Here is a 288,358-nt window from a genome sequence, read left to right as displayed (position 1 = left end):
GTAAAACGACATGCACTAAACTAAGGACACGGGATATACTACAATAGATCAACTTACTGGTCGCAGTGGTGTTATGTCCCGAACAGAGGGAAAAAAATAGGGTGACCATTTCCATGTTAGGGTGACTATTTCCATGTTAGGGTGGTCCAAAAAATCGATTTTTATCTATTTATTTTTTTTTCCAAAAATGGCATATTTTTTTTAAATCATAAAACCGATTTGAATGATCTAAATATCAAATGAAAGGCTATTAAAAATACTTTGAAAATTGAAAATTTTGTATAGAAGAACTTTGATTGTATTTGATTTTTATGGTTTTCATGGTTTGTAGACAATGGGCACTACACGTTTTTATATTTTTTTTTTTTAATTTAGGCTTTTATACACAGCATATCAAAAAATCAGCGATTTATTTTTCTTCATTTTTGAGTTACGATTTTTTTTAAATTATCATGTTTAGACATTTTGCTCTTCACTCGAATACCCTGCGTCTCCATTGGTACATAGCTGACAAAGTCACATAATCCATATCAATTTTCTGCTTCTGCTTTTATAGGCTTGTTTATTCAAAGTGAATACTTCAACAAGTAAATAGCTACCTAGACAGAGCACATGCTAAAATTATACGGAAAACTTGGTAGGTAAGGTGTTGGTTCGTAGGTATAGTGCATGGTGGTGTATTTAAGGATGAACTTAGAAGTGAATTTAATCAGTAAGGAAACAAAAGCTCTGTTAATCGAAAGATATTCTGTACAGCCAATATTTTATGAACGATGAATTTTAAGTGTTCTTGTTGTTGTTTGTGGGTTTCAAATGCTTTAAAGAGGAATCTTACCCAAGCTCTTCAAGTTTATGCGGCGAAGAAAAAAGTGAAATTAGATGGCACTTAGTTCATATGCAGAAATTGCTACCTCAAACTGTATAAACCCATACCAGAAGAGCGGATATGTTGTGTAGAAAAGCCTAAATTTTCAAAAAAAAAATATTAAAACTTGTTACGCTCATTGTCTACAAACCATGAAAACCATAAAAACAAATACAATCAAAGTTCTTCTATGCAAAACTCCAATAGTAAAAAAAAAATATAATTTTTTTCTGAGAAGTATTTTTATTAACCTTTTATTTGATATTTTGATCATTCAAATCGGTTGAATGGTTCAAAAGTTATGATTTAAAAAAAATGCCATTTTTGGAAAAAAAAAGATAAAAATTGATTTTTTTGACCACCCTTACATGGAATTGATCACCTTAACGAGAAAATAAAAAAAATATGGGTATAATATTTTTCGATAAGAAACAAATCTACCAATTGTGTGTGTGTGTGTACAATCTAACCCCCACTTATTATATGTTATTATGGAAGAAAAGGCAAAAGACCTTGGTGGCATTGGTTGGTTTTGAATTTGAAAAAGTACACTACTTATAACTACTAAAGGGTGATACGGTCAAAATTTGGTCAATATCAACTTGACGTATTTCTTTCAATTTTGCATTTAAAAAACCTGAACACCCCTCATTTTGAAGGTGTGTGCGTGTAGAATGTTGCTCCTATTTTGATTTTGGAATTCACTCTTCAGTTGTCAAAATGCCGTCCAAGCAAGAAGAGCAGCGTATCAAAATTTTGCTCGCGCATCGCGAAAATCCGAGCTACTCGCACGCAAAGTTGGCAAAATCGCTAAAAGTTGCCAAATCAACCGTTACAAATGTAATTAAAGTGTTTGGGGAACGTTTGTCGACAGCCAGGAAGTCTGGATCGGGGGGAAATCGAAAACCGGAAGCCGCTGAGACGACAAAGAGAGTTGCCGGTAGTTTCAAGCGAAACCCTAACCTCTCTCTCCGAGATGCCGCAAATAAGCTGGGTGTATCGTCTACAACCGTGCATCGAGCCAAAAAACGAGCCGGACTATCGACTTACAAGAAGGTAGTGACTCCAAATCGCGATGATAAACAAAATACGACGCCCAAAGCGCGATCCCGGAGGCTGTACACGACGATGCTGACGAAGTTTGACTGCGTGGTAATGGACGACGAAACCTACGTCAAAGCCGACTACAAGCAGCTTCCGGGACAGGAGTTTTATACGGCAAAAGGAAGGGGAAATGTAGCAGATGTTTATTTAAAACCACAATTAATCTGTATCTACTATATACACCTAATTTAAATTGCTTATCAAATCATGTTCTGATGTATTGCATTTCTGCATAAACCAAGTCTTAATGTCATCAATTTTTAAATTTAATTTTGGAACATTTGCCTCTTCGTGTAAATTTGTTATTCTAGTGTCGAAAGGACGATCAAGAACCATCCTCAGCACTCTATTTTGTGCGACCCGAATTTTGTTCCTGTGAGTCTGTGCACATGATTCCCACACCGGAGCTGCGTAGAGGATCGCAGGTGCTATGATTTGTTTGTAGACAGCCAGTTTGTTCACCCTTGAGAGGCGGGATCTGCGACAAATCAGCGGATACAGCCACCTAACCAAGGCAGAACACTTGACTACAGTTTTCTCTACATGCAAACGGAAGAGGAGCTTTTCATTGAACAACATCCCGATGGAAAAACATGATTGTTTGAGTTTTGGAGGCATTGATTTTGATTTTGCACGTGGTGGCATAATCAGCAAAGGCGTTAAGGCATCGTTGAAGTTTGTTCGTTATTTCGCTAGGCATCCTTCCTTTGACGGCTATTGCGGTATCATCTGCGAACAGGAAAAACATGCAACCGTCACCGAGGGGAGGAATGTCGGAAGTGTAAATGCAGTAAAGCAAGGGGCCCAGCAGACTGCCTTGCGGGACTCCTGCTGGGATGGTAAACGTGCCTGAAAGACAATCATTCAACGATACCCTGAACGACCTTTGCTGAAGGTAGTTACGGATGATTTTAACAAGATGCAAAGGAAAGTTGAAGTTACAAAGCTTGTATACAAGCCCATTGTGCCAGAAATTGTCAAACGCTTTCTCAACGTCTAACAGTACCATGGCTGTAGACTTGGATACAGCTTTGTTACTTCGGATGTTATTCATCACCCGTACTAGCTGATGATTTCTGGAGTGCCCCTTCCTGAACCCGAACTGTTCCGGTAGGAGAATGTTGTGTTCCTCGACAAACTTGAGCAAACGATTGAGAACAATTTGCTCAGCGCTGAAAGGAGGCTGATTGGTCTGTAGCTTGAAGCTAGCGTTGGGTCCTTCACGGGTTTGCGGATAGGAATGATTTTCGCTGTCTTCCAGATACTTGGAAAGTTCATCTGTGGAAGACAGCAGCCAGCAGAGGTGAACCTTCATGCTGAGATTTTTTAATACTAGGTTGAATATTCCGTCAAACCCGGGGGCCTTCATGTTTTTGGTGCATTTCAGCGCTGAGAAAATCTGTTCCACTGTGATTCTTTCCTTCGGAGGGATGGCACAAGGGGAGGAATCAAAGTTGAGTACGCATTGCTCAGCCTGAACTTCGATGTTGAAGCCAAGTAAGTGCAATTTGGCAATATGCTCACCAATCGCATTTGCTTTCTCCTGAGGGGTGATTATGAGCCGATCGTCATCATTTTCATATTTGAGTGGAGGAATGGGTATGGGGTGCGTCTTTAGGACCTCGGCAACCTTCCAAAATGATCTGGAGCGATCGTCCAGATTCTGGATGAGCCGCCCGAAGCTTTTGTTCTGGAGTGAGACCATTCTGGAAGCAATCTCCTTGTTCAAATCGGCCATTTCACGTTTCCTTACTAGATCTCCAGTCCTCTGAAACTGGCGTCTACGAACATTTCTCAGTCGAATCAAGAGTTGGGTGTGGGAATCAATGGCAATAAACGTACCCCTCACAAGAACTCGTCGGACGCACGCCTCGTCAGCCACGGTTATGGCTTGGTGGAGTCCCTCTAACGCTCGGTGGATGTCCTCCACGGAGTCAAGCGGCGGGTTGTCGATGATGTGCCTGTCTACCACGCGTCCAAACTGGGCCCAGTTTACGCGATGGTAGTCCTTGCGCAGGCTTGGAGGAGGGGCCTCGTTGTAGCCCAATTCAGCCATCACCGGTTGCTGGTCGGAACTGAGGTCGTTCAAGGCAACCGGCTTGGACAAGCCGGTATTTGTAAGAAACAGGTCTAGTGTCGATGGGTTGCCCGCCGGTGAGATGAATGTTGGCTCGTCCGAGAACCAAACAGACTACAACCCATGCTGCGAATGGTCGAACAGCAGACGACCGTTCTGGTTTTGCTGGTACCGCCAGGCGTCATGGCGAACATTCAGATCTCCTCCAACAACGAAGCGGGTGGACAGGTCTTTCTTGAATTTAGCCGCTAGTCCGCTGCTGCGGCATACTATCGAGGGCAGTAGACGGCGAAGAACTGGACGTATCCAGTCGCCGACTCCACCTCCACACCAAGGGCATCGATGATAGAGGTGTGGATATGAGACAGATTGCAGTATTTTATTCCTTTTCTGACGATGATCGCAACAGGGGGAGCTGGTACAATCAAGCCGAATGATGTTGTGGTTCGGCAACCAGCCACTGTCGTCGGACTTGAGGTGGGTCTCGGTGAGGAGGCCCACGTCGATGGTATGCTTGCGGAGGAAGTCCGCAAGCTCGATGGTTTTTGCTCTTATGGAGCAAGCGTTCCATGTGACTATGCATAGCGGTTTAGACGCCATAATACATAGCCAGTTTCACGATAGTTTCGAAACGTTCGTTCTTGTTGGTGCACTTGTGGAGAGCGCTTGTAACATGGACACACTTGTCCACCCAGTACATACCTTCTAGCGTTGGCGGTGTTCTCCCAGGATCCAGGGGGAGTGAAATTTGTTCACCGGGTGTTGGTTGGGGGGGGGGGGGGGTATCGGGTTGCACTCGCGGTTGCTGGTTGGTTCGAAGAGGCGGAAAATCGCACGGCCCGAAAGTCGGGGACTTTTCTTGGAGGTCGATGCATCCTTTCGGATACGCTTGAACTCCTCGCATTTGGGGCACTGTCTGTCAGAGCCCTGATGAGCACCGCCACAGTTGACACACTTGATAACCTCAAGACTGTCCTCTGGGCAGTCAGAGGAGGCATGGTCCTTGGTGCAGAAGCTGCAGCGCGGGTTGATGTTACAGTTTCGGGTGCCGTGCCCGAAGTTGAAGCAGCGCTGATACTGCGTTACATCGCGGCGTCCACCCCGGTAGGACTCCCACGGTGATGACGTTGAACAGGGAGCGGATTGCTTGCAACGCGTTAAGTGTCACCGTCCCCTTCTTGAAGTGTACCAGGAAAAGGCAATCCTAGAACTTCCTCTGGCTTTCGTTACTTCTCTTGATCCAATGGGGGCCAGCTTGTACCGATCTTTAATTTCAGCTTCGATCACCTTCGTTTCAAAATTCGGAAGGCCTCGGATGACTACCTTAAATGGCTTGACGCCCGGGATATCGTGTGTGAAAAATTCCACTTTGGAATTCTTCAGCCAAGCCAAAGCTTTGTTGTAGTCCGCTTTGGTGTGGAGGATGATTTTTGTGCCAATCCCGCACAGCTTGTACTCGGCAGTGACGCCAAGGGATGCCATCTCTCGAGCCAGCTTGTCGAGTGGTACTGTCTTCACCACCAGAGGTGGGAGTTTCACTTTTGTTTGGAGTTTCACGGACCCGCCGAAATCACCGACGTCACTACCGTTGATTGCTGTGGCGTTATCCTGGGGACCACTATTCATTGGGGTATGGACACTTCCACGGTCGAATGTGTCTCTCTTCGTCTTTTTGCCGCCTTGGGCAGCGTTAGACTGGGTTGCAGGGTTCGAACCCTGGTTCGAGCCTGTCTTCTTCTTCCGCTTCGACATCACACGCGATGCACCGAAACGACCGAAAACGTGAACAAACGCGTAGCACTACTAATATCACTGGCACTGAGCGAGCGAATCAAACAACTGGCTCTACTGCACAACGATTTGATGCAGAATGCTGATTGATCATTCCCTTTTGGATCACCGATTTATAAATCAGTGCCAACATTTCAAAGGGCGTAATTGCTTTTGTAAACAATGGCTTTAGCTATCGATTTCTCGCAAATAAAAGTCCATCCCTCCAAAAATGCTAGCTGGTAAAGGAAACATTCATCTACCTGCTTGTTTAATGACATGAGTAAGTTTTAATTCACGAGAAATTGACAGCAAAGGCCATTGTTTACAAGTACAATTACACCCCTTTGAAATGTTGGCACTGAAATGATCGTAAGTAATTATCAGGTAAAACAAAATTTCAACACTCCCACCCTTTGCTTTTGAGTCGAAAACATAATAAGAGTGTTCTTAAACGGAAGCTTACCGCCCCGAAAATAAAAAAATATTTGGGAAAAAATATCACAAATCCAAGAAAATCAGTTTCTTTCTCGCTTAGATTCTTGACAAAAATAACATGTAAACACATTTTTTCTATCTCATCATGAAAAAAATACACTCTCAGAATAACCACTACTTTATGCTATGATGACTTACAATTTTTTTTTTGAACATGAATTTTCTTTAGAAAATAAGAAAAAAATCAATTTTTTAGATATTTAAAAAAATTAAAAAAACCTAAACGTAATTATTTTTTTCGGAGCGGTGAACTTCCCCATAGGAATATAAAAATTCAAATTCCATTCCATTCCAGCAATTCCATGTTCCATAGAGTTGTCAATTGAGTCCTTGGGAATGATCGCGAATATTTTCACAATTCACTGCTGACCATATAAAATTTGACCATTTTCCGTGAATTTAATATATTTTGCTTCGTTGAATTCAAAAATGTACTCAGATTTTTCGTAACTCGTATTGATTTTGATAAAATGGTTTTAAATCTAAGAAAATACGTATTTTCTTAGATTTTTTATTCGAGTGATCTGCCAAGCTGGATTTCTACTAAAAACTCAGCTCATTTCAGCTGAATGAATTTTGTAGAATAGACCTTGATGAATCGATGCGATAAGACTAAATTCATAACTTTGAAAGCTGAGCTGACATTTTGAAAGGATATCGAGTACCATCTCATTTTAAAAGAATCGAGGCTCCGTGGATTTAAAAAATAAATTTAATATGATTTAAGTTAAATTTTGGTTGAATTTTGGAGCTTTTGAAACATCCCCTAAACTCTTTTTTCCCCACAGATTTGCCTCGATGATGAGAAGCTATATCGAACAGTCAGCATAGAAAACCTTTGTCTCAAACAGATATCGTTTATTCAAATTGCTCACACAGTCTAGGTTCCCATGAATGCTCATCCGCTTGATATCGTATAAAATGACACACGATTCACATCATCGTAAAGCGTTCCAAGCATGAATGCCGTACAATCCGTCGCAAAAACTTCTCCAACCATTCCTTTTTTATGTGACAACGCGTTCCCGCACAATTGACTTCGTTGGACATGACTAGAATTTTTCGACTTAAAACCTGTGGCTATGGCATGGACACCAAGCATCAGTGAGCGGGCCTGGTGGTGTCGATTCTTAGGATGCCTGAACAACTGACTAGTGCCTTAGCTGTGATGGTTACGTGTATCAGTCAATCAGGCAGATGAACCCGAGAAAAAACAATCCAAGCTATGCTGCAGTGCGACTCATATTGCATGCCTGGGTACATCGTCCCGTTGGAATTGCGTGCCGTGGACGTGACACAAAACAAAAAACTTTTCATCTGATGTAACGCATCGGAATTGAAGCGGGAACAAAAAATCAATACTAGGGTCATGCTGTCATACTGTCATACTGTGCCATCATATTGGACGTACAGTAGCGGGCATAAGTAAATCACATAGAGATTTTACTTGTATCATCAGAAAAGCTCGAAGAGCTCTGTAACTTAAATTTTATTTTGACTGCTGGTTGATCATATATGCAAAATTTATCGGCATAGTTAATAGGCTTGATTGACTTGGTTTGACTGATGCTTGAACTATGTTATTGAAACGCCTCTTTTATGAGTACCCCTTATTAAAACTGCTATTAATTGAAGAACAATGAACCTACTTATCTCGGAAATGCTGTTCATTTGTAGTCAAAACATAAATATTTAAGGCGCAAGTGAAACAGTTTACAGTGACTAACTTCATCGATTTTTTTTAAATATCTAAAACTAATCAACTAATTTAGATAGGATGTTTTACAAGTTCGATACATATTCAAAAATTTCCGGTCACCAAATAAAAGTGTTAAAATTGTATGTGAAATTTATAGAGGTCATCAATGGAGAACCACTGACGATACCAGGGCTGCAGACAAAGGAGAATGTCAAGGTACTGGGCGTTATTTTCACCAACTCAGTGCGACTGATGGTTAAACTAAACTGGGACGCTTTAGTATCGAGGATCTCGCAACTCATTTGGTTGCATAACATGCGCTCCCTTTCCCTGCAGCAGAAAGTGCTACTGCTGAACATCTTCATTACAGCGAAGGTGTGGTACCTCTTGTCTGTTATTCCACCGCAATGTGCTCACACGGCGAAGCTGACATCAACGATGGGGACTTTCCTTTTTCGTGGGCTACCCGCACGAGTCCCAATGCAGCAGTTGGCGCGCAGCAGAGAGCAGGGTGGATTGAAACTGCAACTGCCGGCGATCAACTGCAAAGCACTTCTAGTCAATCGTCACCTGCAGGAGATCGTTTCCCTACCCTATTATCAGTCCCTTCTCGCCCAAAATATTCCTCCCCCCGCCGATCTTCCTTGCCTAAAACTTCTCTCACAGCAAATTCCCTTATTTCCACACCACATTCAACAAAACCCCTCCAGCGATCAAATCCATCGTTTCTACTGTGATGTGATGTGAATAGAACCCACCATCAGTGCAAGGATTACCTATGACTGCAGATACTTCACTGGTTGTAAAGTTCTGCCTGATGGTTTGTTGCAGCAGGGTGAATCAACTTCATTGAAGACCTTTGGAAGACAAACGACAAGATGTACATAGTTGAAGATGCTAATTTCAAATAACAGACTGTAGTGGTAATTTTTATACGATAGATGGAGTAGATGAAAGCATAGAGTTGATAGTTCCGTTAGAGTACGGCAGTGTGAAGATTGTATATAGATATTAGACAAGCGAGCTAGGACAACTTTTAAGGAAGGTACAAATCGGTTTTTTCATCTCTCTTTACCAAACTCCCCCTTTGGAGAGGGATGGTGAGGGGTGTCCCCCCCCCCCGCCACCACTGGCAAAAAGAGATGAAGCCCGAACCCGCTCATGTACCAACTGTGTGTTTGAAACAGTTCTACCGATTTTTTACCGCACTTCAGTTGTTATTTGAAGGAAGGCATCCAGTCGTAGGTTTGGAAATTGCAACTATTGTTTACCCCTACCACGATATGTGCTCCTGTCATCGTCGACATATCGTGGTAGGGGTAAACAAAAGTTGCAATTTCCAAACCTACGACTGGATGCCTTCCTTCAAATAACAACTGAAGTGCGGTAAAAAATCGGTAGAACTGTTTCAAACATACAGTTGGTACATGAGCGGGTCGGTCTTCATCTCTTTTTGCCAGTGGTGGCGGGGGGGGGGGGGACACCCCTCACCATCCCTCTCCAAAGGGGGAGTTTGGTAAAGAGAGATGAAAAAACCGATTTGTACCTTCCTTAAAAGTTGTCCTAGCTCGCTTGTCTAATATCTATATACAATCTTCACACTGCCGTACTCTAACGGAACTATCAAGTGTATGCTTTCATCTACTCCATTTATCGTATAAAAATTACCACTACAGTCTGTTATTTGATATTAGCATCTTCAACTATGTAAATCGTTGACTTCACGTAGAAGTAATACTAAAAACATATAGTCAAAGGACAAGATGTACGTCTATCAACACGTGACAAGGGACTGGCAAATCCACGAACCCTTGTCCAGTCTACAAATCCTTTGAAACCCTTAGGCTGCCCCCCCCCCCCCAAACCCAGCATATAATAATGTTTAATTGATGAAATGTATTCAAAAAAAGGGTTATTTAGAGTTCAGTTAATTTACCTGTACCAGTGTAATTACCTTTGATGACGATGAATTGTTGCTTTACTTATTTTACAGTTTTCTGGAGCTTCCCATTCTCAAACGCTTCTTAATCATTTTTACCTAGTCCTACTCCTTTTCCTTGTTGTTGTTACACATTTTCTTTCTTCTACAACAATTCTTTTCACTCCCCATCACTTTCTCCATCGGAAATTTCACTTCCACTTTCTTTATATATTTCCTCTGCTTTTTTCTTCAGTTTTTCCCTATCACTGGCTAGTAACTTCCAATCTCTTTCATTCATCCCTTCATATCTTGAAAAGTCTTGCTGCAGTAAATCTTTCCACGTAAAACTAGGTCTGCCCTCTATTTTCCATTCAAATTTAAATTTATATGCCAGTTTAAGAGGGTGTAATTGCTTTCTCCTGATGATATGACCATAATAAAAAATTCTGCCCACCCTGATTCTTCTATTAATTGTTTTTCCTGCTAACTCTTTCCTAACATTCAACTTTCTAAAACAGCAAAAGGGTTTATCTTCCATTTAATTCCACTTAACTAATTTTGGTATCCATGACAGATACGTATTTCGACTACAATGTGCAGTCTTCATCAGTGTCATTCCCACTAAAGAACTTATCAAAATCTAACCCCCTTAAGTACTGCACATTGTAGTCGAAATAAGTATCTGTCATGGATACCAAAATTAACTAAGTGGAATTAAATGGAAGATAAACCCTTTTGCTGTTTTATTTAGCATTCCGCTAACAACCCAATTTCATTACTTCATTATGATGGCTACCAAGCCTTTGGGGATTTTCCTTATTAGAGATTTGTATAGATTTTTCTCCTTTAGCTTACTTAAATCTTTGGTTTTTATTAGTTAGGTAGGTTCCGATTCAACACATTGTAGTTTCATTTTTATACCTATGATCTTGACTTTTTTACCTAGGGGATGAGTACTTAAGGGGGTTAGATTTTGATAAGTTCTTTAGTGGGAATGACACTGATGAAGACTGCACATTGTAGTCGAAATACGTATCTGTCATGGATACCAAAATTAATTAAGTGCAATTAAATGGAAGATAAACCCTTTTGCTGTTTTATTTAGCATTCAGCTAACAACCCAATTTCATTACTTCATTCAACTTTCTATTTTCCTTTCTACAATTATTCCAAATATCCTTCACAATGAGTTTTTCGTATTTCGCTAATTGCAATCTGCTTCTCTTAGTGAGTGTGGATACTTTTGTTCCATATTGAATTGCCGGAGAAATGACTGTGTTGTAAATTAGTCTCCCGATTTCCCATGACGGATTTAAGGTTTTACAAAATTGAACAATCGATTTGGCTGACTTCATTGCGTTGACACATCTCTGTCTAATTGTTGCTGGACGATTTAGTGTGTTTGTAAGATTCACTCCGAGATATTTCATTGACTCGCATGTATCATAATCCTTTCCATTCAATTTTATCGTCTTCGGTGCACTTCTCGTGGCATTCGGTACCATGTTTAATATCTGACTTTTTTTGGTGTTGATTTCTAAACCCACCTCTGCCAAGCATTCCTCCAAAGCCGTTATAATCTTTTCCAGATCTTGTTGATCGTCGACTATTATAAGAAGGTCGTCAGCAAATGCCAGTATTATGGGTAATATGAGAGATCCAATCTCAATCAATCTCATATGTGGCACTTTCATAGCTACTTTCTTCAATACACTTTGAATCACTAAATTAAAAAGGAATGCTGACAAAGGGCATCCTTGCTTTACACTCTTTCCTCGTTTGATTTCATCTGTGAACTGATTCTGCCATTTAACCTTAGTTCTATCCTCTTTAACACACAGTATAACTCTGTCAATAATATGCGTTGGCACTACCAGCTCCAATAGAATTTCCTTCAACTAATCCAGTTTAACATTGTCGAATACTTTCTTAATGTCCAGTGACGCCACAAACAACGTTTTTCCTGCATTCCAAAATTCTTCCATCAACCTTTTTGTCAATCAATTTGATCATCTGTCGAACGTCCTTCCGTAAATGCAGCTTGATGCAGATCTGGATCACCAGTAAAATTCCTAAGCCTATTCCTTAACCATTTAGCATATGGTTTATAGACAACATTACATAAACTTATTCTGCGAAAATCATCAACTGTTTTGGGGTTCCTTATTTTAGGTATTGGCACCTGTTTTGATGTGGTCATATCCTTAGGCATTTTGTTTTCCAACCATATTCTTCTCCAAACTTGCACCAAATTTCCAAACGTCTCTTCATCAGCATATTTAAGAAATTCCATTCTAACTCCGTCAGCACCTGGTGACTTTCCAGTGCAAGAAAAATGTACAATTCTCCACATTTCATCTTCCGTCGGTGGTTCCGTAATCGGGCACATGTCCTGCTTATCCACGAACGAAATCTCCGGTCCCAAACTTTGCTTCAACACCTCGTTCCATAACTTGGTTGGTAGGGGAATTTACGTATTCTCGGCAACCTAAGCAGTGACCTTCTTTCTATAGCCTTTTTATCTATGAAACGCACACATATGCAGTATTGGTTTATTTACAAACATTTGCTGCCAGCTGCTCTAACAATTTCAGTCGAAAAAATTGTCAAAAACTGTTTTGAAACGCTTTTACAAAGCTCCAATCTTCTCTAGTGAGAGCGAGTATTGTCGGCAACCAGTTTTTCTTCGGCAACCGTTCCATTTGAACTGCATGTAAATCTGCTGTTCTATTATCGGCAACTCGAAATCAGCTACAATTTGTAGTGCGTGTGTTTCATTTCAAGAAAACCTTGCTGGATTGCTTTTTCTCAGTGGTAAAAATATAGTCAAATTGAAGCTGAAAGCATAAAGAATCGTTTGCATGCATTCAGCCAAGTGTTTTCGTAAGAAAATCCAGTGAAAATAGTGTTTCAATTTGGGTTGCCGAAAATAGTCTGTCATGCCGAAGCCGTCATTTCCCCTTGGATTCTCTTGAAAGCTTTCTTCTTTAAATAACTTTTCAAGAAAGTATATGATTTACTGATCCTCACCGCAACATCAAAATCGTTCAGATTTTGATAGAAATTTTTGATAGCCTTTTCCGCTGCTCGAAACTCTTCTTTTCTATTATTCACTCTCCATTTGTACGGTTTCATGTATGGCCTCTTATTATACAAAGACAACGCTTTATTTAATCTATTCAACGCGTTTTTTCTTTTAGGAGTTAAATCAAATCCATCGTAAAATCCATCGTTTCTACTTGGAACAAACTGAGCTACCCAGAGTGGAACGAAACCATCCAGGCATCAATTGGAAAAAGATCTGGATGAACATATCATCGAGAAGGCTATCGTCGAGCCAGCGTACTGATCTCTACCTGCTAGTGAACGAGAAGACGGAGCACCGTAGACTGATGAACGTCATCGGCCGTGCAAACGACCCAAACTGTCAGCACTGCGCGGTAGGAATCGAGACTTTGCAACATAAGTTTTGCGAATGCCCTCGAGTTGCTGCAGCTTGGGCACACATCCAGCAAAAATTGACGACGACGCTCGGCGGCTGGCAGAGGCTGAGCTTCGACGATCTTGTACGGCCAATCTTGGGTAACATGACAACAGCGAGAAGAAATCATATTTTAAAAACGTTCATTAAGTACATCAACTTTGTCAATGTGAATATTAATAATAGAATCAATGTAAGCGAGCTAGATTTCAATTTAACTTTAGAAGATTGATGTATTTTTTTAAATATCTTGAATATGTTATTTATTGCAAAACCTAAATAAACAATATTTTACAAAAAAAAAAATATTAGTATGGAAGTGCACGTAGATCATTTCTTATACAGTAACTTTTTCCATAATTTGTTTCTCTTATACATGACGCGGGCAGAATTTGTTATTATTTTCCAGTGAATTTAATTTACATTCACTGAAAAATAATGGTGGGTTCTGTTCCCTCTGGTTCATCATGTATAAGAGGAACAGATTTGAGTTTTTCCGAAAAGTTGTAGCTAATATCTTAACCTTTAAAAGCTTCATACATTGTTTTACGGAATTCTTGTGATAAAAAAATAGAGGCAAATGAATGTTAATGAATGCACAAAATTAATGTATGAAACGAATTTGCCATGCCTGGCGCAGAGTGGTTGTGGATCGTCACCACGTAGAATGGAAGAATGGTGTGATGCAGAACAACAGCACAAAGCAGAGAATAAAAAAATCCACTCGACCCCGCATAAGATGAACACTGAAATCGAATTCCCCGTGTGGACTCCGGGTAGAATAAGAATAGATCCACGGACAGCCCTTCCCTGTCGTACGAGGCGACTATCTGGACAAGCGGGCGGGAATACTTGATGAAAGTACCCGCACAAGATGCGACAAGACGCGGCAAAACGGCACAAGCAACAAGCAATACGGACAAATAAAGAGGAATGGTTCAACACAAATAAATCATTCCTCAGACAAACCAAACCAACAACACAACAACACATGTCAAAACCATTATACGGGGCCCACCTCCCCTATGACGGTTCAGACAAAAAGATAAAACCACTTACCCCAACATACAATCAAACAATAACCAGAACATTCAGAACATGTTGAATACCAAACATACTAGCTGAAGCTGGAATCTTACCCCTAAACACAAGACTAAAGCTAAACACAACAAACAAGGCCATCAAGAAACTAAAACAAGCCACAAACAACAAAACCCTAAGATCACCACTAATGGGCAGAGCGAACAAATTTGCTGTAGAACTAGGAGGTGAGGAAATACCCGAAATAGCCAAAAGAAAATACACTAAAGACAGACAATGGTACAAACGAAAACCGAAAATAGATTGGACAATCAATAACACCATTAAAGCAGGAACACAAAACAACATAGTTGCGAAAGTACTCCTAGAAACAATACAAAAATACCCCAACCACAACAAAATATACACTGATGGATCAGTTAGAGGCAACGAAGTAGGCTTCGGCATTGCCGACTATGATACCAACAAAAGCATAAAGCTAAATAAAATGTGCACTATATACTCAGCGAAAGCAAAAGCCCTGGTATACACGACAAGACACTCCACATCAGAAGACAAAGATACCATAATACTCACGAACTCAGCGGGATGCTTAGCAGCCCTTGACAAAGGAAACCCAAAACATGCATGGATAGAAGAAATCGATAAACACGCAATAAAAAACAGAATAACGTTCTGCTGGATCCCAGGCCAACTGGGATCGCAGGAAACGAACTAACAGACAAACTAGCAGAATTAGACAGAACAAATCAATCAAACCTTATAAAAGTACCTGCACAAGATGCGATAAAATGACACAAGCAACAAGCAATACGGACAAATGAAGAGGAATAGTTAAACACAAATAAATCATTTCTCAGACAAACCAAACCAACAACACAACAACACATGTCGAAACTATTATATGGGGCCCACCTCCACTATGACGGTTCAGACAAAACAGATAAAACCACTCACCCCAATACACAATCAAACAATAAGAACAATAACCAGAGTATTCAGAACATGTTTAATATCAAACATACCAGCTGAAGCTGGAATCCTACCCCTAAACACAAGACTAAAACTAAAACAAAACACAATAAACAAGACCATCAAGAAACTAGAACGAACCAAATAACAAAACCCTAAGATCACCACTAATGGGCAGAGCGAACAACTTTGCTGTAGAACTAGGAGGAGAGGAAATACCCGAAACAACCAAAAGAATATACACGAAAGACAGACAATGGTACAAACAAAAACCAAAAATAGACTGGACAATAAAAAACACCATAAAAGCAGGAACACAAAACATAGTTGCGAAAGTATTCCTGGAAACAATACAAAATACCCCAACCACAACAAAATATACACTGATGGATCAGTTAGAGGCAACGAAGTAGGCTACGGCATTGCCGACTATGATACCAACAAAAGCACAAAGCTAAATAAAATGCGCACTATATACCCAGCGGAAGCAAAAGCCCAACTAATCCGCTTTTCGACCTGGAAACAGAGCACGGCGTAGACCAATAATGGAAAACTATGTGAGTAGGACATAAACGCGATAACGACACAATACACACAGAAATCCCTAACTAATAGAGTAGGGCATAAACGGGACAACGACACAATACACACAGAAATTCCTATCTAATAGAACATTCCAAGTAGAAGTGGAAAACACGCGATCAAATACCAAAACCCAAGAAAAGGGCATACCCAAAGGAACAACAACATAAGTAACGCTATTCTTTATAGCCACGAACTCAGTCTTTGAACAAGTCAAAAACAACAAAAATATCAAGATACTAGTATACGTAGATGACATTGCCATAATTGTAATAGGCATAGTTAAAAAGAAACCAAAAACTAAACTACAAAACACAGCAAACAAAACCGTATAATGGGCAAATGACATTGGATTCATAATAGCCCTACACAAATTGAAGATAATCCACATACGCAAATACACCCGGCTAACAGCAGACCATAGCATAAGAGCATGCAGTGCGTATGATGCTGAAAGAGAAAAATACCAAACCTCAGATATACCAATATACAATCACTCACATGAGAACGAGAACAACCTAATAAACTTCCTAAGAGAAACAGAAACCCTCCACAGAATGTAAAACACAAATAAGAACAACAGATTCAAAAAGCGGTAGCAAATCAACACACACAGGGACACAATAAAACGAAATCTCTTTGGCCTTACTTATACCACAAACACTCACGCGCACCAAATAGAAGCACAAACTGAAACCACAAAGACAGGGACGTGGCCATCAAAGTGACTAACTAGGCCACGACCAGCAGGACCAGCAGGACCTTCCATGGCCATCCCGTGTGTGGGCCTTTCCAGCTTTACCAGCTGCCGCGTTAATTACCAATTACCAGTGCCCTCACGGAGACACCCTTGACGAAATAACTCGCGGAGTTAAAAGTCAAGTAAATGTTAATACCTATACCTGAAATCGAATCTTTGTCAGAGAGTAAGTCACTTTTACTCTTGCGTATGGAGAAATTTATAAAAGAGTACACACTTAGAATAGAAATACCTAATTTTACACGTGACGGAATCCATCTTTGACACAAAGAATGAGACGTAAACAAACATGTCTTTTTTTTTTTCCTTTGGTTTGTTTTTTCCGGCCATCTTGTTTTCCGTGCTGAGCACCAATGCTACCGACGTGCCAGGAAGGCAGCTCCCACACCTAGACCCTACCTATCGACCCATCAACTCATGAACCGGGGACCAACGGCTTTACTTCCCATCCGAAGGAAGGCGTGATCAGAGATGGCGCCGACTGGGTTTGAACCCAGGCCTGCTGGAGTGAGAGGTAATCACGCTTACCACTACACCACCGGCGCCGTTAAACAAACATGTCGTGTAATATTAAGTGCTCCGAGACTAAAAAGTTCGTTACTTGACGAAAAGTACGTTTGATTGAGCTGAATTTTGCGTCTATTATGACTCAAATTTATGGAGTGCAGTTCTGAACGCTTTTGGATACGGTTGTGTTTTAAGTTTGTTCTCTGTTTTGTGCGTGCGTTCGTTTTCACAGTTTTCGGCTGCATTTGCCGGATTAGCGCTGGCACTCTGCCTCCCGAACAGTTAAACGTGTGCGATTGGTGATTTTCTTCCTTTATGGGAAGTTTTAGAATCGAGAAAGAAAACGTGATTCATCATGTTTGTTTGCAAGCATCAGAAGAGATGCCTGCGTGGTTTAATTTTTTTCTCCCGGACCAGAAATTAGTGGCATCGCGAGTGATAATGTGCGTGAAAGAGCTCGGTACGATCGGTGTTGATGTTGGCTCGCTTGCAACTATTTTTGCAAGAAAAAAAAAGTGTTTTCGTACGAAATTGATATCGAAAGTGTACCAAAAGTGCGTCTGAACGTGTTTCGCAGTTGGGTGTGGTGAAATTCGTGAATTCGCGGTTTTTTTTTTCAGTGAAAATTCCGTATCAAAAAACTGCTCACCGAGTTCCCGTCGACGACGACGGGTTTGCGAGAGGAAAATAAGCATCGGGAATGTGCTCCCGGATATATTGATTTGGTGAGTACGTTCCAGTTGAAGATTGCTTTTAGGGGCTGTTCATTAACTACGTAGACAGGATTTTGGGATTCTTGACCCCGCCCCCTCCCCCTGCGTAGACAATTGTCCATACAATTTGTTTTAAATTTGTATGGGCCGTGCATAATTGCCAACGCGACGCGACCAATTTAAGAGAATCTTATTATTTTTTATTAATGTAATGTCGCTTAAGAGTAGAATTGAATGAAGGCATAAGTGCTTTTTCGTAGCTTTTTTGTCTCCAGGTTTAAAAGATCACCGGTAGTAGAGGCTTATTCTTGTGTTTTTAGGCCATATTTTTTAAAATTGTTTTACCTTTGCAGAATTATTCATGGATACATGTTTTTATAACTCTTGTATGCTCAAATAACCTCGATTATTTAGCAAATTGATTCTTTACTTAAATTGTGCAATTAAAATATTCATATATAGCGTGAGTTTAGAGAAATTGAATGACTAAAAACGAGGTTGTTTGTATTTTGTTATATTTTATTAATTATAAATCGACGAGATGGATCCGGAATTTTTACGTCTGTGTTTTAAGGAGATACCTGCGATGGGTCGAAGAAAGTCCACGAAGAGGCCAGTTGCTGTTGGTGCAGCTCCACTTGGTTATTGGAGTGAGATCATTCCTTTTTATTTATTTATACAGTAACCCCTCCCTATCGTTAGGACGTCAATTCAGCTTATCGTTTACCAAAACGAACCCTGCTGCAAACCCTACCCTCTTATCCAACATCCCAGTGATTCCTCGTGGAAGTGCAGAGGATTTCTCGGCTTCCATCAAAGCGAGTGTCACGTCAACACATTCCTACGCATTCCTTTCTCGACCTGCGTTCGGGCGCGGCCGGCGCTGGTATTGTCTAGTTTGAGATCACCAGTTTTTACACATTGAGGATGATTGCTGGGACACCCCTCACCATCCCTCTCCAAAGGGGGAGTTTGGTAAAGAGAGATGAAAAAACCGATTTGTACCTTCCTTAAAAGTTGTCCTAGCTCGCTTGTCTAATATCTATATACAATCTTCACACTGCCGTACTCTAACAGAACTATCAACTCTATGCTTTCATCTACTCCATCTATCGTATAAAAATTACCACTACAGTCTGTTATTTGAAATTAGCATCTTCAACTAAGATATCGTTTGGTTTTTCAGTGGCCAATATTCTGCAAAAACAATTAATAATTAAAAAGGGTAGGTGGATATGGCTTTACGTTCCTATTATTGTGTGTTCTAATTATGGCCTATGTGAATTCCATAGGAATTACCCTCACGTAAATAATTATTATTTGGCATGGTCATATGATATCCCAATATATCCATGATAAAAAAGCTTGATAATTAATTAATAAAAACTATGATGAGTTGAAAATTTGCCTCAACTAAATTGACTAGCTATGGATACACGTGTATTTGTGAAATAATTACTTTAAAGCTGTCACCACTAAAAACGGCACAATTCAATAATGGATCCCAAAACTGAAGCAAATGCTGGTGAAATTGAAGTTCATTAACAAATGTTGCAAAGGCTCCTGGAACACGAAAAAATTATCCTGGCGTGGGCCGTTCCAATGAACAGAGATTGGATGACGATGAGATTCAGCATACATTGCGACAGGGTGAAACAGAACCCCCTTCCGAGAAGAAACCAGCCATTGGCTGCAAGTAGAACAAACCAACCCAATATAAAAATATCATCGGAACCCTGTGGTACGAAATTAAATTGGAGTAATTTAATTGGGTTGTTAGTGAAATGCCTCGAAATAGCAAAAAGGGTTATCTGCCCTTTAATTCCACTTAATTAATTTTTGTATCCATTCGAATTTCAACTACAATGTGCGGTAGACTGATGCAAAATTTTAAATTTTTCGCTCCACAGTGCTCAAACGGCTTCAAATCAGGTCCTGATTAGCCTCCCAAAATTTAAACTCATTTGGTAAGAAACTGACTTGGCACAAACTATTCGAAGTTTATATGAAAGTTACTATGGGAAAGCCAAACTTTTGTTCATTGTCTTCTACCCATTTTTCTTATTGCTTTTTCGAAAATTTCTATAACTATTCTTACGGGAAATTTTCTAAGCTACAACTTTGAGCAATATCGTTTTTCAGCCAAACGTCAAATTAAATTGATATTATTTGTTTAAGAGATTGATAATCTTATGGCATGATCAAGCAGCTGTTCCGTGGGCAACACTGTTTTTTGCAGTGTGACATAGTAGCCATCATATTTGTGCTCTATTCTTCGCACCAGAAACACCAATGTTGCCTGCTGAACAGTTGAATGAGCATAATCATAAGACATCAGTGACTTGAATCATTAATAACTTTTGTTCCTTACATTTGATTGAAAAGTAGTTTCCTACAAAGTTGTAGCTGGGGATATTTGATACAATCGCTGCTATCACTTTTAATAGCATAGTGATGTGGTGAATTGTTAGATATGTATGAACAAAAACATATGTTTTCCCATAGTAATTCCCATATAAGCTCAAAGTTTGGGAGGCTAAGCAGGACCCAATTTGGAACCGTTTAAGCACTGTGGAGTGAAAATTTCAAATTTTGCATCAGTCTAATGAGCAGTTTTCATCACTGTCAAGCCCATTGTAGTTGTATTTTGGATAATAATTAAAATTCTGTCAAAATGAGTATTTTTCAGAAAATTTGATAAGTTTAATTTTATTGTAAATCATCACCTTAGCCATTACTAAATGCAATATTGGTTATCAAATTGACATCAACTGTCACGAGCTGCTCAAGGAGAGTTGTGGATGTTGTTTGCTAATCTAATTGTATAAAAAACTAGCAATCATCATCATCATTTGTCAGAAAAATTCATGTTTTCAAGCTTCTTAAATTTATTTTTTGCAATAATTAAAAGAGTCCTAAATATTGTTTCCTCTGTAGAAATTTTATAAAAATGCGTACTAGCAAAAAGTTTACATATTTTTCCAAAAAAATCTTGTTGAACAGATTTTGTCAATTTTCAAATGTCCATAATATCAAATAATCCAAAAGATTTCATTTTTTGGGAACTTTTTATTTATGCAAAAATTTAGGGTTAACTCTTAACTCTCTCTTATTAAGGGATATATTTGAGCTTTTAACATTTTTTTTTAATTTTTACTCAAAACTGCTAAGCAAAAATGTCCAGGTATATTTTTCCCAGAAAGACATTTTTTTATGTATAAATTTGTCCCCGACGCCATTTTCCCTCCCCTTGGCTAGTTTTTAACCGGGACGTTGGTGGGCGGACCTAATCATATGCTTCATAGTGGAGCGTTGGAGACGGTTGGTTTAGGTTTGGCATCGTTGGCTCATGCCGTGACAGAATAGCGTCCAGAGCATGCGATGAGGATTACTGAGCTTCCCCTTTCTGATGAATCATTGCATGAGAGAACCAAAGTTCTAGCCTGAAGTGATAGTATCACACTTGTTACTCCTTTATTTGAGAGCCGCGTTGTAGTACGCTTACGTATAGGCACTGACGTTGGGTGCGATACTGGCGGGTTTTGCCGCAAATCACTCTTATTTTATTTATTTTTACGCAGATGCATTTATTTGGGTTTGCAAGGGAGTTGTACTATTGAGGTATTTCAGAAAGTGGCCCGCTTCTATTTGCGTGACAGGCTTTCATTGTTGTTTTCATTGAAGCATTACTCAGGGAACAATATTAAACATCACCATGGTATTGTAACTAATCTAATATATGCTTCATTTTGGTTTGGGATAAATGTTTGAACTATGGCTCGGGATTTCCACTGTGGCGTGCTTCTATTGTGACATATCCATACGTAATTTTGTGGGACGACATAGTGGAAACGTGTGAGTGTAGTTGGAGCATATACCTTATATAATTTAAAAATCAGCTAGGAAACTAATTTCAAAGTGAAGCATTTTAGTCACTTGAAGGTGTCACCTGAGTTAATCTAAGATATAATAAATATAAATCAAAGTCAAAATTACTTGAAACACGTTAAATTTTAGATTACATAGCAGTTTAGGTACTTAATAAAGCATGAGTTATGATTGATTAGATAAATTAGAGATTTCAATTATTTATTAAATTAGACTAATGAGATATCATAATCATCAAACGAACTTAAATAAGAAAATTTAGACAGCCTAATAACATTAAGAAGATTAACAAAAGAGTTAGGATGCGGGCGGTCCGCTTAGGAAGGCAACTAGCCTTTTCATATATTGCCTGTTTATTTTGAGGGTTGCTTTAAAATATCAATTTGGTATATATGTTAAAGGATAAATCAGTGGGAGATAGATTTTCGGTTTCTTCAATCCCTTCCTTTTCCCATGGCGTTCAAGTGGTCCGCAAAGACTATTCAGCCATTACCCTTCCTTTATCCTCGGCTTTGGATTGACTTGCGCTCCCATTGCCCCACCAAACGCTGCAAAATGAAAATGAAAATGAAACTTTGCCCCCGACGCCATTTTGATCAGAAGTTATATTTTCGCATTACAATTTATTGAAAATTACGATTACGCCATTTAAAACAAAATACTACATCAACAATAACATAATGTAACGGCGCCGGTGGTGTAGTGGTAAGCGTGATTACCTCTCACCCCAGCAGGCCTGGGTTCAATCCCAGTCGGCGCCGCCGGGATGTTCTGAGGCATAACATCTCTGATCACGCCTTCCTTCGGATGGGAAGTAAAGCCGTTGGTCCCCGGTTCATGAGTTGATGGGTCGATATGTAGGGTCCAGGTGAGGGAGCTGCCTTCCTGGCACGTCGGTAGCATTGGTGCTCAGCACGGAAAACAAGATCGACGGAAAAAACAAACCAAAGGAAAAAAAAATAACATAATGTTTATAAAAATATGAATGATTGCCCATAGCACACAATTAAACCTCGTAAATCTTGGAATTTGTGCTCTTGAAATTGTAAAGTGTGGTGAGAAAAAAGGACTCTACAACAAAACAATTGTTCAATTCAGCAGAATTACATTCAATTGTAGGCTTATTTTAAAGGTTTATCAATCAATCAGGGAAATTACCAAAATTCCGCCAAAGAACGTGAAACAACATAAAATGCTTATGCAGTTGGAAAGAGATTTAAATTTTGGACTAATTACTCATTTGATCCACCTAACTAACAATTTTAGCTGCAGATTAGCTTATACAGCCAAAAAATTGGCTTATACAGCTGATTTTTGACTGTATTACCTTGTCTTCATCTAAAATTGTGTGTTGAGTAGTGGCCCAATGGCGTTCAGCCTGATCAAATTCTCCATCATCATCAAATAAAAGCTTCCCCCTGATTTAAATTCTGGATACGCCCATGATGGCACATAGGTATATGTGAAATAATGTATATTGAAATCGAAAATGAGGCATGTAACGAAAATGGGGCAGTTTTCAAACGCATATTCGTCAAAACCTTTTATGGGACATATGTCATGTAATATGTCATTCAACGAAGAATTTATCCAGCCATGTTTTTGTGTGTAGTACAAATAGTAGAAATAGTTAAATAAATAGGAAATTTAACTAACAAAGTAGGAAAATTTCGTGAACTAATCTGAAGAGCGGATGGATGGGAAAAATATATATTCTCTCGCACGGAAATCACTTTACAGCTCATGCGTGAATGTGCTTCTCACAGCGCTTTCTGGCAAGACGTTCGATCGGATCGGAGCTCGGTGCGGTGAAAAAGCCAGAATGGAAAAAGAAGAAGAGTAGCGCAAAAGGACCTGCAAAATCGTTTTCACCATCAGTTGCTGCCAGATATTCGACCTGGCCGGAGCTAGCAGATAACGTCAGAGGGTATTAAAGAGCACCGGAAATCTTTATCGATGGATGCTTCTGACAAGTCCAAGAGCAATTCGGAGCAAGGGAAGCAAAGCCGTTGGTCTCGCCCCATGTGTGTTTGAATGGGTGTGATATCCTACGCAGGTGTGGATGCTGCCTTCCTGCACATTCGATTGCCGTCAATGGATGGCAATCGATGTCCGTCGGTGATAGACAATGCGGAACAGAGACCGACGTTAAATAAAGGAATGAAGTATTATTTTCTATGATTGAATCTTACCAAATAATATCAGTCATATACCTCATAAATTCAAAGGGAAGATTTGTAACAGGTTTTGTTTCATCATCATAATAACAAACTACGAGAGTAATTTTTATAAATTAATGGTTTTTGGAGCAAAAGTTGCCTTAAGCCCAAGTTGTACTATTCTACACAAAACGAAACCAATTTGCAACATTCAATGCCTAAGACTAAGTCTTTTTTTCCTGTAAGAAGGATGAATTTGATCAAAACATTTCAGTGGGAACAGAAGCTACTGAATTAGTAGCCTATATTCAGGGGAAAGTGGAAACACTTTTTCCCGTTAATTTTTATGCCCGTTTTCATTGACATAGTAGGTGAAATGACGGCTTCGACACTTCTTTTATCGTTGGAGGTAAATGAAGTCTTAAAATATGTTCCAATTATAATCTGGACACATGAAACAAGGTGTTTCTCGGGATCGATTTTACGCAAGAAAAATGTCATGTAGTCAAAATGAAGGTATTTTATTGTATTTTCAAAAAATTACACTGACGGCGATAGGTTGAACTCGTGGACTTTCTTCGAAATTCCCAACATCATCTGCCGCACATTGGACTGGTCAACCTCGGCGGTCATCTTTTTCCAATATCGAGCCATCTGTGCATCTGTGGATTGATATTCTTGTCAATGAAATCCACCTTATTGTCGCGGTACCACTGTAGCACCTCCTGGCTGTAATGGCAGCTTGCCAAATCTGGCCAGAACTTCACTGGACCTTTGTGAGCCTTAATGATAGGATAGGTTTCTGATGAAAAGCTTGGTTTTGAGTCCGCAGCTGCAAATTCATTACCAGTTTCCGAGTGAATTTATCGGCGAACACTAACTTAAATTTGCTGGGGACATCAACCTAACTGAAATCGGAAATTTTCAACTTTTTCGTAATATTTCGAATTGACCAAGTCGGGGTTTTGAAGTGGGATCAATTTTCTTTTCTCATCTTCAATCTAGTACAAATTCGAGACGAAAATTTCACCACTGAAACACGTGTACTTTAAAAACAAATCCGTGTCAAAACATTCCTAAGCCCACCACTAGAGGAACTGCTAGAGAATAAATAAAGTGTTTGGATTCTAAGTGGACCAGACTTTAGAGTGTTAATGTGCCTTTCCCCTATACGGAAGTTCCTTCCGTAGCTTTGTGAATATTCTCTAGCCTCGAACGAGATTACATGAACCTTGATAAACACTTTTTTCTAAACGATGTCAAAAATTGCATTTTGAAAAATTGCCCCTTGCATATGTTGTAATCTTCCGTTTCATGACGTGTATTTCAAAATTTATTTTAACACAGTTCGGGATCAAATCTATACTTTTGAGGATCAAATCTTCCCAAAAGTATGATCAAGACTGACCAAACTGAGTTTTCAAATTTAATTCGACATGAATAATAGGGAAAATGGTGAGGTGACACGAAGAGTTTTGGTCCGTGATTTCTCTTTTCATTTAAAACTTGTAATAAACTTCATAATATGGCAATTTTATGTGCATCAATAGAAAGTAGACATTATTTACAGTCGCGCACGGAACCCCTTTGGATACGGTTGTGTTTGTTCTCTGTTTTGTGCGTGCGTTCGCTTTCATAGTTTTCGGCTGCATTTGCGGGATTAGCGCTGGCACTCTGCCTCCCGGACGGTTATACGTGTGTGATTGGTGGTTTTCTCGCTTTCTGGGAAGTTTTAGAATCGAGAAAGAAAACGTGATTCATAATGTTTGCAATCATCAGAAGATTTGGCGCTTTCTGCGTTGTTTGATTTTTTTTTCTCCCGGACCAGATATTTGTGGCATCGCGAGTGATAATATTTCATTTCAGTTTATGTACGCGCTGCAAGGCGCGTGAAAGAGCTTGGCACGATCGATATTGATGTTGGTTCACTTGCAACTATTTTTGCAAATAAAAAAAAATAAGTTTTTTCGAAAGAAATTGATATTGAAAGTGTACCAAAAGTGCTTCTTAACGTGTTTCACAGTTGGGTGGTGAAATTTGCGGTTGTTTTCAGTGAAAATTCCGTATCACAAATTTTCTCACCGAGTTCCCTTTTTTTTGCCGTTCGACGACATCGGGAATGCGCTCCGGGATATATTGATTTGGTGAGTACGTTCCAGTTGAGGATTGTTCTTGTACATTTCTCGATTGCATTTTCGAGGGGACGTGTCTGCTCTTGTGGGCAGTGCGTTTGATGGTCGGTTTGGTAGTATCCTTTTAAATATAATGTCTCATGTCCAAATAACCTCTATTTTCGGTCTATTGATTCAATACTTTAGTATTATATTTTCAAAACATACAATGATGCATTATGTCATTTCATGGCACATAAAACAAAAAGTGTGTGTATAGGACCCAATAATCTAGGTTATTTGTATTTTGAAAAACATCTTTATTTTTTATTATATTTTTCATTTTACTACATATTTTATATTCATTATATATTACATGATTATATATAAATTCATAATGTAAATTACAATAAATACTGGGAGGGGAGAGAGCATCAGGGCATCATTGAAGTTGTAACTGGACAATGGAGTGGAGTGCCAACCGGAGTCTAGGAGGGAATGTGTACTGTCATTTTAGATAGTTACATTTCACTCCAACAGTTGCAATGAATTTGACGCGCTCTTCTTAAACAAACCATCCCGTGGAAAGCTTAACATGTATTGCGAATTTAGTTATTCATTTTGTTGGATCATATTGTTGGAAGGAGATTCTCTTATTCCCGCGGGTTTCGCGTAAGTGCCTCTGCTTACGGGCCCGTCCAACCCTTTTTTGGCCCTTCATACAGCAGTATGTTGAATTCAGAATGATGACGGAATTTGATCTTGCTGTTGAGTGGAGCCGCATGCAGGGCAAGACCCAAGCTAGGATGGTGGCTACTTACATACATACATACATCAATAGAAAGTAGACATTATTTACTATGTTTTTCAATCAATAGATATGAATATAGGCACAAATAAATGCTATATCGGTCATTCCAGCTCATGTGGGTACAGAATTTTTTAAAGTTGTGGTCGATGTCACTGATTTGAGCCAAACTTGGCCAAAACGCTTATTTTGGCATTCTGAACAAATGCATTTTTTTATTTTGCTCTGAAGTGGGTAGATCCCTCTCGGCTACAACCCTGGATTTTCGAAATTTAAAAAAAATTTCTTTCGGAAGAGATTACTCCACAACCAAATGAGCTATTCGTGATCATAGAACCTCAATTGAACGGTTTTTTAATGTAGATTTACATAGGTGTACCCACAGTTTGTTTTGGTAATAGTGACTACAGTAAACAGACTGATTACCGACAGGTATCAAAATTGTCTACAAGTTGGCAATTTAACCATGGGCGGGGTTTTTTATTTCTTAATGTTTAGGGTTCAAATTTTCACCACACTTTGGAAAACTCTTCTTCTTGATGTGTTTCCAAAGGCAAATGATATGGAAGGGCAGGATTCTCATTATATGAAATCATAACAAGCTCATTTATTTACTTCTGTCCATAATTTAATTGTGGTCCTAAAGTTAAAAATATGTTCCTACGGGAAACAGCCAAGACGTTGTGCTTTAGAAGTACGATGCAATTAAGATAGATTAGCAGGTTCATAAATTAAGTTTCAGTTGTGGATGACAGCCGCTACTTGAATAATACCCTTTAATTTATTGTTTTAGATACAAGCTCACGAGCAAAACTGCTTTTTTTATTATAGTTTTAAAGAAAAATAAATGTTGAATCTTTATTTATTCATTTTTTGAAAACACACTTTCCATTCATGAACGTGATTGTCACGTTCTTCTTCTACGCATTTGAAGCTACGCACAGGAAACAGTTGCAGACTTATATTTATGTTTAAGTATTGGTATAGATTTTTAGACTTGCACGCATACAAGTGGTCGAACCTGCACTTATAGAGATCTCCAAGCGTAATCTCACGAACAAGGTTGCAAATTCTCATTTCACCTAAAACAATGTTTTTTTTTTTAATTATGAAATAATTAGATGCGATGGTCATATTTTGAATTGGTAGGATACAAGAAGATGTTACAAAGAATGTGTTTGACATATTAAACCTGTTTATTTCACTTCATGAGAGTCACAATCAGTGACTTTTCACACACTCACTCACTCACTCACCGATCAGAAAATCGCGGATTGTGACTCATAGAAAGCAAAATTTTCTAAGTTACAAGTAAAACATGGTAAGATGGTATGATGATCTTTTGGTTTTATTATTCCGAAAAACATTATTTTAGCTGAAATGAGTATTTGCAACCTTGCTCACGAACACTTAAATCCAACATCCATAGATAAAAACTAAGAAGAAGAAGAACCAAAAAATGTATCGCGATATCACAACTACTTCAAAAGGTAGCGTGCGGTCTCACGCACACTTTTGTGCATCTGGAGAACTCTATACGTGTTCATTTAGAGAAATAAAAAACAAAACCAGTAGTAGATTGTGTTTGTGCTCATAAGGCAAAATGCGATTGGGACATAAGAAAAGGTATATTTTCAACGTTGGGAGCACTACAAAAATTTATTTTATCTCACTTGGCTGGTAGCAAACAGATATTTATGTAAAACCGAATCGCAAGTATGTAAGTCCTCTAACCAATCGAACAGATTATTTTGGCATCGAAAGCTCTCAATTAATAACTGTGGGAGTGCATTTAGAACACTAAGTTAAGAGCACGCAATAAGCTTATATGCGATAAGCAATAAGCTTCGAATGCGTAGAAGAAGAACATGACAGTTACGTTCATGAATGGAAAGTGTGTTTTCAAAAATTTAAAAATAAAGGTTCAACGTTTAATTTCCTTTATAACTATAATTAAAAAAGCATTTTTGCTCTTGAGATTGTATTTAAAAAAAAAATAACTTAATTACTCAAATAAGAGCATTATTCAAGTAGCAGCTGTCATTCACAACTGAAATTTTGTATACCTACCTAATCTATCTGATTTCATCGTTCTTCTAATAAACGTTTTGGCTGTACCCCATAGGAACGTATTTTTCACTTTTGTCTCCATAATTAAATTATGGACAGAAGTAAATAAATGTGGCAGTTATGTTTTCAAATAGTGAGAATCTAGCCTGAGATATGTGAAAAATAAAATTAAATACTATTGTGCCATTAGCGTGAAGGAATTCATGAAACAATAAAAATATATTAAATAGCACTGATTTTTCACCAGAAAAGCTCAAAACTGCCTCTCACTCATCTGGTCATATCTCAAAAACTATTTGTCCAAATCATTTACCCTTGGAAACACATCAAATACAAGTGCTTTCCAAAGTGTGGTGAAAATTTGAGCCCAAAATATTAAGAAATAAAAAAACAACCCTCCCATGGTGAAAAAAGGCCATTTTTTGACAGTTTGGATACCTGCCGGTAATCAGCCTGTTTACTGTAGTAACTATAACAAAAACAAAATGTAGGTACACCTATAAGAATTAACATTGAAAACGTTTAAATTGACATTCTAAGATCACGAATAGCTTATTTGGTTCTGGAGTAATCTCTTCTGAAAGTTGGAATTTTTAAAAATCTCAAAAATACAGGGTTGTAGCCCAGAAGGATTTAGGCACTTCAGAGCAAAATAAAAAAAGGCGTTGAAGTGGGGATATGCCATAATGCAATGCCTCTTCGTTTGATGTAAATCCTTTCTCAAATTTATCTATGCCATTCAGGGGGAGGTAGCTCATCGATTCTTCCGGTTCGCCTCCTAGCATCGTGCTATAAGGTACCAGGCGATAACCAGGGTAGTTGATCGATAGCTCGATGACGTCATTTCGTTGGCCTCTGCAATGGGAAATTCTCATAGCAGGCGTTGACGATGGGACGTTGTCGAGTTGTTGAATAGCAACTATCGTGGTAACTCACCCATTACCTGTCGATCTGCCAAATTTGGAAAGACGTCTGCATTGAATTGTCTCATATAATAATATTCCGCCCACTATATCACAAGAAATTGCGAGTAGCTGAGTGGAATGGAGATAAGTTAAGCATTGGGTACAGGACCAAGTCTCCCCTGGGTGGTGCCAGAAGATGAGCGCAATAGAATCATCAAGTTGCCATAAGGCACGGAATGAGACTATTGCATGGCTGGGTAGTCAAAGTCGTTAGTCATTTCAGGTGGATTAGAACAGGTTTAGGTTTAGGGTGGGCGTTAGCCAGATTTGGATTTTTCAGATATAATCCTTAATAGGACCTAGATTTTTTAATACACTAGTAACCTCAACTTCTGTCTCAATGTTTCATTGTGACTAATCTACACTCAATGGGTAAAATATCAAATTTGCGGTAAATTTGAAAAAAAGGTAACTTGGAGTGTAAAGCGCACTGCCCACTGGACGATTCTGGTTACGGGTTTATTTGATTGTACGTCATTTCCAAGTTATATATAGATACATTCATACCATTGGCATTTTGTATTTGAGATAAGACAGAGACAGGATGCGGAGGGCCAGCTTAGGGGGGGGTGTAACCCATGTTATGGCTTCTATTTATTAAATAGTTCAGATAGGCTGGAAATGATAGGTTCATGGTGAGAAAATGCACCATATGGTGCCCGTTCACTGATCAAAATTAGATTCAAATCGTCAGGCCCTGCCCTGGAAGTTTCATTTTGCATTTGCATATAATTGTAAGTTTAGGTTTGCTTACGTAATTGTAAGATAGATAGTTTGCCTCAATTGAAACATTGAGTTGTATAAACTTGACGAATCATACCTCTAAAATAGTAGTAGTTACAGTGCCGCATTATCTAACAACCACTGCCTGCAACTAATGTTGGAGGGGTCAGCAGGGCTGATTACGGATCAAAACTAACATAACTCTAACACTGAAATGATCCCGAAACTAACGCTCATTCATTGCACTTTGAGTCAAAAAGTAGTTTTATTTATTTTCCTACTAATCTATCTACACACTTAGTTTTTTCTAACGAGCTCGGCTGTGCGGATCTCTGCGGGGAGGGGGTTTCGCTGAGATCTCGGCGGAAGTGACATCTGATTGCTGAGTCTCGGATAATGCCTTTTCTAATAAATTGCCTACGTTTCTTTTCTTTGTTATCTACTTTATCCCCTTTTTTATTTTTTTGCTCTTTTTTCCTCTTCTCTTCTTTTGTTTTGTTTGTTTACATATAACTAATACTAATACCTCCTTGTTTTCTCTCTAATTTGTCTACTATGTCCCAGAGATGAGCTACCGTACATGGTACACGCTCATATACACTCCCAAAATAGTATGCCGCAAGTAAGTATATCACAGAGGCAACTAAAGATCCAGAAACAAAAACCGATAACGCTGAAGATAATGAGCTGTGGTGATTTATATGACTATATAGTATTTTTTATTTATACTAACCTAAACACAACGTGGGGCGACCCAAATCCAAACGATCACTAACCAAAATAATAGACTTATGTTTTTTCAGCAGGTGTTATTCCGTTTAATTCTGTTTCTCTCTTTTCAGCAAAACAACAACAAAAAAGCCTCTATAACTCTTCTCCATTCTTTTAATCTCCTTCTATCCCCTATAAATGTATCGGAAACTAGTGGGACTGTCTGTGCAAACAGAAACAGGCCTGCTAGTGGAAGAAGGTCGTTATGCTATACGGTCTAGCATAGGCCTACGGCCAGGTTTCAGTAGGTACACACTCGCTTAACGGCAGATTGGTTTACAGTGGTCGACCAGGGTGTGTGCTGATAAATTACAAAATTACAATTACATCATTATTTCATACATCAGCTTGAATTACGTTGATCGATATTACATTTTTTTTTGCTGTGCACTACACCAGCCAGCAAAGTTCAACAATCCATCGTTGCTTATGCCTTTGTTGTCGTTTGGAACCAGTTTTGCGAGGTAGGCGACGATTGTGCGTATTTCTCGCGTAACTTTTGAAAAGGGCCTATTTATAGCCTGAACAATACGCAAAGAGCAAATTGAAACATTGAACGTCGCGTGAAAGTGGAACTTAATGAAGGCCTAAGTATTTTTTCGTAGTTTTTAGTTTTTGGATTTGAAAGATCGTCGGTTACAGTGGCCTGCTTACTGAGCAGAAAAACGCGGTCCCAGGTCCTTACATATCCAAGAGATTTATGGTAAAATCGCTTGTGTATCGTGTATTTTGCGAAATTCGTTGTTGTCGTTGGTTCCGGGTTTGAATGAATACAAAAATTTGAGCAACGGTATTATGTGATATGAGGGGCTCGGTGGCCTTAGAGCAACCGTTTTTGCTTACTGAGCAGAAAATCATGAGTCTAATCTCAGGCCCATCCACATTCAAGATTCGTCAATCGTTTTATTTGTTAATATGACTACATGGTAATAACAGCAACTCGGTGATTAAAAAGGTGCTCGTCTGCCTAGTGGCAAACGTTTTTGCTTACTGAGCAGAAGACCGTGGGTTTAGTCCCAAGCTCCTTCGCGTTATATGATCGTTAGGACATCAATTCAGCTTATCGTTTACTAAAACGAACCCTGCTGCAAACCCAACCCTCTTATCCAACATCCCAGTGATTCCTCGTGGAAGTGCAGAGGTGTTCTCGGCTTCCATTAAAGCGAGTGTCATGTCAACACAATCCTTCCCATTCCTTTCTTGACCTGTGTTCGGGCGCGGCCGGCGCTGGTATTGCCTAATTTAAGATCACCAGTTTTTACACATTGAGGATGATTGCTAGTCCCAAGCATCGTCTATTGGTTCTCTGTGTAATTACAGCTGATCTGGCAATAACAGAGTAGTAACCGTGGGCGGTCAATAAAGCTCAAGCTCAAGCTTAAGTTCAAGCTCAAGCTCAAGCTCAAGCTCAAATTTATCTATGCCATTCATTATATTTGGAGTTGCTCCACATATTGGACAATTCTGCATCGACGAATTTCCAGTAATATACGTTAGGACTTTTCCGTCTATCATACTAAGGAATAAATCGAAATTAACAAGTATGAACTTGTCGTTCGAAAGTTCAGCTTACACTGGCATTGATTCACTTATGTCCTTTTCAACATCTTGTTTAGTAGCAAGAATTACTTCTTTATTCTCCTTGATAAAATCAAGTATGAATGGCCTGCAGAATCAAATACTTTGAGGCATAGGATTGAATCATAAAATATCCTTTCGATTGTTGTACATGAACAACTGATGGTGTTAAGGTTGACGAGAATATATCTGAACTATCCTGACATCGTTCTGGAGCTTTATTATATTGCGAACATTCAGTTGATCCGTCCATATCTCTGGAGTATAGAAGACCAGTTCTGTAGAATTTATATCGTTGCAATTCATATACTCGTTGAGTTCTTCTGTATTTTCCATCAGCGCCTGGAGTTTCACTCTTATTTTCGATGCGTTTTCTTCGATAAATCCACAAGGAGGGGCACACATTTTTTTCACCGATCACATCGTAAGGTGGAAATCTTGAAGGCGCTTCTCTACGCATTAGTTCATTTTGAAATCTACTCAATCCACCTTAGACTAAAAGCTTCTTTTGCTGACTTCTTCTTCTTATTCTTCTTATTCTTCTTCTTCTTCTTCTTCTTCGCATATCGAATATTAGCTTATTGCGTGCTCTCAACAAAGTGTTCGAAAGATGCGCTGCCACAGTTATTAATTAAGAGCTTTCGATGCCTGTGTACCATTTTTGCATTGGTATAATTGTGTGGCAAGTCCAATCATACTTCTATGCCCAGGGAAGTCGAGAAATTTTCCAACCTGAAAAATTCCTAGACCGGATCGGGAATCGAATCCAGCCACCTCCAGCATGGTCTTGCTTTGTAGTTGAGCCTTTACCAACTGAGCTAAGGGAGGCCCCCCCTGGTGACATCATTCCTCGATAATCAGTGTTTTAGAACTATTTTGGTTTTTCAAAATATGTCCAATAATTTTAACTACATTCAGATGAATTCTGATGAATGTGGGCGTCTTAGTGGAATACCTGTATAATGAGAGAGAGAAGGATTAGTATTTTCCATTTAATTCCACTACTTTATTTGCTTATTCTTGACAGATATGCGTATTTCGTCTACAATGTGCAGACTTCTTCAGTGTTTTGTACTAATACTCGACTGGTCTTAGTACAAGTATTAGTACAAGACACTGAAGAAGTCTGCACATTGTAGACGAAATACGCGTATCTGTCAAGGATAAGCAAATAAAGTAGTGGAATTAAATAGAAAATGCTAATCCTTCTCTCTCTCTCATTATACATACAGATCCTTTCGCTTATAAGAGGTTCGCCTTGCTAGTAACAATGCTTTTTCGACGGTATTGACTTTAGGATCAACTGCCTCATTATCGATTATGCGACGTTTTCCTCTTACACACTTAGAAATAACTAATTTTACACGTGGCGGAATCCATCTTTGACATAAAATATGAGACGTAAACAAACATGTCATGTAATATTAAGTACTCCGAGACTAAAAACTTCGTTTGATTGAGCAATATTTCGCGTCTGTTATGACTCGTATTTATGTCAAAATTGACGCTCGTATGTGTCACTCTCAGAGCACCGAAATTTACATGATTTTTTCTAAGCGTGTAGCTCAAACCCGAGAAAGTTTTGCAGGTCTTCCACGTTTTGTTCCTGAGGCCGAGGTTGATGTATTGCATTGTTCCATCAAGCCAATGTACAAAATGTGTCTCAAATTGTTGCTTAATGCGATTAAATTTAAGCCACTTTTGTTTGTATTTAGTGGCGAGTATATGAATCTTGTGATTCAGACGTTTCTGTTTCTCCACCGAAATTTTAAAGTTTTCACAGAGTTTGGGACCGCTCATTGCTCATTTTCATTATGCGTTAATTTCGCATCAAATAATTCAATAATGGCTGTATTATACATGCTTACACTTGGACTTGAAAGTAGATCATTGCTTTTGCATTGAGCAGTAGCAGCATTAATATTAGGCAGGGTTGCTTCCACTCACTTGCTATAAAAAAAAAGTTTTTTTTCGGAATTATTCAATCATTAGAAGTAATATCGATATGTTGTACTTGTAAGTTTCAAGAAAAGTTTGTAATGTATGTGTTTGACAAATACAACCTGTCAATTTCACTTTCAGAGCGTTGCAATCAGCAATTTTATGATTCGTGAGCGTTCACTCAGAGTGAGCGGTCACGAGTAGTAAAATCGCTGATTGTGGCGTTCTGAATGCAACATTGTTAGGTTGTATGTGCCAAACACATAGTTACTTCACAACCTCTTTTAGTATATTACAAGTTCTACCCAACAAACAATTGAGAGCTCTTATAAAACACCTGAGTTGATCAAACGTTGAATAATAGCTTCCAAAGTTGTACAAGAATGTAGTTGTATTACCTTTTTGGTTAAACGCTTCAAAAGCTGCTTGGAGCACTCTTAAATGATTGTTTACGTTCGGTTTACCTATATGCTTTATAAGACCTACGATAACTTTTATAGCACCTTAGTTAAACTGATTCACAAGAGCTATACAGAACGTGGAATAAACGCATCAAAACAAACCATTGGGAGTTCTTATACAACACCTGAGTTGATCAAACGTTGAATAATAGCTTCCAGAGTTGTACAAGAATGTAGTTGTATTGCCATTTGGTTAAAAGCTTCAAAAGCTGCTTGGAGCACTCTTAAATGATTGTTTACGTTCGACCAACCACCAACCACAATTTTGTTGCTAAAAATAGCACAAGTGATAGGCACGTTTATATGACCATAAGGCAATGATTATTCGACTGCAAGAGAAGTCACTCAAGATGAGCTTCATATACTTCTCTCATATGATTAATATATGTATTCAAGAATAGAGCAGATGGAAACAGAAGCGGCTGGCAATCCGTGATCATGAGTTCGAATCTTGCTTCGAGAAACCCTCGGTGGAGTAGAGGTAAATTATATATAGGTGTCATTAATAAATGCAAACATTAATTTAAGACATATATCATATAATCAACGATAACATTTCTAGATCAATTCTCTCAATTAATGATTAGAGAGATTTATTGAAAGAATATCAATCAAAGATTAAACAGATGCTTGTTACTACTTCCTCCATGATCACATAATGTGAATTATGGCATAATTACATATTTTCTCAATGTGCAACAAATAAATTAAATTAATAAAAACTGTACAAGCAATTATTTTGGCGTACCACGACAATTGTTAAACTAATTTTAATCTTTGAATATTGTGAGTACTTACACAACGGTTATTAAGGAGTCATTAAAAAGTGCTATAAACGCTTTTCACCGCTTGCTGTATAGTGATTATTTAGGAGTCATAAAAGAGTGTAACAAACGCCTCTCAGGTTCAATCTCTAATACATTTCGAAGCAGCTGTTGGAGGTGTCTACAAACGTTGTATTAGAGCTTTCGCCAAAACAATAAAGCTTGAGATTAAATATGCATCTATAAACGTTGTATAAAAGTTGCTTCTATCCGGTTATTAAGGAGTCATTGAAAAGTGCTATAAACGCTTTTCACCGCTTGCTGTATAGTGATTATTTAGAAGTCATAAAAGAGTGTAACAAACGCCTCTCAGGTTCAATCTCTAATACATTTCAAAGCAGCTGTCAAGAAGTGTCTACAAACGTTGTATAAGAGCTTGAGTTTAAATATGTATCTATAAACGTTGTATAAAAGTTGCTTCTACTCCTATACCGCGTATACATATAATGCTGTAGTTGAACAGGTTCTCCAAACCAGTGTAAACAAGAGTTTTACAGAGGTTGTAATGAACAAATTGTACAGTTATTATTCAGCATGCAGTTGAATAAAATCACAATGGCAGCGTTTCTTCAACAAGAAATTGATTTTGGGTAAACGTTTTACTGAATACGTTAGACAACACCTTTGTGTTGCAGTTGTATAGGTTCTCCAAACCAGTGTAAACAAGGGTTTTATAAAAGTTGTGGTGAACACATTGTGCAATTATTATTCAACATGCAGCTGAACAAAATCAAAACGAAAGCGTTTCTTCAACTGGAAATTGTTACTTGGGTAATTATCATTGTTACACCGAATGAATTCATTATTCTGAAAAAACATTTTTTATAGCAAGTGAGTGGAAGCCACCCTGATATGAGGTTAGGTATATATGATAGGTAAAATCCAGCTAAATCGCCTCTGCCCATACCGTTTATCTGAATTCTGAAAACGTCCAACATCGAGATAAATTTGAATTCCTGAACCAATCGTTTGTTTCACATGTTGTACATTCGTTCAAAATTAACAAAGTCGGTGATAATTCCTTCGTTTGTTCAGAACGATCATCTCACAATATGCCACTCCGTCAATTAAATAAGAATTGTTGCTCCATTACCTGAACATAATCAACAGAGCCACCCCAAACGACATACCGCAACATTTAGTATGACATCGGGTAAATTATCGATCATCACTTCATAGCTTATCCCCGACTTCGCCGCCAGCACCAGCCGGAAGTCTTTCAATCTTCCTAACAGGTTAAAACTGACTACCCTGCCAGCCCAGAATTTATGGTACCATCATTAAACATTCATGCAGCTGCTGTCTGACGTTAACTCCGAGGGGAAACCGCATCTTTAAAAACTCATCATAAATCTACCCTGTAAATTGCCAGTATGTGTAGACGACGGACTTGGCTCCCATTCATCATGCCTTTTTAAAGTAATTTCAAGAAACATTAGGGAGATTGATGGAGGAAGTGTTCAACATGCGTGCTGCAGCAGCGACAGTAACATTTTACAGAACGGAAGCATGGGTTTCACCTATAAACTACTGGCGCTGTGTCCTCTGCAGAGTTTGGGACCGCTCAGGACACATTAGATATTCGCCTTGTCTTCCGCTGCCCACAATGCATGTTGTCGTCCGCGCGCCTCTTGGGTCCGTTGTTGCAAAACGCCGGGAAGATGTATGGGATCCATTATTTTCGTAACAGACAGCCTGCCGTCGCTATCGAACCGTCTCGGTGGCACAACTATATGAAGGTGAGAAAGGGTTAAGGGTGGGGATCTGATGTTTTGTACCGTCATGCGACACCACCAGTGCCACCCAACACCGGAGGGTAAATTTGTGCTAAGCAGTGTAGTCAGATTGTCTGACGAAACAATGGTGCTGAACCATCTTCAGAATCTGGCAGCTCTGGACGTGTTCCAAAATAGCCTCATGGCCACCACAATCGGTATAGACGTTACCCACTTAGGTACTAGAACGGGGGAACACATATCGAATTCGGGTACGAGCATGTTAGTAAGTAGGAAGCAATGTTTGCTCAAGACGTGTTCGCATTCTGAATATGAAATAAATGGCTCGGTTTTACGTCATCTTATATGGGGTGCTGGTGCTGGTGTCGTAATGCAAAGTAAAGGACTTGTTTCATGCCTGTAAGTCCAACACAAACGAATGCTTCGGTTGGGTGTTCATGCAGACGATATTTATCACCCATGAGCTCCATGAGCTGTGGTGTGTGTGTGTGTGTGAGTGTCGCCAATCTAATGTAGATCACTCGGGACTACTTAATTCCCATGTTTGGATCCATTTACCATGAAATTGGATTGGGGTCGGTTTCAGAGGAGCAACAATCAACAAATGTTGTACTGAGTACCGTACACGATGTTTCTCGGTAAGAAATGTGATAATCATATTGGTGATGGCATGTTGGAAAAACGTCTTGTGGTAACATTGATGACACCGAGGACTAAATGGGACAGGAATTCGATTGAATACACAGGAATCCCACAGCTGCTCTCCAACCAATGGTGCTTAGTTGTTGTATGTAATTAATGTCATCCCCTGCACTACAAAAATAAGCCGGCTGTTCCTCGTTTATTTCTTTAATATTTTCTAACACAGTAGTGGATAAATTAACACTGATTGTTTAACTTCTTTAATTACTTAATCGATTTCATTTTTCAGTTACTGCGGAGACGTAATTGGTGATTGTCTCATTATTTATAAACGACTCAAATATTTGAAATTGATTTTGATTGTCACAATGCACAGTGGTCCAGAATGCAGATTTAGGTGGAATGATATGTTTTGAGCCTGAAATTGAAACTTTAGACAAAAAGTCTCTTCTACAAAGTTGTTTCTTATAGTTAGGCCCTCATTTTTATGACAATGAATTCTAGGGTGGTTCCTATTATCATTAAAATCAAAAATCTAACTTTTTTGTTTGAATAAATTAAGGTATACATTTTTCGGCAAAGTTATAGCTGAGCTAATTTCAAGCAACTTTATTGAAGATAACTTTTTTGTATCTCTTAAATTGGCCGATTAAGAGCTATTTTCTTGAATTGAGTTAGGCAAACAAAAAAAAAAGTTTTTTTACGGCATTTGAAAGGGCGTATGTAATTCTCAACTAGCCTAGGCTAGTTGTGTTGGCAGTTTATCCAAAATAAGAAACCATGTAGTTTTATTATAATTTATATCCTCCATAAAAAAATTTTAAATTGTTGATTTGCTATGCAAAAAGATACATATATCAATGTTTGAATTTATGTTACTGAATGTTATTTAATGATTTCTTGAAACTACTTTAGCAACATTGCTCAATGATTGCTGCTAGAATACAAAATGGGATGCCTAACACAAATTTCCAAATTGTGCGCCTGTACCAGCCTTGTTACAATCAATTGTTTCCCACTGGCAAACCGCGGATAAATTAAGCCGTTTTTCAGCAATGTTCGCGATCGACTAAAACTGATTAAATTGTCATGGTATATTTATGTGCTGATCTAGTGAGAACAGTATGTATACCTTCTGGAAGTGGTTGAAATATTTGGGGCTTAATTCAACGTGACATTTATTTTTAATTGCTTTGAATTATGCGATTTTTTCAAAAACAGTTTTCTCCCGAAAAAAAAAATAGACATGGCTTGAACAAAAGCTGATTCTTTAAAGATAATTTATCGGAACAAGCTTTGAAGTACTAGTTGATGAGCTGCTTCTTGTGTTTAAGCTGGAAAAAGCATCAAAGGTTGCTGGTGGCTACACACTTAAAAATAACTACTTTTACACGAGATGTTATCCATATTGGACGTAAATCATGGAACGTAAACAAACATTTCATAGTTGAAGATGCTAATTTAAAATAACAGACTGAAGTGGTAATTTTTATACGATAGAGTGAGGAGATGAAAGTATCGAATTGAAAAAAAAAACATTTCATGTAAAACTAAGTGTTCTCAAACCGAAACACAAGCAAATCGACAAAGATAACGTATGTTTGAATTGATTTTCTCGTTTCTTTCAACTTATTCTTATGTCAAAAGGCCGCTTACAAGTGTCGGTCTCAGGGAACCGAAATTTACATGACTTTTCGTAGTGTGTTTCACCATCACAATCCCAGTTTTTGATGATCATCATTGATGACACCTTCTGAGGCTGACTGCTAAGCTGTGGATTCACTTGTACGACAAACTATGAACATGAGCATTTGTATAATAAAGTATGAGCACATCCATGGTCAAACTTGTATAGTTTTAGGATGTGCTCATAATTTATTTTACAAATAATGCTCATGTTGAAAATTTGGCATACAAGTGTATAAATTAACTCCATGCTCACGGCAAAATGAACTGCTGATAATTTAAGGAATGAAGACTTTTTGGCGAAACGATAAAAATCCTCCACTCATCTACTCAAGAATTTTCTAGCTGTTTAGCAGAGTTGCGACCTATCACAATCACGATCGTAAAACAGCTGATGGTAGTAGCACTTGGTACATTCCTATCAATGTGCTTGTCGAAGCACTCCCCTTGACCATCCATCAATTTGACGAAAGAAGTAAAAAGCAACTGGTGAATGTCGTGGTGGTGATCCATCACCGATCTGATCATTCCCGACAATCACGGCAATCATCTGTGCTCGTTTTGAACCAGTTACTGCTTTGCTTGCTTATGTGAGTGTGTTGGTGAGTGAGCCCAACAGCTTCCGTTTAATGTTGCCAGCTTTGTTTGTAACTAACTCGTCGCGCCTGCCGAGATGAACTTGGAATGCGTAGGCATTGTTTTCATTTTCTTCTGTCGTTTTGCTTTTTATCATAATCGTAGTGCAGAAGTCTTCACTGTTTTCGTTGTGCTTTTCATCATCAGCAGCGAGTGTTACATTTTGGCGACTGGTGAATGATTTTTGCCATCGCAAGCAACAATTTGGCTTTATGAGGGTTCTGAAGACTATGATTTAGTCTTGAAGAACTTGAAGCGAACAATGATAAATCATGCAATGTTACTTGGGATGGCTCTACCTCCCACTGCTTGACGAAACGTTCTATGAGCTATAGTAGGTTGATGCGTTGACGAGTGTCGCGTGAGTGTCATGATGTTTTACATCACTGCTGCTGAATACCTACAGAATCTGCATTTTCAAAATACCTACAATGCATTTTCAAAATACCTAAATACAGGGAAGTCGACAAATGTTACATCCCAAAAAATTCCTAGACCAAACCAGGAATCGAACCCAGCCACCTCCAGCATGTTCTTGCTGTGTAGCTGCGCTTTTACCGACTGAGCTAAGGGAGGCCCCAAGCGGGTCAAACAGGGGGTGATTGATTGAAATTAAAGAGTGTCTAGTATAAGGTTAGGTTAGGTTCTCTTTAGTAGGGAGGCTTCCAGTTCCAGTCCAGTTGGTTCGCCTCCGCGACAATACATTGTTTCTAAAGGATATACGACTGCGAGACTAGAGATGTACGCAGTTGCGGACTGGGCTGGCAAACCATGATCTTCAAGTGAAACAGGAAATCGTTCTTGAGTGTCCCACCGAGTTTATGCTGGCAGGCATTTTCACGATTCTGCTGCAGCACCTATCATTGAAGACGCTACGCGATAAGATTGGCGTACTTTCGGATATTATCGACGAGAAGGGTCAATATGATGCGACAATATAAACACAGTAGGCGTAACAATTGACAAAACAAAGTGACTTTTAACAATTTTAAATGAGATCTCGCCAATGTATTCTTTTTCTGGTTCAAATGTTGAGTTTTGGTTTTTATGAGTTTTCAGTGGGTACTTTGATTATATACCCTGTCGTAGCCTGACCGAGGTTTCTAGCCTCGGTCATGTGTCGCAACAAAGACCTACCGACGCACAACAAGACGCACAACCGTGCGCTACAAGATTTGTTAAATGATTCATTCAAGATTCAATCATGTACAAATACGAAGCAGTGAAGCTTCGGTTTGTTCCCACATCGCATGTATGTATGCGTTTCATTGATTATCAAATCAACGCTACACCCTGACTCAACTATGCTCAAATCATTCGTGACATTATTGTACGACTACACGCTGACACAAATTTACTCAACTTGAGTGTGGTGCTATACGACTAAACTTTCTTTTTTTTTGTATTCAAATATTTAGTTACCATTATTTACCATGATTATTATTCTATACCAACTCTATCTACCACATACCCGTGATTTAATGTCCTTTGCTAAGTGTAAATCATTTAGAAGTCCTTCGATGTTTTTGTTTGTTTTGCTTGTAGAATTAACAATTTTATGTACTTTTTATATTCAGTTTGAATCGATTTCAATACGGAGCAGTCTACAACTTAGTTAGTAACAGAATAGGGTTTCGCTGAACAATTTCGTAACAAAAAAGGGCTATGTATGAATTTCATAGCAATACTCATGCGACAAACTATTGAATTTAAATTAATCTGCACCATAATGCTTCTTACAGATAAACATCCTCTTGAGCTTCCACTGATTAAGAAGACTGCTAAAGCATGATCTGAAACGAAGGCAAAGTATGTACTTATAGTTTCAAAGAGTTAGAAGAGTAAGTAAAATACAGTGAACTAATCACACTCCGGACTCAACTTTTATCTTTGGGCGACGGAGTACAGTTTAATAGTGAGCAGTTTGTATTGATTCGGAAATTCCAGCATACCGTTTCAACTGAATACCACCAAAAAGTTTACGTTAAATCTGAATCAGCCGGGAAAATCACTAGGAAGTAAATGAAGAATACGTTCGAGTTTCACCATAAGAATAAATTAAAATGAATGCTGTATTTCCCTTACATTAGGAAAATTAACCTCGTTTATTTATGTGAAAGGATCGAATGAAAACCCTCGTTATTTATGCGAGAGAATCTAATGAAGAGGATTCATTGTTCACGCAACATATGTTCTCCAATTCTTCGTCGGAATATAAATCTGCCTCAAAATGATCGACTGCCTGCCTGTGGCAGCTTGCGAAGATCTTCTAGATTGGCTTGTGGTAAAGGTATGGGAGACAGTGTTATCGGTCCCCGGAGGTCCTGAATTGGGTCACGAAGGATGAATACGACGGAATTGGCATGGCACAGTTCTCGGTGATGATGTGCGGTATTGGAAGCTCATTATCTACTTGAATTTGCATGTTTCGCTGTTAATATTTACAGCGGGTTTAGTGTAATGCATTTCAAGTTCCTTAAGCCCCTCGAAATCCGACAGCTCCATTTCGGTAACACTGAACGGCACTTTTCGGCGTATGTCTGCGATAAACACCGCCCAATCGTGACGCGTTTCTACTTTTTTCACCTTTCTGATACTTGCATGGGCACAGTTGACTTCTATGTGACTGTGTCCAATGCACATGAAATTGTGCGTTATTGTATGCTCTCGATTTTCATTGGCACATTCGTCAATGAAGAATGTGAACATCCCCCTTTGGATTCATCAGCTGTCGAACATCCGGTGGGCGATTCTTGACCTTTCGAATCATTCTCGTTCTTCTCATGAATGTATGCAATCATTGGGTCAACAGGATTTTGAATACCCTGTGCTAAATTCTCATTTAACGAAGCGGTCAATTTTCTTATCGGAACATCTGGTAATGGCTTTTTCCGGAATAGGATTCCGCATCCAACGTTGGATTCGACCGCTGACGAACATCCAGTTGGGGATTCTTTGGCATTCGGAGCGGTGTCAATGAAACCACGTTTCTGATATACCTGCGTGCAGTTCCGTGAACCATCGCCAAATCAATCGGCACGTTCTTCTCCACTCGTCGAGGCACTGTTAAATCGACAGGTTGGTCGATGATCAGCTCAATCATGTGGGACGGTTCCGGTAATGTATGTTCCGATTGTATGCTTGCCGTGGATGTTGAGAGATCCAACGGACCAGAGTTCGTTAAATCCAGTGGTTCGATTTCGAAACTTCTTTTCCGCCTTCTGTCGGGGGTAGCGGAATGATACATTACAATAATCTAGCATCTGTGTTTCATCTGCTTTCACAACAACATGGTGCTCAGGACTCAGAGCTGGATGTCATCAATTCTGACGCTCCTGTAAGAAGATGAATATTATTTCAAAATGAATATCATTGCTGTCTTTACCAAAACTGCGATTTGATTTCCTGTTCATTTTGTTGATCAAATCTATAATGGAAAGTCTAAACAATGGAGCATGTTTCATAGGAATACAATAATACTATGAAAACTGTAATCGAAAACTTTGGAATGTTTATTTTTAGTCCTTCCTCACTCGGGATGGCACTTTCACGACTTTCGAGATTGAATAAGACTTAGTCAAATCGTGTTGAGTGAATCCCTGATAATATTAAGGATTCACCAGGAGACAGAAAGGTGGAGGCCTTGAAGGATGAACTATAAACCAACGTCAGAATGATCACCAAAAAACTAGGTAGCGCATATAAAATGTAAGAAAAGACACTCACTTAACAGCAATTCAATGCCAGAGAGATCCATTTTTGGTGTGGGACGAATGGTTTTTTGTTTGCTGTGTCCGCTGTGTCACTTCGACGACTGTGTAGACTTCTTCGAACTCTTTTTGCAAAATTGAGAATCATTTCAAACAACTGAGGGCTTAAAAACCGATGGCTTTTGCTACTTTTGCTGATGCAAAGGGCGTATTTTTCAAATGGAACCAATTGTGTTGATGCATTTTCTTAATCTGACTTATTATCAAATTGTTTTAAACCGGAGCTATTTAATACGGTAAATAGTTCAACAAATTATCTTTACAATCATTTATGTTATTTTTGTTTTTAGGCCGTTTTCAAATGTTACGCCTGACATGATGTACAGAGGGGTACCGTTGTGCTATTACGATGCTATTGCGTATAGCTCGGGAGAACCACAAGAAAGCAATCCAAGAGCACTGTTATTTTCCCTGTTTTTTAACAATGTTAACAATCTATCCTCCCAGCAACTTCTATCCCTACCTCCCCGTGGAACTGTGAGCAACCTTAGGGAAGATCGGGTAACCAACCCCGGTGGGAACTTTGGTCATAGGCTGACAGGAAAGGGGGAGGGGTTGCTTCGGCAAGCCTGAGCGTCTGTTCTTCTTCCACAAATGCGGCTCACAACAGCGTCTGTTCCCCATGTTAGGGGCGGCTGATCTACGTCCGAGTGCCAGTGTAGGACACTAAGCACAACTGTGTACCCTGGTCTTCCGGAAAGTTAGGGGGTTTGTGTCAGGCCCTGCGAGCCAGCCGTAAAAAAGCATTGCAACGGAAAATCAGCAACAGAGGAATACGAACCGAGACCAACGGCAACGACCCCAGCGACGAAATAGGACTTGCGATTGGAAACTCGGCATGTGGAACTGTCGATCTCTCAATTTCATCGGGAGCACCCGAATACTCGCCAATCTACTGAAGGACCGCGGATTCGGCATCGTAGCGCTGCAGGAGGTGTGTTGGACAGGATCCATGGTGCGAACGTTTAGGGGTAATCATGCCATCTACCAGAGTTGCGGCAACACACGCGAGCTGGGCACAGCTTTCATCGTGATGGCCGATCGACGAAAGAATGTGAAGGTTGATTCTTAGGGCCGATTCTTCAACTTTAGCATAATCAACGTGCACAGCCCTCACTCCGGAAGCACTGATGATGACAAGGACGCATTTTATGCGCAGCTCGACCGCGTGTACGATCACTGCCCAAGCCACGACGTCAAGATCATCATAGGAGACCTAAACGCTCAGGTAGTTCAGCGCCCACCAGCTGACGAACGGGAACGGTCTACGACTCATCGATTTCGCCGCCTCCAAGAACATGGCCATACGTAGCACCTTCTTCCAACACAGCCTTCCCTATCGTTACACCTGGAGATCACCACAGCAGACGGACGGCACTTTTATCAACGTCAGGACCTATCGTGGCGCTAACATCGGCTCTGACAACTACCTGGTGATGGTCAAACTAATACTTTCCGTCATCAACAATATACGGTACCGACGCCCGCCACGGTACAACCTAGAGCGACTGAAGCAACCGGATGTCGCCTTAGCATACGCGCAGAATCTCGAGGCAGCGTTGCCAGAGGAGGGCGAGCTCGATATGCCCCCTCTAGAGGACTGCTGGAGTACAGTAAAAGCAGCCATCACCGACGCAGCCGAGAGCACCATCGGGTACGTGGAAAGAAGTCGACGGAATGAATGGTTCGACGAGGAGTGCAGAGCGATTTTGGAGGAGAAGAGCGCAGCGCGGGCGGTAATGCTGCAGCATGGAAGCCGACAGAACGTGGAACGGTGTAAACAGAAGCGGAAACAGCAGACCCGCATCTTTCGGGAGAAAAAACGCCGCCTGGAAGAAGCGGAGTGCGAGGAAATGGAACTGCTGTGCCGTTCCCAAGAAACACGGAAGTTCTACCAGAAGCTCAACGCATCCCGCAACGGCTTCGTGCCGCAAGCCGAAATGTGCAAGGATAAGGACGGGAGCCTCTTGACGGACGGACGTGAGGTGATTGAAAGGTGGAAGCAGCACTTCGATGCACACCTGAATGGCGAGGAGAACGTAGGCACGGGAGACCAGCGCAATGGAGGAAACGACTACGTCAGTGCAGCAGAGGACGGAACTGACCCAACTCCCACGCTGAGGGAATTTAAGGATGCCATTCAGCAGCTCAAAAACAACAAAGCAGCTGGTAAGGATGGTATCGCAGCCAAACTCATCAAGATAGGCCCAGAAAAGTTGGCCACCTGCCTGCACCGGATGATAGTAAGGATCTGGGAAACAGAACAGCTACCGGAGGGGTGGAAGGAGGGGGTAATCTTCCCCATTCACAAGATAGGCGACCATTTGGAATGTGAGAACTTTAGAGCGATCACCATTTTGAATGCCGCCTACAAAGTGCTATCGCAGATCATCTTCCGTCGTCTATCACCTAAAATGACCAAGTTCATGTGAAGTTATCCGACGGCCGATCGACAACGGACCAGATCTTCATCGTACGGCATATCCTCCAGAAATGCCGTGAATACCAGGTCCCAACGCATCATTTGTTCATCGACTTTAAGGCGGCATACGACAGTATCGACCGCACAGAGCTATGGAAAATCATGGACGAGAATGGCTTTCCTGGGAAGCTTATCAAACTGATCAAAGCAACGGTGGACGGTGTGCAAAACTGCGACGAATCTCGCCGGGGACTGCGACAAGGCGACGGACTCTCATGACTACTCTTCAACATCGCTTTAGAAGGTGTAATGCGACGAGCCGGGCTCAACAGCCGGGGTACGATTTTCACGAAATACATGGACATTATCGCAAGAACATTTGAAATGGTGGCAGAACTATTCACCCGCCTGAAACACGAAGCAGCAAAGGTCGGACTGGTGGTGAGTGCGTCAAAAACAAAGTACATGCTAGTAGGCGGAACCGAACATGACAGGATTCGTCTAGGAAGTAATGTCACGATAGACGGGGATACTTTCGAGGTAGTGGAGGAATTCTTCTACCTTGGATCCTAACTGAAGGCTGACAACAATGTGAGTCGTGAAATACGAAGGCGCATCATCAGTCGTGCCATTCACCCCCGCACCAAATGTACCATGTACAGAACGCTAATGGTCCTCTATGGACACGAGACATGGACTATGCTCGAGGAGGACCTGCAAGCACTCGGAGTTTTTGAGCGACGTGTGGTAAGGACGATCTTCGGTGGTGTGCAGGAGAACGGTGAGTGGCGGCGAAGAATGAACCACGAGCTCACTGCACTCTACGGCGAACCCAGCATCCAGAAGGTGGCCAAAGCCGGAAGGATGCGGTGGGCAGGGCATGTTGCAAGAATGCCGGACAACAACCCTGCAAAGTTGGTGTTCGCTACTGATCCGGTTGGCACAAGAAGGCGTGGAGCGCAGAGAGCACGATGGGCTGACCAGGTAGAGCGTGATCAAGCGAGCACTGGGCATGACCGAGGATGGAGAGCGGCAGCCGCAAACCGAGTATTGTGGCGTACTATTGTTGATTATGTCTTATCTTAAATGTGATGTTGTACAAATAAATGTATGTATGTAACAATCTATCCTACCAGATAGATGTAAAATTTTGTATGCAGATGACCTGAAAATGTACTTGATAGAACGATCAATAGAGGACTGCCAGCAGCTGCAGTGGTATCTTGACCTTTTTGAAGACTGGTGCGACAGGAATCATTTTGTGATTAGCAATTTCCTATCTGCTGGTCTTATACGATCTGTGGTGATTTTCGCTCTAAAGAGTTTCAAGCATCACAGATCTTGGGGTGGAGCATGAGCATTATTTCTTCTTCTTCTCATTTGAATGAAACATTACTCAAATGTTCGCTGGTTGCAATTTTCATTTTTATATGATTTTTTTACGTAGTAACTTATGAAAAGGGCGCATTAAAAAATGGATTAAATTTTTTTTTCCAAAAAATCATAAAATGAAAACTATTCATTTGATCAAAATGAGATTTGACAAGAAGTTGTAAGTATGTTATTAAATTGACTCTGAGAAAAAAAATATGCTAAAAGAAATAAAAACTATGTAAGGGGTTGTCCATAAACTACGTAGACAGTTTAAGGGGGGGGTGGGGGAGGGGCTTGAAAATTATCCACGGCCCATACACATTTTAAATTTTTTGTATGGACAATTGTCTACGCATGGGGAGGGGGGGGTCAAGAAACCCAAAAAACTGTCTACGTAGTTTATGAACAGGCCCTAATTTAATATTAAAAAAAACGTTTATTTCAAAACACCTCGCAGTGTCTCAAATTATCTAAATCCTAAAACGAACAAAGAAACAACAATAACTACAACAAATATTCTCTAAATCGTCATTAAAAGAATATAACAATGAGAACGTTTTTTTTTTTCCTGGAAGGAAATGTTTTTATGATGAACTAGATCGAACAATTTCCTGTTGATTGCTCTTCGCAAAAAATCACGTTTCTGAATTTCACGAGATAGGAACCAATAATTATGGTTAATTATGTGTAAACATTAACATTTAACATCAGAGAAAATAAAAAAAATGCATCACTCATTCCTCAGCGGCACTTTAATCCTGCATTGTTCAATACAATAGCCACAAATATGCAGTTCTTTTATTTGTGCACAACAAACCAATTTTGCACCAGTCAAAAAAAAAACAACAAAAATCAATCGAACCGAGTCACCGATTGGTTATTACCAACATTAATCAGTTTAATTAGATTTGCTTCACTGCAGTCGAGAAGCAAAGAACTATGAAATGTATAATTTCCAATCGACCCCTCACTTGATAATCAAAATTTTCCGCCCGCTTGCGTCGTCCCCAGGTTTGTCAATTACGCTGCCTACACATTATTTTATTTTTTGTTCTGCTGTGATTATTTTGCATCAACGAGGCAAAACCGGATGACAAATGTGATGAGTCATTAGATCCAATCTATGGGGAAATTGATAAATGATGGCTTCGATTTCCTCCGGGGGCTAGTGATGGATTGGGGTGATGGATTGGGTTGTTGTTTCGGATCATAGAATGCTTTTGTTTTCGTCACAACTTTTCACATTTTTATTAAAATCTCTTAAAATAACTATTCCCTATGAATCGGATTCGGATTTACCATTTATTTACAACTTGTTCTAATCAACATGATTCATACAAAAACACATTTATTTTTTGTTTCACCTCATCACGATGGAATTTAAACACAACCATTCCAGTCAGTGGTGGACACACCCCTCTCTCACGCACCGCCGACGACGAAACTCCTATCTAGGGAAAACGTAATAATTCATAACCGATACCAACGTCACCTATCAATCACTCGTGGATGATTTGCAGCAGACCAACAAAATAACACTAGCTCTTAGGTTACCGAGAAGTGGTGGGTGGGCGGATTCCTTTCGTGATACCGATCCATTATGAGGCAAATAAAGTAATAAATGGTTGGTGTACGCGCGGTGAATGGCGTGTGAAACCACATAAATCAAATTGCACGCAAATAATGGCGAACAGAAGCACATTATCATTCCATGAATCGCTCGGTTTGCAACCTGATGCCCTAGGAAACAACTGAAGTTTAATTAAAGGGAACTCAATGATCGGTTACTGATAAATGTACAATTTTTACCACGAAAATGGCATCTGATATAGTATATTTTTCAAACCAAATTGTCGGATGAATTAACCTTTCTTTTGATAATGCCGAAATAATAGCAGATATGTGTCCTTCAACAGCAATTGGTTACTGTCATTTAGCTGTCGTAGACATTGCAGTTGAAATCTGGCTTAACAAGCCTGGAGTGAACAAAAAACATATCCCTGCTCAAGTGAGTTGCTTTGCAGGCAAGGAGAAGCCTTAATGAGAGTTCATTTAGTAAAAGCCTTAAATAATTCGGAAACGACTTGAACTTCAAATTCATGGCCCAGAGACGAACCAGCCGAGACGAATCAATCAATAATTAAATTCACGGCAAACAGAGCGTGAATGCTTACTACATGTTCAAGCAGCATATTTATCTTGTTTCGTGGACATGCATCTACTGACTAGTGCTCCGTAGAGCTTCTCTGAAAATTAATATACGGTTAAGTGGATTTTTTTCCAAGTGTGGAGATCTCTACAAAAATACAGTTCCTGGTAGGTTTCAAGGTAAATTTTGAAGGGAGATCCACAACATTTTACCAAGTTCAAAAATTTTGCAGCAGGGATGAAAAGCTCCTCAGAGTTCCTGCAGATCAACTGGCATGGAAGTTGATATCATACGTACTTGTCCTTCTGATTCTACCATGATTTTTCATCTCTTTCCACCAGTCAGTAACTTAATACGGCTCGCGATGTTGCCTACTGGCAAACGTATTCGAATGAGATAGGGCTGATACCTCTCTTGTTTTTCTTTGATTTGTTTTCCGTCGATCTTGTTTTCCATACTGAGTACCAGAGATGCCAGATTTTTTTTCAGAAGTCTGCGAAAAATGTCTGTGAATTTCAGAACTGTCTGTAATTGGGCTGCATAAAATTTGCAGAAGTTTTGGGTGTGACGGGGGGTGGGAATGAGGGGGGGGGCGGAATTGAACATAATTGGAGTTAAGAATGCATCCATTTTCGCAGTACATATAAAGGGTGATACGGTCAAAATTTGGTCAAGGGAAAACGCGTGTAAATCGGTGAAATCGTTTATTTAAAAAATCAAATTAAATTTCTTTTTCAAGTTCAATTAGTATAAAATTCAGGAAAAATATTCAGTTAGGCTTCCGTTTTTCCAAATCCGAATTGCCGGGCCTTACGCTTGACCCCTGCCATCAGATTTTGTACAGCCACCTTGTCCACCTTCTTCGCCGCAGAAAGCCAGTTTGCCTTGAACTGCTGCTCGCCCTTAGCAGTTTTTTTGGTCTTCTTTAGGTTCCGCTTGACAATAGCCCAGTATTTCTCAATTGGGCGGAGCTCTGGCGTGTTGGGAGGGTTCTTGTCCTTGGGAACCACCTGCACGTTGTTGGCGGCGTACCACTCCATGGCCTTTTTACCGTAATGGCAAGATGCCAAATCCGGCCAAAACAGTACGGAACAACCGTGTTTCTTCAGGAAAGGCAGCAGACGTTTATTCAAACACTCTTTCACGTAAATTTCTTGGTTAACTATCCCGGAAGCTATGAAAATGCTGCTTTTCAAGCCACAGGTACAGATGGCTTGCCAAACCAGATATTTCTTTGCGAACTTTGACAGTTTCATGTGCTTGAAAACATCTGCTACCTTTCCCCTTCCTTTTGCCGTATAAAACTCCTGTCCCGGAAGCTGCTTGTAGTCGGCTTTGACGTAGGTTTCGTCGTCCATTACCACGCAGTCAAACTTCGTCAGCATCGTCGTGTACAGCCTCCGGGATCGCGCTTTGGCCGTCGTATTTTGTTTATCATCGCGATTTGGAGTCACTACCTTCTTGTAAGTCGATAGTCCGGCTCGTTTTTTGGCTCGATGCACGGTTGTAGACGATACACCCAGCTTATTTGCGGCATCTCGGAGAGAGAGGTTAGGGTTTCGCTTGAAACTACCGGCAACTCTCTTTGTCGTCTCAGCGGCTTCCGGAATTCCAAAATCAAAATAGGAGCAACATTCTACACACACACACCTTCAAAATGAGGGGTGTTCAGGTTTTTTAAATGCAAAATTGAAAGAAATACGTCAAGTTGATATTGACCAAATTTTGACCGTATCACCCTTTACGTTAAAAGCAATTCATAAAAAAGATAACTTACGATTACACGACAAATGAGGTCGACTCCATGTTGACTCATATTCAGTGTTGGAAAAATATCAAAAAATCAAATCTCACCAATGCCCAAAATCACGCTTGATTTTCGTAGATAAAAATCAAAAAACAAACATCTGCGGTTAATTTGCAGGCTGCGATATAGCAGCTCGAAATATTAAGCTAACAAAACTCACCAAACTGTGGTGAGACTGAGTTTAATGATTTTTGCTTTAAACCCGAATGCAACTGAAACTTCCATAGCGGGTGGCAGCAGTCCCTTCGTGTCTGCCATCGGTGAAGATTAAAAAGAGATAGCAAACTACGCTTTCTCTTTCTAAGAAAACAATGTGCAACACAATCATTTTTGAGTCGAGTCAACTCTCAGCTTGATTTTTGCATCTCTCAATATCAAAGGAGCTTGTAAAATCAATATCAAGCATGATATTTTGATCCACGCGTGATGTTGAGAGTGTATGAGATCGGAAAAATATTATTTGATTGATGATTTTGCCAACACTGCTCATATTCTTGAAAACCTAGTTAACTCATAGCCGGAGTAAAACTTTACGATTTAGATTTTACAGTAATTTGTTCACTAATATGAGCAACATCTCGATGTACATATGAAATTTTTTTTTTCATGTAGTTTCCATTGGGAAAGAGCATTGCAATTTTTTCATAACATTCATGTGATCACATGAGTTCTATATGATAAATCACTTAAATTTCATTTGAAATATGAGGTTCATGTGATTTTCTGGAGCAATTCCCAATTATGATATCACATGAAAGTTATGTGAATTTCCAAAGCTTATTTTCCATTGGATATGTGATTTATTCTTTGAGTGTATACTCATTCTAGTAGATTTTTTGTCGATTTTTGTCATTTTAGAAAAGATTTATCAGGCTCGGAAAGTCTTACTCAGTCTACAAGTAAACTAGGTTTTCTAGAGTTTGAATAATTTAACCTTAAATTTGAGTCGATCTTGTATGGCATGTAGTGTGGAAATCCGTTAGTTATTCAGTACTGGTCCTTTTGCACGCCAGCAGCGGGGGAACGAGCACATCTTAGGGAGAGATTCAACATTCCACCACCTGAATATGGAGAAATCGACAATCAAAAGAGCAATTTATAAGCTTATTAATACGATTCTAAACACGTCATGCTCAAAAAGCGTTGATGAGGCTGGATCAGGGTCAGTTCTGAGATTTAACATTGTCATTGACAGACTTCCCGAGAAAAGTAAAATATCAAATTGATAACAAGTTCTATTACCTGGTTATCACTGTTTGATAACTGAATATGTTATCATTATGGTTGAATTAACAGCCAACATAACAAAAATGAAAAATAAAAATTGCTCGTTGGATATCACAAAAATAACTTATTTTGTTATCATTGATAATATCTTGATAACAAATTCTGTATGCCATACAAATTTATTCCATAAATTTCAAATCATGTTATCATTTTGATATCAAAGCCTTACGCTGATAACTGAAATATGATTAGGGATTAAGCACTATTTTTTATTGTTTCAATGCGAATAATATTTAAAGTTTTGAACTAACCTTGCATCGTTAATAAATATATAGTGAATTTTTCATGATAACAACAGATAACAAAATTGATCAAGACTGATAACTAAATAAGTTATGCGATAACAACTGAAAACAAAATGATATCTGGAATAACAAGACTTGTTATCTACATGATATCGAGTTGTTATTCTACTTTGCTCGGGTTTCGCGCGATATTAACAAAATTACTGACAGGCTTGATTCTCAAAAAAACCTTCGGCAAAATATCATTCATTTTTTCGTCAATGACAAAGATTCACCTACTGACAAAAAGTGTAATTTTGTGCACTCCGATTCCTGTTTACTTTAACGGCTCCATATTATTGTGTTGCTCAGGTCATCTGATTTCAGCCCTAAAACTGCAGGAAAATAATAAACAACTTTACACGGCGATGCACCCGCTAGTGTGTGTACGTTTAACGCCTTTTATATCTATAACAGTGACAGCTCGTTCGTGTGGTAGATTTGAGAACGTTCGAAATTCTAATGCGTGTTGCTAAATGCATCCCAAGCAGCATCGCAAGTTTTATCGAGTCTTTTAAGCATTCTACAAGTCTAAATCATGGGCAACAGAACCCTCATAAAACCAGAAATGTTACTTGGGATCGCTCATGTAATTTGATTAAAGATGTAAAACAGCGTAACAAAATTTTAAAATTTTCACTTGATTACAAACGTCTGTAAATATCTGTGGAAAAACTAAAAAGTCTGTAAATGTCTGTAACGAAACAAATGTCTGTTAAAAAAAATAAAAGTCTGTAAATTCACAGACATGCCTGAAAATCTGGCATCTCTGCTGAGTACCAATGCTACCCACGTCAAGGAGGCAGCTTCCACCAACTCATGGATCAACAGGTATCAACAGCTTTACTTCCCTTCCCTTGATAAGAGATTTTATACACCATAAAATCCCGGCGGCGCCGACTTGGATTGAACCCAGGCCTTTTGGGATGAGAGGGTATCACGCTTACCACTACACCACCGGCTCCGCTACTGCTACTTCCCTGTTTTGTATTTTTCGCACTACACTCGACAAATAAAGAGCGTTTCTCTGATTTGCTTTGCACACTCTTTTCCAAATTTTGACATTATGGGCATGTTAAGTGAGGTAAGAGTTGTGTCAAATTGACTGCAATATTGCCTCATCTAAAAATTTACCATTTTTCCGTTCTATCGGTTAAAAGTAGAAATGCTCAGAGGGAGAGATGGGCGGAGAAAGCAAAATACGATTCGGCAGCAGGGATTTGTACCTAAATTATCTTGCAACCCTTGCTAGAAGCTAGCATTTCACATGACTTTGATTTTTGATTCGATTTACGTACAACATAATAATTGATTGCATCGCAATATTTTGCACATATCTTGGTGCCATTAATTAACCAACTAGGATCAATCAATCAATAGAGTAAGAATATTGTTTTTGATTCCAAAAATTATTTGAAATTGAGAAGCACACGAATCATAAAGGTGTTCAATTGCAATACTCCCAAATTTAATCTAGTAAGAAAAAAAAATCATCGGAAAAAATCTAATGGGAATGTTCAATTGGCTCAGATTTTGACAGTTCATTTGGCTCAAAAGCCAAACAAAAGCCAAATAATATCACTTTATTACACCTTATATTCATTGACCTCATGTTTCTCTAGCGATGGATTGACAGTGCTGCCATGGTGAACGGAGAGCGGCGTGGTAGAGCGTCGATCCTTGATTTCCTTTCAGTGGATTTTTTTTATGTATTTTGAATGACGTTTATTTGAAGTGGGTATGATATCATGGTTTGTAACTGATCTAAAGTGTGAGTCGATTATTTTTGCGACACTTTCAAACTTGCGTAATTTTTTTCATACTTAACCGAAATTAACCACATTTTGTCCAATATCTCTTTGGAGTGTATTGTGCACATCCGCTCAGTTGAGCAGTTGTCAGTAGTGATGTCCGATTTTCCCAACTAATCGATTACTCTTTTTTTTATTGATGGTAATCGACATCAATTAATATACATGAAATAATCGATTAATTTTAATACTCTGATAACAAAGAAAACCAACGTCTTTAAGAAGGTTAAAACACCTGCAGCAGTAGATTATTCATCCTTGGATTATGTGTAAATTATTGTTTTGAGATATAACAATTCAATAAAATACGCTTTTACACTTTAACGCTCATTAACATTTTTATTAGAAATATAGTGAGAGAAAAGACAACTTTCATCTTAACGACAAATTGATTTTGTCTTTTGACTGCAATCTCATTGTCTAAAAAAAAACTAACTCAAACCAAACATCTTCTCCGACAGAATGAGTTGTAATTAACCATTTTGTCAAGCTTCTGCATTCATGTTCCATCAGATGTCACTGTTGTTATTTGCAGTGATATGTATCGGAAACTGCACACAATCTGTTTGCGTTAATTGTTCACAGAGGACAGTGCAGTGTAAAACATGTCTGGTACCTCTATATATGCATTTAGATTAATATCCAAAGTCCCTCCTTTTTCACACATTCTGCACACAAAGAAATTTACGTCTACATCCCAAACAGTTCTGGTCTTTTGTTCGTACTAAACGCAAGGAAGATGGATTGCCAACGTCCATGTATTTCGGCGATCAATTTGCTAGCACAGCCTCTAGTAAATGTGAGATCTTTGCTGAACACTTCAAGAATGTCTTCTCAAATACGCCTGCTACGCCATCGCAGATAGAGGCTGCTGTTCGTGATACGCCGCTAAACAGCATCGACTTTGGAATTTTCCAGATCAGCGAGGAGCATGTCGAAAATGCATTACGTAAGCTCAAACATTCTGTGTCACCCGGTCCTGATGGGATTCCTTCATCTGTGTTGAAAAACTGCTCGAATTATCTGATGACACCGTTAGTAAAACTGTTCAATCTCTCGTTCCAACAGCAAAAATTTCCTGCTGGATGGAAAACTTCGTTTCTGCCTCTGATTCACAAAAAGGGTGACAAATGTAACGTCGTCAACTACCGTGGAATAACGTCCTTGAGCGCTTGCTCTAAGGTTTTTGAAATAATTGTAAGCAACGCTCTCTTTGAAGCCACCAAAAACTACATTTCATGTGCCCAGCATGGATTCTACCCGAAACGATCTGTTACTACTGACCTCACTCAGTTCACCTCACTCTGTATACGCTCTATGGACGCTGGTGCACAAGTGGACGCCATATAAACGGACTTCAAGGCTGCATTCGATCGTGTGAATCGTGATATCCTGTTGCAAAAACTCGAGAAGCTGGGGGTATCTTCCGCGCTTGTTAGCAGGTTTAGATCATATCTGTCTGAAAGATCCGTGCGAGTAAGGATTGGTTCGTCACATTCGGAGCCGTTTATGATTCCTTCTGGCGTACCGCAAGGGAGTAATCTTGGACCGATGCTTTTCTCATTATTCATAAATGACATTGCTTTTGTGTTGCCACGTGGACAGCGAATATTCTATGCCGACGATGTTAAGATCTTTCCCAAGTAACATTGCAAGTGTTATCACGGTTTTAAAGCATGCTACAAGTCTAAATCATAGTCTGCAGAACCCTCATAAAACCCCAATTGCTACTTGGGTTATGATCATCACGTGCACTGAGGATTGCCTGGAGTTGCAGAGGTTATTAGATTTGTTCGAGGACTGGAGCAAGCGAAACCTACTCGATTTATGCATAGCCAAATGCAACACAATATCATTCAGCAGGAAGCGGCAACCAATCAATTTCAACTGCAGCATGTATGGACAAACTCTCGAGCGCTTGTATCAGGCTAGGGATCTCGGTGTGATATTGGACCGCGAACTCACTTTCCGACCGCCTTATGAAGACGTGATTGCAAAAGCCAATAAACAGCTCGGCTTCATGTTTAAGCTTGCTGATGGATTTCGTGATCCTCTCTGCCTGAAGTCCCTTTCTGTGCACTGGTTCGATCTTTTTTGGAATCTGCCGTGCTGGTATGGTGCCCGTAACAGAAACTGGATTGACCGTATCGAGGCGGTGCAGAAAAAGTTTGTGAGCCTCGCTCTTCGGCACTTACCCTGGCGTGATTCGTCAAATCTTCCTCCATATGAACATCGTTGTATGCTGTTAGGCATCGATACTCTGGAGAAGCGAAGATACAATTTGCAAGCCATCTTCGTCGCTAAGGTAATGACCAATGAAATCGATGCCCCATATATTCTTGCTGAATTGCACGTATATGTGCTGAACGAAATGCAGTAAACGAACCTAACCAAACCTCGAACGCAGATGCAACGTCAAGTTGAACATTGACAAACATTGATCCCAAATAGACGGCAAAGTCTGCTGAGTCCTCCATGAACGCTCCTCGGCAAATCAATATCGGAACGTTGGTATCAGTGAGAGAATCATCTTCTAACTGAAAATAAAAATTAAAGGTAATTGTATAATACGAAATCCTATCCAGTAAAAAATAATCTAATAATGTTACATTTGCACACGTCCGACGAGCAGACGCGAGAAAAAATGGCTGACTAGTTTTAGACTCAGCTTAGAGAACCGAGTTTTCGGATAAAATTTCCGTCGCGAAGTTGAGCGCAAGTGGAACGTTTGACATTTAAGCGTTTGACGTTTAACACGTTTTAGCGAATATCCGGTTCAGTTTGTTTCGTAAAGTTTCGTCCAGAGGGCCAAGAACCGATCCAGATGAAAAACGTACAAGGTGCAGAACTTTTTTGAGACAACACGATAAAAAACCGTTGTTCTGGTCCGATTTGGCTTCATGTCACTATTTCAAAACCGTGCCGGAGTGGTATGCGGCTAATTGTGTGGATTTTGTGCCGAAATACGTGAACGCAATCTCCGTCCGATCGAAACCTATTAATCATTTTGTTCGACCATTTTCCACAGAGATGGCACTGTTCCGCTGGTAGGAAGTGATAAAAATCCCCATATAGAAATTGAGCGAAGTTGGAATAATTCGCTTTCGGTGCATATTCAGGTCAAAAAAAGTGAACGACAACCTAAAGACATTAATCAGGGACTTTGTCGTTCAGTTTTTTTTTCCCGGAAATTATTGTTAAACAAGCTACAATTAAATACAAATGATTTTTCCACATACAGTTTTACCTGATCTACTACCTAATTTGAGAGAGAAAATTTGCTTAAAACAAAAACATGCCATGTATTTTGTTGACACTCGATTTGTGATTTCCCTTTCACAGTTTACAAAATAGAATACCTGACACTACAAAACATGTCTGGTACCTCTATATATGCATTTGCTTTAACATTTGAAGTCCCACCTTTATTACATATTCTGCGCAAAACATACTTTATGCCCCGCCCCATACATAAAATTCGGCGGGAAATTCTGTGAGGAGTGAGCTATTTTGTGTGCAGAATGTGTTAACAAGGAGGGACTTCGAATAATAATCTAAATGCATATATAGAGGTACCAGACATGTTTTGCACTGCAGTGTCCTCTGTGAACAATTATAGGAAAACAGATTGTGAGTAGTTTCCAATAGATGTCACCGCAAACAACAGCTGTGACATCTGATGGAACATGAATGCAGAAGCTTGACAAAATGATCAATCGGACCATGATGAAGCGCACACTTCAGATGAGCAAAGGAGAGGCAAAAGACGAAAAGGAAATGATGAAGTGGGAACAAACTGTGAAAAACGTACCGGAAACGACTGCACAGTAGACTGATGCAATTTTTTTACATTTTCGCTCCACAGTGCTCAAACAGTTCCAAATCGGGTCCTTATTAGTCTCCCAACATTTGAACTCCTTTGATAAGAAACTGACTTGGCACAAACCATTTGAAGTTTATATGGAAATTAATATGGGAAATCCAAACTTTTTGTTCATTGTCTCCTTACTTTTTGGGCTACAAAATGGTGAGTTGACAACCTGGAAGGAGCGGAATACCTAGCCCTGGTCCTCACAAGTTCCTACTTCACGCCTCCTCGAGTCATATGATTACAAAAGACTACCAGCTGAAACATGGACACAGCTGGTTGGCGTAGCCTGGGCAATGTTGCCAGTCCGGCAATAGCAAAGTGAAGAGGTGCGACGCGAACACTGGCGCGGTAACCATAGTACGATGATAGAGGAAATGCTTCACCAAACCTGAGCGTCTGCTCACCATGGAGGTGCGGCTCAAAACGGCGTCTGTTCTCCATGTTAGGAGCGGCTGATCACCGTCCTAGTGCCAGCGTGGGACTCTAAACAGAGCTGTGCACGATGGTCCCCCCACAGACAAACAGACGTAACACTTCATTGTGTATCTTCGTTCACGCATTTAACGGTTGATTTGAATATTATCAGTTCCGCGAACTACTCGTCGTAGCGCTGGCATCGGATCACTTTGACGTTTCTATACATTCTATAGATCTTTTATGCAATATTGTTTGCGAGCTAGCGAGCAATCTTGTTTTCCGCGAGAAGCCAGAGAGATGTCGTTACTGAGGTCCTATGTTTTGAGATACTATGTTTTCAAGAAAAACTTTTTCAAAGTGTTACGTCTGTTTGTCTGTGGTCCCCCGGCGAAAAAGCCGCCCTTGAAAAAAAAACAAAGTTGCAAATACCGGAGAAAGAAATACTGATCGGAACAATCGGCACAGACCTACGCGACGAAATAAGGACTACGATTGGAAACTCGGAACATGGAACTGCAAATAGCTCGGCTTCCCGGGTTGCGATAGGTTAATCTATGGCGAACTTCAACCACGCAACTTCGAAGTCGTAGCACTGCATGAACTTTGCTGGACGGGACAAAAGGTATGGAAAAGCGGGCATCGAGCGGCTACTTTCTACCAGAGCTGTGGCACCACCAACGAGCTGGGTACCGGCTTTGTAGTGCTGAGTAAGATGCGCCAACGCGTGATTGGTTGGCAGCCGATCAACGCGAGGATGTGCAAGTTGAGGATTAAGGGCCGTTTCTTCAACTATAGCATCATCAACGTGTACTGCCCACACGAAGGGAGACTCGACGACGAGAAAGAAGCGTTCTATGCGCAGCTGGAGCAGGTGTACGACGGCTGTTCGCAACGGGACGTCAAAATTGTCATCGGCGACATGAACGCTCAGGTAGGACGGGAGGCAATGTATAGACCGGCAATCGGGCCAAACAGCCTGCATGCCGTATCGAACGACAACGGCCAACGATGCGTGAACTTTGCAGCCTCCCGGGGTATGGTAGTTCGAAGTACCTTTTTCCCCCGCAAGGATATCCACAAAGCCACCTGGAGATCACCTGACCAACACACAGAAAACCAAATCGATCACGTTCTAATCGACGGGAAATTCTTCTCCGACATTATCAACGTCCGCACGTACCGCAGTGCGAACATAGATTCGGACCACTACCTAGTTGCAGTATGCATGCGCTCAAAACTCTCGACGGTGCATAAAACACGTCGAAGTCGAACGCCACGACCCAACATTGAGCAACTACGGGACACCGGAGTTGCCCAGGACTACGCGCAGCAGCTGGAAGTTTCACTACCCACGGAAGAGCAGCTTGGCGCAGCTTCTCTTGAAGATGGCTGGAGGGACATCTGCTCAGCCATAGGTAGTACGGCTGCAGCGGCAATAGGTACTGCAATCCCGGACCGAAGAAATGACTGGTTTGACGGCGAATGCAAACTGTTAGTAGAGGAGAAGAATGCAGCACGGGCGAGAATGCTGCAACACCGCACGAGATTGAATGTGGAGCGATACAGACAGACAAAACTCGGTTTCCCGAAGGAAGAAGCGTCAGCAGGAAGACCGAGATCGCGAGGCGATGGAAAATCTTTACCGCGTAAACGACACACGGAAGTTCTACGAGAAGCTAAGGCGCAAAGGCTACGTGCCGCAAGTCGATATGTGCAAGGACTTGGACGGTAACCTTTTCACGAACGAGTGTGAGGTGATTGAGAGGTGGAAGCAGTACTATGACGAGCACCTCAACGGTGAAGCAGCAGAAAACGAAGGTGGCACGGCAACAGACCTTGGAGCACGCGCAGAAGACGACAGGCTACCGGCCCCTGATCTTCAAGAAGTTGAGGAGGAGATCGGTCGGCTGAAGAACAACAAAGCAACTGGTGTAGATCAACTACCAAGTGAGCTATTGAAATACGGTGGTGAAGCACTGGCTAGAGCGCTGCACTGGGTAATTGCTAAGATTTGGGAGGAGGAGATATTACCGGAGGAGTGGATGGAAGGTGTCGTATGCCCAATCTACAAAAAGGGCGACAAGTTGGATTGCTGCAACTACCGCGCGATCACACTGCTGAGCGCCGCCTACAAGGTACTCTCCCAAATTCTATGCCGCCGTCTGTCACCATTTGCAAGAGAGTTCGTGGGGCAATACCAGGCGGGATTCATGGGTGCCCGCGCTACCACGGACCAAATTTTCGCGATTCGGCAGGTTCTGCAGAAATGCCGCGAATACAACGTGCCCACACATCATTTGTTCATCGATTTCAAATCCGCATACGACACAATCGATCGAGATCAGCTATGGCAGATTATGCACGAGTACGGATTTCCGGATAAACTGACGCGATTGGTCAAGGCAACGATGGATCGAGTGATGTGCGTTGTTCGAGTATCGGGGACACTCTCGAGTCCCTTGGAATCTCGAAAGGGGTTACGGCAGGGTGATGGACTTTCGTGTCTGCTGTTCAACATCGCGTTAGAAGGTGTGATCAGAAGAGCTGGGATAGACACGAGTGGCACGTTATTCAGGAAGTCCATCCAGCTCCTTGGTTTCGTCGATGACATTGACATTATGGCACGGAACTTTGAGATGATGGCGGAAACGTACATCAGACTGAAGGCTGAAGCTAGACGGATTGGACTTGCCATCAACGCATCAAAGACAAAATACATGAAAGCAAGAGGTTCTAGGGAAGACAATGTTAGCCTCCCACCCCGAGTTCAGATTGACGGTGACGAAATCGAGGTGGTCGATGAGTTCGTGTATTTGGGCTCACTGGTGACCGCCGAAAATGATACCAGCAGAGAAATTCAAAGACGCATTATGGCAGGGAATCGTGCCTACTTTGGACTCCGGAGGACGGTCCGGTCGAATAAAATTCGCCGCCGCACGAAGTTGACTGTCTACAAGACGCTGATTAGACCGGTGGTCCTTTACGGCCACGAGACCTGGACTATGCTCGTGGAGGACCAACGCGCCCTTGGTGTTTTCGAACGGAAGGTGTTGCGTACCATCTACGGTGGAGTGCAGATGGATGACGGAACGTGGAGGAGGCGAATGAACCACGAATTGCACCAGCTGCTGGGAGACCCATCCATCGTCCACATTGCAAAAATTGGGCGACTACGGTGGGCTGGGCACGTCGTAAGAATGCCGCACGACGACCCAGTGAAAATGGTTCTAGAAAGCGACCCAACAGGAACAAGAAGAAGAGGCGAGCAGCGGGCAAGGTGGATCGACCAAGTAGAAGGTGACCTGCGGACCCTTCGCAGACTACGAGGCTGGCGAACTGTGGCCATGGATCGAGTAGAAAGGAGACGACTTCTTCGGACAGCAGAGGACAAAAAGGCCTTAGCCTGATTGGTAAGGTAAGTAAGCTCCTTACTTTTTTCCATACTGCACTGTTCAAAAATTCAAAAGCTATACTGATGGAAAATTTTCTCAGCTACAACTTAGCAGAATATAGTTGTTGAGCCAAACGTCAAATAAAATAGTTATTAATTGTTTAAGAGATTGATAATCTTATGGCATGATCAAGCAGCTGTTTTGTGAGTAAAACTGTATCTTGCAGTGTGACATAGTAGCCACGATTGTTGTGCTCTTTTCTAAGCGCCAGAAACACCAATGTTGCCTGCTGAACAGTTGATTGAGCATAATCATGAGACATTAGTGGTTTGAATTATTGATAACTTTAGATGCTTACATTATATTGAAAAGTGGTATTGGACAAAGTTGTAGCTGAGAAAATTTGCTACGAGCTCAGTTATCATTTTTTAACGCAGAGCGATATGGTAAATTGTTAGATGGATATGAACAAAGCATTTGGTTTTCCCATAGTAATTTCCATATAAACTTCAAATGGTTTGTGCAAAGTCAGTTTCTTATCGAATGAGTTCAAATTTTGGGAGGCTAATAAGGACCCGATTCGGAACTGTTTGAGCACTGTGGAGCGAAAATGTCAAAATTTGCATCAGTCTAATGTACAGGCTCTGATGGAGGGCGTCAATCGCAAATGTCGAGCATTTCACTCAAACTCATGCTAAAATTTAACCGTCGTATGTAAGCTGAAATAAATACATATAAGGTGTCCCAGAATGTCTAAGCACGACTTTGGAACACCCCTGCTTGTTTCAGTTGACCAAAATCTGGACCGGAAAATTCATGCCAGCTTTCTCTCGAAAAGTGCTTCGGTTCACGACGTGGCTAAAAAAGTTGGATCCTCAAAGAGTAACGTCCAGCGGGCCAATGCAAGAATGGATCTAAAAACGTATACTGCCGTTATACGCATAAGAGTCCCACGGTGCATAAGGATTGCATAGAACTTGGGACAGTTATGCGTATAACGGCAGTTTAAAAAGCAGAAGAAGCCAAAGCGGAGTGAAGAACAAGTCGCATCCGTCAAACCGAGGGCTCGGAAGTTATAAGGACTGGAACGCGCAAAAATTGGTCGACAAAAAACTGTTTCTTGCAGTCAAAATTCATATCATTTATTAATTTTTTTTTTTAGATTCCGTTTGACCAAAGCCCAATACCGTTCGATAGGGCGGAGTTCTGGGCTGTTGGGAGAGTTGTGGTCTTTGGGTACCACAACCACGTTGTTTGCATCGTACCACTCGATTACCTTTTTCTCATAGTGGAAGCTTGCCAAGTCCAGCCAGAACAGCACAGGTCTATTATGTTGCTTTAGGAATGGTAGCAGCCACTTTTCCAGGCACTCCTGGACGTAGATCTCTTAATTGATGGTTTTCGTAGTACTGATGCCGCTTTTTAGACCACACGTGCATATGGCCTTCCAGATGAGATATTTTTTCGGGAACTTCGATAGTTTGATGGTTTTGAAAATTTCAGCCACCTTCCCTTTTCCTGATGCGGTATAAAACTCCTGTCCCGGAAGCTGCTTGAAATCCCCCTTCACATAAGTTTCATCGTCCATGGCGACACAGTCGAACTTTGTGAGCAGATTCGTATACAGCTTTCGGGACCGCTGCTTTGCCGACGTGTTTTGTTTGTAATCTCGGTTCGCCACCTTCACCTTCTTAAACGTCGACAACCCGGCTCGTTTCTTGGCCCACAGACACTTGTAGACATTGAGCTTGCCAGTGACGTTCCGGATGGAGAGGTTAGGATTCTGCTTACATTTCACCGCCACCTTCTTCGTCGTCGCTGCCACGTCCGGATTACGATCCCTGCCTCCTCCAGGCTTCCTAGCGGTTGACAGAAGCTCCCCGAACACTTTTAAAACGTTTGTTACGGTCGATTTGGCCACATCCAGCAATTTTGCCAACTTGGCGTGTGAGAGCGTCGGATTATCTTGCTGCGCGAGCAAATTTTGACACGCTGCTCCTCTTGCTTGGACGTCATTTTGAAAACTGGAGAGCAAACAGTGAAAACTCATCATAGCAACCATTGTATATACACACAACTTCCAAAAGCAGCATTTCTGGGTTTTTTTATGCATTTTTAACAGAAATACGCCAATTTGCAGTTGACCAATTTTTGCGTGTTCCAGACTTTACGACCAATTGCTGTGCGGAAAATCTGTGTGCGTTATTATCGACGATGAATCATACGTTAAATTTGATGACAACGCTCTTCCTGGTGATCAGTACTACAGCGTTCGTGATGGCAGAAGTGTTGACGACGCGGGTAAGTCGATTTTTACCGAAAAATTCGGTAAAAAGGCTATGTTTTGGTAAGCCATTTGTAAGTGTGGTATGCTTTCCAAACCGTTTGTGACAACGGATACAATGGCAACCGATGGTTACGTGCGTGAGTGTTTAAACAAGCGTCTGTAACCCATGATCTGACCAAAGCATAATTGCGGAAACATGTAAAGGCAGCGGATTCCGTTACAAAGTTGGCGAAAGACTGGGAAAAAGTATCCAAAATTTGTTGGAAAGGCATCTGTGTGTGAGATCAAAAATCCGCTCCTTGGCTTACGACTGATCGGATCTCGGATTTTCTACGTTAAACTGTTAGAAAATAAAAATCGAATTTGATTTAAACAGAGTTACGTTATCGTTTTTTTTTTAAATCGTGCGTAGAAATTCTGGGAAACCCTTTGTACTGAACTACTGTTCCAATTTGGTTTCATTTCGATAACTATGGCCGATTTACCAATCAGTCTAAAGTGTCGCAATAATTATCGACTCATAGTTTCCATTGGTATATTTAACTCCAGATTTCTTGTAAATACAAAACCAGGACAGTTACAAACCATGATCTTTTAAGTTGACTTCAAGTGTCATCAGATCCATGGTTGTATGGCCCAAAAAATATGAGAAACCATTATCGGAAATGATTTTGTTAACCTTTCAGTACTCGCGCCGTTGTACAAAGCACACAAGTAAAAAAAATCCTACTCACTGTGAAACTAAACATGTTTGATGAATTTTACTTGAAGAATATCAGGTTTCAATATGTGCCCTCTAGGCGAAAATAACATACTGTTGTATTCACAGAAGTTGGCTCAAAATGTCTCTGTTCGACATTATAAAAAAGGCTCATGAAAAATGCAAACTGTTAAACTGTTTAAAATTAACACTTATTTTTTTTTTAATTGTAGAAATTTTGGTCATATATATGAACTTTTTGCGAATTAAAAATTGCACGATACATTTGCTCAGAAAACAGCAAAAGTTCCAACGATTTTCCAATGGATTAGAGCACTACCGTGATCAACGCCACTGTTAAGTGCAACTTAATCTCCACCACCGTCCCACCATACACACCAGTCGCCCCTTTTTCAGTTTCATTCAATGGATCCACATTATCTACCTAACTCGTTCATACCCACTGACTTAATTAATTTCAACTATACCTGGTGATTGTGATAATTAAATTATCGTTTCCATTGTTCGAGATACTTCCGACACAGCCATCCATGCGCACACATCCCTAGCAGCACACTTGACACTGAACAATAAAATTATTGTGGATACTTTTGTGCAACTTATTCCAGTCACAATCAAGTTGCAGCAACTAATTTCGATGCAAGTGTGCTGTTTGGGATACTCAAGCAAACATCGCACATTCAGTATCTTTAATTCCCACCGTCCCCCACTTGTTCCCTGGCAGCTGCACTCTAAACGTCACGTCGTCCCGTCGACTCTAGATTTAATCGATGTTACTCCAGGATCTCATTGAAGCATAACGGAAGGGGGGTCCCATTATATGTGCCGATGTGCCACTTGTATTGTTCCGGTTTTGTCGCACTCGAAATCGATTTTCCTTTCCGGTTGGATGCTGCTGGTGCTGCTCTCGGCTGACTGTAGCGACGATCACCTCCTTCATCGGCCACCCAGCAGCAGCGTGATGATTACAAAGACGAACACGTGCAGTGGGTCACCTATCCTCAGCTGGCCGCCGTGTTGCATCGGCTCCGGATGTTCACCTGTGGGCGGGGAAGGGAGACAAATTGAAAACAGAAAAGCAATCAGGATTAGCGATAGGAAAACAGTGATCCAATATCGAGGGGATTACACATTGGCTACCGGGTAAAGGCTGTGACAAGGGATAGATTGAGGGGAACTGTTGGTAAGCCCGGTACCCCATCACCTCAGCGAGAAGACCGTTTTTGTACAATTAAATAAGCACGGGTCATTATTCTTTTTATTACTCTGTGAAGGGATTAAGCATTGATAGTAACAAATAAATTAATGAAAGTTCCGCGTTATTATCGTTGGATATTGTGTAAACCATATCATTATTAATATTGACGCACCCCTTGGTTAAAGAAAAAAGGATGATGCATGTGCCAGAAAGAACACGTGAATACCTATTCGGATATGGGAATCGCTTTTGGAGTGTTTACATCTGTGCGGATTTGCTAGCGCTCATGCTGGCAGACGCTGATGCCCTGTTTACATTATGTTGGCTACTTTTTGCACAGTGGTAGTATACTAGCGCTAGCAAATCCGCTCAGTTGTAAACACCACATTTACCACATTTTGCGCGCCTCGTAAAGCAGTACAGATTTATCTGTAATCTTACAGATTTTTCTCAATAATTTGATACAGATACCTATATGTGTATAAAGATTACAGATTTTATGAAAATATACAGATTTGACATATTTTTGCAATGAGTGGAACATATTTTTCTAGTTTCATTGTATAACAGCAAAAAAGGTTATCTTCCATTTAATTCCACTTAATTAATTTTGGTATCCATGACAGATACGTGTTTCGACTACAATGTGCAGTCTTCATCAGGGTCATTATGGTTAAATAAACTGTTATAGAACTTATGTGATGCTTGGGCTGTTTCAGAGCTATCTCTCTTTCACTGCTCTCGCAAAACACGATACGCTCTATCACGGTGCAACCCTAATCGATCAAAGTGGACCATACTCTTCGGAAGCCTCATCGATCGGATTTCTTTTATTTTTATGAGCATGATAAATACCGAATGCCAGATCAGCGTGGATCTGTTTTCCGAACGAATCCAAAAGCTCGCGCTACTTCGTTAATGCGAGTGCGGACGAACTGCTTGCTTGGTACTTTTAAGCAAGAGGAGCTTCAAAGCGAAGGAACTATTTATTATTATGATTTTTTAAAATATATACTTTTCGTTATAATTAGACTACACATTATTCCTACAGTAGGCTCAAGCAACCACAAGCTGATCCGATATCCTTTTAAATTACCAAATGCTTAAATCAAACTGCAATCTGATTTGATTAGAAAAGTTTAAGAAAATGAAAGATCAAGCATTAAGGTAAAAGTGGATCGGATTGGAATGACTCACTTCATGGATTTTTTACAAAATAACGCAGCGCTCAATCGAAAAAATAAAAAGCAATTTTTACAAGATTGATTTATTGTTTAAATTTTCTGAAAACCATTTTCTAAGATTCATTTTAGGACCACAATCATAGTGGTCGCTAACTTTGCTCATCAATTACACAAGTATTTCGTATGGAAGGTCATATTTTACTCCCTTAGATCGTTTCAAAATATTGTTAGGAACATTTCCTCCGTCAGGGGTTGAAACAGTTGACGTTTTTTACTACTCTCGCTTCGTTGTCGTGTGCGACAGTCTGTTTTTATTCGTACACTCATACTCCACCGTCGTCTCTCTCACACAACACAACCGGTAAAATAACATTCGAGCAAAAAGAAAATTATCAAATAACTATCATAGGACATGAGTGATTTCGTTCTAATTCCTCAATTTGATGTAAATTAAACCATTTCTGATCAGAAATGTTATTTCTATGACATCATTGCTTGTTATTTTCAGAACTCACACAAGTACAACATCAGCAGCTCTTAAGGTGTATTCAGACTTGAGCGAGAGCGAGAGTAGCGGAGCGGACTTCGGGTATTCGAGTGCGTTCGGCTCTCTGAAGATGGCTTGATTGCTACCACGCCACAGCGGGCTTCAAAAAATACGTTCCCGACGATATTTTTCTAGCTCCGCTTGGCGGAAATTCTTGCTCTCTCACTATCTCTGCATAGCATCGGCCGAAGAGAACGAGAATTGACAACATAACAAAATAGGTAGGTACTGCATGACTGCCGGAGTTAGTCGATATCCCTTTTCTTTCATTGCACGCGCAGCTCAGCTGCGGTGCTATTTAGATGGAGGAGTGAGCAGCTTAGCTACTTCTGCATGCTACTATGAAGAGGCTAGCATCCGTGTCTATTATGTTGTAAGAACCAGTGTTACGAATGGGCAAAGGGGAGCACGGGCCACTCGCCGGCTCTTATCATTTCTGTACACTTCAAAAGACGATCTTAGAAATTTAGGAAATAAATACAAACATTAGCAAAGTCCTGCAAATTTCAAAGAACTTCGTGAACTTCAGAAACATTTAATAACATTCACAATACAACACTAAATTTCTTAACAAATTTCGGAAGTTCTGCTTATATCTTACAATTCGACAAGCTTCTCAAAGGTTTTGCATCTTTGAAAATTATTGAGTATTTATGATGTTTGCTGAATTAAAAAAAAAAGTTTCAAAACACATGTGAAATACACAAAATTAAAGTGAATTGTTTTGAACTCTTCTGAGGCTTACAAGAATGTTTTGAAGTCCACAGATGTAATTATTCCAAAGACCTTCAATTCATTCATAAGCACTCTTCTGGTGGATAAGTAATTATTCTGAAGATCTCATATTGTTCAATAGCTCAAATCATTCCTCTAAGATATTCTTGCAAGAAAGTCGGTAGATCAAGAATAATAATAATAATAATAATAATAATCTGTAGGGAGGCCACCCAACCGGCAATACCGGAGAACCGAAAAGTAACCGGTAAATAGCCGGAAAAATGAATACAATCTAAAAATATTTTGGTACATAGTTTGGTTGAGTTCTGTTAATGTGTTGACTTAATATTCTATTTCCTGTTCTGTATTTGATCAACTTATGGTCTTTGGAATAATTCCTGATCACCGGATTTTCTAACAAAATTGATTTGATTTTTTGAATATCACTAGTTTACAGAAAACTAGAACTATAAAAATGAAATTTCACTTTAAAAAAAAGTGTTAACTAAGTATTTTTTAATGAACCCACCGTTTTACTGAAACTGATTTAATTGCCTTTAAGTTCAACAATTTTCCTTATATTTTATAAAGTTTATAAACGCTCACGGAACTTTTCCTTAAATCACTTATTTTCCCTGGAAATCCTGGACATCCCAGAATTTTTCTATGCTTACCTTAACTTCTCTAAAATGTTCAAATGTTCCGATAAATTTTCTAGAATATATATTTATAATTCCCTGAAGCTTGTAAAGTTTTCGGATCAATCATAGAATTATCGGAATATCCCATAATTCTATGGAACTCCTTGCAAGTCGCTGCGAATTTCCTTAAGTTAATGTGATTTTTCTGATGTTATCTGATCGTTCTTGAAGTACTCGAAACTTCATTGAATCAATCTAAAAATAAATAAATAAATATCTTAGAAGTTCTCTGGAATATCTTTAGAATATCGGTGCTTGCTAATAGTTCTCGACTTTTTTTATTAATGGAACCTCGTTGATGTCCTCTAATCAACTTAATTTAATTTTCGAATTTTTGTAGATCTTGAAATTTCTATTAAATAACACCTTTGAAACACTCTCACATTTTCCGGATGTTCCTATAATTTTTATTGCGTTCCAGAAATTTTCTCTGAGCAATCCGAAGTTTCCGTAAATTACGGTTTCTGCAATTTCCTTAAAATTTTTAGAACTGCTCTTTATTCTCTGATCTGTCTTGATGTTCTCAGAGCTTCCATAAAACTCTCAACTCTAATGAAGATCTCGGTTCTGCTTTAAAATAAATGGAATTTTAGTAAGCACCCTTAAACATCCCTGGAATTCTCTGGATTTCTATGAAGTTCCTGAAATATTTTTGAAGTTTTCATAAATTTTGTGAACGTCTCTTTAATGAATCTTTCGGAACATCTTGAAGGTTCTCGATTTTATTTCAGCACATCATGGAACTATCGTGAATTTGTCTAAACTCACCCTTAAAGATTTTTAAAGTTTCGGGGACTTTCCCTTAAGATCTCTGTAATTCCCCAAAGATCTCTAAATCTAGCTTTTCTGATATCAATAGAACTTCATTAAAGTTTCTTCATTTTTGTTAATACGAAACGTCAAGGCATTAAAAATGTTGTGATCTTAGACTTACTAAAATGAAGTAAGTGTTCAACTTCAACATTTAATGGATTTAATATTAAAGCTGTTTCTTTAAAACTAATTGTCATGTCTTCAGAACGTTTGCGTTAAAACATATTTTTAACACATTTCATAAATAGCATTCGTATTATAAACCTGGAAATTATCCGCCAAAGTTATGGAAAAACCTGGAAAACTCAGGGAACTTTATTTAGCCAAATGAGTGAACACCCTGTAGAAAGAGAAGAACGATTAAACGTAAAACTCTATACAAGGTCGTCAACTTCAAATTGTTCAAAAAATAGGACAAAATGTAGACCTATTCAGAAGAATGATCAATCTTGAAATAAATTCTCGTTTAAAAAAGTTTAAATTAGTGACTCATCATAAGAAAAAGTTACTTTAGAGATCTGGCCTTAAAAAAAGAGACTTTTTAGTGATTGACTTGAAAAAAAAGACCAAGTCACTAAACAGTGATTCGTTACCAGCCGTGTATATGTATTTACACTGCTTAAAAACTTAGCAGAAATTAAATTTTTCTTAGAAAAATGGAAAAAATAAATAAATAAACAAACTATTAATTTATATTTGAAGATGCTAATTTCAAATAACAGACAAAAGTCGTAATTTTTATACGATTGTATAGGAGAAAGTAAAGAATTGATAGTTTCGTTTAGAGTACGGCAGTGTGAAAATTTGCATATAGATAGTAGGTAGCGAGCTAGGACAACTTTTTAGGGAGGTACAAATCGGTTTATCATCTCTCTTTACCAAACTCCCCCTTTGGAGAGGGATGGTGAGGGGTGTCTCCCCACTCCCCCCGCCACCACTGACAAAAAGAGATGAACGCCGTTCGCTCAAGTACCAACGGTGTGTTTGAAACAGTTCTACCGATTTTTTACCGCACTTCAGTTGTTATTTGAAGGAAGGCAAATCGCAGGTAAAAAAATATTAATAAGAACAATAACACTAATCTCAGTAGCAATTGATTTTCAGTTGATCGAAAGACAATAGTCTGACCTTTATTTAGGCGTTAAAATAATTGATATAGTCGCATTAAAACCGGAAATATTTGTATATTAGTAAACACACTTTTTTAAAGTCAATTTTCATTTTTTAGTTGTATCTCGAAAACTATTCTACTGAGATTTTTTCGACCACATTTTTTGATTCAGCGCATGATTTACATAAGAATCATTAGCCAAAGATTTAAGTTTTTTTGTAAACTTGTGTAATTAGAAATCTGTAGATTAATAACTTATCAATAGGAAGAATTTCAAAAATGCCCAGAGAACATTATGCTGGTATTTGATCAATTAAAGCTCTTTGCAATAAGTCCTTATCAACCGACTTTCTTGCAAGAATATCTTAAGTGCAAGGTTTGATCCACATAACAATTAGAGATCTGCAGAATAATAACTTCTCAACCAGAAGGATTAACAAAAATCCCTGAGAACAGGTAATTGATGAATTGAAGGTCTTTGGAATAATTCCTGATCATCCGATTTACATCAAAAAATATCTAAGAGGCATGCTTTGATTTATTGATCAACAAGAAATCTGCAGAAATTTTCAATAGCGACCAAAAACATCCATTAGAACCGCCCCAATGACGCTTTCATCTAAATAAAAATGATAAATAGCAGATTTTTAGTGATGATCCCAATCTTAGATCTATAGGCCAACATTAGACCCATTTCCCCTACCAGAAGAATTTCCAAAACACCCAGAGAATAGTATGCAGGTATTAGATCAATTGAAAGTCTTTGAAATAATTCCTGATCAACCGTCTTTCTTGCAAGAATATCTTAGAAGCATTATTTGATCTACATAACAATTAAAGATCTCCAGCATTATTACTAATTAACCAGAAGAAGTGCCAAAATACCCAGAAAACATTATGCTGGTATTTGATCTATAGCAGGTCTTTGGAATAATGCCTGATCAACCAACTATCTTGATAGAATATCTTTGATTCATGATGTTATCTATCGAATAATTAGAAATCTGCAGAATAATACCGAATCGACTAGAAGAATTGCCAAACTATCATGAGAACATTATGCAGGTATTTGATCACTTTAAGGTCTGTGGAAAAATTCCTGATCATCCTGTTATTTTATCAGAATATCTAAGACGCACGATTTGAGCTATTGAACTAACTTATCCACCAGAAGAGTGCTAATGAATGAATTGAAGGTCTTTGGAATAATTACATCTGTGGACTTCAAAACATTTTTGTAAGCCTCAGAAGAGTTTAAAACAATTCACTTTAATTTTGTGTATTTCACATGTGTTTTGAAACTTTTTTTTTTAATTCAGCAAACATCATAAATACTCAATAATTTTCAAAGATGCAAACCTTTGAGAAGCTTATCGAATTGTAAGATATAAGCAGAACTTCCGAAATTTGTTAAGAAATTTAGTGTTGTATTGTGAATGTTATTAAATGATTCTGAAGTTCACGAAGTTCTTTGAAATTTGCAGGACTTTGCTAATGTTTGTATTTATTTCCTAAATTTCTAAGATCGTCTTTTGAAGTGTTAAGAAATGATAAGAGCCGGTGAGTGGCCCGTGCTCCCCTTTGCCCATTCGTAACACTGGTTCTTACAACATAATAGACACGGATGCTAGCCTCTTCATAGTAGCATGCAGAAGTAGCTAAGCTGCTCACTCCTCCATCTAAATAGCACCGCAGCTGAGCTGCGCGTGCAATGAAAGAAAAGGGATATCGACTTACTCCGGCAGTCATGCAGTACCTACCTATTTTGTTATGTTGTCAATTCTCGTTCTCTTCGGCCGATGCTATGCAGAGATAGTGAGAGAGCAAGAATTTCCGCCAAGCGGAGCTAGAAAAATATCGTCGGGAACGTATTTTTTGAAGCCCGCTGTGGCGTGGTAGCAATCAAGCCATCTTCAGAGAGCCGAACGCACTCGAATACCCGAAGTCCGCTCCGCTACTCTCGCTCTCGCTCAAGTCTGAATACACCTTTATTATGAGAAAAAAAACTAAAATACATACATTCGTGACGGTCTTCGCCGACAGTGTCGTATGACAGAGCCTGTCAAATGACATTTGAGTTTGGTACTGTACTATGATAGCTCGTTTTGCTTGTGTCGGAGGCAAAGGCAGTCGATTATCACAGAAAATGTGTCGACTACGGTGACCGCTTACAAGACTGTCCTCCGTAGACAAAATACCTGTAAAATGCATTATTTCAATGCAAACCATTTTTTTTGTAACGCAGTTCCAAGTATTAGATTTTGATTTGCTAAGCAATCAACTGGCTTTTGCATGTATCTGTGCGTAAGAATGCTCCAGGTTGAAGAATAAGAAAAAATGCACCAGACAAAAGTGTTCGCCAAAAATTTATTTTAAATCGGATTTTCTTGAAACTTTCAGGTAATGAACTAATACATATGGATTATGTTTCGGCATAATTACTTTATTCAATTTCCTTTCCATCGCTGATAGCCCACACCTTTTCCTTAAGACCCCTAATTATATTTTGTGCAATGGTGGAGCCGACCTTTTTGGTCACTTTCATCCATTCTTTCTTCAACTCCAGCTCGTTCTTAAACACCTTGGCTGATTTTCGAGCTTTGGCCTTCATTATGGCCCAAAATCTTTTCACCGGACGAATCTCTGGTGAATTTTCGGGGGTTGGCGGTTTTTGGTACAAAAACAACGTTATTGTCTCTGTACCAATCCAACGTCGATCACGCGTAATGGCATGATGCCAGGTCCAGCCAAAATAAAGTCTCACCTCCGTGGGACCGCAGGAAGGGCAACAGACGCTTCTGGAGGCACTCGGTGCGGTAAATTTCGCTGTTTATGGTACCCATTGTGATGTACGGTTTACTCAGTTTACCGCATTGGCATATGGCCTGCCAGAGCAAGTATTTTTTGGCAAATTTGTCGACTTTCTTCTTCCTTATGTCTTTCGGGACATCAAACCGTGATTTGGCAACGTAGAACTTCATCCCCGGTATCTGCTTTGTGTCTGCCTTGATGTAGGTTTCGTCATCCATAACCACACACATCGGTTTCGTTAACCATTCTCGATACAGCTTCCTTGCGCGGGATTTGGCCGCCGTGTTTTGTTGATCACGCCGGTTCGGTGCCTTCCGGAGCTTGAATACACGAAGCCCAGCTCGTTTCATGGTTTGCTGAACGAACCAGGCGGAACATTTTGCCTTCAGAGCCGCGTCGCGAATCGAAAGGTTCGGATTACGCTTGAAATAATCCAACACCTTCCGGGTCTTCACAGGGTCAGCTGTCTTCGATTTTCTTCCACTTCCAGCCCACCGCTCTGTCGTCTGGGACACCTTAAACGATTTAACCACCCGAGACACAGTTGTATGGGTGATTCCCAGTTGTCTTCCGACGGCGCGCAGACTTCTCCGGCGATTTTCTTCTTGTTTCGATGACATCTCAATAACCACTGAACCGATTGTTATAACATTTTGCACATGTAAACAATTCACTCCAAACTAGTTATACCCAGATTTTCATCAATTTTTACACACGGATAAAAATGGTGCATTTTTTGGCAGAAACTCCCTAAGGTAGATTGCAAGAAACATCTGAAGAAAGTCAGAAGCCAGAGCGCTTACGGAATAGTCGATTGAAACAAGGAAATGATTCCAGAAGAAAGAGATACCTGGGGGATGTTCTATTGATCCAGAAAATTTTCCTGATATTCATAAAACATCCGTGAAGTTTTCGGAACATTCCTGAAATGCACTTAAAAATATTCTATAATTCCTCGAAATTCCTCAAAAGTTCTTGTAATTTTCCTGAAATTAGGGGATGTTTTTGGAGTTCTCTGGTCATCCTCAAAGCGCTCGGAACTTCCCTGATTGTAATAAGACTAACGAAATATCTCCAATCATCTTTGAAGGCCTCTGGACTTTTTTTTTTATTTATTGTAACATCAGCATTGAAGTTCTCTGATCATCCTAATTTTTTTTTTAATTTTTAAAAGTTATCAACACTGTCATTTAAAATGTAACTTCCCTTACGTTTCCTAAATTTGCATGTGCCCCTCAGGACATTGCTGAAGTTTTCGGAAATTGCCTGAGTTTCTTGGATCTCCTTTATAATTTCAGCAATTTCATTGAAATTAATTGATCTGTCCTGATGTTCTCTGAGCTTCACTAAAGTTTCCAAAATATTGATGATGTTTCCTTAAGTTCACTTGAGTTCGCTGGACTTTTCTTAAATTTCCGGGTTTTCGAATTTTATCAGAAGGTAATGAAACTGTGTTTAATTTATCGAAACTTACACAAAAGTCTGGACTTTTCTGAATTTTAAGAACTTCTTAAATGTTCCTGCAGCTAGAGTGGATTCGCAATAAAATCTGATAGCATCCTTGAAGTTCCGGGAAAGTTTAAAAAAAACTGGCGGTAGAAGATGAAAGAATCATCCGAGCGAAGGCTGAAGATGCTTCCAAGGTAAAGTGGAAGAAAATTCCAGGGAAAGTTTAAAAATGAATAAAAACTTCTGGAAGTTAAATAATGTTTAGAAAATATTTCTCGATTTCCTATGAACTACCGAAAAGAGCCTTCGACTAATTCTCGACTGATCGGTAGTCAATCAAAAGGAGGAAATGCAATCATTAGTCAAAAGAGTATCAAGCAAAAGGCGTATTTAGAGATGATTTTTTAGAATTTAGAAGGCTAAAAAAATATGAGGTATTCAAAAAGATACAAGTGTCTAACACAAATTTTCTCCAAAATTAAAGCGCGGGCAGGCAATAATAATTTTGATTATTTAAAAAAATAATCCGTATAAATCGGTATAAAATCTCAAAAATCGGTATTCTGTGGAACCTTATTTGTATATCGGTATCTAGTTTGGAAATACCGATAAATAGGTATATCTGGCAACATTGGGGGCGATTCTTGAATGAATTAGCAAGAAAAACCATCAGCACCGTCAGCAGGATCAAGCTCGCGCTTGACGATCTTCATTCGCAATAATTGATGTAAGATATCTTTTAGTATTTCAATTCGAAATATTTTGCGAAAATTATCGATAATTGAAAACGGATCATCTATGCGTCACAGACAAGCAAACATAGCAATCGCAAGTTGTTAATCGAACAAGCATTTAACGGTCAATTTAAAAGTATCTTAGTTGATAGTACTGCCACCTGAGGCACGCATAGTCAATTCTTTTGCAGTTGACGTTTACACACGATGTAAGATCTACCACCGATTCCTAGTCCTAACTAATTCAAACTAGGGGAACAGGATTTTTCAGTAATCCAAGGAACACATCTTAGTCCTTGTAACTTTTGACGTAGGACTACGTCTTTGATTTCTATATGGGGGTACACTTTGTGAAAACCGAAAATGGAACATGTAACAAACTAAGAAAGATTTTGAACGTTAATAACTCAGCTGCCCCTGGTCCAATTTCAATAACTTTATCACCAATCGATCAGTAATATGGCTACGCATTAAGTACAATGCTTCCAAATGTTGATTTTCAACAAGAAACTATTGAAAAACTGGTAAATGTCCAGCATTGTCCAAAAGTGTCGAATTAACTAACAAATCCACCAATTACCTACATGCATATGCTGCTTCCCCAGCACAGTCGTCAGAGAGTAGTAAGTAGACGAAACAAGTCGAAGTGGCATTCGCCTCCGATCCTCGGGCGCGTGCGAATAGGGAGCCATGTTCAGAACCAAACGCAAATTCTTCGAGATAACCACCATCCGTCGTCTGGCTCGCCGTGGCGGTGTCTGACGTATCTACGGTTTGATTTACGAGGTGTGCTGAAGGTGTTCCTGAAAAATGAGATCCGTGATGCTGTCACCTACACTAAACACGCCAAGCGAAAGCGGCCATGGATGTCATCTACGTTTTTGAAGTGACAGAGACGCACTCTGTTTGGTTTCGGAGGTAAATCATCACCAACATTGGAAACAAAACGGCTCTTTTCAGGGCCACCAATCTTATTACAGAAAAGAGTAGGAATAGAATTCATCTGCCTGTTTGTCCATATTCAGAACCACCAACCACACAAAATGCTCATGTTATTCGATGGAAGAAGCAACAATCTAGCATCTAATTCGACGAAGACGGCAGGAAACATTTCTGGATCAACAATAGAATAGGGCCCATCAGCATTTGTAAACAATCCGTTCCAAAGCCTCACAAATCGAAAGCCGCTCACAAAAACCAACACCAACATCTTGTAGGTAGAAGTTTCCCCTATCCGATGATGGTGTTGGTTTGTGTGGGTGGCCTTCGCTTTAAGAGTAAAGGGCTTTGGAACGGTTTGTTTACAAATGCTGATGGGCTCTTTTCTATTGTTGATCAACATTTGTGAAGCCGAATATTTACGAAAGAGAGTGTCGATGAAGAGAATCGATCAATGTAGATAGGACCTATTGAAAAGTGACGCGAGATTTGTTTTCCATACTGAGCTCTAATGCTACCGACGCCAGGGAGGCAGCTCCCAGAGATGTTATGCCTTAGAACATGCCGGTGGCGCCGACTGAGATTGGACCCAGGCCTGCTGGGGTGAGAGGTAATCACGCTAACCACAGACGCCGATATCTATCACGGCGAATGAGAACGACCCAAATTTGAGTTTAGTTATCTCAGAAATAAGAAATAAAGTGCAGGAACTCAGCGATGAGTAAGTTTGCCTTATTTTTTCCCAGGTTTTTCCATGATTTTCCAGGGAAAAATTCCTGAATTTGAGAAAAGTAAAGATTGGATTCACTCAGTCTATTGGTACTACTCCGAGACTGAATAAAATTTTCGTCAATTTCCTCATTTTCTGGCAGATTTTTTAGGTTCTCCACAGGAAATCATGAGACAAATTTACTCATCGCTGAGTTCCTACACTTTTGGCGATTATGAGTGAACTAAACTCAAATTTGGGTCGTTTTCATTCGCCGTGTATGCAAAAAGAAAATAGCCAGTGTCGCTACTTGATAGCAAACTACTCATAATGGGAGCAGTCTTTGTAGCTTTTATACCACTTGGTTGCACATTATTCTGCTTTAACTTAAAAAATATAAAGCAGCGCTGCTGTCTGGTATCAGCTCATTTTCGCTTCGGACGGTGTGGTCAGCAATAGCAGCAGTAGGTCGTGGCAAAGGAGGTGCCAATCGTCATCGCAAATTCTTCGAGATAACCACCATCCGTCGTCTGGCTCGCCGTGGCAGTGTCTGACGTATCTCCGGTCTGATCTACGAGGCGTGCTGAAGGTGTTCGTGGAAAATGAGGTCCGTGATGCTGTCACCTACTCTAAACACGCCAAGCGTAAGTGGCCATGGATGTCCTCTTCAATAAAACGGCCCTTTTCAGGGCCATCAAGCTTACATCAGTAAAGAGTTGGAATAGAATGTATCTGTGCTTGTTTGCCCATATTCAGAACCACAAGCCCCCAACGACCACACAAACTTGGAAGCAGGGGTGCAATTGATTTGGATTGATTCTCGTAATCAACTTTCTTTTTGAAAAAGATTACTACAAATTTGGATCGCCTACAATTCAAAAACGGAAAGAGTTGAGATAATAGATATTTCTGGCATAACATTTGATAACGGCACAAAAGCATTTGTAAACAAACCTTCTAAGGCCCTTTACACGCGAACCAAAGTACGCCCACGCAAACCAACAACATCATTTGCGTGTAAAGGGCCTTAGAATGTTTGTTTACAAATGCTTTTGTGTCGTTATCAAATGTTATGCCTGATTTGATCAATTAAAATAACTTAATGCTCTTCACATTTATTCCGTCCACTAGCGGTCCTACGTCAAGCTTCCTTTCGTGCCCCTAGGCACAGACCCTTCTACTTTTTATGCCTTGTTGATAGTGACAAAACTCAGTTTTGCCCACCGAGGATGATCTTGAAACACGGAAAAAATGAGTTAGTCTTCATCTATGTGATTCCTAATCTTCTATTCGTTGATCTCTAGTTTGATGTGGTTAAGACTAGGGTCCTGATGCATGGTCATTATCGGTGTTATTCCTTAATTTTGTTGCTAACGAATCCAATTTTGACTGACAAAGGGGCGCGCCTTTGGAGGGTGTTTCAACACTCCGAAGGGTATAAATAGCGGAACCTTTCAATTAGAGTTGGATCCTTGCGATAAATGCAAGAGTGGAAATTGTAACAAAATCGAATACTTCATCATTTCTCAATAGTGATGGAGTAATACGACATGCACTAAACTAAGAGCACGGGATATACTACAATAGATCAAATTACTGGTCGTAGTGGTGTTAGGTCCCGAACAGAAAAAAAAGCTAATTTAAGGATAGCATGTGAAAGTTTCAACCAATTTGATGGAGGTTTTCTGATATATCTGGATATTTTTTAAAGATAAATGGAACTATTTTAGAAATCACCCACCTTTGCCATTGCTGAATGAAATATTTTTCAAATCAAAAGGTTCCCCAATTTTCACATGTTGTTTCACAAGTATTTGAGGATATCCTGCGAAAATTTGATGAAGGTATTCTGTAATATCTTACTTGTTTTAAAGATACTTAGTAGATACTTAAATTGAACTCTGGCTTCAAATATTGTATAAATCATTCACCTTTGCCGTTGATCAATAATATATTTTTCAAACCAATTTGAACTTCAAATTTAACAAGTTGTGTCGCAATTATTTGAGTATATTTTGTAAAAATTTCAGCCTTTTTGATAAAGATATTCTGATACATTCAGATATTTTTAAAGATAATAAGATAAATTATACTATTTATGAAATCAACCACCTTTGCCTTTGCTAAATAAAATATTGTTTAAATCAAATTGATGCTGAGTGGCGCCGGTTGTGTAGTGGTAAGCGTGATCATCTCTCACCCCAGCAGGCCTGAGTTTAATCCCAGTTGACGCCACCGGTATGTTCTGAGGCATAACATCTCTAATCACGCCTTCATTCGGAAGGGAAGTAAAGCCGTTGGTCCTCGATTCATGAGTTGATGGGACGATATGTTGGGTCCAGGTGTGGGAACTGCCTCCCTGGCGTCGGTAGCATTGGTGCTCAGCACGGAAAAGAAATCATGGAAAAAAAATGATCCTCGATTTTCACAAGTTGTTTCACAAGTGTGAAAATTTCAGCCTTTTTGATGAAGGTATTCTGATGTATCTTGGTTTTGTTAAAGATAATTAGATAATTCCATGCACTTTGGCAGAACTTCCCTGAACTTCGGCAGAACTTCTCTTAACTTCGGTAGGACTTCGCTGAACTTCAGTAGGAGTTCTCTGAACATTGACAGGCCTTCCCTGAACTATGGAAGGACTTCCCTGAGGTTCGACAGGCATTCCCTGAACTTCGGCATGAGTTCCCTGAACTTCATCAGGACTTCCCTGATTTATAAGAATTGAAAGGAAAGGACTTCCCTGAACTTCAACAGCCCTTTCCTGAGCTTTGGCAGAACTTTCCTGAACATCGGCAGGACTTTGCTGAACTTCAGCAGGAGTTCCCTGATCTTTGGCAAGACTTCCCTGAATTTCGGTAGATCTTCTCTAAACTTTGGCAGAAGTTCTCTGAACTTTGGCAGAAGATTTCTTTTATAATGCTTTATCATTTTGTTCATTTCCTTCTAGTCTTTTTCCATTTTGAGCTGCGAAACAGTTCGATAGCCATTCTTATAGAAAATTTTCTCAGCTATAACTTTGCTGGAGATCGTTTCTATGTAAAACGAGACAGGAAAAAGTTATTAATTATTTAAGAGATTGGTAAACTTCTGACATGATCAAGCAGCTGCTCTGTAGGCAACACTGTATTTTGCAGTGTGACATAGTAGCCATGACTTTTGTGTCCTATTCAACGCCCCAGAAACACCAATGTTGCCTGCTGAGCAGTTGATTGAGCATGATCATAAGACATCAGCGCATTTAGCCATTGATAACTTTCGATCCTTGTATTTAATCAAAAAGTGGTCTTGAGCAAAGTTCTAGCTGGGAAAATTTCCTACAAGTACAGTTGAAAGTTTTTGAAGCAGACCGATAAGGTGAATTATTAGATATACATTATCAGATACACATCTTGGTTTTACCATAGTAATTCCCATACAAACTTTAAATGGTTTGTGCCATCTCAGTTCCTCACCAAATGGGTTCAAATTTTGAGAGGTTAGTCAGGATCCAATTTGGAATCGTTTAAGTATTTTGGAGCAAAAATTTCAAATTTTGCATCACTCGAATATCCATGATCCAGAACCTGAAAAAAATCAAACCACTGCATTTTAATTTTTTTTCAATTTATTTATTTATTTGATAAGGCTTAAACGAATTAACTATACAGAGCCGAGGATTCTCGGTCACTATACAATACATCTTAAAATTATAGTCAAAAGGTACAACACAACAAACACTTTATCTTCCGCTATCCAAAAAGCCTCCTCTATCAGAACTGGAGCCGCTTCCAGTGGTTTCATTGTATGGTAGTTACGCCATCGGGGGGCAGAGCGCTTCCATTGCAGCAATGGACGCAAAACGTGGTCAGCACTCACACACTTATCACGAAACGGTTGCTTTCCAAAGTCGACGATGCATCGGCCGAAAGAACTGCTGATGAAGAACAATGAGGAAGACCACACAATGGTTGCTGCCAAGAAAACAGACGATCGCGTGGCACACATCGAGAGTGGCCTGCTTTTGTCGACAGCCGAGTGAACACTGATTTTTAAAATTGATTTGATGAAGAATCCAAAAAATACAAATTAATTAAATTATATTGAGTAAACTGTCTATCAGCCTACTCTAGTCCTATATTGAAAAACTAGGCATTGAGAATATGGCAGTCGTAGTAACGAGGTGTACGCAAATATTTGAGAAATTATAATAAATTTATTTAAAAAAAAATTTAAGTTTAAATAAGTTGCATTGAAGCTTCCATATTATGTTATATCAGCGAAAAATATGACACCTCGAAAAATTGAACTGTAAATTCACCTCTGAACGATTTAATTTAAGCATGGGACTGATATGCGATTACTTTTCTTGATGGGACAAATTGATTTGATGTTGTTATCACATTTTTCATGATCAAAGTCCGTAATTTTATCACATAATATGAAAGAAGATGCCAATTGATAGTGGATAGCGTTGTTATCTCAATTGAGACGATAATCCATATGGGACTGATATGGGATTATAGGCAGAAAACTGCTTTAAAAACAAAACCAGTCATACAAAGATTATATAAACTGTTATAGAACATATGTGTTGCTTGGGATTAGTGAAACAAAATAACGAGGAAAGTAAAATGATCGCATTGTAAAGAATCAATGTAATTCCTTAGTAAGAGAGTTAGAGTATTCCAGGTTGTAGACACCTTGTCATGTTCGAACACAAATGTTTTATAAGCATTGTAGATGTTTTAGTTAAAATTGAGGAAAATAGTCCCAAAACAGAATAAAAAAGAAAAAGACAATTGACACCGTCTTCAACCAGAGGTTGTACAGACTGAAAACTTAACACTAAACAACGGGCAACACTCAACACACCCAGTAGACCAGTGGGGAAATTTCCGGGTAGCGAAAAGTTCCACCGGCTGGAGCGGGAATCGAACCCTCACTTCGTGGCACTCACAATACGCCTGAACGACGGGTGACGCCGCTAACCGCACGACCACGAAGCCCACTAATAATATTGAAATAATAACGTTGATAGTAGTTCTAATAACAGAATGTTTTATCTAGATTTGATATTGGTAAATATCAATCGCAAATCTGCTGTACAATTTACAAAATTAATCCATTTTCCAGAAAAATTAAGATGATGATGATGATGATGGTCCCACCTCTTATCCCTACATCGAGAACATCGAAGAGTAACGTCTAACGTGCCAAGGCTAGAAACAAGCTGAAATCGTTCAAGAAGTAGAAGAAGCCGAAACGGAGTCAGAAACAGGCCATATCCGTTAAACCGAGGACTCGGAAGGTAGGGGAAATGTCTCTAATGTTGGCCTATGGATCTAATATTGGGCCCATCGCTAAAAATCTGCTATTTATCAATTTTATCTAGATGAACGCGTTATTGGGAGGTTACAAATGGATATTTTTGGTTGCTATTGAAAATTTAGTCGATTGCTGAATTTATGTATGGGCCCAAATTAGGGACACTAAGGCCGACATTACCTGCATTTCCCCTATATGACAACCTGTTGTGTGGAAAATTGGCGTGTGTTATCATGGACGATGAAACATACGTCAAATTTGACTATTTGACTACGCTCCCGGGTGACCAGTACTACAAAATTTGGTACGAATGTCATGGTTTTGCAAGCAGCATCTGCGGCCCATCCGTCAAATAGATAGCTCAGTACTGTTTTGGTCCACAGCACTAATCGAAAGACATCCCTGCGCTTCGGTCAGAGAGCGTATAGGGCGTCGTTGTGCCAATTTGGGCGTGGCACATTTCGAGTATGAGAGAGTAATTGCAGTTAGATCAAAAGTGTCTGAGAAAAATGCAAGTACTTTCGCTGATTACCCTAAGTTGCGATAGTGAAGGTATGATCACATACAAGCAGACATAGCACTCCTAAAACGTTCACCAAAATCGTTTTTAACGGTCAATTTAAATGTTTCTTAGTTGGTAGTACTGCCACTTATGGTGCACATAATCAATTCCCTAGCGTTTGATGTTTACACACTACAACCATCTGTTGAGTGTATTGCCCATTACAATGATAAATTTTCAATGTGTTGTGTCTGCTTGTCTGTGAAATAGCATTGAGGTAACGTTAGGATAAAATCAAAACATTGAGAAATATTACGCATCACTTTCAGAAATACTTCACTTCGCAACCGATGAACCATTCTGACCGCCATATGTGTACCTAAGTAACCATATAGTCGCAATATAGCTTGTATATTCTTACTTTGCTTGAGTATGGTTAGTTGGGGAATCTGATGAAACTGTCACTTCTTGAAACTGATCCCTTTCGTCTTTCTTTCATTCTCCTTTCGCACACTGAGCGCTCGGTAGACCAGCGACTTTGGACGTGAGCCTCGTCCCAGATCACCATGGCAATTCAATAACAGATGGTGGACATCAAACCGACCAAAAAAGACGGAATCATATTAGAACCAACCAACCAAGGACGATCTAGAGAAGGAAATTGCCGGTAAAGCACGGAATGAAAAACGAAGCGTTAGAGAAAAACTCCAAGGGATTCCAAAAGAAGCAATTAACGACGGCGGAAGAGCAGAATATGGTGAGAGCTTTCCATTTACTGCCGATACTCGCATAATTGTCCCATCTTTGCTTGATTTCCTATTCATATGGGACAGTTATGCTTTTTTGGGCAGTTTGTTTAAAAAAAAAAAATATCAAAATTAAACTAAATACATGGCAGGGTTGAAAAGAATATTTTCGCACCTGGAAGTGTGTATGTATCACCAATACCCATTTGATAACGGTGATGCATACATGCGGGGCTTATTGTAAGTGAAAGAAACCTCGGAATGGGCGTGACTCTCCAGACATTCTGAAATGGGTTGCTGGATCTGCAATAGAGCTATCACTTTCTAACTCCCGGACTAAAGCTGTCTACAATGACCATAAATGCGACATTATAGAGAGCGTTCTTCCATAATAACACTGCCGGCCAGTGGGGGTTAGAGGGAATACACACACACACACCCACACACAGCACTAATCGAAAGGCATGGTAGCTTGGTACAAAGCAAATAATGTTTTTTTTTAGTTCTTTATTAAGGAGAATTTTAGCCTATGGCTAGTTCATCTCCGGAGAAAGGAGAGGGCTCAGAGTGAGTTACCTTTAGATACATGGTATATTAACATTTAGTAAATAACTTTGGTTGCTGGCTCTTCAACTTATATGAAAAAATAACAATATATAAAATAATGAAACAGAGGAACAACAGAAAACAAAATGATTTAAGACAAGCTACAAACGATTAATCCAAACAAAACAGAGCTCAGCTGACATGGGTCCAAAAGGGGAAATCCATCCAGCTGAGATGTGCCGACGGCCGAAAGAAATTCCTGCTATACCAAGTGGTAGATTTTGGCTTCTTTTAAGAAGGTTACTAGTACTGCCGAGGCCGAAGTATCATTCCCGAGCAGATCGCTGATGCTGGAAGTTAGGCAGAGTGACTTCCCGAAGATTTTTTGAACTCCGGGCAGTTGCACAGGATGTGTTCAACGGTGTAGGGTACCCCACAGATGATGCAGCTTCTGCGGAACGGCAGGCCACCATAGTTATAGTAGAGTTTAGTGTGCCCGGATCGAAGCCACGAAATCACGCGTTGATCCTTAAGGTTGTCCAGTTCTCTCCATGGTTCAGTTGACCCTTTGAATGTGCAATACGTGCCAAAATAGATGAATCCTCCGAATTATCTGGAGGCCCGATCAATCGAAACTTTTTGGGCCCTTTCCAAGGAATATCTATGGAAACGCTTCAATGCAGCGAATTCAATGGAACAATTTGAAAAAGACAGGAAAAGATCAAAAGTTCGCTCCTTGGCGTACGATTAAAGGAACTGCAGATTGTTTTCCTCCAATTGAAAGAGAATACTATAGAGAACATATATATGAAATAAGAATTTAAGTTCAATAACATAACGTTGTTTTATTCCAATAATAAACTGTGCTTATACTTTTTGGCACACCCTATATGCGGAAAATGTAGGAAAATTTTACTCATTCTATGCGTAACCATGGTGTTTGCACATTTGAGTAAATGGAACTTGAGATTCAAAGATGTAAATCAACACCAGATGCACCATCATCATCTTCATCACAAGCAATGTATCTTCGCTTTGATGGTGGCATCAGCATCGATGTGCAATCAAAGCTCAGATACATAAAATAAGATTAGAGTACACATTCCCTCGATACTGTTTGTCGGATAAAAGTCAGTAACGGTCCCCATCGTGCAGCACCCCACTCACTTACTTACCATTCAATACGTGCACATTGATGAAGTACGAATTGGCGTTGGATGGGGAGCACACGTACTTGCCCGAGTCCGGTCCCTTGGCACGCTGGATCAACAGGTACGAGGTGGTTGTTTCGCCCTTCTCCGTTATCACTGACACACCGCCGCGGGCTGAGTCGTAATTAATTTCCTGACGCAGCAATAGAAAAGAAAGGGATGCAAAAAAAGGTGGAAGATTAAATCGGACTCGCATTGCAAAAGTAAGAATTATAAAAAATAGATTATGGAACAAGCTTCAGAAACATAGTGGGAAGGATTACCGGTACACTTTTGTCCCTCTAGTCGACATCGTTATGGAACCATTGCATGGTAAGCAAATGATTACGGAACATTTAAGTGTTGCAGAATCATTCATTAAGATGATGTCGGCGGTTGAGTAGGGCAGTGTTTTTATTTTCAGAATCGATTCAAAGCTCTAATATGTGGCATTAAGGCCTTCATATGCAGAAGATAATAAATATGATGAAAGTTGATATTATTATTTGACCAAAACTATTGCTATTTATAAACGACATGGGTCATGATTGGCACAGATTGGCCGATATCTCTAGATCTAAATCAATCTGAGTGCCTCACAAATCCAAAGGATGGGAGAAATTTTCAATCAAGTTACTGGCTTGTATGCAAATAGGTGTTCGATTTCCATCAGACCTCTACACTGGAGTCTACTTTCAGCTCTGTACTACGCAGAGGACACCTCTACTTATAAACTTTATCAGCTGCAACGCAAGTGCAAGTGGGTAGCAAATTAATTGAATTCATGAATACCCATTCCTGTTACCTGGCTTGAATTTTATTTCCTGAGCTTGCATCAATAGGCAAACGATAGGTAACTGCTCTTTGATCTTATGATCAAACGCATTGACGTAAAAGTCAATTGTGAGCATCGATTCCCGTCCTTTTTTCAATCTTGAAAATCGAATCTAATTAAGGGATTTCCAACCTCCGGTATGACAACACCCACGCAAACACAGAAAAAATCATCAGCTTAAACTAGTTGAATTTATTGAGCTTAGAAATTATTATTTAATAGCAGAATAAACAAATATCAAACGTGACACAATTAACCGTCGACACAACTGTTGAAATGTGAATTATAAAAAATATTTAAAATCAATGAATGTGACAGATTGAAAATCTGGAAGTTAATAAAAATTGTAATGGCGATCGCTACAGTTCATTCCGTAGTGCTGTGGTTCTTAATTTGTAATTTTGTGTCAATTATGCTGTGTGCCACAGAAGAATTCACTCTTTTGACAGTTTAACTTTCACGTACATGCGACACGTACAAAAAATAAGAAACATGCCCACTGTGCAGTACATACTGCAATAGATGTTGGCTGATTTACAGATAGCTAGTTATTTATAGGAGACCTTTGAACGGTAAAAAGTAATTTTATTTTATAAATAATGTGGTATAATTTGTTTTATTTATATTTGTTTTACAGAATATAGAATTGAATTTTTCGAGTTACAGGCCATAACTACGGACCAGATTCCAAAGTTCTTCCAACCTTCCAACAAAAACAATTTGGAAATACTCTGTACTCTAAGTTAATTTACTCCAGACGAACACGCTATCTCAGCCGCTCCGTAACATAAACAGAAGGAAAACAGTGTTCTCGCGAGTCCACGAGAACATACTCCAAACATAGAGATTATTCCAGCAGTGAAACTTCCGGTGAAACCTTCCACTCCACCATCTGTCCCCAAAGAAATTCCACAACCAAAACAATTAAGCTGAAACTCCACCAGCATCAGCTGCCCCAGCACCAGCATTTCACCGCTTTTGCCGTGATCATCCTGCGTTCGAAAGATCTCCCTTAAGGCTCCGTCGGGTGAGAATGGAAGCATTCTTCACTACATGGAAGTCACGTAAGTGTTACGTGAAAAAAGCGATGGAAAAAATCCACATATGTTTTCACGTAGCATTAACGTGTAGAATTTTTTGAGTGCAGGGAGCCTTTCACCACCAATCACCACGCGGTGTTATAATTTGAATAAACACTGTTTGGTGAGACCGGATGGAATTCAACTTAGAAATCTGTGTTAGGGAAATCGCTTTTCGCAGGCAACCGGTGATAAAATTAATTATCATACCAACAGTTGCACATTCGCGGAATATTCAATAGTGACATTGTGAAAATTGATTGAATTCGTGCAATGCGTAGATGCGTAGAGATATTTCTGATCGATTGGTGATAAAATTATTGGAATTGGTCCAGGGGAAGCTGAGTTATTAACGTTCAAAATCTTTCAAAATTTTGTTACATATTCCATTTTCGGTTTTCACAAAGTGTACCCCCATATAGAAATCACAAACGTAGTCCTACGTCAAAACAAAAGGTGATGGGTCGCCAAAGTGTGGATGCAACCGCATTTGATCAAGATGCCCCGAAAATGCCTCGCAAGCAAGCTGGTGCCAGCAACCACACGGAAAGGTTGCTTCAGAGTAATCCGCTTTCGGCACTCCCCGAAGAAGCAGATGTAGATCCAGTTGAGAAACGGGAAAAAGTGTCCCCACTGTTCACCTCGACGAAGGAACTCGCGTTGCTCAGGAAAGAGCTGGCAAAAAATCAAATCCATCCACTGTTCAAGCTGTGCAGCACGGAGATCAAAATCTTGTGCTCGGCGCTGGTGAACTACAACGCTGTTGGCACTTTTCCTCAGCTGAACCGGTTTGAGTTCTACACTCACGACGTTCTTGGAAGAAAATTACTGAAAATGGTGATCCGTAGTCTGCCAAATCTCCCTGTTGCGAAGATTAAAGCGGAATTGGAACACCTTCATCTGCAACCAATCAACATTTTTCCTATTGCGAGACGTGATGAAACAAGTGCATTCCGGGACCAGTTGTACCTGGTGCACTTCGATAAGGACTCCACCAGTGTGGCTGCTCTGCGGCAGATTTACGCGCTGTTCAACATCGTGATTCAGTGGGAGCAGTATAGCCCTCGGCACCGTGACGTGACACAGTGCACTAATTGTCTGGCATTTGGGCACGGTACGAAGAATTGTCACATGAAGGCTCGTTGTGGCAAATGTGCTGGGGCTCACAATACTACCGCCTGCAAGAAAGAAGAAAAAGCTGAACCTAAGTGCGTGAACTGTGATTCCAACCATCTGGGCAGCGATAGGAGATGTCCCAAGCGAGCGGCCTTCATCCAGATCCAACAACAGGCTTCCACGAGGAGCCATCCGGCTCGTCGTATGGTCCCGAACCTAGCACCGCTTCCACTAAACCAGCGCCCCCCTGTTGCGAATCCAACATCAGATCAAGCGGGTCCCAGCCACCGTTCAGTTCAGCATCGTCTCACTGATGCTGCGACCCAGCCGAGCCATGTCTCTACTGCCCCAGGATTATCGTACGCCCGTGCTGTGTCAGGTGAGTCAGAAGAAAATTCTCCACTCACAAGCGATGAATTAGTGATCCTCGTGTCTGAGCTGATCATAATCTTGCGCACCACCAAGACACTTCCTGAACAGCTTCGTGCAGTTATGGCCCTCGTGCAAAAGTATGGACCGTGAAGCCATCAAAATAGCCAACTGGAACGCTTGCTCACTCAAGAGCAAAATCATTGAGTTCGATGAATTCCTCAATAAACATAGCATAGACATCGCCGTCATCACCGAAACACACCTGAAACCGGAGATAAATGTTCACCTCCCCGATTTTCGGCTCGTAAGACTAGACACCATCAGGGACGGGTCGGCAGCAGACCTTCGAAAATAGAAGAGAGACCAGAGTCGGCAGCAGACCTGCGGAGAGACATTATCAGACTAACTCGACGCCGTGAGAAGAACATCATCGCTGGCGACACGAACGCCAAACACCAGGCTTGGGGCAACAGTCGACGCAACCAAAAAGGTACAATCCTGAACGACAACCTGCAAGAGTCTCACTACACCATAAGAGCGCCGGACTCTCCCACCCGCTTGAGCCGGTCTGGCGTTCATGCCACCATTAAAATCTTCGTCAGCAACATGGTAGACAACATTTCGCAACCTGTGGCATTCCAGGAGCTGAGTTCGGACCACTATCCGGTGGTGACCGATGTGGGCTCATCCGTCAACCGATTTCAAGCTTCCCGACGCAACTACCATCGCGTCAGCTGGGATCAGTTCCAACACTGTGTCGACTACGGTGTTCTTCCTTCCTTCGGTGACCGGTGTCTGCATTCCATTGAGGAGGTGATATCCCGGGCCAGGGTACCCCACGTGCCAGTATTCGGACAGGTGAGCAATACTCTGAACTTTGACAAATCTACTAAAGACCTTATAAGACTCCGTAACACCATCCGAAGGCAGTACCAACGCTCTGGTCTACATGTCCTTAAGACCCACTGTAAACTTCTAACAAAAACCATCCAAGCTAGGATGGTGGACCTCAGAAATCAGGACTTAGCTAGCAGGATCCGCTCTCTCCCATATTGTGCTAAGCCCTTCTGGAAACTAACAAAAATCCTTAAAAATAAGCCAGGACCCATTTCACCACTGACCCCAATGGACCGTTCCGGTCACCTTGTGCTTCATCTGATAACTCCTGAAGAAAAGGCTGCCGCGATAGGTCAACACTTCGTCAGCTCCCATAATCTCGGACAAAACATCGTCAGCCCTCACGAAGCTGAGGTTGCTGAAAATGCATCCAAGCTTTATCAGATTCCCAATTTTTTTTCCGAGGAATCCGAGATTAAGGCTGACGAACTGTTGGCCTATATCAAATCATCTAAAAACATGAAGGCACCAGGTTTTGACAACATCCTGAATCTGAAACTCAAACACTTGAGTTCCAGATTCTACAACCATCTGGCACTGATTTTTAATCTGTTCCTCAGACTTGGCAACTTTCCCTCGTGTTGGTAGTCAGCTAAAGTCATACCCATCCGGAAACCTGGGAAGGATCCGTCCTCTTCTTCAAGTTATCGACCAATCATCCTTCTCTCAGGGTTATCAAAACTGTTCGAAAGAGCAGTGTACCACCGGCTCCTAACATCTGCCGATGAAAACAACTTGTTACTCGAGGAACAGTTTGGTTTTCGGAAAGGTCGTTCGACCGTCCACCAGCTGACTCGAGTAACAAACATTCTCAGACGGAACAAGTCTGTTTCGAAAACATCTGCCATGGCGTTGTTGGACGTTGAAAAAGTGTTCGACAATGTCTGGCATGATGGCCTGGTGTTCAAATTGCAGCACTACGGTCTTCCTATCTTCCTAGGGAAGATAATTAACAACTACCTATCGAACATGGCAGAATGGCATCTCATCGGATGCTTTCAACATCGGTGCTGGAGTTCCACAAGGAAGCATCCTTGGCCCCATTCTATTCAACCTGTTCACCTCCGATATGTCGGCTCTCTCTGATGGTGGATCGTTGTCTCTGTTCGCAGATGACCCATCCATCGTCTACAAGGGTAGGGTCATCGGAGCTCTGACTGCCAAACTTCAGAGAGGCCTGGACGTCCTGTCTGAAAATTTCAACAACTAAAAGATCCGTATCAACGCAGCAAAGACCCAGGTCACCATCTTTCCACACTCAAAATCTCCCAGACTGTTTCCATCGGAGAATAATAAGATCTGCTTGAACGGCACAGTGGTGAAATGGTCGTAAGAGGTCCAGTGGGGTCAGTGGGGGAATGAGCCTAGGCTTGTCTTTAAGAATTTTTGCAACTTTCCAGAAGGGCTTAGCACAATCTGGGAGAGAGCGGATCTTACTAGCAAAATCGTTATTTTTGAGATCCACCATCCTGGCCTGAATGATCTTTGTTAATCGATTACAATTGGTCCTCAAGTTAGGCAGGTCAGTACGCTGGTACTGCCTACGAATGGTGTTACGGAGTCTCATGAGATCTTTGGTAGGGCTGTCAAGGTTCAGAGTGTTACTCACCTGTCTGGATACTGGCACGTGTTGTTCCCTGGCCCGGGAAATCGCCTCCTCGATGGTTTGTAGACACCGGTCAACATCTTTCGACGTCGCTGGTTGAACATCGTAGTTGATGGTTGTGTCGACGCAGTGTTGATATTGCGCCCAGTTGACTCGATGGTAGTTGCGCCGGGAAGCTTCTAATCGGTTAACCGAAGATCCAACTTCGGCCACCACAGGGTAGTGGTCCGAGCTCAGCTCCTGGAATGCCACAGGTTGCGAGACGTTGTATCCCATGTTGCTTACGAAGATGTCGATGGTCGCATGGACCCCAGACCGACTCAACCGGGTGGGAGCGTCCGGGGCCAAGATGGTATAGTGGCCCTCTTGCAGGTCTTCATTGAGGATGATGCCGTTTCTATTGCTCCGACCGTTGCCCCAAGCTTGATGTTTTGCGTTCAGATCGCCAGCGATGATAAAGTTCCCGCTCCTCCGGGTGACTTTGATGATGTCTTTGCGGAGGGCCACTGACGAACCGTCCCTGATGTTGGTTTGCTTGGGGCAGTAGGCCGCGATGATGGTGATTGGGCCAAGTGATGTGCTCCGATGGCTTCAATTGTTTTCAGCTGTAAGTTTGGTAGCAGCCGGCAACTGATGTTCCGTCTTGCAGCGATGGCCACTCCTCCACCTCCAGAGCAGGTGCGATCAAGTCTGGCGAGCCGGAAGTCGGGAAGGAATACGTTCAGTTCGGGCTTCAGATGCGTCTCGGTGATGATAGCAATGTCGGCCTCCGTGGTGTTGAGGAAATCGAGTAGCTCTCTATGCTTGTTCGTCAGTGAGCAAGCGTTCCAATTTGCAATTTTTATAGCTTCACGGTCCATACTTGGTGACGAGTGACAAGGCAGCATGAAGCTGTTCAGATCAAGTCTTGCAGGTGCGCAGAATGACGATCACCTCTGCAACCACCGTTACTAGTTCCTCTGATGTTAACGGAGATTCGTCAACTGAGTCACCTGAGGCAACACGGGCATACGATAGTCCAGGCGCCGTGACAGAAGCTTGATTTGGCAGAGCTGCAGCAGCAGTGAGGCGATGCTGAGCTAAGGGGGCGGCTCGTTGACTGTTGTTGAGAGGTAGCGTTGGAAGATTTGGGACCGACGACGAGGATGGATTGCCGGGTATTGTTCGTCCGTGATGGCTGGTGGTGCACGTTTATTTTGATGCCGGCCTGGCTGGTTGCTAGTAGCCACCTTCTTCCTCATGGTGATGAATTCCGTTCGCTTGGGACAGTCCCGAGTACTTGCACGGTGAGTTCCGCCGCAATTCACGCACTTCGGGTCGGTGTCATCAGTTTGAGCACAGGTCGCCGTCGAGTGGGCCATAGCACACTTGTCGCAGCGTGGTTTCATATGATGGTTCTTCGTGCTATGGCCGAAGGAGAGGCAACTTGTGCATTGGGTCACATCACGGTGTTACGGCTTGTAGTATTCCCAGTTGATAATGACCTGAAATAGGTCACGTATGTTGCTCTTGAGCGCAGCAAGGGTGGTAAAGCCCTTCGTGAGGTGGACCAGAAACAGTTGGTCACGATAGTTGGTATTGGCCATAGGCCGTCGATTCATTGGGTGGACTGCCTCTGGTTTCAATCCGAGCCTCACCAGCTCATCTTTTACGGTAGCCGCTTCGTATGACGGCAGACCTCGTAAAACAACCTTCAAAGGTTTCATCAAAGGCAAATCGTGAGTGTAAAACTCCACTGTGCTGTTCTTCAGCAGGTCACCGACCGACTTGTACTGTTGAAGGCTGGAGCACATGATCTTTGTTCCAACGCTATAGATTTTGAATCGCGCGAACAATTTGCGTTTTTCCAGCTCATCCCTAAGCTGTGCGACGTCCTTCATCGGGGTAAACAGCGGGGGAATCCGCTCCTTTTTCACGATTTCAGCGCCATTTTCTACTCCGAGCACCGAGAATCGGTTGCTCTGTAGCAGCCGATTTGCTGCGTCATCCGAAGCAGCGCTGAGATCCGTTTGGGCCTTCTTTCTAGAGCCCTCCCATGCAGGAGCAGTAGTACGCTTGCGTACCATGCTTTGTTTATTGGCAAGCGCAATTAGACTTGCCAATGCGCCTGTCGATGACGGCACTTCCACGACGCGAACGTAGCAATAAAACGAACTAGAAAAAGCTCGAAAGCGAAGCGAACGAACGAACCAGAGATGCCAGATTTGTTTCTTTGCAATTCCGTAGACTTATTCAAATCTACGGATTTCTACGGATTTTTTTAGCCGAAGGCCCCATTTTTATTTATTTCTAAAGTGAAATTTTACGTTAAATGATAAATTGAAAGAACTTTTGAAAAAAAAAACTACTAGGGACAGCCCTTTGGGGTTGTACGCAATGGTGACGTTGGATTACGTGGTCGTATATAATAAATATTATTTTTTATTTATTTATTTATTTCGTCAAGCAAAGTAGACTACATACAATGGTTACAATGTTTTACTTACATACTATGCATTATTTCTATAATGTTTTAGTTGGGCTTTAATTTCTTCTTTTGACATAGTGATGCTAATGACTTCACAGTGTAGATTATACTGTCGCATCATTCGATTGAAGGGGCCATTTTTTGCGTAATTTGTTCTGTGTGATTTTTCTGAGAATAATTTTCGTGTTCTTAGATGCCGACAGGGTGTGTAGAAGTTTAATTGTGAAAGTATTTCTGATGATTCTATGCGATGTGAAATAATGTCATTGATGAAGAAAAGCATTGCAAATTCGCGGCGTTCTTTGAGTGTTTGTAAGTTGATGAGCATACAGCGTGCTTCATAAATATGATGGAAGAGGAAATGCGGTCCAATTCAATTTCCGAAGGGCATATAAAAGGAATTGTTTTTACGGATTCCATACCAGGTTACAATATTCCAGAATAGGTCTTACGTATGTAATATATAATAATTTGATAGTGTATGGGTTTTGAAAATTATAGCTGAACCTTTTAATGAAGCCCAACATACTATAAGCTTTCATTATAATTGTATTATAATGTTCTACAAAAGTGAGTTTGGAGTCTAGGATCACACCTAGGTCCCTTACAAATTTACATTTTTCTACTTTTTGGTTGCCTAAAAATATTTCAAAAAGAGGTATTTCTACTTTTCTGCTAAATACAATTGCGTTGCATTTTTTTACATTGAGTTGGAGTAGACTTTTACAACACTAAGTGTTGAATAAGTTGATTTCATTCTGGAATTCTTCTGTGTCGCTAGAATTACTTATTTCCATGAAGAGCTTCATGTCGTCTGCATATATAAGAATTTTTATTTTTTTAAGTATGTAGGAAATGTCATTTACGCACAAAATAAAAAGAATTGAGCCTAAATGAGAGCCCTGGGGCACCCCAGAGGTGACCGAAATAGGTTCTGAAAGTTTATTCTGAAAACGAACTATTTGTTTGCGTTGCGTTAAGTATGATTGGAGCCAATTCAGAAGCCTAGATTCCATTCCTATTTTTTGCAGTTTAAAGAGTAATAATGGTATGTCGATTCGGTCAAATGCTTTACTGAAGTCAGTATAAAGAGCTTCCACGTGCTTGTGATTGTCCATTGCGTTAAGAATGAAGGTTACAAATTCAAGAAGATTAGAGGTAGCTGAACCAGCTTTAAAAAAGCCGTGCTGTTTGTTTGTAATTTGATTTTTTACTTGCTCTAAAATTTTGTCGTTTACGATTGATTCAAAAAGTCTTGGGATGCAAGAGATAATGGCAATTCCACGATAATTACGGATGTCTGATTTCTTGCTTGATTTGAAAATAGGCACCAAATGAGACGATTTCCAAATTTCAGGGAATTTCCCATTTTTCAGAGACATATTGAAAAGGCGTTCTAAAGGAAGGGTAAGTTGTTCTGAAAGATTCTTCAAGAATACAGGTGCAATTCCGTCAGGTCCTGGTCCTTTAGATGCGTCCAAATTTTTAGTGCATTGAAGACTTCATGTTGACATATTTGATTGACAGATATGTTGTTAGAGACTTCGGGAATGAATGCAAAGAAGTCGCGGTCGCGGTCTTTTTCAGAAAATGTGGTGTATACTTCCTGTAACTGCAGCAGGACTTGTGTTTTGTGTCGAAATGGGAATTTGATCGGGGTTCTCTCTGTTTATACTCTTTAGTATGACCATGATTTCCCTGAAAAGAAGCTTTTGATATGAATTTTAGTTGGGACATGTTCAGAAATTTATCACTTTTGGAAAATCTTGGTGGCCCTGAAAAGGGCCGATGGTAGTACAGACATGAATACCATGATACTGTTGCACCTGACGTTTTTGACGTACTTTCACTGATTGCTTCCCGGGGATCCTTGTTCATCCATAGCAAGATGTGCGCGTGAGGACTTCCACGGTGCTGAAATTCAATCGTGTCAACCAGCTTGTTGAAGTACACACAGCCCGTGACTGGATTATCACTGGACTGGTGCAGTCAATTCCTGGATAGGATTTGTTAAGTCATTGTCATTGTGTCCTTCTGACAATCGATGTAGGAGATTCAACAAATGGGGCTACTTCATCTCATTTGCACTGAGTGTGAGGAACATTGTAGGCTTTCCCAATTGTCACATCATGGTGAACAAATTTCTCTTCCTTTGTTGACAATACTGTTCTGAATTCGGCATTGAGGAAGGATAGCTTTCGCTCAATGCACTGCTCCATGAATAAGGTGGTCCTTAAGGTTGATGCCTGTATTGTTTGCAGTCCCCGTGCACTTAAAAGTGCATTGCAAGCCTTCGGAAACTCTAAGGCGAAGAACTTTCATTGTCATATACAACAAATGTTGTGGTTTGGCCAAACGGCTGTCTTGACGACGAGTTTCACTGGATGCCATCATGAAATATGTCACCTGAACCCCTGGCTTGAATTTCCGTAGATGTCCGAAACATATGGCAGGAAAAGCTATCTCTTTGCCGTGCTCATCATATATTAATGACAGAGGAACCCTGTTTTACGCGGGAGCGATCTCCAGGCATCTCATTCCATAGGAGCGTTTCCTGTTGCCCAAGCAGCCATTCTGTCTCATTATCCACGGCAAAGGTTTCCAGCTCAATTTGAGGAGCCACTGCAGGGGTTTCAAAACCATCTGTGGCGATCTGATCAATTATGATCCCGTAGCGGCGGTACAGTGGTGTCGTAATCTAATAAGAAAGCCACGCTTTAACCGTAGTTTTCTTTATAAAGTCAGACAAGTACGACGACTTATGGATTGCGTGCTTTTTGATGACGACCTGATCATCATCGAGCTGATGGGGAAGAGAGCGTCGTCTCTCTTACACAACGCAAACGGTAGAACAACATTCGACCAAAAAGAAAATTATCAAATAACTATCATATGATATATGTGATTTCGTTCTAATTCCTCAATTGGTGTAAATTAAACCATTTCTGATCCGAAATGTTATAACTAGGACATCGTTGCTTGCAATTTTCAGAATTTGCACAAGCACAACATCAGTAGCTCTTAGTATATTAAAAACTAAAATACATACATTTGTGACGGCCTTCAGCGACAGTGTCGTATGACAGAGCCTGTCGTATGACATTTTAGTTTGGTACTGTAATTGTTTTGCAAATATCGGAATCAGTCGATTATCACAGAAAATGTGATGATTGAGATTCTGAAGGGAGACGTTCACCGAAGAAAAAATCCGTAGAAACTGTACCAAATTCCGTAGATTTTGCCTACGGATCCGTATTTCCGCAAAAATTTGCAAAATCCGTAGATCTACGGAGATTTCCGTAGATCTGGCATCTCTGGAACGAACGAACTATACTGCTAGACGGTCTAGCAACGAATCACTGATGACTTCAACAAGCTTAGGTACTTCATATTTATACCTGCTAACCTATAAAAATTCTATAATCAATGAGATTCCGTTTACATACGGACTATCACGCTTCGCGCTCACTCGATTCTACTCATTATTTATTCAACTCTATCTATTACACTTGGGACTTGGTAGAAGGCATGCGTTTCAAAAGCAATTTATATATATAATTGGAAACCATTATTTTGTGTATGTAAATTATACCCGAAAAATGTCCTAGCAGTTTCATTAGGAACTGTCATTCTATAAGTGACTTTCAACTCAACTCACTTGCTGTAGGCAATGCTTTACGATTTGATTCTAACCTTAATATGCCTTAAATTTTTAACGAAATCAGGTGGATTTTGTACGAAAATGTGAGAATTAAGAAGCGTGTAGGACAATGGATTCAAAGTTATATTATAATTGGTTCGGCCTTTTAAATTAGCTATAGCCTTACAGATGGCCTCAACCTGGCACTGAGTGACAACCTTAATTATAAAAAAATGAAGACAATGAATGCCATTATGCGATGAAATTTTAATTTAAATCTCTTTCAATTATGAATAAACCAAAAAAAAATCACCGTTAACGATTTTATCCACGGTGCTAAAAGGTATCGAGCGTCAGTAATGGTTTCACTCGCCCAAAAATAATAAAATAAGGGCTCATCCATAAACTGCGTAGGCCGGTTTGATCTACTACCCCTGCAAATACAGATAACCCCACATGAAAAAAAAAACCCCATAAACCCCCTACGTGCTTTATGAACAGCCCCTAAATGAACATATTTTCACAAAAGCCGTAAGAACCTGTATAACATGCATTGCATTTTTGATACCCCGGCAATCAACTGCACGAAGAAGAGCGCACCCATCGGAGGTAAAAGCAAATTGCCGTCCATCCCGAAAAATCCTTACCTGATTGTTGTGGGTCCAGATGATTGTGGACGGTGGCTCCGGGGAGTTTCGCACCACACACGTCAGATTCACCGTCGATCCGGTGTTGATGTAAATGTCCGGACCACCCACTACGATGGTGACGGGCTCTGTGGTTGCAAGAATGGAATGAGACAAACGTTTCGGCATGTAGAGTGCTGGTGAAATGAATGCAACGTTTCGTAATCGGAGTTGGGTGGATTACATACGGGTTGTCGGAACATGTGTTCCAGTCCAGAGGGGGATTTTCTTTTCATTGTCGTTGTTGATCTGCTACTTACCTACCACTATGAGGTGCATCGAGTGTCCAACGGGGGGTGTGGTCGATATCTGGCACTCGTACACTCCAGTGTCCCGCTTCTGAGGATATCTGATCTGGAAAGGGATGAACATTGGCGGTGATTGTGAATGCGAAATGTATGTTCATTATCGAATACTGTTGACACATTTAATTACGGAAATGCACAGTGGTCCAGGATGGGAAAATTGGCAGGATGCAGTACCAAAGCTTGTATTTACATATTTGAACGATTGGTGTCTTCGGTGAAGTTTTTGTGCTAAGAAACTACCTTCTTTTGGTGATCAGGGTGATCTTCAAATTAATTGACATTCAAAATCTAACTTTGTTATTTTTGAAAATAATGATATATTATCTTCAGGGAAGTTGTAGGGTAAACGCTCATATATATGCGGTACGTTAGAAGCTTTAGGTTCCTATAGCTGTGTATTGAGTCTCCATGGACAACTAAAGGAACCTAACGCTTCTAACGTACCGCAACTATACGAGCGTTTACCCTAGCTGATTAACTTTCAAGCTTCTTTGTTGAAGACACGTTTTATCAATCTTTTAACGAGCTCAGAATTGAATTAGGCTGCATGGGACGACGGAGTAGGACGGCCTCCGTTTAGATTATGGAAGCAATCAACTCTTGAGAAAAATAATAATGCAGAGTTCTTTGGTGCTGTGTAACCAAGGGCCTGACACGCCGCCTTCTTTTCGTAGCCAGCATAAAAAACGTGATCATCAATCAATCTAAGCGGGACCATAGCGTGGGCCCTCGCCTATGCTCGCTACGGCTACTTGTTAGGGGCCATTAAATATTTACGTAAGCATGATTTCCAATATTTCAGACCCCCCTCCTCCCCCCCTTGTAAGACATAGTAAGATTTTTCAATACCACCCCTCCCCCCCCCCCCCTGTAAGATCTTACCCACTTTGTTTTTTTTTTTTCTTAAATCGGTATTTCGAAAGAATCGGCTTTTTTGGTGATCAAAACAACACTTTTTTATTTCAACAACCATTTAAAAGGCAAAAAGAACTTCACAGATCAACAGGTTAAAACTAAACAGTATCAAGTTAAAGCCAATCAAAAACAAAATGATTATTACTCGTCATCGACAGTAAATTCATTCTTCGCCCACACGCGTGCTGGATGAATTTCAGCATCGCCTAATCCTTCAGGAAATTCGGTTGTCTCAGATGTCTCTCCCCCATCAATATCGTTAACATCAATCCACTCCACGTCTTGAGCTAAAGTTTTCTCGTCCTGAAGCAAGCACAATACTTCATTTCCTCGTCTGCCTTTAATTCGAGTTAATCGTTCCTTCGTATTTTTCGTTTTACGAACTTTGCCATGGAGTGCCTTTGAATGAATATCCATACTTTTCTTAGACGCAAAATACAACCCACATGTCACACAGATTCGTCCAGGTAGTTCAGCTGTGACGGATGGACAAAACATATCATAAGGCATCATGTCCGTTTGAGGAGGCATAGGGCGAGGAATATCTAGAGATATATTCTGAAATAGTGGTAAGAAAAGATCCGTCTTCTTAACTTCGTTCAAATCAGAAACTTTTAGGCCATCAGATGTTTGTCGTAACGGACATGGTGGAGGCAGGAATCATTTAAGGAGGATATTCAAGATATTACTACGCATCGGTTTGCAGCACGATGGGTCAATACACTTAACAATTTGTAGAGCATATTGTGATTCGCGGACATGTACACTGTACCATTGTGGATCAGGTTGTGATGTAGAAAATGTAGAAAAATGTGAAAGAGTTAGGGATTTAGGAATTATCTTAGACTCTAAACTAACTTTCATAGACCATTACAACACAATTATTCACAGGGCAAATAACATGCTAGGCTTTATCAAGCGCTTTTGCTATAACTTTCAGGACCCTTACACAATTAAAACACTATATATTGCCTATGTGAGGTCAATACTGGAATATTGCAGCATTGTATGGTCTCCATTTTCAATCACGCATGAAGAAAGATTAGAATCAGTACAAAAACAATTTCTATTATACGCTCTTCGTAAATTAGGTTGGACTTCATTTCCTCTTCCATCATATGAAGCACGCTGCATGCTTATAAACATACAAACATTAAAAGAGCGTCGTGAATATGCAATGGTTTCATTTGTAAATGATATCGTTTCGCAGCGAATTGACTCAACAGAACTTTTATCAAAATTAAATTTCCATGCACCCACTCGGCAACTCCGAAATCGAAATTTATTTGCCATAAAACATCATCGTACAAATTATGCAAAATATGGGCCATTAAACCGCATGATGGCCTCTTACAATCAATACTGCGAAACCATTGACTTTACAATGTCTCGGCATAAACTAAAACAATATTTTTACTCCATAAGGCATTATAACTCATAAAAAATAGGAAAGCTGACACTGCTTAATTTTTATTAAAGAAAAAATTATACTTTTAACCTTTTGTCCAAAGTTGACGAAATAAATAAATAAATTTAAGAAAACAAAACTGTATTCTCATATGTACTAGTCTACGTTGGTTGACGAAATAAATAAATAAATAACCATGGTACTATATACCGATGGAGTTAGTTTATGCTTAGGCGCTATAACCCAATCGTGATCTGGCATTTTAACTCGATATTCCAAGTGCATCATGAGCGGCGCTTGTTTATTCGCTGCAGTGAGACATATCGGAACTTTCGCTTTATCATCTTGACTCAAGAATAGTAGACGTGCAAAAAACTCCATCAACGTGCGTTTTGTGTTCATCGGTTTGAGCTTTACACAGTTTTACCTAGAATAAAAACAAGCATTTATCAAAACACTGTCGTTATTCGTATGGGTTTTCTTATAGAATATGGTATACACTCAATTTCGTTTTACGCGATTTTTATATATTTCATATTTGCTCTCATGTATTTTATGTGATTTTTAACCAGATTATATAAGATTAGGTTGTACCTAATTTGAGATCACACGATCAAAAAATGGGGGGGAATCGCGTAAAACAGAATCAAGTGTATTTTTTTTATGTATATATATATATTTTTTTGCTTACCGGAACAGTTTTCACATGCCTTTTTCCTTCGATTGTGGACGAGTTTCTTGGTAGGAGCCTCAAATATAACCCGCTTCTTGAAATTTTGAATCCTTCGTCCAAAATAGCACCATGCAGATCGTCTAATGTTCGATAGGTGCGTATCATTTCTGTTCTTCTTCTTCCGTCTGCTGCACTTTTCAGAAGTACCAAGTCAATGATTGTTTCTAAAAGAACATCCTCATCTTCGATTCGTGGACGGCCAGGACCATATTGCACATTGATGGAAGAAGACGCTTCCGGAGCAGCTTCTACAAGCTTTTTCATCGTTTCCCGTCTCTTTGCTCTGAATTTCTTCTGGTACTCCGCATTATCTCGCATTCGTTTTAAAGTTTGCTGTTTTTGCTTGATGTCCTTCTTCACCTTTTTGATTTTTGCATCCGATCCATCGCCTAGTCCGGCATCACGAGCTGTAATCAATGCGTTTTTTTGCGCAATAAGCACCGTCACCTCGGATGCAATCTTATCCTGCGATGGAGTGGGATTCTTCTGTGATGAGCTGCCTGTATCCGACAGTTGATTTTCTCTTGGAGTGTCTGTCATCGTATATTGACCAGAGGGAACCGAGGTTGGTTGTTCAACGGAAGTTTGACCATCTGATGACGTTGTAGCAGCCTGATTTAAAATAAACGTACAATATAAGGTAAATGAGATATGATAAAATGTATGCGTTGTTACTTACTGTACTGAAAAATAACGCATAACTGCTGCGTTTTCTCAGTTTCATTGCTTCAAATTTTTGAATTTTGATACTGACTGCATTTTGCAAGTCGTCAAACGATTTATTGGCTTCTTTGATTTCTCGCCAAACATCATTCGCTTTTTGTTGTGCAACAGCTGCTGAAAATTCCGAATGAGCTTCCTTAAAAGCCCGCTGCAGCTTGATGTGTAGGTCCCCTTGTTTAGACATACCGTTTGAAAAACGTTTTAAAAATTACGGAAATTACAAAACTATGTACTTAAATCGATCAATTTCTATCACACCAAAACAACTTGCAACTCTCGACGTAACCAACAAAACAATCGCCATATTGTTATGATATCAGTCAGTTGCGAGCAAGGTTTTAGAAAACCATATACCAGGTAGGACAAAAACGATTTATAATAGTAATAGTCCTTGACGTATTGGTATTCAGTATTGAAGTATTGTTTAGAGCATTGGTAAACTGGAAGAGTGGATGACATTATTAATAAACGATCCATTAACGGGAAGATTACCGCCGGGTCCGTAGAAATAGACCTTGATGCGCATTTTATTTTTTCTAAAATTCTTTCAAAAAGATATCAATAATTCAAAAACATCCGTTTTTTTCGTAAATTTTAAAGAAAATTTACGCATAAAACATTCTTTTATCTCATTATTTAAAAAAGTTGGATATAAAACAAATTAAAAAAATCTGATTTTTCGATATTTTATATCCATTTTTTTTAGATACAGAAAAAAATTTGTAATACGTCAGCTTCCTTTGAATTTTGCGGAGAAAAACTGATGATTTTACAGATTTTTGGTATCTTTTTCCATTATTTTTAGAAAAATATAAACGTGAATTTTTCGGCGGTGGCGGTAAACTTAATTCCGCTTAAGCTGATGGCGAAAGTGAGGATATTCAAATTTTACATAGGTATCTTCGATGCCTCTTCAAATATTGCTTCTTGCGGTGAGAAAATAAATATATTTTCTTTTTTTTTTGACGTAGACTAAGTCTTACGGGAAGGTACTGGGGGTAAATCAAAAATCTAAAATTGTGACCGTCACGAAAAGGTGTCATTTTTTGAACGCTATAAGCTTTGTCATTTATAGATGAAATTAAAATCCGAATACAAAAATCGATAGGAAATACCTTTCGTGAGCTGTTGCAATAAACTTTTTTTCAATTTTTCATAAAACTGTTTTAAAAATGGACAAATAAAAAGTGATAATTTTATCACTGTTTTCATGAAATAAACGTTCTCCCCATACCCAGTCCTCATAATCAAGTACAATTTGGTTGCACATTGTGCTGCTTGAATCAGAAAAGTTATTAAACAGCGCTGCAAATGTGCCTCAACTCATTTTCGCTTCGGACGGCGGGTAAGCAGGTAGCAGCAGCAGTAGCAGCAGTAAGAAGGCGGTTCCTGTCAAGTGCGCAGTTTCAAACGAAATCTCAACTTTTTGTTCAGTGCCTTCTAGTCTTTTCAATATTAAGCTGCGAAACAGTTCGATAGCTATTCTTATAAAAAAAATTCTCAGCTACAACTTTGCTGAAGATCGTTTCTATGTTAAACGAGACAGGAAAAAGTTATTAATTATTTAAGAGATTGCTAAACTTATGACATGATCAAGCAACTAGAGCGTAGGCAACACTGTATTTTGCAGTGTCGCATAGTAGCCATGATTTTTGTGTCCTATTCAACGCCCCGGAAACACCAATGTTGCCTGCTGAGCAGTTGATTGAGCATGATCATAAGACATCAGCGCATTGAACCATTGATAACTTTCGATCTTTGCATTTAGTCAAAAAGTGGTCTTTAATCAAAAAGTGGTGGTTAGTCAGGATCCGATTTCGAATATTTTAAGTATTGTGGAGCGAATATTTCAAATTTTGCATCACTCTAATGTGCAGTCTTCATCAGTGTCATTCCCACTAAAGAACTTATCAAAATCTGATTCCCTCAAGTACTCATCCCCTAGGTATAAAAGTCAAGATCACAGGTATAAAAATGAAACTACAATGTGTTGAATCGGAACCTACCTAACTAATAAAAACCAAAGATTTAAGTAAACTAAAGGAGAAAAATCTATTCAACTCTAATAAGGAAATACCCAAAGGCTTGGTAGCCATCATAATGAAGTAATGAAATTGGGTTGTTAGCGGAATGCTTAAATAAAACAGCAAAATAAGGGTTATCTTCCATTTAATTCCACTTAATTAATTTTGGTATACATGCCAGATACGTATTTCGACTACAATTTCACTACACAGCTTAACGTAGTCTACGTCATCCATGCGGTCGTGTCTTGTACAGAACCCCACCATTTTGGTATTATTCTTTGGTATTTTTCCTCTTATGTCATGCTGGTCAATACCAAATTTTGGTACCAGATCAGAATTAGGTATTCATTTGTTATTTTCTCCTGCTCGGGTAATGGTGATTACTGTCAGAAGTACGGACCAGCAAATTGAACATTGAACATTCTAGAAAATACTAGAATTGTTATTTGGGAAGCTGCACTAACAATCTTTTTCTTACGTAAGATTTTTATGAGCCCCCCCTCCCCCCATCATAAGAGATCGTAAGAAATTTGAAAACACCCCCTTCCCCCCTTAATGCTTACGTAATTATTGAATGGTCATCAGTAGAGATAGGGGTGCCACCTCTTTGTGTGTAGCGCATTCTAGCTTGATGACAAGTGAAATGGCGGCGGTCTACATTTGTTAATTTTTGTTGAAGACCTCTGTTGTTCTAGAGCTATTATATAATTTTTCATGTAAAAGTAACATTACTAAAGGGTGAATTCGTGGAATATGGCACACACATAAACAGCTGTAATTTTTTTTAACTATTATATAAAATGACTTGAAATTTTTAAAGATTATGGTTTTGATAATTCTAAATAAGAAGAAAATATGAAATAATTCAAATATGAACATTGACTTGACTTTAGATCATGAAAACAGAATGATGTCTTAAACATTTTGAATAGTGGCAGAAAACTGCATTTTGTTTATTTGTGCCACTCTTTTTTCAATTTATTTACTGATTATGAATCTTAAAGTCAGACAGAAAAACTGTTTTTGTTTGGGGTAGATGGACTGATTTTTAATTTTAAAAATGGTTTCGATTTTTCATTTTAACCTTGGTGCTCCAGTCTTATAGTAATTTATCAGCCTTAATTGCAATGATATATATTTAAGTGTTTTTACATTGTTCCTGCCTTGGCAATTCAGTATTTTAAACAGGTTTTTGTCAGTATAACAATTTAAAACTTAAAACTAAAAACTAAAACTAAGTTTAAATGGAATCCTCATCCTCATCCTCAATTGCAACGATTATTTGCCTGAAATTATTAATTATTCTGTTGAAAATTTGTTTTATAGTCTCAACATTCGAAATTCTATGTATCTCGGTAGAACTGTACCAGGAAAGCAACTTCAAATTCATCTTCAGAGCTTTTTTCTGAATCATTTGAAGTGCTTTTTTCCGGGTAGTGCAACAACAAGACCATATTGGCACAGCGTAAAGCATGGCCTGTCTAAAAACCTGTTTAAATATTATAAGTTTATTCGTCAGGCAAAGTTTGGATTTCCTGTTCATAAGAGGATACAAACATTTGATATATTTGTTACATTTGGCTTGAATGCCCTCAATGTGATCTTTAAAAGTTAATTTTTGGTCAAGTACTAATCCAAGATATTTCTCTAGGAAATTGGAACTCCGTTCATAGTGACTATGTGACTACTACTAGGTTTCAAAAAGGAAGCTCTAGGCTTTTTGTGGAAATATTATAAGTTGAGTTTTGGAAGCGTTGGGAGAAATCTTCCATTTTTGTAAATAAGAAGAGAAAATATCTAAACTTTTCTGCAGTCTGCTGCAAATAACACGAAGACTTCTTCCTTAAGCGGAAATGCCATGAGGAACATAGGCCCAAGAATAATACCCTTAGGAACTCCAGCTCTAATAAGTAATCGTTCAGATTTGGAATTTTGACAATTTACCTGTAGAGTTCTGTCAGTTAAATAATTTTGAACTAATTTCGTAATATAGAGTGAAAATTAAAATTTTTAAATTTAGCAATCAAACATTCACGCCAAACACTGTTGAATGCTTTTTCTATGTCTAGAAGAGCAACTTCAGTTGAGTGATCTTCAGATTTGTTGGAACGAATTAAATTGGTAGCTCTTAAGAGTTGATGAGTAGTTTTCATTTTTTCATTTTGCAGCGTTTGGTGGGGCAATGGGAGCGCAAGTCAATCCAAAGCCGAGGATAAAGGAAGGGTAATGACTGAATAGTCTATGCGGACCACTTGAACGCCATGGGAAGGGATTGAAGAGGTCGGTTATTGGGGGGTTTTGAGGAAATGACACATAGTACTAGATTTGTGTTGCAAAATGTAAAGAAACCGAAAATCCATCTCCCACTGATTCATCCTTTCACATATATACCAAATTGATATTTTAAAGCAACCATCAAAATAAACAGACAATATATGAAAAGGCTAGTTGCCTCCCTAAGCGGACCCCCCGCATCCTAACTCTTTTGTTAATCTACTTAATGTTATTAGGCTGTCTAAATTTTCTTATTTAAGTTCGTTTGATGATTATGATATCTCATTAGTCTAATTTAATAAATAATCGAAATCTCCAATTTACCTAATCAATCATAACTCATGCTTTATTAAGTACCTAAACTGCTATGTAATCTAAAATTTAACGTGTTTCAAGTAATTTTGACTTTGATCTATATTTATTATAGCTTAGATCGACCCAGGTGACACCTTCAAGTGACTAAAATGCTTCACTTTGAAATTAGTTTCCTAGCTGATTTTTAAATTATATAAGGTATATGCTCCAACTACACTCACACGTTTCCACTATGTCGTCCCACAAAATTACGTATGGATATGTCACAATAGAAGCACGCCACAGTGGAAATCCCGAGCCATAGTTCAAACACTTATCCCAAACCAAAATGAAGCATATATAAGATTAGTTACAATACCATGGTGGTGTTAAATATTGTTCCTTGAGTAATGCTTCAATGAAAACAACAATGAAAGCTTGTCACGCAAATAGAAGGAGCACCGTTGGGCACTTTCTGAAATATTTCAATAGTATAATTCCCTTGCAAACCCAAATAAATCTATCTGCGTAAAAATAAATAAAATAAGAGTGATTTGCGGCAAAACCCGCCAGTATCGCACCCAACGTCAGTGCCTATACGTAAGCGTACTACAACGCGGCTTTCCAATAAAGGAGTAACAAGTGTGATACTATCACTTCAGACTAGAACTTTGGTTTTCTCATGCAATGGTTCATCAGAGAGGGGAAGCTCAGTAATCCTCATCGCATGCTCATGACGCTATTCTGTCACGGCATATGCCAACGATGCCGGACCTAAACCAACCGTCTCCAACGCTCCACTATGAAGCATAAGATTAGGCCCGCCCACCAACGTCCAGGTTAAAAACTAGCCAAGGGGAGGGCTTAAGAGTTGATGAGTAGTTGAATGCAAAAATTGAGCTCGTATTGATATGAAGCATCATTCTATTCAAAATTATCTTTTCAAAAAGTTTACTTATTGAAGAAAGCAAACTTATTGGACGGTAGCTAGAATTTTCAGCTAGATTTTTATCCAGCTTCGAAATTGGCACAACTTTTGCATTTTTCCATTTATTAGGAAAGTATGCCAAATGGAAACATCTGTTAAATAATTTTACCAAGAAAGACAATGTACTCTCTGGCAGTTTTTTGATGAGGATATAGAAAATTCCATCATCACCTGGAGCTTTCATACTATGAAACTTTTTAGTTATAGATCTTACTTCGTCCAAATCAGGAATCATCAAAAATATTTTCCCGAGAGAAAATATTCAGATAATCCCGAGCAACCTGATTCTCAATAGGACTAGTAAGACCCAAATTGAAATTATGGGAACTCTCTTTTTTTTTTTTTTTCCTTTGGTTTGTTTTTTCCGTCGATCTTGTTTTCCGTGCTGAGCACCAATGCTACCGACGTGCCAGGAAGGCAGCTCCCACACCTGGACCCTACCTATCGACCCATCAACTCATGAACCGGGGACCAACGGCTTTACTTAGATTTTTCAGATATAATCTTAAATAGGACCTAGATTATTTAATACTCTAGTAGCCTTAAGTCCGTGCTCTGTCACAATGTTTCATTGTGAATAATCAACACTCAAAGGGGTAAAATATAAAATTTGGGGTAAATTTGAAAGAAAGGGAACTTGGAGTGTAGAGCGCACTGCCCACTGGACGATTCTGAAGCCTGGCCAAGTGAGTGGGGTATGGGTTTTATTTAATTGAACGTCATTTGCAATGTATATATTGATACATTCAAACCATTGGCATTTGAGATAAGACAGAGATAGGATGCGGAGGGCCCGCTTAGGAGGAGCGTAACCCATGTTATGGCTTCCATTTATTAAATAGTTCAGATAGGCTAGAAATGACAGGTTCATGGTGAGAGAATGTACCATATTGGGAAAGCATAATTTTCATAGGGTTCAAACCGGCTGAGCTGTTCGTTTGTAGTTTGACCTTCCTTCAAAACCAATTTGGCTCTACAACAATTTTAAACTTCTTCTGCATTATTCACATGTTGCAATTATTGAAAAGTGCTCAATATAAGATAGCCACAGAGAACAGACGTTGAGGCTCAACAATTTCTCTAAAAACTTGTGTAAAGATTCCTATTAGACTTAAGCGCCACTAACGGTGACTTCCCCACACCCTCTTTGACAACATGATGGCGCTGGCGTTGCAAAACTTACACTAGACACTAAGTGCTGGTAGCGCCAAGTGGCAATTTTCAGCAGATAATTTATCGATACTAGCGCCAAATTGGTCGAAAGTGATAAATTTATAGAGGAAATCAGGAGATGCTAGCGCTACGTAACGGCAACGTTTCCACTTAACTTTACACAAGTTCCTGACCGAACTTGGACGTCTGGTCTCTGTGAGAGAGCTTAATACAATTGAATAGAAATGCCAAAAACTTATCGAGTACTTTAGCTGTTCTGATTTCTGTACAGTTTGTTGTGATTGAGTGTCGGAGTTTGTGAGTAAGCTGAAGGATGTCTCGCTGGATACGCCCAAGACTGGACGGGCGGTCGGTAGCTGGTGGCCGTGAACGGTTCCTAGGGAAACCACTAGATACGACCCTCCTCCCTGATGACCATGGCAATACAGGAAGTATTACAACAAAGCTAATTGCTATTAGATATTTTGAAAACAGTGACAGATAGCGGACATGAAGAACCAGTGGAGGTGCCGGACAAACGTGTTTATCCTAAACAAATTGTAAGTTACAAATTCGCTGTTGTTGTTGTCGTAGGCGCCGTCGTAGTCGCTGTCGTAATAGCCGTCGTAGTCGTAGGCAGTACCGTTAGTATATTTAAAATTAACCATCAACCGCTGAAAATATGGATTATCGCGTATTTCAGTTGTTCATTACATGCCAAGTGAAACTCGAGAACGTAATTTCATTTGAATAGCTTGTTTAACCAGGTCTTAAACAATCTTCACGTCGATCATAGCTTGTTATGATTGCCTGAACCATGCACAAAGAGAAAATCGAAACATTGACCGTCGTGTGAAAGTGGATCGTAATGAAGGCCTAAGTACTCTTTCGTAGTTTTTAGTTTTAGGATTTCAAAGATCGTCGGTTGCAGTGGCTTGCTTACTGAGCAGAAAAACGCGGTCCCAAGTCCTTTTATATTAAAAATGTATGGTAAGATCGCTTGTTTAACGTGTATTTTGTAAAACTTTTCGTTGTCGTCGGTGCCGGGTTTGAATAGTTATAAAAACTTGAGTAACGCTATAATGTGATATGAGGGGCTCGGTGGCCTTAGAGCAACCAGTTTTGTTTAGTGAGCAGAACATCATGAGTCTAGTCTCAAGCCCATCCACATTCAAGATTCGTCAATCGTTTTATTTGTTAACATGACTATATGGTGATAACAGCAACTCGATGATTAAAAAGGAGCTCGTCTGCCTAGTGGCAAACGTTTTTACTAACTGAGCAGAAGACCATGGGTTCAATCCCAAGCTCCTTCGCGTTATATGATTGTTAGTACATCAATTCAGCTTATCGTTTACCAAAACGAACCCTGCTGCAAACCCAACGGTATTACCTAATATCCCAGTGATTCCTCGTGGAAGTGCAGAGGTGTTCTCGGCTTCCATCAAAGCGAGTGTCACGGCAACACATTCCTACCCCTTCCTTTCTTGACCTGTGTTCGGGCGCGGCCGGTGCTGGTATTGCCTAGTTTGAGATCACCAGTTTTTACACATTGAGGATGATTACTAGTCCCAAGCATCGTCTATTGGTTTTCTGTGTAATTACAGCTGGTCTGGCAATAACAGTAGCAACCGTGGGCGGTCAATCATGCTCATGCTCATACTCAAAATTTAACCACCTTATTTAAGCGCTAGAATAGGCTTTTGAGTTTTTTTTTTCAAAATTTTTGTGAGTGTCCAAAAGGGTTTGGAACTCAGGTCTAATTTAGAAACATTATTTTCGAAAGTTTTGTTCATTAGGGCAGAAAAACTTTTTAATTTGTTTTTGCAAATCCCGCCAGATAACTTTCATGGCAGGATCGCGTGTTCTTTGATATTGTCTCCTACGGACATTTTTAAGACGGATCAAGAGCTGAAGATCATCGTCTATTATAATTGAATCGAATTTAATCTCGCATTTTGGTACTGAGGCAGCTCTTGCTTCAACTATAGAAGTAGTCAGAGATTCAAGAGCATAATTAATTTCATCTTTGGTTTGCAAAGGAATGTTTGGATCGAAGTTATATTCCATAAATGTTCGATACTGCTCCCAATCAGCTCTATGGTAATTGAAAGTAGAGCTGTTGGGATTAGAAATTATTTCTTGGGATATTTCAAAAGTTACTGGAAGGTGATCAGAACCGAAGTCAGCATGAGTAACCAATTAGGTACAATCAGTTAAGACCAAATCAATAGTTGAGGGATCTCTTACAGAATAAAAGCATGTTGGGATGTTTGGATATTGAATAATGTAACAACCTGCAGAACAATCATCCAACAGAATATAACGATTGGAATTGTTTGAGCATTATTCCATGAGTGGTGTTTTGCATTAAAATCACCAATAATGAAGAATTTAGACCTATGACGGGTAAGTTTACGAAGGTCACCCTTGATAAAATTCTTTTGCTGGCCTACGAATTGGAATGGCAAATAGATAGCTATAAACGTAGTTTGTCCAAATTTTGTTTCAACCGAAACTCCCAAAGTTCCAAAAACTTTGGTTTCAAATGAAGAAAGAATTTTATGTTTGATTCGTCTATGAACAATGATGGCAACGCCACCACAGGGTCCATCAAGACGATCATTTCTATAAATGAAATAATTTGCGTCCTTCTTAGCCTTATCGTCAGGTTTAAGGAACGTTTCAGTTATAACGGCAATATGTACGTTATGAACTCTCAAAAAGTTAAATAGCTCGTCTTCATTATCTTTAAGAGATCGAGCATTCCAATTTAAACTATTTAATGATTTAAAATCCATTGCTAAATTTCAATGTAATGACAATGTTATTCGCAAATTTAACTCCAATTTGAATAGCATCAAACATGGAGTTAGATTTGAGCATATCAGTAATCATTTCAATTAATGATTTCTGTAAAAATTCCATTTTAGGAGCAATAATGCTTCCTAAGTCAATTTTTTCCAAATTTCCGTTAGAATTACGTTGGTTAGCAAAAGCATTATAGGTAGCTCCATTAACTCGCTGAACATTGTTAGCAGCGAGGGGAGTAGGTATAGATGAAAAATTTGAAGCAGGGGTGATATTTGTACCTACGGGTACGAATGTAGAATTTTATCCTCGCTGACCGTTGTTAACAGCAGAGGAATTTGTACCTGTTTGGGAACGTGGACCGTTTCCTACCTGTCGCTTAGAACGAGATTGTAGAGTCGCTTTGCGAGTCTTACATTCCCAAAAATTGGATTTGTGGTTTTCACCACAATTTAAACATTTAAATTTCTTAGGATCTTCCTTCACAGGACAGTCGTCCTTTGCGTGAGAGGAATCACCACAATTCATTCAATTTTTAGTTCCGTGACCCCATCCCTGGCACTTACGGCACTGGGTGAGGTTTGGAAATTTCCTCCAGTCTTCCTGAAGAGCGGTTCCACGAACAAGTGGGAAATTTTTCCAGTTTTTATTTTTTGTATTTTTTGATTTGCATGAAACCTTGCATACAAGTTTTTGGGGAAGAAAAACGCCGTTTTGCATACTTGATTCGCCATTTTGAATCTAGCCTTACTTATGAGAAGGGCCTATGAAAAATGCACATGATATCTTCAAAAAATTGTATCTCGGAAACGGTTTGTCCGATTGGTTTGGTGTCTTGGGCGAAGTTTTAGACAATTGTTGGTGTTATATGGAGAAAATATGCACGGTAAAAAAAAAGTTTGGTATTTGTGTTTTGAACTAAAATATAAACTTTCCCTTTAAAGTGACATGTCAATAATTTTTTTATTATCCTTATATTATAGCTGACTGAAAATGCTATCTAGTGCACAGTAGGCTGTTCTGGAGAAAACTGTTTTTTAAAAAAATACAATTTTCAAAAAAGCTATTAAGAAAAGTCAAAAAAGTTTGTCACCCTAATTTTATGAAAGTACATCAAATTTGCAAACAAAAAGTACTTCGGTAACATTTTTCTAAGATGCACCGTTTAGAAGACATTACTGATTTAATATTGTTTTTTTTGATAACTTAATAAGTTTTGGCCCTTTTCGGATGTACTCCGTGTTTTTCCAGTTTCAAAAGTATTTTTTTCGGAAAGATTGGAAAGTTTTGAGTTAAAATGACACTGACAGCTTAAAGATTCGAGTGAAATTCTCTGCCTTAAAAGTATTTTGAAAAACAAGTTACAAGTTACAGACAAGATTACAGTAGGGATTCCTCCTATTTCTTCTTGGCATTAAGCCTGGAAAGTTTGCTTGAATTTTTCTTGAATGATGGATCATTCTCATCATCCGATAGCAAATCAAATTGATTGCTCAAATTAATTTCGTCAGAAGGAGGATCAAGAGTTTGCCCTTTTCTTTTGCACTTAGGCGCCATGGCAGCAGTAAATGTTTATCCTAATCGACTTCCAAGCAGATTGCTATAAGAATCTCGAGGATCGAAGAGGAATTTTCCAAATCGATTTCCAATAAGGATTACCTCGGGTAGGATCAAAATAAAGATGAAAAGGAATAAGAGCTGAACAAGGTAGACATTTTACAGGTGAGCACTGAAAAGTGCTGTTCAAATTTGTTGTAGCTTTAGGTAGTAGTAACACTTCCTTCTACAAAAAGCAAATAAATCCACACGGCAAGAGAGCACGATGCGGACTGCTCTTATTTTTTTTGTTTTTTTTTTCTTTTTATTTTAAGTATCATTATATTCATAATCCTCCCCTTGTTTAGCCTAGTACTTGTGATTTAACAAGAGGGACCGAGTGCTTCGGAGAAACAAAAGTCCGTTGCGGCATTGCTTTGGGTAGCGCAGTAAGGGCCTCATACTGCGGAGGTTTTGATTTGATAACATACTGGTAGTTTTGGAAACTTTGTTTTGCCCACGAATGATTAGGAAAATTCTAGAAATTGTTCAAGGTGTTCTCCTGAAATTACGAGACAGTCAAGTATGATATGAGATAAATAAAAAAAAACATAAATTATGGTGCATGGAAAATGTTGACGAAACTTTTGGAAACCAATCATAATTTCAAGGAGAAAAAATAAAGGAACTTTGTATATATTCAAGGAACATTATAGAGATTTTCCGCTCCTCCGGTTTTTGTTGTGTAGCAAATGCCACCTTCGCTACCTGTATAGTACAGGTTGGCTCGATAAAGTCCAAATGTTTTGCAACCAGGGTTGTTAATCGATAAATTATCGTCATCGCCGTTGACGATAACGTTTGTTATCGTTAACGGCGATGACGATAATGTCTGCAAACGTTAACGTGATCGGAGATGACGATAATTACTGTATGTTATCAAGTCGATAACGTCTGATAAAACATAGTGGGCGTGAAGTTTTATAAACGTCAATGTTCCTACCGACGGTGTAATAAGCGGTTGATCGAATTCTTCTACGAGAGTTTTTTTTTCTGTATTCAGAGAATGGTAAAATGTCAGGCAAAAATATGTCTGGTGATAAGTGGCAGAAAATACCATGGAAAAGCTACGAAAAGTTTTTCCAATTCAAAAAACAAATATCCTCAAAAAACTTTGAAGTAGTTTGTTCTATTTACTCGCCTGATTTTACAATACTGCTATCCCTGCTAGTGCCAGCGTTGAGCTACTCTTTTCGCTTGTCGGTTCGATATTAGGCCAAACGCAATCTCAGCTTTCCGATGCCATATTGGAGCAGCAATCACTGCTAAAGGTCAATTTGTACGCTTCTAAATATTGTGTTATTTTATTATCCATTTATTTATTTTTTCTTCTTCAATAACAGGCTCACGAAGGCATAGAAGCCATCAAAATCAGCTGTTTAATCGTTTCTGTCAAAATATTCACTCCTGCATTTACTCTCATCGGTTTTATGATATATTAATAAACTTGAACTAAAACAATGTGTATTATAATTGTTTCTTGTAAAAAATAAAAGGCTGATAATTGAAAAACTTCAGATCAAACTAGCCCCATCCTGTTGGCCTCGCATTCCTGAACAACTTTCTGTTACTTTTAAAAGCTACTTTCAAGCTGGCCAATATCTCGAGATATTACTTCGTGTACACTAGCGCTACGTAGTGAATACATTCTGATCTAACTGCCTATCCTATTGACCTTGGTGTCCAGAACAACTTTGTCGAAGAAAGTTACCTTATAGCTTGCCAAAATCTCGAGATATGGGGTAACGGCTCTAATGTCGGCCTAAATGACCCTAATTTGGGCCCATTCATAAATTCAGTAGTAGCACACATTTTCATTAGCGATGGGCCCAACCATTAGCATTAGAGCCATTTCCCTTGCCACATGTTGAAATTTATTATTAGGGGAAATAGCTCTAATGTTGGCCTATGGATCTAAGATTGGGCCCATCGCTAAAAATCTGCTATTTATCAATTTTATCTAGATGAACGCGTCATTGGGACGATACTAACGGATATTTATGGACGCTATTGAAAATTTAATCGATTGCTGAATTTATGTATGGGCCCAAATTAGGAGCATTTAGGCCGACATTACATCCATTTGCCCTATCCTAAATTTATACAATAAGATATTATCAAGTCGATAACGTATAGTACTTATTGTCATCGCCGATAACGTTAACGTTTTAAGATGTTATCGTTATCGGCGTAACGATACCAGACGTTATCGCCATCGACGATGACAATTATCGACGATAATTTTTCGCGTTAACAACCCTGTTTGCAACGTACCATTTTAACTAGATAATAAACTATTTGAAACAACGTCATCAACGTCGGGGGCGGACGCATCGTTATTTTAGGCAGATTGGTATTTTAAGGGCGCCGGACAGTATTGGGTGCGATTACTTAGCTCAAATTTAAGGAACACTTAATTTAACAGCACTGATTTTTAGCCACGGGCTAGTTCATCAGAAAGGCGATGAAGAGAATCGATCATTGATTTTCTTTACGCAATTAGCTCAATAAATCAAGATGGCCTGAGGCTGTCGAATCGGCACGTGAAGCATTCCATATTGACAAAAAGTACATCTCTTCTAAAAATGTGTCACAGTTCGCAGTTCTCAACTGCCACTATTCGCATAGCAGTTCCACGTCCTGTGGAGCACACAATAATGTTACGCGAATAGCGGTCGTCAAGGATTTTTCCGTGGGATTAGCAATTCACATAAGGGGCCAAGGCCGTTGAATCTGGGTCATATTTGAGGTCCGTTTATTCAAACTCGTAAAAACGTAGACAATTTGAATAAATGCCGCTCATATATGAGAAAATGTCAGTCAAATGTGCATGACATTCACTTATATTTGAGTAAACATTTTCTCAGTCCATGAGTGACCTGCGTTTTTGCGAGTTTCGTTAAACGCATCTGAAATATGAGCCAGTTTGAACGGCCGTATGGAAGTAATGGATCTGCTCCAATCACAAAACACTCACCTGTAACGACCAGTCGTCCGTCTGTGCATTGTGCACACTCTGGAACCTTTGGTCCGATGTGTATGTAAATCTACCTACGGTTAGAAGATGAATGTCTCGATGTCGAACCCAGGAAACCTGTCGGTGGAAATGCAAAGAAGACAAGTTCAATATACACATCCAGGGAAAACTTGAATGGTTTCAATTTTGCAAAATCTCTTTTCGCATGTCACACAGAAGGGCCAGAAAGCCTGCAATCACAGCAAGTATCCATTGTGCTCCGAATCCTTGAGGATTGATACCTTTCATTGTCTGTAAATCCCAAAACTAATCCCAAACAGCAATCTTTTACACACACACACACACACACACACACACACACCCCCTCCCACCACCCACATTGCTTCGATTTAAAATGCTTACCGTTTTGTTGCCCAGGTTCTTCACCCGACAGTTCAGATAGGCCGTTTTTCCGACCAGGGCCGTGATGTTCTTCGAGGCTGATAAATCAAAGTACGGCCCCCGGTCCAGCGGTGTCCGGAGCAGATTGCTTTCATCCGAGTCGTAAATCTCGTTCTCGGCAACGTCGACCTGGTCTGGGGGCTCCAGCAGGTGCTGCTCGGCCGATGAGGACGAATGATACTGACCGTGCTCGTCAACCGAGTGCAGTGTGTTTGTTATACCTGAGAAGGGAGAGAAAAGGGAGAGACAATCGGTTTAGTGTGGAAGGTTGTGTGTTGGTCGTGCCGAAACGGTGATTTAGTGGCAGGTTACGGGTAGAGGGTATCGGTTTAATGGGACAGCGACGTGTTTGATCTGTTGGAGTGAAATTTATTAACTCCGTTCTGAGATTGAAATTTGTACGGAAAGGAAAACAGTTATCAAGAAATAGGTATCATTGAACAAAATAGTCAACCCATTTTAAAGCGTGAAATGTCTCATTTGTGGTAAGCAGGACAATGATGAAACTGAAATTGAAATCTTAAAAGCAGCTGATTTAGGTATATGAGGTAGTTTAGTTTAAAAAAAATGTTATATTCAGCATTTTGGGAACTACAATTTGATTTTCTTATCTTCAACAAATTACCCTGTGCATTGATCAGCGAGTGTATCGGGCGTCGTTGTGCCAATTTGGTCGTGACACATTTCGAGTATGAGAGGGTGTTGGCAGTTTACGCAAAAGTGCCTGAGTAAAATGCAAGTACTTTCGATGATAACCCGTAGATGCGATAGTGAAGATGTATACCCATATTCTCGTTTATGTCCGGTCGGGTTTGCCTTACTGAAACATTTTTATTTGATTTTGGGTGGGGGATCGGTTTCGGGTGAAAACGAGCATATGAGTGATAATATTAAGTTAACGTTAGGATAATGTTGAAATATTGAGAAATGTATCGCTTCAGTTTGAGAAGTACTTCACTTCGCAACGGATGAATCATTCTGATGGCCCACATGGGCACCATGGGTTGGCAGGATCCAATATGGGTTTGCTTGATGTTTATAAAATACTATCAGTTAAAACTGTATTTTTGAGCTTTATCTCAATATTTTCTTTGGTGTTTCCTAGTAGATCTAGATAGAGCTGGAATTAGGGCGTAACAGCTTTTGTAAACAATGACTTCTATCGATGATTTCTAGGAATTTAAGGCACGCCCACGCAGACCAACTTAACCATCGGATAGGGGAAGTCTTTCCCTACCCTATGAGGATGTTGGTTTGTGTGGGCGAGCCCTGAATTTCTAGAAATTATCAAGAGAAGTAATTGTTTACAAAAGCTGTTAGGCCCTAATGCCAGCTCTATCTAGAGATAATCATGTTGGTGTTCGCTGATTCAAAGAATTAATGGGATAAACATTGAGCTATCCATAGTTAAGCGTTGTTGAACTTGTGGTACTTGCACAACATTTTATGTGAGTATCCAAGCAACCATACAATCACAAAATAACTTCAAATGTAGGTTCAGAGTGAGACAATGTCACTGAGGTACGATATGGTTAGTTGGGTATTCAGATGAAATTATTACTTTAAAAAACTAATCCTGGTTGTATCTCCGGGTGGTGAGCGAAACTGAAGAAGAAGAAGATGACTATACAGTAAAGGGTGATACGGTCAAAATTTGGTCAATATCAACTTGACGTATTTCTTTCAATTTTGCATTTAAAAAACCTGAACACCCCTCATTTTAAAGGTGTGTGTGTGTAGAATGTTGCTCCTATTTTGATTTTGGAATTCACTCTTCAGTTGTCAAAATGCCGTCCAAGCAAGAAGAGCAGCGTATCAAAATTTTGCTCGCGCATCGCGAAAATCCGAGCTACTCGCACGCAAAGTTGGCAAAATCGCTAAAAGTTGCCAAATCAACCGTTACAAATGTAATTAAAGTGTTTGGGGAACGTTTGTCGACAGCCAGGAAGTCTGGATCGGGGGGAAATCGAAAACCGGAAGCCGCTGAGACGACAAAGAGAGCTGCTGGTAGTTTCAAGCGAAACCCTAACCTCTCTCTCCGAGATGCCGCAAATAAGCTGGGTGTATCGTCTACAACCGTGCATCGAGCCAAAAAACGAGCCGGACTATCGACTTACAAGAAGGTAGTGACTCCAAATCGCGATGATAAACAAAATACGACGGCCAAAGCGCGATCCCGGAGGCTGTACACGACGATGCTGACAAAGTTTGACTGCGTGGTAATGGACGACGAAACCTACGTCAAAGCCGACTACAAGCAGCTTCCGGGACAGGAGTTTTATACGGCAAAAGGAAGGGGAAAGGTAGCAGATGTTTTCAAGCACATGAAACTGTCAAAGTTCGCAAAGAAATATCTGGTTTGGCAAGCCATCTGTACCTGTGGCTTGAAAAGCAGCATTTTCATAGCTTCCGGGACTGTCAACCAAGAAATTTACGTGAAAGAGTGTTTGAATAAACGTCTGCTGCCTTTCCTGAAGAAACACGGTTGTTCCGTACTGTTTTGGCCGGATTTGGCATCTTGCCATTACGGTAAAAAGGCCATGGAGTGGTACACCGCCAACAACGTGCAGGTGGTTCCCAAGGACAAGAACCCTCCCAACACGCCAGAGCTCCGCCCAATTGAGAAATACTGGGCTATTGTCAAGCGGAACCTAAAGAAGACCAAAAAAACTGCTAAGGGCGAGCAGCAGTTCAAGGCAAACTGGCTTTCTGCGGCGAAGAAGGTGGACAAGGTGGCTGTACAAAATCTGATGGTAGGGGTCAAGCGTGAGGCCCGGCAATTCGGATTTGGAAAAGCGGAAGCCTAACTGAATATTTTTCCTGAATTTTATACTAATTGAACTTGAAAAAGAAATTTAATTTGATTTTTTAAATAAACGATTTCACCGATTTACACGCGTTTTCCCTTGACCAAATTTTGACCGTATCACCCTTTATGAGTGGTATCATAGAGCCCCTTCTTGGAACGAGTGTATTGTTAATGGACCTGGTCTACGATTCAAGGTTGGCTTCTGTGATGATTGGTATAACTAGATTAAATGCAAATTAATATGATAAGTAACTGAATGACCGATATTTAAACATGCGCATTCAATCTCGAAGACTTCTATTTCTGCAGGGGGGGGGACTCCTCTCTCCGGAGAGTGCAGTCTTCGAGCGTCTGTTTGCCATGGATGTGCGGTTCAAAACGGCGTCTGTTCTCCATGTTAGGAGCGGCTGATGCCAGCGTGGGACTCTAAGCAGTGCTGTGCACGATGGTCCGCCGGCGAGACAGTGGGGGTAGGTGCAGACCCTACAAGCCAGCCGTAAAAAAAAAACAAAAGTACAAGAAGTAAGCAATGTAAATATGGACCGGAACAATCGGCATAGATTCAAGCAACGGAAACGGACTAACGGAACATGGAACTGCAAGTCTTTCAATTTCTTGGGAAGCACCCGCATTCTTTACGATTTATTGAGGGTCCGCAAGTTCGACATCGTAGCGTTGCAGGAGGTTTGCTGGAAGGGATCGTCGGTACATACGTATAGGGATGGTTATATCATCTACCAGAGCTGCGGCAATACACATGAGCTGGGTACAGCTTCATCGTGATGGGCGAAATGTAGAAGTGCGTGATTGGGTGTTGGCCAATCGATAGCAGAATGTGCAAGTTTCTTCAATGTCAGCATAATCAACGTGCACAGCCCTAACTTAGCAAGTGACGATGACGATAAAGACGCTTTTTACGCGCAGCTGGAACGGGAATACGACAGCTGCCCAAGCCATGACGTCAAAATCGTCATCGGAGATCTTAACGCTCAGGTCGGCCAGCAGGAGGAATTCAGACCGGCTATAGGAAAGTTCAGTGCTCACCAGCTAACGAACACCAACGGCCTTAGACTCATCGATTTCGCCGCCTCTAAGAACATCGCCATACGTAGTACCTACTTCCAGCATAACCTCCCATATCGGTATACCTGGAGATCACCGCAGCAGACAGAATAGCAAATCGACCACGTTTTGATCGACGGAAGGCACTACCTTCTAATGGTCAAGGTGCGCCAAAAACTTTCCGTTGCCAACAACATTCGGTACCGACGCCCGCCACGATACAATCTGGAGCGACTGAAACTGCCCGAAGTCGCAACTGAGTACGTGCCATGCTTCGACGCAGCGTTGCCGGATGAGGGAGAGCTCACCGAAGCCCCTCTTAAGGACTGCTGGAGCAACGTGAAAGCAGCCATTTACAGCGCTGCTGAAGGCGCCGCCGGGTTCGTGGAGCGGAATCGACGGAACGATTGGTTCGACGAAGAGTGTCAGACGGGTTTGTACGAGAAGAACGTAGCGCGGGCGGCGATGCTTCAGCAAGGAACCCGTCATAATGTGGAGCGATATAAACAGAAGCGAAGACAGCAAACCCATCTTTTCGGTCTTCTTGGGCAACAGGACGGCCTGGATGTTTGGCAGGATACCACCTTGCGCGATGGTCACTCCGGAAAGAAGTTTGTTCAACTCCTCGTCGTTGCGGATGGCCAACTGCAGGTGACGTGGGATAATTCGGGTTTTCTTGTTGTCACGGGCGGCATTTCCTGCCAACTCGAGAACTTCAGCGGCCAGATACTCCATCACAGCAACCAGGTAGACGGGAGCACTGGCTCCAACACGCTCGGCATGGTTGCCCTTTCGGAGTAGACGGTGAATACTGTGGATTCAACTTTCCGTTGGTAAGAATCGCCCCCGACCGATGAACACGACTTACTCCGTTGACGTCCTGGATACGAAAGAGGACGAGTGAGCTGCTGCTGCATTGCAGTTGGCTCGGACTCGATAGGCGGCGAACGAATGCCGTGTTGCCAACACTATGAGTATAGTGATTGCGTAACGCTGTTGCGTAACATATGCTTGGAGTCACTAAATCCCAGGGAATATGCTTACCGTGTTGGAGTCACTAAATGTCAGAGAATATGCATGTCCCACATCTTCCCTCTTCTCCATAAAATAATAACCGTACCAAATTGAAAAATATAGACTGTAGATGAAAACAAACGAGAAAATGGGATAGAAACACTTGCTTTCTATATTTTTTTGGTTTTCAAGCATGGAAAGGAAATAAAACACTAAACTTCAAAATTCAAATAAAACAGGTGTTCTTCGCAGTTATGGGTAACAAAAGCAGTATAAAAGTGTAAGATAGAAAAAAAAAATGTTTTGAGATCATACCTTGTCATCTTCGACGCTTGGCTCACGAGTTTTTGTAGGGAGACGACGATCCTCGGGATAGTCTCCAGAAGTGCTGTTAACTCGCTTACGTCGGCACATTACAGCGAAGTGGCCCCGCTTACCGCACGCGTTGCAGGTGCGAGTTCTCGCCGGGCACCTTCTTTCATCGATATGTCCGGAGCGGCCACACATAGCACAAGTTCTCGGTGTCCCAGATGGTTTCCTATCGTCGAACTTCCGATTCTTCGAGGATCTCGAGTTATTGTCCCGATCACGTGACGCACTGTAGTTCCTTCGTTTATGGTGATTTCGTTCAATCGCCTGCACCGCTGGAGCTCCCGATGAAGTCGATGGTCCGGATTGAAAGCCTGCTTCAAAAGCCTCGTGTCTCGTAGCAGCTTGTACGACATATGCAGTGTCGTGGCCGTAGGTTCGTGCAGCCTTCGCGATGTCTTGATTCCTCATACCCTTCAGAAGTTGCGAACGAACGAACTGCATCTGATCATCCAGATGGTAGTCACACAGTCGCACCTTCTCCATCAAACGCGCATGGAAACGGACGACTGACTCCCCTTGCTGTTGACTCATGCTTAAGAAAGCATCATGTTCTGCGCCTGGATCGGCTAGGGACTTGAAATACTCGTCGATGTTTTGCACAAGCTTCTTGAAGCACTCCGGATCTTGTAGATTCGGACGTAGCTGCGCAGCTCGTACCATAGCTTGCAGGTCATCTCCCATAGCTAGGTACAAAAGCTTTGCTCTCTGCGCGGGATCTGTAGCGTTGCTGAAAGAAGCAGCGATCTCGAAGATATCCATGTAGCGACGCCAAGTCTCCCAGAGTTTGGAGGCTGGCACGTCCTTTGGGAATGTCGGCACATGGTCCCATCGGATGTGTGCGGGTTCGCTCTTCTTCTTTATGGGCTCATCGGCGGTCCATGAGCTGTTGTTAGCTTTCGCAACCTCTGGGAAATGCTTCTCTATTACTACTTCCGATAGCCGTACTATGGCATTTTCGAGACGGAGGACCCTGTCGTTCATTGTCGTACTAACTCTCTCCGTATTGCTCGAATCCTGAGCATTTTCTTTGTCAGGTTGTTCTGGATGGCTGAGCTCCGCTGTCACATGGATGTCTTCGTTTGGCTTTGTTGAATCCAACGGACATGCTGAACGTTCCTCATCGTATTCGCCTGATGAGTACTTACTGTCATCACTCGGATGAGCTCGAACATACTGTCCGGCCTCTGACATTGTCGCGGTGGAACCCGTCGCGCAAAAAAAATTGCAGAAAAGTATTTCATCAGTCTCATGCGAAGACACAAGTTCATCAGACAAACAGTAGAAGAGCTATATCAGTGCGTATTTGCTCATGATACACAATCTCCAGCAATGAAAGGTGTGACATTCGCGCAACGACAGCGAAACAACACGATTGAGCTACTCCAACAGTATGAAATTTGACATCAAACACTGTGCAACACAACCACCAAATGCGATGTGACATTTGTGCAGCGACTCCTAAGAGCCGCACGACAACAAAACAACAACATCGCCGCCAAATTCATCGGCACCGTCAGTGCGCCATTTGCGATAGATGGCAAAAACCATTCGACAGCAAAACACCCTGCACTGTGTCTCGGATTTCGCTCCGCTGCGATGTGACATTTGCGCAGCGGCCCCTGAGAGCCGCACGACAGCAAAACAACAACATCGCCATTGAAACTAGCGTATTCGTCAGTGCGCCATTTGCATTGAATAGCCTAAACCATTCAAAAGCAAAACAACCTGCACTGTGGTACACATTTTCGTTCCGCTGCAATGTGAAATTTGCGCTGCGACTCCTAAGAGCCGCACGACAGCAAAACAACGACATCGCGTGAAATCTGGCAAGTTCATCAGTGCGCCATTTGCATTGGATTGCCTGAGCCATCCAACAGCAAAACATTCTGCACTATAACACGCCATTCTTGGAAAACCAAGCTCGACGGTAGCCAAATCTGTTGCACACACACACATACTGCACAAAATTCTGGCTAAAACACTCGCGTAGAAAACGTAGGAAAAAAGAAATAACACAATTTGCGATTTCAATTATTTCACTTCACTTCACTTTCAAAAAAACAATGGGGGCGATTCTTCCACAGTGGATAAGAAGTGCCAGGAAATTAACCCTTTTTTTCGTCTCTCGGCAACGAAAAAGGTCTGGCAGGATCGCCATTTTGTGGATTCAACTTTCCGTTGGGAAGAATCGCCCCCGACCGATGAGCACGACTTACTCCGTTGACGTCCTGGATACGAAAGAGGACGAGTGAGCTGCTGCTGCATTGCAGTCGGCTCGGACTCGATAGGCGGCGAACGAATGCCGTGTTGCCAACACTACGAGTATAGTGATAGCGTAACGCTGTTGCGTAACATATGCTTGGAGTCACTAAATCCCAGGGAATATGCTTACCGTGTTGGAGTCACTAAATGTCAGAGAATATGCATGTCCCACAAATACGACCGACTGGGAACTGTAATCCAGCGCGACTCGAACGGGACTTTGCCTTTCCCTTGACTTTGCCTCCTTTGCCACGGCCAGACATTGTTGGATGTAGATAAGGTGAACCGATTTAAAAATAACACGAGCAGCCGAATGCTGAAACTGTAATGTAGGTTAGTTGAAGTTGTAAATAGTAGTTATAAGTAGTCTCCTTTTTCCAATTCAAATCAAACCAATCCCACCAAGGTGGTCATACTTTAAAACAGGCCTGATAGGACTAGGAACGGTAAATAATAATTAAAATCTCAAATGTACTAAAGTTGAAAAGACGCATCTGTGTTACATGAAAATTCATACATGTAAACCACACAAACACAAGAACTAAAGATCATTTAAAGTCAGAAAAGTCAAGCAAATCCATCTTTTCCGGGATAAGAAGCGCCGCCTGGAAGAGCTGGAGTGCGAAGAAACGGAGCAGCTGTATCGTTCTCAAGAAACACGGAAGTTCTACAAGAACGCATCCCGCCAAGGCTTTGTGCCGCGTGCCAAAATGTGTCGGGATAAGGAAGGGGGTATCTTAACGGACGAACGTGAGGTGATTGAAAGGTGGAAGCAGCACTACGATGAACATCTGAACGGCGCAGAGGCGGAGGACCAAGGCGGCAGGAAGAATGGCTTCGTTGGCGAGGCGGAGGACCAAGGCGGCAGGAGGAATGGCTTCGTTGATACAGCGGATGAGGGGGACATGCCAGCTCCCACGATAGGTGAAGTTAAGGATGCTATCCGACAGCTTAAGAACAACAAAGCAGCAGGGAAAGATGGTATCGGAGCGGAACTTATCAAAATGGGCCCGGATAAAGTTGGCCACTTGTCTGCACCGACTGATAGTCAGGATCTGGGATACAGAACAGCTACCGGAGGAGTGGAAAGAGGGAGTCATATGCCCAGTATATAAAAAAGACGACAAACTAGAATGTGAGAACTATCGAGCGATCACTATTCTTAACGCGACCTACAAAGTGCTTTCCCAGATCATCTTTCGCCGTTTATCGCCGCTAGCAAGCAGATTTGTGGGAAGTTATCAAGCCGGTTTCGTGGACGGCCAATCGACAACGGACCAAATCTTTACGTTGCGGCAAATCCTCCAAAAGTGTCCTGAATATCAAGTCCGTACGCACCACCACGCATCGATTTCAAGGCCGCTTATGATACTATTGACCGTGAAGATCTACATAAGATTATGGACGAGAATGGTTTTCCCGGGAAGCTGACCAGCCTGATCAGGACTACGATCGATGGTGTACAGCGCTGCGTGAAGATATCGGGTGCATTACCGGACTCGTTTGAAACTCGCAAAGGACTTCGACAAGGCGATGGTCTTTCCTGCCTCCTGTTCAACATTGCGCTAGAAGGTGTTATGAAACGTGCGGGCTTTAACATGCGGGCCACGATCTTCAATAAGTCCAGCCAGTTCATATGCTTCGCTGACGACGTGGACATTGTCGGAAGAACGTTTTAGGCCGTGGCGAAGTAGTACACCAGGCTGAAACGTGAAACAGAGAAGGTTGGATTAAAGGTGAATACGCCGAAGACAAAGTATCTGTTAGCTGGAGGAACCGAGCGGGATAGGGCCCGCATAGGCAGAAGCATGACAATCGACGGAGATGAGTTCGAGGTGGTGGATGAATGTATGTACCTCGGATCATTGGTGACGTCGGATAACAACTGCAGCAGAGAAATTCGTCGGCGTATTATTGCCGGAAGTCGTGCTTACTACGGACTCCACAAGACCCTGAGGTCGGGTAAAATTCACCACGCTGATAAGACCGGTAGTTGTCTACGGGCACAAGACGTGCACGATGATCGAGGAGGACCTGCAAGCACTAGGTGTTTTCGAACGACGAGTGCTTAGGACCATCTTTGGCGGGGTATGTGAGAACGGTGTATGGACGTGAAGGACGAACCACGAGCTGGCGCAACTCAATGGCGAACCCTGTATCCAGAATGTTGCGAAAGCTGGACGGGTACGATGGGCGGGACACGTTTTAAGAATGCCGGACAACAATCCCGCTAAAATGGTATTGTAATGGAGCACAGCGAGCAAGGTGGTTAGACCAAGTGGAGCAGGATGTTGGAAGTGTGGGATGATCAAGAAATTGGAGACAAGCAACCACGGACCGAGTGAATTGGCGAACGCGTCAAATATGGTGCTGGCACGGTAAGGCACCATCAAGGCACCCAATTGAAGCGATTTGGATGGGGAGAGTGAAGATGTCAACTCCCTGTTGCTAACATTTCGTGGATAAAAGGCGGGCTCTTCTCGGCATTCATTGGGGCATCTTCCTGTTGAATGGCTTGTTTTCTGACCAATTGGGTTATCAAGTTGTTGGAAGGAGATTCTTAACTATTCTATTATATGGTCTTTAGGACCCTCCCATCGGACGATATCTCCTTTAAGCTTCCGGATCGAAGGTTCTCTAGTGTCGTTCCAGGCGGACGTCCACGAGTCATAGAAAGCTTTGTTGACCCACTTTTCTGGACTGGTACTGTACGTACCAAGGCCTGCCTGCCAGGTAGTCGGCCTTGACGTTGCCACGTACCCCTCAATTACTCAGGATCCAAACAAAGGTAGTGTCTTGTGGAGCATACCTTTGGATACCTTGGATCCACGGGTGTTTGGAGATGTCTGAATTGAAGGCTTCCACTATACTAGCCGAGTCGGTAAATACAGCGATCGGATTGCCGGAGGGGGTTGGAGCATTGGATTGGACGCTTTTAGCAGACTAATAGCTGCGGTCATCTTAGCCCTTAGCCTTATATTTTTCGTTTTGATGTTGGGTTATCGATTTGGAGATTTTTAGGGAGCTGGCTTTGACCCAATGAACCATGCTCCTCACTGTAGGGAGCTCTTGGTGGGTCCACTTTATCAGGAGTTGGTTGGCCTCCAATAAGAGGAACCCTTCCTCGCCTTTGGTTGTCTCGTCCAGCTTGATTGTTCTACAGCTGATCGTGTTTGCCATGAATCTTTCGAAAGGTGGAGAGCCAATTTCGATGCAATTAAAGTCAGGAATCTTTATTGCTGGATTCTTATTGCCAGGCTATCCGCGTATAAGTATACCCAAAGCTTATGGGATTTTCACTAATAGGGGTTGTGGTGGATTATCTCATTTGTTTCAATATATAAAGCTATACTGTCTTGGACAAAGTTGTTGTACTGGGTTGGATCCATAAGTCTGTGTCATTGAATTGGTTTAATTGGGAATTACGCCGCTAGAGATGCTTCACTTTTATGTTTATTATGACGGGCACTATGATGTATGGAACTTGGGTCCAACATAGAATATTTTGTGATCCTGGCCATACAGAAAGTTCCTGTTTTTTGAAAACTTGTTCTGGTGACCAAGTCCTTTTGGATGGTGGTCATAAAGGGTGATACGGTCAAAATTTGGTCAATATCAACTTGACGTATTTCTTTCAATTTTGCATTTAAAAAAACTGAACACCCCTCATTTTGAAGGTGTGTGTGTGTAGAATGTTGCTCCTATTTTGATTTTGGAATTCACTCTTTAGTTGTCAAAATGCCGTCCAAGCAAGAAGAGCAGCGTATCAAAATTTTGCTCGCGCATCGCGAAAATCCGAGCTACTCGCACGCAAAGTTGGCAAAATCGCTAAAAGTTTCCAAATCAACCGTTACAAATGTAATTAAAGTGTTTGGGGAACGTTTGTCGACAGCCAGGAAGTCTGGATGGGGGGGAAATCGAAAACCGGAAGCCGCTGAGACGACAAAGAGAGTTGCCGGTAGTTTCAAGCGAAACCCTAACCTCTCTCTCCGAGATGCCGCAAATAAGCTGGGTGTATCGTCTACAACCGTGCATCGAGCCAAAAAACGAGCCGGACTATCGACTTACAAGAAGGTAGTGACTCCAAATCGCGATGATAAACAAAATACGACGGCCAAAGCGCGATCCCGGAGGCTGTACACGACGATGCTGACGAAGTTTGACTGCGTGGTAATGGACGACGAAACCTACGTCAAAGCCGACTACAAGCAGCTTCCAGGACAGGAGTTTTATACGGCAAAAGGAAGGGGAAAGGTAGCAGATGTTTTCAAGCACATGAAACTGTCAAAGTTCGCAAAGAAATATCTGGTTTGGCAAGCCATCTGTACCTGTGGCTTGAAAAGCAGCATTTTCATAGCTTCCGGGACTGTCAACCAAGAAATTTACGTGAAAGAGTGTTTGAATAAACGTCTGCTGCCTTTCCTGAAGAAACACGGTTGTTCCGTACTGTTTTGGTCGGATTTGGCATCTTGCCATTACGGTAAAAAGGCCATGGAGTGGTACGCCGCCAACAACGTGCAGGTGGTTCCCAAGGACAAGAACCCTCCCAACACGCCAGAGCTCCGCCCAATTGAGAAATACTGGGCTATTGTCAAGCGGAACCTAAAGAAGACCAAAAAACTGCTAAGGGCGAGCAGCAGTTCAAGGCAAACTGGCTTTCTGCGGCGAAGAAGGTGGACAAGGTGGCTGTACAAAATCTGATGGCAGGGGTCAAGCGTAAGGCCCGGCAATTCGGATTTGGAAAAGCGGAAACCTAACTGAATATTGTTCCTGAATTTTATACTAATTGAACTTGAAAAAGAAATTTAATTTGATTTTTTAAATAAACGATTTCACCGATTTACACGCGTTTTCCCTTGACCAAATTTTGACCGTATCACCCTTTATTATTAGCAATGCAATGCTGGGAGTGGATGGTAGTAGACCGATTGATATCCTGATCAGGGCTGGCAATTTCATTTTCAATGTCACTATCATTTGATGAGAAAACAATGGTAGAGTTTTCTTCAAAATCTCATCGAATTTTTTGTCATGACAGAATGTGACAGTGTGTTGATCATCGTAATTACTAGCTCATTTAATGTTATTTAAGTTATTTGTACTGAGGAAATCTTAATAATATATTCACTCTACCGATTACATACGGTTGTTTGCTTAAATTCATCTAAATCAGTTAGAAATGTCAAATCGCATAAGAATTATTCTCATGAGTGCTTGATCATTGAAAAATGACAAGAAAGCTAATGATATGTAGTTTCGTCTCGTGATAGTGAGAGGACCTGTTTTTTCATCGTCACATGACGGTCGTGTTATTTACCAGCTCTGATCCTGATTGCCTGATTGTGTGTGGAGGCTAGCTTTTTATTTAGTTGGTCCTGGGCTAAACATGTGATTTAAATGCCGTATGTCAGCTTTGAGTTTATAATGAGTCGAGTGGGTCGATTGCTTGAAGGATCTTTGTCGTTTTCCTCATATTGCCTTGGTGCTTCTGGGTACGTAAATCCTATGTCAACCCGATTGTGTTGGATCGCGTTTCCTTTCATATATTCTGGGCATTTGCGGCTGCCGACAGAATGCTCACTGGATTTGCATCGGAAGCAATAAGGGGGCTCGAACATCGGACCTTTTTAACGATCTCATATATTGCTTGCCACAGCTACCGCAGGTTTCTTCATTATGTTGACATCTCTGCCTGGTGTGACCGAATAGGTAACACTGGTAGCAGAGCAATAGGTACAGGGTAATATGGTCCTAATCCTTTGGTATCCGATGTCTATGTGTTCCACTGATGGTAAGGATAACCGTCGGGGTGAGTTTGGTGTCTTTTCCTACCTTTCATGTGATACGTCGAATCAAGAGTTTAGTCTGGGGTGGTGAGAAACTTTCACTGCTGTGCCGTCTATTAGCTGATTCATGGATAAAAGTCGATCCAGGTTGGTATCTGATTGTTAGGGCAGAGGTTCTCCACTGGGCCTCAGGGATAGCGCCTTCGATTTTTCCGTTAATCCGTTGTTCGATAGACTGGCGGGAAGCGGCACCGGTGGTGTAGTGGTAAGCGTGATTACCTCTCACCCCAGCAGGCCTGGGTGCAATCCCAGTCGGCACCGCCGGGATGTTCTGAGGGATAACATCTCTGATCACGGGAAGTAAAGCCGTTTGGCCCCGGTTCATGAGTTGATGACTCGATAGGTAGGGTCTAGGTGTGGGAGCTGCCTTCCTGGCGTCGGTTGGTATTCAGCACGGAAAACAAGATCGACGAAAAACAAATCAAGGAAAAAAAGATAGACTGGTGGAGTAAAAACGAGTGATCCGGGAGTTTGCCGTTTACTGGTTGCAGTTTTAGTATACTATTAGTTCGCCGTGGTTTCCGTCTTCCCCTTCTTCTTCGCATTTCAAGCTTATTGCTTATCACATTTTAGCTATCGCGTGCTCTCAACCATGCTTGGCATACACAGTTTTGGTCACGAACTGCTCATTTGCTAATAACTTTGCACACAGTTGACGGAACATAGTTCTTTTTGAAGTAGTAGATAGAATAGAGTGTAAGCTTGTTATAGAGATGTAAAAAAAGTATATTTTAATGCTAGTAGTAAACTGTATTTGTTTTTGCATTCTAAAAATGAGGTGAGAAATGCTCACTACACATCTCGGAATTGAAGTGTTAAATTGATTAGTGTTGATTCAAATGTTAAGCTTTACCTACTTTTCGCATATCTATAGTAAACTATGAGCCTAATCTATCAATTACTTTAAAGAAAATTAAATTTCAACATTTGAGTGAAAAGTTATTACCAAATGAGCAGTTGGTGTGTACAACTGTGCATGCCAAGCATGCTCTCAACTTAGTGCTCTAGATGCACTGTCACTGTTATTAATTGAGAGTTTTCGATGCCTGTACCATTTTTGCATTAGTATAATTGTGTGCCAAGTACAATCATACTATATGCCCACAGAAGTCGAGAAATTTTCCAGCCCGAAAAATTCCCAGACCAGACCGGTAATCAAACCTCCAGCATGGTCTTGTTTTGTAGCTGCGGAGTCGGAGTCAGAGTCGGATTTGGAGTTGAACTCGTAGGGTATTTCGCTGAAATTTTTGCCATCTCCGGTTACGATGGCCACTTTCAGCTGTTGGCAAAGCCTACCCATACATCAGTCGCTGAGTTCAGCATCGCGCCCGACACGGACAACCTCAAGATCAACATGTCTTTCTCCTGGGAGGAACTCCAGCACGCACTAAGCCGCTGCAACGGCAATTGGGTATCAGCTTTAAAAAACTGCTTCTTGAGGGCAAGTGTTTTATGCTTAAGATGCTCAACCAACTCTGGGTCTCGGATACCTACCCGTTGATGTGGAAGGAGAGTCTCGTCGTGCTCATCCCGAAGGCAAACGAAAAAGACAGGGGCACATCTAAGTTCCGGCCGATCGCTCTGGTAAAAAGGTAAATGAATCATTAAACAATGACGATGTTCCGTAATAAGTAAAAAAAATCTCCTTAACATAGATCGAGTTGCTCCTTAATTGATTGATCAAAATACGTTAAAAATCTTAAAATGCTCAGTAAGTATTTAAAGTACGCTCCCTAAAATAGAGACAACTGTACATAAAGCATTTGAAAATGCTCCTTAGTATGCACCGCTTTGCACCATTTTGAAGTGTAATTGTACCATATATCATCGGAAAACCTGCTGTAGAAAGGTTAATAAGTACCATGAAATCAGCTGAAATGTTCAGTAAATCATTGTTTGCATTTGTGCATTGTTGCCACTTTGGGGAACTTTGCCACTTTGGGGAACGTCCTCAAGGAAGCTTACGACCAGGAACACCACGTTGAAATCATCTCATTGGACATCTCCAAGGCCTTCAGCCGGACGTGGACGCCAGCCGTCCTGGAAAAACTTACAAACTTGGCCAACAAACCGATACTTATCTTAACCGACTCACACAGCGTCGTTCAAGCGATCACCTCGGAAGCACAAAACCACCCATGGATCCAGGCGATTATCAAGTACGCCCCATCGAACACCGTGAACACATGGATTCCCGGACACTGCGGAGTGGCAGGTAACGAGTCTGCTGATCACCTTGCCGGAGCCGGGTCATCGGGTCCAAGACTCACCGATAGGGTACTCCTATAGGACGTCAAGCGGTAGATTATGCGGACCATTCGAGCGGCATTGGAGGCCGAGTGATTCCGCAACAGAACTGCCCTTATCCGCAAAGTCAAAGGGTCAACTAAATCATGGAGCGAACAGGGCAACCTGAGGGATTAACACGTGATTTCGCAGCTTCGGACCGGGCACACCAAACTATACTATAACTATGGTGGCCTGCCGTTCCGTAGAAGCTGCATCATCTGCGGGGTACCGTACACCGTTGAAAACATCCTATGTAACTGCTCGGAGTTCCACAAACTTCGGGAGTCGCTCTGACTAACTTCCAGCATCAGGGATCTACTCGGGAATGATACTCCGGCCTCGGCAGCACTAGTAACCTTCTTAAAAGAAGCCAAAATCTACCACTTGGTATAGCAGGAATTTCTTTCGGCCATCGGGACATCTCAGCTGGATGGATTTTCCTTAGGGGAAATGTTGGCTTCGGCAATACCTTAACCTATTATCGTCAGGGGGTAGACAAAGTCCTAGAGCACTCAAATTTGGCCAATAGTTGCTCTGAAACACAATGTATCCACATGCTCTGTTGAGCTCTCAAGGACGTTGTTAACCCCCCTAACGATGATAGGTTAAGGTATTGCCGAAGCCAACTTTTCCCCTATTAGATCCATGCCAGCTGAGCTCTATTTTCTTCGGATTATTTGTTTGTAGCTTGATTAAAAATCATTTTGTTTTCTGTTGTTCCTCTGTTTCACTATTTAATATATATATTTTTTTCCATATAAGTTGAAAAGCCATCAACAAAGTTGCAGAGACGAACCAGCCAACGGTTGAAAGTCTCTATAATAAAGAAATCAATCAATCAATCAACCAAAGTTATTTAAAAAATGTTAATATACCATGTATTTAAAGATAACCCACTCTGAGGCCTCTCTTTTCTCCGGAGATGCACTTGCCATAGACTAAAAATCTCCTTAATAAAGAATTAATAAAAACCCTTCATCTATATAGGAAACATTCATAAATGCAGCATATTTTTCACCGATTTTAGACCCCCTTCCCCTTTTTCACTCGAAAAAACATTTGATAGCCTTTTTCAATTTCAACAAAGTACCGTGCCGATTCAAATTTCGGACACTTAAACTCGAATTTCGGACACTTTTAAAAGTTTTATTATCTCGGTCGAATATGATCCACATGTCTTGTAAATTTTAAATTTTTTAGACTAGTGCCCTCCACGATCATCTAACATTATTACTTTGTTTCTAACTGGATGTAATATTTAATTAAAAATGAAAGTGTCCGAAATTTGAATCGTCCGAAATTTGAATCGGAACGGTATGCGGAAAAATATCTGTTCAAAATGAAGACATCTTTGCAAATCGCAGCATCGAAAATAACGCGACATTAATGGTGTAGAATGTAAACAATTTACCGAATAATATAATGTTAGGTATGTACCATACAAACTACAAAACGGTGGCAAACATGGTTTTTTGACTAATTGTCAGATCTCCTTTCAACCAATTCGTCAACTAAGCGAAAATTGCGCGACTTCGCCATACACAATCCGATCCGCTGTCTGACTTGTACGTCAACCTGTTGGCCAAAACGTTCGCGATGTTTGTGCAACTTCCCCAGAAACACTGCAACCAGTTCAACAGATTTTTACTCCACCCATCTTAAATCAAATTGCTTTGATTTTACTTCTACCGATTGACCAATTGTCAATTTAGTATTACATCCACTTCACGCACGATACAACCAAGCATCAACCCAGCCTAGTTGTACAACCAGTTAACAGTGTGTGTGTGTATGGGGCACATGAGCAGATATTCGTTAACAATTTGAACAACCAAGTGTTGCAAACCAAATGGCAGTGTGTATTGTTCCCATAGCATGAAGGGTGAGATCTAGGAAAACAGTAGGGGAAATCTAGTTCGGCCTAATTGTCCATTCCCGGCCTATCGAGCACAACACATAACATATATCTATGATTTCGGCGTGAACGTGTCAAACAAACGTTTGGTACGATGCTTCTATTCAATAACTGCAACACGAAGAGTTGAAGAACGCAAAATAAGATCACGAAAACAAAAGGCGCACTTGAAGTGTGCAAAAGGCACACGCGAATTCACTTTTCATTCCGTTCGATAGACCAAAAGGAATCTCAATGGCGTTTCAATGGCTAAAAGGCCCAAGAAAACTCGTAGGCCAAGTTGAGCCGCCAGAAGCAGTTTTGCATTTTCAACAACAAAACGAATATTTCGCTACCCCCTATCAGAACTAACGGTACATATGGAAAGGTAAATAAATTTGAAAGCCATCTGTAATAATAACATTCCGTTTGGTACTAAAGTACGCTAAAGGGTGCCCCACATGAAATTGCATCACGGAAAAAAAACGCAGTAGAAAACTACCCATTGGGTATTTTCTCTTGAAAATTTGGTTATGAGTAGTTTAGAGTGTATTGTTTACACTGTATTTTTATCGCTGTCAGTTTTTCGGAAGTTGGAAAAAAATGGCGTTACCCGAAAAGCAACGTCGCGAATTGATTTTGCGCAAGCACCTAGAAAATCCTCCACTCCACAACTCGGAACCGTGCAGTCCACGGTGAGTCGTGTGATTAAACGTGACTACGAAACTTTGAGCATCGAACGGAAGGAGAAATGCGGTCAGAATAGATTTTCTATTAGTGATCAGCATCACAAGCGTGTCGTGAAAGCGTTTAACGGCAAAATACGGTGGGAACGTCACGGGCCCGGAAACTGTACACCCAAATGTTGACGAAGCCTCATTGTGTTATCATGGATTATGAAACTTACGTCAAGGCGGACTTTCGGCAGTTTCCGGGGCGACTGTTCTTCCCCACTCAGTACAAGTTTAATGTTCCGGGGGAAGTAAGGAAGTGGATACTTTCAAAGTTTGCCAATAAATATATGACTTGGTAAGCGATCTGCTCATATGGAAAACGAAGTGCGCCGTTCGTGACTACCGGGACTGTAAACGGGGAGATCTACCTCAAGAAGTGTCTACAGAAGTGTCTGCTTCCTCTGTTAAAGCAACACGAAGGCCATACGATCTTCTGGTCGGATCTAGCTCCGTGCCACTATTCAAATGTTGTCCTGGAGTGCTACCAAGCCAACGGGGTCACTTTCGTACCCAACGCACCGGAACTAAGGCCCATCGAAAAATACTGGGCTATTATGAAGCAGGCACTACGGAAGCATCCCAAGGAGGTCAAATCTGAGGAAGACATGAAGAAAAAGTGGAAGAAGAAGCTGCAGTCAGATGTTGTACAGAACCTAATGAGTGGAGTTAAGCGTAAGGTGCGAGCGTACGGTTATGGTATTGAAGTTGAATGAAATAAATATGCCAAAAGCTTATTAATGAGTTATATTTTATTGTCTGAAAGTTTGAAAAGGATTGGTTTACTAAGTAACTTTCTACAGCGTTTTTTACCTTTGCAATCGCCATCTGACTCGTGCCAGCTTGGAGGTGGAATTAAATAACAACAACGATGACTCAGGGTGGCGTCTACTTGGTACCAGGAAGGTATGGAAGGCAGACTGGACCGAGTACGATGACCGAAAATCACGCCGTTTGATACAGCAAAAAATAGCTGGAAAGGCTAGAAGGCGAAGGAAACAAAACTTGCTCAACAACAACAACAAAAACAACAATAACAACAACCACAACAACAACCACAACAACAACAACAACAACAACAACAACAACAACAACAACAACAACAAAAACAACAACAATAACAACAACAACAACAACAACAGCAAAAATAACAACAACCACAACAAAAATAACATATCTAACAATCATCGAAACAACAACACTAACCGTAACAGTTTCCGCAGCAGTGTTAGTCAGAATAGAAACAACCTACTGCCACCTGATCGAGAGCTTCTTGCGGCAGCGAAATATCGGTTTTCCAGACCGCCGCAGGCTAACTATCGACCCACGATGCAATTCCAACGAGGGGAAATCTTAAACCCCTACCCGGCTTGCGATGTATACCCACGTACCGTTCCAGCGCACTTGCATAACGGGATGGCTGCAACTGCATCATGCGAGGCGTGTGTATGCAGGAATTCGTGTTTTGTACGAAATTGACGCACCCCTTGGAGGAAGACAATGATCCGGCAGACCCCTACATTATCCAGGACTTGACGACTTCTCTACATCAAGGAGAGGCACTCTTTTTTTCTACAAAACTGACACACTCCATGGAGGAAGAAAATAACGAAGATCACGACACTTTGCAGAACGAAACAAATTCGGAACATGGATCAGGGGTAAATAATTTTGATAATAGTTTTATGAATGACAGGTTACCATCAACTTCTTCACCTAATCTTCAGACCAGTACAGAAATTTTGGTATATTGCCAAAATGTTAACCGCATGAGAAGCGCCGGTAAAATGAATGAAATTAACAAAAATATATTAAGTTCTACTTACTCTGTCATAATGGCTAATGAAACAAGTTGGAATGATAGTGTGAGAAGTGAAGAAGTTTTTGGTAACAATTATAACGTTTATAGAGACGACCGCAATTTTCAATGGTCTGGAAAAAAATCGGGAGGTGGAGTATTAATAGCGATTTCGACCCAATTGAATTCAGAAATTATTATGGACTAAATTTAAAGAATTCGAACATGTATGGGTAAAAGCGCAGGTAGCAGACGAAACACATGTCTTTGCTTCGGTATACTTTCCTCCAAACAATGCTCATAAGGACACGTATGATAAGTTTTTTGGAAAAGCGGAAGAAATTTTGTCTAGTTTACCCCCTGAAGTAAAAGTTCATATATATGGGGACTTTAACCAACGCAATGTTGACTTTATTTCTGATATGGACAATGAAAGCATCTTACTTCCAGTCGTTGGGAAAAATGAAACACTCCATTTCATTTTTGACAAAATTGCAAATTTAGGACTCAATCAAATTAACCATGTGAAAAATCAACAAAATTGTTATTTAGACCTTTTATTAACAAATACTTATGAAGATTTCTGTGTGACTGAATCGTTAAGTCCCATATGGAGAAATGAAATGTTTCACACAGCAATAGAATATTCTCTATTCGTTCACATAAAGGAAAGAACCAACGACTGCGAATTTGATGAAATCTTTGATTACAATTCAGCAAATTATGATAACATTAGAAATAGATTGAACATTGTCGATTGGCAAGCAATATTAAGAACTGCAGGAAATGTTGAATGTGCAGTTGACGTATTCTACAATGTGTTGCTTGAAATAATTCTTGAAGAAGTGCCAACTAAAAGAAGAAGACGTCAGAGTCATGCAAAACATCCAGTTTGGTACAACAGGGAACTGAAAAATTTAAAAAATCGAAAGCAAAAAGCGCACAAATTTTATAAAAAATATAATAGTGAAGAAACTTTGGCATACTATTTAGACATTTGCGATCAGTTAAATTTGGCCGTGAATATGGCATTTGAGGAGTATAATTTAAAAACTGAACTTGAAATAAAATCTTTTCCTAGAAACTTCTTCAATTATGTGAAAACCAAATTAAAATCTGATAATTTTCCCTCAAAGATGCATTTGGACGATAGGATAGGTGAGAACTCGGATGATATATGCAATTTGTTTGCAAATTTCTTCCAAGAAATATATACTACGTTTTCAAAAGAGGACGTGAATCGTGAATATTTTGAATCATATCCAGAATTTTCAAGTGACATCAGCGTAAGTCAAATCAAGGTTCATGATATCTTAAAGGGTTTAAACAATTTAGATGCATCTAAAGGTCCTGGCCCTGACGGTGTTCCACCAGTTTTTATGAAAACTTTAGCAATTGAACTTACTGCTCCATTATTTTGGATTTTCAATATGTCACTGGAATCCGGAAACTTCCCTAAAATATCGAAAAACTCGTTTTTAGTGCCTATCTTTAAATCGGGTAAAAAATCCGACATACGTAATTATCGTGGTATAGCTATTATCTCTTGCATTCCGAAACTTTTCGAGGCGATTGTAAATGAAAAACTCTTTCTTCAAATTAAAAATAGAATAACTACTATGCAGCATGGCTTCTTTAAAGGCCGTTCAACAACTACGAATTTGCTCGAATTAATTAATTATTCCCTGAATGCAATGGATAAAGGAAACCATGTAGAAGTGTTGTATACAGATTTCAGCAAAGCGTTTGATCGAATTGACATACCCATGCTTCTTTTTAAACTTCAAAAAATGGGAATTCATTACGCACTCCTCAAGTGGCTTGAATCATATTTAACTGACCGTCATCAAATAGTAAAATACAAAGGAAAGATATCAAATCCCGTTGATGTCACTTCAGGAGTTCCTCAAGGCTCCCATTTAGGACCACTTTTATTTATTCTCTTCGTCAATGACATATCTTTCATTATTAAGAAATTGAAAGTTTTAATATATGCTGACGACATTAAACTTTTTTTGGAAATAAAAGATGCCAAAGACATCATCACATTCAAAGAGGAAATTTAAATATTCCATACTTGGTGTCAAAAAAGCCTGCTACAATTAAATATAAAAAAATGTAACTCCATTACCATTAGTAGAAAACAAAAGCTACCCGATATAACAGTCACTTTAGGAAACCAGATCGTAGAAAAGTGTGATAGAGTCAGGGATCTAGGTGTTATTTTGGACTCAAAACTTACTTTCACCGATCATTATAACACAATTATTAACAGAGCTAACAACATGCTTGGTTTCATAAAACGTTTCTGCTATAACTTTCACGATCCGTATACGATAAAAACATTGTACATTGCTTATGTAAGATCGATATTAGAATATTGCAGCATAGTTTGGTCACCTTTTTCAATCACACACGAAGAAAGAATAGAGTCCGTTCAAAAGCAGTTTCTATTGTATGCACTCCGCAAGTTAGGTTGGACTGTATTTCCTCTGCCATCTTACACAGCTCGGTGTATGCTCATAAATATCCAAACATTAAAAGAACGTCGTGAATTTGCTATGATTTCTTTCGTAAACGATATCGTATCACATCGCATTGATTCTATAGAACTATTGTCATCCTTAAATTTATATACACCATCTAGGCATTTACGAAATAGAAATATATTTGCTACAAATCGTCATCGTACGAATTATGCCAAATTTGGACCCTTGAACCAAATGATGGATACATATAATAAGCACTGCGATAACATTGACTTTACAATGACAAAAACTAAATTAAAGCAATATTTTAATTCGTCGCATAACGTCAACTAGAAGTAATGTTTTAACTTTTTCTTAAGACATATTATAAAAAATGTAAACAAAGACAAAATTGTAAAAATAGCACTTAAGACAACAATTGTAAAACGGTCTACACTGATTGACGACAAATAAATAAATAAATAAATTTAATGTGGGGCACCCTTTAGATTAAAAAAGACTAAGCTCAGGCTGTGCTTGATGGGCCGGTAATGGGGTATTTAATCCTTTACGTTTTGTGCTCTTTGTGTTCGGAAATTAATCGTCATCCCACACACGGCTAATGAGAGTAAATCAGTGACTGAGTCGAATTCAACTCAAAAGTGTAAAAGTGGGGTTAATCCTGGAGTGATTAAAATTTCCCTTCTGAGAAAAACTTTTTTAATATGAGTTAAATCGAGCGATATTTCAGTCAGTCACTCACAATACTCTTAAACTGAGTAAATGTTCTATCTTTAATGGAGCATTTTCATTTTCTACCGCTTTGTACCGGCACTTGCCGCAGCATGAAATTTAACCACCATATCAAGCAACCTATTCCCATTCCGCATCGAATTGCTCCAGCACCTACTAAAGGAAGCTTTTATTTCGGCTATTAAATCGGGTCATTTCACTCGGTGTTTACCATTTCATTTTCCGACATCCAATTTAATTGCATCGATTCGCTTCGTTTCAATTGTCTTCTAAATGCGCCACACTCCATTGTTCTATGCGTCAAAACGTCTAATCCCGTACACTGTTGCAGTTACTTGCCGTTCCATCCATAATCCTCCTTTATTCCTTTTATACGACCAAAGATAAATAGGTACCACCGTAGAACTCCAGTCCATCGCCCGCCCACCTCAAAAGCCCAACCATCTTCATACCCAAAAAAAAACCACTCGCAGCAGCAGGCAACGGTCCAATGAAAATGGTTAAATTTTAATAGAACTTGCAATCTCGGTTGCCGTAAAAAGGAGATTTTCATTTCACCTAAGCCGTCGCCTCTCGTTGCCTCGGGTTGCGGCGTGCATAACTACCTTTTACGTAGGAGGGATGCGGTAGCTCTTGGAAAATCTTTTGGCTAAAAAGGGCTCAGTAGTAAAAAAAAAAAAAAATACCGACCAAGATACAATCGGAGCCGGTCATTACGGTTGTGTGGGATTTGAATTTGCTGCTTTATTGGTTTGCGTTATCAATCCGCTACGGTCAGTGCCTGTGAAAAACCGAGAGAAACAAATTTCCCATGCCTGATGCCCGTTCGGGGAATATTTGGTGTTTCTTTTTTGTGAACCCATAGAGGTATAAAATTCGCCATAATGAGCATCAGACCTTGTTATTCGCCTGTGCTTTTTTTTTATTATTGCGCCCAATGAACACAAACGAACACGCATTCCGAGACAGCACGGGGACGGAGTGTCATCCTTAGTAATTGCGCTTCGCTGGAGTGTGAAGGCAAAATGAACCCTCTTCCATTATCTGCAATTAGACGGGATGGGAAGTTCTTGGGAAAGTTTTGCTTCAAAAGCACTCGAAAAGAAAAGTTTCCCGTTGATCACCTTGCTCTTATCGTCTGGGAAGGTGCGAAGCTTCGGGTTTTTTTTTCTTTCTCCCTCCATGGCTAGGGATCAGCAATGGCAAATTTGGTTGCTTTTTTTCTGTTTTTAATCCCTTGAGTAATTTTCTTTTCCTTCGTTCCAAAAGACTCACTCGGCTCACGAGAACTGGAATTAAAGTTTAATTAATTTCACTCACTTGAACGCAAACGGCGCGTATGCCTGTTTTTGGGAAGATTCAATAATTTGTAAATTTTGAATGAAAGTTCGTTTCAAATACTTGGATACAATTTAATTTAAATTCAATGGAAAATCTAAGGTATTATTTTTGAGGTAGATATCAACTATGGTTCATAAAACACGGATATAATTCATAAGCTGCCGTTCCCTTCATAAATTAACTTTATAATTGCCTTGATTTATGACTACAGAGAAACAGAAGTGAATATAGGATAAATGGTCGAAAGACAAGAGGTCAAAGAACAAAAGCTCCATGGATAAAAGGTCGAAGGGACAAATGGACGAAGGGACAAAAAATCGAAAGGAAATATGGGCAAAGGTACAAAAGGTCAAAAGGATATCAAATCGGATCATTACAAAGTCAAGCTTCCAAGACACACAAAAAGTTGTAAGGTCAAATCTGCAACTAATTGAAAAATAGATAACAGATAGAACTAGAATAACCATTAATAGTTTAAGGGACAAAACATTATTCTGATCAGCTTAGTTTTCAAGTTACTTGTCTTAGGATGAAAGAAGCTTCTCCCGTTTTTACGGATATAGCGGTCACTCAGGATAGCCCCAACTTATATTAGAGTAATTAGGGGAAAACACTGTTGCGGTAACCATAGTACGGTGATAGAGGAAATGCTTCACCAAACCCGAGTGTCTGTTCATCATGAAGGTGTGGCTCAAAACGGCGTTTTATCTCCATGCTAGAAGCGGCTGATCACCGTTCTAGTGCCAGCGTGAGGCTATAAACAGAGCTGTGCACGATGGTCCCCCGCCCATTCTCTGCTTGATCGTTAAGCAGTTCAGTTCGGTGTTAGCTCGGTCTCTCGAGTTGTTTGAAAAGTTCGTGGCGATAGTGTTCGCGCTCTCTCTTTCGCGGTTTGTCGTGCGTGTGTGTGTGTGCCCCGAAATGGGGAAGCATCGGTCGCGAAGCCCGGCGAAGGTCCAGAACCCCGGTGAAGGAAGCTCCGGTGTGCCTACCTCGAACAGGTTTGCTGTTCTCCCCATGGATGGGAATATCCAGCCAGCTGTGTTGGAAAAACGCAGCAAGAAGAGGAAGAAGAATCGAGGTCAGTCCGATGTCACTGCGACGAACGCCAGCGACATCGGTGATTTCGGCGACGCCATCGGCAACGAAAATCCTGCCGGCCCGAGTGCGGCAAAAGTGAAGCTACCTCCATTGGTGGTGAAAAATGCCCATCTTAATGAGCTCATCGCAGATCTAGCGACGCTGGGCGTTAAAGCCGAATACAAGTTGGGCAGAGTCGGCACCAAGGTGGTGCTCCGTACCAAAGCGGAGTATGACTTGGTCGTCGCCCACCTGAGGACTTCCAAGGTGGAATTCTTCACCCACGACATTCCCGGTGAAAAGCCATTCAAGGTCGTCATTAGGGGCCTACCAAACTTCGACCCGAAGTTTATCGAAGCTGAAATCAGAGACCGGTACAAGCTGGCCCCAAGTGCCGTCTATCGGATGACAAGGAAGGACGAAAATGTGAAGGCGTATCCGGATAGCCTTTTCCTGGTACACTTCCAGAAGGGAACGGTGACACTCAACGCGCTGAAAGCCATCCGCTGCATAAATTCCATCATCGCTCGCTGGGAGCCATACCGTGGTGGCCATCGTGATGTGACTCAGTGCCAACGGTGTCTGAACTTCGGACACGGCACCCGCAACTGCAACATTAAGCCACGCTGTGGCAATTGCGCTCAAGACCACGCCACTTCCGACTGCCCTTCGGATAGAGCCGTGGGGTTAAAATGCGCCAACTGTGGTGGTGCTCATCAAGGTTTCGACAGACAGTGCTCCAAACGCGAGGACTTCAAACGCATCCGAAAGCAGGCGTCAAGCAACAATCAACCAGGACGCAAGAAGGACAAAACCCCAGCATTCAGGACGGAGGATTTTCCGCCTCTTCGTGCTCCCCAGCAAAGGCAAGCGAATTCGCGGGTGCAACCCGCCCCCCTCAAGAAGCGTCCGGTGATTCTGCTGGCCAAAGCTCTCCATCCCCCCTGGATTCTGGAGACAACCACCAGCGCAAAACAACAACCCCGATCTGTTTTCAGCGGATGAACTGATGGAAATTTTCGTCAACATGACAACAGATCCAAGTGCTCGGTAAGTTCATCATCCAGTATGGTGTCTAAACCGCTAACCATCGCTACCTGGAACGCTTGCTCTGTAAGAGCAAAACAGATTGAGCTTGCCGACTTCCTCCGCAAGCACAGCATCGACGTGGTTCTTCTAACGGAAACCCACCTAAAGTCCGGTGACAGCTTCTGGTTGCCTGACCACAACATTATCCGGCTTGATCGCACCAGCTCCAGGGGGGGGGGGTGTAGCGGTCATCGTCAGAAAGGGAATCAAGTTTTGCACTCTGCCCCACATCCGCACTTCTATCATCGAGGCCATTAGTGTGGAGGTGGAATCACCAACTGGAAACGTCCGGTTCATCGCAGTTTACTGCCCACGCCAGTGTACCACAAGCAACGGATTAGGAATCCAATTCAAGAAGGACCTAACCGCCATCACCCATACTAGCTCCCGTCAGTCTTCGGTATTGAACATACAACGTAGTATTCTAGATGAACGTGTTTTCGCTGTGTTGCTGCTTTTCATGTTTGCACTCACACACAATCTTTTGAACCTTGTGTTCGAACATGTATTACACATGTGAGCGCGTCCAATGTTTGTGCATGATGTTTGAACATTGTGTTTTGAACGTCTCAAACAACAACAGTTCAGCGTGTGGCAAGGGGTGTTTTGATTAAATTACGATTAATATCAAGTGCCTTAATTTTGAGTTCTTGGTGAACATGCATGCATTGTGCGTAATTAATGTTTTGAGTTCACAAATGAGCATTTCCAGCCCAAAACGCAAACCGGTTGGTCATGAGTGTTTCCGATTTGAATGAAACATTTCTCACGTGTTCGCTGCTACTAATGGTTGCATTTTTCATTTAAATTAGATTTTTTTCTCCAGAGTAACTTTTGAAAAGGGCGTATAAAAAAATGGATTATTTTTTTTTCAAAAAATCATAACTTGAAAATTATTGATCTGATCAAAATGGCATATGAGAAAAAGTTTTAGGTAGTTAAATTATCTTTGCGGAAAAAAATACACTGAAAAAAAAACTTAGTAAATTAGTATTTAAAAAACGTAAAACGGTGATTATCTCAAAACACCCCCCCTTCGATCTTCATAATTTTTTTTTTCAAGAAAACTGAAAAAATGCCCTAATATTTGGTAAAGAGTGTATGCTGGTAACTTTCTTAAAATTTTTTTTATAATTTTTGAAATTTTTGTTGGTTTTTACAAGTTGGTGAAATTGCATATTTTTTAGTAAAATAGTAATTTATTTGGATTCTACGCATAATTTTCAAAAACTTTGTATCTAGAAACTTTTTTCCTAAGTCCAGCCGTTCTCAAGTTAATGCAATTTAAAAAAATAATTATGATAATTTTCTACATTTTGGGCCATTTTCAAATGTTAGTCGTGATGTCCAGCAACGAGATGTTTTTCCATGAATATATATTAAAAAACAGACAATTCATTCTCATATATGGTAGCTGTCAGACTTACCCGTTTCTATTTAGACGCAGCGGAAAAGAAACAAGTTTATAAGTAAATACTCTCAAATATACCCAAATAATCAACAAGCCCACTCATGTGCCTTTTTTCTGTCCTCTATTAGTTGTTTACCTGGATAGAATTGTGTATGTCATAACAGAGGCTCAAAACATAAACAGGTAAACAAATATGTTATTAAACCTGTAATTGAGGTAAATTATCTAGGTACTTCTCTGACGTATACCATATTGTGCCTTAAGAGCTCATCCCGCGATATCACAACTACATAAAAAAAAGCACCCCGTGGAGGCTTCTTACACTCACACCTAAAAAAGTTTGCTATAATCAATTGTACCTAATGAAGATAGGTATAATGTCAACATTGTAATTATTCTGCTACATATATATATATATATATATATATATATATATATATTGGGACGATCTTCACCTGTTCCATTCAGTTCATCTCTCTTAGCGTTTCAAGTTAAAAAGCAAGTAGTTTTTTACGATGGATAACAATTTCAAGTGTTGTAAACCTCTACCTAAATCAATTTCAAAGCATGACACAGTAGCAGTTCAGTTGTTTATCTCAAAATTATTAGAATTTTTAAAGTTGCAAATAACAGTCCAAAAGTGTATTTTTATGTCAGATGTAGATGTAGATGTAGAAATTGAATGGCATTTTTTTGCAACTTCACACGGCAAAGGTCCTTGTGATGCGATTGGCGGTACCCTTAAGAGAATGGCAACCAGAGCAAGTTTAGCTAAGCAACACGAGCACCCTATAACGGACCCCAAACAACTGTACGACTGGGCAAATAGTCGTAAAGAAGATCTTCAAACAAAAATGTCATTTTGTTATGTTTCTACGGAAGAATACAAAAAGGCTGACACGGAATTTGATCCAATTTTTAAGAAAGTGAAACCAATTCCTGGAACTCAAAAATATCATTGCTATATTCCAGTTTCAAACAACCAAATTGCAGTAAAAATATTCTCTAATTCAAACGATACACCCAAATTATTCAATGTATTCAAATAATATGAGTTGTAAAATAAAATAATAAATAGGGGAATTTACGTATTCTCGGCAACCTAAGCAGCGACCTTCTTTCTATAGCCTTTTTCTCTAAGGAACGCACACATATGCAGTATTGGTTTGTTTACAATCTTTTGCTGCCAGCTGCTCTAACAATTTCAGTCGAAAGAATTGTCAAAAACTGTTTTGAAACGCTTTTACAAAGCTCCAATCTTCTCTAGTGAGAGCGAGTATTGTCGGCAGCCAGTTTTTCTTCGGCAACCGTTCCATTTGAACTGCATGTAAATCTGCTGTTCTATTATCGGCAACTCGAAATCAGCTACAATTTGTAGTGCGTGTGTTTCATTTCAAGAAAACCTTGCTAGATTGCTTTTTCTCAGTGGTAAAAATATAGTCAAATTGAAGCTGAGAGCATAAAGAATCGTTTGCATGCATTCAGCGAAGTGTTTTCGTAAGAAAATCCAGTGAAAATAGTGTTTCAATTTGGGTTGCCGAAAATAGTCTGGCATGCCGAAGCCGTCATTTCCCCTATATACTGTTTTTTATCTCAACAAATCTTTCATTTGACCACATCAACGTGCTTCTCTTCCGCTGCCTCTAGATAGAAACGGGTAAGTCTGACAGCTACCATATCTGAGAATGAATTGTTTGTTTTTTAATATACAATCATGAAATAAAATCTCGTTGCTAGACATCTCGACGAACATTTGAAAATGGCCTAAAATGTTGAAAATTGTTATAATTATATTTTTTTAATTCGCATTAACTTGAGAACGGCTGGACTTAGGAAAAAAGTTTCTATATGCAAAGTTATCGAAAATTATGCGTAGAATCCAAATAAGTTATTATTTTTCAAAAAAATATGCATTTTCATCAACTTGTAAAAATCAACAAAAATTTAAAAAATTATAGATTTCTTTTTAAGGAAGTTACCAGCATACACTTTTCACGAAATTCAAGGATATTCCATCAATTTTCTTGAAAAAAAAAATTATGAAGATCGAAGGGGGGGTGTTTTGAGATAATCATCGTTTTACGTTTTTTAAATACTAATTTACTAAGTTTTTCTTTCAGTGTATTTTTTTCCGCAAAGATAATTTAACTACCTAAAATTTTTTCTCATATGCCATTTTGATCAGATCAATAATTTTCAAGTTATGATTTTTTGAAAAAAAAATAATCCATTTTTTTATACGCCCTTTTCAAAAGTTACTCTGGAGGAAAAAATCATATTTAAATGAAAAATGCAACTATTAGTAGCAGCGAACACGTGAGCAATGTTTCATTCAAATCAGAAGGGGTCGAGACAAAATTGACATTTTTTTTAATGATTTGAGCTAGAAATGCTCAAATATGTTTATGGCTGAATATATGTATTACGTTGGTTCAAAATATATAGAGAACATGTGGATTTTGTGTACCAACATTCGGTGAAGAAAAAGTAGTGAAGTAAAACGATGATCAAGTGCACCCCCCCCCCCCTCCCATTAGTTTCGCGCCCCACCATATTGAGCCAGTTTTAAACATCTTTGATGATGCCTCCGCCGCACCACACCACTGGGCGCTCTGCCACCCTTGCTTGCTTTGTATAATACGTAAGCAGGCCGTAAACAATGCGAATGTGCGATCTTTTTCTACTTTACAATTTACAGAAGTATTTTTCATCATACCTGTAAAAACGTGCCTGTAAAAACTCAAATAATTAATAAAGCTAAAGTCAAGCTGAACAGTGCATTAGGTCCTAAGTAACATTGACAGATTCTTTTCGTCGACTTCTCTTTATATCTCCACGGTAATGAAAAGACATTATCAGATATTTTCACATCCGCACACAGTCCGATAAAAGAAGCTTTTATCTAGCATCTAATACGACAAACACAACAAGAAACGGTTATGTGCTCAAGTTATTAACGAAGGAAAAAGTCAACAAAGAGAACCGATCAATGTTACTTGGGACCTAATGCAATGTTCAGCTTGAAGTGCAATTGTGTCAGTCACATGTTTTCATCAGGAAAGTATTCTACCACAGTCCATTCTACGCGCACAAGCATTGATAGTCCTAAAATGAGGATAACAATAACAAAGCAACATTTTTGACTGGAGCGAAAGTGAGGATAACAAACTTCGCACTTGAACATAGGACTATGCATGTGTACGTGTTATAAACGTCAGAAAGGTCAATGGAAGAAGATTTCCAGATGAAAACATATACGCCTATCTCGAACACGGCACAAGAGGAGGGAAAAATACCGTGCAAGCACCAAATACCGCACAGTGTCTACTTCTGCGCATTAAATTATTTCTGTTAATTTTTCAACAATTTTTTTTGAAATGTTACCACTTTAAATATTACTTCCCGTGCATTAGAGCTGTAAGTACATGGAACATTTTGAAAATATTTCATAATATGTTGATGCTTTCTAAACACTTGAGTGCATAATCATTATGAACAGCGTAGACAATGGACCGGCACGGTAATCCGTACAACAAAAGTAATCCATTGAAAACAAACATTGTGTTCAAACACCGTGTTTGCACATATGAAAAAAAAAACACGTAGTTTCAACACAACGTTCACGTGTGTGTATTGGACAGCATGTTTGAAATGAACATTACAACACAAGGAAGAGCGTGTACGTGTTCAACAAAAACGTTATGTTTTTACATCGGGTGCAAATGTGCGCGTGTTTTCGGAAGACTGGCTCCCGTTTCATCGTTGGGGGTGACCTGAACGCCCGCCATGAAGCTTGGCGGAACTACCAGAGGAACTGGAACGGATGTCTATTGTTCGACCACGCACAACATGGACTGTACACTGTGCAATTTCCGGACGAACCAACCTTCATCTCTCCGGCGGGAAATCCCTCCACGCTGGACTTTTTCCTGTCAAGCATCGGACTATCCAAGCCGGAGGCGCACAACGATCTCAGCTCCGACCACCAACCGGTGGTGACTGAAGTCGGTGTCAACGTGGTTCCTGCTAGAAGCTGCCTGCGTAAAGACTACCAGTTACCACCATGTCAACTGGGTGCAGTACGGACGAATGGTGGTCAGCAACATCGATGAAAATCCACTGCTCGACACCGTAGATGACATAGACCGGGCGTTGGAAGGACTCCAACAGGCCATATCCGTGTCTGACAAGGCGTGTGTTCGACAAGTTCCTGTGAGGGGTAAGTTTGTTGCTATTGATTCCCACACCCAATTATTGATTCGCCTGAGAAATGTGCGTATACGCCAGTATCAGAGGACTGGAGACCTGGGCAAAAAACGTGATATGGCCGATTTGAACAGGCAGATTGCTTCCAGAATGGACTCACTCCGAGATGAAAGTTTCGGGCGTGTTGTCCAGAATCTGGACGACCGCTCCAGACCATTCTGGAAGGTAGCCAAAGTCCTGAAAACTCATCCCAAACCCGTTCCACCTCTCAGAGTCGAAAATGATGACGATCGGCTTTTTATCACCACACAGGAGAAAGCAAATGCGATCGGCAAGCATTTCCCTTCATCGCATTTGCTTGGCTCGACTATCCAAAGTCCTCTCGAAGATCAGGTTGCGCAATGCGTTCAAAACCTAGATGCCTCCCATTGTGTCGTGCCTCCGGCGGATATGATTACAGTACAACAGATTTGCTCAGCGCTGAAATGCACCAAGAACATGAAAGCTCCCGGGTTTGACGGTATATTTAACTTGATCTTGAAGAGACTCAGCATGAAAGTGCAGTCTCTTCTAACCGCTATCTTCAACAGATGTTTGGAACTGCACTACTTTCCAAGCATCTGGAAAGTAGCAAAAATCATACCAATCCGCAAACCCGGTAAGGATCCAACATTGTCTTCAAGCTACAGACCAATCAGCCTCCTTTAAGCGCTGAGCAAATTGTTCGAGAAACTCATTCTCAATCGTTTGCTCAAGTTTGTCGAGGAAAATAACATTCTCCTTCCGGAACAGTTTGGGTTCAGAAAGGGGCACTCCACAATTCACCAGCTAGTACGGGTGATGAATAACATCCGAAGTAACAAAGCTGTATCCAAGTCCACAGCCATGGCCTTGTTAGACGTTGAAAAGGCGTTTGACAATGTTTGGCATGATGGACTTGTGTACAAGCTTTGTAACTTCAACTTCCCATTACATCTGGTTAAAATCACCCGTAACTACCTCCAGCAAAGGTCGTTTAAGGTATCGTTGAATGGTTGTCTTCAGACACGTTTTCCATCCCAGCAGGAGTCCCGCAAGGCAGTTTGTTGGGCCCGTTGCTTTACAGCATCTACACTTCCGACATTCCTCCCCTCGGTGACGGTTGCGTGTTTTTCCTGTTCGCAGATGATACCGCAATAGCCGTCAAAGGAAGGATGCCTCGCGAAATTACGAACAAACTTCAACGATGCCTTAACGCCTTTGCTGATTATGCCACCATGTGGAAAATCAAAATCAATGCCTCCAAAACACAAGCGATCATGTTCCTCCATCGGCAATCGCCCAAACTGAAACCGGCTCCATCTTGTACTGTAATCATGGATGGCACAAGGGTTGAGTCAATTCTTAACAAAATCGATTGGGTACGGTCGACTTGTTTCGCGCTCCGTTAATTTGGAAGTTTTCTCGCTATTATCTGACGTAAATAATCAGTTTTTTCTCGCTTAGTGATTCCTGGCATAATTCCCGATAAATTTATCAAAAAGTGAGTTTTTTTCTGAGAAGAAAGTGTGTTTTCGGCATCATCGGAAGGAAAATTGTTTTTGCGATTGCCAATTCGCCAACCATTTTGCGCACCATCGGTGCGTGGTCACGCATACCTGTGCACACGGATCATCGTCATCGAGTGTCAGCATCTGCCTCCACATTCAAACCGCTCATCCATCTCGTGTGTTCAGCTGAGTGCCGAGCTTCATACAAGCACACACCAACGAAGACCGCCCGCACACGCGGATCGAAGATCATCAAAGCTGCGCGTCGCTTCGCTGCTGCTGTGTAAACGCTCGGTGATAGTAGTATAGGATTATCAGATAAGTTTTTGTTTCTTGTTTCTTTCTTTCTCCCATCAGTTAAATTTTAAGTTTGTGTTTCTGTGTTTGTATTTTTTTTTTTCTCGTGTATTGTGTCCGAGTAATTTTGATTATCGTTGCAGTGGTAGAGCGTTTTTCGCTCCCACTAGTACGGCAAAATGGACATTTTGTCGGAAGACGAAATGGACGTTTTGTCGGAAGATGACACTTCTTTGCCACGCGATAGCAAGAAGGGTCGAAAACGTCTGTCATCCCAGAAATCAGATGATGCCATCCCTGGTTCGTCATCTCAGTCTGGTAATGGACAGGGACAGATAAGCCCCCGATCGCGAGCCTACCCAGAAGACTCGACTGGCCCATGGGTTGTTTACTTTCAGCCCAAAAAGAAACCTTTGAATGTAATGCAAATTACTAATGATCTGACGAAGCGGTTCTCGGCCGTGACCGAAATCTCGAAGGTGAGGTACAATAAACTTCGCGTTGTCGTCTCTAACCTGAAACAAGCTAACGAGATTGCTGCCTCCCAGCTCTTTACACTCGAGTATAGAGTGTACATCCCAGCTCGTAATGTGGAGATCGAAGGTGTGGTCACCGAAGCGAGTCTGACCCCCGAGATCTTGGCGAAGCAAGCGGTTGGCCGTTTCAAGAACCCCTTGCTTCCCACGGTTGAGATACTGGAAGTCCAGAAGCTGAACTCAGTATCTTTCAGCGAGGGTAAAAAGAGCTTTACCCCCACAGACTCGTTTCGGGTGACCTTTTCTGGTTCAGCCCTTCCTCACTACATCGAGTTGGGAAAACTTCGGCTACCTGTGCGTTTGTTTGTTCCTCGGGTCATGAACTGCCAAAATTGCAAACAGTTGGGACATACGGCCTCTCACTGTGGCAGCAAGGCACGCTGTTCCAAATGCGGGGAGAAGCACGAGGATGGCGCCTGCACAGTCACTGCACCAAAATGCGTGTACTGTAAGGGAACTCCTCATGGTCTCTCATCGTGCCCGGCGTACAAACAACGCGGGGAGAAACTAGAACGCTCTCTTAAGGAGCGTTCCAGGCAGTCTTTTGCAGCAATGCTAAAAACAGCCACACCATCAACCAACGACAAAAATCCCTTTGCTGTTTTGTCTGATGACGAGTCTGACTCTGACTTGGCTGAGGAGGGAGTTTCTTTCAGTTTTCCGGAAGGTTCTGCACGGAAACGAAAACGCATCCGTTCGCGGAAAGTTGCAGATAAGGAACCCCAAATCAGCTTGCCCAAATCAAGGAGTGATGGAAAAAAGGAAGTTTCAACTCCTCCTGGTTTCCGCCGAACTGACTATAACCAGAACTTTCCATCTCTCCCGGGGACATCAAAAACCCCTGATGGCCCATTTTTAAGAACAGAAGCCCCTTCTTCATCCGGGTTGTTCTCATTTGATAAAATTGTGGACGATATTCTCAAGTACCTCAATATTTCTGATCCTCTCAAAAGCATTGTTCTGGCAATGCTTCCTTCTGTGAAGACCCTCTTGAAGCAATTGACATTGAAGTGGCCCCTCATTGCAGCAATCATTTCCTTCGATGGATAATTTTCCAAACGAGGTCGGGGATTTGATCACTGTTCTACAGTGGAATTGTCGAAGTCTCATTCCTAAATTAGATTCTTTTAAGTTTTTAATTCACAATAATGATTGTGATGCATTTGCTGTTTGTGAAACTTGGCTCTCTTCAGATATCGATCTTCCTTTTTATGATTTTAACATTATTCGACTGGATCGTGAGGATTCGCGTGGAGGAGGGGTACTTTTGGGGATCAAAAAGTGCCATTCCTTCTATAGAGTGAATCTTCCACAATTTCCAGGTATTGAAGTTGTTGCATGTCAGGCTATTATTAAAGGTAAGAGCCTTTGTATTGCTTCTGTTTATATTCCTCCTAGAGCCGTTGTTAATCGCAAACAACTTTCAGATATCTGTTCGGTACTTCCTGCTCCACGGTTGATTATGGGAGATTTGAATTCCCACGGTACAGGCTGGGGGGAACTGTATGATGACAACCGTTCTACTTTGATATATGACCTCTGCGACAGCTTTAATATGACAATTCTTAACAATGGAGAAGTAACACGTTTGGCTGGCCCATCCTCGAATGGAAGTAGATTAGACCTCACACTTTGCTCTAACTCATTATCGTTGGATTGCACGTGGAATGTGATCCAGGATCCCCACGGTAGTGATCACTTGCCGATCAAAGTTTCAGTTGCCAGTGGGTTCAATCCGTCGGAACCCGTTAACGTCGCGTACGATCTTACCCGTAATATCGATTGGACAAAGTTCAAGAATGTGATAGAAGATGCCCTAACGTCGGTAGAAGGGCTTCCACCGTTGGAGGAATATAACTTCCTCTCCAATCTGATCTTGGACAGCGCGCTTCAAGCTCAAACTCGGCCGGTTCCAGGAACGTCTTTCCGTAGGAAACCTCCTTCCCCTTGGTGGGACCAGCAATGCACTGAGGTTTATCGTAAAAAGTCCGACGCGTTTAAGCTTTTCCGGAAACGTGGAACACCCGTACATTTCGAAGCGTACTCGGCTCTTGAACGCGAACTCAAGAGCCTCATCAAAGCCAAGAAACGCGGATACTGGCGGCAATTCGTGGACGAATTATCGCGCGAAACGTCGATGAATACGCTTTGGAATGCGGCGCGAAGGATGCGTAACCGGTCTTCAAACAACGAGAGCGAGGAGTACTCCGATAGTTGGATCCTCAAGTTCGCGCGAAAAGTATGTCCTGATTCTGTGCCGGCACAGATGACTCCTCGCGAAACGACGAATTCGGTAGACGAGATCAGCCAGCCTTTTTCAATGCTGGAGCTCTCACTCGCGCTCCTTTCGTGTGGCAATTCGGCTCCGGGGGCTGATAGAATCAAGTTCAACTTGTTGAAGAACCTCCCAGACGTCGCTAAGAGGCGCATGTTGAACTTGTTTGGTCAGTTCCTGGAGCTCAATATTGTTCCGGATGATTGGAGGCGGGTGAGAGTTATAGCCATTAAAAAGCCTGGAAAACCCGCGTCAGATCACAATTCGTATCGTCCCATAGCGATGTTATCGTGCATTCGAAAATTGATGGAGAAAATGATCCTTTTTCGTCTGGACAAATGGGTTGAGTTGAACCACCTACTCTCAGATACTCAATTTGGTTTCCGTAGGGGCAAGGGAACGAACGACTGTCTCGCGTTGCTTTCCACTGAAATTCAGTTGGCTTTTGCTAATAAAGAGCAAATGGCTTCTGTCTTCTTGGATATTAAGGGGGCTTTTGATTCAGTATCGGTTGAAGTCCTTTCAGACAAACTCCACGCTTGTGGCCTTTCTCCATTAATTAATAACTTTTTGTACAATTTGCTGTCAGAGAAACATATGAGCTTTTCTCATGGAAACTCTACAGCTTCACGATTTAGCTACATGGGTCTCCCCCAGGGCTCATGTTTAAGCCCCCTTCTGTATAATTTCTACGTCAGAGAAATTGACAATTGTCTAAGGGACAACTGCACGTTGAGACAACTTGCAGATGACGGAGTAGTGTCTATGACAGGACCCAGAGAGGCCGACCTGCAAGGACCCTTACAGGATACCTTAGACAATTTGTCTACTTGGGCTATCCAGCTAGGTATCGAATTCTCCACGGAGAAAACTGAGTTGGTCGTTTTTTCTAGGAAGCATAGCCCAGCACAACCAAAGCTTCAACTTTTGGGTAAACCGATCACTCATTCTATGTCCTTCAAATATCTTGGGGTCTGGTTCGATTCAAAATGCACCTGGAGATCCCACATTGAGTATCTGAAGCGGAAATGCCAACAAAGGATCAATTTTCTCCGAACAATTACCGGAACGTGGTGGGGAGCCCATCCGCAAGATCTTCTAACGTTGTACCGGACAACGATTTTATCGGTTTTAGAGTACGGTAGTTTTTGCTTCCAGTCGGCGGCTAAAACGCACATCATCAAACTGGAACGGATCCAGTATCGCTGTCTTCGTATCGCGTTAGGATGCATGCACTCGACTCATACGATGAGTCTCGAAGTGTTAGCGGGCATGTTGCCACTCTCTGATCGGTTTTCGGAATTATCCCTCAGGCTCCTCACCCGTTGTGAAATTATGAACCCACTGGTGATTGCAAACTTTGAGAAGCTTCTTGAGCTAAACCCTCAAACTCGTTTTATGTCATTGTACTACGTGTACATAACACAGGATGTCAGCCCTTCGCAGCATAATCCCTATCGTGTTTGCTTCTCCGACTTCGACAGTTCTGTTCATTTTGATTTATCAATGACGCAAGAGATTCGCGGAATCCCAGAGCATCATCGTTCCATGATTGCTCCGTCAATTTTCGCTGCAAAGTTTGGCCAAGTTGATTCCGCAAGATCGTTCTTCACAGATGGATCACTAATAGAGTCGTCCGCTGGTTTTGGTATTTTTAACGAATTTCATAGCGCCTCTCGAATGCTTCATGCTCCTTGTTCCGTATATGTTGCTGAACTGGCGGCAATACATTATACGCTAGAAACGATCGCCTCACTTGCACCAGATCATTATTTTATTTTTACGGATAGTCTCAGTTCTGTCGAGGCTATTCGCTCCATGAGGCCGGTAAAGCACTCCTCGTATTTTCTCATGAAAATACGAGAGCTTCTAAGTGCTTTATCTTTAAGATCTTTTGTCATCACCTTTGCATGGGTCCCATCTCATTGCTCGATTCCGGGCAATGAGAAGGCGGACTCGCTTGCAAAGGTGGGCGCTATGGAAGGCGATATTTACGATCGACAAATCGCCTACGACGAATTTTTCTTCATTTATCGTCAACAGTCCCTCGCCAGCTGGCAAAATAAATGGAGTGAAGGGAGTTTGGGACGATGGTTATATTCAATCATCCCTAAGGTGTCGAAGTGTCCTTGGTTCAAGGGGTTGGATGTGGGTCGAGACTTCATTCGTATGATGTCTCGCCTCATGTCCAATCACTACTCGTTAAACGCTCACTTGTTCCGTGTTGAGCTGGGCGACAGTAATCTCTGTGAATGTGGACAAGGTTACCAGGACGCAGATCACATTATTTGGTCATGTGCTGAGCACCGTGGAGTCAGATCCGAGTTGTATGATTCCCTTCGGGCTCGAGGTAGACAACCTAATGTTCCAGTTCGGGATATTTTGGCTAGACGCGATCTGGAGTTTATGCAACTCATATATGTTTTCTTGAAGAATATTAACCATAGATTGTAAGTTTGATTAACCTTGTGTTTAGTTTGTGTTTTGTATGTGTGTGTGTATTTTTTTTTGTAGATTTGTTTCTGTAATAATTGTATAATTACAGAGTTGATATAACGTCGATAGGATTAAGTATTTGTTTTAGAAATAGTGAAAATTTTTAATCATAAATCATATTCCAAATCTCCTTTTCCCTCTCCCGATCCAAACAATTGTCATCCACTAACCTCGAGAAGACCGCGAGTAATCGGTTCCAATCCTTTAATTTTAGATTTAAGACATTTATAATGTATAAAGAAAATGATAACTTGGCTCTGTAAAGTTTATTCGAATGAGCCTGTACAAATAAAGTAATTAACAAAAAAAAAAAAAACAAGGGTTGAGTGGTCCGCCGAAGTAACCTATCTCGGGATGTTGTTCGATGAAAAGCTCCTCTTCCGTTCGCATGTAGAGAAAACAGTAGTCAAGTGTTCTACCTTGGTTAGGTGTCTGTTTCCGCTGATTTGCCGCAGATCCCGCCTCTCAAGGGTAAACAAACTGGCCGTCTACAAACAAATCATAGCACCTGCGATCCTCTACGCAGCTCCGGTGTGGGAATCATGTGCACAGACTCACAGGAACAAAATTCAGGTCGCACAGAATAAAGTGCTGAGGATGGTTCTTGATCGTCCTTTCGACACTAGAATAACAAATTTACACGAAGAGGCAGGCATTTCCAAAATAGATTCCAGAATTAACGAAATTAAGACTAAATTTGCACAAAAATGTAATTTATCAGAACATGCTTTGATAAGCAATTTGTATATAGTAGATTAGGTGTATATAGTAGTTGTAGGTTAGTTATAGTTGTAAATAGTAGTTATAAGTAGTCTTCTTTTTTCCAATTCAAATCAAACCAATCCCACCAAGGTGGTCATACTTTAAAACAGGCCTTATAGGACTAGGAACTGTAATTAATAATAATTGAAATTTCAAAGGAACTAAAGTTGAAAAGACGCGTCTGTGTCACTTGATAAGTTATACATGTAAACCACACAAATTCAAGAAATATAGAACATTTAAAGTCAAAGTGGTCCCCCGGCGAGACAGGGGGTTGGCGCAAGTATTATACGACTACACGCTGAATCAAGTTTACTCAAGGTATAGTTATCGTTATTTACTATGATTATTATTCTATACCAACTCTTCCTACCACATCCCTCAACTAACTGTGCACTCATCGAACGGTACGTTGAAGGCAGGACTAATGTTCAAGTCGTGGGACGGGACATAACCTCTACGACCGAAGTGTAATGAAATAAACAACAGCTGTAACTAACAGGCGCCCAAAGCTCTGTGGCAACATTTCCACCAGACCATATCAGCTGAGGTATTTAACCGGCAAAAAAACTCATAATCCCTTTCGTGCCTTTTCCGCACCGGAAAAAAAAATCGTAATTGATTACTACAAACACGAATCCCCACTAGGTCCAAGGCAGCATTGTGTTCCAATCAAGCGGAATAGAGGAAATAACCTAGCTCCATTCCCACCGAACGCCAATCCCCCTCACATCCCGGAGAGCCTCGGAAATGGATCAAACATTCTGGCACGCGAGATTGGAATTGGGGAGCCGAACAAAAAATCCAATAATTCCTTCCAATGCTGGACATCTGTACCTGTACAGAAATAGTCAAACTGGAAGAAGAGAGGTGAGAATAAATAAAAATCAATAGCGGATGACTGGGCCAGTGGCGGTATTTTCCACGCCTGTCAAGCTCTGTTCCAGCAGGCTTTTAATACCTTAACGTGAGTCGCTATAGATACCTAGACCTATCTATGGAGAACCAATTCGTTTTCGTGTTGTTTTTTTACTAGAGCAAACTACCTACTGCAAAATAAAATGGTAATACCTGCACAGAAATGGCTCCTGGAACTGTTATGTTGGCGTGTCCGCGTCCGGTTTTATACATCCGCCGCTGCCAAAACCCAATTGGTGAGCGTTCCACACTCCCGCTTTCGACCGCCGCGTATTTGGCTTCTGCTGGCAAAGTGGCAGCATGTTTTGTGTGGAATTATTTCATTCGAATTATTACTGGCGTGGAATTCAGCTACCCACGATTGGAGCGGGAAACGCTTATCGCGCTCATTTACATACGGTTTGTGTTCGGTCGCTTGTACAGCAGACACAGCTTCCAATTAATGTACGTAATGATTGCGTGTGACTGGGATGGAGGAAGGATCAGGCACTGACGATGGTCTCCACCTACAGCGAAAGTTGACGAGTTGCTGCCACGTTGATTGGACTGGTGGAAAGCACGGACGATTGTTCAGCGCAGGAAAATTAGAATATAAAATTTAATTTTCCGTTGGGTATCCTTCCTGGCTCGCATTTGTCTTCTTTTTTTTTCTTCTTTCTTCATTCCCGTTTAATATGGCGGAATTATGTTTTATTCATTCTGTCTTCTGCTCTGACTGGGGGTAAGCATCCAAATGCTACAACATAGCTGCTTGGATACGAGCGTTTCCAAGGAGTTGCAGACTACATTGTGCTCGGTATTGTTTTATGTGCTCGAAGGAAGAAAAAAATGTTCCATTACACATCATTAGGCTGTGGGTTGGATTTGCTGGTGTGGGCGAGTTGTAAAGATGATTGCTTTTTTCGGGTTTACTGGCAATGTATTCAAATTAATACGGACAACCAGTATGGTATTAATTGGGTAAGGGAAGTGACACACATATTTAAGCTTGGATCACAGTAGGATATTAATCAGAACGAATCCATATGCGATTTCGTTCATTTAATTACGACAACAGGAAATTGAATCATTCAGCTCGTTATCAATGATTAGGTCAAGAAAGCAAACGATGTTTACCTATAAGCAACATAAGGTCACAGCAAATAGAAACTCTTCCTAAGCAACCTCAGCTACAAACAAGTGAGTCAGTTCCAGTAAATGGCCTTAGAGGATAAATCATTAAAAACATACGATGGTATACAAATATAGATCTTTAAATGATTATAATTAAGCACCTCTTTGTTCTCCTATTTGAAGGACAACCCTAACATAAAAATATCATGCATCATCATTATATAGTTTACAGCGTGTTTGTAGAAAGATGCAAAATAGAGTACTGTAACTTTTCTCAACTCAAACGTTTGGTTTCCAATAAGTAGGTGCTTAGTACAACATTAATTGAAAATTAGGGGGTTTCAATTATTGAATTTCAAAGTCAGAGGCATGAGGCAAATTGCGACCTCAAACAAATAAAACTTATCATACCTCAAATCACATTAGAATTAAATAATTACCAAGTTTCGATCCCCTTGCAAAAGTGTCAAGTTTCTGAATATCTAATCTAATCTAACACCAACACAGACAGTTCATGAAAGCATCCTGGAAAATGATAGATATACCTCCATCCTTTTTCTTGTCTATTTGGAATATTTTGTACATCAGAGATGCGCAAAATATATCTAAGCGGCCAGGCCTACTGTGCAGCATTTAAGGGACACGATGCTTAAGAATCCAATAAATGGATGAAACGTGGACATCTCGTACCGTACGTTCCGTTATTATAAATGATCGGTCGTTGGGAACATCTAATCTAAAAAAAGTTAAATGATGCTCCATTTTCCTCAAGCGGTTGGGACATGAGCACTAGGGCCCTTAATGTAGATATAGCTAAATAGAATATAAAGTTTAAACGACAAATGAGGAATGTTGGTAGGTTAGTAACGGAGAGGATTTGCTTCATGGGTTAGAAGTGGTGATAAGCCACAACGCAAAAATTGAATGGGCCAGGAACCGAAATTAGCAAGACAAAATCTCTAGCGCACTGGGTTTGCATTATATTGAAATGGTGTCTTTGGCCAAGTTTCTCGGTTTAACATGCGCCTTCATCTGGTAATGGAAATTAGTTCCAATTTTCTCCGCATAGATGGTGCTGCGATACTAATTTTCTTATTTCACATGATAGAGGTTTTATGTCTTCGGCTGTTGCAATAATCGACAATGGAAGATAACAGGTAGTTGTTAGAATTAAAAAAAAAATACTTTGAATCTAGATATCTCATCACACAAGCACACATGTTCGAGAATATATATGAAGAAACTTTGTGCATAAATTAGTACAGCGTTCGCCAACGTGCAGCTAGCGAAGCATATGAGACATATTCCATAGTTTCCATCGCATGCAGCCAACAAGCCGTGCATTGACGAACGCTGCTTGAATAAACATTCTAGTCTATGAATTCAGATATCTCAAATATATAAAATTATATGTCCGGCAAACTTTCACCTTTGATTTATGATAAATGGTACATTTCAGAAAGTAAATGACTTTTTGCTAATACTTGCTACTTTTCGAGAAACCGGATTATGAAAATCATGGTAATTTTAACTATTTTGGCTAATATTTCGCTTGTATCGACCCACAAACTCTTCCTTAAAACTTGAAAATTATCAAACTTAAAAGATACACGGCGTTAAAAATGAAGGATTTGTCGTTTGTATGGAAAATAGTACAAAAAACGTAAATTTCAGTTAAATTTTACAATATTCACTATATCTTTGTTATTTGAAAACCTAGAGCTTTAAATTATTCAGCATTTTTTTTTTTAATATTTTTTAATGTTCTACAACTTTGCCGAAGACATAAAACCTCTATCATGTGAAATTAGAAAGTAAGTATCGTAGCACCATCTATGCGGAGAAAATTCGAACTAATTTCTATTACTAGATAAAGGCGCATGTTAAACCGAGAAACTTTGCCAAAGACACTATTTCAATATAATGCAAACCCAATGCGCTAGAGGTTTTGTCTTGCTAATTTCGGTTCCTGGCCCAAGTGTGCAACGGTCTTATATCGTTTCGGAGAACCATCTGCCTGACAATCCTTCGCATCCAACTGACTGTAAAACATATCTGGTACCTCTATATATGCAATTAGATTAACATCCGATGTCCATCCTTTTTTTACAAGATATGCAACCTAGTGGTAATTTATTATGACGACTGGGTTTGGGGAAAACGTTTCTTTCATGATAAAATTATCATTTGTATATTTTTCAACAGTTTTTTTTTATAGCAAATTGAAAATGTTTTTATTTTAGCAGATTTGTGAAATAATATCCTATCGATTGGCATATTTGGATTTTAATTTCATCTAGAAATGACAAAGTAACAAGCGTTCAAATCCTAACACTTTTTCGCCATACACTTTTCTTTTAATTTGCATCCCAGTATAGTCGACAAAGACGTAGTTCTAAAACAATATTTAATGCACGCCCTGTCCGCATCGTGCTCTCTTGCCGTGCGGATCTATTTGCTTTTTGCTTAAGGAAGTGTTACTACTACCTAAAGCTACAACAAATTTAAACAGCACTTTTCAGTGCTCAACCTGTAAAAATTTTCTACCTTGTTCAACTCCTCTTATTCCTCTTCGATCCTTGTTTGGACCCTACCCGAGGTAATCCTTCTTAGATATCGATTTGGAAAATTCCTCTTCGATCCTTCAGATTCTTATAGTAATCTGCTTGGAAGTCGATTTGGATAAAAAATTTACTGCCGCCATGGTGCCTAAACGTAAAAGAAAGGGGCAAACTCTTGACCCCCCTTCTGAAGAAATTAATTTGAGTAATCAATTTGATTTGCTCACGGATGATGAGAATGATCCATCATCCAAGAAAAATTCTAGTAAACTTTCCCGGCTTAATGCCAAGAAGGAAAAGATTCCCCCTATTGTGATAACCACTACCGATTTCCATGCTCTTCGCATGGAACTTTTGAATTTTGTGAAAGTTAAGTTTTCACTACAAATTGGACGTCGGGGTGAATGCCGTGTATTGGCTGAAACCTTGGACGGATTTAAATGTCTTCTCAAGTATCTTACTGAGAAGAAGCACAAATTTTTTACTTACGACACCAAAACTGAACGTGTGTTCAAGGTTGTCATGAAAGGACTGCCCAGTGGTGAATCCCTGGATCAGATCAAAGATGAACTGGCAAAATTACTTGGAGTTGTGCCACTCCAAGTAATCAAAATGAAAATGAAATCCCGTCCTGGCGATTCGCGCAACGGGATTTCTAATGACTTCAAGTCTAGTGAACTAAACAACCTTAAGGCCTTAGAAAAAGCTAGCCTTATGCTCCATGTCCGAGTGAAGTGGGAACACTTCAGGAAGACTGGAGGAAATTTCCAAAACCTCACTCAGTGCCGTAAGTGCCAGGGATGGGGTCACGGAACTAAAAATTGCTACATGCCAGCTAAATGCATGAATTGTGGTGATTCCTCTCACGCAAAGGACGACTGTCCTGTGAAGGAAGATCCTAAGAAATTTAAATGTTCAAATTGTGGTGAAAACCACAAATCCAATTTTTGGGAATGTAAGACTCGCAAAGCGATCCTACAATCTCGTTCTAACCGACAGGTAGGAAACGCTCCACGTTTCCGACCAGGTACAAATTCCTCTGCTGTTAACAACGGTCAGCGAGGAACAAATTCTACATTCGTACCCGTAGGTACAAATATCACCCCTGCTTCAAATGTTTCATCTGTACCTACTCCCCTCGCTGCTAACAATGTTCAGCGAGTCAATGGAGCTACCTATGCTGCTATTGCAGCGGGTAGAAATCAAAATACTAACCAACGTTCTAACGGAAATTTTGACAATTTTGACTTAGGAAGCATTACTGCCCCTAAAATGGAATTTTTACAGAAATCATTAATTGACATGATTTCTGATATGCTTAAATCTAACTCCATGTTTGATGCTATTCAAACTGGAGTAAAATTTGCTAATAATATTGTCATGACTTTAAAATTCAGTAATGGATTTTAAAGCATTAAACATTTTAAATTGGAATGCTCGATCTCTTAAAGATAATGAAGACGAGCTATTTAATTTTTTGAGAGTTCATAACGTGCATATTGCCGTTATAACTGAAACGTTCCTTAAACCTGACCATAAGGTTAAGAAGGACGCAAATTACTTGATTTATAGAAATGATCGTCTTGATGGACCCTGTGGTGGCGTTGCCATCATTATTCATAGACGAATCAAGCATAAAATTCTTTCTTCATTTGAAACCAAAGTTTTTGAAACTTTGGGAGTTTCTGTTGAAACAAAATTTGGACAACTTACGTTTATAGCTGCCTATTTGCCATTCCAATGCGTAGGCCAGCAAAAGAATTTTCTCAAGGGTGACCTCCAGAAACTTACCCGTCATAGGTCTAAATTCTTCATTATTGGTGATTTTAATGCAAAACACCGCTCATGGAATAATGCTCAAAGCAATTCCAATGGTAAAATTCTGTTTGATGATTGTTCTGCAGGTTATTACACTATTCAATATCCAAACAGCCCAACATGCTTTTCTTCTGCAAGAAATCCCTCCACTATTGATTTGGTCTTAACTGATTCATGTCAACTTTGTAGCCAATTGGTTACCCATGCTGACTTCGGTTCTGATCACCTTCCAGTAACTTTTGAAATATCCCAAGAAATAATTTGTAATCCCAACAGTTCTACTTTCAATTACCATAGAGCTGATTGGGAGCAGTATCGAACATTTATGGAATATAACTTCGATCCAAACATTCCTTTGCAAACCAAAGATGAAATTAATTATGCTCTTGAATCTCTGACTACTTCTATAGTTGAAGCAAGAGCTGCCTCAGTACCAAAATGCGAGATTAAATTCGATTCAATTATAATAGACGATGATCTTCAGCTCTTGATCCGTCTTAAAAATGTCCGTAGGAGACAATATCAAAGAACACGCGATCCTGCCATGAAAGTTATCTGGCGGGATTTGCAAAAACAAATTAAAAAGCGATTCTCTGCCCTGAGGAACAAAACTTTTGAAAATAATGTTTCTAAATTAGACCCGAGTTCCAAACCCTTTTGGAAACTCACAAAAATTTTGAAAAAACCTCAAAAGCCAATTCCAGCTCTTAAAGAAGGTGGTAAAATTTTGATCACAAATTTGGAAAAAGCTCAGAAACTTGCTAAGCAATTCGAGAGTTCCCATAATTTCAGTTTGGGTCTTACTAGTCCTATTGAGAATCAGGTTGCTCGGGATTTTCGGAATATTTTCTCTCGGGAAAATATTTTTGATGATTCCTGGGGGACTGATTTGGACGAAGTAAGGTCTATAACTAAAAAATTTCAAAATATGAAAGCTCCAGGTGATGATGGAATTTTCTATATCCTCATCAAAAAACTCCCAGAGAGTACCTTGTCTTTCCTGGTAAAATTATTTAACAGATGTTTCCATTTGGCATACTTTCCTGATAAATGGAAAAATGCAAAAGTTGTTCCAATTTTGAAGCCGGATAAAAATCCAGCTGAAGCTTCTAGCTACCGTCCAATAAGTTTGCTTTCTTCAATAAGTAAACTTTTTGAAAAAATAATTTTGAATAGAATGATGCTTCACATCAATACGAACTCAATTTTTGCAGATGAGCAGTTTGGATTTCGCCATGGGCATTCAACTACTCATCAACTCTTGAGAGTTACCAATTTAATTCGTTCAAACAAATCTGAAGGCCACTCAACTGGAATTGCTCTTCTAGACATAGAAAAAGCATTCGACAGTGTTTGGCATGAAGGTTTGATTGCTAAATTGAAAAAGTTTAATTTTCCACTTTACATTATGAAATTAGTTCAAAATTATTTAACTGACAGAACTCTGCAGGTAAATTATCAAAATTCCAAATCTAATCGACTACCTGTTAGAGCAGGAGTTCCTCAGGGTAGCATTCTTGGGCCTATATTGTATAACATTTTCACTTCGGACCTCCCTGATTTGCCTCAGGGTTGCCACAAATCTTTGTTCGCTGATGACACAGGCATTTCCGCTAAAGGAAGAAGTCTTCGTGTTATTTGCAGCAGACTTCAGAAAAGTTTAGATATTTTCTCTTCTTATTTACAAAAATGGAAGATTTCTCCCAACGCTTCCAAAACTCAACTTATAATATTTCCACATAAGCCCAGGGCTTCCTTTTTGAAACCTAGTAGTAGTCACATAGTCACTATGAACGGAGTTCCAATTTCCTGGTCAAACCAAGTGAAATATCTTGGATTAATACTTGACCAAAAATTAACTTTTAAAGATCACATTGAGGGCATTCAAGCCAAATGTAACAAATATATAAAATGTTTGTATCCTCTTATAAACAGGAAATCCAAACTTTGCCTGACGAATAAACTTCTAATATTTAAACAAGTTTTTAGACCGGCCATGCTTTACGCTGTGCCAATATGGTCTAGTTGTTGCACTACCAGGAAAAAAGCAGGATTCAGAACAAAGTTCTAAAAATGATTTTGAAAATTCCTCCCTGGTACAGTACTACCGAAGTACATAGAATTTCGAATGTTGAGACTTTAGCACAAATGTCCAACAAAATAATTAATAATTTCCGGCAAAAATCGTTACAATCCTCAATTGCAACGATTAATTCCCTTTATACTTAGATAAGATTTAGTTTTAGTTATTTAGTTTTAAGCTATCAATTGTTATACTGACATGCAGGTTTAAAAAACCTGTTTAAAATACTGAATTGCCAAGGCAGGAACAATGTAAAAACACTTAGATATATATCATAACAATTAAGGCTGGTAAGTTACTGTAGTAACTGGAGCACCTAGGTTAAAAATGAAATGTAATTTATTTTGAATTTGGAACAAATAAAGAGTTAAAAAAAAAAAAAAAAAAAAAAAAAAAAAAAAAAAAAAAAAAAAAAAAAAAAAAAAATTCACGCCCTATATGGTATTCACACCCCCTTTTATTGTCAACATGATTTAACTTAGTTGAAAGATGCTAAGTTTCAAATAACAGACTTAAAGTGTTCATTTTCTTCAGATAACGGCTTGAGTGCGGTAAAATCGATAAAAATATTTCAAACACATCATCGGTACATGAGAAAATCGATGATCATCTCTTTTTGCCAGCACACAGTGGTCCAGGATTGGAATTTAGCAAGACAAAAGTCCATAGTACTTTTGTTTTAGGATTTAAGCGTTTGGTGTTTTCAGTGAAGTTTTTCTTCTTAAAATTATCCTTCTTTTGGTGTGGCATACTTTAGTGTATTTTATATGGGAAAACTGGAGATACGTTTTTTTCTTTATCTTAAGTTGAACTTATATAAATTCACTCACTTTTGCAATTAAATTTGGTAATAACTCCTTCTAAAATAGCGGAAGAAACGATATTTTATAAGATAAACGTGTGTCTTGCTAAACTACAGAAGTCTTTCTATTACCCTTTTATGTAAAATTGTAAATGGAAAGGAAACAGTCAAGAAAAGCTTGTGAAATGACTGCCCAAAAAAAATGTTAGCTTCTTGTAATATAGGAAGTTGTCAAGTAGGTTTGAAAGGAGACCATCATTTGAGTCGTGTTCAGTATTCGTTCAAGTTTATGTATGTTATGTTTTTGTTTCTTAATTAAGTGTTATTATTCCTTATTAATTATTCAATTTATTTAATTAAAATTAAAAATTATATTAATCTAATCCGCCAGTAGATATTTCGCATTTTCTGGTAATTCTAAAGTAGATTGATTTGGTGAAGCTCAATTTCTAAGGGAAATCAGGGGGTCAGAGAAATTCTCGAAATTTCCTAATCGACTTATTACGCGTTTCCTGCGCTTCTTCGCTACACATGCCAATTGGTAGTATGGTGTGCGTAATCAATGTCGCTCCATGAATCAATAATTTATTGATCGTTGGCGACAGCGGATACCATCCATATTTAATAACATATAACCTACGTGTATCTTCTGCGTAAGAATAGTATGCTTTGTAGTTGATTTGGTTACGGCCAGGGTTGCTTCCACTCACTTGCTATAAAAAAATATTTTTCGGAATTATGCAATCATTAGATGTTATAATGCTGTGTTGCACTTGTAAGTAACAGGAAGAGGGTGTAAAGTATGTGTTTGACTCATAAAACCTGCCAATTTCGCTTTGAGCGCGTCACAATCAGCGATCTTATGATTCGTGAGTGTTCACTCAGAGTGAGCGCTCACGAGTCGTAAAATCGCTGATTATGACGCACTGAAAGCAATATCGACAGATTTTATGTGTCAAACATATACTTTTTGTTGTAACTTACAAGTACTAATTAGCATTCTAATATTTCAGGATTACATAATTCCGAAAATATTTTTTTATAGCAAATGAGTGGAAGTAACCCTGCTTACGGCTGTTCACAATCATCAAAATCACATGCATGCGCTCCATTATATCTCTGTCTAATCCTGTGATTTCGCATATCACATTGAATTGTTGGGAAAATTTTCTGGTGGTATTCCCGTCGTTGGTGTTTCCATGCAGCGATTCACCTATCCGAAGGGCCAGTTGATTTCTTATTTCTGTAGTAATATACTTTTCCCTGTCTTTTACTGCGGCGTTAGTTTTAGAGACCCGCCAACCTTGCTTCCACAAATTCAACCAGGTTATTCAATGTCCCTTTCAATATTAGGATATCCGCTAAGGCTTTGTATGCAATTTCCAGTTGCAATTGTGCAGACATTTTCACAAATCGAACTAATAACAATAACCTCGTGTTTTGTAACCAGCCTGCTATGCTAAACATGTGCTGAAACCACTGACATAAGCTGACAACTATTTAACTGTTGTTTAAACCCGAACATTGCATTAGGTCCAATGTAACATAGAAAGATTATCTTCGTCGATTTTCTCTTTGCATCCCCACAGCAACGTTAAGTCATTTTTAGCTGTTTACAACGCGCAGTGCGATAAAAGTAGTTATTATCTACCATCTCATACCAAAAACAGGACAAGTAACGGTTTTGTAGCCAAGTTAACAGAAGAGAAAGCCGACGAAGAGAATCTGTCAATGTTACATTGGACCTAATGCAATATTCGGGTTGATTTACGTTGCGTTGGAAACATACGGTAATACACATACGGATTTAATCTGAACACTTTTCAGTTTGACCTTGCTCCAACGTCATTCAGCGTATAGAATGAAGAAAACCAAATAGGTAGGGGAATTGTCTCTAATGTTGGCCTATGGATCTAAGATTGGGCCCATCGCTAAAAATCTGCTATTTATCAATTGTATCTAGATGAACGCGTCATTGGGGCGGTACTAATGGATATTTTTGGTTGCTATTTAAAATTTAGTCGATTGCTGAATTTATGTATGGGCCCAAATTAGGGACACTTAGGCCGACATTACATACATTTCCCCTATTAGGAAACAGATCGCAGAACATAACGAAAGAAGAATATAAGCTTATTATCGGAACGCTCTTTCGGAGCACTGATAGTGTTATATTATAAATAACCTGAATTCAGACGAGAGAAGACGGAGAAGAAGAACAAGACGAGAAATAAGGGAAAAAAAGTACACTAAGCAAAGGATTACAGAGTTGGTTGGAAATGCTAACATGAAGCTTTAGTGTGATGATTTATTAGCTAGAGAATGATCTTTAGAAGAATGTAGGTGGATAGTTCCGTTAGAGTACGGCAGTATGAAAATTGAATAGAAGTTGAAAATGAGCGAAGGGCCATTAAAGCGACAGTTTTCAAGATGACGCACATTTTTGCCTAGCCATAGACATACTTCAAGTCCCCGCGTACATCGTACGGGCTAGGCAAAAATGTGCGTCATCTTGAAAACTGTCGCTTTAATGGCCCTTCGCTCATTTTCAACTTCTATTCAATTTTCATACTGCCGTACTCTAACGGAACTATCCACCTACATTCTTCTAAAGATCATTCTCTAGCTAATAAATCATCACACTAAAGCTTCATGTTAGCATTTCCAACCAACTCTGAAAATCGTTAACTTCGCGTATGAAGTAACATAAAAAAACACTTTGAAAGGATTACAATTACTAACATATTAAAATTTGCCGTTTGGTTGGTCCTCTGAAAACTATTTTTTGACTGTTTTCGGTTAATTTACAATTTTACATAAAAGGGTTTTAGAAAGACTTTTGTAGTTTAGCAAGACACACGTTTATTTTTTAAAATATCGTTTCTTCCTCTATTTAAGAAGGAGTTATTACCAAATTTAATTGCAAAAGTGAGTGAACTTAAATAAGTTTAACTTAAGATAAAGAAAAAATGTATTCTAGTTTTCCTATATAATATACACTAAAATATGCCCTTTCAAAAGATGGCTAAAAAATGTCTGTACGTTTGCCCGATTTTGAGTGGTTGACATTTGAAAAGGGCCTATTTTGTATAGAAAATCTTCAATATCTTTTGATAGTCGAGAGATACAGATTTTATTTCTCAAGCAAAGTTGTGTATTTTGACGAATTCTAAAAGTTTTTTGCGAATAGGTTTTACGTAAAATTTGAAATAAAAAAGTTAGATCTGAAAACTGATTTTTTTTTTCTGGTGCACCCTAACGCACTTCAGAAAAAAATCTCTAAAATGAAAACGGTAAGAGATAAAAAAAAACTTTTTTCAACAAAGTTGCTTGAAATCAATTTACCAACAACTTCTTTGAACAATGTGTGTCTTTATTTTTTAAGTAAAAAAGTTAGTTTTTGGATTTCAAAAAAATTAAGGATCACCCTCATGTTTGAAGGCACCAAAAGAAGGATAATTTTAAGAATAAAAACTTCACTGAAGACACCAAACGCCTAAATCCTAAAACAAAAGTACTATGGACTTTTGTCTTGCTAAATTCCTATCCTGGAGATACTCCTCACCATCCCTCGCCAACTGGGGAGTTTGGTAAAGAGAGATGATCAACCCGATTCGTACCTTTCTCAAAGTTGACCTTGCTCACTTTCTACTCTCTATATACAATTTTCAAACTGCCGTACTCTATATAACGGAAATATCAACTCTATACTTTCATCTCCTCATCTATCGTATAAAATGACCACTTTAAGTCTGTTATTTGAAACTTATCGTCTTCAACTACACACTTAGAAATAACTAATTTTACACGTGACGGAATCCATCTTTGACATAAAGGATCAGACGTAATCAAATACTTCATGTAAAATTAAGTGCTCCGAAACTGAAAAGTACGTTACTCGACGAAAAGTGCGTTTAATTGAGTTGAATTTCGTGTCTATTATGACTCTATTTTATGTCAAAATTGACGCTCGTATATGTCAGTCTCAGAGCACCTAAATTTACATGATTTTTTTCGAAGTGTGTATGTTAAATCGTTAACTTCACGCAAAAGTAAAACAAACATAAATAGTTAAAGTATGATTTAACTGTAAACATTTGATTATGACACAAAAACTGCAGATATGCTCACAGTGAAGCGTCGTCTTATGTATAAAAAAAAAACAATGTAATGATTCTCAATCAGCACCTTTGTATACAACATATAAAAGATGGTCCGGAAATCCGGTATAGGATAAGCAAAAACTGATCAACGAAATCCAGAACTTTTTCTACAAGGATTTTGTTAAAAAAAATCGAGAGTTGTAATACTTGATAAATTATAAATCCCAAACAAATATAAAATCTGTTTACAATATCCAAGAGGAGCGTCTTACAAGATATCCGTGTCAGTCATATCGGATGTCACTGCTTCATAATCTCGCGGAATACCTAGCTCTGGTCCTCACAAGTTCTTACCGCACGCCTCCCCGAGTCATATGATAACAAACGACTATCAGCTGAAACATGGACACAGCTGGGTGGCGTAGCCTGGGCAATGTTGCCAGTCTGGCAATAGCAAAGTGAAGAGGTGAGACACGCACACTGGCATGGTATCCGAAATACGGTGATAGAGGAAATGCTTCACCAAACCCGAGCGTCTGTTCACCATGGAGGTGCGGTTCAAAACGGCGTCTGTTCTCCATGGCGGCTAATCACCGTCCTAGCGCCAGTGTGGGACTTTAAACAGAGCTGTGTACGATGGTACCTCGGCGAGACAGGGGGTTGGGTTAGGTCTAACAAGCCGCTCTGAAAAAAATAAAGTTGCAAATCACGAAGGAAGAACTACGGATCGGAACAATCGGAATAAACCTACGCGATGAAATAAGAACTACGATTGGAAACTCGGAACATGTAACTGCAAATCGCTCGGCTTCCCGGGTTGCAATAGGTGACGATTTTTAACCACGCAACTTCAAAGTTGTAGCACTGCAGAAACTTTGTCGGACTGGACAAAAGGTATAGAAAAGCGGTCATCATGCGGCTACTTTCTACCAGAGCTGTCGCACCACCAACGAGCTGGGAACCGGCTTTGGAGTGTTGGGTAAGATGCGTTAGGACGGGTAGGACGGGAGACAATGTACAGACCGGCAATCGGGCCTAACATTATGCATGCCACATCGAACGACACCGGTCAACGATGCATACACTTTGCAGGCTCCCGTGGTATGGTAGTCCGATGTAACTTTTTCCCCGCATGGATATCAACAAAGCCACCTGAAGATCACCTAACCAACACACAGAAAAACAAATCGATCACGTTCTAATCGATGGGAAATTCTTCTCCGATATTATCAACTTCTAGCCAGCGCCGGTGGTGTAGTGGTAAGCGTGACTGCTTTCTCACCCCAACTAGATTCCATCCCAACCGAGGTCGGTGGGATTTTTCTGAGGCATACAAATCTTTGTTCAAGTCTTTCTTCGGAAAAGAAGTAAAGCCGTTGGTCCCGGCCCATGTTTGTGTTTTAATGGGTGCGATATCCTACGTAGGAGTGGAAGCTGCCTTCCTGCACATTCGATTGCCGTCAATGGATGACAATCGATGTCCGTCGGTGATTGGCACTAGATTGCGAACATCCCAAGTAACATTGCAAGCTTTATAGAGGTTTTATAGCATTCTACAAGTCTAAATCATGGTCTACAGAACCTTCATAAAACCAAAATTGTTGCTTGGAATAGATTCCGACCACTACTTAGTTGCAGTATGTATACGCTCAAGACTCTCAACGGTGCACCGTCGAGACCCGTCGAAGTCGAACGTCGCTACCCAACATTGAGCAATTACGAAGTTGTCCAGGATTTTACGCGCAGCAGAGCAGCTTGTTGCAGCTACTCTTGAAGATGGCTGGAGGGACATCCGTTCCGTCATATGCAACCCCGGACCGAAGAAATGACTGGTTTGACGGCGAATGTAAACTGTTAGTAGAGGAGAAGAATGCTGCACGGGCGAGAATGCTGCAACAAAGAACGATATTGAATGTGGAACGATATAGACAATCGCGGAACAGACAAAACTCGGTTTTCCGAAGGAAGAAGCGTCCGCAGGAAGACCGAGATCTCAGGCGATAGAAAATCCGTACCGCGTAAACGACACACGGAAATACGAGAAGCTTAGTAGTTCGCGCAAAGGCTACGTGCCACAAGCCGAAATGTGCAAGGACTTGGACGGTAACCTTCTCACGAACGAGTGTGAGGTGATTGAGAGGTGGAAGCAGTACTATGACGAGCACCTCAACAGTGAAGCAGCAGAAAACGAAGGTGGCACGGCAACAGACCTTGGAGCACGCGCAGAAGACGACAGGCTACCGGCCCCTGATCTTCAAGAAGTTGCGGAGGAGAATCGGTCGGCTGAAGAACAACAAAGCAACTGGTGTAGATCAACTACCAAGTGAGCTGTTAAAATACGGTGGTAAAGCACTGGCTAGAGCGCTGCACTGGGTAATTGCCAAGATTTGGGAGGAGGAGATATTACCGGAGGAGTGGATGGAAGGTGTCGTATGCCCAATCTACAAAAAGGGCGACAAGTTGGATTGCTGCAACTACCACGAGATCACACTGCTGAGCGCTGCCTACAAGGTACTCTCCCAAAAACTATGCCATCGTCTATCACCATTTGCTAGAGAGATCGTAGGGTAATACCAGACGGGATTCACGGGTGCCCGTGCTATCACGGATCAAATTTTCGCGATTCGGCAAGTTGCATCGAGTGATGTGCGTTGTTCGAGTATCGGGGACACTCTCGATTCCCTTTGAATCTCGAAGGGGGCTACGGCAAGGTGATGGATTTTCGTGTCTAATATTCAACATCGCGTTAGAAGATGTGGTCAGAAGAGCTGGGATAGACACGAGTGGAACGATCTTCAGGAAGTCCATCCAGGTTTTTGGTTTCACCGATGACATCGACATCATGGCACGGAACTTTGAAACGATGGCAGAAACGTACATCAGACTGAAGGCTGAAGTTAGGCGGATTGGACTTGTCATCAACACATCGAAGACGAAATACATGAGAGGAAGAGGTTCTAGGGAAGACAGTGCTAGCCTCCCACCCCGAGTTAAGATGGACGGTGACGAAATCGAGGTGGTCGACGAGCTCGTGTATTTGAGGTCACTGGAGTCCACCGAAAATGATTCCAGTAGAGAAATTAAAAGACGTATTATGGCAGGGAATCGTGCCTACTTTGGCCTCCGGAGGACGCTTCGGTCGAATAAAATTCGCCGCCGCACGAAGTTGACTATATACAAGACGCTGATTGGACCGGTGTTCCTCTACGGCCACGAGACCTGGACTATGCTCGTGGAGCACCAACCGCCCCTGGTGTTTTCGAACGAAAGACCGAAGATCGATGTCTGACGCTATTTTGATCCAAGATAGTGGCTGGATGCCACCATCTTGGATTTCAAAGTGGCGTCAGACATGGATTTCCGGTTCTAACACGTCATCCCGATTCCATTGTGGGTTATTGGACAGTATGTCCCAGTTGTTTTGTAACCGAATGCCGCCATCTTGGATTTTAAAATGGCGTCAGATAACGAGTTTTCGTTTTTACGAAGTAAATCACAAACAAAGAGGTTTTTTTAAACACTAATTCAATATACGAACCCCAGGTGTGGTTCGTAAATGGAGGTTCCAGTGTATTCATATTCGGTGTATTCAGGAAAAAGCTTAAGATATGCATTCAAAAACATCATTTATTTATAAAAAAATCTTCATATCGCAGCTTTAAATAAAAATAATCCATCGGAAGTCTTCTTCAGCTTCAGTTTGTCTTCAAACAACTTTACAGATCATGAAACGACTTCAAAATGTCTGCATAAAAAAAATACCATCGCAAAATTCTTTATTTCGTCAAAATGAAGATAGAGGAAATGGCTCTAATGTTGGTCTATGGATCTAGGATTGGGCCCATCGCTTAAAATCTGCTATATATCAATTTTATCTAGATGAACGAGTCATTGGGACGATATTGGATATTTTGGGTTGCCAAATTAGGGGCATTTAGGCCGTCATTACATCCATTTCCCCTATATCTTTACGTCTGGTGTCCCTTTTATTTAAGCAATCTCCTTTTTTAATCATTCGTCGAAGAAGAAAAAACATACATTCCAGAACATCGTTAAAAAAAATTAGAAATATACCGCCGGGAATGCAAACCGCCGGAAAATGGAAGCTCTATTTTCAAGATTCGTCCTTGTAAATACTTGATCCTAGCAAATTTCTTACTAACAAGCAAAGTTCAAAGAATAAGGAAAGTAGGAAGAGCTATCCCTTGCAAATTTCCTACTTCTTGAGCCCTTAATAGTGTGCACTTTCAAGTCCAGCAGGAAAGTAATGGTTGAGAAAGAAAAAAATCCCGGTAATGAAGATGGCAAGCGTACTTAGAATTAATTCTCTAATTGCTAGAAATGCTGCATAGCGCTTTTTCCCAACATGCCACCCTTTTACAGCCACTTTATGCATGGCCATGAAGCGTCCTTTTTTTCACACGTGCAGAACTTTTCCTAAAACTGTTCCAAGTGGATGAACAGCATTCTCACTATTGCAAGAGCAGCGTCTGAAAGAGGATATTTCCTGCCCAAGTTTCAATCCCCTCAGTCAGCAAAATCAAATGGACCCTACAATACGAAATGTTAACTCGTGAGATCATTCATCATCCTCGAATAAAAAGCAGAAAAAAAGGTACAACGTTCCTGGAAACCCGTTCGGTTCTGAAATTTCAGCTTTCCGCTTAATTGACGCAATCGGAGAATTTTGTAACTTTCCTCGTAGAACCACCGCACATAGGGGTATTTGAGCCAAAGAAGTGGCCAAAAGTCTGAAATCATAAAAATATCATTATGGAATTGATTATTGCTTTTCTAAACTCACCCAACTATTATTATTGGAAGCTCTTCAGTATTTAATAGCTTGGTCTTTTAAAAAAGTTCATTTGGTCAGTTGCATAAATGATAAACATTTGAATGAAATAGTTATGATTTTATATTTTTCAGCATGAAAAAGGTTAATATAATGTTTTTTTTTCAATAATTTGCATGTTAAAATAAATTAAAGAAAAAAAAACATTTATATTGTCATTCGTTCCTCTTTGCTATTTTACTGACAATTAAAAAACATGCAATCTTTTAAAGTTATGTTCCTTGCATTCACTTTTTCAAATTTAAAAAACGTCGTATATGAGCATATTTAGAGTATTTATATAATTGATAATGAAATAATTTTGCCACATGTCTCATAAATTAAATTAGAAAAATAATAATAAATCGATAAAAATTAAAATTGAATATTGAATAGTGGATTATCAAAAGATTTTTTTTCAAATAATTTAAAAAAATAGCACATTTTATCAATTTCAACAACAAAATCATTGATCTGAAGTTTTGGTCGACTTTTGCGATCAAATACATCAATGTGCACCGATGAAGTGTCGATTCAGCAGCAACCATCCTCTCCTTCTCGGAAGGTTCCGATCTTTTCAAGTAAAACGGTAGTTTAGTTTAATTTTCATGGCATAAAGCCGGAGCGTCTCTTTTGTTATCTTTTGACTTCCCGAACCGATTCCCAGGATGTCATTGGACATGACCGAAAAAGTTTACTTGCACAAATGGTCGAATGCTGGGGTCGCACAAATGGACTGGAATTCAATTAAAATCAGGATCTTATGAACGCTTGACAAAACTTATGAACGGCGATAATTAGTGCGGATTTATCGTGAAATCAACTGGAATGACGTTTCGTTTTTTGCTGAGAAATTAATCTTCTCGGAAATATTCCCAACATCCAATCGTCAGCAATGTCGATGTGCTTTAAACCGGAAAACTTTGTAGACGTTTTCCACCAAAGAAAGCAAAAGAAGAAGAAGAAGCATCATTCAGCGTTGCTGTTTTGCCTCAAGAGTTTGGATGGTGCTAAACTCGTTAGTGAAAAGCCACACCATCAGGCTTTTAAATCATGCTCACTTTCAACAAAGTGGTGCAACTTTTGTGGCTTTGAAAGTGCTTTTCGTGCTACTGTCTAATCCTTCTGCCTTCTCCGATTTCTGCGTCCGTTATGATCGGGGAAGATAAAATTTGACTCACTGCCACAGCTCGGAACAGAGTTGCTGCGGGTGGGTATGCCTATGAAAGGAACCGGATCTGTAGATAGAGGCTCGTAGCACGAGGTTGGTAATGTTCGGGTTGGTTGTATTTCACTGCATAGGTGCAGCAAGGATGATGACGCTCGAAAGATTTAAAATAGTGAGTCTCCAAATCGGACTGGAACCGAAACAAGTCGTTTCTCAAATTTGAAATTTTAACAAGGGGTAAGCCACTCAGCACATTGTGCCGAAATTAGATTCGGTACAGCTTGGGCACATCCATCGGCACACCTTCGGAATACCGTCGGTACAATCTTGTAGGTATTGGATTGTTGTAAATAAATTGAGAGCACTGCTGGACAACTGTCATTGAAGTTGTTCTCAACATTACGTGCTGTTTGACTGATTGAGGAACTCAGATAAGAAGTTCACTTATAGATCTAATGTAGGTTTTAGAATAGGTTCAAGAGAAAGAGGCAGTAAATTAGACCTCATTAATATCCATAATTCAAATAATGCTGCAACTCACACAAAACAAACTAAAGTCAGTCTCCAACTGGCTTCGGTGTCCTTAATGAAAACTCTTGCGCCCTCCGCAAGCTTCAGGAACCTTGTTCCGTATTTGTTACTGAGCTAGCAGCAACCAACTTCGCATTGGGCATGATTTCCAATATGCCCACAGACCATTACTTCATCTTCTCGGATTGTTTCAGTTCGATCGAGGCTATTCGGTCGATGAAACACTCATCTTATTTCCTTTCAAAGGTATGGGAACAGATGAGTGTGCTGGTCAATCCCAGGCAATGAGAAGGCGGACTCGCTCGCAAAGGTGGCGCAGGAAGGCGAATTTTATGGCAGGCAAATTTCACACGATGAATTTTACCATTTAAAGCGTCAGAGTACCCTTTCGAGTTGGCAAACCGATTGGGATAATGGAAATCTTGGACGGTGGTTACATTCAATTATTCCTAATGTTTCTTCGAGAGCGTGGTATAAAGGCTTGGACTTAAGTTGAGACTTCATTCGTGTGGTGAGTAGACTTATGTCCAACCACTACTCGCTAGATGCGCATCTCAATAAAATAAACCTCGTGGACAGCAAAATCTGTCGGTATGGAAACGGTTACGATGGCATCGATCACGCAGTTTGGCAATTTACGGATAATGACGCCGACCAGAGAGCGAATTTTGAGCACCCTCGAGGCCCAAGGAAGACAACCCTATGTTTCTATCAGAGACGCGTTGGGAACTCGCGATATCTGCTATATGCAGTCGGTTTATGTGTTTCTTCAAATGTCTAGTATAAGAAGTTAATTAAATTGTCTTGTGTCTTTCTTTATTAGTTTTTTTTTGGTCTTGTCCCACCGTCTCGATGAGTCTCATCGTCGCCCACTGGTCACCCACCATAGCCGGTTGAACTCCAGATGCATACGCTCTGATGAGACAACGAAAACCCACTCCTAAGCTCCTCCCCTGATCCTATCCTTCAACAATGTACCCTTCTAACCTCGAGTAAGTCGCGAGTATTCGGCCAAACTTCTACTAGACATAGAATTAAGTGAATTTTGTTACAAACAGTGAACAATGAATTATCGGCTCCGGAAAGCTAACGTGATTGAGCCTTCCAAATAACCGAACTGGATAAAAAGAAAACTTCCCCACCGGTTCCAACTCTTTCCGGCCGCTGATAGACCGTTCCTTTCACATCACGAAAGGCTAGTTTTCTAGTCTGCCTTTGAGGGCATTATAAAACCATAAAACACAGGACTTTTATCATCCTATGAATACAAAACACCAAAATTGCGCACATCCACCACTTCCCACATCATCCTCAATCCGAGTTATCTTTGCGATTTCAAACCAAAACATTCAAGGTGTCAGAAATACCGGGTTGCCGGGATAGATATTTTACAAACAATCGCAGCTTGCTCTTTGACCGGCACCATTGGCACACTTGAGGCACACTGACAAAAAACATGACTCAAGACTGGTGTGCGGAGTGACCTACCCCTTGAATTTGAGTCATATTTTCTTATACAGGGTGCGTGACGAATTTTTGCAGTAAATGGCATATTTGAGAAAAAATACACCAGTTAGTTATTCTAGCAATGAATTTTGTGCGATTTATTTTCTTTCGCAACATATGGAAGTTGTAAGTAAATTTGTTCAAAAAAATTGCCTTCCCTTTCGACCACTTCCACTCAACGACCGACTGGCTGCTGTTTCTGCATCGGTCTCGTTAACCGCTGGGTTGCCCAACCCTTCGTCATTCTCACCCCAGCAGGCCTGGGTTCAATCCCAGTCGGCGCCGCCGGGATGTTCTGAGGCATAACATCTCTGATCACGCCTTCCTTCGGATGGGGGGAAGTAAACCCGTTGGTCTCCGGTTCATGAGTTGATGGGTCGATAGGTAGGGTCCAGGTGTGAGAGCTGCCTTCCTGGCACGTCGATAGCATTGGTGCTCAGCACGGAAAACAAGATCGACGGAAAAAACAAACCAAAGGAAAAAAAAAACCCTTCGTCACATTCAAGTCTTCAAACGTATGCGGCAACCACTGCATCCCGCACTGCCTCCCACCTCCGGGACTATCTAGGCATCCCGATGATGCACCACCACTGAACGAAAACACAGATGCTCTGTTCACAGCGAAGCAACTGATCCCCGTATGCACCCAGCTTGCAACACGTTTGCGCAGTTGCAAAACCCGTTACGGCCAGATTTACACTCGGGACCTTTCTGAAGTGTTTAAGCTAGTCAACTGGAATGCTTGTTTGCTTAAGAGCAAGAACATCGAGCTCGTTGAGTTTCACAATGAACGAAACATCGACCCACCGGAAGCACGAAATTAATGTCTACCTTCCCGATTTCCAGCTCGTGAGGGTTAATCGCACCAGCTTTGGAGGAGGAGTGGCCATTACGCTAAGGATAAACATCTTCTGTCGGCTGCTACCGAGCTTTCCTCTTAAGACCATCACAGCCGTAGGGGTAGCCAAGTTGGTCATCGGCAGATTGTGTTTAATTCAAACGGTTGGACGTTGATAGTCGATGGAGAGCATTCCGTGAGAAAGGTTTGTGTCGTATATGTTTAGTGCCGCACAAATCTTGGCCGTGTCGCTCCAAGCTAGAATGCGGATTTGAGAATTGCCGGTTACGTCACGAGGATCGAAGAAAAGTCGCAGCGGATCCTGTTGATGGTTTCCGGAACAAGTATGACGCAACAATATTCATTGATGAACATACGAACGGTAAAACAACTCAAGCTACCGAACCAGACGTTGAACTACGCGGAAATCTGTCATGTACATCCATACCTCAAGGACCTGCCGATAACAAGCTACTCGGATGTCAGACCAAGGATCATCATTGGGGCCATTAACGTGAAATGATCAGCGTGTTGACGATACGGGAAGGAGGTTTTGGAGGACTAATAGCCGCTAAAACCAGACTTGGTTGGAGCATCTACCTTTGGTTTGTTTTTTCCGTCGATCTTGTTTTCCGTGCTGAGCACCAATGCTACCGACGTGCCATGCCGTACCTATCGACCCATCAACTCATGAACCGGGGACCAACGGCTTTACTTCCCATCCGAAGGAAGGCGTGATCAGAGATGAATTGAACCCAGGCCTGCTGGGGTGAGAGGTAATCACGCTTACCACTGTTGTATACAAGCTGTAGGTAAAATAGGAAGTATCCTATTTCGATGTTATTCGGTAAGACGGTAAAATGTGAGAACGAGAAAGTTCTGTCAGATAAAGATAGAGGGTATGAAAAAGAGAATATAGAAGTGTAAAGTTTACGAATTGGAATAAACAGATCAGAAATCTTTTGGTGATAAACCAGAGCACAAGCGTATTTAATTAACTCCCGGATATCTACCCCGAAACTATACCTACCAAAGTCTCATGTATAAAAGTGGCGACGTAGGAAAAAAATTGAATACTTTTAGAAGTTAAACACCGCGTGTGAGTGAATTATTGTGGTGAAACCTCGGCGTAAGTGAATAAGTTTTGTACTGTGAAGAAAATTGGCGGTAACGCTGATTTTACGTGCAATTTTGCTGTTCAGTTGCTAAAGCAGGGCCATTTTCATCATATGCTGAGTAGCATGCAGTGATTTTTGTTTAAAGGTGTTTCGTTAAAAAAAAAGCGCATATTTATTTAAACCAGTTAGCAACGGTTGATATTTTACGAATCCTCACAGCAGTGTATAGATTTTGTTTTTTTGAAATTATAGAGAAAAGTGATTAGCAGTATTTTCAGTTGTGTGAACGCCATTTTCTTTTTGACCTGTTTGACCGTGAACGACGACCGGCGCTCATTGCTTTTTCTTTTATTTTCGTAGCGCGGTGTGTGTGAAAGCTTCCCAGTCATCGCAGAATTTCATCGTCGTGCTCACCAAGTACTGCCTGAAGTTTTGGTTACAGCGGTGTGATCATTTTTTTTAGTCAGCGGTTGCAGCCTTTTTGTTGCATTGAAGTGCAGTTTTTTGTGGTCCGTATCGGCCAGCGATCGGTTCAGTGAACCATACAGAAGGGTCAGTGAACCATACGGAAGGGTCGGTGAACTCAGTTGGCACGAAGTGATCTGCCATTGGATTGCTGTTGAGTTGCTGCTGCCTTTTTTTTTGGTAGAGTTGTTGTTGCTGTACTGCTGTTGCGGTTGCTGGACCGGTTTTAGATATACTGCGGAAATATCTCTCTAGTAGGATTGGAGCAGGAAGGAACTTCAAGGAATAATTCAGGTATTTGATTTTTTTTTCCTTTTTCTTTTCATTTTGATTTCAATTTATTTTGTTATTTGATTGCACTGGGGTTGCATTTTAACAAATTTTATTTGTTTTTTGTCATTTCTTTTTCTCGTTTTTTTAACTAAATAAAAGAATGCTACAAACCACTACTGAGCCATTTATACCAGGTACTATCCCTTTTGCTCAGTACCAGGAGCAGCTAGAATGGCTATTTTTACATTATGACTTAAAGGAAGAACAATATAAAACATCGTTTTTAGCAGTTTGTGGACGTGCAGTCTATACGCAGTTAAAACTTTTATTCCCTGGAAAAGATTTCAAGGACGCAGAATGACTGACGAGTAAAAAAAGCGGTATGACAAGAAAGATTCGGATGTTATTCACAGTTACAAGTTTTGGACTCGTCGTCAGGGTCAATACGAGAAATCTATTGATTTTGTTCTTGCTGTTAAGCAATTAGCGGAGGAATGTAATCTCGAAAATTTTAAAGAACGTGCGATTAGAGATGTTTTGGTAATTGGAGTTTTTGATCGTCAGTTACAAAAACGTTTATTCGACGAAGATGACCTGACGGCTGCCAAAGCTGAAAGGATTATAGTTAATCAGGAAATATCAACTGATAGAACGCAATACTTGAAAGATGACGATGATAGGAGAAGTAGTTCGCGAGGCAATGTGTTCGCTCGACTCGGACGTATGGTGGATCATCCTAGATTTAGATTCAACCGTCGTAGTAGAAGCAGAAGTCTTAGCAGAGATAGGTCGTTTTCGAGGGATAAAAGGAAACATAGGTTTGAGAACAATCGTGATAACAATAGCAAGCCATCATTTGTATGTTCCTATTGTAAGAAACGTGGTCACACGAGGAAATTCTGCTATAAATTAAAGGAACAAAGCCCACGTAGAAACAGAAGCAATGTTAATTTCGTAGACTCACCTAAACCCTCAACATCCGATAGTTCTGGTCTTTTTAAGAGATTGAAAACTGACATGGATGATGCAGAATCAGATGATGACTCACCATGCATGATGATTTCGGCGATAAATAAAATTAATGAACCATGTTACGTAGAGGTAACGGCTGACGGAAAGAGACTAAAGATGGAAATTGACTGTGGTTCAGCGGAAAGTGTTGTTTCAGAAAGCCTATTTTTGAGAAACTTTAAGAATCATACTTTAAAACCTTGCAACAAAAAGCTAGTTGTGATAGATGGTAAACGTTTAGGTGTTTTAGGAAAAGTTTTTGTTTTTGTTCAGATAGGAAACATCCAAAAACAACTTTCTTTAGTGGTATTGCAATGCAACAACGATTTTGTGCCATTGATGGGCCGTACGTGGCTTGATGTTTTCTATACAGGATGGAGAGACACCTTTGCCAAACCTTCAACAGTAATGGAGAGAGTAAATGCTGTGGCGGAAGAGGATGCAGTTGCGGATATTAAGTGTAAGTTCCCTAATGTTTTTGACAAGGATTTTTCAAATCCGATAGTTGGTTTTACTGGGGATTTGGTTTTAAAAGAAGACAATCCAATATTTAAGAAGGCTTATGACGTTCCTTTGCGTTTAAGGAAACAAGTTCTTGAATATCTTGATACTTTGGAAAAAGATGGAATAATAACTCCAGTGGAAGCTAGTGAATGGGCTTCACTCATCACTTCGGTCATTGTGGTAATTAAAAAAAATCAAGAAATTCGATTAGTCATTGATTGCAAAGTTTCAATCAATAAAGTAATTGTGCCTAACACATACCCACTTCCTTTGATACAAGATATGTTTGCTGCTCTTTCTGGATCAAAAGTGTTTTGTTCTTTAGATCTTGCTGGCGCATACACTCAACTTTTGCTTTCGGAAAACTCCAAGAAATTAATGGTAATCAACACAATTAAGGGTCTTTACTACTACAACAGACTACCGCAAGGTGCTTCGTCTAGTGCGGCAATTTTTCAGAAAGTGATGGACCAAATACTACTAGGGCTGAAGAACGTATGCTGTTACTTGGATGATGTATTAATTTCGGAAAAAAAAATTTTGAGGATTGTCGACAAATGCTTTATTTAGTCTTAGACCGATTAGCTAAGGCTAATATCAAAGTAAATTTAGAAAAATGCAAGTTTTTTGTTGATAAGCTGCCTTATTTAGGGCATATTTTAACCCAAGATGGATTACTTCCTTGTCCTCATAAAGTTCAAACTATTCGAGAAGCGAAAGCTCCTCGAAATGTTACAGAGCTTAAGGCTTTTTTGGGGTTACTCACTTATTACTCCAAATTCATTCCCAATCTTTCTTCCCGCATATATTGTCTTTATAAACTTTTGAAAAAGGATGTCAAGTACATTTGGACAAATGAGTGTAACAAAGCTTTTGATGATTGTAAACAAATTTTATTGAAACCAAAACTTTTAGAGTATTTCGATCCAGACAAACCAATTGTGGTGGTTACAGATGCGTGTAGTTATGGAGTTGGTGGTGTTATTTCACACGTAGTAAATGAGATTGAACAGCCCATTAGTTTTACATCATGTTCCCTTAATAATGCACAAAAGAACTATCCCATCTTGCATCTAGAGGCTTTGGCGGTGGTTAGCACCGTTAAGAAATATCACAGATTTTTGTATGGGCAAAGATTCACCATTTTCACGGATCTTAAACCGCTCATTGGTATTTTTGGAAAAGAAGGCAAAAATACTATGTATGTTACTAGATTACAACGTTATGTTATGGAAATGTCTATATATGACTATGACATTATCTACAGACCCGCTTCTAAGATGGGGAACGCAGATTTCTGCTCAAGATTTCCACTTGAACAAGAAGTATCAGAGGAGTTAAAAAGAGAATATGTAAAAAATTTAAATTTTTCGGATGAATTCCCTATTGACTTTAAGGAAATAGCCAAAGAGACGAAAAAGGATGATTTTATTTTAAAAATAATTGATTATCTTCACAATGGTTGGCCAGATCGTTTAGACAAACATTTTAGGGATGTATATTCCCTTCATCAAGACCTTGAGGAAGTAGACGGTTGTGTTTTGTTTCAAGATCGAGTGATAGTCCCAGTAAGCATGAAAGAAAAAGTGCTTAAAATGTTGCATTCAAATCACTCGGGAATCAGTAAAATTAAACAACTTGCAAGGCGGACCGTTTATTGGTTGGGGTTAAATGGCGACATAGAGAGGTATGTCAAGTCTTGTCGAATTTGTAACGAAATGAATGCAGTTACAAAACCAGCTCCTTATTCTAAATGGATACCTACCAAAAAGCCATTCAGCCGACTACATGCAGATTTTTTTTATTTTGAAAGGAAAATATTTTTGGTTGTAGTAGACAGTTTCACGAAATGGATTGAGTTGGAATATTTGAGGAACGGTACAGATAGCAAACAGGTAATAAGGGTTTTTCTCAGCATTTTTGCTAGATTTGGATTACCAGACGTTTTAGTCACCGATGGAGGACCACCTTTTAATTCTGACCATTTTGTGAAATTTTTTGAGAGGCAAGGAATCTATGTCATGAAAAGCCCTCCTTATCACCCTGAGAGTAACGGTTAAGCGGAAAGGACAGTTCGTTTAGTTAAAGATGTATTAAAAAAGTTCCTTTTGGATGCAGAGATAAAGAAACTGGATACAGATGAACAAATTTCATATTTTCTTTTCAATTACAGAAATATTTGTCTGGAGAATAAGGGAGAATTTCCCTCAGAACGGTCGCTCTCGTACAAACCAAAAACGCTATTGGATTTGATTAATCCAAAAACAAATTTTAAAAATAATCTAACAAATCCTAATGATGATGACCACACCGCATGTTATAGTAAAGAAGACAAGAAACCTGATCCTTTTACTAATCTCAAGGTTGGAGACCTGATATATTATAAAAATCCTAACAAAACTGACACACGAAAGTGGATTCCTGCAAAATATCTAAAACCAATTTCTAACCATATTTTCCAGATTTCTCTTGGGGGTCGGATTTTATGGGCGCATAAGCGTCAGTTAAAAATCCAACCTAACTCACGTCGTAATTTGAATTTTAATATAGTTTCTCGAAGAGAAATTCAAACACCACAGGTTGACCAACAAGCTTTAGAAACGCAGCAAAACAATGTACCTCAACTAATAGAAGAACAGTGTAATTTTGAAATAAGAAATAATCACAGAAAAAGAAGAAGAGAAAATGGAGAATCTTCAGACTCGGATTCTTCGTTCTATGGCTTTCCAGCCGATTCGTTTATTTTTAGTGATGCAATACCCATACCTGTTGAAGAAGAAAATGAAGTTCCGGATATGGTGATGCCAAATCCAATCAGAAAGAGCGAAAGAAGATCAAAGAAGAAGCAAAAAAGGATTTTGTTTATTATTAAATAAACTTTCCATTCTAATATGATTTTAGAATTCTGTAAATAAGTTTTTTTTTATGTGCTGTATAAAGCTATCGATTTTGTATTGGAATGTTTTCTTAAAGGAATGAGGATTTGTTGTATACAAGCTGTAGGTAAAATAGGAAGTATCCTATTTCGATGTTATTCGGTAAGACGGTAAAATGTGAAAACGAGAGAGTTCTGTCAGATAAAGATAGAGGGTATGAAAAAGAGAATATAGAAGTGTAAAGTTTACGAATTGGAATAAACAGATCAGAAATCTTTTGGTGATAAACCAGAGCACAAGCGTATTTAATTAACTCCCGGATATCTACCCCGAAACTATACCTACCAAAGTCTCATGTATAAAAACCACTACACCACCGGCGCCGTTGACTGGAGCATCTACGGTCAGCTTTCAGAATCGGAAGGCATACAACAGCTTAATTTCCACGTGGACCAGGCAAAACAAGTTTCAGATAACGCAACGCTGCACGACCTGATGAAGCAATTCTTTAAAATTGATGAGTCCTGTATCACTACGAAACCTGAATCGGAAGACAACAAGAGAGCTGCTGATGTCCTTGAGAGAACAAGTGTTCGGGTTCCAACAGGGTTTGAAGTTGGACTTCTGTGGAAGGAGGATGAACATAACCTTCCCGACTCCTATCCGCTTGCACTTCGCCGTTTGAAATGCTTGGAAAAGCGTTTGCTGCGGAGCCCAGACTTGTACGCCAAGGTAAAGGAATTAGTTCAGAGCTACATCGAGCATCAAAGTCAGAGATGGAATCCGTGGACCAGCGACAAGTATGGTATTTGCCACTTGGAGTGGTTCAAAATCCAAAAAAGCCGAACAAGATTCGTTTAATTTGGGATGCGGCATCAACCGTAGAGGTCTTGAGTTTCAACGATCTTTTGTTGAAAGGTCTGGATTTGATGGTTGCGCTTATTGCCGTTCTGATCAGATTCCGCGAGAGAAATATAGCGATCGGTGGACATCTGCGAGAAATGATTCGAGCAGCAGATAGACAGTACTTGAGATTTTGATGGAGAGATCGCCCGGAAGATCCACCGCAAGTATACGTCATGGATGTGGCTATCTTCGGTGCATCCTGCTCTCCGTGCATAGCGCAGTTTGTAAAGAACAGGAATGCTGAGGAGTTCGCAGAAGAGTATCCACGAGCAGCGAAGGCAATTACCGATAACCATTATGTCGATGATTACCTTGACAGCGTGGACACTGTGGAAGAAGCGGTTGAGCTGATGGATCAAGTGAAATACATCAATGCCAAAGGAGGATTTGAGATCCGGCAGTTGGTCTCGAATTCGAAGGAAGTTTTATGGAATCTGGGAGCACTGCAGGAAGTTACAAACAAGAGCCTGAATCTGGATTCGGAGTCTGAAAGAGTTCTAGGAATGTTCTGGGTACCCGCTAGTGATATATTCACGTTCACATCTCCATCAAACTCGGAAGTTTCGTCTCCGGATAACCAACCATCAATTCTGACGAAAAAACAAATACTTCGGATTATTATGAGCATATTTGATCCGTTGTAATTGATAGCCCATTTCATCGTACACGGCAAAATCCTTATGCAACATATTTCGCGAGCTGGGACGAACTGGGGCGAGTTGATTCCAGAACATTTACGCGATAGCTGGCACTCATGGCAGGACTATCTTTCATGTCTACACGAAATCAAGATTCCTCGATGCCTACTTGGTTGCACACGTCCGGAACAGAAACGGGTTTCGGAACTACATGTATTTGTTGATGCGAGTCGGCAGGCCTATGCATGTGCCATCTATCTACGAACGGTCGGTGAATCGGAAGTTGAGTGTTCACTCATCATCGCCAAAAATAAAGTGGCACCATTGAAACCAATTTCTTTACCTAGACTGGAGCTTCAAGCGGCACTAATCAGAGCCCGCTTGATAGAAAACGTGTGGCAGAATCTGACACTTCCTAGGACCCAGAAGATATTCTGGTCTGATTCATCAACTGTGCTCTCCTGGCTAAATTCAGATGCCTTTCGTTATCACCAGTACGTAGCATTTCGTTTTGGTGAAATCCTGTCAACAACCAGAGTAAATGAAAGGAGATATGTTCCATCAAGGCTGAATGTGACTGACGACGCCACAAAATGGCAGGCTGGTCCGGACTTTAGTACGGAAAGTCGGTGGTCTAACGGGCCCATGTTCCTTCGCCAACCAGAATCGGAATGGCCGGTACAACCAGAACGTCAGAATCACTTTAACGTTATTGGGTCAGGGGTAAGATTTGAACTCGTGACTTTGGCGTGAGTGGTATGGATGCTAACCACTACGTCGGGGTCGCCCCCGTCAGAATACTACTGAAGAACAGATAAAACAATTGTTTCTTCATCAGGAGGTAGTGCATAATCCGATTATGGATGTAACCCGCTTCTCCAGCTGGTGTCGTCTACACCGAACAGCTGCATTCGTGTGTAGATCAAGAACACTGTTCAAGAACAAGGGTGGAGCTGCTGAAATCCGAGGATGGCTATCTTCGGAAGAACTGGTTGATGCGGAAAATCTATTGTGGCGTCAAGTGCAAGAGGAAGCGTTTCCTCGGGAGTATCAGTTGCTGAAGTCACGGATGGATAACGATGGAGAGATCGTGTTATTGGCGGACAAAACGAATCCGCTACACAAACTGTTGCCGTTAATCGATCAATCGGGGGTCATTTGAATGGGCAATCGTATTTGGGCTGCTTAATTCGCCCCATACCAAGCTAAGTACCCAATTATCTTACAGAAAATCCATCCGATAACATTCCCCCTTCTGACAGCTATAATCGACGTCTGCTTCACGCCAACTACGAGACGGTCTTCAATGACATGAGACAACTATAGTTCTATGTTCAGGCATTACGACGACTTGTAAGGAGAGTAGCAGCCGAATGTCAACGATGTAAGAACTCCAAAGCGGTTCCTGTAATTCCTCGCATGGCACCATGACTCCCTTTTTGAAGCCGTACATCGGGATCGACTACTTTGGGCCGATTATGATCAAAGTTGGACGAAGTCAAGTCAAGCGCTGGATGGCCTTATTCACCTGTCTGAGCATCCGGGCAGTTCATATGGAGGTAGTCCATAGTCTCGCAACACAATCCTGTTTAATGGCATTTCAGCGCTTCGTGGCACGGCGTGGAGCGCCTCTGGAGGTGTACAGCGGCACCTGTTTCGTTGGAGCAAACCGACAGCTAAAGAAGAAGATCGACAAGATCAACGGAAGCTGTGCAGCTACGTTCACCAACGTCCGCTCTAAATGGATTTTCACATATGGGTGGCCTGTGGGAACGGATGGTACGCTCCGTGAAAACGGCAATGCTTGCCATCGGAGACGGATTGCGAAATCCTAATGAGGAGACTTTTGAAACCATCGTTCTCGAATCCGAAGCGATTGTCAATTCGCGCCCTTTAACATACATCGGCCTCGATTCATCGGATCAGGAGGCGCTTACCCCTAATCATTTTTGTTGTACGGAACACAGGGCGTCAACCCGGTAGAGTACCGTAGAGCACTCAGAGACAGTTGGAAATTGGCTCAGTGGATGATTGACCAGTTTTGGAGACGCTGGATACGAGAGTATCTTCCGGTGTTGACAAGGCGATCCAAGTGGTTTGAGCCAGCAAAGCCAATCCAGGTCGGCGATGTAGTGGTGGTAGTAGATGACTCCATCAGGAACCAGTGGCTTAAAGGAACGTTCATCGAAGTATATACTGCATCAGATTGAAAAGTTAGACAGGCCAACGTGCAGACAGCCAAAGGTATCATCGTACGACCAACAGTGAAGTTAGCAGTTTTGGATGTTCTCCGAAGATCCAGGTCACACGGGTTGGGGAATGTTGCGACGACCACGACGAAGTAACAAGGTGCATGAACGTCAACAGAATGGACATATTTGTATAACTATAATATAATACGAGGGGATTGTTTGCTAGGGAACAACAATAGCTGGCAGGTTTTCGATAAACTGAAATTTAATTTAAGTATTTCTAAAGTTATTAATTACGTACATGTGTGTACTTACATTTACTGGATCGTGAAGGTAAATTTACTTCATTGATAGCGGAATTATATATTAGTTGGTAAATTGTACTTAAACATGTATTCCAATGTATAACCTCTATACAGATTTAGAACGAATCACACAGTGCTAGTTGAAACACCATAACCAGTTGAATTACCGTATACAACACTGAAATGTTAGTCTCAATTTATTATTGCTTAGTACTAGCGATAACGAGAAATAAATTTAAAGCTTTGAAGCTGTTATTGGACAGCTAGCAAAATTCGGTGTAATTCAACAGCCGCAACAACCATCGTTGTGGCTTACTGCTCCAAACAAGTCAACACCAGGAACTAGTCGGCAGCAGATCTGCGACAAGATATTGTCAAGCTAACACGATGGTGGGAGAACTTCATGATCGCTGGCGACCTGAACACCAAACATCAACCTTGGAGCAAAACGGCACCATCCTGCACAACGACCTGCAGGAAGCCTCCTACCCGGTTGAGTCGGTCCGGTGCTCACGCTACCATCGATATCTACATCTGCAACATGGCCCACATCTCGCAACCGGTTATCTACCAAGAACTCAGCTCGGACCACTATCGGGTGGTGGCAGAAATTGGTTCCTATTCGAAGCTTGCCGGCGCAACTACCATCGTGTCAACTGGGATCAATATCAACACTGCGCCAACACAACCATCGACTATGATGTCCAATCGGAGACGTCAGAAGGCGTTAACCGGTGTCTTCAACGATAGAGGAGACAATATCTCGAGCCAGGTAACAATACGTGCCAGTATCTGAACCTTGACAGCCGTACCATAGACCTCATAAGGGTCTGTAACACCATTTGTAGGCAGTACCAGCGTACTGGTCTGCTTAACTTGAAGACCAATTGTAATCGATTAACAAAGATCATTCAGGCCAGGATGATGGGTCTCAGAAATTACGATTTTGCCAATAAGGTCCGCTCTCCCAGATTGTGCAAAGCCTTTCTGGAAGCTAACCAGAATGAAAAAAAAAAACCCAGACCCATTCCATCACGGACTGGTTGCACTGAATCGTCTCGATGATTCAGTCGTTCATTTGATAACTCCTGTTGAGAAAGCTGCTGTAATTGAAAAACAGGGATTTTTTTCTAGCCTAACGAAAAACCTCAAAGATTTCTAAAAAGTACAGGGAAAATCGCAAAAATTAACGAAACTTAGTAGAAATTCTGGGATCTTTATAGAGCTTCAGAAAATTCGAAGAAACTCAGGGAACTTTGGAAAAGTTCAGAAAATTGCTTGAAGTGGGAGCTCTAATTAAGATTTGGATTCTTCATAGAAGATAAACATTATTTTATTTCAGGGAGCTTTATTATTGTTCGGGGATCTTCATATAATTTCAGGACACTATTTTTTGTTAAGCCTCATGAGCTTTAAACAGTTCAAATAAATACGTACAAGTTCAAGAAATTAACGAAAAACTTATTTAGAAGTACAGGTCCAAAAAAAAATGTTCAGCAATCTTCTAAGATCTTCCGGGATTCAGAGTTTGTCAGAGATCTTACTTAAAAAAAAAAACTTAATGAACTTCTTGAAAGTTTTGGGAACTTCGTCAAAATTCAAGGAACTTTCCAGATGTTCCAAAATATTTGTAGATGATGGGGTCTTTCCAGAAGTTGTTCTGATGTCTTCGTAGAATAAAAATATGGAATTTGGAATAAATTCAGAGAACTTCGTAGACTTAGTTTTGTAAAACTGAAGGGCGTTTTGTAGATGTTCAGGGAACGTTGCATAGGTTACAGGAAATTTCTTCAGTCATTTTTCCTAGACAGCAGGAAGTATTCGAAACATCTCCAGATAGACGAAGATATTAGTGAAGTTCTTTGGATATTTTTTCAAGACTGCAGGTTGATCAGAAAGTATTCCAAAGAACTCCGGCCAATCGAATCGGATCGAATCTTGAATGATGAATTTAGATTTTATGAACATGTTTGTACATTTTCTGTAGGTAAGACCCTTACCCTGGTGATTTACCTATTTTGTCAAGAATAAGCCCTCTAGAATTGCTGGGATGGCTTAGAATATTAAATAAAATTTTCGTTCTATTATGTGTGTATTTATTGATCACCAAAAAGGCTCCTATCCGTATAAACTACAAGTGAATGATAAATTGGTACCGAATGGGTTCAACCAAAACTAACTCCATTTCAAATTAAAAATTAAAATAACCCAATAAGCTTTTGTACAATTAATTTAAAACAGTACCTAATTACCAACAAGGGAACAATCATACAAGTTTGGAGTTCAACCCTTTCGATTAGATTAGAATTGAAGTGAGATTTGGGACTTTAATCGAGGATTTTTTTTTATCTAACTCCGTGATCAGGAAAGTTAGTTAGCCCGATGTATCGAAAACAATTCTGGATAAATACTTGTAGGTTCTGGCAGCACGGAGTGAGATTCGTTTTGCTCACTTCAGAGCTGGTGCTAGCGAGCGCAATTTTATGCCAGATTTTTCTAGCCCTTTTGACAGCCACAGCCACTCGACTGACTGACAGATACGTGGTTTTCAATGTTCCACTAGCAAACTACATATCGGCTTCCTTTAAGAAGTTCGTTCTTGTTTATTTATAAGGTCTTTAATAACGATTTTATTTTGAAGTCCGAAAGATAAAAAGCTGGTCGATGGGCTCGAAACTTTTGGTTGTTTGGTATTTTTCTATATTGAAAAAAAAATTGGTCGATTTTTTAATGGCGTTTTTATGAAACTTGATGGAACATAGAAAAATTGTTAAAATACTTTATTAATTTTCTTTATATTCATGTACTACAATTTTAAGGAAATTACAGTCGAAGATAAAGCTGGCAATTTGAGATCTGAAAGCTATTTTCCTTTTAACTTTCAGAATTTTAAGAATTGCTTATTGACATATATTTTGAACTGCAGGCAGAAATTTTGACGTAGGACTACGTCTTTAATTTCTTTACTGGGGGACACATAGAAAAAAAAAATTCAGACATGTAACGAAAAATCCCAAACACAGACGCAACGATAGAGCGCAAATCGAACAAACGACACATTGCGCATGCTCACATGAGCGAGCTCAATGCTCGGTTGATCGACCAATGAAAGGAAGGGAGGAGAAAAGCAGCGGTAATAAAAACGCTTGCCAAATCGTTTTCTTCGTCATCATCATCATCGTCAGTCATCATTCTCTGCTTGATCGTCAAGCAGTTCAGTTCGGTGTTAGCTCGCTCTCTCGAGTTGTTCGAAAAATTCGTGGCGATAGTGTTCGCGCTCTCTCTCTTTCGTTGTTTTTTTTGTGTGTGCGTGCCCCGAAATGGGGAAGCATCGCTCGCGAAGCCCGGTGAAGGAAAAGAACCCCGGTGAAGGAAATTCGGGTGCACCTACATCCAACGCAGCAAGAAGAGAAAGAAGTATCGGGGCCAGTCCGATGGCACGATTGGTCGGAACGGAGATTTCGATGACGCTGCCGTAAAAGAAAATGCTGCCGACATGAGTGCGGCAACAGTGAAGCTACCTCCGCTGGTAGTTAAAAAGACCCATCTTAACGAGCTCATCGCGGATCTGGCGTCACTGGGCGTCATAGCCAAATTCAAGTTGGGTAGAGTCGGCACCAAGGTGGTGCTCTGTTCGAAAGCGGAAAATGACTTGGTCATCGCCCACCAGAGGACTTCCAAGGTGGAATTCTTCACCAACGACATCCCCGGTGAAAAACCGTTCAAGGGGCCTACCAAATTTCGACCCGAAGTTTATCGAACATGCAATCAGGGACCGGTACAAGCTGGCCCCAAGCGTCGTCTATCGGATGACAAGGGAGGAAGAAAATGTGAAGGCGTATCCGGACTGCCTTTTCCTGGTGCACTTCCAGAAGGAAACGGTGACGCTCAACGCGCTGAAAGCCATCCACTCCATCAATTCCATCATCGTCCGCTGGGAGCCATACCGTGGCAGCCATCGCGATGTGACCCAGTGCCAACGGTGTCTGAACTTCGGACACGGCACCCGCAACTGCAACATCAAGCCACGCTGCGGCAATTGCGCTCAAGACCACGCCACTTTCGACTGCCATGTGCATGGAGCCGTGGCGTTAAAATGCGTCCAACAAACAGTACCCTAAACGCGAGGATGTCCACCAACAAGCAACCAGCATGAAGGAAGGATAAGGCCCCGGCTTTCAGGGCGGAGGACTTTCCGCCTCTTCATGAACAAGCGAATCCAAAGGTACGATCCGCCCCCCCCCCCCCCCCCCTCAAGAAACGTTTGGATCTTCTGCTGGACAAAGCTCTCCATCCCCCCTGGATTCTGGAGACAACCAACAGCTCAACCAAATAATCCCGATCTGTTCATATCCGAGGCTGACGAGACATGCGTTTGACAAGTTCGACTTGCACTGGTGTGGCCACCATTTAAAAAAAACGGCCCTTTTCAGGGCCACAAATTCAAAAACGGAAAGAGTTGAGAACTAAATGAGCAACATATTTGTTCCGTCTATTAGCGGTCCTACGTCAAGCTTCCGTTCGTGCCCCTAAGCACAGACCCTTCTACTTAAATTTGATTTTGATACCAAATCATCGATTGATGATTGAATATAGATGAAAGATCTGAAGAAAATCTAGTTACAAAATGCATGGAATTATATAACTCGCAGAATTACCTAGCATGAGAATTTTCTTAAGTTTGAGATCCTTAAAATCATTATGAGATCCGGACAATATGCTTGTTTTGAAATAAATAAAATGAAATTTGATATTCCACCCTTAAAATAACAGTAAGCCTCACCATAATAGGTCATATTATTTTACGAAGGAGAAATGTATCCAACCGGATAATTAAATAACAAATAGCCTTGACGCCTTTTGATTGAATAGCAGTACCAGAGGCGAACCAGCCCCAGGCTGAAAGTTTATATTTAACCGTAGAACAAAAAAAACACAGGCCCCCTCCAGTAAAATTTTCTAGCTACGCCAATGGTTCTCAGACGGAACACGTCGGTATCTAAAAAATCTGCCATGGCATTGTTGGACGTTGAAAAAGCGATCGACAATGTCTGGCATGATGGGCTCGTGTACAAATTACAACAATACGGTCGGTCTTCCAATCTTCCTTGTGAAGATCATCCAAAATTACCTCTCAGACAGGATATTCCAAGTCTCTCTCAATGGCATCACTTCTGATGCCTTCAACATTGGCGCGGGCGTTCCGCAATGAATTATCCTTGGGCTCATCCTCTTCAAACTATTCACCTTCGACAATCCGGCTCTCCCACATGGTGGTACGATGTATATGTTTGCAGATGACACATCCATTGTCTACAAGGGAAGAGTCATCGGAGCTCTTACCGCCAAACTTCAGAGAGGCTTGCATGTCAGAGTATTTCAACAACTGTAAGATCCGTATCAACGCGGCAAAGTCCCAGTAAATCATATTTCCACATTCCAAGACTTGTTCCGTCTGGAAATAATAAGATCTGCTTGAACGGCTCAGTGGTGGAATGGTCTAAAGAGGTTGTGTACCTCGAACTAACACTAGATAGAAAGCTTCTATTCAGGGAGCACATTGACAAAACTCACACCAAGTACAACATCTTTATAAGATCACTGTATCCGCTTGTCAACAGAAAGTCTGCCTTATCCCTGATAAATGAGCTTGCTGTCTATAGACAACTTGTTATTGAGAATGGTATGCCAATCTGGGATAGTTGTTTCAAATGCCATCATCTTAAACTTAAACAAACGCCATTGAACGTGACTCCCTACATACACCACTGTTCACAATTTCGGAACAAGAGAACCAGCCCTCAACCAAAATCACTCAAAAAAAAAAGCACACCGATAACGTTTCTCCGCGGCGAATATGGAATCTGCCGCTCTGTCCGTCGTCGGTTGGAGAATCTACCGTGCTGCCTTCTTTCGAAATAATAATAATACTAACCTCCTCGATATGTGCCTGTGCACTAGGGTGGATCAATTTTACTTCCTCTTACTCCTGCAGCTCTTTTGATTCGAATTGAGGTCCCCAGCAACTGTGCCAAATTTGAACGAATATGGTTACGATCTGGATTTGTTGGAGGCCTTTTTTTAATGAGAATTGGTCCGAAATTTAAAAATCGCTAAAATTATACCAAACTCGACGCTTAGATTGAGAAAACTATACACAAAAACTTCGTCGCAAATCGATTCGACTTCTGTGCTTTAAGTTTTTATTATTTTTTGGCCATGTCAGCCGCGCATACCTACTGGGGTGCATATAAGCGTGTAGGTATGGGTGGAGCACCAGGGCGAATTGCACAGAAGTCCAATCGATTTGCGATGAGTTTGTTCTGTATTTTTTTCTCAATCTACGTCCCAGGTTTGGAGGAAATTGAGCTTTTTTTATAAATATTGTCAAGCAAATTATTAATTTTGTTCCGTTTCCCAAACATTTTAACATACAAATTTTAAAAGCAGATCCTAACCGAATTTATTCAAATTTGGCTAAATTGATGGAGATCCCAATACAAATCGGAAGAGCTGTGGGGATCCGGAATGGTGATCCGCCATATAAAGTTGACCCACCCTACTGTGCATCGCATTGAATCGGTTTCCCATTTCGCTTTCTGCCATGTTTTTGCCCCACAATCAACCGCAAAAATGAAACGGGCATTATCTGCCTGTCTGCCTGCCTGTCAGTCGGCCGGGCTGAAAGCAGTCTGTTTTAGTTTTCATTCTGTTGCCATCCTTCGAATTTTCCTAGCTAAAAGGAAAACCGGAACATCTATGCTAGCCGATAATCAAAGAAAAGGGGGAAACAGTTTGGATCGGAGTAACATGAGCTTTGGAGCGCAACGAGTTAGGGATGGAAATTAATCTCTTTCGCCTCGAGACACTTGGTTCTCGATAGTGAATTCCACTCCACGTACTACAAAGCATATGCATATATGGATGACTTGGCAAATCACGCTTCAAAGTAACGCAACGCTCGCTCATCTTTCATCCTGCAGTCGATATAAATCAGATTATCATCGTTCACTATCAGCCTAGAGGCTAGCGATAGCAGCGCGGAAAAGCACTGATCGTGATAGCCCTGCGGTACAACCTTATTTGTACCGAGAGCACTACACGACCGAAGTAATGCAATGGATGTCGTAACTTTTTTTTTTTTTTTGAGCTCCGTCCGTTCCGGTTGCTCAGAGCATCGATTTTGTCGCAGATGCGCAGCCTCCTTCGAAGCGAGAGAACACACCGAAGAGGCGAATTTATATTCATTGATTTGCACTCGATAGCTTTAAAATTTACGACGTGATGGGAATTGTGCTTCCTACGGAAAGTACCCTTGCGCTGTCTCCACATTTCCATTTTTTCCCCAGCATCTATCGATTCACTACCAGCGGGGATGGAAGGTGTTGATTATGGATCAGGGTTGGAACATGGAATAAGTGGTAGAGCGGAAGCATCCCTGACTTTGTGGGTCACATAATTTCATATTTATAAACTTCGGGCTTCCTGCCCTGGTTGGCTCGGTACGAAATGGGATCGGGATCAGGAGAGCTGGCCGATAAACATACTTGATTTGGTGGTGGGATAAGGGAAAAAAAGGTTCCTTAGGAAGAGTAATTGAAGTGTCGCCTACGTGATAGGGTGCATCTGACGATGGACTTTTTTATCAAAGGCATCAAGCTGACACAGAAACACAGATTCCTTAAATTTTCGTTGAAAAGAGTTCGTCTTACCCAATCGAATACCAGCACATTTTGTTTTTCTAGGAACCACCCGATCAATACGAATAGAACAATTTCTATTGCTGTATGTTAACACAAGCCTGGGTCCTTGTTTTTCTAACGATCCAATCCGACCGCTGTCGGATGCGTGTAATTTTTCCGTCCTGTAAAATCAAACGTATATTTTCTATTTGCTCAAAAAACAGAAGTCACTCAACAAAATAATAACATGATATGAAGTCACCCCCATGCAACTCACAATGCTTCAAATATGTATTTCCATGTCGTCCATGGTGTGTGCTGTGAAACCGGAGCAGGTATACGGAATATGGTACAAACAAACTACGAATAGGATCGAGATCTGGCTCAAATTGGATTGCCATATGACAGTGGAATTACTGTATCCGGACGAGTAAACAGTCTGTATGCAAATACGATGACCTTTTAGCTGAAAATGGGTGTACATCGAAAATCCATTTCTGACCGGGCCGAAGGCAAAAATCTATCATATTCGGAGATGGCAGATCCGTTTGGGAATGGTTTAACCATGGGGCAGTTTATCCAATATCCGGACCCAATATCAATACTTTATAGAATTCGTTTCAACCAACCGAGAATTCATTTCAACCAACCGGTGCCGGTGGTGTAGTGGTAATCTCGATTGTCTCTCGCATCAAAGGGCCTGGGTTCAATCCCTGTCAGCACCACCGGGATTTTCTGAGGCATAACATTTCTGATCACATCTTCCTTCGGAAAGGAAGTACAGCCGTTGGTCCCCGGTTCAACAAATCAAGGAAAAAGAAGAAAAAACCAACTTTCAACGATCCTGGTGTCGGTGCAAAAGCGAAAAATATTTTAATAAACCAACGGCATAGCTGTCGTTGGAGACTGTCTCTTACTTCGGTGGGTATAATTGAATTTTCTCAGGCGAAAAAACCATTGGATGGATATACTTCTGGCCTAGTTGAGCGTGAGGCCGATACATAAGGGCCACCTGGCTCATCAGATTCTTGTGAGGCTGAACCAATATCGACAGATGATATGAGTTTTCGCACTTATCTTACTTGTTGAATTCCCAAAGCACATATCTTACTCACCTAGATTGAAGTACATGGCAAAAAATAGCACCACTCTCATGCTGAATCCATGTTTGCTACCATCCATTGCTGGCTGTAATGAAAAGCAAAAGCAGAATAAGGGAAACGATGAAACCAGTTGCAGTTTGTAAATCAGATAAAAGAAAAAAATGTAATTAAATTGATGTTTGCATATTGAAACAGTGAGCCGCACTGTTTGCATCCGTTCAGTTAAATGATTTATTTAATTGTTCTGTGCTTCAACCGTGATGTATTTTTTAACTGTTTATTTGTTCCAAATTCAAAATAAATTACATTTCATTTTCACCTAGGTGCTCCAGTTACAATAGTAACTTACCAGCCTTAAATTCTACGATATATACTTATGCCAGGATGATTCTTGGTATCATAAAAAAAAATATCTTTATTCCCTTAAAGGTAATTACATTTAACTTTCAACACTAAATCTGAACAACAACTCTTCTCAACTAGAACCTAACAAAAACTACGCTCGCTCCTGCCTCTGCAACTGGTTTTGTTTGTTGTTCCTACTGTCTCAGCAAAACTCCTCTGTGTGGTAACCGATCGTCAACTGCTATGTTGACAATTGCTGGTCATCGAATTTTTCGGTGTCCAAAGTGCATTGTCGAGTAAGCGTTGGCCTGTTTCCATCCATGTGGTGTGATATGCTGATTCTTGTCGCCAGGTGCCTCGTGAATGGAGTCGAATACAGGGATGTTGTTGAGTCAGCGTCTAGGCCACGGTCGGTTGGTTGGTGGACGTGGGTAGAGCATCGGTATGTCCATAACTTCCCCCGCCTTAGTTTGAACCGTCTCGGTTCAATTCTACTTGCGAAGTTTCTGCCATGTTCACTATCGGGGCCTGTATCGTCAATTTCAGCTTAAGTCGGTGAACTTCCTTCAAAATGAAAGCGGAGAAAACTGCAACGATACATGCTACCATAATTATGACTCCAAAGCTTAAAGATTTATTCCTTTGGTTTGAGTGTAATAGGTATTCCAACTTATGACGGTTGTGAATGTGCAGCTGTTCCAGATAACTGATGGAGTTTGTGTCTTCTTCTATTTCTTCTACCTTTACTGAATGGAGTGGGAGGATAGTTAGCTTGATGTCTCCTTCAAACGTTCTGCTTTTGAATTTGTTTCCATTCAAGGTAATTGAACAGTCCTTGAATGAAATGAGGAATGTTCCTGTCAAGTTTCTTGGACCATACCCGCAGTTGTTTTGTAGTAGACTGGGTTCGATGGAGTTTTTGACTAACACTCCGAGGTCCTTGATTGACTTTACCTCCGTTTTATTTGAAGACTTCGTAAAGGTGCAGTTGCCAATGTTTCCACGTAATATCTGATGTAGGCAATTGTCGTTGGAAACGTTGAAAAGATTTTCGATATCGCAAATGTTGCTTTTCTCGACGTTTATGCATGGATGAATGATCAAAAATGTTTCATCATTGCCGATAATGGCTTTTGTTGCATTTATCGGGATTATTTTTCCTCGAATGATGATGGTTTCTATATGGAGTTGCACATATTCACCTTGTCTAAGTTTTGGAATTTTTATGAGGAATATTATTTTGGAACCATTGTGAAAAGCTACGGGTTCCAAGAATTCGTAAGTTTGATCGTAGCTTTCAATCGTTATGCCTTGTGATTCCAAAAGTTGTGTAGCAAAATCCAATTCGGAAGGTTGTAATAAGGCTTTCGATATGACACCCAGTCTCGACAATTGTATGGATTCGAAAATTGTTGTCAGCTGATGTTGAACCATGTCGATGTTGAATATGATGTTGTGTACATGCAGTACGTGTTTCCAATCTACTGCCCTATCTAAGCCTAAAATATTTTGTTTTATGATACTTTCTATTTCCCTAGTCTGTCTATAAGCCATTTTAGTTAGATTATTCATTCTACTCTCAAATAGTTCATTTATCTTAACCTGTTCGTTGTTTTCAGTAATAAGTACATTATTAGAATTTTTCAAGGTTTCCAATTGATTTTCAATTTGCAACAAATCTTCGTTGTCTAAGTTTCCAGTAATCATTATTATGGTAGATCCTAAAAAGTTAAGCGATCTTTTTGTTCTTTTTGATTTTGTTGTCAAGTTTTCAAGAATGGAATGAGTTTGAATCTGTTTTTGTTTAAGAATGGTAACTTATTCTATAATATTGAGGTTCTCTTCTAATTGTGCAATAATTGATTCATATTGTTTTAATATAATTTTGAATGAATCTAAGTTGAATTCGTGGATCAAAGTGTGGAAACCTTCTTCTATAGAAACTGAATTTGTTTTGAATACAACGATGCCTGGGTTTTTATTTAGTTCAAGTATCTCCATATGGGAGGAATGAATAGAATATGGTTGGATGAGGATGATGGAATAAGGTATTAGGAATTTATGGAATAAATTCATTTTTTATATGTTCTTTTTTTTTGCTGAAATGATATAAGAAAAATAGAAAGTTGATGTTAGTTTAACTCGAAGTTTTTCGTTTTCGTTTTAGTTTGGTTTTATGTATTCTCCTTCCATTCTCGTCGATGATATTAGTCTGTGCGTTATCTACAACTGTCAACTCTCTGTATCTCTCTTGATTTTTTAAATTATTCCTTTTCCTTTCGAAAACCGTGTCGTTTGGTGAAAAATTTTCAGGTTCCTCTCTATTTTGATTGAGCTTTTCTAGGTCTCTTATTTTTTTCTCTTTCTGTCTTTTAGAGAAGATCCTGTAAAGTTTCTCTTTCTGTCTGATTCTTTCGTCCAGATCCTCAGGGACTTGGTCTTCATTTCGAAATCCGAAGAATAATTCTTTAGGGATCAACTTTGTTTGTGAGTGAATTGAGTCGTTGTAAATAGCCACAGCCAAATTTATTCTTGTGGTTTCTGATAAATCTCTTGTTGATCTGTGATCTTGAATGATCGTTCTGTGAACTATTTCCACAGGTCCGTTAGAAGAGGACTGTCCAACGCTTGTATAATGGTATTCTATACCATTCTCTTCAAGAAATTCCTTTATAGTTGTGGAAGTAAACGAAGCCTCTTGGTCCATGACGAGAAGGGAAGGTTTTCCAGTATTTGAAAGAAAATGAGTATGTGCTTTTAGTATGTGAATAGCGTTACGTGTTTGTATAGGTATAGCCATGGTTAGTCGGGAGAACTTATCACAAAGTGTTAGATAATTTTTGTTATTTATAATAAAGATATCCATATGTACAATTTGCAACGGCTTTGTTGGGGTTGCTGTTAATTGTAATTTTGCTTAAATGGATGTCTTTCATACTTAGCCTTTTGACACAACTTGCAGAGATTGATGAATTTTGTTAATTTACTCTTCATCTTTGGAAAGAAATAGTTCCGCGAGATGTGACATTTTGTTTCATTTATTCCTCTATGATTGGCATTGTGTTGTCGTTGGATAATTTGGTCTTGTTCCAAATCATCGGTAACGTCAACTAGCATCTTTTGCGTCCAATAAATTTTGAATGACTTTGCTCTCGAAAACTAGTTCTTGTAAACGGTTTGCAGGTTGCTTAATATTTTTTCGCTACAATATAATGCTGTTGTGAATTTCGTAGAAGCATAGTCCTTCAAAATGTTTATTAGAATTGCGGGACTAAAATGTGGTTTTTTAATTGTGATTCTATGATAATTTTGAAAGATGGTTGATGCTTCGCGGCTATCCTCGTTGCTTTCCTCAAGAACAATCTGGTTCCTGAATTCGTTGAGTGGTCTTTCCGTTGCTGGAATAAAATCATTGTCATCGGTATCGGCAGAGTGTTGTGTCATGCTGTCATCGTTATCAGCTGGATGTGCGTTGATTTCCATGTTTTGACCAGATTCCGGGTTTATACGGGAGAGTGCGTCTGCGTTTGCATTTAGTAGGCCCTTTTTGTATTTAATTTCGAATTCAAGCTCCTCAAGGGCAAGTTTCCAATGAAGAAGCCTTCTATTCAAATCGTTCTTCTGTCGAAGCCACACTAGAGGTTTGTGGTCAGTTCGAATTTCAAAGACAGTGCCATATATGTATGGTCTGAAGTGTTTTGTGGCCCATACAATTGCAAGGAGTTCCTTTTCGGTTGCCGAGTAATTGCACTCTGCTTCGTTCAAGGTTCTAGACGCATATGCAATAGGATGTTCTTTGCCATCTTCAAATTTTTGGGACAAAACAGCTCCCAGAGCGAAATCGCTGGCATCTGTTTCTAGGATGAATTTCTTATTGAAATCTGGGTACTTTAATATAGGATCAGATGTCAATAAGTGTTTGCAATCGTTAAAACAATCTATAAATTCTGGAGTGTGAACGATTTTTGCATCTTTCTTCAAGCATTTCGTTAAGGGTTTCGTCAGCTTTGCAAAATCGCGGATGAATTTCCTATAATAGCCCACCAACCCAAGGAATCCTTTAATATGAGTTGCTGTTTTAGGAAGGGGCCAATTTAGAATTTTGTCAATCTTGTTAGGATTGGGCTTTATTCCGTTTTGTGTAACAATGTGCCCTAAAAATTCACATTGTTTCTGCAAAAAATCGCACTTGTCAAATTGCACTTTAAGATTAGCTTGAATCAGTCTTTGAAGAACTTTATTCAAGTTATCCAAGTGTTGCTGCAAAGAGTTGCCGAAAATAATAATGTCGTCTAGGTAGACAAGCCAACATTTTCCAATTAAATCACCTAGAATGTGATTCATTACGCGCTGAAATGTCGCAGGCGCGTTTTTTAATCCGAAGGGCATACGGATAAACTCGAAATACCCTTTTGTCGGTGCTGAAAGTGGTTTTAGGCCTATCCTTGCGGTGCACCTCGATTTGGTGAAACCCGGATTTTTAGTCTAATGTAGTAAAATAAGTACTACGACCAAGCCTATCGAGAATTTCTTCAATAAGGGGGATGGGAAATTTATCATCCACCGTTTTCTCGTTTAGCTTGCGATAGTCAATGACAACGCACCATTTTTTCTTACCGCTTGCATTGAGCCTTTTCGGGACAATGCAAATTGGAGAGGTCCACGGGGAGATTGAATTTTGAATTATACCGTCTGCTAGCATTTCACTGATCTGTTTTTCAACTTCAGCTTTATGCACGTGAGGGTATCTGTAGGTCTTAGTGTGGACTGGAATATCGTCCACGGTTTTGATGCGATGTTGGATTGCAGTAGTGCAAGATAATTTGTCGGATTCCTTGTGAATGATTTGAATGTTCTTGGAAAGGATTTTTAATAGTGCGGATTTTTCTTCGAAATTAAGATGTTGGAGTCTGAGAAGTTTTTCTAGATCGGGAAGGGACATAGTAGATGTTTGATTAACTGGTTTACAATTCATGTTATTTACTTCAACGCTGCTATCTACTTGTAAGGTAACTGCTGGTTTTGTCCATTTAAAGGTAACCGTGTCGCCAAAATTTCTCACAAAAACGTTAACGAATCCATTTTCAGCATGGTAAAGTCCTGAATGAATTACTGCATTATTAATTTTTATGTCTTTTGGAAGGAAAACATCACCATTTTTCTGTGAGACAGGTAATTTAATTTTAGTTACTGTGTTTGCATTCAGAGTAATGTTGGAAGGTCCTAATTTTCGAATTTCCATTTTGACGGTTTCTTTTGGTAAAATTATTTTAGCATTGTTAACATCGATTATTGCTTCTAATTCAGATAGTGTCTCGTATCCAAGTATTCCGTCAAAAAATGTGTGAAATTTGAATAAGTAAAATGGGACTTTTTTCAAATTAAATAATGTTGTAATAAATTTTTGATTAGATTGATGTTTTCCAGCCTGATTTACAATGTTTATGGGTTTACATTTTATTCTTGAGGATATTGGAACTAAATTTGGTGAGATAAAGTTTTTGTTCGACCCACTGTCGATTAAAATTTTGGTTTCCCTACCATTTTTCAATTGCATTCGGATGAATGGGAGGCCGTTTATAGCATTCATTTCGATGGTTTGTTGTGAATATCTATTTGAAAATTTGTCTCGTACTCAGATTCAGAGTCCGAATTTTCCTGCTCTTGATTTTCTAGATTTTCTTCTACGGGTTCTGAGTCGTGATTAAAAAGTTTTCCTTGCCTTGACCTTAGAGATGGGTCAACGTCCATGGGGGTTATTTTGGATCTGTCTGACTTTTGTTGTGGATTTCCAAACGGTTTATTTTGTCTGAAATTGTGATTTTTATTTGTATATTGGGGGTGTGTTGAATTCGGCAATTGGTTTGTCTGTTTCTTAGTTTGTTAAGCGCACTGAAAACGGCAGAGGAAGGCGTACGCTGCTTCCAAGTTTTCTGGTTGTGCAGTTTGTGCATAACCAAAATAAGGTTTATGTAAGCCATTAATAAATGCAGCTAAAGATTCCTGTTCTATGAACCCGTTTATTGCATCCCATTTGGTTCTGTAAATTTCGTTTTCCTTAGCCAAGGATTTTATATTTACCATAATTTCTTTTGATTTTCGATAGTAATTATGAAGAGAATCTGTCATCTTCATATTCCATATTTGAGTTTGGTAGGTGGCGATAGTATTTCTGTCGCCGAAGCTACCAAGCAGTATTGATGCTGCTTCTTCAAATGTTTGAGGGTTGCCATTTGAGCATAATGTGTCTCTGGCATCGCCTTCAACTTTATTTATGATGCATTGTTCATACATCGAAAGTGTTTCTGCTGGAACACGATTTCTAAACATTTCGAGGGTTCGCCTTACGGTCTGGACCAATGCCGAAGCTTGTTTTTTCTTGTCGTCAAAGCTGGGCAATGATTTGATCGGATCTGGGATCCGAAAAATGTCAGATGCTTGTTGTGGGGCATTCTGTTGCATGTTTTGATTTGCACGCAAATTATTGTTTTATACTTGCAGAGCATTCAGCCTCTGTTCCATGCTAAGCATGTTGTTGTACACTGTTTGCAGGTCAATCATTTAATTTTCCATTTTTGCAATAAATTTCCGTGCTTTCACTTTTGGCAACGGCTTAAATTTGCTCATGAAACGGGTAAATTAAATTAAATTACTTACGGTTCGCACTCTCAAAGGTTTGAAAACCACCAGCACAGCTTCTTGGAACGGGCGGCACAAGTCACCTACGGGTTGAGGGATGGCGTAAGACTTCGTTTGTGTATCTTCGTAGCTGGGATGAAGGTCACTGTTTCTGCTCTAACCACGGATCGGGTTTTTACATTCACTAGTTTTCCTGTCCCGCACTAGCCAATATCACGTCACTTTGGCTTACTAACCGGCACGTCCGCTGTCGTTAGCCCGACACTAATTTTCGATTTTTCTCCGGTTCACGAATTCACCACGGGTCGGGCATTCACTGCACTAGAGTCTATCAAAACTAGCCAATTTCACTGCACTGTAGAGTGCTCCGAACGACTGCGCCACTTATGCCAGGATAATTCTTGGCAACATAAAAAAATAATTATCTTTATTCCCTTAAAGGTAATAACATTTAGTGTTAAAACTAAATCTGAACAACAACTCTTCTCAACTATAACCTAACAAAAACTACGCTCGCTCCTGCCTCTGCAACTAGTTTTGTTTGTTGTTCCTGCTGTCTCAGCAAAACTCCTCTGGGTGGTAACCACTCGTCAACTGCTATGTTGACAAATGCTGCACACTTAGAAAAAATGATGTAAATTTAGGTGCCCTGAGACTGACATATACGAGCGTCAATTTTGACAAAAAATTGGGTCATAATAGACGCGAAATTCAGCTCAATCAAACGTAATTTCGAACTTTTCAGTCTCGAAGCACTTAATTTTACATTACATGTTTGTTTATGTCTCATCCTTTATGTCAAAGATGGATTCCGTCACGTGTAACATTAAGAATTTCTAAGTGTTTGGTCATCGAATTCTTCGGTGTCCAAAGTGCATTGTCGAGTAAGCGTTGGCCTGTTTCCATCCATGTGGTGTGATATGCTGATTCTTGTCGCCAGGTGCCTCGTGCATGGAGTCGAATACGGGGATGTTGTTGAGTCAGCGTCTAGGCCACGGTCGGTTGGTTGGTGGACGTGGGTAGAGCATCGGTATGTTCATAACTATATATCTAAGCGTTTTTACATTGTTCCTGCCCTGGCAATTCACCTGCATGTCAGTAAATCAGTTGACATCCTAAAACTAAAAACTAAAGTTAAATTTTATCAAAGTACACAGGGAATTAATCGTTGATATTTAGGATTGAAACGATTTTTGGCTGAAATTATTGATAACATTCAATGTGTTTTTTATGTTACTTCATACGCGAAGTTAACGATTTTCAGAGTTGGTTGGAAATGCTAACATGAAGTTTTAGTGTGATGATTTATTAGCTAGAGAATGATCTTGAAAAGAGGGTAGGTGGATAGTTCCGTTAGAGTACGGCAGTATGAAAATTGAATAGAAGTTGAAAATGAGCGAAGGGCCATTAATGCGACAGTTTTTAAAGATCGACGCACATTTTTGCCTAACCCGTACGATGTACGCGGGGGCTTGAAGTATGTCTCCAAGTCCACAGGCAAAAATGTGCGTCCCTCTTTTTGCTCATAAACTGACTGCGGCTGTGGAATAGCACATTCCACTGCCACTTTTCTGCCGCCGCAGAAAAATCAGTCACGCCGCCGAATAAATTTATGTCACGCCGATGAAAAATCCGCAACACCTTTTTGATAAAATGCATTTTCTTTCCTTTATTTAACGTCGGTCTCTGTTCCGCAATCTAGTGCCAATCACCGACGTATATCGATTGCCATCCATTGACGGCAATCGAATGTGCAGGAAGGCAGCTTCCACACCTGCGTAGGATATCGCCCCCATTCAACCACACATGGGCCGGGACCAACGACTTTACTTCCCTTCCGAAAGAAGACGTGACCAGAGATTTTTATGCCTTAGAAAAATCCCACCGACCTCGGCTGGGATTGAACCCAGACCCATTGGGGTGTTAGAAAGCAGTCACGCTTACCAAAAAATTCCCTTCGCCGGCCAAAAGAGCTTTCAAATGGTGGTAAAATTGGCCGTCCACGACCGTCTGCTGGGGGAGTTGTGATCAAAACAAGTATCTATATCATTACTCTGTTTTAAGATATAACCAGTATAAAATAGATAATCAACTTCAATATATCCACATATTTTTCTTGATTAAATTTTTTTTGTTCGATTGGTTTTGCGTTTTTGGTGTCAATATTTTGTATTGTATTAAATTATCATCATTATTATCATAATCATAACCATTAATATAATCATATCGTTTCCTTCAGCTTCTTCTGCTAGCAGCTGTTTAGCATCGCTCGACAATGGCTTCTCGTGCTTTTTAGGCCATACACGAATGCTAGTAATCAATGGATCTGATAATACTAGGAGCCAGTTCACGATTTGTAAGCCATCTTGATTGCTTGCGGGTATTGAACTCTTGGTATCTGTTAAATAAAAGTGTTATTAATTTGGTTAAATACATGTACCTCTTCCAACCCTTGTTCCTTGCGTCCTGCGCTACCTAAGAAAGCTGACCGATTAGAACAGGGAAATGTTCAATCACGGCTGATCCATGCATCAATACTTTATGAATACTAGCTGGCAAGTAATACCAGGTTCGATAGGTTGGTGTTGATTAACAAAGTCAAAGCTTGTAGATCTATGTATTCGGGTATAGGGTTGCTCAAGGATTTCTTCAAAGAATGAACCAACTTATTTTCATCTGCAGGACTTGCGTGAGAAACGTTTTCCAGGATATCCGTCACCTCTTTCTCACCTGATTCTCTCATCTTCATTTGTGTCGCAAATGCTAGCTCATTAAGATGGTAGCTATTCCGAACCTCTGCAGTTTTCTTCCTCTACGTTGTTTCACAACATTCTTCGAAAGGAAAAACCTTCGGAAGCAAGTTTAAAACGTTTTCAGTAAGTGTGAACGGCTTACTGAAATACTCGGCGTGACACTTGACAACCATGCACGAGCATGTTTGGTCCAGAGCTTTTCAAAAAAGTCGCACATCGTTTTCACGGGTTTTCCGACATGTGCAGCCACATCCGGCATAATATTCACATTTATAGCATAACACTGGAGTACCTTCTTATAAACGCAGTTGAATTTTGATGATCGGCCTCCACTCGTTTTTGACCAGAGTGACAAGAGATCACGCTTATCAATTTCAACTTAAATTGAATCAAGAAAATAAAAAGATTATTGTGATCTAACGATGAATTGAAAAATTTAAAAGAAATTAATCCCTTCCATATAATGCCATTTTACTTCAAAGCCCTGCTCTCGTAGCTTCCTCTGCTGTCCGGTTTCTTTGGAAGAATTAGTCTCTCTCTCCTTCGCTTGGCTTCCGCAGTTCTTCTATCTTACATTCTTTCATATACTTTCACAATTGCTTCACGCTTGATGAAAAACAGTGATGAGCACTATGGAAAAACACTTATCAACTCACAAGTTTAACTGAATTTGACAGATTTTTTTTCGTTCTTGATGCTTCAGTTTTGCCTTCTGGGCAACTTTTGAAAAGAAAATGTGCCGTTCTTGAATTTTAAAAACTCTGAGAAGTGAGAAATTTGTTATTTGAGCCGGTTACTATGGAAACGAATTTATTACGCGGTATAAAACACAGTATCTCCTAGTTGTTGACATGACTTCTATAAAGCCTATCAACGGGTGTTTGTTTTGATCATAACTCTCCAGCAGACAGTCGTGGAGGGACAAGTTTACCACCATTTGAAAGCTCTTTTAATGTTAGTTTAGATGCATTTGATTTCATCTGCACTTTCTTGCACCTAAGAAAGATACGCAAGTCCAAAATATGAGGAAAATAGAAAAAAAATATCAATAACTCATCCTATTAAAATGATGCAGTTATAGTATGTTCTAAAAAGAAGTGTATTTTAGTATTCCAATCAACTTTGTTGAACATAATGAAGACCTAAATTTAAAGAAAACATGTGTTTTGATGAAAAACGTGTTTTTGGGGGTCCGTTCTCAAACAACGCTCCCTATCTCGATTTGAATGAAATTTAGGACTTTTATGTCTTCAGCAAAGTTGTTAGTATTCATTTTTGCTACAACTTTTCTCAAGACGTCAATCATTTATCTCGACATTGCGAAAAAAATAAGTTTTTCATTTCTCTTTTAGGGGGATTAATCACAAAACCCATGCCTTCACAATATGAAGCATGTCATACTCATCAACTTTGCTGAAGACGTCCTTATTCTAAATCCGCTCTCCATGGTGCTATTAATTAAGAGCGTCAAAATGGGACTTTTCGACCACTGTGCGACGGCCAATTTGCAGTGAAAAATTAACTTTCACGAAGTTCAAAAGTTCCATGCGAAGAGCATGGAAATCGGAAGTGGTTATCACAATAGGGGGAATATTTTCCTTCTTGGCATTAAGCCGGGAATGTTTACTTGAATTTTTCTTAGATGATGGATAATTCTCATCATCCGTGAGCAAATCAAATTGATTGCTCACATTAATTTCATCTAAAGGGGGATCAAGATATTGCCCTTTTTTTTTGCGCTTAGGCGCCATGGCGGCAGTAAAACGTTTATCCAAGTCGACTTCCAAGCAGATTACTATAAGAATCTGAAGGATCGAAGAGGAATTTTCCAAATCGATATCCAAGCAGGATAACCTCGGGTAGGGTCCAAACAAGGATCGAAGAGGAATGTAAGTCGAACAAGGTAGAAAATTTACAGTTATCTTGAGCACTGAAAAGTGCTGTTTAAATTTGTTGTTGCCTTAGCTAGCAGTAACACTCCCTTCAGCAAAAAGCAAATAGATCCGCACAGCAAGGGAGCACGATGCGGACTGCAATCTTGTTTTCCGTGCTGAGCACCAATGCTACCGACGCCGGAGAGGCAGCTCCCACACCTGGACCCTACCTATCGACCCATCAACTCAAGAACCGGGGACCAACGGCTTTACAGAGATGTTATGCCTCAGAACATCCTGGCGGCACCGACTGGGATTGAACCCAGGCCTGCTGAGGTGAGAGATAATCACGCTTACCACTACACCACCAGCGCCGCTACGATGCGGACTGAACCGTGATGTATGGTTTGTTCCTCCGTGAGTGGCTTGTGTGGTATTTTCAGCTTTAAGTCTCAAATAATTTGCGTTGTCTACTGCTCGATGATCGCCGACGTTTCGGTATTTTTATGGGTCCTTCCTCAGGACTCAATTAGAAAATAATCAAGTTAATATTTGTTGAAAATCGTTTCAATAAGAATTTTCCGACGTTATAATTCTCCAGTGACGGCAATAAAACGCAATATTCGGTTATGGAAGAATATAACGTTCCTGTAAGATACAGGTCATTTGAGATCAATATTAGTTATATCAATTTTCTGTTTCATAATAGTATCAATTAAATTCAGTATTTGTGCCTTATAGATGTAAGTTTAGATTGTTATTTTAGCCGGTAAGACTTACGTTTAGTTCCTTTAGCATATCACTCCCGGCTGGGATTTAAGTGGGTGCTCGACCTGATTATTGTGGTTGTCCGTTTGTTCGGTTTATCACTGTAGCTATGTATGACCTTACCGATTGGCTTTCGTAGGGTAAGATTAATATGGTTTAATCCTCTCGTGACCTTTGAAACGCAATTCACTGCCATATCCTACATAATTAAGTAGATTAATAGTAGTTTTCGAAGAAACAATGTTCTTTAAGTTTCTTACCGATTGTACACACTTAGAAATTATTATTTTTACACGAGACGTAATTCAGCTTTGACGTAAATCATGGAACGTAAACAAACATGGAATGTTAAATTAAGTGTCCTGAAACTGAAACATATGCAACTCGTGGAAAAGTGCGTTTGATTGAATTGATTTTCACGTCCTTTTCAACTGATTCTTGTGTCAAAAGGGCCGCTTTCATGTGTCGGTCTCAGGGCACTGAAATTTACATGCCTCTTTCGTAGTGTGTAGTGCTTAATAGAATGGCGGCACTATTGCAAAGCTGGTGTTATTGTTGTGGGTAACCTAAATATAACGAATAGCAATTAAGTTTCGTTAAAGATAGTTTTAAGTGATCTCAGTTTACCGGTTCAAACAATTTCACGGTAAATTTTAATATTTAGCACCTAGGTTCACTAATTTAAGATTAATTTAAGTTCAATTTAATAATAGATTCAAAAGATACATTTAGGACTGAGAACGTTATAATTTTCGATTCCAATCGTGTGGCTCTATCTTTTTATCCTCCTGCTTACTCACCCCGGTGTCAGACCGGTACCTGTCACTCCGCTGTCAAACCCACTGCAGGGATGTTCTGACACAACGGTGCCAGTGCGGCCAAAAATATTTGTTTGCGAACATGTAACAGTCGGGATGCAAAGGGTACAAATTCACACATCTATGGTGCCAGATCTGGATCAGCTCGTACGCTGGTTCGTTTAGATGGCGTGCAGTATGTTACGGTTGGGTTTTCACTTGTTTATCCCGGTAAAACCCAACCTACTAGTATCATTAGTTGCTTAGAAACAGTACCTACCCCGATTCTGCATATGGCATGCATGCATATAAATATGCAAGGAATCATCAGAGTAGATACTGTGTGTAAGTGACTAGTGATTCCGAGTAACAAATCTAGATCTGCTTGGCTATATTTGAAAATTATAAAGGTTTTATTGCAGCAACAACAGTTTTGTCACGGTCATAAAAGTAAATAATTAAAATAAAACTTAAATCAATCTTTAGATCTCTAATACATCATATTATAAATCCGACTGCTGCTAATGCTACTTTGATTTATGAAAGGTTTTATGATTTATTGCGTCCGATAAAAAAAAATAATTTGAATTGCTCTTAAATAAACCTAGTAACAAATGCCAATGTTGTTTTACAACTTTCTTCTTCTTGTTCACATTTCGAGCTTATTGCTTAGCGCATATTAGCTTATTGCGTGCTCTCAACTTAGTGTTCTAAATGCACTTCCACAGTTATTAATTGAGAGCTTTCGATGCCAATACCAATGCATGAATTTGTATATTGTGTGGCAAGCACAATGATACTCTATGCCCAGGGAAGTCAAGAAAATTTCCAACCCGAAAGATTCCTTCAACCGGACCGGGAATCGAACCCGCCGCCTCCGGCTTGGTAATACCGTGCCTTTACTGACTAGGCTATGAGGCTGTTTTACAAGCAGCCGCAATAACATTAGTTGGCTATGAAACATCTATTTTAAAAACAGTGACAAGTACTCAGTTCCAACTTGCAAAATTGAAAAAAAAACGGTGTCTACAATGTGTAGTTTCAGAGATATTCAACTTGAAAGTAAATCCCAAGTAACGAGTTTTCTTTTTACGAAGTAAATTCCAAATAACGATTTTTTTGTGATTTTGTGAAACTGGGATATACTGTAAATTACCCCACAATATGGGTCTTGTTGGAATCGGAGCGACATGTAAGGCCCGGAAATCGATGTGTGACGCCATTTTGAAATCCAAGATGGTGGCTTCCGGTTACAGGAAAACATGGAAATTCTGTCAAATACCCCACAATATGGGTATTTTTGAAATCGGAGTGACGTTTAGGGACCGGGAATCAATGTCTGACGCCATTTTTAAATCCAAGATGGCAACTTCTGGTAACATAAAAACTTGGAAATTCTGCCATATACCCCACAATGTGGGTATTTTTGGAATCGGAGTGACGTTTAGGAACCGGAAATTTATGTCTGACGCCATTTAGAAATCCAAGATGGTGTCTTCCGGTTACAGAAAAATTGGCAAATACCACCAAGTCACCCCGATTCTTAAGATACCCATATTGTAGGTTATTTAACATTATTTTAATGTTTTTATGTAACCGGAAGTCGCCATATTGCATTTTAAAATGGCGTCAGACATGGATTTCAGTCCTAATAAGTTACCCCTGTAATGCCTGGACTGCCGGGCTTCGGATAAAATGTACAACGACTCTTACGTTTCAACTCGAATCATCGAATGTCTTAGTTGAAGATGCTAATTTCAAATAACAGACTGTAGTGGTAATTTTTATACGATAGATGGAGTAGATGAAAGCACAGAGTTGATAGTTCCGTTAGAGTACGGCAGTGTGAAGATTGCATATAGATATTAGAATAGCGAGCTAGAACAACTTTTAAGGAAGGTACAAATCGGTTTTTTCATCTCTCTTTACCAAACTCCCCCTTTGGAGAGGGATGGTGAGGGGTGTCCCCCCCCCCCCGCCACCACTGGCTGTTGCTGCACTTTATGTGATTTATGAGTAAACCAAACTCAAATATGGTTCGATCTCGGTTGCCGTGCATGTCTGGAAATCTGGCATCTCTGTACATCACATTTGGCACCGCGCCAAGGCTTACAGTTTTCCGCTTTGTTACAAAATGTCCATATGAGATGAACCTACAGCACGAATGGGGAAGGCACTTTGCACCATCCTGTATTATATGAGCTTACCAGTTCTCGAGCCATTTTATTACGGTTCACAGTATGGAAACGATTGTTGTTCCGGGAATCTATCCATACCTGGAAGGACGGTAGGTGGTGGTGGTAGAGTCAATTAACCTTCGTTGGGTGCTTTCGAAGCAAAACCGACCTCTCGTGCCCGGAGACTACGGTCGGCGGTTGGATCCTGGAACGTCAGTGACAATGCTTTTCACTGTGACCGTATAAGGACGGAAAAGTGTTGACTTTTGTTATAATCCTTGGAATAGTAAGGGAAATAAGCTTCGGGGAATGACGTGAGTGCAAACTCTACATAAATGGATGTACCTAGATGGCTGAGGAAAAGCTGTGGTTAAGACTGGGCCGGAAGGCAATCTAATCGGCTGGGAGATCGGTGAGAATCAACACTTCATAAAAGGTGGCACGCAAACAGGTTACTCGCATACACAATACACGCTCACAGAAGGTGGTTTATTTTTGACACGTGGGCACGTTTTGCGGTTTACCGACCGACAATGCTGCAGAGCTGGGAAGCCAGGTGGCACGAATGTTATTGTACGGAATGGCGAACATTTTATGTCGCTGTTATTTTAGATGACGGTGGGCGTACATCGTAAATTCCATTGTGGGTCACCGCAAGATTAAAGCCCATGCCAAACCCAAACAATGAGTGACTAATTAAGCCAAGAAGAAATGGTGTTGACACCGTGTTTATCGGATTGTTTTCCATCGTGGAAGAACAATGGGTATTTCAAAGGCAAAAAAATAACTTCAAATTAAACAGCAATAATTTTTTCCTACTTTAACAATTAAGTAGAACATTGATAAATTATGTTGTTAAGCATATCAGATTTTTTTTCCATACACTACATTGGAACTTTCCCACCCCAAACCACGGAAAAATAAAATTAACTTTATCGAACGACAATAATGAAATATTCATTCCGCACTAAAACATAGTATTTTGTTAAACTGGAAGATTGACAACTATCCTCTCTCTATATGCACTCGTGACGTCGATCCGGGTAACAGTCGATACTGTCAACGGTGAGCCATGGTGCTAGATCCTCACTGGGTTGTCAGTTGTCTCCAACAATAATGCATAGGCTTATCCAGGGCATGAATCAAAGTATTTTTTTTTCCTTTGGTTTTGTTTTTTCCGTCGATCTTGTTTTCCGTGCTGAGCACCAATGCTACCGACGTGCCAGGAAGGCAGCTCCCACACCTGGACCCTACCTATCGACTCATCAACTCATGAACCGGGGACCAACGGCTTTACTTCCCATCGATGAATCAAAGTAGTCAAAGGTTTTTATTTAAAAAAAATCTTCATTGTTGGGATTTCTAACGATTGAAAGTCCTTGTCCAATCTGTATAACTTCCCCAAACCCATTGTCAAACGGTTCTTCAATTTTCCATTCCAATCTAGTGGGTTTTCTTTTCCTGTTCAATAAAATGTCCCATCCAATATCTCGAAATCCAAATACTTTACCATCAATTACGATTCACCATCAGTCTTCGTCGGAATCAATTTGAATTCAATAAAAAGTGCTTTCTCATCGGGTGTAATATCCTCTGCCCTTTTCAAACAAAAAAAATACTCATCTTCTGTCCCACAGCCAAACGCTTTCCCACCTCCCACTCTTCCCCATCCGCGGATTCGGCGAAAACTTTGCGCTTCGCAAATCAAACATTTTCCTAACCTTGAACCGAAGTCCACTGTAAGTCAAAATTACGTTAGCTGATGAACGTCAGGGACGGAAAAGAAACGAAAAAAAAAAAAACTTTACTTATTTATGCTCTACCAAGAAGGAGTTTATTTAGATAGCAATATCACAACGTTTGAACTTACCTTCTTTTGGCGGAGGGGCTGGCAGGTAGAGAAGCACGCGCGAAACTTGGTTGGTGATGGACTCGAGTCACCGCCGAGTACCCACCAAGCACAAAGGTAAATGGGAAAAGTTTCGCTTGAATGTGGCCAATTTGCACGGCCCTAGATGGAGTGTTTAAGAGGCGGAGATTTTCCACTGCCAAGGTCCCCATTCCAATTTTCAACCAAATAAAGAAAAGTTCATCCTGACACGGTGGGAAAATGCTTTCTTACCTCTTTATGAGTTGGTTGTGGCGTTCACTTTTGTAAATGATGTCTCCAATGGAGGAACATCGACTCTGACTTAAGTGTGCTGTAGCATTGAGGTAACTTTAAAACCAGAATGTCCGGAAGAAACGTGCTCAACTTTTTGGCTCAGCTCTGGTACTACCTTCGGTCTCAAGCTAATCGATGCACCCCTAAAAAAAAAGGAAAATCCACGAACCCCTCACTTCATCTGTCAAACATTCATAGCAAATCAAAACAAACATAGTGTAGTACTAGAATTACAACTAGAATGGGGTAAGTTAATCGCTTTGATTGGGACCAATAGGCTAGTCAAGTAGTGAGCCAATTTAAAATCGCTAGTTTCCTCCGGTTAGCTGTAGAATCGATGAGAGTGAAAAAAAACCCCGATATAGTTGATGGTTGCCCATGGAAGCGTGAGGTGATTAATTCCAATTGTCCAATGTCCATTCTGTAAAGGGGGCATCCGTCCATTGGATTCCAAAGATAATTTAATACACTGATTTATGCAAAACCCAGAACACTCTATTTGCAATTTATTTTACATATTTACTACATAAAGCTTGCTTCAGATAAAATTGGAACAAAAACAATTGCCTGTATTTCAGTTATTTATTATTGAATTCAAGATCTTTTTAATACAAATGTAGCGTTTTCTTCATACTTTTAAGAAAAAATACGGATAAAATTATTCGTAACGGTTTCGAAGGAATTCTCGAATTTTTCCTGTAACACGGCTCATTAGGCACACCTTCTTCGTCCATCGTTTTAGCTATCTTATTCCACCAGGTCTTCATCTGATTGATGTCTTTGACAACCTTTCCCTTTGCCTTGAGTTTCCTCTTCATGATTGCCCAGTATTTCTCAATAGGGCGGAACTAGGGGCAGTTGGGTGGGTTAAGGTTTTTCGGAACCAACTGGACCCCTTTCTCTGCATACCATTCTTGAACGACTTTGCTGTAATGACAGCTTGCCAAATCTGGCCAAAACATTACGGGATGGTCGTGGGATCGAATGAACGGCAAAATTCGTTTTTGGAGACACTCTTTTTGGTATAGTTCCGACGTCATTGTCTTATTTGTAACGAAAACTTTCATTTTTTTGCCACAGCTGCAAATCATAAATTTTCGTGCAAATTTGTCGGCAAAAACAAATTTAAATTTGGCTGGAACATCCCCCCGAGCCGTTGCCAAGTAAAATTTTTGACCTGGGATTTGCCCGAAGTCAGCCTTGACATAGGTTTCATCGTCCATCAGAAGACACCCGTCGAACTTGGTCAGCACCTGGTCGTATAGCTTCCGCGCACGGATTTTGGCCACACTATTCTGTTTTATGGTCCGATTTGGCTGTTTGCTAGCTCGATATGACTTGATTCCTTCCCGGAGTCGAGTTCTCCTCACGGTACTATGGGCAGCACCGAAATTTCTGGCCAAATCACGGTCCGACAGATTGGGATTCCTCTTAATCGTCTTCAAAATCTTACCACGCAGTTTCCGGTCGACAGTTCCACTCCGACGAACGAGGCTTCCGAATCGTCGTCAATGTTTCCTTATACCGTTTGATAACGCGCCATACGGTATTTCTGGGCAATTTCAGCTGTTTAGCTAGCCTAGATGCAGACCACAATGGATTTTCCAAATAACTGTGCACAATGGATCATTGAAGATGCTGAGGTTTTGACAGCACCGTACTGTGGCTACCACAGTATTTTACATTGGTTCGTCCGTATACAGTAGCGCCAAATGAAAGCTGTGGTGGGTTCAAAACTCAGCCATCTAAAATGATCCATTTTTTCCCTTCTTTCGGCTTCCATGTTGATTGTTTACAAAGTACAGTCGATTTGCGTAATGTCAAAAATACATACGTGAAGCTGACAAAATTCCCGACACGTGGGCGCCAAGAACTTCCAAATCCGTCCACCAGGAGCACCACAATATGAGCAAAAGTTTGTTCCAATTCTAAATGAAGCAAGCTTTAGTACAGTACATAATATTGGATACATGGTTTCTCCTTGACCGCATGCTTCAACGGTCTGGTCCGTTGTGCTTACGTATAAATTTTTTAATGATCCCAAGTTGGCAGAGTATAGATACCTTAGACAATTTGTCTACTTGGGCTATGAAGCTGGGTATCGAATTCTCTCCGGAGAAAACTGAGTTGGTTGTTTTTTCTAGGAAGCATCATCCTGCACAGTTACAGTTTCAACTAAAGGGTAGAACAATCACTCAAAGTATATCTTTCAAGTATTTAGGTGTCTGGTTCGAATCCAAAAGCACGTGGGGAAAACATATTGCGTATGTGAAACAAAAATGCCAACAAAGAATCAATTTTCTTCGTACAATTACTGGAACTTGGTGGGGAGCACACCCGGAAGATCTGATCAGGTTGTATCGAACAACCATCTTGTCGTTTCTAGAGTACGGTAGCTTCTGTTTTCAATCCGCGGCGAAAACACATATCCTGAAGCTGCAACGGATTCAATACCGTTGCCTCCGAATCGCGCTTGGCTGTATGCACTCGACGCATACGATGAGCCTCGAAGTACTTGCGGGTGTTCTCCCACTGACAGATCGTTTCGCGGAACTGTCCTTCCGGTTTCTTATCCGTTGTGAAGTTATGAACCCATTGGTAATAGAAAATTTTGAGAAGCTGCTCGACAGAAATCCTCAAACAAGATTCATGAGTCTCTATTACGAGTACATGACGCTGGAGATTGGCCCTTCTTCATTCAATTCCTCTCGTGTTTGCCTCCAAGACTTTTATAGTTCCTCTGTAATTTTTGATCTGATCATGTTGCAAGAAATCCGTGGAATACCAGATCACCATCGGTCAATGGTTGTTCCCTTAATTTTTGCAAACAAGTACCACCATGTTAGTAACAATAAGAGTTTTTCACAGATGGGTCAACTATAAACGCTTCCACTGGATTTGGAGTATTCAACGAATTTCATAGCGCCTCATATCAACTGCAAAAACCCTGTTCCGTATACGTTGCGGAACTAGCAGCCATATTTTATGCAGTAGAGCAAATTGCCTCACTACCATCTGATCACTATTTTATTTTTACTGATAGCCTTAGCTCGTTGGAGGCTATTCGATCAATGAGGCCGATGAAGCACTCCTCGTATTTCCTGACCGAAATCCGAGCTAAATTGAGTACTTTATCTAACTGCTCCTATACTATCACCTTAGTTTGGGTCCCATCTCATTGCTCAATTCCGGGCAATGAGAAAGCGGACTCGCTAGCTAAGGTGGGCGCTATGGAAGGCGATATTTTTGACCGACAAATCGCCTTTGCGGAATTTTTCTCAATTACCCGTCAGCACGTCCTCACCAACTGGCAACAAAAATGGAATGAGAGTGATCTGGGAAGATGGTTACATTCTATTCTCCCACAGGTATCGAACAAGCCATGGTTCAAAGGATTGGACATGAGCCGTGACTTTATACGTGTCATATCAAGGCTCATGTCCAATCACTACTCGTTAGACTCGCATTTCTTCCGAATCGGGCTCGCAGGCAGCAATTTGTGCGCTTGTGGTAGTGGCTATCACGATATCGACCACGTACTTTGGTCATGTACCCTCCATTGTGTTGCTAGATCCGAGTTATCCGCATCCCTCAGGGCCCGAGGAAAACAACCCATGCGGCCCGTTAGAGACATCTTGGCGAGCCGAGATCTCGACTTTTGCAATTTAATATATGTGTTTTTAAAACGGTTAGATCTGAGGATTTAGTAGTTAGTGTCATCTTGTGTTCCCCCAAGTTGTTAGCTGCCCATCGGTGTACCCCCATGTTTGTCTTTTTCATCAGTTGGTCGCTTAGTTCGAGATCAAGAGCACATTGCTCTCCAAACATTGTGTTCTCAATCCCTACCCTGCCATCCATTTGTTACAATTTGTTACCCCTAACCTCGAGATAGCCGCGAGTAATCGGTCCCCGCTTTACTAACGTTAGCCTTAAGAAATTTTGTAACCTAAACAATGAATATCGGCTCCGCAAAGCTACGGCAAATGAGCCTGGAAAAATAAACACATTAAAAAAAAAAAAAAAAAGTTGGCAGAGTTATCATCGGCCTTGATTACGTATATTTTGGGATCACTACTGTGCATTGATGTGGATCGAGAGATGGTTTGATATGCAAACATATCTTCTAACCCAAGCCATTGACGTAGCAAGGCATGCTGCATTGGGTGGGTGATGCTAGTCCCAAACATACTCATCCACCCTGAAATGTCTTACATTTCTGAATGTAGAAACAAACGCTGCATTGGCCCCGTAACGTGGGTAGATCACCTTTTCGTGGTACGTTACGAGATGTAAGATCTATCACCGATTTCTAGTCCTGACTTCTTCAAACTAGGGGAGCAGGATTTTTCAGTAATCCAAGGAACACATCTTAGTCCTTGTTACTTTTTATGCCTTGTTGATAGTGACAAGACTCGGCTTTGTTCACCAAGGATGATCTTGAAACAAGGAAAAAATTAGTTTGTTAGTCTTCATCTATGTGATTCCTAATTTTCTATTCATTGTCCCCTAGTTCGAAGTGGTTAAGACTTGGGATCTGATGTATGGTATCGGTGTCATTCCTTAATTTTATTGCTAAGGAATCCAATTTTAACTGACAAAGGGGCGCGCCTTTGGTGGATGTTTCAACACTCCGAAGGGTATAAATAGCGGGACCTTTCAGTTAGAGTAGGATCCTTGCAATAAATGCGAGAATGACAACTGTAAAAAAATCGAATACTTCATCATTTCTCAAAAGTGATGCAGTAATACGACATGCACTAAACTAAGGACACGGGATAGATCAATATATCGAATTACTGGTCGCAGTGGGGTTATGTCCCGAACATAACTGAAAAAAACGCTGCATTGATACGAATATTATACAAATCTCATCGTTCAGGAATGCTTTGGTTACAATTACCCTTGGTTTTTGTTTGATTCGGTTTGAAAATCCTGGATTGTTGATTGTGATTTTGTTAGTTCTCTTCATTCGACACTGACCCACCGTCGAACAGATGTGGTCCCCGATCCAAATGTTTCGTCCCTCCTTGGTGTATGTTTTCCCTATTATACTGTTATCCTGTTATCCGCCATGTAATCCATATAAGTGTAGCTTGCTAGCAACATTTAATCCTATTGAGTCCTTGAGTGATGAGTTACCAAATAGTTAAGCCATCATCCTTGGCTACTTAGCCCATTTCTTACGAATTCCCCGCTCAATTGTGTTATTTTGGGTAAACAATAATCGTGATAAACATTTCCGTCGTAAAGACAAGAGATGTGCCAAAAATTGTCTCGATCCTAATTGGTATTAGGATCTGATGTAAACGCCAAATGAACCCTGTTGATTCCTTTCACCTTCAGCTAAACCGTTGGAAAGTTTCCAATATGTGATTTAAAGGCTGACTAAAAGTAAATTGGTACGCCCCTTGCGCGCCGCTAGCACACTTCTAGTGTTGGGAATCGAAAATCTTTGACAGTGGTTTGTTTTACATTTCTATAGAGAACAACTGGTGCAAGTTTGAACAAAGCAATCGATCGCGTTCAGAAATAACGTCAAACGGAACTCGAAAGAAGAAAAAATATTGCGCACAAACACCTGGAAAATCCGGAGTGGTCCGGTTCCAAGCTGGCTAAAGTGCTGAAGATGCCAAAAAACAACAGTTTGTCGAGCGCTCGAAACCTACAAGGAAACCCTGAGTGTGGAAAGGAATCAGCGGACCTACGAAAAAACTGAAACCAGGGATCGTCAGCTGCGCAGCAAGGTGTTGAAGTGCGTTAAAGCCAACCTCGGTCTTTCGATCCGATATGTAACCAGAAGGTACAACGCCAACTTCCAAACGGTACGGAACATCCTTGCCAGGGAAGGATACAAGTCGTACAAAGCCAGTAAGCATCCGAACCGGCATATGAAGCTGAATTTCGTAGCCGAAAACAGTGCAAGGCTCTTGTACGACCGTGTTTTGACGAAACACAAGGGCTGCCCTTTGATCGATGCCGAAACATACGTCAAACTCGATTTTAGGCAGCTTTCCGGTCAAAAGTTTTACAGCGCGACTGGACGAGTTATTGAATCACGAATTACAGGTCTTTTTCTGCGTACCAATTAACTTTGAGTCAACCTTAAGTTTTATCTTCTTTGTATTAATTTATTTTTACAGGCTCAATCGAATAAACTTTACCGAGCCAAATTTTCATTTATGTTATACATAATTAATGTATTAATTCTAGACTTAAAAGACTTGAACCGATCACTCGCGGTCGTTTCGAGGTTAGTAGAGATTTACAGTTTTATTGATGGGGAGAGGGAGAAGGAGGTTTGAGTTATGATTTACGATACAAATATTCCAAAAACATGAAGTTAACAGCCTTTAGTTGCTCACATCCTTCGGCATCAATTTAAAAATTGTGTTTCTGTGACAGTTATACAATATAATGATTTGAATTGAAGTTTTAAATGTTTTATTTTGACAGCCACCATAGTAAAGGCTCCACCACACTGGCACAATTTATTCGCGGCGGCGAAGAGGCATGAGTGAAGAGACTCTTTTCTTGTTTACTTTGCAAGCAGAGAAAACTTCCTGGATTTCTATAATTGCTTATCTTTTGACACATTGGCATGCATTTTCAAAAGATAAGCAATTATAAGGAATTTAAAAGAAAATAAATCATCGCACTCGAAAAGCTCTTCATAAAGGTATTCCATTTGGAGGTTCGACCAAAATTTAAAAAAAATCCTGGACTTGTAATGAGAAAGCAGTCACGCTTACAACTATACCACCAGCGCGAGCCAACTCCAGACGGGTAGGTACTGTATAGCTCGTCCACCAGATTGATTTGATGTAGTGGTACATGAGAGCAGAGAGAAACAGGTGTTGTAGTATTCCGCTCTGGAAAGGTTCCTGCGGACATAATATGTATATTATACCGATCTACACCTTTTTCGTCGATTTGTCCTTTTAATTCTACTATTTGTGTACCAATTCAGTCATAGTCTATGACTAGACACTGTAAAAAGTTTGCAAGTAGTAAATGAAATACGTATCTGTTATAGTTCAAAGTGATAGTGAGAGTAAAGAGTGAAAGTGAATTAGTGAAAGTGAAAGTGATACACAAATAGTACAATTAAAAGGAAATATCGACGCAAAAGGTAAACAATTCAAGCTGAACATTGCATAAAGTCCTTAGTAACATTGACAGATTCTCTTCGTCGACTTCCTCTTTGTATCCCCACGGCAATCTTAAGACATTCTCAGGTGTTTTCAGCACACGTATCGATAAAAGAAGATTTATTTTAACATCTAATAAGACAAACACAACAAGAAACGGTTATGTGCTCATGTTATTAACGAAAGACAAAGTCGACGAAGAGAATCGATCAATTTTACTTAAGCCCTAATGCAATGTTCAGCTTGAATTATTCTACCAAATCGCTTATCAATCAATTTAGATACTGATCTAGCCTAATGACCTTATATAAAGTGCTGGCGCACTATTCAGTATTAAAAAGTCAATCGATAACAATCGATCGGTATTGAAGTGAGTGTCGATATTAAAACTATACATGTAGCCAGCGAAGGCGAAATTTGAACCCATTTTGCGATCGACCTTGATCGATTCCTATTGTGGAGTGTTCTGATGATCGCTCGAAGAGAAGGTACCAAAGACGTTATTCCGAAGCTCATTTAGTTTGATACCGGCAACAACCAATTCGACAGTGAGCATGCATAAGGGCGTAAGCGCGATGATCGATTCTCTTAATCGATTTTCCTCTTTAAATAGTAACAGCTAATGGAAGCAGTTTTTTTGTTCTCCAATACAGTGCTGCTCAGTGTTCACTCGGCTGTCGACAAAATCAGGCAACTCTCGATGTGTGCTACGAGATCGTCTGTTTTCTCGGCAGCAACCATTGTGTGGTCCTCCTCATTGTTCTTCATCAGCAGTTCTTTCGGTCGATGCGTCATCGACTTTGGAAAGCTACCGTTTCGTGATGAGTGTGTGAGTGCTGTCCACGTTTTGCGTCCATTGTTGCAATGGACGTGCTCTGACCCGAGATGGAAAATGACAGGTGGGCAGGAACTCACGGTCTCCCAGTGTTGGTGAGTTCTTTGCCGTTAATGTTCACGAAAAGTTCACTATTTTGCCATACAGAAATTCAAAACAAATGCCGTGCCCAACTTATTTCCTACGCAATTAATGAATCTTTGATGTGAATTTCGCTAATAAACACGAGGAGCATTTCTTATAGCAAACTTGCCATAACAAAATGGGCATGGTTCATTTTAGTAAACAAACTAACACTTCTTCCAACTGTGTCACCTCTCTTAGTCGCCTAGGCTCTGACCCTCGTTGGCGTACAACAATTTGCCATACAATGAAACTACTGGAAGCGGCTCCAGTTCTGATGGAGGAGGCTTTTTGGATAGCGGAAGATGTTTATTGTGTTGTACCTTTTGACTATAGTTTTATGATGTATTGTATAGTGACCAAGAATCCTCGGCTCTGTAAAGTTAATTCGGTTGAGCCTTATTAAATAAATTAATAAACAAAAAAAAATACAGTGCTGTAACAGGCTGTATTGGATATCAAAAGCAACAACAAACGTACCGAGAAATGTAAATCCAAACGAGTTATTAACAGTAGAGAAAATCAACGAAGGAATCATGCTCACTGTCGAATTAACCGATTGAGTGCAGGATATCGGTAGAGTGTGATAATGTCGCACGATGTCAAGTGTTGCTTTTACGAAAGTGTCGATACTCGCATGGTAGATAGATGTGCGTTGGGCACTGCCCAAACCATTTGTATTCCCAACAAACATTGGAAGCGAAATAAGAGCTTATTCAGGCAAAAATATGCTTCTTCAGCAAAAAAATATTGTTTGTTGGGTTGGTGATGTAACCCGTCCGTTGAATTTTCTTGGTGAGATGAACCGGGTTTGTGGTGCAACCATCTCTTCCAACCCCAGTTATTGACGTAGCAAGGAATGCTGCATTGAGTGGGTTATGCTAGTTACAAATACGTAGAGTATATTTTATTTGTTTATCCTATTTGGCCTGAAACTGGTTAAGTTCTTATTTTTTTATTTCTTCTTGAAATATCTAAATACGTTGGTTTGTTTATTTTCCTATAGTAAAATTATTTTTCTCTACAGCTTTGTTTCGGACGTAATTTCGATCAGAACGGCTGTTTCCGTGGTACATTTTTTTGGAAAATTTCATAGACGCCATTTTGAAAATTTACATGATCTAAAATATCCAAATGTGGATCATTGCCCATAACAAACAATTCCACTAAGTTTAATACCAATCGGAGAAGGTCGAATTTTACCCAATACGAAACTGCTGAACTTTTTTTTTACCGTGTTGCGACATCAAGCAGAGGATGCTTTCGCTTCGGGGAGTGCGTTAAACATTTTGACATCAAGCAAAAAGAGGGAGGAAGGAGGGAATTAGCTGTCTGTGGTGTTCCGTCGAAGCGGCTGCCATTCGCAAAGTAGTCAGTCAGTGCTGTAGGGAAATTAATGTATTAGGTGCCATCAGGCAATCAAGATGTTTGTGCTACATTCGTAATTGGATTTCTGGATTGATATGAATTTGATGGAATCGGTTTTTGAAGGCTGGGCTCAGGGAAGGATGACTTTTCATTCCACGCGCTTAGGCAGGAAGTAATTAGAGAGCTTTCGCTACAATCATTCGTATTTCAATTTTAATAATCACCCGTGAAACGTGCGCCAGACAGACATTTCACCGGAACAAACTTAATAACTTCGAAACATTTACGTGACTGAGTTTCATCGTCGCCCACCATCGACAGCAAGTCAAACACCAGACGCAAATCCTGGTCGCAATTCACAACACAGCAAAAAATTAATTTTAATATCACATTAAAGTGGATGCACTTCAATTGTGTCGAAAATATGGTGTAATATTACTTGCCAAAAAGGAAAAAAAAAATAATATTAATACAGTGCATGAACTGACATAACGCTGCTTTAACTGCATTTGTTTATTTTTGTAGCCATAAAAATTATATGAGATTTTTGGCATGATTGAAGTGCATCCTCTTGGATGTAACATTAATTTTTATTTGCTGTGAACGACACCACATTTATATGCACCTCCCCTGATCCTTCCGTCTAAATTGTCACCATTTCTAACCTCGAGTCAACCACAAGTAATAGGTGCACCCTTACTAGACGTAATTTTAAGTCATTCTGACAGTCCGCATCGTGCTCTCTTGCCGTGCGGATCTATTTGCTTTTTGCTAAAGGAAATGTTACTACTACCTAAACCTACAACAAATTTAAACAGCACTTTTCAGTGCTCAAGATAACTGTAAAATTTTTACCTTGTTTGACTCTTATTCTTCTTCGATCCTTGTTTGAACCCTACCCTCGATTTGGAAAATTCCTCTTCGATCCTTCAGATTCTTAAAGTAATCTGCATGGAAGTCGATTTGGATAAAAATTTACTGCCGCCATGGTAAGCGCAAAAGAAAAGGGCAAACTCTTGATCCCCTTTCTGATGAAATTAATTTGAACAATCAATTTGATTTGCTCACGGATGATGAGAATGATCCATCATCCAAGAAAAATTCTAGTAAACTTTCCCGGCTTAATACCAAGAAGAAAAAGATTCTCCCTATTGTGATAACCATAACTTCACATGGAACTTTTGAACTTCGTGAACGTTAAGTTTTCACTACAAATTGGACGTTGAGATAGATGTCGTGTATTGGCTGAAACCTTGGACGGATTTAAATGTCTACTCAAGTATCTTACTAAGAAGCAGCACAAATTTTTTACTTACGACACCAAAACTGAACGTGTGTTCAAGGTTGTCATGAAAGGACTGCCCAGTGGTGAATCCCTGGATCAGATCAAAGATGAACTGGCAAAATTACTTAAAGTTGTGCCACTCCAAGTAATCAAAATGAAAATGAAATCCCGTCCTGGCGATTCGCGCAACGGGATTTCTAAAGATTTTTATTTAGTTCACTTCAAGTCTAGTGAACTAACCAACCTTAAGGCCTTGGAAAAAAAAAGCTAGCCTTATGCTCCATGTTTGAGTGAAGTGGGAACACTTCAGGAAGACTGGTGGAAATTTCCAAAACCTCACACAGTGCCTCAAGTGCCAGGGTTGGGGTTAAGGAACTAAAAATTGCTACATGCCAGCTAAATGTATGAATTGTGGTGATTCCTCTCACGCAAAGGATCACTGTCCTGTGAAGGGAGATCCTAAGACATTTAAATGTTCAAATTTTGGTGAAAACCACAAATCCAGTTTTTGAGAATGTAAGACTTGCAAAGCGATCCTTCAATCTCGTTCTAAGCGACAGGTAGGAAACGCTCCAAGTTCCCGACCAGGTACAAATTCCTCTGCTGTTAAGAACGGTCAGCGAGGAACAAACATTCGTATCCGAAGGTACAAATAGCACCCCTGCTTCAAATTTTTCATCTGTACCTACTCCCCTCGCTGCTAACAATGTTCAGCGAGTTAATGGAGCTACCTATGCTGCCATTGCAGCGGGTAGAAATCCAAATACTAACCAACGTAGTTCTAACGGAAATTTTGACAATTTTAACTTAGGAAGCATTACTGCCCCTAAAATGGAATTTTTACTGAATTCATTAATTGACATGATTTCTGATTTGCTTAAATCTAACTCCATGTTTGATGCTATTCAAACTGGAGTAAAACTCTAAAATAATATTGTCATGACTTTAAAACTCAGCAATGGATTTTAAAGCATTAAATATTTTAAATTGGAATGCTCGATCTCTTAAAGATAATGAAGACGAGCTATTTAATTTTTTGAGAGTTCATAACGTGCATATTGCCGTTATAACTGAAACGTTCCTTAAATATCACCATAAGGTTAAGAAAGACGCAAATTATTTCATTTATAGAAATGATCGTCTTGATGGACCCTGTGGTGGCGTTGCCATCATTGTTCATAGACGAATCAAACATATAATTCTTTTTTCATTTGAAACCAAAGTTTTTGAACCTTTGGGAGTTTCTGTTGGAACAAAATTTGGACAACTTACGTTTATAGCTGCCTATTTGCCATTCCAATGCGTAGGCCAGCAAAAGAATTTTCTCAGGGGTGACCTTCAGAAACTTACCCGTCATAGGTGTAAATTCTTCATTATTGGTGATTTTAATGCAAAACACCGCTCATGGAATAATGCTCAAAGCAATTCCAATGGTAATATTCTGTTTGATGATTGTTCTGCAGGTTATTACACTATTCAATATCCAAACAGCCCAACATGCTTTTCTTCTGCAAGAAATCCCTCCACTATTGATTTGGTCTTAACTGATTGATGTCAATTTTGAAGCCAATTGGTTATCCATGCTTACTTTGGCTCTGATCACTTTCCAGTAACCTTTGAAATATCTCAAGAAATAATGTGTAATCCCAACAGCACTACTTTCAATTACCATAGAGCTGATTGGAAGCAAAATCGAACATTTATGGAACATAACTTCGATTCAAACATTCCTTTGCAAACCAAATATGAAATTAATTATGCTCTTGAATCTCTGACTACTTCTATAGTTGAAGCAAGAGCTGCCTCAGTACCAAAATTCGAGGTTAAATTCGATTCAATTATAATAGATGACGATCTTCACCTCTTGACCCGTCTTAAAAATGTCCGTAGGAGACAATATCGAAGAACACGCGACCCTGCCATCAAAGTAATCTGACGGGATTTGCAAAAAAGCGATTCTCTGCCCAGAGGAACAAAAATTTTGAAAATAATGTTTCAAAATTAGACCCGAGTTCCAAACCCTTTTGGAAACTCACAAAAAAATTGAAAAAAAAAACCTCAAAAGCCTATTCCAGCGCTTAAAGGGAAGCTTACCGGCCCGAAAATAAAAAAATATTTTCGGTACATTCTTATTTCTTTAAAAATATTGGGGAAAAATATCCAAAATCAAAGAAAATCAGTTTGTTCCTTAGATTTTTGTCAAAAATTACATGTAAAATTTTTTTTCTATCTCATCATGAACAAAAAAAATTGAACTCTCAGCAAAACCGAAAAGTCGATGTTTTGTGGTTTTTTGAGTCCAACTTTATGCCATAATAAAAAATGTTTTTTAACGTGAATTTTCTTCGAAAAATTAAAAAATATGTGATTTTCTTAAAATTTTGATATCTTTTTCCAATATTTTTAGAAAAATCAACACGTAATTATTTTTTTCGGAGCGGTGAGCTTCCGTAAAATTTTGATCTCAAATTCGGAAAAAGCGCTGAAACTTGCTAAGCATTTCGAGAGTTCCCATAATTTCAGTTTGGGTCCTACTAGTCCTATTGAGAATCAGGTTGCTCGGGATTATCTGAATATTTTCTCTCGGGAAAATATTTTTGATGATTCCTGGGGGACTGACTTGGACGAAGTAAGATCTATAACTAAAAAGTTTCATAATATGAAAGCTCCAGGTGATGATAACATTTTCTAACTCCTCATGAATCAAAAAACTCCCAGCGAGTGCCTTGTCTTTCTTGGTAAAATTATTTAACAGATGTTTCCTTTTGGCATACTTTCCTGATAAATGGAACAATGTAAAAGTTGTTCCAATTTTGAAGCCGGATAAAAATCCAGCTGAAGCTTCTAGCTACCGTCCAATAAGTTTGCTTTATTCAATAAGTAAACTTTTTGAAAAGATAATTTAAATAGAATGATGCTTCACATCAATACGAACTCAATTTTTGCAGATGAGCAGTTTGGATTCCGCCATGGGCATTCAACTACTCATCAACTCTTAAGAGTTACCAATTTAATTCGTTCAAACAAATCTGAAGGCCACTTTACTGGAGTTGCTCTTCTAGACATATAAAAAGCATTCGACAGTGTTTGGCATGAAGAAATCTAGATTGCTAAATTGAAAAAGTTTAATTTTCCACTTCCACTTTTATGAAAGTAGTTCAAAATTATTTAACTGACAGAACTCTGCAGGTAAATTATCAAAATTCCAAATCTAATCGACTACCTGTTAGAGCAGGAGCTCCTAAGGGTAGCATTCTTGAACCTTTATTGTATAACATTTTCACTTCGGACCTCCCTGATTTGCCTCAGGGTTGCCACAAATCTTTGTTCGTGGATGACACAGGCATTTCCGCTAAATGAAAAAGTATCTTCTCTTTTACAAAAATGGACGATATCTCCCAACGCTTCCAAAATACAACTTATAATATTTCCACATAAGCCTAAAGCTTCCTTTTTGACTACTAGTAGCAGTCACATAGTCACTATGAACGGAGTTCCAATTTCCTGGTCAAACCAAGTGAAATATCATGGATTAGTACTTGACCAAAACTTTAACTTTTAAAGATCACATTGAGGGCATTCAAGCCAAATGTAACAAAAATATAAAATGTTTGTATCCTCTTATAAACAGGAAATCCAAACTTTGCCTGACGAATAAACTTCTAATATTTAAACAAGTTCTTAGACCGGCCATGCTTTACGCTGTGCCAATATGGTCTAGTTGTTGCACTACCAGGAAAAAAGCACTGAATCCTTTGATCAGAACAAAGTTCTGAAGATGATTTTGAAGTTGTCTCCCTGGTACAATATTACTAAAGTGCATAGAATTTCGAATCTTGATACTTTAGAACAAATGTCCAACAAAATAATTAATAATTTCAGGCAAAAATCGTTGCAATCCTCAATTGCAACAATTAATTCCCTTTATACTTAAATAAAATTTAGTTTTAGTTTTTAGTTTTAAGATTTCAATTGTTATGCTGACATGCAGGTTTAAAAAAACTGGTTTAAAATACTGAATTGCCAAGGCAGGAACAATGTAAAAACACTTAGATATAGAGTTGGTTGGAAATGCTAACATGAAGCTTTAGTGTGATGATTTATTAGCTAGAGAATGATCTTTAGAAGAGGGTAGGTGGATAGTTCCGTTAGAGTACGGCAGTATGAAAATTGAATTGAAGTTGAAAATGAGCGAAGGGCCATTAAAGCGACAGTTTTCAAGATAGACGCACATTTTTGCCTAGCCCGTACGATGTACGCGGGGACTTGAAGTATGTCTCCAAGTCCACAGGCAAAAATGTGCGTCTATCTTGAAAACTGTCGCTTTAATGGCCCTTCGCTCATTTTCAACTTCTATTCAATTTTCATACTGCCGTACTCTAACGGAACTATCCACCTACCCTCTTCTAAAGATCATTCTCTAGCTAATAAATCATCACACTAAAGCTTCATGTTAGCATTTCCAACCAACTCTGAAAATCGTTAGCTTCGCGTATGAAGTAACATAAAAAAAAACACTTTGAACTTAGATATATATCATAACAATTAAGGCTGGTAAGTTACTGTCGTAACTGGAGCACTGGAGGTTAAAATGAATTATAATTTATTTTGAATTTGGAACAAATAAAGAGTTAAAAAAAACTGTCAAAGTACTTCAAAGAATATCATGTTGTGTAAGAATGTCTTAGCCAGCAAGGAAAAAAATAATACCTTTTCAACAGAGCACCATTCATGGTGGTGCACAACTGAAAACTCAATTGTTCGACTGAAATTTGAAACGTAGGAAAATCCCACCAACGACTGTCAAAAGTCCTTTACCCACTGAAATGAAGCAGCGCCATTCTGTAGGAACCTACATATCAGTGTACCAGTCAGCTCGAAGACAATCTCCGGGGGCACCCGGCAAAGGATAATACACAACCCCTGGAAGCGGAACAAGAGAATCCATTCAATGGATGGTTCGTCGCACAGTTACTCGCAGCACTGCTGTTCCCATCGTATCCATTGCTGACGACGGTGAGAAATTCTCACTTCGGTTTAATTTATCGTTGCAATAACTTTTAATGCTCGTTTGACGTAGTGGCACTTTTTTTCAACATCATCACATGTGTGTGGTGTGTGTGTGAGTGTGTGTTTTTGTATATGCGCGACATCAACCCCATCGAGGTCACACAGTATTTCAACGATGGTTTTTCGGTTTCCGGAGGTAGCACTGGGATGTCTCTACTAAGTGGTATTTCTCATTCACACGGCCACACCGAGATGTTTACGACGTATGACGGCAACACGTTGTTGGGTGGTGGTGGAGGTGGTGGTGGATTTGCATGAAACGACAAAAGGATGTATGCGAGCTTATTGTACCGAACTACAATGAAAAGTATGAACAGCAGTACGCTTTATGCAGTGCCAAACGAGGGGTGGGTATTAAGCATTGCTGCTCCGGTGAACCCCGGTGGGTTCTCGAGAAAGCAAAATCATGCATTTTCCTCTGAATGAGAGCGTCGTTAAAACGGTTGAATTATGTGTGAATGTTGCTTATTTAACTTCAACGAGAACGGTTGTTCTTTTGTTGGAAATCACAGGAATTGGGTGACTACAAAAAATTATCAGAATTTATTACGGTCCTGCTGAAACTTATGCCTATGAATGTTCTTTAAGTTCCTCCACTGTAGTAAATACCAGAGCTTGCCTAAACTATCTGAAGAAAATTAGTACACTGGTTGGCAATACATGTACCATTATGTATTTTGTCTTTGTTCACATTTGATCCAGTTATTTCAGCCCGGATTAGGTACTGCTCTGCCTCTGCCATGAACGACCGCCCGGTAATGTCCACAACGTCAACTAAGCCAATGAAATGACTGAATCGAACCCCGATGTTTATGCCCGCAGGTTACATTGCACCTTCATGCTGTATGTTGACCAGGAGGTCGAAGCCATTCACGTGTTTCAAACGAGTTCGATGACACAACTGATATTTTCACACTGAACCGTACTGCTGCTCATCGCAAGTCAGTCCCACTTGCGTTTTTGTCAAAACCTGAGTTTTTTAGTGGAAATGGTAACTAATCACATATATTTTCATAATGCTGGATGAACACAGCAACTTTGTTATGGGAAAGTTTGGAAAAACAATCAAACTCGTTGTCCCATCACAGAATAAGCAATGCACAGTGGGCCAATCTACCAGGAAAACAAAAATAACGTTCTGGGATTGCATCCAAATGAGTTGATGTTAAAAAATGTCCTGACAAATAAACTGTTTTACAAAAACAAATATGACAAAACGGAATGAAGTACGACGAAGTGGCGCTAAACCCCTCCATAAGCGTCGTGATCGTTTTTCACGATTTTACACGCATATTTATAAATATCACTGAATAAGTACTGCACTCCTACTCACTACCATTCATCGGAATTTATCATGCACAACAATGATCCGAATGATAAACGACTTACCAACTCAACGCTACAGAACAAATCCCTGCTCACTATCTAACCAAACAGCCCCGTTGATACCGGAACCGTTCGATAAAATCTCTATTCCCCGGAAGAAGAAATCTTCCGCCACATTCAAAGCCCATAAATTTCCAGCTGCCCTCATCCTCGCTGGCCGTCTGGAAGCACAACATACTCAATACACACACACACACACACACATGGTTCGAACTATCTGTCTTCATTCACCAAACGGACGACGAAGAAATCGGACCACCATCTGAAACTGACCGTCGTCGCTCGTCCATCGCAGTTCTGGATATATGGGATTCTCATGCATCCGGACGGGACGATCCGATTTCCGGTGAAAAGTGAGTCACATGGGGGGGGGGGGGGCAAGCGAGGGAGATACTCCGAGAGAAAGCTGTTCCGCAGACAAATGACTGCAGGGTCTGTTGGCTCCTGGTGAGGTACACAGCTGGAGCTATTCGGTTGGCATTAATAATAAGTTCGTTGCTTATCTCTGCTGCTGCTGCTGCTGTTTCTGTTTGCCTTGACCCTTCTGGATCTTTGGGTTGGTGGAGAGAATGCTACGTCGTAAGGGATAACATACTAACAGAGCCGACGGCAACGACGACGACCACATAGAGTGCATACACTCGATGGTGAGCAAGGTGGTTTCGAGCAATTTAACCGGTGCCACCGTGCCGTTTGTAAACAGCTGCACGTGAAGCATTTGCTGGAAAATTTAAGCCAAATATGCGAATGGAACCAAGAAATTATCCTCTTGCAATTATTGCCGGGACAAAACTTCAACAGTCAGGCCATTTATCACCAGAGCGTGGAGCTTAATTACTTTGGCAGCGTTTCTCAACATGTTCCAGAAGAACTGAAAAACATATCGTGCAAGACGATTGTAGATTTATGCATGCCCTGTAACTTTAAATTATTCATTCAACAACACGTGCTCATCGTTCCGCTCTGTGTAAGTTTCCTCTATTCAAATTCATATAACTGTTGGGCTTGGAGAAAAACACCCACACCCAGTGCTATATCCCTTCGAGCTGTTTGAGCGCATTTTCAACGTCCCCAAACAGGGATATGCAGTGGCACAACCGGTTCTCCGATTCCTGCAGCGTGGTTTCATCCTGGTTGGATGGAAAATTGTTCGCCCCCCTTTGAATAAACTAAGTTTGTTCAAACACGTGCAACACTTCTTTACTGGTGTTGGAGTGTAGCTATGAATATCCGGCTTCGACCAGGTTGGAAAGCTAAAAGTAAAGGGTGTCCACGATGAAATTGCCACACACAAAATTGATTCGCAAAATTCGAGATTTCATCCGATTGCCATCAAATTTTCAGGGATTGAGAAATAACTATTAAACTTCATTTTACCATTTTACTCGTATTTTATTTACAGTCCATACGCAAATGCCCGCACCTTGGCCTTAACCCTGGCCATAAGATTCTGCACAACCTGTGAATCAACCGTTTTTTGCATGTAAACCCATACTTTCTTCAGTTCCTCGACTGTCTTCACTACCTTAGGTCGTTTAAGAAGGTGCTGCTTCATAATCGCTCAGTACTTCTCGATGGGGCGGAGCTCCGGAGTGTTGGGAGGGTTGAACATTTTTGGCACGAAATTGACCTTATTGTCCGCATACCACTTCAGCACGTCCTTGGAGTAGTGGCATGAGGCCAAATCCGGCCAGAAGATTGTTGGGACGTTGTGGGCCTTCAGGAGAGGAAGCAGCCGCTTCTGGAGGCACTCTTTTATGTACACCTGTCCGTTCATCGTGTCCTGGGTCACGAAACGTGCACTCCGCTTCCCGCACGTGCAGATGGCTTGCCAAACCAGGAATTTCTTCGTAAATTTGGACATCTTCTGAGTGCGGACATGCTCCGGAACGCTGAACTTATCCTTGGCCGTGAAAAACAGGTTGCCGGGGATCTGTTTGAAGTCGGCCTTCACATATGTTTCGTCGCAGCATTCAACTTTCGTCAGCATGTTGAGGTACAACTTCCTGGCACGGGTTTTGGCGGACTTGTTCTGCTTCTCGTCGCGATTAGGGGCCTTTTGTACCTTGAACGTTCGAAGCCCAGCCTTAGTTTTGGCCTTCTGCACAAAACTTCGGCTTAGGTGCAGCTTCTTAGCCACATCCCTAACGGAGGCGTTCGGATTTCGGTTGAAGGCCCCAACTACGCGGTTGTGATTTTTGGTGTTGTATGGAATACTTTTTCCTTCACTTCTGGGCTTCCGATCGGTAGTCAACCGTTCCTCGAACCGCTTAATCACTCGCGACACCGTGGAATTCGCGATTCCCAACGTTTTAGCGATGGAACGATGCGAGAGATCCTTGTTCTCGTGATGAATGCGCAAGATTTTATCACGCACGAGCTGTTCTTTCGACTCCATTTCCGCAAGTTTTGATCACAGGACTTTAAAACTTGCAGGATGTAAATAATGCACTATGAACTAAATCCACCCAAATTTTCATTAAATTCTACCCAACGGTTAAAAAGTTAGAGCAATTTCATAGTGTGGCAATTTCATCGTGGACACCCTTTATTAAAAAGTGTGTAAGAAAGCAGAACACTGGCTGGTGTTACCGAAAACAAAACTTTCTGCTTGCTGCATTGTTTTGTTGTTTTGGCACATTTATGTTTATATCGGCGCCGGTGGTGTAGTGGTAAGTGTGACTGCTTTCTAACACCCCGATGGGTCTGGGTTCAATCCCAGCCGAGGTCGGTGGGATTTTTCTGAGGCTAAAAATCTCTGGTCACGTCTTCCTTCGGAAGGGAAGTTTTTTTTTCCTTTATTAACGAGACTTTTAGCCTTAGGCTGGTTCATCTCTACGACGGAAGGGAAGTAAAGCCGTTGGTCCCGGCCCATGTGTGTTGAATGGGTGCGATATCCTACGCAGGTGTGGAAGCTGCCTTCCTGCACATTCGATTGCCGTCAATGGATGGCAATCGATGTCCGTCGGTGATTGGCACTAGATTGCGGAACAGAGACCGACTTTAAATAAAGGAAATAAGACATTTATGTTTGGGTCGATGCGATTCTTATACGACACCAACCGGCGACCAACCACACAGTGGGATATAAGGATCCAAATATCCCACTGAATGAGACGGCGTAGGATAGGAGTTTTAGAAAAAAACACATCTAATTTATAAAATCTGAATTAATCCACCTATGGTGAAATCTGACCCTTCTTACTGATAAAAATTCCACCTAAAGCGATTTAATTTAATATAAGATGCATGATGGATTTTGACCCAAGTTAGAAAATTGCCACTCTCGGGGGTTCCAAAGGGCTGGATACAATGCACACTGCCGGATTTAGGAAGACAACAATATTTGCGCCCAAATCATCAGTTTTAGGTATAGGAAGTCTTCGGGAAAGTATCTTCATATATTTTGACCGTTCTATTTATGTAAGTGGAATTAGGGTGGTCCATTTTTGACAAAACTGCTAATTTAGGACTGAACCAAATTAACCACATCAAAAACCAACAAAATTGCTATTTGGACTTTTTACAAACGACTATTTATGAAGATTTCTGTGTGACCGAATCATTAAATCCACTGTGAAAAAATGAAGCGTTTCACACAGCAATTGAATATTCTTTATTTGTGCATGAAAACCAAAAACCCAACGACTGCGAATACGAAGAAGTCTTTGAATACAAATTAGCAGACTTCGAAAAAATAAAATTTAAATTAAACAGTGTCAATTGGCAATTAATTTTAAGGAGTGTAGGAAATGTCGAAATTGGTAAAGACGTGTTCTACAAAATATTAACAGAAATAATTTCGAAAGAAATTCCACACAAATCCAGTCTGGTATAACAGACAAATAAAAAACTTGAAAAATCGGAAGCAAAAAACACATAAAATTTATAGAAGACACCATAGTAGAAATAATTTATTAATTTATTTGGATATATGCGATCAACTGAATTTACAGCGTTTGAAGAATATAATGCAAAAACAGAACATGAAATAACGTCGTGTCGGAAAAGAACTTTTTTAATTACGTAAACACCAAATTAAAATCTGACAATTTTCCTTCAATAATGCATCTCGACGAAAATGTTGGTGATAGCTCGGAAAAAAAAACTGCAATCTATTTGCAAAATTTTTTCAAGAAATCTATACGACATTTTCTGAAGAAGATCGTGACCGTGATTATTTTGCATTTTTTCCAGAATTTTCAAGGGACGTTGGCCTCAATCAATTTCAAGTGCAGGATATTTTGCAGGCTTTAAACAATTTAGAGGCGATTGGAGGCGAACCAGCCCAATGCTGAAAGCCTCTTTCATAAAGCTAAATAATAATAATTTAGAGGCCTCAAAAGGTCCTGGACCTGACGGAATTCCTCCAGTATTTATTAAATGTCTAGCAATGGAACTCACTGCTCCATTTTTCTGGATTTTTAATATGTCCCTGGAATCTGGAACCATCCGAAAAACTTGGAAAAGCTCATTCCTAGTGCATATATTTAAATCTGACCGAAAATCTGACGTACGTAATTATCGTGGTATAGCCATTATCTCTTGCATTCCTAAACTTTTCGAGGCAATTGTCAACGAAAAATTATTTCTCCAAATCAAGAATAGAATTACTGACAAGCAACACGGCTTTTTCAAGGGTCGCTCGACCACGACAAATTTACTTAAATTTATAGACTATTCATTGAATGCAATGGATAATGGAAACCACGTAGAAGCTCTCTATACAGACTTTAGCAAGGCATTTGACCGCATAGACATACCAATGCTACTTTTTAAATTTCAAAAAATTGGAATTGAGTCAGGGCTCCTAAAATGGCTTGAATCATATTTAACTAACCGCCAACAAATAATTAAATTCAACGGAAAGAAATAGAGTCCAATTCAAGTCACTTCAGGCGTCCCCCAAGGCTCTCATTTGGGACCTCTTCTTTTTATTCTATACGTAAACGACATTTTTTTCGATTTCAAAAAACTTATATTGCTTATTTATGACGACGACATGAAGCTCTTTTTGGAAATAAGAAATGAAGAAGACATCAATATATTCCGGAATGAAATACACATATGGTGCAAAAAAAAGTCTACTAGAATTGAATGTAAAAAAATGCAACTTAATATCATAAAGCAGGAAAAGAACAACTCCAAATATTTCAATTGCACTAGGAAATCAAAATGTAGAAACATGTGAAAGAGTTAGGGATTTAGAAAATATCTTAGACTCTAAACTAACTTTCATAGACCATTACAACACAATTATTCACAGTGCAAATAACATGCTAGGCTTTATCAAGCGCTTTTTCTATAACTTTCAGGACCCATACACAATTAAAACACTATATATTTCCTTTGTGAGGTCAATACTGGAATATTGCAGCATTGTATGGTCTCTTTTTTCAATCACGCACGAAGAAAAATTAGAATCCGTACAAAAACAATCTCTATTATACGCACTTCGCAAACTAAGTTGGATATCATTTCCTCTTGCATCATATGAAGCACGCTGCATGCTTATAAACATACAAACATTAAAAGAGCGTCGCGAATATGCAATGGTTTCATTTGTAAACGAAATCGTTTCGTAGCGCATTGACTCCACAGAATTTTTATCAAAATTAAATTTGCATGCACCTACTCGGCAACTCCGAAATCGAAATTAATTTGCCATAAAACATCGTTATCGTTTTATAATTATGCAAAATATGGGCCTTTAAACCGCATGATGGCCTCTTACAATCAATACTGCGAAACCATTGACTTTACAATGTCTCGGCATAAACTAAAACAATATTTTGACGTAGGAGTACGTCTTTGATTTCTATATGGGGGTACACTTTGTGAAAACCGAAAATGGAACATGTAACAAATTACGAAAGATTTTGATCGTTAATAACTCAGCGGCCCCTGGTCCAATTTCAATAAATTTATCACCAATCGATCAGAAATATGGCTACGCATCGATAACAATGCTTCCAAATGTTGATTTTCAACAAAAAAAAAAAAACTATTGAAAAACTGGCAAATGTCCAGCATTGTCCAAAAGCGTCGAATTAACTAACAAATCCACCAATTACCTACATGCATATGCTGTTTCCCCAGCACAGTCATCAGAGAGTAGTAAGTAGACGAAACAAGTCGAAGTGGCATTCGCCTCCGACCCTCGGGCGCGTGCGAATAGGGAGGATGGAAATGCGTAATATTTTGCACACTCATCGCCATACTCAGAACCACACGCTCCCAACGACCACACCACTGTGTAGCAGCAGTAGCAGCAGTAGCAGTGCTTTCGGCGTGTGGCGTTGAAAATTGTTCTCCAGTAACAACGAAAGGCTGCCTGCAAGCAGCGAGCTGCAGAGCCCACATAAGCAACCATCAAAGGAGGAAGAAGCTGCACCGCTATGCTATGGATTGGAATCAGTAGCTCTTCGTGAGTCGCTGCGGGTCGGTCATCTATGCCAAGCGTGTCACCCTCGCTCCAAACGACATTCAGCTCGACAGCCTCATCCGTGTTGAACACCCAGCTCAGAATTACTCAACCATCACTACAAAACGGTCCTTTTCAGGGCCAAAAAAAAAATTGTTAAGGAGTATTATTTGGACATTGGTCAAAGGTCATCAGTTCCCGCAAGCAGCTAGCTATCAAGGCTCAACCTGTCTATAGAAGGTGTGGAATTGTTGGCCTGAATATATTGGTGCAATTGGTTTTTCCTCGGCTTTCATTCCGCACGATTCGTTTCTTTCGTTTAATCAATCACCCTTGTAGTGACGTCGAAAAGATTGTTTCAATCGGCGCTTACATATGAAATTTAATGTGGATTATAGATTTTTTTGTTTTTTACCAAAATTTATGAATGGTTTGCCACTAAATGTTGAGATAATTTATAGATTATTGAATTATCACACTGTATACCATGAAAAACTAGCCTTTTGGTGAGTTTCTGCCTGTTTTCAAGTAAGGAGTTATCATAAAAAAACAAATCTCCAGCTGGTATTTCCCGGCGACTTAACAAATAAATAAAATCAAACAAAATCATCATGCAGAACTAGCTAGGATTTGTTTTATTTCATATTTCACAAAATTGCTTTCGAGTGTTAAGACATCGTCTCCCGCAAAGTTTACATTTTTTCCTCTACCAACACATACATCAGGGCTAGAAAGACCAAAATGCACAGCATTACGAAAAGAGGTCAGGTTTCAACCAATAGCAGATAGATTTTAATTCTAAACAAGCCAAACGATTGGAAATTTATCTACCAATCTGCTAAAATGAACACTTAGTTAATTTTCAATAGGTAACAGCATTTTTTCATGTGTGCGTCATTAAACGTCAAAAAGCTCTGCTTAGGAAATTCCGCTCGGTGCTGAGCTCGCTGTTTATCGCGCTATTTTGTCCGGAAACAATTGATACAAAGTGAATTTGTGATTGCGTTTCGACGTGTTGTGATAGAATCATGAAGAAAGCTGTGAACATATCGTGCCAAGACCGTGTTAAACAATACCCGCAGGGAGTTTTACATGCGGATGCCGGACAACTGTTTTGTTCCTGCTGCAACGTGACCCTGGACAACTCGAGGAAAAACTCAATCGACAAGCACCTGAAATCACAACAGCACTTGCAAAATCTAAAATTGCAACAGGACGAGGCTGCGCAAAAAGAAAAAAAAAACAAGTGAGTATTGTCGGAGCATTTCAACGTCAAACGATCTCCAGAGATGCGCGAAACGTGGCACACTTCGAGTTGGTAGAGGCTTTCTGTGCCGCGAATGTACCGTTACATAAATTGGACCATCCTAAACTGCGTGAGTATCTCCAATCGAGTGTTAAAAATCTGGGACAACTACCAAATTCATCCCACCTCCGAAAGGAATACCTTCCAAAGGTATTCGATCAGAACCAAAAAGAACTTGAAGCTAGAGTTAAAACCTCAACCTCGATTGCAATCATAACAGATGAAGCCAGTGATTCACAGGATCGTTTTGTTCTACATGTAATATTTGTTCTTCCTGTTACGACCTCTGAACAGGAGAAGATGGAAGCTGTAACAGCTGATATTATTTACTTGGAACATGTCAATGCTACAACTGTGTCCCAAAGTATAATAAAAACATTGGCTAAATATGGTGTTAATTTTGATGCTGTTACAGCCTTTGTGACGGATAACGCCACTTACATGACTAAAGCTTTCGAGAATCTAAAAGGACTACTTCCGTGTTGCATTCACATGACGTGCAATGCACATATTTTGGGGTTGATCGGTGAAGTGTGGAGGAAGAAGTTCCCTAGCGTTGATCGTTTAGTGGCATGCTTCAAGTCCATTTTTACTCATTCTGCCTCGAGAAAGCAACGTTTTAAGGAGTTGATGGCTGAACTTGCCGGGGTTGAGAAGGACAAAGTACCGTTACCTCCCGTTCCAGTTATTACGAGATGGAATAGTTGGCTAAATGCTGTCGCCTACCATGCTGAGTATGTGAATCACTACCAAAATTTCATCGGCAACGAACTTGAAATATCAGCAGCAACAAATGCGTTGAATGAGCTACATGAATTGCTTCAGGACTGAAAACTGAGAGAGAAAATACTGTTCATCCACAAAAGTACGACCAAATTCGTTGAGCTTTTGACCTGGTTTGAAAGCCGCCATGTTCTGATACATTTAGCGTACAATAAAATCATGGACTTGCTAGCAGGTACATTAATGGAGTACTTTTTCAAAAAAATCCACTGATCATTTTTTTCTTACAGTATTTTCAGACAAATCTGAAGAAAAGTCTGTACCTCGATGGCAGCGGGAAGCCTTTGCAGATGCATCGAATAAGATGAAACAGTACTATCACACACCCACAGCCACAACGCGATTCTGTCAACCTGGTTTGAAGTTTCTTCGGGCGGTTCGACTACTGGATCCCCATCAAGCGAAGTTTTTGTCTATTGATGACCTGTACGACGGGATTCCAGAGTGCACAACCAGAAAATTGACCTTGCAAGATGAACTGACAGCATACAAGCAAGCAGTACTGGAAATATGTGACAGTGTGAAACCATTGACGTTTTGGTTTTCGAATCGTAATCGTTTTCCTGAGCTTTTCAGAATAGCGATAAAGTACCTGTCAATCCCTGGAAACTCGGTTGATGCTGAACGGAGCGTAAGTCAGTACAATTTAATTAATACTTGTAGACGACAGAATATGACCGAAGATAATTTGACAAATCATGTACTTTTGGTTAATAATGCAAAGAAAGCATAAAATGTACCGTTGAATAACTGTATTTTAGTTCAATAAAGACTCATTGGTTGTTTTAGCAAAGAAAATTTCACTTTTCTACGGTATATTGAAAGAAAAAAATCAACCGCGAAATTGCCGCGAAATTTCCACTTATTCTCATTTATCGACCGCGACATTTTGGATTTTTGACCGCCAATTTCCACTGTCCCTACAGATCATGTTTATCAGGGGCGCTTTAATATCTAACATTTGCGGTGAGATTTTGCTTTCATGCTGAATTTTACCTGTTTTGTATTTTTTTTTTTTTGGTTTAAAGGGTGATATGGTCAAAATTTGGTCAAGGGAAAACGCGTGTAAATCGGTGAAATCGTTTATTTTAAAAATCAAATAAAATTTCTTTTTCAAGTTCAATTAGTATAAAATTCAGGAAAAATATTCAGTTAGGCTTCCGCTTATCCAAATCCAAATTGCCAGGCCTTACGCTTGACCCCTGCCATCAGATTTTGTACAGCCACCTTGTCCACCTTCTTGGCCGCAGAAAGCCAGTTTGCCTTGAACTGCTGCTCGCCCTTAGCAGTTTTTTTTTGGTCTTCTTTAGGTTCCGCTTGACAATAGCCCAGTATTTCTCAATTGGGCGGAGCTCTGGCGTGTTGGGAGGGTTCTTGTCCTTGGGAACCACCTGCACGTTGTTGGCGGCGTACCACTCCATGGCCTTTTTACCGTAATGGGAAGATGCCAAATCCGGCCAAAACAGTACGGAACAACCGTGTTTCTTCAGGAAAGGCAGCAGACGTTTATTCAAACACTCTTTCACGTAAATTTCTTGGTTGACAGTCCCGGAAGCTATGAAAATGCTGCTTTTCAAGCCACAGGTACAGATGGCTTGCCAAACCAGATATTTCTTTGCGAACTTTGACAGTTTCATGTGCTTGAAAACATCTGCTACCTTTCCCCTTCCTTTTGCCGTATAAAACTCCTGTCCCGGAAGCTGCTTGTAGTCGGCTTTGACGTAGGTTTCGTCGTCCATTACCACGCAGTCAAACTTCGTCAGCATCGTCGTGTACAGCCTCCGGGATCGCGCTTTGGCCGTCGTATTTTGTTTATCATCGCGATTTGGAGTCACTACCTTCTTGTAAGTCGATAGTCCGGCTCGTTTTTTGGCTCGATGCACGGTTGCAGACGATACACCCAGCTTATTTGCGGCATCTCGGAGAGAGAGGTTAGGGTTTCGCTTGAAACTACCGGCAACTCTCTTTGTCGTCTCAGCGGCTTCCGGTTTTCGATTTCCCCCCGATCCAGACTTCCTGGCTGTCGACAAACGTTCCCCAAACACTTTAATTACATTTGTAACGGTTGATTTGGCAACTTTTAGCGATTTTGCCAACTTTGCGTGCGAGTAGCTCGGATTTTCGCGATGCGCGAGCAAAATTTTGATACGCTGCTCTTCTTGCTTGGACGGCATTTTGACAACTGAAGAGTGAATTCCAAAATCAAAATAGGAGCAACATTCTACACACACACACCTTCAAAATGAGGGGTGTTCAGGTTTTTTAAATGCAAAATTGAAAGAAATACGTCAAGTTGATATTGACCAAATTTTGACCGTATCACCCTTTACAGCTAAGTAGTCGCTGACTACCCACGACTACCAACAACCACAGCACTCCAGGAGAAAACTCTGAAGAGGTGTTGAACTGAAGAGGTGATGGGTATTTTTTCCACTCAAGTTTTCTCCACAGCTGGTGCCGCTTTGTCGCTTTGGAACAGGACGTTCGTTGGTTCACCCTTTCCTTCGAGGATTTCGGTCAGCTTTCTGAACTTCACCACCATGCTGACGATATGGCTCAGCTGAATGCATTAAAAAGCAATACGCTATTCTCGACGAGTCTGAGCACTAAGTAGGGATAAATTTGACAACAACCTGTAAATGACAGCTGCAGTTTTACATGTGATCCAAGTTCACGATTGCAGCAACGAAAGTCAGAATTATGGATTCGTGGTATTATGAAATCAGGATTTTATTTTGTATTTTGCTTAGCGGTATGAAATCGCTAGTGGTGCTGAACAGGTGTGAACTAAGTTGAGATTTGAGATTAAGTTCATGAAAATTCGATTTACTCGATCACGTTTATGGGAACTAAGTCATGAATTCGACAGAACTACACGCAAACCAAAAATTTATTACAGTGAATGTAAGTACCGTTTCCAATCATCATCAGTTCTTGAACCTCGCAACAAATGTTAGAAGTGAATCTTGCAGACGATGCAGTGATTTTTAATCTTTTTAATCCTTGCTCTTGCTATGTTTTCACCTACACAAGAAAGCATTTGCTTTGATTTATAACATGGTAGAACGACGTTAGAAGAAAAAGCATACAAAGTCGAGTATGCGAGGGAATGAGCGCTTCTTGTTTGCTTTTAGCCGATCTATATATAAGCATGGAGAGAGCAGTGGAGAAAGCACAGATCTGATGATCCCCACGTTCATGGTTCGAGTCCCTCCCCCCAGGCGGTATCCCTTTTTTAACAAGATTAATTTCACTCAGTAATACACTCCACATTTTTCTTTCTCCATTTTCTTGCATTGCACAGTCGTCCAGAATGCAGATTTAGGTGGAATAATATGTTTTGAGGTTGAAATTGAAACTTTAAACTAAAAGTCGCTTCTACAAAGTTGTTCCTTATAGCTAGGCCCTCATTTTTATGACAATGAATTCTAGGGTCGTTCTTATTATCATTAAAATAAAAAATCTTACTTTTTTGTTTGAATAAATTAAGGTATACATTTCTGAAAAAAGTTATAGCTGAGCTAATTTCAAGCACCTTTGTTGGACACAAATTTTTTGTATCTCTAAAATTGACCGATTTAGAGCTTTTTTCTTGAATTGAGTTAGGGTGTCTCTAAATAAACAGTTGTTTTGCTCTGGTTTTCTTATATCATATTTCTCAGCAAAGGTGCTTGAAATTAGCTCAGCTTTGCCGAAAAATGTATACCTTAATTTATTCAAACAAAAAAGTTAGATTTTTGATTTTAATGATAATAGGAACCACCCTAGAACTCATTGTCATAAAAATGAGGGCCTAACTATAAGGAACAAAGCGATTACCCAATTTCCAAAACCAAAAACTTCTAAACGGGCAAAAACGAGCAGGCCTTTCTTTGAGCAATTGAAAGTACAAGCAATTGCAATGAAATGGTGAAGAAACCAGACCGCCCCCACTTGACCCTTAACCGAAATACTTGCATTGAAACTTGTCACTTTTCAGAATTTGAAATGGCGATTTTGTGAAACCACGGGACTGTTATCGAGTAGGTGTGAAAAGAGGCATACAAATGGATAACCAAGCAACCTGGGTTATTTCTAGTGACTAACAAAATGACTCGGGATCAAAACCAGACCACCAAAGTTGTTCACAGTAATGTTTTCTACAGCTTTGCCAAACACAATTATTTTGTATCTCATCATATTAAAAAAATAAATTTTGCATCTCACTTTTAGGTTGATTAATCTTTAATTCTCTTTTACCATAAGAAGGAGTGTTGTAACCCGAGAAACTTTTCAGAATACACCTAGTACCTTTACTCAACCATCTCAGCGTAAATAAAAAAGCGCGTGTTTCGATACCCTTGACACCACTGTGCGTCGCTACTACTGCTTGTCAGTTTCTTTTAATTTGATTAACGGAGTTACAAAAGTCACATCATCTGGTCTGTATTGGCTTGTCTGTTATTTTTCCCACTAAGATAATGGATTTATTTGCATCGAAATTTGGTCTATTTCCGTTGATCTGTATCATGCTGGTTGGTTACACAATTAACCATGCACATTTACGGCTTCAAAGAAATTGGCTAATTTAAGCAAAATGTTAAATGGGCGCCCATTAACAGCCGACCCTAAATCCTAACATGATTTAGCTGACGGCCAAATTGATGGCGCCAAAGTTTCCCGTTCATTAATATTCATTTTGTTGGCTTTTCCTAGTTGTTCGCCGAGGATGGACGGACACGTCACGTTTGCAGGATTTTAAAAGTATGGAAATGGAAAGGTCTAATTAATATCCTGGCCCTTTTTTAACATTCCATGGAACAGAACCGTCGGATGCCAGTTACCATTAATTTTCGGGAAGCTTTTTTATGCGAAATTTTCAACACCACTGGAAAATTCAATTTGCAAGGGGTTATGCTTAATTGCCAACCTGAGTGATAGAGTGATTTCCGTTTTATATTTATTTTTGGATCGTATGTGGTTCGAGTGTCCATTCCGCAGCTAAGTGAAAGCAAGTACGTCCTTATGTCCACATGTACTGCTATCAGTAACAGCAATATATATAAGCAACAGTGACAGCACTTACGAGATTGTCTTCCCGAAAGCAATATTGTCGCATTCTACAAAAGCAGGATAACGCCTGATTCGGGCCCCATGGTAGAACAGCCTGCAAACATACGTGAATAAATGTGACATCTTTGCCCGTTGCACAGCAAAAGCGATACAGCAAGCGTCCACCCCGGTCCAACCCGCAGGCTTAACTGCATGCAATGCTTTATGTCCTCGTCGAACACACATTGCTCTGGTTCACGGAGGCCTCCTAAAGCAAAGCAAGATAAATGTAACGAATTATTTATACAACCCGATGTCGTCCATCCTGCGACTGCCGGTCTAACTGTTTTTCTTTCTATTGCCTGGTACAGGTACCGAATGCACAATGGATGTTTTTCACCGAAAGGTGTGTGAGTGTGTTTGTTTGTTTTTTTTTTTGTTCTATCGTAATAGCAAAGTGCTGAAACGAGCACTTTTTCCATGGTGCTCTCCTTGGCTCGCTATAGGAGGGTGCAAACATGACCCAAAAATGCTCGCAAGCGTACCGTTAAGTCAAGGCTATTGGTGTGATTTGTGCAAGGATGCAAAGAGTTTGCCAAATGCTGATTTTTCCCCATGCAATCCGAATATCAAATGCATTAGAACATGCACATAAACCTAAAATGGTGATTCGAATGAATCAAAATTCATGATAAAAGTAATATCAACTGATTTTATTAGTCATTTATTTTGCACATGCATCAATTCGGTGTATTTCAACACCAATTGAGTAAAAAGTTTACAACCTAATGATTAACCTTTCAGCTTACTGAGCAGAAGGTCGGAGTTCAATCCCAGGCCCGTTTTTTTTCTTTCAACGTTTCACTAGGCCTTATTCTTATTTCTCAATATATCTCAGAGGTGTACGCAAAAAAACCCCGCTTATTTAGTCCCGTAAGCGAGATCGATTAAATCATATTTTCATGAAGTTAATCATAAATCCATGAACTTAGTTCAGGCCTTACCAACGATTTCGTAACGCTACAGAAAATGTAATACCCCGTTCACATTACAGCGTATATCACGTGATATACGCTGTCTTGCAATGAGCACTCATACATCTAGTTTTCACTGGAAATCCTATGTATGAGTGCTCATTGCAAGACAGCCTATATAACGTGATACAGGCTGTAATGTGAACGCAGTATAAAATAAAATCATGATTTCGTGATCCATGAACCCATAAGTGTAATATTCGTTCCAGGACTCATGATCTTGAATCAATTTTTTTCCTTGATTTGTTTTCCGTTGATCTTGTTTTCCGTGCTGAGCACCAATGCTACCGATGCCAGGAAGGCAGCTCCCACAACACCTGGGCCCTACCACCTATCGACCCACCAACTCATGAACCGGGGACCAACGGCTTTACTTCCCTTCCGAAGGAAGGCGTGATCAGAGATGCTATGCCTCAGAACATCCCGGCGGCGCCGACTGGGATTGAACCCAGGCCTGCTGGGGTGAGAGGTTATCACGCTTACCACTACACCACTGGCACCGCTGATTTTGAATCAAATGTAAAGCTGCAGTTGTCATTTTCAGCTGTTGTTGAATTTATCCTTAAAGAGTGCTCGAGAATAGTGTGTTGATTAGTAATGAATGCAACTGAGACGGCTCATCAGAATGGTGGTCCGGCACAATTCCATTGGTTGGGACGTGTCATCAAACTGGCCGTAAACCTCGAAGAAAAGGATCCCCGAATGCATCTAGTATTCTTGCTCCCACCAATGGAAGTCGAAGGTGGTGTTGATTTGTTAAGAGGAAAGTGTGTCCTTTCCATCTGCTGTACAGATGACTGCTGCCAGTTTGGGGTGTGGTTGAAACCTGCATCAAGTCTTTCGTTGTTTTCCTTCCACTTCCTCACTGCAGTTTTTTTTTTAAATTAATTTATTAATACAGGCTCAATCGAATAAACTTTACAGAGCCAAGTTATCTTTTGCGTTATACATAATTGATGTCTTCAATCTAAAGTTAAAGGAACTGAACCGATTACTCGTGGTCGTCTCGAGGTTAGTAGAGATTTACAGTTTTAGGGGAGAGGGAGGAGGAGGTTTGAGTTATGATTAACGATACAAATATTTCATTATTCCTAAACCATGAGCTTATTCCTATAAAATTTAGTATCCACAGTGTAATTATACCAATATTTCAGAAACAAACAATAAAAAAAAACCCCACACGAACAAAACAAAAACTATACACAAGGTTAGTCGAACTTACAATCGAAGGTAAGTATTATTAAAGAAAATATATATATAATTTTCATAAACTCCCGATCGCGTCTACCCAAAATATCCCAAACTGAAACATTAGGTTGTCTACCTTGAGCCCGAAGGGAATCGTACAGTTTAGATCTGACTCCGCGATGCTCAGCACAAGACCAAATAATGTGCTCTACGTCCTGGTAACCCTGTCCATTCACAGAGATTGCTGTCCCCCAGCCCAACACGGAACAAGTGAGCGTTTAACGAGTAGTGATTGGACATGAGGCGAGACATCATACGAATGAAGTCTCGACCCTCATCCAACCCCTTGAACCAAGGACTCTTCGACACCTTAGGGATGATCGAATATAGCCATCGTCCCAAACTTCCTTCGCTCCATTTATTCTGCCAGCTGACGAGTGACTGTTGACGATAAATGAAGAAAAATTCATCGCAGGCAATTTGTCCATTTGTCTCCAGTTAAAATATTAAAAAAATATTTTAATGTTGACATTGTACAGTCCATGAACCATGTTCCCGTTTTCAAGAACAGGTTCACGATATCAACAACTCATGAACATAAATCACATTTTCCAGAACTAAAGGGTGCATTCTTCCCCCATAACGTGGGTCGATCACCTTTTCGGGGTACGTTACGGAATGTAAGATCCACCACCGATTTCTAGTCCTGACTACTTCAAACTAGGGGAACAGGATTTTTCATCAATCATCAAAGGAACACATCTTAGTTCTTGTTACTTTTTATGTCTAGTTAATAGTGATAAGTCCTCGGGTTGCTTGGACCGAGGATGATCTTGAAACAAGGAAAAAATGAGTTAGTTAATCTTCATCGATGTGATTCCTTATCTTCTATTCGTTGTTCCCTAGTTTGAAGTGGTTAAGACTAGGTTGCTGATGCATGCTTATTATCAATGTCATTCCTTAATTTTGTTGCTAAGGAATCCAATTTTGACTGACAAAGGGGTGCGCCTTTGGAGGGTGTTTCAACACTCCACAAGGTATAAATAGCGGGACCTTTCAATTAGAGTCGGATCCTTGCGATAAATGCAAGAATGGCAACTGTAAAAAATCGAATACTACATCATTTCTCAAAAGTCATGAAGCAATACGACATGCACTAAACTAAGGACACGGAGTAAACTACAATAGAACAAATTATGGAGGTGTTAGGTCCCGAACAGAAGAATCAAAATGGTGTATTCGATAAAAAAAAATTACACAGAAAATTTTGAACCTGGTTTATCGTCTTCTATGATACATAATGGTAACGTGGCCTCATCAACGCAAGATATCTGTCACCTGTTCACTGAAAAATTTACAAGTGTCTTCATAGACGAGATACTGAGTGACGACCATGCCCGACTGGCTGCCAGTTAAGTACCACTCTCTGGCCAAACTATGAGCAGAATTGATGTCAATCCCGAGATGATTTCCAGGGCTTCCTCTGAACTCAAGTCGTCGTAATATGCGGGTCCTGACATCGCAGCCCGCATCGTGCTCTCTTGCCGTGCGGATCTATTTGCTTTTTGCTGAAGGAAGTGTTACACTACCTAAAGCTACAATACATTTAAACAGCACTTTTCAGTGCTCAACCTGTCAAATTTCTACCTTGTTCAACTCTTATTCCTCTTCGATCCTTGTTTGGACCCTACCCGAGGTAATCCGTCTTGGATATCGATTTGGAAAATTCCTCTCCGATCCTTCAGATTCTTATAGTAATCTGCTTCGAAGTCGATTTGGATAAAAATTTACTGCTGGCATGGCACCTAAACGCAAAAGAAAGGGGCAAACTCTTGATCCCCCTTCTGATGAAATTAATTTGAGTAATCAATTTGATTGCTCACGGCTTAATGCCATGATTTCCATGCTCTTCCCATGGAACTTTTGAATTTCGTGAAAGTTAAGTTTTCACTACAAATTGGACGTCGGTCGGGGTGAATGCCGTGTATTGGCTGAAACCTTGGACGGATTTAAATGTCTTCTCAAGTATCTTACTGAGAAGCAGTACAATTTTTTACTTACGACACCAAAACTGAACGTGTGTTCAAGGTTGTCATGAAAGTACTGCCCAGTGGTGAATCCCTGGATCAGATCAAAGATGAACTGGCAAAATTACTTGGAGTTTTGCCACTATGTAATCAAAATGAAAATGAAATACCGTCCTGGTGATTTGCGCAACGGGATTTCTAATGATTTTTATTTAGTTCACTTCAAGTCTAGTGAACTGAACAACCTTAAGGCTTTAGAAAAAGCTAGCCTTATGCTCCATGTCCGAGTGAAGTGGGAACACTTCAGTAAGACTGGAGGAAATTTTAAAAACCTCACTCAGTGCCGTAAGTGCCAGGGATGGGGTCACGGAACTAAAAATTTCTACATGCCAGCTAAATGCATGAATTGTGGTGATTCCTCTCACGCCAATGACGACTGTCCTGTGAAGGAAGATACTAAGAAATTTAAATGTTCAAATTGTGGTGAAAACTACAAATCCAATTTTTGGGAATGCAAGACTCGCAAAGCGATCCTACATTCTCGTTCTAAGCGACAGGTAGGAAACGGTCCACGTTTCCGAACAGATACAAATTCCTCTGCTGTTAACAACGGTCAGCGAGAAACAAATTCTATTTTCGTACCCTTAGGTACAAATATCACCCCTGCATCAAATTTTCATCTGTACCTACTCCTTACGGTGCTAACAATGTTCAGCGAGTTAATGGAGCTACCTATGCTGCTATTGCAGCGGGTTGAAATCAAAATACTAACAAACGTAATTCTAACGGAAATTTTGACAATTTTGACATTAGGAGCATTACTGCCCCTAAAATTGAATTTTTACAGAAATCTTTAATTGACATGATTTCTGATATCCTTAAATCTTACTCCATGTTTGATTCTATTCGTATGGTGAATATGGTAATGGATTTAAATCATTAAATATTTTAAATTAGAATGCTCGATCAAGAGATAATTAAGACGAGCTATTTAACTTTTTGAGAGTTCATAACGTGCATATTGCCGTTATAACTGAAACGTTCCTTAAACCTGACCATAAGGTTAAGAAGGACGCAAATTATTTGATTTATAGAAATGTTTGTCTTGATGGACCCTGTGGTGGCGTTGCCATCATTGTTCATAGACGAATCAAACATAAAATTCTTTCTTCATTTGAAACCAAAGTTTTTGAAACTTTGGGGGTTTCTGTTGAAACAAAATTTGGACAACTTACGTTTATAGCTATCTATTTGCCATTCCAATGCGTAGGCCAGCAAAAGAATTTTCGCAAGGGTGACCTCTAGAAACTTACCCGTCATAGGTCTAAATTCTTCATTATTGGTGATTTTAATGCAAAACACCGCTCATGGAATAATGCTCAAAGCAATTCCAATGGTAATATTCTGTTTGATGATTGTTCTGCAGGTTATTACACTATTCAATATCCAAACAGCCCAACATGCTTTTCTTCTGCAAGAAATCCCTCAACTATTGATTTGGTCTTAACTGATTCATGACAACTTTGTAGCCAATTGGTTACCTATGCTGACTTCGGTTCTAATCACCTTCCAGTAACTTTTGAAATATCCCAAGAAATAATTTGTAATCCCATCAGCTCTACTTTCAATTACCAAAGAGCTGATTGGAAGCAATATCGAACATTTATGGAATATAACTTCGATCGAAACATTCCTTTGCAAACCAAAGATGAAATTTATTATGCTCTTGAATCTCTCACTACTTCTATAGTTGAAGCAAGAGCTGCCTCAGTATCAAAATACGAGGTTGAATTCGATTCCATTATTATAGACGACGATCTTCAGCTCTTGATCCGTCTTAAAAATGTCCGTAGGAGACAATATCAAAGAACACGCGATCCTGCCATGAAAATTATCTGGCGGGATTTGCAAAAACAAATTAAAAAGCGATTCTCTGCCCTGAGGAACAAAACTTTTGAAAATAATGTTTATAAATTAGACCCGAGTTCCAAAACCTTTTGAAAACTCACAAAAATTTTGAAAAAACCTCAAAAACCTATTCCAGCGCTTAAAGAAGGTGGTAAAATTTTGATCACAAATTTGGAAAAAGCTCAGAAACTTGCTAAGCAATTCGAGAGTTCCCAATATTTGAGTTTGGGTCTTTCTAGTCCTATTGAGAATCTGGTTGCTCAGGATTATCTGAATATTTTCTCTAGGGAAAATATTTTTGATGATTCCTGGGGGACTGATTTGGACGAAATAAGATCTATAACTAAAAAGTTTCATAATATGAAAGCTCCAGGTGATGATGGAATTTTCTATATCCTCATCAAAAAACTCCCAGAGAGTACCTTGTCTTTCTTGGTAAAATTATTTAACAGATGTTTCCATTTGGCATACTTTCCTGATAAATGGAAAAATGCAAAAGTTGTTCCAATTTTGAAGCCGGATAAAAATCCAGCTGAAGCTTCTAGCTACCGTCCAATAAGTTTGCTTTCTTTAATAAGTAAACTTTTTGAAAAGATAATTTTAAATAGAATGATGCTTCACATCAATACGAACTCAATTTTTGCAGATGAGCAGTTTGGATTCCGCCATGGGCGGAACTCTTAAGAGTTACCAATTTAATTCGTTCAAACAAATCTGAAGGCCACTTTACTGGAGTTGCTCTTCTAGACATATAAAAAGCATTCGACAGTGTTTGGCATGAAGGTTTGATTGCTAAATTGAAAAAGATTAATTTTTCACTTTACATTATGAAATTAGTTCAAAATTATTTAACTGACAGAACTCTGCAGGTATGTTATCAAAATTCCAAATCCAATCGACTACCTGTTAGAGCAGGAGTTCCTTAGGGTAGCATTCTTGGGCCTGTATTGTAGTTTAGATATTTTCTCTTCTTATTTACAAAAATGGAAGATTCCTCCCAACGCTTCCAAAATTCAACTTATAATGTTTCCACATAAGCCTAGAGCTTTGTTTTTAAAACCTAGTAGTAGTCACATAGTCACTATGAACAGAGTTCCAATTTCCTGGTCAAACCAAGTGAAATATCTTGGATTAGTTCTTGACCAAAAATTAACTTTTAAAGATCACATTGAGGGCATTCAAGCCAAATGTAACAAATATATGAAATGTTTGTATCCTCTTATAAACAGAAAATCCAAACTTTGCCTGACGAATAAACTTTTAATATTTAAACAAGTTTTTAGACCAGTCATGCTTTACGCTGTGCCAATATGGTCTAGTTGTTACACTTTCAGGAAAAAAGCACTTCAAAGGATTCAAAACAAAGTTCTGAAGATAATTTTGAAGTTGCCTCCCTGGTACAATACTACATTGCAATGTGCATAGAATTTCGAATCTTGATACTTTAGAGCAAATATCCAACAAAATAATTAATAATTTCAGATAAAAATCGTTGCAATCCTCAATTGCAACGATTAATTCCCTTTATACTTAGATAAGATTTAGTTTAAGTTGTTAGTTTTAAGATTTCAATTGTTATACTGACATGTAGGTTCAATAAAAAAACCTGCCAAGACAGGAACAATGTAAAAACACTTAGATATATATCATGACAATTAAGGCTGGTAAGTTACTGTAGTAACTGGAGCACCTAGGTTAACATGAAATGTAATTTATTTTGAATGTGGAACTAATAAAGAGTTAAAAAAAAAAACGGAATTCCATCTGCGTTCCTCAAAACGCACTTGGACAGTTTGTTGTCTCCACTGCGGCACGTTTTTCAACGGTCCGTGGACGTCGGCATCCTTTTGGAAGCACATGTTTCCAGTGCACAAGAAGGGCAACAAACAGGACGTTGGCAACTACCCTGGCATCACTTCGCTTAGCACTGTTGCTAAATTGTTCGAACTCGTTGTTATGGAACCGTGAGCGCGTCAGCCAAATTAAGGACCTGAATGTAATTCTGGATACACAACTCTCTTTCAAGCAAAACATCTCCTATGCACTCGACAAAGCTTCCAGAATTCTAAGGTTTATCTTCAGGACTTCACTGCTCCTTGTCTCGCTCCATATTAGAATACTGCTCGGTTGTCTGGACTCCTCACTATAACAACAGTGTCGAAAGAGTTAAGTCTGTTCAGCGACGGTTCCTGACATAAGCGCTACGTAAACTGCCGTGGACGGATCCCTTCCGAATGCCTAGCTTCGAAAGTCGTTTGCAACTGATCCATCTGGAGCCCCTGTCGGTCCGAAGAAATACAGCAAAGGCATTGTTCTCCTTGAGCAAATTGACATCAATGTTCAACCCAGAGCCCTACGGAATAATTCAATGCTGCGCCTGCCCATACAGCGAACTAATTATAGCATGTTCGGCACAATCGGTGGTTTACAGAGACTTTTTTTTTTTTCTTTATTATAGAGATTTTTAGCCATAGGCTAGTTCATCTCTTATTTACAGAGACTCTTCAATAGGGTCTTCGCACTATTTGACTTTGACCTGACTCGCCAGCTGCTTCGCCGGAGGTTTAATTCGTTTTTTTTTCTAGATCAGTTTAGTTTGTTTAGCAATGTTCCATTTGTTACGAGATAACTGTTTATTTATTGATGTTTATTTTTAGTACTTCTCATGTTTAGTTTAGGTAACGTCATTGGTGCCAAGACGCCTGTTGATGTTTAGTCATAAATTAATAAATAAATAAATAGTTAAGAGAAAATAATTAAATTAATTGTCGAGTCGAGTATTAGTACAAGACACTGAAGAAGTCTGCACATTGTAGACGAAATACGTGCATCTGTCAAGGATAAGCAAATAAAGTAGTGGAATTAATTGGAAAATACTAATCCTTCTCTCTCTGATTTATGAAGTTGATCGCCCCTCGGTTTGCTCTCTGTTTTGTGCATGCGTTCGCTTTGATCGTTTTTAGCGCTGGCACTCTGCCTCCCTGACGGTTATTTGTGTGATTGTGGTGGTTTAATCACTTTCTGGGAAGTTTTCGAATCGAGAAGGAAAAGTGATTCAACGTGCGTGCAAGCATCACAAGAGATGTCGCCATATGCGTACTAGTTTTATTTTCTTCGCGTGTGCTCGCGGACCAGAAATTTGTGGCATAGTGAAGCGATCGATGTCTGCGTCAGAGGTGTTGGGTTTTCTAATCGTTCTATGATGATGTTGGTGATCCGATGTACTCCAAGCACTGGAGGGTCTGCGCATTCTGCTAAGAATCCTGCTGTTTGCTTCCAATACAGTAACGCAGACGAAAGAGTGGCGAATGGTCTCAATGCTTCGATGTGAAAAAAATGCGTGGTGGAGAGTACTGGCAAGGATGATGCATGGAAAAGTTTCGAAAACATGGAAAGGCAGGATTATAGCAGATAATTTTTTGGTGAGATCTTTCTTTTTTGTATTCACTTAATTTTGTTTATATTTTCACATTATCTTTACTTTATATTGCCGAATAGAGATTCCTAAATATATTCCATTTCCTAATAACACAAATTTTCCTTACTGTAGCATCTATAAAGGTAGTATGGGTTCGCTGCACCTGCTTAAGTAGATGTTGGACTAATTTTCTTCCCTATCTCCTGCGATTGTAAGGTTGTGGCCAGGTGTATAATGCTTGATTTGCAGATTTTGATGTGTGGGTCCCAAGTGGTTTTCACATGATATTTTCTGCAAAATGTATTGGTTGAGTATTATATAGCCCCCCACAATTTGTGCAATCGCTTATGCTATTCTATTTCTTTACGCTGGGTTGGTGCAAAGAAAGTGACGAAATGAAATATACCGATGCAGTTGTCGCTCTGAAAACATATTTTTCAAACAGATTCCAAGATTTCAAAGCAAACGATCAGTTATTTCAAGTTTTCTGCACACCTTTCAGTGTTGATGCAGGGAAAGCTCCGAAAAACTTTCGAATGGAGCTTATACAACTACGATGCGACATCGAGTTATATGAAAAAAATTAGGGAGAACGACATTCTAACATTTTATTCGAAATGCATTTCGGAAGATACTTTCCCCGTGTTGTGAAACCACGTTCTTTTGGTTTCTTCGTGTTTCGGCTCAACATATATTTGTGAACAACTTTTTTCTTTGACGAAAACCAAACATTTGGAAAACTCGTTGCGTATTGAATTATCAGGTATCAAAGCAAATTGACAGCTGATAAATATAAGCAAATATCACACTGATGTATTCTTTGCATCTCTTTTACTTAAATAAGATTTGTTTCAACAATGTTAAATTGACCTGTTTTCATTTCAGTGAATAAGAAAAGTTGATTATTTGATTCCTTATTAAATATTTTCTCAGCAATAATAAGTATGAACAGTTTTGTTGTACTTCATAAAAGTGAATTTTATCAATTTGGGTTATTTAAAACAGGTTTTTTTTTTTAATTGTGCGGCCCGTGGAGTGATCGGAAAAAAATGGCCCGATTATTTTTTGTTAGCTGTGCTGTCATTTTTCCACAAATGAGAGTGCAGCATATATTTGAAACGATGGGTGATGATCCTCTGGTGAGGTTAATGCTTATGTCGGCATGATATAACCGATTACAAATATCTTAATTTTAGGTTCGTTAATCGATTAATCGATTATTCGAATGAAAATCGGCCATCACTACATGAATGTGAAACGTCATTTCAAATTAAAGGTCGTACATAAATAATGATTCAAATTGAAAGGGACCGGGGCTAATCACAAATTACGTCCCCATGGTAACTGAAATAAACACGAGTGCGGACCGGTTGGTACCACTGCCTTAAATTAACAAATTATCAGCTTTTGTTCTTGCTGTTCAGCTTCAATTGATACTTGGGGTAGGTACATGGCTTTTAAAATGCTTTATAAACGGTGTATTCATTGATTTTTCCACAGCACTGTTTCAGGCTTACAATAAAACGAAATTGGTAGCATAATAATTACCGTTTCTGCTTTCCAAGTAGAAGGTCGCGAATTCAATCCCGATTTTCTGCACCTAATTAATTTAAATCGTAATCATAGATCGTATCACTCACGACAACCAATTCATCGATCTATCGAAAAGAATAGCCCAGCATCCTTTCCATCGAAATAAGAGAGATGAAGAGGTAACATTGGTCTCATGTAAAACAACTATGAATGAATTATCATTCTCACATCTCCTTGAATTAGCTATAGTTACGGCTGGGAGTGCTGATAGGCATTCAGGTCCAAGGGTTTACTGCTTATTTAGCTGCCCATATGATGTATTCTAGGCAGTGCTGAGATTTGTCATTGTCATTGACAGACTTTTGCACGATATTGACAAAATTGTTTTTCACATATTTAGTGAATGATAGACTTGATCCTCAAAAAAATCTTTGTCAAAATCTCATTCATTTTTTCGTCAATGACAAAGATTCACCTGGTAACTGAAAGGGTAATTTCTTGCATTCTGAGTCACATTATTGTTATCCAAGCTATTCAGGACGTAGATGCTTGTTCACTTTAATGGCTCCATGTAATTGTTTTCCTCAAGCCATTTAATTTCATTTTAAATTTAGCTAATAAACAAATCAGCACATGTTCGTCACTGACAAAAATACCACTGACAATTGACATGGTTTGTCTTGACGATGACTGTTAGCTCAAACGAGTGACCAAAGCAGAATTTTGAGTATCACCGTGTATTGTCGAAATTGTGCAGCACTGATTCTAGGATAGCTCACATGGTAAGGCAAGCGGCTGGTGATCGAAGGTCATGGTTCGAATCCCATCTACCGACATGTGTGTGTATGTATGTATGTAATAAATTTTCTAATAGCTGTGTGGTGGATGCGTGCTCTGACAGAAATAATGACACAACAATCACTAACGAGAACAACCCTGCTCTGCCCTGTTCTTATTTTCGGATTAATTATCCCGTAGTTGAATAATCGTTTAATAAATTTATAATAGTGTCTAATTTAATATTATTTCACAGAAGAATCAAGCGACTATATACACCTTTATACCATCGCTGTTATGGAAGTAATGATGTCTAATAAACGCTGAATAATCATAAATTTGATCGAATAAACTCTGTTACAACTTTTGTAAGTCAAATAAAAGCTTCGACTTACCATATTCAACACCACATTTTACGATGCTGTGGTTGAATAAATCCTCCAGAATTATGTGAACAAACCCTGAACAGAATTTATTACTTAAAATAGTATAAGTATTATTAAGCATTCATTTGAATAAAATCGTCAAGAAGTCGTTTCTTCAATAGGCAATTGTTTGTTGGGGTATTCTGTAAATTTGTGAAATCTTACTAAGATTGTAGGTAGGAGAGAGGGATTTACCGAAAATCTTACAGGGGGAGGGGTTGGATCCAACATCACTCAACAAGTCCTTATATACTTTGTGGATGACCCCTTACACAAACTGGGGAAAGCAAAAAGAAGCTAGACTTTCACCTTTGTGTTGGCACTTTCATGATGGCATACCAATAGCCACGTGCTTTTCGTTTGACATAATTTCTGATCACTAGTCCAGTTTCAAAAAGTTTCCTGTTCAAGAGAGATGCTTCGTGAGTGGGAAATTGATTCTTATGATTCAGGTCAACTGGTACTTACTGGCAGATTCTTTTGTTCCTGCAAGCCAACACAAATTTCCCCCATGTGGGTGTGTGAGCTCAAGAATATGATTCCTTGTTCAGTTTGAAAAGTACAACTTGTGATGTTATACTGGAACTGTGGACTGCGGGTACATTGTCAAGCAAGCAAGTGGATTCTTCTTCCTCTTATTCTTATTCTAGGATTTAAGGCTTCTGTAGCGAGCGTCCTGCCGGCTTTGAATTTAGTTCTCTGGATGCACGGCCACAGTTATTAATTGAGAGCTTTCTTTGCCAACCATTGTGGCAAGCACAATGATGCTCTATACCCAGGAAAGTGGAGAAAATTTCCAACCCGAAAGATTTCCTCGACCGGACCGGGAATTGAACTCGCCGTGTCTTTAGGCATAGACCAGGCCAGCGCCGGTTGACCAACAGGAGGAATGTTGATCTTTCAGCCGATGTAAGATGTTTGCTGTTGATATTATTCCATACTTCGCTCCATATGATGCTAGGGTTTTTTTCAACAATTTTAGGGCGCTTCGCGGAAGAAATTGTGTAGTCCATTAGATGATGGGTTTCTTATTATCTGCCCTGGTATATAGGGCACTATTTTCCCTATATATTTTAAACAGGGATATAGCGCTGGTATGGCCGCAATGTTTGGTGGACTTGCTATGTGCACTGAAAGATCTCGTGCGACCGGTGTGTGCTCAAGACTACAAACATGTACCGGCGCGCTGAGAGAGCAATTTTATCTTTAAACCCGTTTATCTCGAACCGGGGGTTTTCAAACTGGTGTGGGAAATAACTCTAACCAGTTATCATCAAATTTGGATATCGCCTAGGTTTTCTTGTTAAGAATTTAATTCTGCTTAGAAATACGTATCCACATTTTCGATTTTGTCAAAAATGGATTTTTAATCCACGATTTTGTAGGTATTTTAAGGGTAAAAAAATGGACTTCTTTTTATTCCTAAGACCACAACTTTTGAAAAATTAATTTAAAAAAAATCGGAATTCGTATTTCTAACCCAAATTTCATTACTAATCAGGATTTTTGTTCGATTTATGTTCCAGGATCACATTCAAAGGAGTATTTTCCCACGCCGTTTTCCGACTTCCGCGCGAGGACGCCCGCGCGACCTGGTGCATCGGCCACGGGGAGACGCCAATCGAGTTAAAAAAATACAAATTGTAGTTCGAAGGATGACTAATAAATGGGTTATAACATATTTGCCCTAACGGCGCCGGTGGTGTAGTGGTAAGCGTGATTACCTCTCACCCCAGCAGGCCTGGGTTCAATCCCAGTCGGCGCCGCCGGGATGTTCTGAGGCATAACATCTCTGATCACGCCTTCCTTCGGATGGGAAGTAAAGCCGTTGGTCCCCGGTTCATGAGTTGATGGGTCGATAGGTAGGGTCCAGGTGTGGGAGCTGCCTTCCTGGCACGTCGGTAGCATTGGTGCTCAGCACGGAAAACAAGATCGACGGAAAAAACAAACCAAAGGAAAAAAAAAAAAAAACATATTTGCCCTCCCTGAGTGTTTTATTGCTCAAGAAAATTAACGAAAATGCCTTACTTTTTGGACGTTCAATGTGTACTACCCCCTTAAGCCACCTCAATGTAGAGGCAATGTAAGTTGCTCCATAGGAACTCTTGTAAGGAAACGACTCCATAAGAAGTATCCTATTTGCGATATTATTCTTGCAGTTGTAGAGTTAGGCACTAAGAACTGAAGCCAAATACCACAAACGTGACGTAATAAACGTGTTTAAAACCTTTAGGGTAATTGATTCTGGTTGGACCTATCCAAAAACTGATGATGGTTGGACCTATTTTTTTCAATCGCTAGTTTAGTCAATCTTCGCTAATTTTTTTTTTTCAAAGATCACTTTACTATCATAAAAAAACTCCTTTTCTTCAATTTGCATGGGTGTGTTATTTGAAAAAAACTTCAAAACAATTGAGTTTCAATATGTTTTCAAAACAGTTCACTTTCCACGCATTAGCTCGTCATCATGACTTACTTTCAAACATACAAAAAAGGAATACTTTTTACATTTATTTTTATTTTCATGCAGTAAAATACTGCTTTAAGGTGTAAACAACACGTTAGTTTGCCATTTATCCATTGGTTTCACTAAAATGTTTAAATAATTGACGAAATTCGAATAGATAAATATGATCATGGTTGGACCTACGCATGATGATGGTTGGACCTATGTGTTTCCTAAGACGGCCGCTAAGTGCGCTTCGGTTTGTCTACATCCTTCATGCGCAGCTGATTTGTAATTCGATTTCGTTTTGACCGAGTGATCAGTTTCTTCGATTTAAAAAATGACTTAAGAAAAGAGTTATACGGTCGAAAATCTTCAAGAGGCTGTTCTTTTAGTAAGAAATAAATCACTTACCGCGTATCAGGCACAGAAAAGGTACAATATTCCAAAAATTAAGGGAAGCCACGGCAAGAAATATGGAAGGGAAATAGTGTTGAGTGTTGATTTGGAGAACCAGCTAGCGGATTGGGTCTGTATGTGTGCTGCTTCTGGCAGTCCCAAGACAACCAAAAAGATCTTGGAAGCTGCTAAAGACCCTGCGTCACTAGTTGGGCGTAAATTTAAAGGAGGAATTCCATCGTCAGGTTGGCTGAAAGGGTAACCACCGATTTCCGAACTACCACGAAAGCGCCGAAAGAATCTGTTAATATGAATTTACATTACGCACTTCTCATACACCTTCTGTGTGTGAATTAACTTGAAATAAAATGTTAACAAACTAAAAATTGCTAACTGAAACTTATTTCCGAAAAAAAAAAACTCCTAGGAGAAAAAGAACTATAAAACTGGAAATAAGTTCTGATATTCTGTCATTTTAAGCCCCTAAATTCCCCTGGGGCACCCAGAACATGCCCGGAAGTGGCCAATGTGGTCCAAGGCACTCAATTTTGTTATTGATCTTGTTATCGAATTTGGAAGTAATGTGAAGTGTCACATGATAGGTTTTACTCCTTCCATGTCAAAATTAGGTCCATGTTCCATATGCCCTGTAACTCATTCCGGCCATATCTCCGGAACCAGTTGACTGATTCCAAAAATATTCGATAGCTTTCAATGGGACCACAATACCTATAGTTTGACGTTAAAACATTTCCAAATCGGGTCAATGATTTACGAGAAAATGAGCCATGATGAATAGCTAATGCGTGGAAAGTGATTTTTTTTTAAAAACGAAGTTAAACTCAAATTTCTTGATATTTTTTAAAATAGCAAATTCATAAAAACTTTATGAAAAGGATTTTTTCACGATACCAATAAGCTCTAAACAAAGTTTTTGTACAAATATGGGCTAAACTAGCATTTGCAAAAATAGGTCCAACCATCAATATTTTTTAGGTCCAACCAAGATCATAATTCTTTGCTGAATAAAACTGTTTTATAAAATCATTTGTTCATAATATTTAACTTTTTATGTTATTATTAGAAACAAGAAAGGTCTTTCCCCTCATCACGCTTTTTTATAATTATATGTTGAATTCATAAAAAAATACGACATGAATGTTGACGTCGTGTGAAACTGGCCTAAATAGGTCCAACCATCATCAGCTACCCTACCTTCTGGTGCAGAGTCAGGTTTCTTGATTTGAACAACCACATAAGATGCGATGTTTTTCGAATGGCTTCTCCCCAGTTGAAATCGATAGTTTTCTTTAACGAGTTAAAGTAGGTAACACCAAGAACCTTAACTGATTCCTTGCTGACCGGCCACGCTGGTTGATGTTCTCCTCGTTGCCTTTCAATATTTACTGCTACCGTCTTGCTGGCGTTCAAAAGTGCTCCTGAGCAGGCTCCGAAATCCAAAAAAGCTTGTTTGACACGATCCAATTTGTTATCATCGACGATGATAATCGAAATGTCGTCCGCATAGGCGACTACTAGCTCCATAGGGCAGATAGAAGATAGGATAGGAGGGGATGTAGGTATAGTACAAAAAGGTGCATACTAAGGGGGTCACCTTGGCGTACGGACCGAAGGATAGGGAATTCAGGAGAGAGATTTCCGTTAGTAAGTAACCGTGAACACGAGGTGGACATAATCTTCCCGAGAAGTGAAATAAATGAGGTATTTAAACACATGCTCTGCATCAGAACCAACAGAAAACCATGATCAACTATTCGGTCTTTGATGGAATGTACCGCTTCGAATATATTCCTTTTTGAATTTGAGCACTTTTGGATTGGAGTTAACAGCTGTTATCCTCCATTACTTTACTTAGTCTATGTTTCAAGATCCTTGCAAGAATTTTGTAATCGAAGTTTAATAGAGAGATCGGGCGATACGCTTTGAGTGACTTCTCGGTAAAAAGAACAACGACTCCTTGCACGAATTTTTCGTGCACGTTCTCTTGTAATGCTTCATTCAAAATCAAGTTCAATTGAGGGTATATGATCTCGAAGGCCTTGAGGTAAAACTCCTTTGGCAGGCCGTCACTTCCAGGTGATTTCTTCGATGCGCTTGACTTGATAAAGCATTTCTGAAAACATGACGCTGCAAAGTCTCTAGGCCAATCGGGTGAGATCTTTCCATTTTATCTATTTATATTTTATTTTTTGTCACTGATTTATCAAATGCTCTATATTGACGAATAGAGTTGCCAAATCACCCTCCCACTAACACAACTCTTTCCTTCCTGTGACACCTATGAAGGTAGTATGGGTTCCCTGCACCTTCTTAAGTAGATGTTGGATTAACTTTCCCTCCCTTCCCCTGCGATTGTAAGGATGTGGCCAGGTGTATAATGCGATGCTTGTATTGTAGATTTTATTTTCGTGTGGGGAAAATCACTAATCCCAAGTGATATTTTCTGCGTCAACACTCGATATTTTCTGCAAAACTTATTAGTTGACCATTATATAGCCACCCACGATTTGTACAATCGCATATGCTATGCTATGCTATGCTATTTCTTCGATGCGCTTGACTTGATGGCAAAGAATATGTCGGATGTTGTAATTTCATCCATCAAATGGTTGTTCGATTCCGAATCAGCAGGAATTGTCCGATTGCATGGGAAATCCGTAGAAGGCTGTACGATCACTGCGGAGTAGAGGTTCTTGAAATATTCAATAACATGATTCTCCACATCAGATGAATGAGTCAGCAATTGGTCTTGGTGTCGAATAGAGCTAATGGTGCTTTTCTTTTTTTTGTGGATTCTGTCACTAAGTTGAAAGGTTGAAACTTTTTCGCCAGCAATAAACTTGTCATTTAACCGCTCAAACGCCTTTGAAAATTGACTTTGCAGCTGCAATATTTTTGCTTTCACCTGGTTTACTTCGATTCTTCCGTTTGGATTTTGAAAACAATTGTCATAAGCAACTTTTAATTGACAATATAGTTGCTCGTTTGTTGCATGAAACTCACGAAATTTTTCGTTAGTTTTCCAGCGAAAAAAGCCACGTATTTTTGGCTTTGCAAAGTCAATCCACCATGTCATCTTCTGTCATAGTTCCTTCTTTCGCGCAACCATCGATTCCATTTGCCTGAAAACTCCTCCAAGACCTCGTCTGTGAGTACATGTGCACGAATAGACCAATAACCGTTTCCAAACGGTTTTCCTAAATCTTGTTTTGAAAGCTTTGTGATCAGAGAAGGACGTAACCAGATATTCTGACGAACGGAGATGCGGAACAAGGGCCGACGAGACGTACACTCTATCAAGTCGAGAAGCGGAATTAGGACGAATAAAACTAAACTCATTTTGATTAGCATGCAGAACATCCCAGGAATCAATGAGAGACATGCCATTAACAAAACTTTTGAGAGACAAGCAGCTATTGCTGTTTGCGCCAGTTGCATCTTTATTGTTCACGACGCAGTTAAAGTCGCCACCTATGATCCGGTGTTCGGTTGAGTTCTGTAGATAAAAGGGAAGAGAGTTTTGGAACAAAGATTCACGTGTAGAGTAGTTTTGTACACCAGAAGGGGCATATATATTACATATTGTTACAGAACTGCCTATTTTTACTGTTAAAATTTGACTATCGAGGCTGCGCTGCACGTTTGAGTAAGGAATGTGTGCTTTCAATGCAATGGCAGTCCCTCTTCTGGCAATGTCCACATTAGTAATGACATTGAAGCCTGGGATGCACAAATGAGAGTTTTCTACTTCTTGGAGGAGAACAATGTCTAGGTCAGTCAGGTGAATAAACGAATACAACGATTGGATTTTGTTTGTATTGGATATAGCGTTGGTGTTAATACTACCTATATTGTAGCTTGTTAGTGGAGGGCACATTTAGGTTACGGGGGGAATCAGATTTTCGAATTAGTGGTTGGGTTTGTCTGTGAAAGAGGAGAATTGATCCGTTGTTTTTTTCGGACGGCCTCTTTCTCGCTTCACTGTTCGAAACGGATTGTTTTCGCTGGCAGAGTCGTTAGTTTCGCTTTCGGAAAGGGATAGGAGGGAAGGTGAAGCAGCCTGTGGTTGATTCAATGGGGGTTGGGATTGCGACGGAATCGCTGGAGTTTTGAAGGTACTTACATCACCAGAGCTAGCAGTTGAACATTGCTGGTCCTCTCAGCATTTGGCAGCTGTTGGGTGGATCGCTCTCCAGTTATCGTCTCCTGTTGTTGGTCCACGGTTGTTTCGTTGGTGTTGGTTTTCCCCATTCCGTTTTGATCCATTTCGTGATCGTGCTCGGTTGTTTCCACGGCACTTGAAGTCGTAGTTGTTGGAATGATTGTGATGCTGGTCGAGGGGGCCATGAGAGCATCTGATGAAACGGAGGAGACAATTTGCTGGCTTGGTCGTTCGAGTGACTTGCCTATTGCAGGGAACGGAGGTGTTGGAGCCAGTGGAGCTTCATTGTTCAACACATCTGCAAAAGTGGCCAGTGATGACCCAGTGTTTGCTCCTTGTGTGCTTGGACCTGGACCGTTTGATCGTTTCAAGCGGCTTTCGAGGTCAACCTTTTGTCCCAGCAGTTTTTTTTTTATTTTCGACGCATGTACTGCCTGGATGAGACTGATTCTGGCAATGTCGACACGTTTGAGGCTGGTTTCGATAAGTCACCAAAGTTTGTTCTCCTTGGATGGTGATGAATGATCTGATGTGTCGCCGCAAGTTCATCTTGACGACCCAAACTCCTGAAGCGGTCCCTTTGCCGACAAAGTTTTCGCTCCAGTTTTGCTCTTTGGTGCTCAATACATCGCCGAACTGCTTTAAGGCAGCAATCATTTCGTCCTTCGTCACGTTTTCAGACAGGTCATGACTTTAATTTCCACACCCCCATCATCCATCTGAAGTCGCACCTTGTACTTCTTTTTGTTCACCTCCAGCTCATGTCGTTCGTCATAGTGATTTATACCGTGAAATCAGCATGGAAAGAAAAGATTCCCATTGGTTAAACCCTGTTAAGCCGTGCCGTTCTTTTCTGGATACTAATTTGGTGAGCTCGTTCCTTAATTTTTGTGGTAATTCTATCGTAAATATTTTTTTTTAAATCATTAAATACGCGTCAATCAAATTTTGCGCTACTGTTTTATAGAAAGTTTCAGTACATTATCAGCATCGATACTGTACCGGAGCGGGGCTTATTGTAAGCAAAATCTTCGGAAGCATGCGATCTTGAAATGGGCTAATGGGTATCCGGTAAAGCTATCACCTTCGAACTCCAGAGATCAAACTCATAAGTCATAAAAAATGGTTACAGGTAGATTTTATGGCCAATTGTTTTGTTCTTTAGTTTCAATAGATGGTCTAGGCAATGATCCAATTTTATCAGAATATAGTTTTGTCATAGAAAAAGGTTGTGTTAGATCATGTTCGTAAAACAAATTCATGAAAGAAGGATATATATGTGGTAATATAGTAACAGGTTTCCTAATGACTACTGACTACTGATATTAGGCAGAATATAATTTTTCAACAAACACGTGTCGGTCGAATTAGGATTTATCCCAGGCTACTATTGTAGAAAAACGTAATTGATAGATATTGGGCGGAACGCGTCGGAATGTTTAGAAAAATAGGGCGCACGCTTGATCCGGTTTAAGATACATTGTTGACTGCTTTCGGGAACGTGATTTCATTTTAATAACTTGTTTACTTGTTTAACCATTGAACGTCGCGTGAAAGTGGAACTTAATGAAGGCATCAGTGCTTTTTCGTAACTTTTAGTTTTCGGATTAGAAAAATCATCGGTTGCAGGACAGTGTTACCGATTTATATTGGATAATCCAAAGCTATGTTGATCATTATAACATTAAATTTTGAATAACAAATGATAAGACAATCTTATTCAAATGTCGTAATAATACCTCTGACCAAGGAAAAATGATTTATATAGTTTTCATAAAAGTTGACGATACAAATACTAATGAGGAAAGGAATTCCGCATTTCCTTTTCCAAGTCCTTTTCCTCTCCTTCCCTTCCCTTCTTCTCTTTTCAGAAAGCGAGTAATGGCGCTATAACCATATGTCATATAGGGCTAGGACAAGAGTTAGTGCTCAGGTCCCAACCGCTAGAAGAAAATGGTAGCGAGCAAGGGCGCTATAACCTAGGCGAATACAGCATTCCCTCCGTATAGGTTACGTCCGCACACCGCTCTCTGTTGTCCTTCGACTGAGGTCGGCTGGATCGATTGAGGGATGGCAGTGGGTGGGCGGTGCCGTCCACGCTTGTACGGAGGGAGGACTGTACGCTCGAACACAAGGGGTAAATACCTGTGTTCCATCCCAGGAGATCGGACAACCAAGGAGTGTACATTAACTTTCTTAGCTCTGTCACTCCCAACGATTTATATAGCCTATTTTCAAATCCTGCATACGGAGCGGTTGGTACGGTATGTCCCCGCTCTTTGATTACCTGTGGATTAAATGTTAACCACTGTCTATACTTATTAAGTAGACATGGTAAACATTCACTTCCACAAAAATTAACTAAACGCTACACAGTAGGCCTGGCCGCTTTATTGTTTGTTTCACATCCTTGATGTGCAGCAGGCATTAATAATGACAAGAAAAATGATAGATGTATCATTTTCCAGGATTCTTTCAAGTACTGGCTGTGTATGTGTAGACTAGACTAGACTAGACTAGACCTCCAGCTCATGTCGTTCGTCATGATGAATCACCGTGTCCTGGGCTGTTTTTAGGTCAATGCACTTGACATGCACGCAGTTTTGTGCGTGGTTCATTTGAAGACGCAGTACTTGGTCGAGTCGCAACTAGACCTGTGCGCCGCCACGCCACGCCGCCGCCGCCGACGATTTTCATACGCCGCCGCCGCCAATGAAATTGAACCGGCGCGCCGCCGCAGTAAAATTGTTCACGCCGCCGAATAAATTTATGTCACGCCGATGATAAATCCGCAACACCTCTTCGGTAAAATCCATCTTGAACGCGTTGCAATTAGAACGTGTGTGCACGCTCGTTCATGGCTACTCAGAATTTAGTGAAAACTCACTCAATTTCATTACAACCGGATCTACTCTAAATTTAGTAATATAGCCAGAAATAAATTTTGAGTAAAATGGCGAGGTACTTGTTGATAAGTTATTTCTACTCATTTCCATAGAATCCAAAATATAGGGAAATGAGTCAAAAATACACAAATGGGCAAATATTTCGTGTCTTTTCGTTTTTTCTTTAGGATTAATAAACCATAAACTGAAAATCAGTTAAATCAAGCATCAAACAAAACAAAATGCAGAACAATTACCAATTATTTTGCGGTACGTTTCTGCATCCACGGCGGCTGCAATTTGCATCATTTTCGAATGAATTCTTTCGAAATTTTCAAATTTTCTTCTACGACGGAAAGAAAAACTTCGTATTTTTACATTCTCACAATCAGGGCTGAAAAATTTTATTACAGTTAAAAAGCTACTTTTAGAAATTACGAAACTATGGGATATTGAAATAAAAATTTTTATATGTAAGATATAAGAAGAGGAGGTAAAGCTTATGTAGGACACATAAAACCTGTCAATGTCACTTCCAGAGGGTCGCAATTACCTATTAGTTATAACGAAGGGTATTCACTCATTGAAATATCTCATTACAGCTAAAATAGCTAATTGTGACCCAGTGAATGCAAAATTGACAGGTTTTATGTGTCCTATACAAACTTTACCTTCTCTTCTTGCATCTTACATAAAAAAATATTATTATTATTATATCTCATAGTTTCATAATTTTGAAGAGTGGCGTTTTAGCTGTAATGAGATTTTTCAAGCATGCTCACAATTCCAGTTTGTTTCTTTTTGAGTCAACAAATGTGCTGAAATCTCAAAATTGAGATCCACCTTTATTTATTTATTGTTGAGTCAATGTTGCTCATATTCAGAAATCTCAACTACTCATGCTTTGACGTTTCGAAAGAAGTTATGAAAATGAAAATGTCGGACTCATGTTTGAGTAACCTCAAACAAGCCTGTATGAGGCAACTATTTAGCGTCATTTATAGCGAATTCGTTTATTATCAGTGCGAAACCGAACTTTTTGGCAGTGCGAACCTCAACCGGAGCTGGGTTTTAAAAACAAATGAGCAAACTGAGGTTTGTCAGAAAACAAGCAGACCCAATTTTGACACCCGATCCAGATTGGAACTGAATAATAAACGAATTCGCTATTAGTTTTTTGACGTTTGTTCGCACTTGCTCTATCTAGCACACAGGGACGAACCACTATTTGTCCTTCTGCTCGTACTTGTACGAGATTGCGTTTTGGTGCGCTGATCAAACGTCAAAAATTTCAGTTCACTGGTTTCGTCTCGATGAGCAAGAACGGCCAGATCTACAGGTGAGGCAGAAGGAAACTAGTCGACTCTTTCTTTCTCTCGATCCGACGAGAACACCGGATGAATGAAACAGTCGACTTACGTTTCCTTCTGCCTCACCTATAGATCCTGCGCATCGGTCTCGTCTTTACGCATTTGATTTTTGGAGGTTTTGTTTCCATTCACGACGACTTCAGCGATGTCGAATTTGAATTTAAATAAAATTCCCTTGAATTTTCTGTCGATTGATACTTCGAGAGGAAAAAACCTTTAAAGTGAAACTTGGAAAGAGTGACATGAAAATACATATATTGAAGGAGAAAGTGATCTGCTTGTTGTGCATGTCAGAGGCTAAGAAGAGGCCGGGTGATACCGAGGTCCGGAATTGTAAGTCGAAATGGATAAAATAAACAGACACATCTTAACCGATATCGAAGAATCTGGAGATTGACTTGATATGGATGAGCAAAACCCGTTATCTAGTATGGAGGAGGAGCTAAATGCTCAACTTCCGAGTTTGTGTGAAACGAATGTCAATGTTCCGTCGAGGACCTAAATAAGCCCCAACACTTAAAACAATCAGCGTAACACGTTAGCATTACTTACGTAATATGATGAAAAGTCTCGAACTAAATAGAGCTGGCGTGAATGCTTTATTGAACCGTCTCACGATCTCATATTCACAGCACATTAGTGGGCGCTAGTTGAATACTTTCGAAACTTTCTTGAGCCGTTTGAGGTGAGTTTTTTTTTAAGTCGTGGTTCTGAAACTACAATTGTAAACTATTGTTGCTATATCTCTAGCAACTAAGCCTACTAATAAGTTCCATCTGACCGATTGGTGACCATAAAGGGTTTGAAAATTACTATCCAATCAGTGCATTGAAGATCAGATGTTTGTTTACTGATACACTAGACATTCGATAGCTGAGAAAATAATGTTTGATTTTCACCTAACGAACGGAATTCACTAATTGAAATGCATTTAAAAAGCATCAGTGTTCATCCAGTTAATCTTGACATTTTGAAATTGCATCATTTTGGCAGAAAATGTACTTCAACTGAAAAATTGTCTCAGTTAGCGGACAAGTTAAAAACGTGCCAGTTAAAAGTCGATCACGTAGCGAACGTCTAGTGTGAAAAGTTTCATTTTAGTTCCAATGTGATTTTACTCTAGTCTGTTTCTAAAACATGGTGACATAATGGTGGCGAAAAGATTGTAGTAAAATTCCGTTTTGGTTTACAGATTATAGTAACCCTGTTGTCTGCTGAAAAGAATGCAACAGTTAACATTGCCATGCTCCTGCGATCTGAGATTGAAGCTTATATCAGTGAAACAAATGAGGACTAGCTTGCCATGACACACATGAATCTGGGGATGAAGGAGCATCTGAATCGAAAGTTTCCTGTTAAGGACCTAATTTTGATTTCGACTTTACTTGACCCTCGATTTATGAACCTGAAATGCATTAAAAGTGCTTTGGATGAACGCTCGATTACCAATTTCTTGAACGCACTATATGGTATGAATTTATTGTACGAACATCATTAAAAAACGAATATTCAAATGGGTTTCTAATCGGTAACTACATCAGATAAATGCGATGAACTTCCTTCTAACTCATCTTCCTCGTTGCTCAGTCTTGCTATGAAGCAGTCAAACGTTGAAGATAGTGTGACCTCTGTCATCGAGAAAGAGTGCACCGCATATTTGGCTACGTCATACCCGAACAACGTTGTAGATGGAGATATTCTCTGCTTTTGGAAAATTAGAAAGCTTGGCAGCCTTGGTTCGCAAGGTCTCGCGAAAGGTATTGTGTGTGCACACCAAGTGAACGAGTTTTTAACATAGCTGGGCTGACCGTATCTGCACGTCGGTCAGGCATCCACCATAAGAATGTGGATAAAACATTCTTAATTCATGGCAATTACAGCATTTGCAAAAATAGAATTGTGCAATAATCACTGGGCTACTGACGAGGATCGGATTTACATAAAGGTGAATAAGGTACTATTATTAACAACACGCTGAAATTTGACCTTTTTTTTAAATCTCTATCAGGTCCAAGTTGTGCGTGTGATTCTACGTATATCCGAAAGACTTCATCTTCAATTACATAAACAAAAGTTATATGACTACAATGCGCGTATATTCAAATATGCATCAGAGTAATAAAAGCACATCATTTATCACTATCAACATATAAATTACGTGTAATGCTCAACAAATGATAAAAGATTACTTTTCAATACTATCCACCTCTACATAACGTACTTTTGTTATACTTAATAAAAAGGTTGCTTACACTTTGCTATACGACTCCACCCCCTGCAAATGTAAATAAGCACTTGACTTACTTTTCCAAACAAATTCTGAATGCACGGCCAATGAGAACGACTCAAAATTCAGTAAGAGTAACTCATATTTGAGTTCAGGTTACTCAAATTCGCGAAAACGTAGCTCACCCATAGAATGAGTCAATTTTCCGACGCTTTTCCGAGGAAAATCTCGAATATGAGGAAAACTGAATGTAGTTGTAGTCGTTCCACTAGTGCACTTCTAAACATGTGTAAAATTTTCTTAAATTTTCCACATATTCAAGAAGTTTTTCCCGGGAAAGTGTCGCAAAACCTACGTTTTAGCGATTTTGAGTAATCTGAACTCATATGTGGGTAGCATTTATTGTACATGTGGGATTAGTTTGAAAAGTATTTTTTTCTAAATCATTAAAAATAAACTCACGCCAACCCACGCCGCCACACCGCCGCCACCGAAAGCAAACGGCGTGACGCCGCCCGCCGAAAATATTTTGATCGGCGCACAGGTCTAGTCGCAACCCGAGAGTTTGATACACAAACAAGTGTAGTTCTTCGAACGATGGACGCTTTGCGAAGGTGGATAGGAGTACCTTGAAGGTATTTTCACGAGTTCTCACAGATGTCATTGTCGCAGGGAAGTGCATACGATATGCGGACAGCGAGATTGTCGTCAGTAATTGACGCTAAGATTTTTCACACACCGAAGTGTGGAAAGAGTGAAACCGAAAACTATTTAACACGGGGCTCGATTACAGAACATCTGGTCGCGGCGAGAGCTTGAACCTAACTGAGTTCAAAACTTACCGAAAAGGCGTTTTTGAGATTTTTATTATTTTTTTTTTTTTTTTTTTTTTTTGTCAATCAGTGTAGACCGTTTAACAATTGTTGTCTTAAGAGCTATGTTTACACAATTTTGTCAATTTTTTTATAATATGTCTTGAGAACAAGTTAAAACATTATTTCTAGCTGACGTTATGCGAGGAATTAAAATATTGCTTTAATTTGGTTTTTGTCATTGTAAAGTCAATGTTATCGCAGTGCTTATTATATGTATCCATCATTTGGTTCAAGGGTCCAAATTTGGAATAATTCGTACGATGACGATTTGTAGCAAATATATTTCTATTTCGTAAATGCCTAGATGGTGTATATAAATTTAAGGATGACAATAGTTCTATAGAATCAATGCGATGTGATACGATATCGTTTACGAAAGAAATCATAGCAAATTTGCTATGCTCTTTTAATGTTTGGATATTTATGAGCATACACCGAGCTGTGTAAGATGGCAGAGGAAATACAGTCCAACCTAACTTGCGGAGTGCATACAATAGAAACTGCTTTTGAACGGACTCTATTCTTTCTTCGTGTGTGATTGAAAAAGGAGACCAAACTATGCTGCAATATTCTAATATCGATCTTACATATACAATGTACAATGTTTTTATCGTATACGGATCGTGAAAGTTATAGCAGAAACGTTTTATGAAACCAAGCATGTTGTTAGCTCTGTTAATAATTGTGTTATAATGATCGGTGAAAGTAAGTTTTGAGTCCAAAATAACACCTAGATCCCTGACTCTATCACACTTTTCTACGATATGGTTTCCTAAAGTGATTGTTATATCGGTAGGGTTCGTTTTCTACTGATGGTAATTGAGTTACATTTTTTTATATTTAATTGTAGCAGACTTTTTTGGCACCAAGTATGGAATATCTGTATTTCCTCTATAAATGTGATGATGTCTTTGGCATATTTTATTTCCATAAAAAGTTTAATGTCGTCAGCATAGATTAAAACTTTCAATTTCTTAATAATGAAAGATATGTCATTGACGAAGAGAATAAATAAAAGCGGTCCTAAATGGGAGCCTTGATGAACTCCAGAAGTGACATCAACAGGATTTGATGTCTTTCCTTTGTATTTTACTATTTGATGGCAGTCAGTTAAATATGATTCAAGCCACTTGAGGAGTGCTTAATGAATTCCCATTTTTTGAAGTTTAAAAAGAAGCATGGGTATGTCAATTCGATCAAACGCTTCGCTGAAATCTGTATACAACACTTCTACATGGTTTCCGTTATCCATTGCATTCAAGGAATGATTAATTAATTCGAGCAAATTCTTAGTTGTTGAACGGCCTTTAAAGAAGCCATGTTGCATAGTAGTTATTCTGTTTTTAATTTGAAGAAAGAGTTTTTCATTCACAATCGCCTCGAAAAGTTTCGGAATGCAAGAGATAATAGCTATACCACGATAATTACGTATGTCAGATTTTTTGCCCGATTTGAAGATAGGCACTAAAAACTTGTTTTTCCATATTTTAGGGAAGTTTCCGGATTTCAGTGACATATTGAAAATCCAAAATAATGGAGCAGTAAGTTCAGTTGCTAAAGCTTTCATAAAAACTGGCGGAACACCGTCAGGGCCAGGACCTTTAGATGCATCTAAATTGTTTAAACCCTTTAAAATATCATGAACCTTGCTTTGACTTACGCTGATGTCACTTGTAAATTATGAATAAGATTCAAAATATTCACGGTCACGGTCCTCTTCTGAAAACGTAGTATAGATTTCTTGGAAGAAATTTGCAAACAAATTGCATATATCATCCGAGTTCTCACCTACCCTATCGATTGTGTTGATATTTTTCAGGACATTTTTAAAAACCATTAGCAATAATACTTTGAGACCTTGAAATTCTAAATGTAGTAATGCTCGAACAAAGATTTTTTTTTCCTTTGGTTTGTTTTTTCCGTCGATCTTGTTTTCCGTGCTGAGCACCAATGCTACCGACGTGCCAGGAAGGCAGCTCCCACACCTGGACCCTACCTATCGACCCATCAACTCATGAACCGGGGACCAACGGCTTTACTTCCCATCCGAAGGAAGGCGTGATCAGAGATGTTATGCCTCAGAACATCCCGGCGGCGCCGACTGGGATTGAACCCAGGCCTGCTGGAGTGAGAGGTAATCACGCTTACCACTACACCACCGGCGCCGTTTCTCGAACAAAGATGATTTAAATCAGATCTTAAAAGGCAGAACAAAGCGAATGAAATCTAACAGAGAGGATTAAATTCACCGTATGTGGTGTGCAACACACAGAGAGCTTATTTCTGTCGACCGGTTGCCATCGGTACCAATTCTATTGTGTCAACAGAGCATTCACTGACACTGAGTAGGATCCACGTCAATCAAACCAGTTGGAACACTTATGCTTTTAAAATAGTTCAAGAGTACTTCACATGAACAAACCCTCGAATGAGCCGCACATATACCGAAAAAAAAAAAACACAGAAGAAAATCTACCCCGTACCTCTCAAGGCCAGTTTTCCTTGAAAATCGGTGCCATTATGCCACTTGGCAGCAAGTTGAAACGTTCTCTTGGAAACGCTCTTAACGTTCCACCCTTTTGCTCTTCCGACATATAACCAAGGTAATTGATAAATGGTTGTATAGCGGTTACATTCGTTACGATGACGATGATGATGATGAGCAGCATCATCCATATCATCCCATGCCCGTTGCCATCTTCTTAGCCAATAAGCTGCAAAGGGGGTTTTCTAAGGTTGATTGGAGAGTAGTGAGACAAGGGCATAGGTTGTAATGAAGTCAAGAGAATTACGAGGAAAATCTTCGACCAAACAATAAAGCATCGAATATATGTAAAATTTCGTTATCGAGCGCTTAGAATGACAGAGGAACAATCATATTACAGGTATACCTCGATGTAACGTAACTGTCACTTTTGACTTCCATCGTCAATATCTCGCTTATAACAATTGAATCATACAAATTCATATTACCAATATTTAGATGGGGGATTATCTCATCTGTTCGGTGGTGATATTACTTTGCTTGTTTGAATGATCGTTTACGAAAAATCAGCGATGGAAGTCAAGAGTGATGCTCATGACTATTTCATCTCCACACGTAAAATAAATTTGTCTTACAATGTACGGACATCCTCTACATATATTTCATACAACAAATGTATTGAGTTCTTGCAGGTTTTCCAGAACGCATATTTTTTTTATCAAACCTTCACGAGAGTATTTTCTAGTCGCAATGTATTTGGGAAAACAAACTTAGTTCTAAAAATAAGCTAACGTAAAATTACACATTACAGCATCTGTTCATGTCGCGAAACATCGCAAATTATGCATACTGTTCATGCAAATCAGTAATAGAATTTTACATTTCCCCGTTGGATGCATAATAGCGACTAGCTAACTCAAATTATACGTCGACAGCAAATGTGCATAAACCAACCTCCTGCAAAACACATTCAACTCATGCTATAAACAACTCATCCTGCCAGCCTTCTCTCGCAAGATCATCGTTAAAGTTCCCGGAAGCCATCCGCAGTCAAAAGTTTCTGCCCAAATTGTGATTTATGGCTCAGTGGCTAAGCCAAATCATCCTACCGCCCAGCAACCCACATCAAAGAAACAACACCGACCCTCGGAAAGGGGAATCTTCCAAAAGCTCAAATTTAACAGCTCCCTCCTACTTCTGACGCAAACCATTCCACATTCGAACCGAAATGCTGCCCTGCCTGGTTAGTGCCAAATGCCACAAAGCTTCTTACCTTTGTATTCGAGAATCCTTCTGCGGCAACACTGCGGCAATAAATCCTTAACGCTCTATCGAACACCTCCGCTACCGGGAAATTTCTGCGGCAGTCCCTTCGGCTGGCACTCGAAACTCAGTCGGATTTAATCCTTTATTTATAATGTGGCTTCTTTTTCGATTCACTCGCACCGCACTTTCAACTGACTACCGCCGTTGCTGCTAATGGGATTGAATGTACTCCCGCTATTTCACACATAACCGCCCGAAAATGCTTTTCTATTTCCGCTGGCCTGGCGTTAATCCAATCATTCATTGCCTCCAGCAATCGGTTGAACGTTTCATAACTTCCGAGCGAAATAACTGCCACTAACCCATCACATCGGGATTCCCTTTTCGGCACCGCCACGAGAACGTGATCAAACGTCGAACATGCCCCAGAGCGATTCTATGTCACACGCGCACGTCAAGCAGATTTTTCAATTCTAATTTTTTTTTCTCGCTTCCTGTCGCCGTTCACTTTTCACATAAATTCACTTTTATACTTTCCATTTATTTTTATTCGTTACTAAATCGTATTATCCGCGTCCCTTGAACTCTGCTCGGGTGGACTGTCACCGCTTATCACTCTCGAAAACTTCCGGCTGTCACTTGCATTTTGCAGCTGGTGCGCCTTGCGTGAAATGTATCCATCATCCTTCGGCTCCTCAAAGCTGTGCTAATCCTTGCGAAGACGGCCAATGCTCACAGTCGCATGACAACGTTTCACCACACTTTCCCTCGCGACCCCCGCGGGACACTCACTCGGAAATGAAAATATTTGTACTATACCATTCATCCACCCACCCCCTCCCGTGCCGGATCGTAAATCAGGTCCAGCAGACGATGTGGTCACCGGAGTATTATTTAATTAAAATTTCTTCTGACATTCAACACATCCCGTTAGCTTCCGCCCGTTGGTTCACTTTGGCGTGACGCGAGACGCTCTTTTTGGGACCTCGATCAGGATTATGCTCCGCAAAGAATGGATGTCACCGAGATACTGAGATGACTTTTCATTCTTCGTACTATGTCATCCTCCGTGCACGGTCTTTTCTTCGCACAAAACATCGTCGTCATCGGCTTCGTCGGTCGCCAACAACAACTACGTCAGCTGAGGGAGCTCATTTTCCCGACAGCGGCTGAACGGAGAGGTAACTCATCGCTCAACCCACTTTCCTAACGGTGAGAGCAGAAAGAGAGCGAAATTTTCTCTTCCACATGTGGATCTCCGCCACCCACTGAGCGAGGTTCACTGAGGTTCCAATGTTTTGACGCACGGAAAACTAATTGCCTGCCGGTGGGTGGCAAAGTGATGTTGATGTAGGTACATAAACGACTAGAAATTATGCTTTGCGAGACTCCTCTCGCTGTGATGGAGCACTAAATATCGAGAAGTGTGTGAAAATCCATAATACGATTGTTTAACGACGGGGTTCCGTTCTGAGATATTCCTCCCCAACGAATGGTGTGGTTGCTCAACTGATCGCTTTTGTGTGGTGCACGATTCTGCGATACCCACCTCCCATCGAGTATCAGCTTACACGGTATGCACTGTCGGTTTGGTAAACTATGGTTCTAAAACTTTCAGACTTATCCGCTGGCATTGACGAGATTTGGTAGCTTAGTGTGCCCCGCTTCTCACATTTCTCACCATGCACAGTTCGAAAAAATAGTTTAAATTTCTGTTACACGATTACATTATGGATCGTATAAATTTATGAGACATGTCATGAGATATCCATATTGTATGCAACCGTTCATCTTTGTTAGCAAAATTTCTGGCTGGTTTGCTGGTTTACGTAAACATGCATGAATATTTGCATACATGGATGTTTACATCACCAGTTAAATTCCCAACACACTTTAATGAAAAAAGCAAATACCTGCTTTAACGAATTGCATCACTTACCACAGCGAATCCTGAACTAAAAATAAACCGACTGACTAACACAACTATTACTATTGCCCCGTAACGTGGGTAGATCACTTTTTCGTGGTGCGTAACGGGATGTAAGATCTACCACCGATTCCTAGTCCTGAATACTTCAAACTAGGGGATCAGAATTTTTCAGTAATCCAAGGAACACATCTTAGTCCTTGTTACTATTTATGCCTTGTTGATAGTGACAAGATTCGGCTTTGTCCACCGAGGATGATCGTGAAACAAGGAAAAAATTAGTTAGTTGGTCTTCATCTATGTGATTGTTGCTAAGGAATCCAAGTTTGACGGGCAAAGGGGCGCGACGCCGTTCCCATTGCTAAAAGAGAGAGGATTCCCACGCTTTTCACGCCGGTGAAGGATGTTGCCAAGCTGGGTACCGAACTGGCAAGACACAAGCTGCTGCCTCGCTTCAAGCTTTGCAGCATCGGTACCAAAATCATGTGCTCCAGCCTGGAGGAGTACAAACAAATAGGATGTTTCCTGAAGGACAACAACGTGGACTTCTTCACGCATGATCTGCCATCGAGCAAGCCACTGAAGGTGGTTTTGCGTTGATTACCGTCGTTGGAGGTGACTGTGGTGAAATCCGAGCTGGAGCGGTTTGGGCTCAAGCCTGAGGCAGTGTACCCGATGAACCGGCGTCCCAACCAGAACACCAGCTTCCGTGAGTTGTTCCTGGTGCATTTCACGAAGGGATCCACCAGTCTTGCAGCTCTGAGATCCAAAATCCGGGACCTGTTTCAGATCATCATCAGCTGGGAGCATTACAAACCCCAACATCGTGATGTACGCAGTGTATGAACCAGTGTTGGGAAAATATCAAAATATCAAATCTCACCAACGCCCAAGATCACGCTTGATTTTCGTAGACAAAAATCAACAAGCAAACAACTGCAGTTGATTTTGCAAGCTGTGATATCACAGCTCGGAATATCAAGCTAACAACACTCACAAACTTCAAATCTCACCAAACTGTGGTGAGATTGAGTTTAATGATTTTTGCTTTACACCCGAATGCAACCGAAACTTCCATAAGGGCTTGCAGCAGTCCCTCCGCGTCTGCCATCGGTGAAGATTAAAAAGAGATAACAAACTATGCTTTCTCTTTCTAAGAAAACGATGTGAAATGGAATCATTTTTGTGTCGAGGCAACTCTCAGCTTGATGTATGCACATTGTGAATAGTCTCGCTATATCAAAGGAGCTTGTAAAATCAATATCAAGCATGATATTTTGTTCCAATATCACGCGTGATTTTGCGAGCCCATGAGAGCGGCAAAATATCAATTGATTTCTGAGTTTGCCAACACTGGTATGAACTGCCTCTCATATGGCCATGGCACCAAAAACTGCCACATGAAGACAAACTGCGGCAAGTGTGCTGGAACTCACTCAACTGCGTCCTGCGAGCAAGTCGATGACATCGAGCCAACGTGTGTCAACTGCGCTGGAACCCACCAAGCCTCCAATCGCGGGTGTCCCATGTAACGATCAGGAATTTTGCATGAATTTGTATATAATTTAATAGGTTTAAATTATTGAATTAAATTCCTTAGGGTAGGCAGTAGGAAGACACAAGCATTTTTGCTGAAATCTTTCCTAAGGCGGGTCCATTTAATTGATGGATAAGGTAGGAAAGAGACAACGGCACTTCTATCGGCCAAGTTATCTTTCGTGTTTTTGAACTCACGAAAGTACACGATGGGTTTCGGGAAAAGATGGACTTCCGGTCCGTCCGAGTCTTACATTTCCTTAATCTGAGGATTCACAGGCTCGACCATTTCGTCCGTGGCTTTCCACCAATCTAGAAGTGTGCGCGTTTGTTCGTGTCCGTTAGTATAGCGAAAAGTAGGCTATGTTAAAGTGATGTCGGATACTTAATTTAATTAAAGTTTTTCTGTTCGTTCTTTAGTTTAGTTAGAACCTAAAGTGTGCGTGAATTAGAGTTGTGCGGTAGGAGATAGTTGCTAAGAAAAAAAAGGTAATTTGGTGTGCTCTAAATGTGCTGTTTTGTCCGCGCTCGTGCTTGTGTTCAACTTTCTGTTGTAGTGTTGTACCTACATTCCGCAGCAACCAATTGCGCACCCAAGCGCGTTCTTCTCCCCGTCGGACGGAATTTCCCGGCATTTGCCAACCGGCCGGAAGCGGACCGATCCGTCAACACATCGGTCCGAGGAGGCTCGAGGGACCTCCACGTGGACAGGATCCACGCGCCGGCTCGTCATCAAAACCGGCACGGCATAGTAACCGCCATCGCATCGGCGTGTGAAACGCCGAACCGCCATTTGCCACCGTCATCAAAGGGGTGACGCTTTCTCTACGGTCATCGAACGCGACACCGAGTGCATCGAACCCGCCATCCGGTCATCGACTGTGACCGTTGGTCGAAACCCACGTAAGCTACAACAAGCCATCATCTGGTGAGTCAACCAATCTTGATTTTTTGTGGAGTGTGGCGTCCGTTGAGGGCGCCACGGAGTTTTTTTTTGCCAGTCCTAAGGCTGATGTAATTTGGGTCGAGTTCCGTGACGATTTGCCGAAACTCGTGACTCGTCAATTCCGCCAAAAGCATGCGCGCGTAATTCGACGCGGCAAATCTTGTCACCAGGAGCACATGCCTTGGAAGAGCTGAGCTACCGATTTGTGACGACACCCAACAACACATAACACTGAGCACATGAGCACATGAGAGACAAAACGAGAAGAAGAGTATGCTAGGGAGAGAGAAAAACCGCACACAGTAGGAGAGCGAATAGGAACGAACACACAGAAACAGAAATAAAACGAACTTTGTACAAATGTAAATAAACAGTAAGAGGCACTCCATATCGTCGTTCATGTTATTAATAAATGTTGTTTTCCCATTCCAAATCCCCCTAGCTTAATTATTTGAATGTGTTTGACATCACTCCGCGTTCGTGTTAGTTTTCGTTGCCCGTCCTCTTGTTGAGTTTGAATGGTGGGAAGTACATTCCACTACCAGATTGGGGAGACGTCTAGTGGCAGGTGACGGGACTGACCAATGATGAGAAGTTCTCTCTCGTAGAGTTTTAGGGTATGCGTGAGCTCTACCGTTTCTCTGAGTGACTTTCTTGAGTGAGAATCCATGGGGATAATAGGGAATTCCCGTTTGGCCGTTTAGTTGGAAGCTGGCTTGCCTGATCCGTAAATCCTTTCTAGGAAACTTAATGGACTCGCCCTTAGGAGAGTCTCAACCGGGCAAATTCACATTGGGCGTGTGGTCTCCCTTGTGGAGTGGCGCTTAAGCCACACGTTTTAGAGACGGGTCGTCCGGGCTAGCTACAAATTGGCGCCCAACGTGAATTTGCCCGGTTGAGACTCTCCTAAGGGCGAGTCCATTAAGTTTCCTAGAAAGGATTTACGGATCAGGCAAAATTCCTGATCGTTACACCCAACCGAGTGGAGTTCATTAATATCCGTCGGAAGACCACAATCAACAACCAGCTCGGTCGCCTCCGTAATCATCGTTCGCCTCCTGTACTCACGGAAGTCCAATACCCAGCTCTCCAGCCCCGTCGACATGTTCCGAACCTAGCCCCGCTTCCGCTCAACAACCAACAAACCATTCCTGCGAGTATCTAAATGGTTCAGCATCGTCTCGCTGCTGCTGCGGCCCAGCCAATTCCAGGTTCATCCACCGCCCCTGGTTTATCATACGCTGTTGCTGTCTCAGGTGAATCTGTCGACGATTCTCCGTTCACCTCGGAGGAACTTGTGACGCTCGTGGCCGAGGTCATCATCATCATGCGTACCTGCAAGACTCGATCTGAACAGCTTCATGCTGCCTTGTCACTCGTCACCAAGTATGGACCGTGAAGCTATAAAAATTGCAAATTGGAACGCTTGCTCACTGACGAACAAGCCTAGAGAGCTACTCGATTTCCTCAACACCAAGGAGGTCGACATTGCTATCATCACCGAGACGCATTTGAAGCCCGAACTGAACGTATTCCTTCCCGACTTCCGGCTCGTCAGACTTGATCGCACGTGCTCTGGAGGTGGAGGAGTGGCCATCGCTGCAAGATGGAACATCAGTTGCCGGCTACTACCAAACTTCCAGCTGAAAACAATTGAAGCCATCGGAGTGGAGGTGAGCACATCACTTGGCCCAATCACCATCATCTCGGCCTACTGCCCCAAGCAAACCAACATCAGGGACGGGTCGTCAGTGGCCCTCGGGAAATACATCATCAAACTCACCCAGAGGAGCGGGAACTTTATCATTGCTGGCGATCTGAACGCAAAACACCAAGCTTTGGGCAACGGTCGGAGCAATAGAAACGGCATCATCCTCAATGAAGACCTGCAAGAGGGCCACTATACCATCTTGGCCCCGGACTCTCCCACTCGGTTGAGTCGGTCTGGGTTCCATGCGACCATTGACATCTTCATCAGCAACATGGGACACAACATCTCGCAACCTGTGGCATTCCAGAAGCTGAGCTCGGACCACTACCCGGTGGTGGCCGAAGTTGGATCCTCGGTGAACCGATTCGAAGCTTCCCGGCGCAACTACCATCGAGTCAACTGGGCGCAATATCAACACTGTGTCGACACAACCATCGACTACGATGTCCAACCGGCGACGTCGGAAGATGTTGACCGTTGTCTACACACCATCGAGGAGGCGATTTCCCGGGAACAACACGTATCAGTATCCAGACAGGTGAGTAACACTCTGAACCTTGACAGCCCTACCAAAGATCTCATTAGACTCCGTAACACCATTCGTAGGCAGTACCAGCGTACTGGCCTGCCTAACTTGAAGACCAATTGTAATCGATTAACAAAGAACATTCAGGCCAGGATGGTGGGTCTCAGATATAACGATTTTGCTAGTAAGATCCGCTCTTTCCCAGATTGTGCTAAGCTCTTCTGGAAACCGGCGAAAATTCTTAAAAACAAGCCTAGGCCCATTCCCCCACTGACCCCACAGGATCGTCTCGGCGACCCAGTGGTTCATCTGATAACTCCTGAAGAGAAGGCTGCCGCGATAGGTCAACACTTCGTCAGCTCCCATAATCTCGGACAAAACATCGTCAGCCCTCATGAATCTGAGGTTGCTGAAAATGCAACCAATCTTCGTCAGATTCCTAACATTTTTCCAGAGGAATCCGAAATTACGGCTGACGAACTGTTGGCCTATATCAAATCATCTAAAAACATGAAGGCCCCAGGTTTCGACAACATCCAACACTTGAGTTCCAGATTCTACAACCACTGAAGTCATACCCATCCGGAAACCTGGGAAGGATCCGTCCTCTCTTTCAATTTATCGACCAATCAGCCTTCTCTCAGGGTTATCAAAACTGTTCGAAAGAGCAGTATACCATCGGCTCCTAACATCTGCCGATGAAAACAACTTGTTACTCGAGGAACAGTTTGGTTTTCGGAAAGGTCGTTCGACCGTCCACCAACTGACTCGAGTAACAAAAATTCTCAGACGGAACAAGTCAGTTTCGAAAACATCTGCCATGGCGTTGTTGGACGTTTAAAAAGCGTTCGACTATGTCTGTCATGATGGCCTCGTGTTCAAATTGCAGAAGTACGGTCATCCAATCTTCCTAGTGAAGATAATAGACAACTATCTATCAGACAGGACGTTACGAGTCGCTCTGAATGGCATCACATCGGATGCTTTCAACATCGGTGCCGGGGTTCCACAAGAAAGCATCCTTGGCCCCATCCTATCCAACCTGTTCACCTCCGATATGCCGGCTCTCCCTGATGGTGGATCGCTGTCTCTGTTCGCAGATAACACATCCATTGTCTACAAGAGTAGGGTCATTGGAGCTCTGACTACCAAACTTCAGAGAGACCTGGACGTCCTGTCTGAATATTTCAACTGCTGGAAGATCCGTATCAACGTGGCAAAGACCCAGGTCATCATATTTCCACGTTCTAAATCTCCCATACTTGTTCCGTCGGTGAATAATAAGATCTGCCTGAACGGCAGCACGTTGACAAAACGAAAACCAAGTGCAACATCTTGATAAGTTCGTTGTATCCACTTATCAACAGGAAGTCAACCCTGTCCCTGAAAAATAAGCTTGCTGTCTACAAAAAAATCATCCTTCCTGTAATCGAGTCCGGTCTGCCAATCTGGGAGAGTTGCGCAAAATGCCATCACCATAAACTCCAAAGGATTCAGAACAAGATTCTTAGGATGATTTTAAACAGTCCCTCGCGAACTAGAAATTCTGAGATCCACCTTCTGGCTGGAATTCAGACATTAGAAGAACAGAGAGTATTCATCCCGGAAAGGTTCAGAGACACCTGTCTGAGGTCAAATCATCATACGTGATCTAGCACGTTAGGTTAAGTTATAAAGGGTGATACGGTCAAAATTTGGTCAATATCAACTTGACGTATTTCTTTCAATTTTGCATTTAAAAAACCTGAACACCCCTCATTTTGAAGGTGTGTGTGTGTAGAATGTTGCTCCTATTTTGATTTTGGAATTCACTCTTCAGTTGTCAAAATGCCGTCCAAGCAAGAAGAGCAGCGTATCAAAATTTTGCTCGCGCATCGCGAAAATCCGAGCTACTCGCACGCAAAGTTGGCAAAATCGCTAAAAGTTGCCAAATCAACCGTTACAAATGTAATTAAAGTGTTTGGGGAACGTTTGTCGACAGCCAGGAAGTCTGGATCGGGGGGAAATCGAAAACCGGAAGCCGCTGAGACGACAAAGAGAGTTGCCGGTAGTTTCAAGCGAAACCCTAACCTCTCTCTCAGAGATGCCGCAAATAAGCTGGGTGTATCGTCTACAACCGTGCATCGAGCCAAAAAACGAGCCGGACTATCGACCTACAAGAAGGTAGTGACTCCAAATCGCGATGATAAACAAAATAC

At 40.3% G+C, this 288,358-nt stretch overlaps 1 protein-coding gene across 1 annotated transcript; it reads right to left on the bottom strand.

Annotated features, from left to right (window-relative positions):
- Positions 1-67,244: 67,244 nt before the first annotated feature.
- LOC135702002 (zwei Ig domain protein zig-8-like) lies at positions 67,245-280,481 on the bottom strand. The gene is made up of 8 exons (XM_065222952.1): positions 279,522-280,481; positions 200,805-200,877; positions 119,089-119,348; positions 118,687-118,803; positions 100,741-100,834; positions 100,442-100,569; positions 87,768-87,936; positions 67,245-67,621 (listed from the first exon to the last, which is right to left on the bottom strand). The coding sequence occupies exons 2-8, from the start codon at positions 200,869-200,871 to the stop codon at positions 67,518-67,520; spliced, it is 939 nt and encodes a 312-aa protein (XP_065079024.1). The 5' UTR covers positions 200,872-200,877; positions 279,522-280,481; the 3' UTR covers positions 67,245-67,517.
- Between the last annotated feature and the right edge of the window lie 7,877 nt (positions 280,482-288,358).

Source organism: Ochlerotatus camptorhynchus, unplaced genomic scaffold (genome assembly GCF_037179485.1).
Source record: "Ochlerotatus camptorhynchus isolate MF236.1 unplaced genomic scaffold, CSIRO-AGI_Acam_v1.1 ptg000015l, whole genome shotgun sequence".
Lineage (NCBI taxonomy): Eukaryota > Metazoa > Arthropoda > Insecta > Diptera > Culicidae > Ochlerotatus > Ochlerotatus camptorhynchus.
The sequence above is the reverse complement of the archived record's forward strand: the minus strand, read 5'-3'. Positions and strand labels throughout refer to the sequence as shown.

Coding starts and splice junctions, on each gene's coding strand:
- LOC135702002 (XM_065222952.1), bottom strand. CDS start 200,871: ATGGATGGTAGCAAACATGGATTCAGCATGAGAGTGGTGCTATTTTTT. Junction 100,570..100,740: donor GATGCACCTCATAGTGGTAG/GTAAGTAGCAGA, acceptor TTGCAACCACAG/AGCCCGTCACCATCGTAGTG. Junction 87,937..100,441: donor TCTGGACCCACAACAATCAG/GTAAGGATTTTT, acceptor TTGCTGCGTCAG/GAAATTAATTACGACTCAGC.